The 288,358-nt window shown below is 39.1% G+C and overlaps 1 protein-coding gene across 9 annotated transcripts; it reads left to right on the forward strand.

The window, feature by feature from the left end:
• The first annotated feature begins 67,958 nt into the window (after positions 1–67,958).
• Positions 67,959–202,802, forward strand: ELAVL2 (ELAV like RNA binding protein 2). 9 transcript variants are annotated; one of them, XM_036856868.1, is made up of 8 exons: positions 67,959–68,005; positions 128,690–128,780; positions 131,567–131,810; positions 163,058–163,161; positions 188,560–188,713; positions 191,986–192,211; positions 199,397–199,435; positions 200,039–202,802. In XM_036856868.1, the coding sequence occupies exons 2-8, from the start codon at positions 128,709–128,711 to the stop codon at positions 200,367–200,369; spliced, it is 1,170 nt and encodes a 389-aa protein (XP_036712763.1). In that variant the 5' UTR covers positions 67,959–68,005; positions 128,690–128,708; the 3' UTR covers positions 200,370–202,802. The 9 variants fall into 9 exon arrangements, with proteins under 9 accessions (XP_036712763.1, XP_036712762.1, XP_036712764.1 ...); XM_036856867.1 differs by having other exon boundaries at positions 67,968–68,491; XM_036856869.1 differs by having other exon boundaries at positions 67,968–68,491; positions 200,042–202,802.
• Positions 202,803–288,358: the final 85,556 nt, after the last annotated feature.

Here is a 288,358-nt window from a genome sequence, read left to right on the forward strand (position 1 = left end):
GCTCTACCCAACAGCCTACAAGCTTCAGTGTTGGAAGCCTCAGGCCAAACAACCAGTAAGACAGAAACAAAATCCCACTCATCAAAAAAAAAAAAAAAAGTGAGAAAGCAAAAAAATATGTCACAGATGAAGGAGCAAGGTAAAATCCTACAAGACCAAAAAAATGAAGAGGAAATAGGCAATCTACCTGAAAGAGAATTCAAAGTAATGATAGTAAAGATGATCCAGAATCTTGGAAATAGAATGGAGGCACAGATTGAGAAAATACAAGAAATATTTAACAAAGATCTAGAAGAACTAAAGAACAAACAGAGATAAACAACACAATAACTGAAATGAAAAATACACTAGAAGGAATCAATAACAGAATAACTGAGGCAGAAGAACGAATAAGTGAACTGCAAGAAAAAATGGTAGAAATAACTGCCAAGGAGCAGAATAAAGAAAAAAGAATGAAAACAATTGAAGAAAATCTTAGAGACCTCTGGGACAACACTAAATGCACCAACATTCGAATTATAGGGGTCCCAGAAGATGAAGAGAAAAAGAAAGGGTCTGAGAAAATATTTGAAGAGATTATAGTGAAAAACTTCCATAACATGGGAAAGGAAATAGTCACCCAAGTCCAGGAAGCACAGAGAGTCCCATTACAGGTTAAACCCTAGGAGAAACACACCAAGACACATATTAATCAAACTAACAAAAATTAAATTCAAAGAAAAAATATTAAAAGCAACAAGGTAAAAACAAATTAAATAACATACAAAGGAATCCCCATAAGGTTATCAGCTGATTTTTCAGCAGAAACTCTGCAGGCCAGAAGGGAGTGGCAGGATATACTTAAAGTGATGAAAGAGAAAAATCTACAACCAAGATTACTCTACTCAGCAAGGATCGCATTCAGATCTGACAGAGAAATCAAAAGCTTTTCAGACAAGCAAAAGCTAAGAGAATTCAGCATCACCAATCCAGCTCTCCAACAAATGCTAAAGGAACTTTTCTAGGTGGGAAACACAAGAGAAGAAAAAGACCCACAGAAACAATCCCAAAACAATTAAGAAAATGGTAATAGGAACATACATATATATAATAACCTTGAATGTATATGGATTAAATGCCCTAACCAAAAGACACAGACTGGGTGAATGGATACAAAATAAGACCCATATATATGCTGTCTACAAGAGACCCACTTCAGACCTAGGGACACATACAGACTGAAAGTGAAGAGATGGAAAAAGATATTCCATGCAAATGGAAATCAGAAGAAAGCTGGAGTAGCAGTACTCGTATAAGATAAAATAGACTTTAAAATAAAGACTGTTGGGCTTCCCTGGTGGCACAGTGGTTGAGAATCTGCCTGCCAATGCAGGGGACATGGGTTCGAGCTCTGTTCTGGGAAGATCACACATGCCACGGAGCGACAAGGCCCATGAGCCACAATTGCTGAGCCCGTGCGTCTGGAGCCTGTGCTCCGCAACAAGAGAGGCCGCGATAGAGAGAGGCCCGCGCACCGCGATGAAGAGTGGCCCCCACTTGCCGCAACTAGAGAAAGCCCTCGCACAGAAACGAAGACCCAACACAGCCATAAATAAGTAAACAAATAAAGAAAGAAATAAAATTTTTAAAAAATAAAGACTGTTACAAGAGATAAGGAAGGACACTACATAAGGATCAAGGGATCAATCCAAGAAGAAGATATAACAATCATAAATGTTTATGCACCCAACATAGGAGCACCTCAATACATAAGGCAGATGCTAACAACCATGAAAGGGGAAATCGACAGTAACACAATAATAGTAGGGGACTATAACATCCCACTTACACCAGTGGACAAATCATCCAAACTGAAAATAAATAAGGAAACACAAGCTTTAAATGACACAACAGACCAGATAGATTTAATTGATATTTATAGAACATTCTACCCAAAAGTGGCAGAATACACTTTCTTCTCAAGTGCACATGGAACATTCTCCAGGATAGATCACATCTTGGGTCACAAATCAAGCCTCAGAAAATTTAAGAAAATTGAAATCGTATTAAGCATCTTTTCTGGCCACAACGCTATGAGATCGGAAATCAATTACAGGAAAAAAACTGAAAAAAACACAAATACATGGCGGCTAAACAGTGCACTACTAATAACCAAGAGATCACTGAAGAAATCAAAGAAGAAATTAAAAAATACATAGAAACATGACAATGAAAACATGATGACCCAAAACCTATGGGAGGCAGCACAAGCAGTTCTAATAGGGACGTTTATAGCAATTCAATCTCACTTCAAGAAACAAGAAAACTCTCAAATAAACAATCTAACTGGACACCTAAAGCAACAAGAGAAAGAAGAACAAAGAAAACCCAAAGTCAGTAGAAGGAAAGAAGTCATAAAGATCAGAGCAGAAATAAATGAAATAGAAATGAAGAAAACAATAGCGAAGATCAATAAAACTAAAAGCTGGTTCTTTGAGAAGATAAACAAAATTGATAAACCCTTAGCCAGACTCACCAAGAGAAAAGGGGAGAAGACGCAAATCAATAAAATTAGAAATGAAAAAGGAGAAATCACAGTGACACTGCAGAAATAAAAAGGATTATAAGAGACTACTACAAACAACTATATGCCAATAAAATGGAAAATCACCAAGAAATGGACAAATTCTTCAAAAGGTACAATTTTCCAAGACTGAACCAGGGAGAATTAGAAAATATAAATGGACCTATCACAAGTAATGAAATTGAAATTGTAATTAAAAATCTTCCAACAAACAAAAGTCCAGGACCAGATGGCTTCACAGGTGAATTCTATCAAACATTTAGAGAAGAGCGAACACCAATCCTTCTCAAACTCTTCCAAACAATTGCAGAGGAAGGAACACTCCCGAATTCATTCTACGAAGCCACCATCACCCTGATACCAAAACCAGAAAAAGATACCACAAAAAAAGAAAATTATAGACCAATATCACTGATGAACATAGATGCAAAAATCCTGAACAAAATACAAGCAAACAGAATCCAACAACATATTAAAGGGATCATACACCATGATCAAGTGGGATTTATCCCAGGGGTGCAAGGATTCTTCAATATATGAAAATCAATCAATGTGATACACCATATTAAAAGAGTAAGGAAGAAAAACCATATGATCATCTCAATAGATGCAGAAAATGCTTTGAACAAAATTCAACACCCATTTTTGATAAAAACTCTCCAGAAAATGGGCAGAGAGGGAACCTACTTTAACATAATAAAGGCCATATATGACAAACCCACAGCAAACATCATACTCAATGGTGAAAAACTGAAAGCATTTCCACTAAGATCGGGAACAAGACAAGGATGTCTACTCTCACCACTCTTACTCAACATAGTTTGGAAATCCTAGCCACAGCAATCAGAGAAGAAAAAGAAATAAAAGGAATACAAATCGGAAAAGAAAAAGTAAAACTGTCACTGTTTGCAGATGACATGATACTATACATAGAAAATCCTAAAGATGCCACCAGAAAACTACTAGAACTAATCAATGAATTTGGTAAGGTTGCAGGATACAAAATTAATGCACAGAAATCTCTTGCATTCCTATACAGTAACAACAAAAAATCAGAAAGAGAAATTAAGGAAACAATCCCATTTACCATCCCAACAAAAAGAATAAAATACCTAGGAATAAACCTACCTAAGGAGGTGAAAGACTTTTACTCAGAAAACTATAAAACACTGATGAAAGAAATCAAAGATGACATAAACAGATGGAGAAATATACCACGTTCTTGGATCGGAAGAATCAATATTGTGAAAATGACTATACTACCCAAAGCAATCTACAGATTCAATGCAATCCTTATCAAACTACCAATGGCATTCTTCACAGAATTAGAACAAAAAATTTTACAATTCGTATGGAAACACAAAAGACCCCTAATAGCCAAAGCAATGTTAAGAAAGAATAATGGAGCTGGAGGAATCAGGCTCCCTGACTTCAAACTATACTACAAAGCTACAGTAATCAAGACAGTATGGTACTGGCACAAAAACAGAAATACAGATCAATGGTACAGGATAGAAAGCCCAGAGGTAGAACTACGCACATATGGTCACCTAATTTACAACAAAAGAGGAAAGAACATACAATGGAGAAAAGACAGCCTGTTTAATAAGTGGTGCTGGGAAAACTGGACAGCTATGTGTAAAAGAATGAAATTAGAACAATACCTAACACCATACACAAAAATAAACTTCAAATAGATTAAAGATCTAAATGTAAGACCAGACACCATAAAACTCTTAGAGGAAAACATAGGAAAAACACTCTTTGGCATAAACCACAGCAAGATCTTTTTTGACCCACCTCCTAGAGAAATGAAAATAAAAATAAAAATAAACAAATGGGACCTAATTAACCTTAAAAGCTTTTGCACAGCAAAGGAAACCATAAACAAGATGAAAAGACAACTCTCGGAATGGGAGAAAATGTTTGCAAATGAAACATCAGACAAAGGGTTAATCTGCAAAGTATACAAACAGCTCATGGAGCTCAATACCAAAAAAAAAAAAAATCCAATTAAAAAATGGGCAGAAGACCTAAATAGACATTTCAGCAAAGAAGACATACAGATGGCCATGAGGCACATGAAAAGATGCTCAACATCACTAATTATTAGAGAAATGCAAATCAAAACTACAATGAGGTATCACCTCACACTGGTCAGAATGGCCATTATCAAAAAATCTAGAAACAATAAGTGCTGGAAAGGATGTGGTGAAAAGGGAACCCTCCTGCACTGCTGGTGGGAATGTAAATTGATACAACCACTATGGAGAACAGTACGGAGGTTCCTTAAAAAACTAAAAATAGAACTACCGTATGACCCAGCAATCCCACTGCTGGGCATATACCCTGAGAAAACCATAATTCAAAAAGAGACGTGTACCACAATGTTCATTACAGCACTATTTACAATAGCCAGGGCATGGAAGCAACCTAAGTGTCCATCAACAGATGAATGGATAAAGAAGATGTGACACATATATACAATGGAATATTACTCAGCCATAAAAAGAAACAAAATTGAGTTATTTGTAGTGAGGTGGATGGACCTAGAGTCTGTCATACAGAGTGAAGTAAGTCAGAAAGAGAAAAACAAATACTGTATAACGCATATATATGGAATAAAAAAAAAGGTACTGATGAACCTAGTGGCAGGGCAGGAATAAAGACATAGAGAATGGACTTGAGGATGCGGGAGTGGGAGGGTGAAGCTGGGGCGAAGTGAGAGTAGCATCAACATATATACACTACCAAATGTAAAACAGATAGCTAGTGGGAAGCAGCCACATAGCACAGGGAGGTCAGCTTGGTGCTTGGTGACCACCTAGAGGGGTGGGATAGGGAAGTTCGGAGGGAGGCTCAAGAGGGAGGGGATATGGGGATGTATGTATGCATGTGGCTGATTCACTTTGTTGTACAACAGAAACTAACACAGTATTGTGAAGCAATTATTCTCCAGGAAAGATCTTTTTAAAAAAAACAAAAAAACACCATGTACACATTTCTTAATTAACCTGCTGATACTTTCAATAATATTTTCAACTTTATGGTTTTTAAATGATAGCTATGTATGGAGTTCCCGTAAAATAATTTTTACTATAACTTTTTGTTTTAAATTTTACCATATTTTATTATAAAATTAACATATAACTATTACCTAAATTTTGTAAAGTAGAGAAAAATAAAAGGAAAAACATACACCCGCTATCCCAACATCTAGCGACAGTCCTTATTACCCTTTTGGTAATCTTCCTTCTGGTCTTTATTCCATAGATTCTTTTAAAGTTGGTTCCAATTACAATGTGTAAAACTGTGAATCCTGAATTTAACATTTCACATCATAAAATGTTTCTTATATTAATATAAACTATGCATGAATGTCAATTTAAAGGATGTTATGACAATTACATGAAGTAAGGCGTGGAAAGGACTTAGTATAGCTCATGATACACAGTAACTGCATGTCAGCACATGTTAGCTACCATCTTCACATTATATTTATTATTATATAATACCCAACCATAAGGCTCTACCATAATATACATAACCATCTAATTATTAAAAGATACTTAGTTTCCTTACATTATTTTTAGCTTTAAAGATAATGCTGGATTTGGCATATTTTGTACATAAAGCTGTTTCCATATTTTTTCTTATTTCCTTAGAGGAAAATTCCAGAAGAGAATTACTGAATAAAATGGATGTTCATTGTCAAAGGCTTTTAATATACATCGCCAAATATTTTGCAGAGGGTTATTCAACTTCTACTCCCACAAGCAGTGTATAAGATTGGCCCTTTCGTGGCACCCTCACTAATATTTAATAATCTCTATTTTTTTTCCTTGGTGTACAATCATCTACTTCAATCATGTTCTTAGCTATATCTGTCTCTAATACCACATCAACTTTTTTATTTTGAAGAGTGAACTTATTGACATAATTTAAGAGTACCAGAAAAGACAGAAAAGTAATACAAAGAATTCTCCAATATCCTTTACCAGATTCCCTAAATGTTAGCATTTTATTACATTTGCTTTACCTTTTTCTTTTTCTCCTTCTCTCTCTCTGTAAATATAGATATTATTTTCTTCCAAAATGTATAACAGTAAGTTGCATAAATGACACTTCTTTACCTCTAAATACTTATTTTACATGAGCACAGTACAATTATCAATATCAGTAAATTAACATTGACACAGTAATATCTAATCAACAGATTAGACTTTAAAGTATTTGTGCTATCTCAGGATTGGTTTCTATTTTCAGCTTTTTTTTTTTTTCTGAACTATAGGTCACATTCTCCTGTTTTTTTGCATGACTAGAAAAGAAATGCATTATGTATTGGACATTGCGGCTGACACACTGTAGAGACTGAATCTTGTTATCTTCCTTTGAAGAGTTTTGAGATTTTGTTCTAGCAGAAAAGTTGACTTGGTAGTACTCAAACTCTAAACTGTCTCCCCTTAGCTTTCCAACTTGATATCTTCTAGACTCCTGAGAGTCTTCCTCACGCATGCCCAGTTCAGGGGTTAGCCAAAGATTTTACAGATTGAGGCACTCCCCACACTGTGGAGCCCTCTTTTATGTGATTTACCCCTTCAATTTTAAGCTACTCTGAGGGCCCTAAATGCCATACTTTATACCACAAGCCAATAATTCTGTGTTTCTTTACTTAAGCTGTCCTGCATTGCTAGGACTAGGAAAGGTCCTCAGGGAAAAGTCTATAATAAATGTGGGTGTTACTCAGTGCAGTCTTCTTTCAAGGATCAAGTCACTTTTAGTATTTTTTCCTGCTTTTGGTTAAATTCCATGCCTTCCTTTTTTTTTTCTTTTTTTTTAAACTTAATCCTCGGTTTACAATTGTCACATACATTGTGGTTATTCCAATACAAGATCCTTGGCTACTACTGGAACCAGAATTTAATGGTTTTTTAGTCTACATGAGAATCTAACAGATTTAAAGCAGCATTTCACAAAGTATATTCTCTAGAACTCAAGTAGTTCCTTAAAACAATCAAGAGGAGGTGGTTATGTGGTCAAACAACCCTGCCTGGTCTTTCATCCACTATGCCTGTCAGACATTTACAATTGCATAAGTATATTGAAGGATATTCTAAGTCCTTAAGTAAATAAAACTATTAAACTTTAATATTCAGTGTTTCATTGATTTAATAAATATTTATTAACTAACATTTTAGTGTTTTTTTCCAGACATATCTCATTATGGAACTCTCTTTTATTTTCTTTTAACACTTTCATATTCCATAACCTAGTGTTCTTTGTAACACACTTTTAAAATATCACATTAAAAGTATGGCCCTTAGGCTTCCCCGGTGGCGCAGTGGTTGAGAATCCATCTGCCAGTGCAGGGGACATGGGTTCGATCACTGGTCCGGGAAGATCCCACATGCCGCAGAGCAACTAAGCTCGTGTGCCACAACTACTGAACCTGTGCTCTAGAGCCCGTGAGCCACAACTACTGAGCCCGCGTGCCGCAACTACTGAAGCCCACGCGCCTAGAGCCCGTGCTCCACAACAAGAGAAGCCACTGCAATGAGAAGCCCGCACACCACAACGAAGAGTAGCCCCCACTCGCTGCAACTAGAGAAAGCCCGCGCGCAGCAACTAAGACCCAACACAGCCAAAAATAAATAAATAAATATATAAAATTTAAAAAAAAAAAGTATGGCCCTTACCTAGATTTTTAATTTTATCTCCTAGAATTTAATTTTAAAACTTTGCTGTTACAGAAAACTGATGTATTACCACATAAACACATCATATTTGTTTTCTACCTCTATGATTTTATTTAGGGCAATTATATTTATCAATATAGTTCCTCCTTGACTGATTAATTTATACTTCCTAATTATTTTACCATGCAAGTCGATACATTTCACTTTTTCCCTTAAAACCAGAATCCCACTAAAGATCTTGGACAGTTCATAATATTTCTCCCATAGGCGTAGCACATATTAGAGAGCATGCAGAATAAAAGTGAAAGCAGAATTACAACACATAAGGCAAAATGTCTTTTGTTGTTTTGTTATCCAGTAGTATGAAACAAAGTACCCCAAAACTTAGTGCCTAAAACAGTGAACAATTTCATGCTAAAACATTTGAAAATTTAGATGAAAATGAAGACTTTCTAGAAAGTATAAGTTATAAAACTAATTCATGCAGAAATAAAATTATCTGAGTAGTCCTATTCTATTGAAGAAATTGAATCCAAATCAAAAATCTTGCCACATGGAACACTCCAGGCCCAAATGATATCACTAATGAAGATTTCCAAACATTCAAGGAATAAACCATTCTAGTCATATTCAAGTTTTCCAAAGATTAGGAATAGAGGTTATAATCCCTAAATCATTTTATGAGGCTATCATAATCTCATGTATGATATATTTATCAGAGAGCTCAGCCTGTAATTGCCTTCTCCTGTGCTGTCCTTCTCAGCATGTCAATGATTCTAGTTTTTCATTATGTAAATATGTAAAATATAGCATATACATTCAATATTAACTCACATTTCTGAGGAAGATTAAGAGGTACAAACTTCAGTTACAAAATAAATGAGTCACAAGTATGAAATGTATAGTGTGGGGAATATAGTCAATAACTATGTGATATCTTAGTAGGTGACAGATTGTAACTAGACTTATTGTGGTGATCATTTGGAAATGTATAGAAATATCAGATCACTATGTCATGTAACAAGAACTAACATAGTGTTGTAGGTCAATTATAATTCAAAAACAAACTCATAGAAAAAGATCAGATTTGTGGTTACCAGAGGCAGCGGAGGCGGTAGGGGAAGAGAGAATTGGAGGAAGGCATTCAAAATGTACACACTCCCAGTTATAAGATAATTCTAAGGATATATAAGGATATACAACGTGATAAATATAATTAACACTGCTGTATGTTAATTTTTTTCTATTTCTTTAATTTTGTATCTACATGAGAATGGATGTGCATTAAACTTACTGTGATAATCACTTCATGATGTATATGAGTCAAATCATTATGCTGTACACCTTAAACTTATACAGTGCTGTATGTCAATTATATCTCATTGAAACTGGAAGAAAAAATACATTACTTACATTAAAAACTAATTAAATATTAACATGTGTTAATGTATGATGATCAGTTCCTCTCAGTAAATTTAAGGGACATAGATGATTGGATTATAGGCAGTCTTTTTCCTTTAGATTTTCTGGATATACAGTCAGCCTTCCACATCTTCAAGTTCCACAAACTCAGGTTCAGCCAAATGCAAGTGGAAAATATTCGGGAAAAAAAATTCAGAAAGTTCCAAAAAAGCAAAACTTGAAATTTGCTGCATGCCATCAACTATTTGCATAGAATTTACATTGTATTTACAGCTATTTACATAGCATTTACATTATATTAGGTATTATAAGTAATCTAGAGATGATTTAAAGTATATGGGAGGATGTGCATAGGTTACATGCAAATACTTCACTTTATATAAGGGACTTGAGCATCCTCAGATTTTGTTATCCTGGGGCGGATGGGGTGGTCCTGGAACCAATCCCCATAGATACCAAGGGACAATTGTAACAAGGAAAGGAAAAAAGGTTTTTAATGTGTGTTCTGTTTTCTTCTCTTTCTCCTTATAGCTACTGAAGATAATTTTGTCATTGCCCATTTAGATTCCTTCCCTTCCTGCTTAGAACTCCTTCTTTGCTGGACCTGTTCTTTTGTGATGCAAAGTATAAGAATGAGAGAGTGAGAGAGGGAAGAAGGAGGGAATCCTTAGCCACAAAGTTCACATCTATTTACATAACAAAGAAGAGGAGAGAGGGGACAGGGAGATTAGAAGACATGGGTATCTGGGAGAGTTTTGGGAGGTTCCTAAGTATGATCCTTCAGAGAAATCTTTACAAGATGAGTAAGGTGTATTTTAGAGAGTATAGTTTGGTAATATAAATTTGATCCCCTTTTTTCTTCTATAGATGCAGGTAAAGATTGAAATTACTTCTTAGTGACCATTGTAGTAGTAAGTATTGTTACAGTATTAGTCTTTGTTTATTTATGACACACTTCAAAGAATAAGCAATGTGGAGCACTCCAGTGAGCATGTTCCATTTTTCACAATATTAAAAAAAAAATTACCCAGATATCAGCTGGGGGATCCCCATGTTTGTGACCTGAGCAAACTTGGCTGATCTGATTTACAAAATACAAAACTCTACCCAAAATTACAACAAATCACTGAAGGGCTTATGTTCTCAGAGCTTCTTTAGCCACCTTGGTTCTTGCTGCCATGTGTACTATCTCTATGATGCAGAGCCTGAACCTGGAATGAAACTTAACCCTCACTCCAGTGTACACACACACACTAATGGCATGAAGTATTCATGAGTTTAATGGTTAATTACTGACTTGGGAGGGGAGGAAGAGAAACAGGCTTATATCTCAGCAATTCAAACAATTTCCCATGGAATATTAAGTCTGAACTACCTTTAAATACCCTTTTGCCATCCTACTATTGCAATATAGTCCCAGGTTTTCCCCCAGCTTCCTGCAACTCCTGCCCTCTTCTCTCTTTCTCTTTCTCAATTCTTCATGCAGAGGAACTTTCCCTCTTCTGATGATGAAAATAATAGTTAACATTTATTGAATATTTCATATATTTCGAACACTGTGCTAAGTGTTGTTTTGTTTTTTTTTTTACTGTTGTATTCTACTTTTACTTGTAACTTGGCAATTATTTAGAACATTTTTTCATTATTAATCATCTTCCTAAAACAATTTTTAATGGCTACTTAGTATTCTGTCTTATGGGTAGGCCATTATTTAACCAAGTCCTCAACTGTTGGGTAGGTTTGTTGTTTGCATTAAAAAAAAATACACACAACCCCGTGATGAACATCATTTGGTCCTCTGCTTCAGGGTCTCCCAAAACTTCAGTCAAGGTGTCAGCTGGGGCTGTGGTCTCATCTGAGGCTTGACTGAGGAAGGATCCACTTTCAAACTCACGTGGTTGTTGGCAGCATTTAATTCTTTCTGAGCAGTTGCATGAGGGCCTCAATTTCTTGCTTGTTATCAGTCAGAGGCCACACTCAGTTCCATTCTCCCTAGCTGTGTTGTCTTGGGCAAGTTACTTAACTACTCTGTGCTTTAGATCCATCATTTCACTCTGTATGACAGTCTCTAGATCCATCCACATCTCAACAAATGACTCAATTTCGTTCCTTTTTATGGCTGAGTAATATTCCATTGTATATATGTACCACAACTTCTTTATCCATTCGTCTGTTGATGGGCATTTAGGTTGCTTCCATGACCTGGCTATTGTAAATAGTGCCGCAATGAACATTCGGGTGCATGTGTCTTTTTGAATTACGGTTTTCTCTGGGTATATGCCCAGTAGTGGGATTGCTGGGTCATATGGTAATTCTATTTTTAGTTTTTTAAGGAACCTCCATATTGTTCTCCATAGTGGCTGTATCAATTTACATTCCCACCAACAGTGCAAGAGGTTTCCCTTTTCTCCACACCCTCTCCAGCATTTGTTGTTTGTAGATTTTCTGATGATGCCCATTCTAACAGGAGTGAGGTGATACCTCATTGTAGTTTTGATTTGCATTTCTCTAATAATTAGTGATGTTGAGCAACTTTTCATGTGCTTCGTGGCCGTCTGTATGTCTTCTTTGGAGAAATGTCTATTTAGGTCTTCTGCCCATTTTTGGATTGGGGTGTTTGTTTCTTTAATATTGAGCTGAATGAGCTGTTTATATATTTTGGAGATTAATCCTTTGTCCGTTGATTCATTTGCAAATATTTTCTCCCATTCTGAGGGTTGTCTTTTCGTCTTGTTTATGGTTTCCTTTGCTGTGCAAAAGCTTTGAAGTTTCATTAGGTCCCACTTGTTTATTTTTGTTTTTGTTTCCATTACTCTAGGAGGTGGATCAAAAAAGATCTTGCTGTGATTTATGTCAAAGAGTGTTCTTCCTATGTTTTCCTCTAAGAGTTTTATAGTGTCCAGTCTTATATTTAGGTCTCTAATCCATTTTGAGTTTATTTTTGTGTATGGTGTTAGGGAGTATTCTAATTTCATTCTTTTACATGTAGCTGTCCAGTTTTCCCAGCACCACTTATTGAAGAGACTGTCTTTTCTCCATTGTATATCTTTGTCTCCTTTGTCATAGATTAGTTGACCATAGGTGCGTGGGTTAATCTCTGGGCTTTCTATCTTGTTCCATTGATCTATGTTTCTGTTTTTGTGCCAGTACCATATTGTCTTGATTACTATAGCTTTGTAGTATAGTCTGAAGTCAGGGAGTCTGATTCCTCCAGCTCCATTTTTTTGCCTCAAGACTGCTTTGGCTATTCGGGGTCTTTTGTGTCTCCATACAAATTTTAAGATGATTTGTTCTAGCTCCGTAAAAAATGCCATTGGTAATTTGATAGGGATTGCATTGAATCTGTAGATTGCTTTGGGTAGTATACTCATTTTCACAATGTTGATTCTTCCAATCCAAGAACATGGTATATCTCTCCATCTGTTGGTATCATCTTTAATTTCTTTCATCAGTGTCTTATAGTTTTCTGCATACAGGTCTTTCGTCTCCCTAGGTAGGTTTATTCCTAGGTATTTTATTCTTTTTGTTGCAATGGTAAATGGGAGTGTTTCCATAATTTCTCTTTCAGATTTTTCATCATTAGTGTATAGGAATGCAAGAGATTTCTGTGCATTAATTTTGTATCCTGCAACTTTACCATATTCATTAATTAGCTCTAGCAGTTTTCTGGTGGCAGTTTTAGGATTCTCTATGTATAGTATCATGTCATCCGCAAACAGTGACAGTTTTACTTCTTCTTTTCCAATTTGTATTCCTTTTATTTCTTTTTCTTCTCTGATTGCCGTGGCTAGGACTTCCAGAACTATGTTGAATAATAGTGGTGAGAGTGGACATCCTTGTCTCGTTCCTGATCTTAGAGGAAATGCTTTCAGTTTTTCACCATTGAGAATGATGTTTGCTGTGGGTTTGTCATATATGGCCTTTATTATGTTGAGGTAGGTTCCCTCTATGCCCACTTTCTGGAGAGTTTTTATCAGAAATGGGTGTTGAATTTTGTCAAAAGCTTTTTCTGCATCTATTGAGAGGATCATATGGTTTTTATTCTTCAATTTGTTAATATGGTGTATCACATTGATTGATTTGCGTATATTGAAGAATCCTTGCATCCCTGGGATAAATCCCACTTGATCGTGGTGTATGATTCTTTTAATGTGTTGTTGGATTCTGTTTGCTAGTATTTTGTTGAGGATTTTTGCATCTATATTCATCAGTGATATTGGTCTGTAATTTTCTTTTTTTGTAGTATCTTTGTCTGGTTTTGGTATCAGGGTGATGGTGGCCTCATAGAATGAGTTTAGGAGTGTTCCTTCCTCTGCAATTTTTTGGAAGAGTTTGAGAAGGATGGTTGTTAGCTCTTCTCTAAATGTTTGATAGAATTCACCTGTGAAGCCATCTGGTCCTGGACTTTTGTTTGTTGGAAGATTTTTAATCACAGTTTCAATTTCATTACTTGTGATTGGTCTGTTCATATTTTCTGTTTCTTCCTGGTTCAGTCTTGGAAGGTTATACCTTTCTAAGAATTTGTCCATTTCTTCCAGGTTGTCCATTTTATTGGCATAAAGTTGCTTGTAGTAGTCTCTTAGGATGCTTTGTATTTCTGTGGTGTCTGTTGTAACTTCTCCTTTTTCATTTCTGATTTTATTGATTTGAGTCCTCTCCCTCTTTTTCTTGATGAGTCTGGCTAATGGCTTATCAATTTTGTTTATCTTCTCAAAGAACCAACTTTTAGTTTTATTGATCTTTGCTATTGTTTTCTTTGTTTCTATTTCATTTATTTCTGCTCTGATCTTTATGATTTCTTTCCTTCTGCTAACTTTGGGTTTTGTTTGTTCTTCTTTCTCTAGTTTCTTTAGGTGTAAGGTTAGATTGTTTACTTGAGATTTTTCTTGTTTCTTTAGGTAGGCTTGTATAGCTATAAACTTCCCTCTTAGAACTGCTTTTGCTGCATCCCATAGGTTTTGGGTCGTCGTGTTTTCATTGTCATTTGTCTCTAGGTATTTTTTAATTTCCTCTTTGATTTCTTCAGTGATCTCTTGGTTATTTAGTAACGTATTGTTTAGCCTCCATGTGTTTGTCTTTTTTACGTTTTTTTCCCTGTAATTCATTTCTAATCTCATAGCATTGTGGTCAGAAAAGATGCTTGATATGATTTCAATTTTCTTAAATTTACTGAGGCTTGATTTGTGACCCAAGATGTGATCTATCCTGGAGAATGTTCCGTGCGCACTTGAGAAGAAAGTGTAATCTGCTGTTTTTGGATGGAATGTCCTATATATATCAATTAAATCTATCTGGTCTATTGTGTCATTTAAAGCTTCTGTTTCTTTATTTATTTTCATTTTGGATGATCTGTCCATTGGTGTAAGTGAGGTGTTAAAGTCCCCCACTATTATTGTGTTACTGTCGATTTCCTCTTTTATAGCTGTTAGCAGTTGCCTTATGTATTGAGGTGCTCCTATGTTGGGTGCATATATATTTATAATTGTTATATCTTCTTCTTGGATTGATCCCTGGATCATTATGTAGTGTCCTTCCTTGTCTCTTGTAACATTCTTTATTTTAAAGTCTCTTTTATCTGATATGAGTATAGCTACTCCAGCTTTCTTTTGATTTCCATTTGCATGGAATATCTTTTTCCATCCCCTCACTTTCAGTCTGTATGTGTCCCTAGGTCTAAAGTGGGTCTCTTGTAGACAGCATATATATGGGTCTTGTTTTTGTATCCATTCAGCCAGTCTATGTCTTTTGGTTGGGGCATTTAATCCATTCACGTTTAAGGTAATTATCGATATGTATGTTCCTATGACCATTTTCTTAATTGTTATGGGTTTGTTTTTGTAGGTCCTTTTCTTCTCTTGTGTTTCCCACTTAGAGAAGTTCCTTTAGCATTTGTTGTAGAGCTGGTTTGGTGGTGCTGAATTCTCTTAGCTTTTGCTTGTCTGTAAAGCTTTTGATTTCTCCATCAAATCTAAATGAGATCCTTGCCGGGTAGAGTAATCTTGGTTGTAGGTTCTTCCCTTTCATCACTTTAAGTATATCATGCCACTCCCTTCTGGTTTGCAGAGTTTCTGCTGAGAAATCAGCTGTTAACCTTATGGGAGTTCCTTTGTATGTTATTTGTCGTTTTTCCCTTGCTGCTTTCAATAATTTTTCTTTGTCTTTAATTTTTGCCATTTTGATTACTATGTGTCTCGGCGTGTTTCTCCTTGGGTTTATTCTGTATGGGACTCTCTGCGCTTCCTGGACTTGGGTGGCTATTTCCTTTCCCATGTTAGGGAAGTTTTCGACTATAATCTCTTCAAATATTTTCTCTGGTCCTTTCTCTCTCTCTTCTCCTTCTGGGACCCCTATAATGCGAATGTTTTTGCGTTTAATGTTGTCCCAGAGGTCTCTTAGGCTGTCTTCATTTCTTTTCATTCTTTTTTCTTTAGTCTGTTCCGCAGCAGTGAATTCCACCATTCTGTCTTCCAGGTCACTTATCCGTTCTTCTGCCTCAGTTATTCTGCTATTGATTCCTTCTAGTGTAGTTTTCATTTCAGTTATTGTATTGGTCATCTCTGTTTGTTTGTTCTTTAATTCTTCTAGGTCTTTGTTAATCATTTCTTGCATCTTCTCAATCTTTGCCTCCATTCTTATTCCGAGGTCCTGGATCATCTTCACTATCATTATTCTGAATTCTTTTTCTGGAAGGTTGCCTATCTCCACTTCATTTAGTTGTTTTTCTGGGGTTTTTTCTTGTTCCTTCATCTGGTACATAGCCCTCTGCCTTTTCATCTTCTCTATCTTTCTGTAACTCTGTGCTAAGTGTTTTATACGTATTACCACACTTATTCTTCACAACAATCCTAGGAAGTAACTATTTTTTTTTTTATAGAACTATTTTATGTTGATACTGATATTCCTTTTTTTTTTTTTAAAGGATTTGTTTATTTATTTATTTTTTGGTTGTGTTGGGTCTTCGTTTCTGTGCGAGGGCTTTCTATAGTTGCGGCAAGCGGGGGCCACTCTTCATCGCGGTGCGCAGGCCTCTCACTATCACGGCCTCTCTTGTTGCGGAGCACAGGCTCCAGACGCGCAGGCTCAGTAGTTGTGGCTCACAGGCCTAGTTGCTCCGCAGCATGTGGGATCCTCCCAGACCAGGGCTCGAACCCGTGTCCCCTGCATTGGCAGGCAGATTCTCAACCACTGCGCCACCAGGGAAGCCCCTAGGAAGTAACTATTAATATTGTTATCCTTTTTACAGATGAGGAAACCAAAAGGCCTAGTAGTTTTTCCAAGTTTACACAGCTAATTAGTAGTAGAGAGGGAATTTGAACAAATGCAGTTTGATTCTAGAGCCTATCCTTTGAACCACTAGACTATGCTGCCTCCAACTATAGTATGTGAACTTGGCAACTGCCACAACTTGCAACAAAATACAATTTATTCCACATGAGCTTTTTACCCGAAACCCTTCTCACCAAGAGAGGAATTCTGAGGCCAATTGCTAGGATGATAAAATATTTTCTCATCTCATTAAACTTATATTTTTAAAGCTTGAGATGAAAATCTGGCATGAAACAAACAACAAAAATTATTATTTGATCACACTAAGGATATTTATATTGACAAAACAATACTTAGACTCAAAGCATGATGATCTCCTTGGGGAATAGAAGACAAGAGGGAAGGATGGGGAAAGGACTGGGAGCAGAGAGGATCTGAAATGAAATTGTATCCTAAACTGAGTTAGGTCCTGGGGAAACTGTCCTGGTTGCAGAAGTAAAGCCATGTAAACAATGTTGTATCCTACATATATAGCTTTAGTATTCTCCGTCCATTAATTGGAGATCAGAGTCAGGAAATATAGGAATCAAACAATAATTAGGCATTAGTGAGCTAGATGGTAGAAATGCAGGAATTTATTGTTCAGTATAAGTTCAGCTGAGGGGAGGAAACCGGTAATATAAGATCTAAGGCAGAAGTTAGCTTTATTGACTGGACAAACACAGAGTAGGGGAAGTTACAAAGGAGTTCCTAAGAACATTAGCCCCTGAACATGAGGGTTATGTGGGCATCTGGAGGTTTTTGTACCTGTCAGGGTTCTTCAAAGAATCAGAACTAATAGGAGATTAGATAGATATAGATACACAGATGATAGATAGATAGATATAGATAGATAGTTGACTTTGATAGATAGAGATGTTATTTATAGATCTTACATTATCCTTATACAGATAGGGATATTATATAGAGAGATAGATAGACACACATATACATGTGTATATATATATGGAATTGCCTTATGCAATTGGGGGAGCTGGCAAGTCTGAATTTTGAAATCTGTAAGGCAGATCAGCAGGCTGGAAACTCAGGCAGAATTTCTACATCACAGTCTTCAAACCAAATACCTTCGTCCAGGGAAACATTAGTTTTTGCTCTTAAAGCAACTGATTCACGTTATCTAGGGCAATCTCCTTAACTTAAAGTCAGCTGATTGTAGATGTTAATTACAGCTACAGAATATCTTCACAGCAACAGCTGGCTGTTGTTTAACCAAACAACTGGGCCCTGTAGCTTAGCCAAGTTGATATAAAATTAACCGTCTCAGTATTCTTCGGAGACATTAGATTCTACATCTAGCTACTAGGGGAAAAAAATGTGGAGCAACACGGGGGATTTGCCTCAGTCAAGAAAGACTCAGGACTGAGAGGAGGGAACCAGACTGGTGCTGGTTCTTTGAGCTGGACCTTTCTTTGAGAAGCTAGTGAAATGGGAGGCAGTACGGAATAACTTAGAGGATCATGGTTCTAAATGTTAGGTTAAATGGGAATCACCTGGGAAATTTGTTAATCCCTGCGTTTTTATTCTGTAAATGTGTGCTGGAATCTGTATTTTAACAGTCATCTCAGGTGATGCTGATGCAGTTCACACAAAAATGACACTTGAGGAAAAACTGAAGTTAATAATGACATTCATCCCATGACTAAAAGAGAAAGTGAATTCCTAAACATAATACAGTCTCAGCGAGGACAAGCTTCACCCACCAAAATGATAGAATGACCAGCTAGACCCGAATCTTATCATCCTGCTGAAGGAAGATAAGCTCTATAAAACAAAAGGAAATGATAGCCTAGATATGCCAAGTGAATTTAATTTCAGAAGAGCCATTTTTGAATGTACAAATGGAATCAGAACAAGTCACAATTGAAAGCCAATTCAGGATATGGCCTGTACCCTACTTCCTATCCCTACGCCTTTCATTTGTTTGTGGTAATAAAATTAGAGCATAACACAGAGAAATAGAACAAAGTAACTGCAAAGCTAAGTGAACAGTTTGTTCTCTGTACCCAGTTTTCAAAACTGCTGTTTATGAAAAAAAACAACTTCATTCTTCTTGCCAAATGAGATACTCACCAGTTTGAATGACTTACATAGGGTATATTAGACTGCAAGCATACCAAAGACAAAGCTTCTAATAGAAGATAAGCTTGAAGTAAAATTGTAACTGAATTACTGTTGGTAACAGAGAATGGAAAGTAGAATCAAACTTTCATCTTATGGCAAAGCATTATTATTATCATCATGTGTTTGAAACCATTGTTGTAGCCATGCAAGTAGAAAAATAAAAACTTCTCCCCCTTTGAACTCGATCTAATTCATAATTGCCATCCACGGACCTCTAACCAGTTTCCTATCTTTTAGAATCATGGATTTCTAGAACTTTTAATTTGTAAGTGGGCTTGATACAGGCGTATCTTGTATATATTGCAGGTTTGGTCCCAGACCACTACAACAAAGCAAATATCAAAATAAAGCAAGTCACATGATTTTTTTGGTATCCCAGTGCATGAAAGTTATGTTTGCACTATACTGTAGTCTATTATGTGTGCTATAGCAGTACGTCTAAAGAGATAATGTGCATACCTTAATTAAAAAATACTTTATTGCTGGAAAAATACTAACCATCATCGGAGCCTTTCAGCAAGTCCCAATCTTTTTGGTGGTGGAGGGTCTTGCCTCGATGTTGATGGCTGCTGACTGATCAGGTGGTGGTGGCTGAAGGCTGGGTGGCCGTGGCCATTTCTTAACATAAGACAACAGTGAAATTTGCTACACCAATTGACTTTTCCTTTCACAAACAATTTTTCTGTAGCGTGCAATGCAATTTGATAGCATTTTACCCACAATAGAATTTCTTTTAAAATTGGAGTCAATTCTCTCAAATCCTGCTGTTGCTTTATCAACTAATTTTATGTAATATTCTATATCCTTTATTGTCATTTCAACAGTCTCCACAGTGTCTTCACCAGGGGTAGATTCCATCTCAAGAAACCACTTTCTTTGCTCATCCGTAAGAAGCAACTCCTCCTAGTTTCAAATTTTTATCAGGAGATTGCAGGAAATCAGTCACATCTTCAGACTTCACTTCTAATTCAAGTTCTCTTGCTATTTTCACCACATCTGCAGTTATTTCCTCCACCTGAAGTCTCAAACCCTTCAAAGTCATCTATGAAGTTTAGAATCAACTTCTTCCAAACTCCTGTTAATGTTGTTATTTTGACCTCTTCTCATGAATCATTAATGTTCTTAATGGTATCTGGAATGGTGAATCATTTGCAGAAGGTTTTCAGTTGACTTTGCCCAGATCCATCAGAGGAATCACTATCTATGGCAGCTATAGCCTTATGAAGTGTATTTCTGAAATAATGACTTGAAAGTCTGAATTACTCCTTATTTCATGGGCTACAGAATGGATGCGTTGTTAGCAGGCATAAAAACAGCATTAATCTTTTTGTACGTCTCTATCAGAGCTCTTGGGTGACCAGGTGCATTGTCAATGAGCAGTAATATTTTGAAAGGAGTCTTTTTTCCCGAGCATTAGATCTCAACAGTGGGCTGAAAATATTAAGTAAACCATGTTGTAACAAGATGTGCTGTCAACCAGGCTTTGTTGTTCCATTTGTAGAGCACAGGCAGAGTAGATTTAGCATAATTCTTAAAGGCCCTAGGATTTTCAGAATGGTAAATGTGCACTGGCTTCAATTTAAAGTCACCAGCTGCATTAGCCCCTAACAAGAGAGTCAGCTTGTCCTTTGAAGCTTTGAACCTAGGCGTTGACTTTTCCTCTCTAGCTATGTAAGTCCTAGATGGCATCTTCTTCCAATAGAAGGCTCTTCTGCCTACATTGAAAATCTATTGTATAGTGTAGCCTCCATTGGTAATTATCTTAGCCAGATCATCTGGATAATGTATTGTAGCTTCTACATCAGCACTTCCTGCTTCACCTTGAACTTTTATGTTATGGAGATGGCTTCTTTCCTTAAACCTCATCAATCAACATATGCTCATTTCAGACTTTTGTTCTGCAGCTTCCTCACCTCTCTCAGCCTTCAGAGAACTGAAGAGAGTTAGGGCCTTGCTCTGGATTAGGCTTTGGCATAAGGGAATGTTGTGGCTGGTTTGATCTTCTATCCAGAATGTTGTGGCTGGTTTGATCTTCTATCCAGACCTTTTTCTATATCAGTAATAAGACTGTTTTGCTTCCTTATTCATATGTTCACTGGAGTAGCACATTTAATTTCCTTCAAGAACTTTTCGTTTATATTCACAACTTGGGTGACTGGGCCAAGAGGCCTAGCTGTCATCATTGTTCTTTTTGTTGCTTTTGTTGTTTTGAGTGACCAAAAGTCAAAGAAAAAAAGATTCAAAACAAAAGCAGAAAGATTAGTTTTTAATGTGTTTATGCCAATCATTTGATTTTAGAACTTGTAACTATTGAAATATCATTATTGATAATAAAAATTCTTATATTTAGTGAGTTTCTAGGAAAACCTTTCATGATAAATATTATAATTATTTTTAAATAAATATTAAAAGAGGTGGGAATTATCACTATATGACTGGCCCTTGGAGAAGTCACTGCTTGATCAGGATCACACAGGTAGTGCATTGAAAAATCAGAACTTGGGGCAAGGTCTCCTGAAATAAGGTTCAGTCTTTACAGTGATAAAATAAGGAAAATCAGAGTTAAAAAAGAAATCTATTTTCTATAAAACAGGAAGGGTCCAATCTGAGAACATGAACCAAAAGTATATAAGCAAAGGCATTTTGAATCACTGTCCCTTATCATATATCTCAAATAAAAAAGATTACCTCTTTCAATTGACATTATGTTCATAAAGTAATGAAATCAAATGAAGGATCTGTTTGTTAAGATATCCCCACGAATGTTTTCATTATTAAGTATTAACTATTTTAACTATAGTAATTATATATTAATTTATTAATATATCAATAGGATTAATTTTAATTAATGTTACTGTATAATAATGTTTTTATAATATATAAATGTATTTGTGTAATTATACAATATCATAAGTATTTATATATTTTATATAATTATAATATATATAATTATATTTGTTACTCATCAATTATTCTAAACATTTGTTGGGAATCATATTGATATAACATTCACTACACTTAGAAAAAGTCTCTTGGACTTCCCTGGTGGTGCAGTGGTTAAGACTCCACGCTCCCAATGCAGGCGGCCCAGGTTCTACCCCTGGTTGGGGAACTAAGATCCCACATACTGCAACTAAGCCAACATACTGCAACTACTGAGCCCACGAGCTGTACAGCCCGCGTGCCGCAACTAGAGAAGCCTGTGCACCACAATGAAGACCCAGCACAGCCGAAAATAAATAAATAAAGATAGCTTTAAAAAAAAGTCGTGTAAGTCAATATTCATTAAAGTACTCTCCACAGTCCATTTTATTTATGAGGTGAATTATTACTTTATGATACCTAACGTAAACAATTCCATTACTAATGATTTATCAAAAGGAATTATTTTCTCCCTTTAAATTCCAGTCAGTCAGTCCGTCAGTGTGTAAGTTAGACTACTGCCAAATGGTAACACAAGTATTTTGAATTATTTATTTTCAGTTTAAGTTTCAGCAAAAAGATAATGTAAGACATCCCCCTAAAGGAATAGTTCACTTTTTGTGAATCATATCTTTAAGCATCTAATTATATTTATATAAATAAGATACATTTGTTTTCTATATTGCTTCAATTCTCCTACATCGTCAAAAATCATTTTTATTAAATATTTTGATGGACACACTTCAAACTTGAAAGAATTAAGCTAAAAATAGCTAACCCATATTTCTTAAAGTCGTAGAAAAAGAAACACCATTCTAAATTTATATTTCTGTGATCAATGTATTTTCAACAAATTAAAAAATAAAAATTCACAGTTCATTTGTATAGTTCTTTAACTCATGAATGCTGTGTTTTGTTTTCCGTCATAATATTTTGCATTAGATGGTGGAGGAGAAAGCGGGTTCATGAAGAAAAGAAAAAAAGAATGGAACAAGGATAGGGTGATTAAGAACAGAAAGGCTAAGGAAAAACAGAGGCCTTGAAAAGTCAAGAATAAAAGTAAAGAGGAAATTATCATGTTTAGCAATAGAAAAGGAGCCAGAAAACTCTCTCTGGGGAAGGGGAAAAGGAGCAAATGGAACATTACAATTATCCCTGTTTTGGGGGCAGGGAGAGGGGATTGGGAACTCTGGAAGTAGTATAATCCCAGAGTGAAATACCATAATACGACAATAAAAATGGACGAACTACATCTATAAGTAACAACATGGATGGATTTTATAATATTGAACAAAAGAATACATATTGTATGATTTCATTTGTATAAAATATAAAGCAGGGTTTCCCTCGTGGCGCAGTGGTTGAGAATCTGCCTGCTAATGCAGGGGACACGGGTTCGAGCCCTGGTCTGGGAAGATCCCACATGCCGTAGAACAGCTAGGCCCGTGAGCCACAATTACTGAGCCTGCGCATCTGGAGCCTGTGTTCCACAACAAGAGAGGCCACGATAGTGGGAGGCCCGCGCACCACGATGAAGAGTGGCCCCCGCTTGCCACAACTAGAGAAAGCCCTCGCACAGAAACGAAGACCCAACACAGCCATAAATAAATAAATAAAATTTAAAAAAAAAAAAAAGAAAGAAAAAAAGTCTTTTAAAAAAATGGCTTTGCACAATATAAAAATAAATGGTAAATGGTAAAGTTCATGCTAATAATTTTAAAATGTATATATATATATATATATATATAAAGCAAATACAACTAAATGATAATGTTAGAAGTCAGGATAGTAGGCAGAGGCAATAGTGACTGGGAAGGGACACAATCGACACTTCTGATGCTTTGGTGCTGTTCTATTTTTGACCTGGAAAGTGCTTTTATGGGTTTCACTTTGTGTTAAGTCACTGAGCTATACATTTGCGTTTTGTGCACTTCTCTGTGTAGGTGTTAAATTCAAAGTAGAGCTATACAAAGAGGTATTGAGGGAAAAAAAGCAATGAGATGATGACAGGATGCAAAGCTAAACGCTCAACTTCAGTCGTACAATTATTAAGGCTCAAATACTAATACTATTTCATCTGCATGGGCATAACTGCCGAGAAAACAAATTTTTTAATTAAAAAATAATTAAATGAGTAAGCTAACAAAGTTTTTAAATGTCAATTTTTAAAAATCCTTTCATTGAATTAAACAAAACAGGTTTTAAGTAAATTTTAAATGCCAACTACACAGCATTGGACTTAATGGGGAAACAATAAAAACATTCTCATTAAATCAGGGACAAGTAAAATACATTCTTTACCATCATTATTGTTGAACACTAATTCATTCATTCAACAAACATTTATTCAGAGTCAATTGGTGCTCGGCACTATTCTAGGCAGCTGGGACAAATCTTTGTCCAGAGCAGCTAAATATCTTGCCTTCATAAAGCTTACAGTATTAGGGGAAAACCAATAAATAAGCAAACAAATAAATATTTGCCCATGGATAACTTCACAGAATAGAAAAACAAATAGTCCTTATGAAATTATTTTACTTTCCCTTATAGTAAAAGAAATGCAAATTAAAATAATAAGATATAATTTTAAAAATTTATCAGAATGACAAATCAGGAAAGTTGAGTACACACTGTATTGTATTGTCCTGTGTGTCAGAAAATAGGTACTTTCATAAAATGCTGGTTGGGGTGTAAATTGATACACGTTATCAAAATTTTTAAAGTATAAATCATTTTACTTAGCAATTCCACTTCTAGGCATTTTTTCTACAGATGTGCTTGCATAGATGAAAAATGACACATGTAAAAAGAAGTACAGAATTGTTGGTAATAGTGAAATATTGGAAAAAACTTAAATGTCCATCAATAAGGAACAAACCAGATAAATATTACAGGATGTTAAAACTGAAGTTTCCACCAAGGTATATACAAAGTTCAAAAAACAAGTTGTTACATGTTGAATTTACAAAACACATTAAAAAACAATGACTTCATCAAACCTAAAAATTTTTGTTCATCAGCGAACACAGTCAACATGGTGAAAAGGCACCTTACAGAAATGGTAGAAAATATCTGCAAACTATATATTGGAAAAGGTGTTAATATTCAGAATATATGAAGAACTCCTAAAACTCAACAACAAAAAATCAAATAACGCAATTAAAAAATGGGCAAAGGGGACTTCCCTCGTGGTCCAGTGGGTAAGACTCTGCGCTCCCAATGCAGGGGGCCCAGGTTCAATCCCTGGTGGGAAAACTAGATCCCGCATGCCACAAATAAAAGCCGGCGCAGCCAAATAAATAAATAATTTTTTTTTTTTTAATGGGCAAAGGACTTGAATGGACATTTCTCCAAAGATGATCTATAGATTGCCAACAACCGTATGAAAAGATGCTCAGCGTAATAATCATCAGAGAAATGCAAATCAAAACCACAATGAGATATCACCTCACACCCATTAGGAAAAACAGAAAATAACAAATATTGGGGGGGATTTGGAGAAGTTGGAACCCTTGTACCCTGTTGGTAGGATTGTAAAATGATTGCAACCACTATGGAAAACAACATGGGAGTTCCTCAAAAAGTAAAAATAGAACTACTATATGACTCAGCAATCCCACTTCTGGGTATATAGTCAAAAGAATTGAAAGCAGGGTATTGAAGAGATATTTGCACACCTGTGCTCATAGCAGCACTATTCACAACAGCCAAGTAATAGAAGCAACCCAAATGGAACCCATTCCATTCTATACAATGGAATACTATGCATCCTTAAAAAGGAAGGAATTTCTTTCACATACTACCACAGAGATGAACCCTGAGGATATTATGCTATGTGAAATAAGTCCAAAAATGATGAATTCTGTATGATTTCACTTATATGATATACGAGGTATCTAAAGTTGTCAAATTGATATATATAGAAAGTAGAATGGTAGTTACCAGGGAATACAGACAGGAAGCAAAGGGGAGTTGTTGTTTAGTAGGTATAGACTTTCAGTCCTGCAGGATGAACAAGTTCTGGAGATCTGTTTCATAACAATGTAAATAAACACCACTGAACTGTACACTTGAAAATGGTTGAGATGCTAAATTTTATGTGTTTTTTACCACAATAAAAAAATTAAAAATAACCACTAACATTTAAACTGGCATTACTAACAAGCACTTTATATGAGTTAATGCTTTTAAACCTTACAGGAACTTCATGAGGAACATAATGCTAGTATCTCAATTTTACAGATGAGGAAATTGAAGTTCAGGGAATTTAAGTAATTTCACTTGTAACTGGCAAGACCAAGATGTGAACCAAGCCAGCTGATTTCTAGAGTATATTTCTCAAAGACCTAACCATACTACTTCTTCACTACCTACTCAGAGCCAATTTCAAGACTGGTGGATGCCTCAGCCAGATCAAGGTATAAAAATAACTTAGAGAGCCCAGAATTAAACCCACACTATGATCAATTAATCTACAACAAATGAGGCAAGAATATACAATGGAGGAAAGATAGCCTCTTTAACAAGTGGTGCTGGGAAAGCTGGACGGCTACATGTAAAACAATAAAATTAGAATATTCCCTCATACCATATACAAAAATAAACTCAAAAAATGGTTTAAAGACCTAAATATAAGACATGACACCATAAAACTCCTAGAAGAGAACATAGGCAGAACACTCTTTGACATAAGTTGTAGCAATACTTTCTTAGACCAGTCTCCCAAGGCAAAAGAAATAAAAGCAAAATTAAGCAAATGGAGCCTAATCAAACTTATAAGCTTTTGCACAGGAAAGGAAACCATCAATAAAACAAAAAGATGACATACAGAATGGAAGAAAATATTTGCAAATGATGCAACTGATAAGAGGTTGATATCCAAGACATACAAACAGCTCGTACAACTCAATGTCAAAAAAACAAACAACACAATCAAAAATTGGGCAGAAGACCTGAATAGACATTTTTCCAAAGAAATACAGATGGCTAACTGGTACATGAAAAGATGTCCAACAGCACTAATTATTAGTGGAATGCAAATCGAAACCATGATGAGGTATCACCTTATACCTGTCAGAATGGCTATCATCAAAATGCCTACCAAAAGGGATTTTTGACCCATTTAAAAAAATTTACCAAGCGTTTCTCAAGATTAGCCGTTTGATTTACTCAATAATAACAGTCATTATTTTTAAAAAATTAATGGAATAAATGAGAAAAAAATGCCAATATGAAAAAAAAAAGTCTACCAATAATGAATGCTGCAGAGGATGTGGAGAAAAGGGAACCCTCCTACACTGTTGGTGGGAATATAAATTGGTGCAGCCACTATGGAAAACAGTACGGAGATTCCTTAGAAAACTAAAAATAGGACTACCATATGACCCAGCAATTCCACTCTTGGGTATATGTCTAGAAAAAATGAAAACCCTTATTTGAAAAGATACATGCACCCCAGTGTTCATAGCAGCACTATTTACAATAGCCAAGATGTGGAAGCAACCAAAGGGCCCATCAAAAGATGACTGGCTTAAGAAGATGTGATATATACATATGTGTGTATATATACATATATATATGTATATATATATAATGGACTATTACTCAGCCATAAAAAATAATGAAAGAATGCCTTTTGCAGCAATGTGGATGAACCTAGAGAATAATTGCTTAGTGAAATAAATCAGAGAAAGATAAATACTATATGATATCACTTATACGTGGAACCAAAAAAATAATATAAATGAACCTATATACAAAATAGAAACAGACTTACAGATCTAGAAAACAAACTTATGGTTACCAAAGGGGAGAGGAATTGGGGAGGAACAAGTTAGGAGTAAGGGATTAACAGATAAAAATTACTGTACGTAAAACAGATAAGTACAAGGATTTACTGCATAGCACAAGGAATTATACCCAATATCTTGTAATAACCTATAATGGAATATAATCTGGCAAAAAATGAATCACTGTCCTGTACACCTGAAACTAACACAATATTGCAAATCAACTGTACTTAAAAAAAAAACTCAGAGTATGGAAAGAGAGGATTTTGTGAAGAGATTTTTTTGGAGAGAAGTTTTGCACTGATATGAAGGGGAAAGAATGAGGGATTTTCCCTCTTTCAGCTCAAGGAAGGAGCAGGGCCAAATGCAAAACTTAAGGGAGCTATCTTTTGGCTATTATGAATAATGCTGCAATGAACATTTTTGTGTGGACATATGTTTTCATTTCTCTTGGGTATATCAATAGAGACAGTGGTTGCCTAGGGCTGTGGAGAAAGTGGGAGTGACTGCTAATGTGTTTTTTGGGGGGTGATTAAAGTGTTCTAAAATTGTGATGGTTAAAAACTCTGAGAATATACTAAAATCCATTCAGTTGTACACTTTAAATACATAAATTCTATGATGTGAATTATATCTCAATAAAGCTATTATTTTAAAAATTTAAGAGGATGCCAAAAACACAGTAACCAAGATAAATAATAGTTAATGCAAGATTTTTTTAAAATCAAAATTAATGCAAAACCAATCCACATTGAACAAAATTTCTGGGAATTCCCTGGCAGTCCAGTGTTTAAGACTCCGTGCTTTCTCTGACGAGGGCACAGGTTCGATCCCTGGTTGGTCAGGAAACTAAGAACCTGCAAGCTGTGCGGCGCAGCCAAAAAATAAAATAAAATAAAATAAAAAATGGACTGAAAACTACATATTCTGGTGGCATCTAAAAAAACAAACAAAAAAATCAAACTTTTAAATAAAGATAAGCTGTTTGTTTGTTTTAGGATCTTGCATTGTTGTGCAAGGGAAGAGTCATTTCTAAACAGCCCTCATTCCAGGCCAGCACAACCATTGTGTTCTTCCCTCTGGGCATGTTTATGTGGGTTGGCAAAAGTGTGCAAACACAATGGACAAAAGTGAGGCTTTATATATGGTCACAAGGGGAAGCTTTTAACTTTCTTTCACTTGGTTCAAAACATAGGAGGACATTTAGTTAACTATTATAGGGGTACACATCTTCCTTTTGCCTCAGACACCATTGTAGTTCAGCAAAGTACTAGAAAGGAGCTTTCATTGAGGCTGGTGGGAGAGCTTGAGATGTGTTCCCTGTAGAGGACCCCATGGGAGCTGAGAAGTTCAGAGGGTATAAAAAGGGGGCTAACCAGCCACTTGATGATAAAGCCAAGAGAGTTCTGCTGTGTTAAGAGTAGACAACAGTCCCAAAACTGTCAGGGGAAAAGATATGATTCTCTATGGACCAGCTATGGACATTAAATAAAGAACCACACTGGGGCCATTTTTAGTTTGGCCTAAGAGGGCATCTAGAAACTGGCAGAGGGTGAGGGGACCCATCATTGAATAACTATGTAGGGTGAACTGCCTGCCAGGGAAAGGTAAGTTGAGGCAGGATAGGAAGGGGCCTGATGAAAGAAAAGGTACATGGCCCATGTCAAGAGGGTCATGTTTGGTGGGACCCTGCAGGGAACCTCTGAAAAACCCACTAGAAAGTCCACTTTAAAAATATGTCTGGTCTAGAGGGCATGAGGAAATGCAGCTTGAAAGGGATCAGTCCAAATGTCTTGCCTTTCCCTGGAGGGCTCAGAAACTAGCAAATTTCAAGTGGTTAGGGGAAGGGGGTTGAAGGGGCTCCATAAGGAAGAAGAGTTTCACATCAAAACAACCCTGTTTCCCTTAAGCTTGGTGTGTTAAATCAATTTCTAATCGATTACCTCTGAATTTCTGAATTCTGATTTCTGAATTCAGTCTCTGTGACAAAGTGGGTATAGGACTATATAATTTCCTAAAAGGGAGCAAAAAAGTCATGGGGATCTGCCCAAGCTTCCACCTTAGGGGCAGGGGAAGATTATGCCCATTAATTATATCTTGTGAGTCTGAGTGACATAATTATGCATTGATATAAAATAAAACATTGTGCACAATTAAAAAGAATACGTCAAAAGGGAGGGGATATGGGGATATATGTATATGTATAGCTGATTCACTTTGTTATAAAGCAGAAACTAACACACCATGGTAAAGCAATTATACTCCAATAAAGATGTTAAATAAATAAATAAATAAATAAATAAAACCAAGCTGTACATTCCATAAATTCTTTTGTATTTTAAATAAATCATTCACCAAAAAAAAAAAAAAGAAAAAAGAATGCAGCAGTTGTATATGTTTGTATATGGAACTACCTTCAAGATATAATAAGTTTTTAAAAAGTATAAAATTGTACATGCTGTATGCTATTGTTTTCATTTAAAAAACTAAAAATAATATTTATGCATACGTATATATATATATATATATATATATACACACAGATATATATGTATTCTGTATACACAGAAATCATTCATTTCTGGAGATTTACACTAGAATTGGTAACTGTAATTGCCTCTAGGGAAAGCATCCATATAGATGGAAGACAAGAGTAGGTAGAATACTTACTTCTCACTATATACACATTTGTGTATTTTGCATTTTGTACTGTGTGTTGCCTATTTAAAAAATTAAGGTTAATTAAAAAGAAAAAAAAATGATTTCAGACTCACATGTAAGGATAGTCAAATGAAATTAAATTACAGAACTGACTACAAAAAATAGTAAAGACCAGACCAAAAATGTCATATATACAAGAAAAGGGGCATAGCCTAAGGGCATTTTTTAAAAAAGATAGCCAACAAAATAAGTAGAGGATTTTGGAAGACAGCATGATGTATCTCTCAACATCAACCTCCAATCTGCCCTATCCCCACCTGAACTATACTGTTGAGGTCTCTGAGGGGGTCTTTCCAGCCTACCTGTTTTCTGAGGGGGGAAAATGAAAAATAACACAAGGTGTAGGCAGACAGGAGACATAAATATTACATTTATAGCTGAAAGAAGTTAATTTGATGACATAGCTTAGAGTAGGAGCAAAATGAGCCACCAACTAAAACCCAGAAATAATCATATTTATCTACCAAGTCAGAAGCATCATTACCCATCAGAGAAGTATCTCTATCACCTTTGGCACAAAGAGAGTTAAGAAAGGCCAGAATACAGGCTAATGGATCTCATTCAATAGGAAAAGTACCATCAGAAGTGGGCAACTTTCTCTTTTCTTTATCCTGACTGGAGAGTAGTGGAAATGATTGCTAAGGAAAAGGAGATAATACAAAGAAAGTGAATGACGTGGGCTCTCTCTTTGAAAGAGGTGAGGTCTACACTCAGAATTAAGAGACCACCCTAACTGCAAGTAAATTCCCCAATAAGAGTGAAATACACCACCACTGCCCAAGCAGGAGCAATGAACCCTGGTAGAAGACCTTTAATAAAATGTGTGAAGTGATAGCAGAACCCAGATGTTCACATAATCTTGAGTTCTCCTTCTTCCTCACTTTGCCTTCTTGGTCTAGGAAAAAAAAAAAAAATCTAGAACACTAAATCCCTAGCCATCAACTATTTATAAGAGGAGAAAGCAAGCTGGTCTTAGTTAAGGCGGCAAGTTGTCAAAGCATTCCTTTAATTACAGGAAAACAAATGCAGGTCTGGACAGATCCCCATGCACATGCACAATGAAAATAAATAGCAGGCAATAATACAAACACATTAGGAAGGCAGGAAAAGTATATTAAAGACTGACATTGAACCAAGCCTAGAAAAAACATAATGCAAGAAAATGAATTAAGTTCTCTGCAACAGCTTTGCCATTTAGAATAATTTAAGAAAAACAAAAACACAAATTCAAAAATGAATTATAAAACAGCAGAATGAAGAAAAGAGGGATTGCAAACCTAAGGAAGTAGAGAACTGAAACAATATTATTAAAGAACTAATAATAAATATTAAAAGCAAGAAAGACCTGAGATAATCATAGAAATGCAAATGAAAAATAAAGAAATTAAGGAATTGGAAAGAAGGTAATAGACATGGAGGAGTGAAAAATTCCATGCAACAGAGCAGTGTCTCTTAGGTAGAAAACTCAGAGGAGCACAGCAATGTACCCACAAAGATGTAATTTTGTTAAAAATTAAGAAGAAACTTTCTTTGAATTGTAGCAAAAGTTTAATCTGGGGCTTCCCTGGTGGCGCAGTGGTTGAGAATCTGCCTGCCAATGCAGGGGACACAGGTTCAAGCCCTGGTCTGGGAAGATCCCACATGCCGCGGAGCAACTAAGCCCGTGAGCCACAACTACTGAGCCTGCGCGTCTGGAGCCTGTGCTCCGCAACAAGAGAGGCCACGACAGTGAGAGGCCCGCGCACCGCGATGAAGAGTGGCCCCCCGCTTGCCGCAACTAGAGAAAGCCCTCGCACAGAAACGAAGACCCAACACACCCAAAAATAAATAAATTAATTAAAAAAAAACTTTAATCTGTAGATTGAAAAGAAGCATATGTTTTGATTAGGAAAACTCAACTCTGAGATAAATCCATGGTTAAATTACCAGTCCTCAAGGATAAAGAATTCTTCAGGCACCCAAAAAAGCAGAGCAAATCTCCAACAAAGGGAAATATCCATGCTAGTCTCATGTTATTCCACAGTAACATTCAGTAACAGAAGCCATTGGAAAATATCTAAGAAATTTTGGGGACTTCCCTGGTGGCGCAGTGGTTAAGAATCCACCTGCCAATGCAGGGGACATGGGTTTGAGCCCTGGTCAGGGAAGATCCCACATGCCGCCTGTGCACCACAACTACTGAGCCTGGGCTGTAGAGCCCATAAGCCGCGGCTGCTGAGCCCCTCATGCCACAGCTGCTGAAACCCACGTGCCTACAGCCCGTGCTCCGCAACAAGGGAGGCCACTGCAATGAGAGGCCCATGCACCGCAACGAGCAAGGAACCAATGCAGCCAAAAATAAATAAATAAATTTATTTAAAAAAAAAAAAGAAATTTTGGAGTAAAGAAATATAACAGTAATATAAACATCCAAAATACACGAAGTATACATGTATACAAGGTATACAACAGCAATATGTAGAACAGGTAGATGTTTTCAAACATGAAAGAAGTCTGCAGAATACAACACCCATGCACACTTCTTCACTAAAACCAACACAAAACATAAACCAAAAAACAGAGGAACACACACTACTTGCTAATGAAATCCAACTACTTAAGAGATGATGGAAAAATAAAGAGGAAACACATGAAAAGTCTTGGGTGAACATTGAATCAACTTAAAATATATCTAATTATAGAACAGAATGTAAATGTAAAAACCTTGTCAATATATAAATAATAATATAAATACAAAGATTGAGAGGTGGGAAGAGGGGCAAAGAGAGAAGCTAATGTCTTCATCTTTCAGAGCAGGGAAACAATGGATGCCATCTACAACTGAAATGTGTAGGTTTTAAAGCTATGATTTCAACATTTTAATGTTTTCAGTTATCTCTTCTTAACTTTAGAGGGATCTCTTAAGAGATAATATACTCTGTACCGGATACAACATTTATTTGAAGTTTAGCAATCCATTCCAATTCATTTCAGCTTCACTTGGCTTCTTTCTAATTCATTACTTATTTATAAAAATAGCAAGCATTGTGTGCTAATAATGGTAAAAAGGGATTTAGGGTGATTTTTTTAAAAAGCTCTTTTTACTTTTCTGCATGACTTGAACTCATTAAAATAAGCAAGTGTTACATTTACAAAATCAATAAAGTAATTCTTCTTTTAAAAATGAACAGGAAAGATAAAAACGGGGAGACATTTAATTTTTTTTAATAAACTGATGTTGAGCTCAATAGAAACAATGTTGTAATTTAATTATTTCTCAGACTTAAGATTTTCTGTGCACTTGGATAGATCTCATCTCCAAATTCCAGATAAGCGCTTCCATTTGAAAATCCTTTTGATTCTGTAAACAGACTTTAGCATGCAGAATAAGTCCTAACACTTAAATTACTGACTTGGCTTCTAAATCAACAGCATAGATGGGATCCAGGGTTGGAGCCACAGAAAATGATGAAGTTTGAGAGTGGAATTATTACATTATAATAAGAATTCAAAAAAACTGCTTCTACTTTTACAAAGCTATCTTCTGTTGCTTCTCGTTATTCCTGCACCCATTTGAATTGGTCCCCATTTCTTTGGGGGAAGCTCGTTTTTACAGATGTTCTCCTCATATACATAGGTGTGATGCTTTCAGGTTAAAAACAATACTCACAGAACATGAACTCTAGAACAACACAGGCTTTTAAAAACATACATTCCTATAGGCTACTAACTGCATAACAATTTCCTTCTCAATCTCCTTAGAATTTTCAGTGCACTACATGAATTCCCTAAAGTCAAAGAGCCTGTGACAGTTTTACTTGTATATTGTCTTTGTAAATCCCAGTGAATAGATATCGTTACAGATACTTGTTTACCATGAGAAATTTGTTTCTTCACTACACAGATGTGATAGGCAGAATAATGGCCCTCCCCTAAGATGTCTATGTCCTAACCCCCAAAATTTGTAAATGTATGGCAAAGGGGAATTAAGGTTGCAAATGGAATTAAGTTGTTAATCAGATGACCCTGAGATGGGGAGAGTATGCGGATTATCCAGGTGGGCCCAATGTAATCATAACAGTCCTTATAATTGAAAGAGAGAAACAGGAGAGTCAGTACCAGAGGGATACAACGTGAGAAAGACTCCACCACCATCACTGGCTTTGAAGACGGCAAGGGGCCAGCAGCCAAGGAATGTAGGCAGCCTCAAGAAGCTAGACAAGTACAATGAAACAGATTCTTCCCCAGAGCCTCCAGAAGGAATGCAGCCCTCCTAACAACTTCCCGATAAGACCTGGGCTTTTGACCTACAAAGTTTTGTGTTGTTCTATTGTGTTGTTTTAAGCCAGTGCTTGTGGTAATTTGTTGCAGCAACAATAGACAACTAATTCAGTAAATAAAAGGTGAAGACATAGCACAAACTTTCTCCCTGGACCATGCTTCTGAATTTCCATGGATACAGGGCAGAATTTCCATGGATCCTTAGGCAAAACATAAAGTAGCTGTCTAGAGCAACTTGCTCCCTGTCGGCATCTTACTGCTCCTGTTGGGTAACTTTGCCTCATAAACCATAGAATTTAAAAAACAAAAAGGGCACTCTGCTATATACCTATACTACACTGCCTTTCCAGGACCAGGCAAGTAACTCATGTTTCACTTTCCTCTCCCTACCATTCATTTCTAAGACCTGGGTGGTGGGTGAAACAGCTGCAATGAGAGAGACTGCAGTGCACAAAAAGACTGGGTGTCTGAACATAGAAACAAGGCAAGAGATTCATTATTCAAAAGATAGGCATTCCAAGGAAAGATCTCCATCTTTTGTCTTCTTGGGGAAAATGTAAGGGGGATGAGGAAGCAGAGCAGACAGGACACAAGGACAGTTGGGAAGTAAATCCTGTAGCAAAAAATGATTAGATACCTAGGCAGGTAGGTGTTTGTTTAATATCGGGGAAGTCGAAAGGCAGGTATTGAGCACTAGGACAGGTGACAAGATCTGTGCATGGGCATACCAGTCAGTTAATTGCACGATATAAGGATTTAATAATAACCATTAGCAAAGAAAACGGAGAACAAAGCAGGAGAAAATTATGGTCAAAGTAGAAAAACCTACAGACTGAATCAATACTACGCTAAAAACTTCAAACATAGGGATCCTTATATTACCCTGCCCTGAGACAGGTGTTATCTAAATGTGGCGTTGGAGTTACAGGCTACCATCAGGTAACGGTTTAAAGCTGTATGAGCAGGACCCAAGCTCGTCATTTTATACTTACTGTGTTCAAATCATAATACTTCTGAGTCCTATTCTCACTGAAGCTTTTATTCATTAGATTTTACTGTGTGAGTACATTTAGCCAGATAAAATAATTGAGGCAACACAACACAGTGCAGTAGCACTTCTCAACCTTTGTCGTTGTTAACCCCTACACACCTGGGGGCTGGAGATGATAACATAAATCCAGCAATGACAGTAGTGTACTGTAGCAAAGGTTCTCATTTGGGGAGAGTGGGGAGAGGGTTTGTCAGGTGGTCTGAAAAGTCCCCTTAGGGTGATTCTATTACAAACTGCCTTCTGCCCACACTACACCACCAGAGGGAATCGTCCCTATCTTTTGAAAATCACTGGTGTAGTTTAAAGTTGACCTCACTTGAGTCCTGGCTCCAGGATTAATTTGACCCAGCCTTTCTCGGATAATTCCTAGCCCACCTGCAGCAGAATCACCTATTATGCTCACTTAAAAATGAAGCTTTCTCTAGAGGCCCACGTTGAAACGACTCGTTGCTCAGTGTTCAATTTTGCAATCACAGGTGAGTATTCGGCACTCTAAAGATTGAAAACTTTATGTTGTGAATCACTTTAGCCAAGTTATTGCACTTCATTGGTTTCTTTATCTGCAAAATAAGAGACTTGGGCTGGGAGGTATTTATAGTCCTTCCGGTTCCTACACTGTAGCAGAGTGGGAAATACAGGTGATTAAAAGACATGGGCTCCAATATCAACTCCACCACTTACTGTGTGACACTGAGTAAATTATTCAACCTATATTACTCTCACCTGTAAAATGGAATATTATTAATAGTAATATCCACTTCTTTGCAGGGTTGCTGTAAGAATTAGCAATGGTGTGTATAACTTGCTTGGTAATTCTTAAAATGATCTTTATAAAGCAAGTGTTAACACCTCACAAATAATGTGATATCTTAACCTTATTAAAGTGTTATCAATGTGAAGCTTCTTAAAGAGGGACTGGAATAGAATGTATTCTACACTTTGGGTAGGGTGTATCAATTAACATACTGCTGCATAATGAACCACCCCAAAACTCAGTGTCTTAAAGCAGTAAGCACTTATTATTGTTCATGGGTCTCTGGGTCAGCTGGGCAGTTTCACTCTTGGCTGGCCTTACTCATGCATCGGCTGTGGGTTCTGTAGGCAGCTCTCCTGATTTTGGCTGGGTTCTCTCATGTGTCTGGGAGTTGACTTGCTATAGCCTGGTCCCGATGCCCTCAGCTGGGATACCTGGGCTCTCCTCCATGTGCTTTCATATTTGAATAGGCTATTCTGGGATTGTACACATGGCAGTGCCAGGGTAACAGAGGAGAGGAAAAATGAAAGAATTCTTGAGGCCAGGGTACACAACTGGTACACTGTCAGTACTGCCACATTCTGTTGGTCAAAGCACTTCACAAAACTAGCCCAGATTCCAAGGGTGTTGATAGAGATGACTTCTCTTTATGGGAGAAACTGCAAAGTCACATTATAAAGAATATATTCCTTTGCTCAAGCCTGCAGCAGTGGTTCTCAAATTTTCATATGCATCAGGATCTCCTGGAAGGCTTCTTAAAACTTAGATTACTAACTAGGTCTACTTCGGTTTCTGATTCAGTAAGTCTGGGATGAGGCCCAATAATTTTGCATTTCTAACAGTTTTTCAGATGATGATGATGATGATGATGTCTGCAGATAATTTGAGAGCCATTGGTCTGCAGTTGAGTCCTTTCTATCAAAAAAAAATTTTAATTTAACATACATGTAATTTTATTTCTGAATAAACTATTTCCTGCATAGCATAACATATATTATTCATGATATATTTCTCTTCTAGTAAAATAAGAAAAATCTAAAATCTAAGTAATTTTTAGAGGATTTTGATTTTCCCTTTTTTCTGAAAAATTTAATTTCCTTTTGGAGATGGTACCCTAAAAACATAATAAACTCTAGTCAATCAAAAACTATTGAAAGATTTTCTTTCATCTCTCCCCTTGTCTCTCTCTACCTTTCTACGTTCTATCCTCCTCCATACAACTATAATTAGGTCAGTGAGGGGAAGGTCTTGTTGAGTCAAATGAGAAAATTTTATTTTATATTTTGTTAAAATTAACTAGAAGCAAACAATCGAATAACTCAAAAGCATATTCATATTTCACTTTCTTATCTAATAGGTCTTTTTATCTTAGGTCTCCAAGTAATGAAATGCTTCTGGAGATCTTTTGTAAACTCCAAGTTAATTGTGACTTCCTGGTGCTTAGCAAATGCATCCAGTTTTCTATACTTACAAGGGGTAAAGAAGTAATTACTGGATTCTTACCTATTTTTTGAGAACATTTCCCTGGGAAGACAGACATTAGTTACACTACACTGAAGAAATGAGACTTAGGTAGGTTAAGTGTTTTATCTAGATTTGTACACTGAAACCAGGACTGCATCAAACAAAATAATAAAATATCCAGATTAGTCCATGTTAACTATCCATGATTAACTCATAAGTAACTCATAATAAATTTATTGTGCATTTCTTTAGTCTTTTTTTCAAAGTGCCAAAGAAAACAGCTTTATTCCATTAGTTAGCATACCCATTCCTTCCATTTTTTCTTTCCTAATAGATGTGGTTCTAGGTTGGAGGACCTGAAAGGGAGATCAGGGAAAAGTGAACTTAGTAAAATGTATGTTTTTCAGAATGCCTTCAAAACTGTTGAAAATTAGAATTGTAGAATTTCATGCAGTTCTTGGTAGCAACTCCTATAAATGGCCTAATATTATTTACCTTTTAAGTATTCCAAAGACTTCACTATTTGCCTGGCATGGTATTATCCTAAGTGATGCTTACTGATCACCCACTATATCCCAATCATTACACACAAAGCCCATATATATTATTTAATATTCATAACAACTCTCTAAGATAGGTACTATTTTTATCTTCATTTTACAGATAAAAAATAGGCTTAAATGATTAAATAATCACTCAAATTACACAGCTAGTGAGTAGTAAGGTTGGAGCTAAAATGAAATTCTGTTTTATTCAAAATCTTACTGGTGATATTATTTTGTCTTGCTATTTGTACTTTTTTAAAAAGAACTATAGTAAAATTATAGTACAAAAATGAACTATATGAACTTTGAATCAAATGAACACTGAACCTGTTTCAGAATAAGAAATTTATGACAGAATGGAAGGGGAAAGATGAAAAGGAAACACCTGGTTTATTCAAAGAAATTGCAACTGAGCATAGCTATGAAACTGATGAGTTTAGCTAACACGTGTGACCAAGTGTGTGGACCTCCAAAACCGTCACCTTGGGAAGACATATGTTTATTTAAACCATGCCATCATTGCTGCAACACATTTTAAATTTGATTATTTTGTGTACATACCTAATTGTTTGTTTTTAACAATAACAAAAATGTGTATTATCCAGTTTGTGATTGCTTACTTAATTTACTAGATTTGACTCTGAACAACTTTTTGGATATTCTCCAAAATCGAATTCAGTCTTCAGAGTACATATTCGTTGATATTGCTGGCATTCCCCAAAATTGTGATTCAGATTCTGAACATAATTCCTAAAAAGGGGCATTTAAAATTGTTTTGGCTATGACAGTAAACTGGAGTCATCAATTAAGTAGGTGTTTATAGTCTTCCAACATGAGTATTCTGAATATTGTAATATGAATACATTCCAAGGTGACTATACCTATATGTTTGTTTGAAAACAAAAGCAAAGAGATATTTTATTATGAAAGGAAGGGGGAAAGATATTTGGATTAAATAAACTTTAAGTTCAATCTATTATAGGACAATTATGGGATTTCCTCAAAATGAATTGTCAATTGCAGGATTTCCTCAAATAAATCGTCCTTAAAAACCTACTCCTGGCTCTATAATGTGAGCGAGCAGATTATCCCACCAGTACTAGTGACCTGGTTATGTGTGAAGTCTCCGAGAAGACTTTACCTGGAATTCTTCAAAATGGTTGATATCCAGAGTCATTTGAATAATTAAGCAGATTTTATTTACAGGCAGGAAACCACAACAACAGTAGCAGATATGTCAGTTAGGAAAGCTTCAAGTTACAGAGTATTCAGCTAAATACAGATTAAATAAAGAACAGTTTGTTTTTTCATATAAAACAAAAAGTCCAAAGTTAGGCAGTCCATGACTAATTGAGCAGCTCAAATATGCCATCAGGAATCTAGGTTCTTCCCATCTTTCTTCTCCATCATCTTTCAAGGATTGCCCTTTGATTTATTGCTTCATAAATGCAGATGGTTGCTCCACCTCCCCATCACACAATATCCAAGTAGGAAGAAGGGGGTAGGGCAAAGGGGGGAAAACGTGGTGGTAGCTGTGTCTATTCTTCTTTCATCAAAAAAGCAAATTTTTCCAGAAGACCCCTCAGCAAATATGTATTAACATTTAATTTTCCAGAAATGTGTCAAACAGCCATGACTAGCTGCAAGGAAAATTGGAAAATCAAATATTCAACTTTCTAGTCTCTAAATTAGTTTAAGACAAGGAGGAAGGAGGTTGAGAATTTGTGTTGAGTGAGCCCAAGTACAATGTTTGTCTCAATAGTGCTTACACTTTACTAGGCAGTGTGTTTTCACCCTCTGTATCGTTAAATCATCACAACAGTAGTTTATCCTTGATCTTCTACTTTTACTAAAAAGAGAAGTGTAGTCTAGAGTGGTTAAGAGAATTGTCCAAGTCATCCAGTTTACAAGAATTGGAACCAATTTCTATATGACTCCAGAAACCCTGCTACCTAACATGGTTAAAGAAATCATAACAGCATGAAAATAATGCTTTCCCACAGACTGAGTATTGAACTTGCTCTTAAAAAGGCAGCATTCAGGAGAATCTTTAGATTCCTTACTGGAGCCTTACACAATCACCTTGTCCTTACTTGTAACAAAACTCATTGAGAAGTTCCCAAAAAGGGGAGAGTCAAGGTCACTTGGGATTAACCACTGTATTCCATCAGTCACTGAAGCCTTAGCATGACTCTCAATATTTACCCACTGGTGGGAGATTTACAGATGGTAAATTACTTATGTAATACCTAGCCTATATATTTTCTAGACTTGTTTTGCTTTTATTGATTATTAACTAGTTCTTGATGTATGGCAAAGAAACTATTTTGTCCTCTATTTTTCCCTGCCACGTACAACAGGGAAAATAAATTAGGCCCCTAATCATAATAAAATAGATTTAATAAAAATAGAAAATAAAACATATTATCTTCTTCGGGTATTAAACATCCTCTTTTCAGAGTGTACTAATGCTATCATGTAGGTTATTATGGAACGGACTAGAAAATTTTGGTAGGATAAACACTTTTGCAGAATGGTAGCTTTTTTTGTTTGTTTTGTTTTAACATATCTACAGTTTTTCTTTGGGCTTGATATATCCTTCTCTCCTAGAAAAATTTCAATTTACATTTAGGTATATGGTTCTTGCCAATTTAGTACAACTGTTTTCCACACTAGGCTCAAGTTCTCATTAATGCTGAGTGAGTTGATACATCTTAATAATCTCCAACTCTGTTAACTTCTCCCAGGTGCAGTCTTATGTTTTGCAACGTTAATACATTTAATGCATACATTTACTGGAGCTATTTTTATCACATCTTAAAATTTTCATTTGTTAAAAGACCCAATTTCCAAATTTATTCTTCATTTCTTTAGTCTGTTTAGAGTGTCAAGGAAAACACCTTTATTCCATTAGTTAGCATTCTCATTCCTTCCATTTTTCCTCTCCTAAAAGTTGTTCTAGTTTGGAGGAGCAGACAGGGAGATCAGAGAAAAGTGAACTTAGTAAAGTACTCTTTTCCAGAATGTCTTCAGAACTGTTGAAAAGCTCATGAGAGTGTGGGGGGAATTTACCCAGCCACCTAATGAGCTATTCTTTTAAAAATGTCCTGGTTGCCTTCAACCAGGAGAATATGCTAAAATTCCTTAGTGTCTTGCCCATCTAGGTCTTGAAGAAATGGTTAGTTTTAAGAAAAACATAAACTTTTATTCTTTATTATTACACTTATAATTAATAATATACTACAAAAGCCATTCAAGCTCTGTCTCCACTCAAAACTGTCTTTATGAACTAACACTTGTACATTATGCAAACTATTAGTAAAACAATGTAAGAGGAAATGTCTTTTAAAAATGTTTTCTATGTTCTTAAAAGAGCTGTTTACATGGAAACAATTATTTTGTTAAGAATATATAATTCTTATTCTTACTCATTAAAGTCTATCTTTAAGGAGTTCTAAGCATGTTTTAACTGGGTGTTACTGTTAGTCAATAAATTAATTAGTCAGTTAATTTAGATTCTCACTAATTCCAACTGGTCTTCTCCCAACCTCCCCCCTTTATTTTATTATAAGAAATAAGTGAACATAAGTCTGGTACTACCTTCAAATCATAGAATTGTAAAGAGTTGTAAAAAGTAATTGGTTATAAAGGAGGAAGGTTTTTGTGCCCTTGAAGGTTTATAAGAACTGAAGGAACCACATAAAGTCAACACCACACCCTTTTTTCTCCTATGTTGAAAGTCTCTGATAAGATCTCTCCTTCCTGTCATTAAAAGTGGTTTCTTATCAGAAGCAATTAAAAGCTGCCGGTTCTTTTGCTTTCCCTATGGATCAGAAGCTCTTTGAAGAGTGGCATAAAAATCGTCTTCAGTGCTCTCCCACGGCCTAGAACAGCCTGCACAACCTATATACACAAATTTTAAGCGATAAATAAATAAATAGCAGACATAAAAAGGGAGAGATGCTTCATTAGACATAAAGGTCCTGTTCTCTCTCTCTGCTTCTTGCTTTGTCTTAACTGCTATAAGGCATCAGTGAAGAAAATACATAAGTCGATTACAGTGTCAGAGAAGTGGAGCCATAAACTCTAATAAAAATAAATAAGTATCATCCACGCGGTTCTGGAGAAATCGCTCAGGATGTTCGGAACAGGTGCTTTGTAGACACATCGAGTGGATAGCATCACAGTAAGTTGGAAATGGAAAGCTGAGTGTAAAATAACAGTCTATTTGTCCACGTAGAGAAATAGACTGTAAGGCTTTCCTATACTTGAAAAATCAGTGCCTGTGACTGGGAAAAAAGTATCCGCGGATGTTTTCAACGGGGCAATAGGGCGGCAGCGAAGCAACGATTCAAGACTCTCCACAAAGGGGGAGAAAGGAGAGGCGTTTTCACGTGCTTTCTGCCTTTTGGGGGCTGCAGGGGCGAGACGGAGAAAGGAGTGAGACTGGGAGGGGTGGCAAGGCTGTCAGGACGGGAGAGGAAGAGGCGGGGTCGGGTCCCGCAAGCCGAGACTTAGTGGCGCACCTGCGGCGCCGGCGTTGCCGGACCAGGGAGCCGCGCAGAACTAGCGAGCTGGACGGGGCGTCGGGCCGAGCGGTACCCAACGGCCGGGGACTGAACCCCTGGCCCGCCCCGCCCGTCTGGGACCCGGCACTCACTCCAGCACCCCGGCAGCCCCTGCCCGGCCGGTCTGGCTTTGCGTCGGGGTGCAGGCTTCCTCCCCCACCGGCCGCACGCGGTCCGGGTGCCGGGACGCCTCCTGCAATCTGCTCCCGGGCGGGGTCCTCTCGGGTGGGTTTTATCCCCTCTCCTCCCCCTGAGCCCGGCCCCCAGGTTGGTTCTGGGAAGAACGCGGTGCGCGGGGAAGCCCGTCCCGTGCCTCTCGGAGCCGCGCGGAGGTGCTGGCGCGAAGGTGCTGGCGCGAGTTGGCTGACAGCTGTAAACTATCGGCCAGTGAAGGTCCCGGACACCTGCCCCCGACCCCGCCCCACCCCGCTCTTCTCCCCACTCCCCCTTCCGCCTGTACTTTTCGATTTTAGGATCTTCTCTTTCCTTAAGGATAAATTTGCTATCCATATCTGTTCAGATGAAAATGACACCATGGTTTTCATACTTTTTTGAACGCTAACAGCAGAAAACCCCATAGGGAGGTGGGGAAAGAGGGAAGTGTGTGTGTGTGTGTGTGTGTGTGTGAGAGAGAGAGAGACTGTCCGACCTAGGGGGAGGCAGGGGGCTTCCCTCTCCTGGAGGACAGACAGAATGATACATACTGTCATTAACAGTTTTGACCCACCCAGACCCCACCCTTCGGTTGCATCCATCACACGGTCATTACAAAGGGGCAGCGCTGTCACACTGCCTGCCCTGCTCTGGGGCTCTCGGGCTGGCTTAATGAGGTGCACCCAGCCGGGGCTATTGTGCAGCGCGAATGAGGCAAGAACAAGACGGCAACGATCCTAGCAGCTGCTCGCAGCAGCCCCGCAGCAGCAGCCAAGCCCAGACCTCAAGTGGATGGATGCCTCTGGAAGTGTTTTCCTGAACGAACCCAGCAGGCAGTGGAAGACTGTGGCAGGGCTAGCGAACTTAGATGGGGCATTCCTCTCCTAAGGTTGAGCTGGCTGGAGGCAAGTGCAGTCGCTCGGTTGATCGCGGGGGTGCTGGGGGCGGGGGAGGGGGTGATAGTCGTGCTGGTTTTAAGCCCTTCCTCAGTCTAAGGGCGGCTTGGATCGATTTCCCTTCCAACCACTCAACTCTCCCCTTTACCTTTTGTCTCGTTAGCTTGGCTTTTTCCGCCCCCATCCCCTCCTCTCCCCGGTGTGGTCTGAACCGTGCGTCTAGCTCTGGGGGTTGTGCATTTTAATGTAATTCTGATTGGTGAATGTTCTCTCCTTTTTGTTGTGATTACTAGAGATACTTTAGTCCTGCCTTCCCAGTTCTGCGCCCTGCACAAGCAGTTTTGAAAAATTAAGTGCAAAAAGCATGACAAAGCAATATGAGGTTGCCGTGGTAAGTGAACTTTTAAACAAAAAATTACCATTTCTTCTCGGGTGCTCGGTCTGTGGGTGGTTTGAAGGGGACTCATCACACACAAAGGGCTGGGTACTGGGAGCTGGGAGCAGGGGGTGGTGAAACAGAAAATAGTAGTTTTAATTTTTTCTCTTTACTATGGGCAGTAGACGTGTTCCGTGTTTATCTGTTTGATACTCTTGTGAAGGCAATGGGATTGATGTATTTCAAGTGGGTGAGAGTTGGCAGTCAGCAGGGTCGAGGTGCAGAGGATGGAGGAGAAGGGAACTAGGTTATTGTCTGGTTTCAAAAGAGTCTGCAGTTCTGACTTCCTGAACTCAGCACAGTAGCCGGGTCATTCCTGACCGAAATCCTAAGGAGGAAAGGAACAATGGGGTCACGCTAAGTTACTACAACTATCTCTGTGCCCTCACCTGCACCGTTAGACCTCCCCCTTTCTTCCTTGCACTTCCTCAGGTAGCAACCTTAGAAGGCATCATTCTTAGACAAATTTTAAACGCTAAAATGATGATCACATAATGCATTTGGAAAGTTGTGATCTTAAAAGGTTTGAGGCTGGAGAAAGGGATTGCTTGCTACCCTCCTTCACCACTTCTCCCTGCTCTCCTCCCCACCCCATCCTCTTTTTAAACTAAAATGAACAGGTTCATATACGGTTCCTTCCTCAGTCTCCTCTCCTAATCCCTTTTATTTGTTTTAAATGGGAGGTATATTCCAGGGAAGGATTTCTGAGTTTTGCCCCTTCGTCTCATTCACTTTCTGAGAATAACTATCCAACTTAATATTTGTGGTAAATTTTAATAATTTCAAGTTTGGTAAAAGGCTCAACCTTTCCTCTGGAAAATTCCAAATTGTTTGGCCAGCTCTCAGTAGTCTTAACTTTTTCTGTTTGTGAATGTAGTTGCCTTTTGACTTGTCAAGGGCTGTTGCCATGGAGATGACTGGGATGCCCTATATTGGAATGGACCTGCACATTCTCTGATGAGGCAAGGCCATCTAAGTTTTCTCATTTGAAGGATGGAATGGAAGCAAAAATGCCCCCTTGAAAGGAATTGTTCTCATGTTTTGTTGAAACCATTCTTAATTTTATATGTGTGTAGATGTATAATTGTATGTGCTTACATTTCTCAAGATCTATTCTGAAATAAAGATTTTTTAAGTTATAAATATCTTCTGATCATAAGAAACACAGATAGTAACTTTTAAACTGATTATATTGCAATAAAGATTAATGTATTTTATTGGGCATATACTTTAATAACTTATTTTAACAACTGACTTATTTTTTGTCTATTCTACATGAAGCTACTGTAATTTACCAGTAACTATCACAGGAAAGTGTCACCTTATAGTTAGCTTTCAAAATCATCACTATTTGCAATCACCATCCTTAAAACAGTTTTCAGTTTGAGAGCTTAAACACCAAATGACTAACTAAACTACGAATCTGTTGGTACAGGAAGAATCAATTCAGTAAAGTTTTGGCTCTCAAAAGAGTTTAGATTAGAATATATTATTTTATATATTTTTAGGATATATATTTAAATCCCATTGAAATTAGGAAGTTTGTTTTTCTTATGTACTGATATTCTTAGAGTACAGATAGTCAACTAACAATGTTTTTAACTATATAATTTATTTTGGACCATACTACTCAACTCTCATACCTATTTAATTTAAATGTATGGCCTGTACATATGTAAAATTAGATTGCTTTGATACCTGAGTTGAGAAAAACATCTTTAATCAGATTTATTTTTATCATACTCATAATCTCAAACAAACCCTCAACTTTACTGTAGTTTTTCATTTGCACATTAAAAATACTATTTCACTTGAAGATAATCATAACAATTATTATTTAAAATAAGTTGGATAATTGAGAGTTGTCTTCTAAATGATAATTAATGTTAGTGCATCTGTTTAGTTTCCTATATAAGTACCTAGACTAGAGCTGTATTTTCCTGGCACTTTCACTTACTAATACCCTAATTCTGTGGCAATTGTAGGTTTGCTAAATATTCTCAATATGGAAATTTCTTTATATCAGAATATGATACTATAATCATTTCTTTCTTCAGTGTTCTAATTATATGTTAGTGGCACATTGGAAATACAGTGGCCATGTTTTGATATTTTCCCTAAACCTCTGTCCATTAGAATAAATTTTACAAATAACAGAAAGCTTATAATGTTCATAAGAACAAAATTCTAAGTGTTTTCAACTAAGCAGTATTTCTATACCCTCATAGAAATATTCATTGTTTCCCATAAAGGAGAAAAAAATGGGTGAGATATGGGGGCAGGGGGAGGGTAGCCAGGGTCATCTAATGTTACATTGTAGGTTTTGCCTCTTATACCATTCTTGGACATAAAATGTGCCTGCAAGCAAAAAAAGTAAAAAAGAAACAGCTGAAGTGATACTATGATTTTAAAAATTCAAAAATAACTTTCATTTATTATGTCTAATTAGTATTAAACTTTAATGTGTATCTTATATCAAATATACAATGTAAAACAGCTAAGAAGTTAACTTTAATAATTAACATTGTTGTTTCTCTACCATGATCCAATCATATATGTAAGTGCTTTACATATATTATCTCAGTTAATCTTCAGAATTCTCTAGGTGGTAGGTTTTAGTATGCCTAGAAACTGAGTAGTTTAAATCAGACAGCTCATAAACCATAAAGTGAGGATTTGAATCTATCTGACTCTAAACTTGGGTCTAAAATCAAGCAAAATGAGAATCAAATAGTAGAAAATATGAGCTAATTTACTCAATTTAAAGAGACCTTCCACAAAAAACCCATATAATCTCCCCAAATTCCAAACATAGGAATGATTACCTGTTAATCTGGGCACTTTCCTCAATAAAACATTTTGAAGAAAAAAAAATCCTACTGAAACATTCCTAATTATATCCCCAAATTGGGCTTGGATACATTATGCTGGTTTGGCTGGTTGTTTCTTTTGGGGGGCACTAATGGAGGATTTATTGCCTCCTCTGTCCCACCCCAAAAATAAACAAAACGAGAGGAAGATTAAATCAATTTAATAACAAAAGTATTTTCAAATATGTACCAATATATTTGAAACATACACAACATACACAGATATGTACCAACAACTTAATAAAAGGAAAGCCTAACTGAAAACCCAGTTTTCCTTAAATATAAGGGACATAAATCAAATAAGCAGAGTGATTTTTTTTTCATTTTACCAACTTAAATTCAGATTTAATTTTTCATTTTAAAGACTTTAAAAATTCAGTTACAATAACATTTGCTAGAGCAATGAAATGTTGTATGCTTTTATAGGTAGTAAATCATTTCATAATTTTTTTTGCCATATATTTATTTTCTAAGTTAGAGTTTAATCAGTTAAGTTTTACACTAATTATTCAGTGAGTAGGGGCCGGCATTTTTAAAACTACCTTCATTTAGTGAACTAAAGAGACTTAAAGATAGAAAGTGATATAGAAAATATGGGGCCTCATTTTATGATTCCTTTTTAAATATGAAAGATGATAGACTGTGAAATACTGGGGAAAAAACCTTTCCCTTTAAAAAGCTCTAATTTTGCTCTTTTTTATTTATAAAATGTTTGAACCTAAGAGATTGGGACATAAATATTAAATTAAAAAATATTTAAGGACATCATGTACATTCAACAGAAAACTGTTCAATTTTTTACTTTCACCTGAGAGGAAATGAAAGCACTCTATCTGCATTTTTTGCAGTAGATGGGCTCCTGAGTTGTTTTGTGTGGACCTTTTTTTTAAAAAATTGAGTTACTTTTTTTAAATGCAGAGAACACACATATTTAAAAAGGCATTTGTATTAATGCTCCTGATAAGTGAAGGACTTTTTAAAAACTGATTTATCCATTTTGTAAGCTTGATTTTTAAAAAGTGAAATTGTCCAGCTCTCTCATGTTTAAACCCTATTACTATGAGAATTCCAATAGCTTTTTTAAGAGTCTGATAATTTTGGACTTTTAAGAACCATGTTATAAAGGGCTGAATTGTGAGGCTTAAACGTTTCAAACTCCCAAATAGTCTAGCAGTCAGTCACATATAACTGAATTCTACTTCACTTTGACCTTGGAGACCATAACTTGAACTTTTACCTCCCCAACCTAATTCTAGTTATTTTCTCATTTTAATTAAAATTCAGGCTGGGTTTTTATCATAGTTAATAAAATATTTGTATAATCTTCTATTTTATCCTTGATTTGGAAATTTACATTACATTATTATGTACTAAAATCATAGAGTTGTATGTACAATTTTCTTTCCCTTCAAATTCATCAAAGTACACAAGTCTGTATATATGAATAATAAATGTACAAAAAGTTATAGTTATATTAGTATGAAGCAAAAAAATTTATTAAAGCAGTTTTTCAGTTTCAATTTGTGGGATAATGCCACAAAACTGAATTTTACCTAATGATAATATTAACATTCATTATTAACTAAAAATGTAAGAGTATTTTAGGATAGGTCTGTGGAGTCTCTTCTTGTACTTCACCACCCATCGCTGTCCCATAACCTCATACAAAATAATAATTTCACTTGAAAAATTAGGAGGAAAATGTGGAGTATGTTTAAATTAGGAAAAGAATGAAAGGACCTTAAGATAGTTCCTGCATACGTCCTGGAATCCTTCATGCTATGCATTTCAATTATTCCTTGAAATTCTTTCAAACATGAAATCTTTACATTTGTGTTCAGTGTAAAGTTACATGTTATGGACTTTCAAAACATCTCAGAGCATGAAAAGTTTATAGGAAAGGGCAGAATACTACTAGCTATGTACCACCAAACCTGACAGACATTGACAAAGGCTGAGAAAGCAGTATTAATGGTTCTAACTTAAAAAAAAAAAAAAGAAAGAAAGAAAGACATATAAAGCTAGTGAAACCTGAGGTCGTCATTATCATTCAGAAATAAGAATTCAGTTTTTTTAGTGTTTCCAGTAAAAATAACCGTTGGATACATTATAAATATTTAATAAAATCTAAAAAATTACCCTTATCCTTTGTTAAAGATAAGGAGAATAAAGATTGCTACGGAAATCTAGACTTTGGAATTTCTAATTTCTCAGTGCTTAATATATCACCATTAAATTTGATGTTATGGCAGAGATGGTATTTAATATATGGTTGAGCCTTATCAATCACCGTAACATTTTGATGTGTCTTGGAATACAAAAATGATAAACTTCACTCAACAAACATTATTGCATGCTTATTAGGTTTAAGGTACAGTGCTAGAGCCCAGGAATACCCTGCTGAAAAAGATGGCTTTGCTGTCAAGCAATGCAGTCTGTATAGGAGACGGGCATGTCAACAAATGGTTATAATGCAGTGACATAATTGCTATCAGAGGTGTGTACAAAGTGCTTTTAGAAAGATAGAAGAAGCCATCACCAGTATGCCTGCAGTTGGCTTTTGTGTGGGTATTCAGAAAGTGCTTCCCAGTGGAGGTGAAGTTTTGCGTACTGACTTGTTTTTCCATTAAAAAGAAAAGTGTAATAGTGGAACTTCAAATAATATAAAGAAAGATGAAAGTATTCATTTTCCTAGTCTTTACATTTTGATATGTACTTATTATGAGGGAGAACAAGTTGTCTGTGTAGGATGCTGAATTTTTCAAGATTCATTAGTGTAATTTCTTAGACACACTGCCTTTGACAAATGTGCACAGCCGGGAAAGCCTTTAATATATTGATTATGTTAGTGTTTTGTTGCTAGTAGCATAATGGATAAAGCAAAGGCTCCATTTTTATTCTTCTGTGCTCTACCAAAAAAAAAAAAAGTATCTTGTAAACCGTGAAAGGCACACAAAAGCAAAAGTAATTAAATAACATAAATGGTGAGGGAGATTGCCTGTGATCTGGGCTAGAATTAGAAAGGGAGGTGTAAGAAAGAGGTTATTTGAGAGGAAATGATATGAAAATGTTTTAAAATAGGAAAAAGAGTTCTGCTTCATAACAATAGGGTATCAACTTAAGCGATTTCACTTTCCTTTGTATTGCTTTCACATTTACAGTGGAGGAGGAAAGTACTATTAATCTCAAATTTTCCTTATTTATGAGTACGTTTCATCATTAATCAGACTAAAGCCACCCTATTTCCTTTTTTAAACTCCCAAGTGCATGAAAAATCTTCTCTTGAGAGTGATTAGTCCTTCCTGTGAATATCGTTTTGCATTTTGCTCTCTGATATCTTGACAATACAGTTTAGCCCATTCCTGCTGGGATTCTCTCCTGGCAACAATTTTTCATTTCCTTGTGTTCATTTTTAGGAAAATCCTCTCAACATTGTTATATGTATTATTTTATAGGAAGGAAGCATGTAAAATACTCTTGAACTCATTTTACTTGTGAGTTTGAATAGCATTCAGATTAGAATGATTTTCCCAGAATTTTATAGGCTTGCCCAATCCAGCTGTATATTTTATATGCTAATGTAAATTCTATTTTTGTTCCCCTTGGGGGTTTAAGTGATTATAATTGTTGCTCTTCAAAAGCCAAACAGATGATGATTGCTGCTTCAGGAGTATACCAAAAGAAACTGGCTTTCATTAAACCTGCTCATCCACTTCACAATTATCTCCATTTTATCTAGCTAAGAAGCAGGAAAAAATGGCAAGTACAGTTCATTGAAGCCAGTTCAGTTATTTAAACATCGCTTTATTGAACTAGCAGGAGGTGTTAAAGCAGGGGGAATGTTTTCATTCTAACAGCGATATGTAGCCAGTGGCCCAGCTCAAGAGTTAGTTGAGCATCAAATGCCAGAGGCCACAGGGAATGAGAGGGGAGATATTTTAAGCCATTCTGAGAGGTGTCCTCTAGTGGATACAGTAAATAGTACTGCAGTGGCAGCTATTCTGAAATAGTCTTTTTGCTTGTTCTTCTTTCTGTAAGTTCAAAATGGAGTTAGTTATTTAGTATCCGTTAAGAAACACTCAGAAATGCACGCTAAATGAAAGGGAAATTTCCTATAAAATGTAAAAAAAAAAAGGGGGAGTGGATATTTATAAAGTCTAAAAGGATGCTCAATCCTGAGACTGACTGACATCAAAAGTCCTTCATGGAATCTTTATGGTCACATGAGCCTTGTGATCTAACCATGGGTCGGAAAGAAGATTTTTATGGAGGTTGGTTTTCCTCAACTGAGAGAATATTTCCCACAGGTGACACAAGGGCTCTGAGTTACCTGTGCCCCAGTCCTAGGGAGAGGGTGGAGGGGTAGCCTTGGAAATGGGTTGCATTGGAAAATATTTCTGACCACATACATCGCTGCTGTCCTCCTAATGGCACAGTGAGGGTCCATGAACTCTCACCCAGAGGAATAGAAAAGTGCCAGAGTCAACAGCTGTTCAAGCTTCCAGCTGTGAGAAAGCAATTCTCTGCCGGTTAAATGAAAAATTCTGAAAGGGCTCTCTCCTCTAAAATTTCAGAGAGCCACGTTTTAGAAACCAATTGTCTAAGGCTAGACTTAGATAAAACATTACATTCATAAACCAAAAAAAAAAAAAAAAAAGGAAAGTTTCACTTTTTCTACAGATTTTCATGTTCCAAGATAGTTCAGCAAGTTTTTGTTTTGTTTTGGTTTTTTATAAAGTTATTTATTTTTGGCTGCATTGGGTCTTTGTTGCTGCACGCCGGCTTTCTCTAGTTGCGGCGAGTAGGGGCTACTCTTCATTGTGGTGTGCAGGCTTCTCATTGCGGTGGCTTCTCTTGTTGCGGAGCACGGGCTCTAGGTGCGCGGGCTTCAGTAGTTGTGGCACACAGGCTCAGTAGTTGTGGCGCACGGGCTTAGTTGCTCCGCGGCGTGTGGGATCTTCCCGGACCAGGCAGTGAACCCGTGTCCCCTGCATTGGCAGGCGGATTCTTAACCACTGCGCCACCAGGGAAGTCCCAGTTCAGCAAGTTTGAGGCAATTTCAATTTTTGAAGTTTTAACATAGGGTTATTATCTTACAACTTGATTTTGAAACTTTTGGGGAATCATATTGAAAAAGGAAAAAAAAAAAAAGAAAGTTTACTTAAGAAAAAGGAAATATGTTCCTGAAAGGCTTTGGATAATTTGCTAGTAAGTTGTGTACATTAAAAAATAATTCTTTTCCTCTCCATTCTTATGCCATAACAATAAACGTTTTCTCCAGTTTTCATATATGTCATCTTATTTTGGCTTCACAATAACCTCATAAAGTAAGAAAAGCAAATACTATAATTTCATTTTACGTATAGAAACGTAGAGATTTACAAATAGTTTTAAAACTAGAATTTGTGTAAACCAACTTCTTGATCAACATCTTAATCAACATTAAGATTTGATCTACCAAGAGCTTGGCAATACATGATGTTGAATTATATCTAGACTATTCTGAGTCATTTCTGAACCCTGAGGTGGGGTGGGAGGTGAATGTTCCCAGATAATATTTTCCCAACTAGATCTTATGTGAATTTGCATGTTTAGATCCAAGGAGAGAGTATATCAGTGGCCCGCTCTCTAAAGACTCTCTAAATTCAAAATTCTGTTTGGTGGTATGGCAGTATTGGAATATTCTTGGATTCCTGCACAGAGCTGTGCCGGGGTATAAATAACTCTGGTTGCCTACCTTCAAGGAAGGCCTTAAGTCTGAGACCATACCAGCTGCACCTAGAGCTACCCTAGGCAAAAATGGTGACAAAATGGTGAATAATGGGTTATCTCACCTCCCCATCACCTTCTCTTGATACCTCTAGGACCTGCTATCCCTTATGCCCCTAGGCTCGTGCTGCCCCCTTTACAGACATTGGTAAAACCCAAGGTCTACTAGGACAGTCTCTCTTTCCCTTCCAAGGTGACAGACAGATTATTGTTAATCTAATAAACTAATCTCCACTAATGGGAAGATATTAAGGAGAGTCCAGGTTTCAGTTAATATTTAAAGGTTGCTCCCAGGTAAAATGCCCTCATTTTTGTTAAACAATCATGATGAATAACTCATGGGGTGGTCATGTCAGGCCAAAATACATCTTTTTCTGGTAGCTGCTTTTCTTAACTGTGTGGCACTCCTGATCTCTATCACCGAGGAGAGGAAACTGCTTACTTATCTCGAAATAGGACAGTTAGAAATGAACTCAACAGGAAAATATAACGCTGAAAAAATTTGATTTGGTAGTATTGGCTTATCTGCCTATGTTATTAAACAGAAGCAAAAGCTACGAGATGTAGTAAACACTGAAATATATCCATGCCAGTGGAATGACTGTAATCTCCCAGGGTTATCTCACGTGTCTATTCCTTTATTATAATAACAGGAACTTTTGGAAAATCATGCTTACTCTGTGACCTCACAGACATCTGAATGTAAATAAAATATTTAAAGAGTCTCCCAGGTAAATCTCTTTCAGCATTATCCAGAATACATATTTGGCAATTACTCCAGTTCATCTGCCCAGTGGAGAAAGCCAAACCAAAATAGTTCAAGCCAGAGTTTACTTTAACTCCATATTAACTGAGCAACTGAAAAATCTGTATCGGTTTTTGCTTTAAATCAGTGGCTCCTCAGAATCATCCATAGAGGTTTTTATAAACACGTATGCTTAGACCTTACCTCGGAATTACTGAGTAGAATTATTCCTGGGATCGAGCCCAGGTATCTGTACTTTCAAAGAAAGCCTCCACAGGTGGGCTGAGGTATAGATGCACAGCTATGTGTGAGAACCACTGGGCTTTCATCTCATCTCACCAGTTCTGTCATTCACGGAAGATCCACTCTGTGCCAAGCACTCTCCTAAACACTTGACAAATATTTTTTCACTTAATGCTCACAACATCCCTAAAAGGTAGCTATTATTTTTATACTCATTTTACCAATGAGAAAGCTGAGGCTTGGAGAGATCAGGCAACATGCCTAGAGTCATATACCAAGGACAGGGGAGAGGCAGAACCAGAATCCAGGTCTGCTTGAATACTTTGAACAGCTATAACCCTGAAAAGGCCTTTTTAATATACAGATTGAAAGTGTATGGCTGCATTTTATAGCTGTAATTTCCAACCTAGAAGCTTCCATTTTGCTGCTTTGATTACCCTAAGATTATCCGGAGCGCACAGGGGTTGTTTCATTTTATGGCCTTAAAAGAGAGCCACTATATTCATGTGAAAGGAGACATGGTCTAATAGGTAAAAGATACTTTAAAATTATAGGTAAAATGTTTTGCTTTCTTTGTATAAAGGTCACAGATGGCTTTCTACCTTAGTTCTTAATTCATAAACTCAGGAGCTGCTGTAAACTACCTTTTAATTTTGTGGCTAAAAAATATTCAGAAATGAGACAATGTTAGAAGAACATGATTTTCCTTCCAGGTCGGTTTCTTATTAAAAAAATTTAAATTGTATAAAATCATTGCTGAGAAATGCAGTTTCCAGTGTGGAATATGCAATTTTAGGACATGTTCTTTCTGATTTGGGGCTTACGCCATTATTTAGAATAGTGATGACTCATGTCTAGGACTGAAATCTGTTTTTCATGGGTTTATACATTTTTCCCCTTGAATTGCACCAAAAATGGTTTTTTAATTGGCTTTAACTCATGCCCAATAAATTGGACGAAAATTGATTGCCGCAGTCATGTTTGGTTTAAAATTATTCAAGACTGCACCGAGTCAAATGAGTCCATGAGTGAGAGCAGCGGCATTTTATGTCCTCTGTTTATAACGAATAACTTTTTTCCAAAATGGCCACAATTCATATATAAAAGTTAATATACATTTACATTTTATAAAGCTTAAAAGATAGTAACAGGGTCACATTAAAACACATCATGTTAAAAAATAAAATTCTCTTATTTTGATATTGTTTCTTAGTAGCTTCTTTTTCACTTCTGTCAATACAAGTTTATTCATAGCATTCCTTTAAAAATAAATAATACCTGCATTTAGCTCTTGTTAGATTCTTGGTCATAATATTAGAATATTTTTAAATGGCAAAATTAAATAAATGAGGATGTTTGGACTGTACCATCCTATAGAGTTGAGACAGTGAAGAGTGATTTTAAAGACAAAAATTAAACAATATGAAAATTGAATTAACTCAGGTGACTGTTTAGGGCATTGAAATAGCAATTCACTAAATGGTACCTGTCAGGAAGCCAGTTTTTGCTCAGTCTCATCATAATTCTTTACTGTATTATGGTTTTCATTATTTATTTGCCATAGAGATATAGGGGCTTTGCTAGTTGGGAATTAAAGTTCATTTTATGAGAATCTCCAGCAATTGCAAGAAAGGGTAGAGTAGGGAAAAAGAAATGATTAATTAAATGAAAAGAAGAACATCCCTTGGTCATAATATAGATAGGCAGTGAGTGAAGGAAATAATTGTTGTTCCTGTGTGTAATTAATATTAGGCAATTCAGGACTTCCCTCGTGGCGCAGTGGTTAAGAATCTGCCTGCCAATGCAGGGGACACGGGTTCGAGCCCTGGTCCAGGAAGATCCCACATGCTGCGGAACTGGGCCCTTGCTCCACAACTACTGAGCCTGTGCTCTAGAGCCCGTGCGCCACAACTACTGAGCCTGTGTACCACAACTACTGAGCCCACGTGCCTAGAGCCCGTGCTCCACAACAGAGAAGCCACCGCAATGAGAGGCCCACGCACCACAACAAAGAGTAGCCCTCGCTCGCCACAACTAGAGAAATGCCGTGCGCAGCAACGAAGACCCAACGCAGCCAAAAATAAATAAATTAAATAAATAAATTTATTAAAAAATATATATACATTAGGCAATTCTAATGGGACAAGATAGTTACATCTGATACTGTATTATTCTAAGAAACTGGTAGAGCAATTTCTGAGATTTTTTTCATTTTCCTCTATTATATTTATTTTTCATATGTATTAAATCTCAAGATTTGTCTTTATAAATGAATATTATTTTGTTTAAACTATAAAGCTCCAGGGCTGTTAATCTGTGCTTCTCTAAATCTAAATTGTCTTTTAAGAGGTCACTGGTCCTCACCACTCAGTATCTACGTCCTGCTCCCACCTGTTGGCTACAAGGCCGAAGCTTGAGCTCTGGAGCTGTAAAGATTTTTTCCTCCTCAAAACACTAATTCTGATTTGTAAAAAAGAATGCATGCTCAGAATTTTTACAAATTCAATAATACAGAAAATGTTAAGAAAAAACTGAAAGTCCAACTCTTATTACTTCAAAATAGGCACTGTTTAATGTTCTAGTGTCCCATCCTTTATATGATGTTTAATACTTTCGACAATTCCCTAAAAAAGCTAAATAATTAAAATTTCTTCAAACCCCCTGAAATTGCTGGTGGTTAGGACATCTTATGTAATATTTCTCAAAATTTTATTGTATTTGACCTGAACCATTTTAAAGGAGCAAATCATCCAATTATCACTTTATCTCTTTTTCATTTGTCAGCAATAGGTAGCATGGCAAGATAGTATAATTATTTTCGTTATAAAAAGTAGAGTTTTGTTTGTTTATGTTAACTGTAATATCTATTTTCCTGACATTTTTGTTCTCTTGCAAGTATTAATTTCTGCTATATTTTTTTGGAATTACTGAATTTTACATCTGGAAAGTACCTTACAGGTCATCTAATAAATAGTGGTTTAGGACTTGGGCCATAAAAATGGATACTTAAGGTCAAATCCCAGCTCTGTCAACTTCTGGTTGTGTGATCTTGGGCAAATTACTTAACTTCCTCAGTTTCCTCATCTTTAAAATGATAGGATTATTGTGAGGATTAAATGATTTAATGCACATAAAGCATTAGAATGCTGCCCAGCACATATTATATACTCAGTGCTTGTTACCCATTATTATTATTAATCCAGTCTTCTCCTGGGAATCATGAGGTTTAGTCAGAGGCACTTGCTGAAGGGAATCAGCTAGTTAGTGGGAGAAATAATACTAGGACTCAAGTCTCCTCTCTTCAAGCCTAGGAATCTTAGCGTGATGCATCCTCTCTTAGCATTGTTTATACAGATCTCTCTTAGGCACAAAGGTGTTTTAGTGGCATCCACAGCTAAGCAGGGTGCAGCATGATAGGCTCTGGTTCCTGGTTTCTTTCCCTCATAGCTTTCTTGGGCATTTTGGCTCAAAAGTATTATTTGTTCAGAACCCTATCACTGTCCTAATACCTGCTGTAAATATTTTGGCCATCAAAACATTTTCATTATTATCAGTGTGAAAAACCTTGTAAAGAGGGTCACATTTTCGTGTATCCTTTTGATATGACTAATATGGAGACACGCCTCTATTTCAGTATTCATTTTACATCTAGGAAATGTTAGTATTCTACAAAACAGTGCTCTATGAGCTAAAAAATGAGCCCTGACATAAAAGAAAGACTCTTCTCTTTATTGTCTGCACAAGAAATCTAGAAATATCAGCAAGAGAAAAAAAGAAATTTCACAGTAAATTATGTCAAAATAATTCAAGGAAACGTTTATTTGTTACTCAGACAGCTTAAGCAGTCTGTAACACTATTCATTTATGTTACATCTTCCAACTCATGTTTACAAAAACTGACATTTCAAACAACGTATTCTCTAATTTCTTATACTGAAATGACAGTGACCAAAGACACCAAACATATTTCTATTACAACAGTATTCTCAGCCTTAAAATGCATATACATATGCTCAATCAGAGAAATAGATTTTCCATTTAGTCACGTCAACATGAAGGGTTAAAAGGGGTTGGTGCGAAATGGCAATAAACAGTAGCTCTGGCTCTTCTGTGTGTATGCTTCTGTTTCTTCCTGGTGCTAATTACACTTCCTCATAAAAGTCTGGCATTCACATGATTGGGCTTGACTTTGAGTGGGTCAGTCCTATCAAATTATAGGATATATTTAGGCTATAGATAGATGCCTACTGAAGTTTAAAGAACAGTAAGTTTGTTTTTCCATTGTAACCTATGAACTTAGACATCCAAATATTTAAAGTTTATTCTTTTATCAGGCTGCAAAGTTTTGTTTCCTTCTGTTCTACTTATTCACTGAAAGTCCACATCTGTAGCTGAATCTATACCAATCCATGGCAAAGTAAGCCCAGGAAGGAACTGAAAAACTATAAACCATACACAAGCTTTACTATTCTTCTGACATTCTTTGTTTTACAATGTCAAGTGGACATGATGTTTCCATTTTGTTTCACTCAGAACAAACTATTATAAAAAGCATAGTCTCTTGTGCCCTTTACACAGTCTACCTCTATGTTCCTTTGGATATTTATTTTGTTAGGTTTTTCAAGCACAGAAACCTAAGAAATAGAAAACTAGAGCAGAAATTACTGTTAGCCTATGTAAATGGAATAAATATAATAGCCTATAAAAATATATGTGGAGAGAGGGAATGAGCCTGGGGAGAGGCGAGTGATGAGGAGATTGAAACTGATTTCTTTCAAGGCCATAAATGACTAGTAACTTTAAAAATCTTGCCATAGAGTTGACATAGAATGGTAAATAAGAATGGATAATGTACGCATATATAGTATATATATATATTTGAATAATAAAAGTTTCTCGGCATAAAATCAAAATATTTTAATTTGATTAGACTGTGATAGTATATATTTGACTCAACTTGATTTCAGTGAGTAATTAACTGAATTATAACCTATACTTAATGCCAAACACTAACATTGTGAGCCTAAATAAAGGAACAATGGTTGTAATTAATGCCAAAGAGAGTAACATTGCAGAAAGACTGACATTCAGGAAACCTATTCTGTATTCCTATTAATCTTAGAACTGTTACCTAAATTCCCAATGCCTCTGCTATGCTCCTGAAAATGAGAAATAATTTATGTCTTTCCTTACCTCCTGAGTTACAATGATAAATATGGAAAAGTGCATTGAGCTTTTTGCGATAAAAGGTACTATAAAAATCTAAGGTGTTTTTATTATTATATCAATCAAATAGGATCTCAGACTAAGTTCCTTTTTGAAGACCCACAACTTTTTATGGGTGAATCATGAAATTGTATTGGGAAATATCTTGAAGCTACATAACAGGGCAGACAGATTTTATGCCTTTTGGGGCCTTTTAAACTTGGTTACAATTAGAAATGTGAGAAGATATTTATCATAAGATATATCAGTTAGGAAATTAATGAGAGCAAATGAAAATGTTTAAGAGACATTTTATATAAACAAAGGAATTCTAATTCTGGCTTCATCAAATAAATGTGCTAAGTCACCATTTTGTTCCATAATCCTAGTTACCGTTCATTGACTACTTCCTCTATGCCAGGAAGTTTGAGTATTTTACACTCATGACTTCGTTTAACCGCACAGGGATCCTAAATTAAGCATTATTATCACCATTTTGTAGATCAGGAGATCAAGGCTTAGAAGATAAAATAACTTGTCCAGGACCCCACAGTAAGTGGAGTCAGGTTCAAATCCAGATGTGCTGAAGTGAAAACCCAAGCTCTTAAAATTTTCAAAATTGTAGTTCCTAATAAAGCAACATATCAATTTCCATTAAAAGGATTAATTTTTGGACAAACCATACTATTAAAAAACTTATAAAGAGATATTGTATAAATATAGGCACTCAAAAGATTATTGAATCAAACTGATATGGGTCTTTTGTCAAAGATCAGGAATAAATAGTTAGAAATAGGAAATGATTATGTATTACTCATTTGACTCTCACCTGAAGATAAATGTTATATCTGGAAAGACACAATTAGTCATCTGATTGGTTTTTTTTTTTTTTTGGTAATAAAATCATAATCAGTTTAAAATAAAAACATTTATAACTTTTAAGTATTTCCAAAGCATCCAGTATTTTGCCTTTATACATCATAGAGAGACTGTTTACCTTAAAAATCTATGATCCCATTTCCCACAGAGAAGAATTAATAATGGGGAATCACTTGAAAATAAATTCTGCACTTAAAAATTTTAAATTATTTTTCATCTTTCATAATGAATTGCTATGCCTTTAGAAATTGTATCATTTATTTGTGACAAAAATTAGACAGGAGTGGTTTTTGTAATAATTTCATGCTAAAACATTTTTCTGTTCAATAATGAAATTTTTTCTTTTTAAAATTATCTTTTAATTTTGAAGTGTTATAATGATTTATATTTGTAAAATATCTTTTTCTCACATTTCAAACTTAGAATAAATCTTTTAAGCCTTATGCAAATTCTCATCTTTAAAAAGTCCTACTTGTAATGACAAAGAATAGGTTAAGCAGTCCCTTGTATGCATATTTTCAATTTACTTAAGAAAAGTAAAAATAAAAACCATAGCTTGAGACATTAAAGTTGGCAATTCAAATTTGTTTGAGTAAATACTCAACAATACTGTGCTTTGTAACAAGCAGAAAAATGTCTCATTATCAGAAGATAATATAACATTGCCTAAAAGGTTGGGATTCATTAAAAGAATAGTTCTTAAAATGCCTATATAGCAGCCATTATTTAAACCAATACAATAACATTATGGAAAATGGTGTTATGGAGGGGAAAAGCTACCTAACATAAACTTGGATTTCTCTCTCATTGAAGAACCCATACAGCACTCATTCATTTGTGTGCTTGAGTATTTTTAATACCTCTCAGTGTTACAAGGCATGAAGGATTTTTGCAAAAAATGTTCAACAGAAACATGTTTGAGATTCCATGACATATTTATTTGATTACTTCCCTATGAGTAATCAAATGTCAGTTTCAAAGTTTAAAAGAATTGTTTTTTAATGTATCTAAATAGTTTAATAACTATTGAAACGTACACTAGCATCTTAAATTTTTTCTCATCATTTTTTCCCAACAAATTTATTTTTAATTCTTCCTCACCCCACTGTGATTTAAGCAACCTTTATATTGCCAGTTAAATGCACTCTGACATTGATCAAAATTTTGGGGTTAAACAAAGTAAAAACTGATCGATTTTCTAAAACTGTGTTAACCATGTGTTATCAGCTGAAGGTACCCTTTTAGAAATGTTGCTAAAACTTAAAATATAAATGCTGCCTGGAAAATGCACTGCATCCTCTCATACTTATACACTCTCATAAATGCACACCAGTGAATTTACAATCTATTCAACCACATAGAGAACAAGATACAGTGCAGAGTCATCAGTGAATCAAGACAACAAGGTCACTGGCTATATTCTGGTCATTTTACATCTTAAACTTTTTGTGAAACATTTATTCAAATAATGCATAGAACTTCATGCCCCATATCCATAAAAGCAGACAGAAGAGTGTAGATATAAAGTGTGCTGAAAGAATCAAGTGATGTCAAAATACACATGTGGAATTTCTTGAGTTTCCTGAAATACCCCATAGTAATTATCTGGGTAGAGGCAGAGGGGATGAAATATAACTCTTATTCTTGTAAGTAGCTAAAGCAAATTCGTTTCTGTGATTGACAACTTCTTTGGCTATTCTAAAAACCATCCTGGAATCTCTCCTGTGGCCCCATCACTTCACCAAAAAGGTCAGGTTTACCTCAGTTTATGGTAACTCCTCTGCATCTGATTGATCTACTTTTCTTACAACAAAAGGAAAACTTTAGAGCCCATTTGGAATCTGTTTGTAATACTGTAGTCAGAGAGCTTCCTCTGCCCTATGCTCTGATACAGACACAATTCTATTTTTCATCAGATTGGTTTAAACTGTCCCTTAATCTCTATTACACCAAACTTCACACAACTTTATTCTTTTCAAATTGTTTCTACATCGTAGTTATGACTAGGAATCATGACCAAGACGCTGTGGCCCTTTGCAACTTTTCCTCACAGCTTCTTCTCCCCAAATAATTTTTAAAACCGGTGGACTTTTTCTCTCACCGCTCCCCTCCCCCCATTAAAACTATATCCCATTCCAGGCGCCCCCTCTTTGCCTGCCGAAAGCATTTTAATGACAGTTTACTTTAGCGGTCTGTCAGCCGACTGCTGCCTCTGCCACCTGAATTTCAATTTCTTAATTTACAGCCCAGATAAAACAGAATGGAGCAGGATCCGGGCTGCTCTCTACATTGGGTTGGCCTTATCAAGCGTGAAGTTTGGCGCATTGCAAACGTATTCAAGTGATTATCTGTTGAGGACCTCTCGAGCCATCTCCATCTCTGCAGCGGGCTGATAAGACAGCTGTTTCTCTAGCCGCTGTCTCCCCGGGCCTCAGTCTTCTTCTGTTACAAACTCTGCCTTTGTCCCCGGGCCCTGGTACGGTCACTTGCTCTATGGGGCAAGGGTTTGATCTGAACACACGTGGGGGAAAAGTGTGAGTGTGTGAGAGAGCAGAGAGGAAATAGGAGGGGGAGAGCAAGGAGAGCGAGATAGGGGGGAGGAGGGAAAGAGGGTTAGAGATCCGAGGAAGCTGGGGGCAGGGCTGCGTGCCGAGCGCAGTTGATAGCTCTGATTGACTGGTTGCTCAGCCCGGCTTTATTATTTCAAATTAGATGTGCATCGCACACAAGTGGAAACATAAATTTTCAATATAAGGAAGAGCCTCCGAGCATCGGAAGCAGAAAAACCGTTTCTTCCCAGGTCCCGGTAAAGGGGCAGGCGAAAAGACTGATTGCCACCAGCTGAGACAGATGGTTTCCTTTAACTTTGGAATCTGCTATTTTTAATTACTTGTATTAATTTTGCATGAGATGTATCGGCTCCAGGAGGAAGCTTAGAGAAGGCTGTTAGCATCCCTGGAAGAAACGGACACAAAGCTCCGACTTGCCCTGTCTCACCTCCAAGTTTTTCTTACCTCACCCTCCCTCGTCGCCTAGATCACCCTTTGCACGCTCAGGAAAGACGTTGAGTTTACCTTGCTAAAAGTTGGTCCTGAGTAAAAGAGAGGAGGGGAAGAAAGCTGAGGGCATTTGCAGGAGCGTTTACATAAATGATCGTTGATCCGAAGCTGCAAATAAATTTTCCGAGACACTCTGGGGCACGTGCAACAGATTTCAGTCTGAATATCCGCAGGCAAATCATCTAAAGGAGAATGCACATCATACACATTTTGCTGAGTGGGGGGGGGGGGGAAGGCGGTCGTGGTAGGGGGCGGGGGGGAAGAACAATATAGGCTGGTCTTAATTTACCGCGACACTACATTACGTTTAATTTTTAAAAAAACCTATACAATTCACGTGTCTTTAAGTGTAAACAGTAACCTCGGAATTTAGGGTAAATTCTCGCTGAGTCTGCTCCTTTTACAGCCTTTTCCCTTGAACAGGAGTTTAAAGACATGATGTAAAGAGAAAGTAAAGGATGTTTGTGACCCTGCTCACTGCCGTCTCTGGCACTGTTCCTAATGGAAAGTGTTTGCAATATAAAGGGTTCTTTGCGAAATAGTCTCGGAGGTCACTCACCTTCGGATAAAAGGCTTTGCCCCTTTGCCAGGAGGTGGAGGGAGCCGGGGGAAGAACGGGGGGAGGGGAGAGAGGGTTGAGCGTGTAGGCGTTTTTGTTGCGATTCCCTCTGGGAATTTCGAGGATTAAAAAATCTGGAGTAGGTTTAGCCGACTTTCCGATGACTACCTGGATTTGCATTTATTTTGTATGACCTCTTTGATGACTGACAGGCTCACTAGGGGAAGAAGTGTCTGGAAAGAGGAGGACAGTGGAGGGTGCGCAGCGAGTTCGGGGCGCTAACCTTCCTGGCGGTTTGTCACTATGGCCGAGTCCTAGCAAAAGCCAGCCTAATTCAAAATAAACGTGTTTCTATGGAGTAGGACAGCCCTATAGTCTGTAGAAATGAAATGTTCCCAAGAACTGTAGTTTCTGTGTCTCACTGGGAGGGGCAGAAAACTCCCTCAAGCTTTGCAAACCTTTATTCAGGCTCGGCTTGTCTCTGTCCATGGTGCTAACTCCTGCCTCATTCTTTAGCCCGGTTGCATGTTCTAAACTCACGTTGGTATCAATGTTCTCGACATTTTTTTTTTTTTTTCTGTTTCCTAAACTGTGGAAGTAAAGTTGACGTACTTCTTTAAGAAGAACAAATAAAATAGTAATCATCAAGCTATATAATACCTCTATTTCTCACTCAGGCAGTAAACTGTCACACTTCTAACATTATGAACTACAGACACCCCCCTCCATCATCCCAAACAGCCCAACAAATTAACACAGAATAATATTTTTATACCTCTGAGAGGGTATAATGTTTGGAACTATCATCCTAAGCCAAACATTGTAAACTCATTTAAATAGCTTAACTGCTTTCTTTACTTTAAAAAAGTTACAATTGTACTTTACAGCCACCTTTATCATACATAAAACCCTCAAAGTATCCTCTCTTCCTCCCCAGAACTAGTGTAGGGGGGTTATTTATCATAAAAGACATTGCCCGCAATAGCTTACGAGTATTCCTATGAATGACTGTTCCTTTATAAAGATATTTTAGTAAAATAATCAATTGAATTCATTACTTTTTCTGCTTTGAGAACTATTCTTTTTGCAGCTTTCTCCACGTCAAACTTTTTCTCCAAGCTCTCAGTGACTCCCTATATCTCTCCCTTCTCTGTAGTGGTTTAATATCAAGTACTTTGAAGATATATCAGAGCTAACAAGACAATCATAATTCAAATGTTTTTCTAATGCAAGATCAGATGCTGTGGATAATTCTTTACCTAGCTATGAACAAAGAGGGATTGATTACAATTGCTTAATGTGGAGTCTGATGTTTACACATAGTCTTTATTAATTGCAAGATAGAGTATGTTAATATTTCAGGCTGTAACAGCATGAATTTCAAAGTGAAATATATATCCAGGTATCATTTGTGTTAAAGTGATTGTATTCAGTTTTTATTTTTAAAAGTTGGAAAAGTACATGTTACTTATACTGTATTTATCCATTTAAAAGTTTTTAAATTTAAAAACATCTGTTTGATTGAGGAAGTAAACTAGTATTTTAAGATATTTTCAATTTCTTAAATAATTTAACTCCACTTTATCTACATAGAAAAAACAACTTGTTGAAAATGAAAACATTCTGAAAAATATTTGCTCCTCTGAAAAAACTGAAAAAAGCATACATACTGAAGCCATAGAATTAGCATTTTGCATTTGAATGGACAAGTTTGCTATTTTTCAGGTAATTTCTTTAACTACATAACACACATGCTGGATTTTCATCACTCCACACCACACCCAGCTTTCCATACCCACCCTCCCCCAATCCTTGCAAAAATATACTACTGTAATCCACAAAATCTTTCTTGTGGATACAAACATCAAAAAATAAAACAAAGTATTAGTTTCCACATAATTAGATGAAACTTATGTAATTGTAAGTTAATGGTAAAGATTTTCTTCAAATTGCTGAGAATATTACATGAACAAATGCAACTAATTCAATATTAAAGTCATATTAACAAGGATAAAAGACAATTCACTTTATTGGTAATTCTGACTAAACAATGTTACACTTTTACCCAAACTGTATTTATTACCTTACTCTTTGGACTGATCTAGGGGTGAAGGGAGGGGTTGAAGGAGAATGACAGCGAACCCAATCTTCCAACTGTTTATTCATACAGTGATTACTTTATTGTAGATGAGGTGGAGGTTTTCTGTTTTTTCCCTTTATTTGTTGTTCCCTCAGCCCCTTGACTCCCTTTCTTCAAACAGCTTTTCTTTCTTCTGCCCCTGAGTTCCACCCAGTTCTAGAGAATAGTTTTATGTTGAAATTAGCAACCCAGGCCTGTTGTTATATAAAACGTAGGGGTGGGGATTAAGGCATGATAATTATAAATGGCAATTATATAGATTCAGGCCTCCTTTCCCAAGTCCCAGTTATTGTTATCCAAAGTATAGAACTTGGACATATTGTACGGGCTATATGGGAGATAAACAGGTCTTCTGTTCTTTGCCATTAAGCATTTATCAACACTCAGGGACACTTTCAAGGAACTATGATTTACTTCAACCCTGACTTTCTAGTCATTTTGCTTTGTGACTATCTGTCCATTTTCCCTCCATTCTCATTCCAACCCCCTGCAATCTCTAACTCTTACCTGTGCCTCCTCTTTCCGGCATTCTCAAAGATAGAGGCTAGTAATAAATAAACAAGTAAAGGAATTTCTTTTGGAAAGGAATGAGCTTCCAGAAAGATGTTACACTGTGTAAGAATTGTAAGTACTGTGTAGGAAGCTGGTGTTACCTTTCAAGATTAAAAGAAGAAATCCAAGCTGGAAAAGAACCTAGGTCAAGTGAATATTGTCTCTACTTATACATCAAGTCGATCCTGAGGACTACAGTTTCACTTGGAGGAAGAAATAAATACCATGAATAAAGCTATATTTCAGCCTCCTGAATGTTATTAAAATATGGGGTTTAATAAAGTAGTCTTCATCTATAAAACAGAAGGGTTGACAGCACTTGGTCTTCTGATTAAACTTTCTAAATCCTCAGAGTAAGAGCCCAGATAAAGGCTTGACTATCTTTACTGTCAGCAATACATGTGTGGTCCAAGAACTGTACTGCCACCAAATGCAGAGGAGTGGCTTGTTCTAATTTTATATACAGCTGCTCTTTTTGAGTGTCATCATACACCCCAAAGTGAAGGACCTTAGCTCAACTCAGTACCTCTTTCCCTGGACAGGATGTTAATCCTGCACTTTTCTACTCTGACATGAAGTGAAAGGTAATTCAAACCGTGCAGCTTTATTTGAAAGCATTTCTGACTTCATTCTTATCCTAAAAGACGCTTTAAAAAACCCAAACAAACAAGAGAGCAGCAATATGCATATATTAAAACAGAGAAAGACATTAAATTACCTAATATCTAATATAGAATACTGGAACACAAATCGAAAAAGGCATGCGTGCAAGTAATGGATGTACATTCATCTCTTTCACTCAGTTCAAAGAGAGGGAGCTCTCAGTGACTCATACATAGGGGACAGAGTTTAATGTTATAAAGAAAAGTGCCATAGATGCGGCAGTGATGGCAAAGGAAATGAGTCTTTCCGAAGCAGAAAGATTTAAGAGGAAAGGAGATCGTGCCATATCGCAAACTCTGATAGTACAGTTCCAACCCTCCCACGTTGCTCTCTCCCCATCTCTTTTTGCTTCTTGCATTTCCCTTCGCCACCAGTGTTAAGCGTGTACCTCCCCGCACAACTTACCTTGAAACGGGACTCCATTGAGCTCTCGAGAGTGACACAAGCACCTAACCAATCATATCGCGCGGCCTCTCCTGGGCGGCCTCAATAGAAGCGTCTGGACCAATCAGGATCCTGGGGAGATGAGCAAGTTGCGTTGTGGCGCGACTCAGCGTATACTTCCGCGCGTGCTGCCCGGGATAGGAGCCTGGCAGAGCAGCTGCACACACGGCAGTGCGGAGGCAGAGAAGGGGTTGGTGATACGGTGCTATAAATCTGTGGTCCAGTCCACCTCCCTTTTAAGACGTCCTCCCCCTTTATTTCTGTTCTCAGTTAGAGATGCAGCAGCTTACTCCTGTAGCGACCTACTAAAAAGCAACAAGGAGAAAGACATCGTCTTTTTGAAAAAACGTTCTTTCGTCTTTTTCTTTGTTCCTTCGTTTGTTTTTCTTGCCCCTTTTTGTTTAGTTGAACGGCAATAGGAGGGTAGTCTCTGTCTTTTTAAACTATCTTTTTTAAGTTTCCCCTCCCCTTTCATATATTTTTTTTCGCCATTTCTCTTAGCGTTGGACTTTGGGGTCGAAAGCATTTCTTTTTATTTGCTTCTTTTAAGCCGAGCACAGTTTTAGGTTTCGTGCTGTCTTAAGAGAACTATCCAGCAGCTTCTTGCTCATCCTTATTGGGAGAACTGCACCGTTACTTTAAAAACACATATACACAAAAACCTTAAGGGAGAAAGGTAAGTTTCGGTTTGGTTTCTTTAATCATTAGTTGCAGCGATGCGCTGGCAAACCCAGAAAACCTGTAAGTGAGCGGAATACAGAATACGAAGTTAATTGCACATGTTTGTATTATTTCAAAGATACTGCTCTGCTTTTTAATTCTAGAGAGCTAGACTAAAAGACCGTGGACGCATGCTTGACGTACTGAATATTCACAAATGTCAATGGCAGAAACTTAAGTGGTAAATGTGGCCAGGGAAGAACAGGGGTACAATGGGAGTCTAGATATTGAGTGAGCTTCGGGATTGAGGTTGGAAGTTCATTTCGTGGGAAGAGAGGGATAACTTGGGTTTGGGGTGGGGGGCGGGGGGATGCATGCCTCTACTTTCGCGAAGCAACCGAAGGACCGGAGAGGCTTTAGGACCATTAAGGGGAATCAGAAGCCTGGACTTGGAGATTAGACCAGCGAAAACCCCAGACTTAATTGCATTAACCAGATAACATGTGCTGGGGAGATGGGATTGCCAGATGGAATTTAGATGCTGCACCAGGCAGCTAGTTGTAGTTGACTGAAAAAAGTACATGCCGCCTGAGGGCTGGGGCTGGGCTGGGGCTGGGGTGGGTAGAAGCTGTCAAAACTCATCGTTGCGAGGTGTGCGGGCTCTAATTCACGGCCGCCAATTATCATGGTTGTGTTTCAAAAGAAGATAGCCAATTTAGGGCCGAATTCTTAAGCCTGTACCGGATATGAGATTCCCTTTGTTCAGAAAAGCGTAAATAAGATCCTTGGAGCTGTGTCTGTGGAGGGGCGGCTGCCTGGGAGCCTCGCTGTGCTGCGCGCTGGGAAGTGGATTCCAAGCCCTGTCCTTGGTCCTACGCGGCTGACTTCGCCTTCTGGGCGAGGGGGGAACCCTTTCGCAGCCGACAAGGCTTCGCAGCCACCTCAGTAGCCAACTCGGCTACACATCCCTCACCCCCTTCCTTGCGGCCCTCCCCCCCCCACCCCTTTTCTCGAATAGCTATTGTTAAACTGACGCCTGGAGAAAGATGGTTGGGGATGAGATGCTGGGCAGATACTTGTTTCATTTTAACTTCTGTGATTTCTCAGGGTTTAGGAGAAACCAGCTGGCTTTCTACTGCGAAAAAGAGAACACAGGGTAGAGGTGGGAAGGGGGTAGGATGTTCGCGGGGCGGGGAGGGTGGAGGAAATGGTGGTGGCAGTGCCCTTGCCTAAGAGAAGTTTAAATTATTGGCACGAGGGGGTGTGGGCGAGTGTGTGCATGAGAGCGCTCGTGTGGTGCTTGAGAAGGAGAGGATTGGGAAAAGGTACAAAGCCGGCTGGGGTTAATTTCTCTCTGCTCTCCATCCCACCCACCCTCCCAGTTCGAAAAGCCAACGCGCGGCCGGTCTCCTCCGGACTCGACTTTGCCATCTCCGGGGTCCTGGGGGCTGGGGATAGCAAGGTGGGAGTGCCCACCCCGGGATCTCAGCGGCGAACAGGACTTCGCGTGGCCATTGTTGCTTAATTTATGCCCAGCACGTTGCCACGTACCCACCTATTTCACGTCTGTAAAGAATTAATATGAGAGCTGTATAACTGTGGGAAATTGGAGGTTGGATACATTCTCCGTTTTCCATTTGGAAGTACGGGTTAGCGAAACTGATGTCGAGACTGGGTCTTTTCTCTCGTAATTACCAGCTGCAGATCTGGCTTTACTGTGGCCAGAGTGAGAGAAATTGTCAACCATTTAGAATTTACTCTTAACACCGCTGGGCCAGGATTGATGTCTCTGTACTTTCTCCCCGAAATGAACAGGTTCTTTCCCCTCCCCCGCTCATGTACAAACATTCCTGTTGGTTAAGATTCTAAACCTTCAGCCCTTCCCTACACCCTATTTATTATACCCATCCTCTGGATGTTGAGAGTGGAAGGGAAATGGAGGTGATTTATTTCTTAGGCCTACAGTGCAACCTATAAAATGTAGGCTTAACATGGGGGGGCGGGGCGGGGTACAGAGCAGACAATAGTAACCTAAGAAATTATTTTCCTAATTGGAAATCAGTTCCTAAAAGTCAGGGGAAAAGGTGTGAGTGTTTGGGGGATGGAAGGGTATAAAATCTGTTTAGGGCCCATAAGATTTCCTTGGTAAAATGGCTTCTTAAATGGGACATCTGAAAGATTTGTTAGAATCTAAAGTCAAAAAAAAAAAAGAGGAAGAGAAAATGTTGAGTGTTTAAAAATCACCTTTTGGGGGATTAAGAAAATAACTATTTCTCTTAGTTATTGCTGAGTCTGTCTTACACCAGGTACTCCTGGGTTCCCCTTCCCTCTTTTAACCAAGTGCTTGACAACCCCACTTTATAAAGCTTAACCTGTTCTGGAGTTCTCCACGAAAACGCAGTGTTTGCCAACTAGAAGTGGTTTGGAAGACTTGGGGAACTCTGTTGAGAGAGAGGTCTCCCATAACTTCAAGAAGTCAGTTTCAGGAAGTAGGGCATCATAGGGCATTCTAAGAGTTTTAGGCTTGGATTGGCAAATTTGGTAGGCCCATTTTTGCCTAACGTTTGGAAACAGGCATTCTTAGCAATGCCCCCTGCCTGGGATGGGAATATTATAATTAACTGTTTAGAGGGAGGTCAAAGAGGCGCAGGCGCTTTGAGCCGTTTTCCCAGGAACCCGTACAAAGTCAATTAAGGTCATTTAATTGCAAATCGTAATTGGGGTGACAATAGAAATGCTGATATAGAATCAATTAGCTATTTCTGGCGTCCCCGCTCCGGGTCCCCCAAATTGAGGGATGGACTGTCTCCATTTCGATCATGGCTGAGCCCCCTACTTTACTGTCTGATTTGACTTCGCCCAAGAGGGCAATTTTGTCTCCTCTATCCCCCGCCCTGGGTTAGAGGAGTCCTTCCCCGCTTCTCCCCCAGCCCCGCCCGTCGCGTGGGGGGCGGGGAGCGCTGGCCGCCCTTAGCGGACCTTGCTGCATCAAACCCGCATCATGCCCTTGAAGCTGTAACCTCGGTCACGTTCTTGCGGCGACTCAGCCGCCCACTGCTCAGTTCTTTCTCTTACCTCGTGCGATTACAGGTAGGTTTGACAGGTGATATTTTTAAATGTAGTTTTTTAGGGGGAAGGGTTAAAACGGAAGCCTTTGCATTGAAAGAAAACAAACACACAAAAAAACCCCCAACATGACAGGTGCTCTCGTAATTAAGCGGATGAGCAGGTGTAAAAACGTGCTCCCGCCGCGTGGTTTGGGGTCGGTTTTGACTCCCAGTCTTGGGTTTGGGTCTGAGAACTGGCACAGGTTTTTCCTGGGGAAAGCGATTGAACTGGGCGTGGGGGCGGGCCAAGGAAAGGCAGCGATGGGACGCCCCCTCGGTGAAGAGTTGGCCGTTTCGGGGCTTCGGTGGGGGGCGTTGGAAGGATGCGGCGAGCGACAGGCGCTTATATAGTCGAGTGCAGGATTTCCTACTTTGTGTTTGAAGCAGAGTATAGCACCCCACACAGGTACTCGGGGCTTATTTGAACATCAGATTCCATTTAGACAGGCAGAGAAGGGCAGCGGGGGCAAACCTTTAGTTTTTCGCGGAGGGACCGGACCCTTCAGCTGTGAAGTAGGGAAAAAGCCCTTGAGCTTTGCTTGCAATATGTTAATATATGTATGTATATATATTTGATACACATATGTCAAAGTACCCCCGCGCGAATCGCTCTGGCTGCCCGTTAGCGTCCGGAGCCTCGGGGTTTGCAAACTTGCACCTGGTATCTGACGCCTCTGGGCGCGCGACGCTCCGCGCTGCCAGGGGAACCTGGTCCAGGAGCCTGCCTGGAATCGGAAGCTGGGAGGGAAGGAGCCGAGCGTCCGCAGTCGGGCGTCTGCTCCCGGGTACCGACCCTCGGGGCTGCCGGGCAGGGCACGCGCCGGCGGCAGTAGCCGCGGCGCCGCGAACTCGCCGCCGGCCCCGCCTCCTGGCGCTCTTCCAAGCAAGCCCCTCCTCCCCGCCCCGCTACAAACGGCGGGACCGCGGCGCCCGGGCGTCACTGAGGCAGCTGCGGGCCGGGTGAGGAGGCCGGTCGCCGGCGCGGCGCGGGTGGGGCGGGGGTTCCGCCGGGTTCCAGGCCGCCTTCCCGCCACCGTCAGACCTGGGGACGCCACCGCTGCCGCTACTACCGCCTCTCCGCGGAGCCCGCCCGGAGCGAATCCTCCGCGGCTGTGTGACGGTCGGCAGCGCGAGCCGTAGTAGCTGCAGCTCTGAGTCGCAGCAGGCAAGTGCGGGGGGTGGGGTGGGGCGGGGGCGGGCACGCCTTGCCGGGCCGCGAGTCTGTTTCGGACGCCGAGGCTGAGGGCGGTGCGCGCCGCCGCGGCGCTGTGTTGCGGTGTCCGGCCTCGGCTCGGCGGGAGCCCTCGTCCGGGCTCAGGGCGGGAACGTTGGTGGGGGCGGCGGAGGTTGTGCACGGGAAGTTCCTAGAGCTCGACCCCTGGCGGTGGGAGTCGAGGGAATTGGGCGCCTCGGGAGGTGGCACCGCCCCTCTTGTGGGCACAAGCTGGTTGGGGGCGGCGGGAGCCGAGCGGGGCCAGTTGCGCCAGGCAGCGTGCACAGGCGTGGACGTGCCGGGGTACGGCCGCGGGTGGCGCGAGAAGAACTGCGCCGAGACGCAGGTGAGTGTATTGGAGGGAAAGTGGGGGAGGGGGCTTTTCTAGAAAAAGGGCAGGATTCCTGTGGTGGACTGGCGCCTCCGCCTTGTGGGAGGCTGCGTGCACTGGGTTCTCCAGCCGGGTGGTGTCTGGTGGCGTGCCCACTTGGTACGGCGCCTCCTCGCGCGTGGTCCTTGGCGCTCCCGGGGCGTCTCGAGACTTGCTGCGGCCACGCAGTGTGCGGAGGTGGTTTGGGACCGTGGGCGCCCGGGACAGAGCAGGGAGGATCCTCGGGCCGCTCTTCCCCTTGCGCCGTGTTAGGTGAGATCGGGCGCAGCCGCGCGAGGTCGCAGCTCGAGGTCGCATCCCGGGTTTGCGCGCGAGCCGTGCGCTGGGCGGGAACCGCGGGGTGGGTCGGGCCGCCGGGCGAGGCAGGCTCTGGGTTTTCGCTTGCTCGCGGCAGTTGCGACGGCTGCCTCCAGCTCGGCCAGGAGGGCTGGCCAGCTGCGCCCTGGTGCACGGACGTGTGTGCGTGCCTTGGTGAGAGTGGTGGAGTCTCGGGTGGACCAGCCTCGGTTCACCCGCAGGTGCTCCTCCAGTGGTCGTGACAGTGACCAGCACACAGTTTTTCCACGGCGTTTCCTTAAAAGCCGACTTGTTATCCTAGAGGGCCGGAGCGCAGAACCTTGCCTCTAGATGTGAGCCACAGGCACGGAGCCGTAGCTGTCCAGATGGTCATTTAAAATAGTGTGTATTTTCAAAGATCATCTTTACGATAAGATGTTCATCTCCTATCGTCTCTCTCTGTTTTCTGAAAATGTGAGGAAAGGAGGGTTTGTTACCGGCTATCTACTTTCTCCTTTATTCCTTCCCCAAAGGATGGTGCCTAATGCCAAACGAAACATGTCCGGCAAGGACAAAGAGCTTTTTAAAACTTAATATTTTTGTGGACCTATCCATAATAATTGTCTTCATAAAAATGTAGCTCAGCCCCAAACTTATGGCAATTAAGCCCATTTAAAAACTCTGATACCAGTTGGGGTGTAATTTCCCCATCCTTTTAAGTAAAATCGGTTTGTTTGAAATACTGTTCAGTTGCCCTTGAAGACAACATTGTCAAGAATCGTTTCCCCCAGAGTCGTTTGAATTTTTCATTTGTGCTAAGGCCGCTCTTTCTTGTGGAAGCTGACCTGGAGTCTCCATTTTGGTGAGCGGGTGGAAAAGCTTTCCTGGATCTACTTTCTCATCTGGACCTTTGGTTCTAGAAATGGGTGACTCTTTTGATGGAAGAACTGCAAAGTTACTGCCTTTGATTTTGAGCTGTTCTTCAGAATACGTTTGTAGGAATGTTGGTTTAACACTGTTCAGGTGTGTGGTGGGTACATACTTAGAGAAAGTTCTCTTGGAAATGGGGGAGAGAGTAGAGGGGGGAGGAGGAAAACATTTTTGGAAGATCATGGCTGGGGTGGGGAAAATTAGATTTTGAAGAAACACGTTACATCCAATTTTCTATGCTTCCTCTACTTTCTTTTCTTTCTTGAGAGAATGTTTTTGTGTTTGTGTGCTCAAAACTGGCCCCTTAATGCCCTTTCGGGTAACTCTGTGCTGCCACCTTTCGGGGGAGTAAGGTTTTTTGTTTTCTCTTCAAAGACCCAGCGTTAGGCGTTTAAGACCCGCCCCCCCCTCCCCCGCGCCTTCTCCCTGTCTTTAGGTGTTTCCTTCACTGTGTCTTGTTTGCTCTTAGAAATCATGTCAGGTCAGCTGTTTAAGCTGCACACACTCTTTCCCCGTGGTTCAAGAGAATTTTAGTTTTAGGATATGCTCCTAGCATAGAACAGGTACCCAAAACTGGTCAGTGTCCGCCAGGCCTGTTATTTCCTACTGAACCTTATTTTCCTTTTCTAGGCTCAGAATGTATTGGTTGTTAGAGTTCCTTTTTTGGTTTTGGTTTTTTGGTTGGTTGGTTCTGGTTAATGCTTCTTCACCAGAGAAACGAGGTCCTTCTCTGTCTGGTTCAGCGCTTTTAGTTAAGACTCAGCTCCCAGCTGGTTACTGAAGAACAATGCTCTAAGTGGCATTTCTACTTACTCATTTCTTAATCCAGCTTTTGGTTCTTTGTATACGGACAGGTGTTCCTGGCTGAATCCTTGTTGCCACTTTCAGCCATTCTAGCCTTCTGTGCTTTTCCTGTTGATGTTATTATAATTAAAAAAAAAAATACTGCTTTGCCCTCTCAAACGTTTCTTTCTCTTCTCTTCTAGAAGGAAGTCCCAAGTTCTCTTTAAGGACACAACAGAGCCATCCAGAATACCCCAGCTTCTAGGCTGGGATCAACCTTTTCCTCTTAATTTGATTGGAAGAAAAAAATTTTTTTTTGATCTATGATGCTTTTCAGGCGTCAGCGTGGCGCAAGAGCACCACAGTGGCAAATTACTCTTCATGTTCTTTGTCCCCAAAGAGCTGGGTACTCCTAAATAGCATCTTATCAAGACTGACTTTACCTTCACCTTTTTGATGGCTTGGTCTGCATGGTAGGGTCAGTTCTTTTGCTCTCATTTGAAATCTTTTAAAATCTACCACATTATTACATTCTTGTCGCCACCTTTTTCACGGATAATGTTTATTTGGAAGTAAGGGAAGTTGGAGATCCAGGGTATTTAGCCTGGTCGGGTTAATTTTTTTGATGGCATTAGGAGGGGCTCTACAGGTGAGATGGTATGGGGCCTGGATGGTGTGCCACCCTGTGGAAAACCTGCCCATAGCAGTCCTCCCCAGCTGTTTCTGATTCTTTGGAAAATCAGCTGAACGGGCCAATAATCATAGTAAGCTACCACATTAAAGTGTTGATGATGATGTGTTTTTTCTTTCTTTTTTTTAAGCATGGGTATTTGGTTGGAGGCAAGGCCACTGAATGGGCACATGACCATAATGCCTCCCCATTGAAATTCTTGATTTTTGAACAAGGGGACCGGTACTTTGACTTTGTACTGCGACCCACAGATTATGTAGCTTATCCTGGTTAGAGGCTTTCTCGATTGTTAATATTTAGTTGGCAGTATTGCTGCTTTATGCTAATACTATATTATAGAACTGTTGGAAATCCAAAGCTCTGTGCACTAGTGATGCCACACCCAACTCTTGAATTAACTCTGTGAAGGACATTAGATGCATAGAATGTTTACTTGCTTTGGGCAATTTCATCTTACAGATGTGGCAGTCTTCACTGGTTCTTGTTACTCACAGAACCCACGTGTTGTGTACTCTAATGCCAAATCCACTGTTTTGTTTCTAATTTGGGAAGAACATTTATCATCTATTTATTTGATTCTAGATACTGGTTGGTTTGCAATGCTTGTCGATTTTTCTTTGATTTCAAGTGCTAAGTGGAAACAGAAGGCGCTTAAGCTTGAAAGGCCATAATTTGTTTTAAGGCTTTTGTGTGTTAAAATATACACTTTTTTTTACGGTTTAATAAGTAGGTTTGGTAACTTGAAATCTGAATTAAAAATAGGAATTAGTGTCTAGTAAAAGCCTACAGAGGTTTTATGGTGTATTTAGGAAAATTTTCACTAACAGGAAGTGAACAGATTTGGCTTTTAGCATTCATGATGTATATCATGACTTTAATTTTAGTAAGGTCAAAGGAGAACTTTTTTTTTATAACGGGGAGACGACTTTCTATATCAATAGCCTGGTAGTCCATCGTATAAAACAAAACAAAAGGCTACTCCTCTGTACCACTGGGCTAGGTGCATTTTCATAGCCATCATCCCCGCTATTAGCAATGCTAAGTTTCCCGAGATTAGTCTACATAAAAATGTCTGTTTTTGGTAAAGGTATTATTTTCTCAGAGCTGTGGGTTTGGTGTTGAATGCATCAATTTCATTAATATTCTTAGCTGTATGTTTCCCTTTCCCATGTTGCTTGGTAGTTTTGTGTGATGACAGATAAGGGTTTTCCTTGTAAGCAGGGTTTATGAAGAGAAGGATAGGTGCTTTGGCAAGGAGTGGAATAAGGAGTAAGATAACCGAGAAGGTCATAGGAATAGGTGGCCTGGGGTTAAAGTCAAACCAATTTGGAGGTTGCCTTATTACTTGCAAGTAATTGTGTTTTATGTTTCTTTGTTTTTTTTAAAAAAACTTGCACTTTCCTAGTACTTGTCTATATTACTGATTTCTATTATGTCAGTTTCTGACTGAAAATGAATAGCAAAGAAGGTTTGACAGGCAAGACCCTCTTTCCCACTTTTAGAAATTGTTTATTTGAAAAAACTGGATGATTTTTCTCAATAGACTTATTTATCATGAGACAGTTATAGTGAAATGTTAGATTTTTTTAAAACATGAAGGTTTTGTTTTAGCATCAGATAAATTTTGAACTACTAGGTTGAGGTTTCTGTATATTTTTCCCTTGTCTAATCTAATAGTGATAGATTTATACTGGCCTTTCTCCTTGGCTTAAAAAAGGAGTCTGTCTCATAAAAAGGAAATTTATATTCTATATGATTAGCTTTTCTTTCCCTCCAGAATTTTTGTTGTTGTGGGCTATTCATTACTGGGAGATTATTTCGGCAGCTTTAAAGACTATATTAATGGACTCTCACAAAAATCCCTATTTTCACAAATATCAGATCCATTAACTGTTCTTTCGGGATGGATTTTCATTTTATTTTGTTTTGCATTTAGTTAGCAGTGGTCAGACTCACTTCAAGCTCACTATTCCTTTTCACTAATTTTATCTCCTGATGAGAATATGGGCAATAGTTATTTCAGAGTTCTCAACTTTCCTGCGTTTCCTTATTATGGAGTCACTGTAAAATTGAAATTTCTTGTTAAGATTGAGGAGTTTTGAGTCTCTTTGAGCATCTGAAGAAAGCTGTGGGCCCTCTTTCCCAGGAGAAAGACACATATCCAGAAATTTCCATACAGTTTCTACCATCTTGCCCTCTGGAGTAAAGACTATTAAAATAAGGTTCTATTTAGGAAATAGGACTTCGAAAATTGGAGTTGTCTTACATTGGTGAGAGCAGGGAGAAAGTCATTCAGATTGGTTCTTGGGTGCTGTCGTGTTAGCGGTGTGGGCCTTTAGCTTTCATCCAAGGCAGTCTCTAAGCTTCCTTGTCTCCTCATAGGTTGTTTTAAAATCCATTCTGATTTTGTAAACAAATATTATGCATGTAAGGTCTTCTTGTGAACACAGTGCCGCCAGTTTAGCTACTGAGTTGTCTTGCCTGAATGGATTTTGTCACTTTGGTTGAAATTCTTAGTTTAGCAGAGCCAGGTGGAAAATAATTAGGCTGGTATTCTGAAGTTTCCGTCATCTGGTTTTGGCTCAATTACCTGTGTCCTTGGTTTCTTAACCTTTCTTTGAGTGTGAAACCTCACACCTCATTGATGGGGTGAAGATGTGCATATTGGAAGTATGAGATTTCTGGCAGTGGAATGACAGTGTTTCCTGAATTGGAAAAGTGGTAATAGGTGGTCCCCATAGATGAGTTTTATATATTTGGCCTTCAATGTGTTACTATGAACCATTGTTTTTCTAACATACCATCTTTATAGCATACCATCATACAATGTGTATTTCTGCCACGGAGAAAGAGAAAATTCCCAGACTGTAGGGAGGTTTTGGGAGAATTGTGACTTTGAACATTTCAATATGGAAATAGATATAAATATATCAATGGAATTTGGAAGGGAAGTTTAAAATGCATTTTTTTCTTGAAAATATAAATAAAGCTAAGAGATTGCATGTGAAATTATGAGAAGTTAGCCAGCTAACATTCCAGGAGTATAAATATCTTAATTTAAATTTTCCATCTTTTTTCAATGAGAAATCAAATTTTAAAATTGAAGCACTTACATTAAAGTAATCAGCCCATATCTTCTTGATTTGGATTTTGTTTAATCTCTTATCAAGGATCTATTCCTATACATCAAAAAAAAATGAAATTTACACTGAAATAACATTTTTCCCCTGTTGGTTTCAATACCTTTTTACCACCCCAAGTGAAAAGTCATTGATGGATGCCCTGTCAAGTAAGTTATTGGAAATTGCTCACTTGTTCAGTTTTTAAAGGATGTTTAACACTTTTTTATTCTTTAGGCATCATTTGTGCATATCAGAAGTATAAGAGGTATGTCTCAAAGCAAATAAGTCACAGTGTGTTTGAAAATAAATTCACCGAATTGGGTAAGGTGGGGAAAATATTCCTGGAACTGTTTGTACTTGATCTTGAATTTCCTCTGAGCTGCTTTTCAAAAGTGAGCTTTTTCTATTTCACTGTTGCTGCTGCTCTAGTGGAGGTACTTTTGGTGACACGAGGATCACCCACCTTTATTGCAGAACTATCTAAAACATTTTAAATATACAAAGTTTATTATAGAGTGAGCAAGTTTTTATGACCTCTTCCCAGGTAAGGCCTATTTCTGTATGAGTTTGCTCCACACCACTTTCTCTCCCCTAGGTGCTACTTAACTGGTTTCTGGCTTATTTTGTTTAAACCCTTGGGGTCCTTTTTGGCCTATGGCTGTGAATGACTCATGGACTTTCCCCAAATACCAGGTCATCAGTGCTTTAGGTTTTCATCCCTTCCTTGCCATTGTCCCTGCGAAGAACTTGAACCACCCACAGCCTTCCTCTTCTCTCTGTGACACCTCTTGCTAACCCTCTGTCCCTTAGTCACCTCTCTATGCTTCGGAGCCCTGTGCCAGTTCTACTTCTAGCCTGGCAATTCTGGGTCAGGCATAACCTAGGCACTTGTCCCTTTCTTTTCTTATTCAGCTTCCACTTTTGCATTGGCTCTTAAGCATTTTGTTACATTTTATTCACTGAAGATTGTTTTCTGTCACCAAGACAGTTGCTACTATTAGAGGACGAAAGGGAGAAATGGGTATCAACTGACAAGTGGATTCTGCCACGGGTCCCAAATGGTGGCCCATGGGCTGCATATTCTGGGGCTGTTTTGTTTGGCCTGAACTGTGTTTTAAAAAAAGTAGTGAGTTGTTGATTTAAGCATTGGGAAATATCATGTAAAGATCTAGAGCCATGTTTTGTGTCTCTGGAAAATGTGTGAAGGGGGAGCAAAACTGAGCCCATATTCACTGCACTCTTTACATGGAGCATGGTTTATTTCACTTCAGAATACATTGTTGCTTGGCCTTTGTGCTTATTTGAGTTTGTGATTCTAATGCTGCAGTTCCTAAAGCCATGGGAATTAAAAAAGTTTATTAAAGTATCTAGACAAAGGCAGTAGTTCTGAAGACTTCAGTTCTTTTGATTTTCTTTGTGTTTGCAAATAACGTTTGAATTAAGTTAGATTGTTCCTTATAAATTTACATCTTTTTTTTTAACATCTTTATTGGAGTATAATTGCTTTACAGTGGTGTGTTAGTTTCTGCTTTATAACAAAATGAATCAGTTACACATATACATATGTTCCCATATCTCTTCCCTCTTGCATCTCCCTCCCTCCCACCCTTAAATTTACATCTTGAAGTCTTCTTTATTTTACATAGAGAAGTCTTGTCTTGGACCTCCTCTTCCTTAATGCCTGGTTGCAAGACAGCTTCTCGTTCCTTTACAAGATGTGCTTCCATCAGGGTGTCTTACCTTTTTTCCCCTCTCCCTGGGATTTCAGACTTGCCCCACTTGGGAGCAGAGATTTCTTCCTGCCTGTTGCCTGCTTATATTTGTTCAGATGCTTTGAGGTCAGCAGAAGTTGCTTGGTGCTGTGAAAACTAATAGGATGTTATGAGCTGTTTCAAAGAGGCCCATGGCCGACCTGCTAACCTCATTGCTGATGGTGTCAGCTTAGAAAAGACATTCTCCTCTCAGAGTGCTGTAAAAAAGAGCTGATATGAGAGGTTACCAGGTGTGAGTTTTATATGTGTGTTGTTCTTCTCTCCTTTTCCCCCTTATTTTTTTTTCTAGTTTTCAGCCTTTTCTAACCCCCCTCTCCAGAAACAGCAGGGCAACTCAGCAAAGCTTTCTCCCACGTGTGCAGTAGAGCAAGCTGATACGCCAGCAGAGTAGAAAGAGGCTCCACATGTCATGTTTGGACCAGTGCTGTAATTTTATTTTACAATAAGGAAGGTGGATATTATTAATCTACTCCTGAGCATAATAGCACAATTTGAATAGCAGAGAGCAACTTTGGTGTGTGTTAATGTCTAGTGAGATGAATACAGATGAATGGTAAGTAGGTAGAAAATGTCAGTGTAGAGCTCTCCTTTTGGTGACTTTAAGCACTTATATTTCTAGTTAACTTTTTGTTCAGCCCAGCACACAGATATGAAGATCTGTTTTATCAACCCAGCATTAATGTAGCTTCTGAGGATGGAACAATGCCTATAAAGCCCTGCTCTCCTGGCAGCCACTTGAGCTGGGCCAGTCATAACAAGGAATTAGAATGTGTCCCTGTATTGAACATCTTAGCAAAACCTTTCAGAATAATAGGAGCTTAATGCTGGCAGTTTTAAAAATTGGTGCAGTTTCTAGCCACGCCACATTTTTTTGATATTTGGGAGTGAGTAAAAGTGTGTGGTTAATTTGAAAAAAACTAATTTTGAACTAACTGTGTGTATAGTTTAAAAAATACTGTAGGTCTATTCTGAACTAATTTTGAAGAGGCACTTAAAAAAAACTCTTGGTACCAAGCATCTTCCATGATGATATGATTCTTTTAGATGAATATATTGCTTATTTTGACATGCCCTGGAGTGTCTTGTTGAGGGGTTTCCAGGGTGTCTTCGTTGTTGGGTGGGGTGGGGCATTGAGAATTTGTTTTTTAAAAAAAGAATCGTGTTTTATCTTTCTAAAGGTTGAGAATTATTGTCATGGAGCTTCTCCTATGAAAGGCTTTGGTTTTGGTGGGCTGGTAGTTACCTTGGAGACTAGACCTTTTCCAAATTCATCTAAAGTTTTTTCTTCTAGTTTTTTTTTGAAGGATCTTAAGAAATATCTTCACGTTTTTTGTATTGGGACCATGTTCAGAAGCCAGGAAGTTTGTGTAGTACTTATGGTTTCATCACACATTATTACTGAGTGCTAGGTACTGCAAGAGCTTTAGAGAAATTTATAAAGCATCCTTGTCCTTGTACCTTGGTCTGCCTGCTTAAGGAGATGCGGCAGAAAACGATATCCCAAGCCTCCCCCTCTAACTTTAATAGTAGTTTGAGGACTTGAGAAAGGGACACATCTCTATAGTCTGGGCATTAAGGATATGGCCAGGATTCTGCATATTGTTTTGGGGACAGGAGTGTGTGGTTTTCTTGGTCTCAGTTGTTTTGTGTGTACATTTGCTTAGTTATTGTGTCTTCCCTCCTCCCTCCCTCCCATGTCATTGTCACTGCTTTGGGGTCTCTCTTTTGTTGTATGAATAATTACTTCCTAGTTTGCCAGGAGTCCAGTCACAGGTAAAGAATGTTTATGCAATGCAGAACCTGCCAAGTTTAAGTTGTGGCTGGAGAGAGACACCACTGCAACTGTCTTAATTCTGCTCTTGTCCAAAGAAGATCGGATCCCAGGCATGTGTGTATAACCACTTGAAGCCTCCAGTGTCTCCCCCATAGTTTTATTCTCTTGATAGCATGATGTGCCAGGAGCTGCTTCTGTGTATAACATTTACTTTTCAAAACATTTAGGAAAAAGTCATAAGGATGATAAGGTTTCTTGGACTCCTTCTCTGTTAGTATAGTTCCAGTAGTAGTAAGCCAGTGACAGGTTAGAATCTGGGATGCTTTTAAAAACACTGATCTGTACCTTCTCCTTGATTCTTGCTCATGCCTAAGACCAAGTCTGCCAGGAACACGGGTTCTTAAGGCTGCTGATGGTAGCTTTCTCATGCCAGTTCTTGATGTTCTTAGGTCTGTCTGTTGCTTTTCTCCATTAATGGCATTTACATTATTTTTCTTACTTCTGAAAGGTGATTGGACAGCCTGTATGCTGCTTCATGTCCTTGTTTTGCTGGAGAGGCTCATTCCCTCAGGTGGAACTGGCTCTTTGGAAATATGTATTCTTGATTCTTGGACTTTTTAAAAAGGATTTGGCTAATCTACCTGTATTGTTTGTGGACAGTAGGGGGCAAAGTTTGATTTCTTGGTGAACAACATAGTTTGTGATCCAGAGAAGAAAAGTGAAGGGGTTGGTTTTTCCCCTTTTGTACAACTTCTAAAAGTAACTTCTAAATTATTGCCTCGTAAGAATGCAATTAGAGTAAGAAAATTTTGTATTTGATGGGACAGTAAGGAGCTGCCTGTTTTTAGTTGCTGAAAGTCCTGGCTGTTAGGACAGAAGAACAGGTGGAATCAGTAATTGAAGGTGGTGTACTGCCCACAGTGATGGAACCAGGAGACAAGAGCATTGTGTTTTCTGTTCTTCCAGGACCTTACCACAGTTTCCTGGGATAATGAGTTTACAGATGAGGGAAATGAGGCTCAGAGGTCAGGTGGTTTGTTAAAATCATCCTGCTGAGTGGGTGTGAAGGACTTAGGTCTGTGACTCCTAGTTCACTACCTATTACCCTGGTCTCCAGAATGATGTTCTTTCTACCTCTGGTAGTTCTGTTGGTTGTAGTTTAAGGTGGCTGAGGACAGAGAGACAGATCCGAGAGGCAGCTTGACGACTGTGTGTCATCTCCAGGCCTTATTGTTTGGCTCCTCAGTGGTGGGGCTGTTGTAACCTGTAGCACTCCCAGCAGAATGCCCACACCTATTTCCCCAGGGCCAGCATTCTGACCTTGCATTTTTTTTAGGTCTGTGACCAGATGACTTCTGGAAGAATTCCATCACAGGCTGGTGTCTTGTTGCCAGCTGGCAGTCTTCGCTTGCAGGATTACTTTTTGGAACTATATAAAGTATAGATCTATAAGTGAGGAAATGAAGACACTGTCTTCAGACTTATTTTAGGATTCTGTTAAAATCAAGAAAAAAAGATTGTGATACTGTGTGCTCTATTCCTGGCGAAGGTGACATTCTGATAACCCTAGCTCGTTGTAGTAGAGAATCTGTAAGGGCTATTCCTTAAAGTTGTTAGGTTTCTGGGACTAATATGTTCCAAATCTGGTGGGCTTTTAGAAATGCACCTATCTTTGTTCTGAGAAAAAGTTGCAGGTCAGGTGCTCCATAGGATGTATGATGTCCAAACTTGAATCAACAAAATATCTACCCAGTAAAGATTGTTATTGATTTATCTTGTTTCTCCAACTTAACTGTCAGAAAAATCTGTTGGAGGGAGGGTGGATGGTGAAGAATACAGATTCAAGATACTCTTTCTGTTCTTCCCTAGAAAGGGGACATCTGTCTTGTTTATTATTTTATCTCTTGCATCTAGTCTGCTACTTGTTTGTAGTAGAAATTCAGGAAGTTATTTGTTTAATTCAATTGAATTCAAAGTCTGGAATTGAGATAATACAGTACTTGAAACTTACTATCAATTGAGAAAGTTTTATTTGCATCTGTAGGTAAACCATGAATGATAGGTGATCTTATTAAAATTTTAATCACTATGAGGAAATCTTAGCAAAAAATATTGGTTTAATGCCATATTTCAAGTCTTAGATGTGCAATTTTTACATAGTTTCTGAATCTCATAAATATGTCCACTTAATGTAGTGATATTTATTTTTCTCACAGCTGGGAAGATAGTGGTGCATCTTTCAATCCATCATATTGTAGAATAGAGACGCTTCTTGTTAACGTGTCCCTTGGTTTCTTTGTGTATATTTTACTCTTTCAAGCCTATAAATATTATCCTTGTGCTCTGTGAAGCTGTTGTAAACCTAAAAAAAAAATAAAAGAAAATCATCTCTACATATTTCAAGCAAGTGTCTCTGGTGTAAAATTGGCCCAACAGGCTATGCACATAGCGAAGGAGTATAGCATAGCAGTCAGGTGGAATCCTGCCAAGGGTGCTCCATGCTGTTTAGCCAGATTTAGGACATCACAAGATGAAGCAGAAGTTAAGATAGGTATTGAGCATTCAAAGCTGAATAGCTTTTTATATCATTTCATCATATAGGACACCGCAATGCTAACCTTTGACTTTAATAAATAGCCCGCATTTCCTTTTGATTTCTGTAAGTTTTTTTTTTTTTTTTTAAGTTGGCCTCCACTATCAAAGATTTTGAGTGAAAGGTTTCTATAGTTCCCCAGTTCTCTAAGAAATTCAGAAACATAAAGAGATCAGGGGACTTGTTGTCAGGTCTTGGGTATTTTATATTGAGCTTCCCTAAGGAGTTTTATGGAACTTTATCTGTAAGGAATTTTTCATTGTGGCTGGAACCTCTTTCTCTTCCCCATTCCCTATGATTATTTCCTGTTTGTTATTGTCTAAAGAAATGAAGCAGATTTGCTGGCAGTTTATTAAATGACTGTTTGAAAATGTTCACTATTCTTTTTTGCTAGAAAGTGGCTTCTTAAAACTTTAAACTTTCCTTTAGACCTACAGCTTTATAGGATTTAAATTTTTATGCTTGTGTTGTGCCTGGCCTCCTGACCTTAATGATACTTTGTTGTCTTCTTGATTTCTTATCCATTCACTTTTTTTGGATTGTTTATCAACCTCTTTTACTCTGCAGTAGTTTAAAAACAATTATGTTTCCAGCTTATACATGAAAACATCTCAGTTTCCTTAGTTTCATTTACTTAGTAAACATTTTGTTCATACTGTGTACCACACACTGTCTTAGATACTGAGACATAGTGGTAAGTGTGATCTAGTCTTTGCGGACATGAAACTCAGAGTATTGGGGGAGACACATGTTAAAGCTCTAGAAGTTATTATTTATAATGGTGATTTGTGTTACGAAGGGCAAGAGTCTTTGGGGCTCCTAACTTAGTGTGGGGTGGTCAGGGAAGTTCATTTGTTAACTTCATCTTCCCTCCCATCTATCCTCTCCCTGCCTTACTCCAACGAAGGCAGACGTTTTGTTTTTTAATTTTATAGGCATTAGAATATTAGAATAGAAAGGGGTCCAGAAGTTGAACTCTCTTTTTCCCTGATAAATTCATGGTGAACTTTGCATCCTGGACCCAATCCCTGCCGTCTAGCTTATATCCCACCAAAGGTCTGGCTTTTTTTTTTTTTTTTAAAACAGCCAAGAAACAAACTGTAATGTTCTCAAGTATACCAGTAATTCAGCAGCTTTCACACTAAAAACTATACAACCACTGCCAAGTCCAGCAGTGTTATCTGCGTAGTCTACATCCTTCACTCGTGGCTTTGAAAATGCGCTGCTGTACCCAATTTTGAAGTATATGTTATCAACATTTTTTTGATAGTACTTTTCTAGTGTATAAATTGTGGTTTTAAAAACTATAAAGAGAAATGTCTGTTAGGCTTTTTGATTTGGTCTAAAGGACTTTACCTACTCGCCCAAAATTATAGTTTGTCGTTGATTGAATTGTTTGGTTAATTTATGAATAACCTTTTATAGAATCCCTCTGCCAGATCGAGGCAACCCACCCCATTTCTTCACAATACTGTGTTCCTCCCAGTATTCATTTAAATTTGAGCTAAAATCAAATACCATATTATTTTGGAATTGTCTTTGAAACATTCGTTGGGATGGGAGAGGCTTAGGCAGTTTTCTTTGTAGAAACCTTGGAAGACATTTATTGAAAAATACTTCTTTCTTAAAATGACCTGAATGGCTTTTGGGCAGTCCCTTAATTCTAAAGGGCTATGTGTGTTTGTAAGAGACCGGCAGTAGAGTCTGGGAAATTGCTCTAAGTAATCAGAAAAAGACAAGAAGAAAAAGAGGTTAAAGAAAATGAGGAAGCGAATTCTCCATGTGGCTTGTTTCGTCAACCCACAGACATCATCAGAACTATAAACAGTACTGTGAATTTATGACATGGTATTTTAAAATGATATCCTACCTACTTATTAGATCATTACATTTACTAGAGTATATTCTTAACTCATTGTTTTCCTCAGAGAGGAAGACTCTGTTTGCATTTTTTGGACACTTATTAAATGTTGTTTTCAACTACATTGGAAGCTCCTTGATGTCAGTGATCCTGTTTTACAGCTTTGTTCCTCGAATATAGTAGATCCCTATATTTTAAAAATAAAGTTTAAAATTACACATGCCAAAAGTAAATACTGCATGTAAGTTTTTTTTTTTTTTTTTCTTTAAGGCATACTCAGCCTTCGTACTCAGGTTACTGAGAAGTTGCCATGTATAACATACATATTTGACCAATTGTAGTTAATCAGAATTCTTAACATTTAAACTGAGCACTTTGAGGTTTTTTATGGACATTAATTATTACTATACAACACTATTTAAGTGCTGGATAGTAGATAATACAAAAAGTCATCTTAAAATATTAAGTTAACAGTGCTGTTTGTCTTCATCCATCCCTGTGAATAATTAAGACTTTACCATATCTATTTGCAGTCTCCTAGTTGGTGAATTTAACAATGTACTTGGACCACACAGGAAAAGATCTGGTGTGATGCTTCTGTAACCACTTTGACAAGACTGAGATTATGCCTTTTACATGTATTTATGACCTGCTTTATACAACTTTAAAAGCATGCTATATTAAAAAAAAAAAAATCCCTGCTTCAAGACTGGATTGAAGTGGCTGTGTTTGCCAGGATTAAGGAGGCAGGCTCCGGGGATGACTGCCAGGCTGGTCTAACAGCAGTGTGAAACCTCCTTTGGCTGTTGGGAGAATGGCTGCTTTCTGCTCAACACTGAGTCTTTTTGGAAGCAGATAGAGAAGTTGAGGTCCAAGGTGGATGCTCTGATCAAGGATGGCTAATCTTAAGAAGGGTTATTGGGCTGGGTATTCCTGAGGTATACGCGTGGCCCCTGTACACACACACACACACACACACACGCACACGCACAATCCAGGGTACAGCAGCAGCTCCATCTGGTATGTTGCAGGCCTGCCGTGACATAGAACTGTTTGTTCTAAAGCAACTCATTTTAAAGCTGCAATATGTTAAATGGGCAGCCCTTCATTTGAAGGCCGGGGTATGTTGGCAGTTTATCAGCAGCAGGGTTGTGATCCTGTCACTTCTTGTTAATGAAGGCTTTTATTTAGCTTAGCAAATCATATCTCCTGTTAACATCCACTCTTTCAAATGGTGAGCTTGAAAGGGATGTTTGTGACTTTTTATTAATTAGTAGCCATCAGGGTGCTTTGGTCCTCCCTTGTGATAGCCATTTAGCTGCATTTCTTCTACTGAGATGCAGCTTGTCTTAACTAGGAAAACCACCAGATGATTAAAATGATCCTTTTTTTGTTTGTTTGTTATTTCTGAAATGGTTTTTTATCTTTCCTCTAAGGTGGCCATTTCCTCCAGTCTCAATTTCACTTCCATTTTTAAATTCCTAGCAGGGGTTTTATCAGAGCATTTACTTTCCCAGTGCAGCAGTTTGACTTTCCCAGCACTTGTTTGCTTATTTCTGGGCAGCCCAAGAGAATACGTGTTTTGTCTTCAGATTTAAAATGCATTTCTTATATATAGCAAATTCAAGGACGTCAGAGAATGTCAGAGCTGGAGGGGCCCTTATCCACAGTGTTGACCAAAACCCTCATTTTATAAACATGGAATTTGTGGTAAAGGTGTTGCCTAATGTCTTATAAAAAGTGACAGCGGTTGGTGACTCTAAACCCATAGCTGGTTCCTGACATGCCTTTCCTTCTCCCAGTTCCCTCTCGACACTGCTGCATTATTTCCATTTCATTTTTAAAAATGCAGGCGATGTCTTGGTGGGATTGTAAGTTGATAGGTTTTTTTAGAGGGCTTTTTGGCAGCAACTAGCATAATTAAAAATATAAATTGACTATGAACCAACAGTTTCTATCTTTAAATGTATATTTTTGCTCTCTTGTATAAGGTATTTATTGCAAGCGTTGTTTGAAATAGTAAAACCTTGGATATTTATCAGTAGAGAATCATTTATATTAATTTGGGCCATCTCTGTTATAGTCAGCTCCTCTGTATCTGCAGGGAGTGGGTTTCCACGTCCACAGACTCAAACAACTGTGGACTGTATACTTTGTTTACAGTCGGCAGATACAGAACCAGAACCGGATACGGAGGGCTGACTTTGGGACTTGGGAATCCTCAGGATTTTGGTATCTGTGGGGATCCTAGAACCATTACCCTGAGGATACCAAGGGACCACTGTATAGCCATCTATAAAGAAAGAATTCTCTTATGTGCTGATATTTAACTGTAAAAAGCAAGTTGCAAAGATCATTACAGAAAGATCTACCTCTGTGTATCTACTAAAGTATTTGCTTTCCTCACCTGTGCTTGTACATGTTTGTATTGGCTTTGAAAATGTTCGAATTGTTAATGAAACTGTTAACTTCTGGTGTGTGCGTTGGAAGAATTAGATTTCTTTCATTTTATAGTGTTCAACAGTTATGATCTTTTTGCATCATGTGTGTATTTTAATTTGCAAAAATATTAACATGCAGTTACTAATTACTTCAAAAGATAATCCCTCTTGTAGTTTTCAAAGCATTTTAGCAGATTTTCAGTATTCTCTGCATCTCAACTGTTTATTAGTGTTCGGTGCCTCGATAGAGCCTAGCACTGTGCCAGGTCTTTGGTAGTTCAGGAGCGGTAGGATATGGACGCTGTCCTTAGGCTAAGTCTAGTTGACAGCCTGTAGTCAGGAAGTGTGACGAGTTGATTGTGGGAGATGGGGTTTGGTGAGGGCTGCTGCATAGTTGGGAAAGGTTTGTGAAACTAGGTAGATGTGAGTAGCACTTTGGGGAGGTTTTATAGAGGTAGAGGGAGACTTTTTTTCTCGGAGAAAAAGAGGGGGATTAAACGTGATGTACTCCCAGCATATTGAGGAAACAGCTTTGACTATTAGAGGGTGGTTAGGTTTCTAGAGGGCCTTGAAACTCAGGAAGGAACGTTTCCCTTTATGTATGGTGTAGGGTGTTGTAAAGCCTTTGGAATATGAGCATAGTAGGAAGAAAACTTGAGAGAAACCAGATTGGGGACAATTTTGTAGGATGACCTGGAGAGAGGAAAACTGAAATAAAGGATGTAGGTTGGTATGGCAAAAGCAGCCCTAGAAAGGAAGGAGCAGAACTCCAAGAGTGAAATGAAATGTGATTTGGTGCCTGACTATGGTGGAATCTAGCAAATGGAAAACTACTACTTGGCATATTGTATACTGTTAGTATTCTCTAAACCAAAGTAAGTATGCAACATGAAGCATAACTTATTATGCTTTATAAAGTGTCTTCTCTGAGAACCAGAATATAGAGTTTTATTCATGGTTCCCCTATCATGGTTTTATAGAAATTCTATATCAAAGAAAGTTGAACTGATTAAAGTGAGTACTGGGCATAAGAAGTACTTTACACAGTCCCAGGGCTGGAGAAACATCTCTTTGACGGTAAGGAGAGCAATAGGACACCATTCTAAGGTTTATCTGTATGTGCTTAAAAAATTCACCATGGGATTTCCCTGGTGGTCCAGTGGTAAAGAATCCACCTTCCAATGCAGGGGACTTGGGTTTGATCCCTGGTCTGGGAACTAAAATCCCACATGCCTCGGGGCAACTAAGCTCACGTGCCAAAACTACTGAGCTTGCGAGCCTCAACTAGAGAGGCTGCATGCCGCAAACTACAGAGCCCATGTGCTCTGGACCCCACTCGCCACAGCTAGAGAGAGAAAACCCGCATGCCACAACTAGAGAGAAGCCTGCGCGCTTCGACGAAGACCCCGAGTGCCACAATCAGGACCCGTCGCAGCCAACAACAACAACAACAGAAAATCACCATGGAAGAAAACTTATTTAGCACTGGGTTAGACTAGCGATTCTCAAACTTTTTGTTCTTAGGACCCCTTTTTACACTTAAATTATTGAGGACTTAAAAGACCTTATGTTTATGTAAGTTATATTTATCAATATTTTTTGCATTAGAAATTAAGATGAGAAAGTTAAAAACAGATATTTAGCTCAAAAAACTCCAATAGCATTAACAAAAATAACATTTTAAAAATGAAGGATATATATATATATATATATTTTTTTTTTTCTAAAACAAAAATAATGGTAAGAGTGGCATGATTTTACATTTTTTCATCTCTTTAATGTCTAGCTTAATAGGAGTCAGCTGTATTCTTATATTGCACCAGGCTGAATGCAGAAGCAGCTGTCACACATCATATAACCTTTGGAAAGCTCTACTGTACATTTATGAGAGAATGAGAGGAAAAGGTATTGTTTTGACCTTCTGGATCTGTGAAAAGGTCTCAGGGGTTCCTGGACTACACTTTGAGAACTGCTGGGTTGGACTCATGTCTTCCTGGGATAAATAGGGCAAAGCTCACTTGAGCCTTAGAATTTAGAAATCTGTGTTACAGGTATTAATGGACAGTCATGTTTCCAGTGGAAGTGCAAATTTAAGAATAAAGGCATGGAATTAGAATAATTGAAGGTGAGATTGTGCTGGGAGTTGAAACCTCGAATAGTGTGACCAGGTTCTGTCACTAGCAGGTTTTACCTTGGTCCAAATCTTGGTACTTATCTTCCTTACCTAAAAATCAAAGCTGTGACTAGCTTTCAGAAGTTCCATGTAGCACAAACATTCTATGATTTATTCATGTATTTTTTTTTATAGTGTTCTCAACACTTTCTTTCTATAAATACACACATGCCCACACATCTACGTACACACATTTGGAGCACTGTGGAAGGTCACATGAGCTAAAAATGCACTTTGGAGTACTTCACCTAAGCATTTTCTTTTTCCTACATTGGCTTCATTGTCCTAGTTTGTTTTTAAATAGAAATTGACTAAATTGTACTGTGGGTGTATATAGAATCTTAACCTCTTTTGTCAGCTGTTGAACACACCTGCACTTTTTTTTTTTAACCTTCCACTGCATTTATTCACCCCTCCCCCCACCTCCCAATTTAGTCAAGACTAGGTGGGTAAGAAGGAGGAAGGTGAGATATCATCGAAACCACTGTTGTCAGGCAGAGGGCTCCGCTTGTACATTCCAGGTTGCTGAGGTCCTTGAGAGAAGAAAATGGCACAGTAGTCCCTTCCTTTGAAATGCAAAATGGGGTTGGTGGTGGTGAGGTGGTGCCCATTTAATTTTTTTGTGATACCACATTTGTTTAATATTCTGATAGAATTAATTTCTTTCAAGTCTAAATGAGCAAATTTGAAACATTTCCTGGCTTTTAATTTGGATAACAAATTCCTGAACATTATGTTGTTATATATTAAGGCCTTCATATGTCCAGACGGGATCAAGAAATACCCACTTAGATGTGGAATCTAAAAATTACAACAAACTAGTGAATATAACAAAAAAGAAACCAACTCAAAGAGAGAACTAATTAGTGGTTACCAGTGGGGAGAGGGAAGGGGGGAGGAGCAATAATACGGGTATTAAGAGGTACAAACTATTATGTATAAAATAAGCTACAAGGATATATTGTACAGCACAGGGATTATAGCCAATATTTTATAATAACTATAAATGGAGTATAACCTTTAAAAATTGTGAATCACTTTATTTAACACCTGTAACTTACATTGTGTATCAACTATACTTCAGTTTAAAAAAAAAGTTTAGTTAAAAAAAGAAATATCCATACCAGCGTTGTCTAGCATTCTTTTTTTAAACTAATTTTTATTGGAGTGTAGTTGCTTTACAGTGTTGTCAGTTTCTTGCTGTACAGCAAAGTGAAACAGTCATACGTATACATATATACACTCTTTTTTAGATTTCCTTCCCATTTAGGTCACCACAGAGCATTGAGTAGAGTTCTCTATGCTATACACTAGGTTCTCGTTAGTTATCTATTTTACACATAGTAGTGTGTATATGTCAGTCTCAATCTCCCAATTCATCCCATCTCACCCCCACCCCCTTGGTAACCGTAAGTTTGTTCTCTACATATGTGACTGTTTCTGCTTTGCAGATAGGTCCATGTGTACTGTTTTTCTGGATTCCACATATCTGATATTATATGATACTAGTTTTTCTCTTTCTGACTGAACTTCACTCTGTATGACAGTCTCTGGGTCCATCCACATCTCTGCAGATGGCACTATTTCGTTCCTTTTTACGGCTGAGTAATATTCCATTGCATATATGTACCACATCTTATTGGTCTATTCCTCTGTCAGTGGACATTTAGGTTGCTTCTGTGTCCTGGCTGTTGTAAATAGTGCTGCAGTGAACATCGGGGTGCATGTATCCTTTTGAATTATGGTTACTATAAATACTATGTATTTATAGATATATTTATAGATACTATAAAACTCTTAGAGGAAAATATAGGCAGAACACTCTCTGACATAAATCACAGCAAGATCTTTTTCAGTCCACTGCCTAGAGTAATGAAAATAAAAACCAAAATAAACAAATGAGACCTAATTAAGCTTAACAGCTTTTGCACAGTAAAGGAAACCATAAACAAAATGAAAAGACAACCCTCAGAATGGGAGAAAATATTTGCAAACGAAGCAACTGACAAGGAATTAATCTCCAAAATATACAAACAGCTCATGCAGCTCAATATCAGAAAAACCCAATCAAAAAATGGGCAGAAGACCTAAATAGACCTTTCTCCAAAGAAGACGTACAGATAGCCAACAAACACATAAGATGATCAACGTCACTAATTATTAGAGAAGTGCAAATCAAAACTATAATGAGGGCCTCAGACCTCAGACCGGTCAGAATGGCTATCATCAAAAATTCTACAAACAATAAATGCTGGAGAGGGTGTGGAGAAAAGGGAACCCTCCTACACTGTTGGTGGGAATGTAAATTGGTACAGCCACTGTGGAGAACAGTATGGAGGTTCCTTAAAAAACTAAAAATTGAGCTACCATATGACCCAGCATTCCTACTCCTAGGCATATATCCAGAGAAAACCATAATTCGAAAGGATGCATGCACCTGGATGTTCATTGTAGCATTCTTAATGATGTTGATTTCTATTTAATACCAAAGTTCCTTTTCCAGGATAACTCTGGTGGGTGGTGGTGAAGATTATTGATGTTTTGGAATTTCAGGTTGCAAGAAACTTACTTCTCTGAAAACTTTGAAGTCCTTGAGGGCAAAGAGACACTTTTATATTCTGATAGTTCCGTGTACATAGAACTTAATATTTATTGAATGAATGACAGTGAAACTTTTATTTCCTTTCAAACACAAAATTCAAGATAAGAAACATTAATCACTTTTTATTTTGGAAATCCCTGTAGCTGTAAAAATGAAATCTTCAACCTGAGAAAATTTCTGCCTAGTTTAAAGAAATAAGGCTGCAGTTAAAAAAAAAAAATACACACACACATATATATATTAAATTTGAGACTGTTTCCAGTAGTGCTGCTTTTGTATATCTTTGGGGCTTTTATATTTCATACTTGCAGGTGTCTCAGGGTAAGGGTGTCTCTAAAGGTCAAGGGCTGTTTGGAGAAAAAAGCCTGGAGGGCAACTGCATCTGTGTTATACAGCTCCAAATGGAAATGAAAAGTGAAATTAGAAGGAATAAAGGGGTGCTATGCAATTCATGATATTTCGGCTTGAAACTGGGTCCAACTGTAAGGTTTACTGGTATGTAATGTGTTCTTAATCTGAAAAGCCCAAATGAGGTGCTCTTGCTTCAGAAGAGCAGGAAGAGGATGTTAATGCCAGTTTTCCTGTGGTTTCTGCTTAATAAATGAGAATGAGATCCTCTAAGGAGATTTAAGAAGCATATTCATTGCCCTTGAAGGCACCCATATCAAAGGAAGATAGATCTAAGTTAGTATTTGGGTAAGAATTTCAAACATGGTGTGCTTCTGCAAACTAAATTTAAAAATTGGTTTTAAACTTTTACTGTAACTTTATTTTAAATAAGTTGAATTTTTCTAATTTTGCAGATTCATTTGCTGAGGATTCTAGACTGATTCTGCACTCACAGACACCAAGTCATCTGAAGTAGCTTTTCTTTCTCACACTACTTAGATCACAAGGAGTTACTGTTGGTAAAGATGAGGACCTTGGTCCTTTGAAAAGTGTTTTAAAATTTCACTTTTAGTTTCTTAAGAAAGTGAATGGGGCTGCAGTCCATTTCAAGTCACCCTTAAATGAGAGGAAACGAAGTTGGGGGAAAAGTTGCACTGCAGGTTTCAGAGTCACTTTTGGCATTGAAGCATGCTCCTGCCAGCTTGGCACAGTTGCTCTTTGGCTGCACCGTTTGGGGTGTGAGGTGACCGACCCGTGTAGGAGCTGACAGCCTGGTTACTTCTGCCAGTGTTAGAAAAGCTAAGAGTAAGAAACAGGAATGCTCTCATCTTACAGCTTGATGGTTACACCTGAGGTTAAGAATTCAGGGACCTTATTTAAGTCACCCAACCTCTCCCAGCCTTCAAGTTTCTGACCTACAAAATGGGAATGGTGATGATACCTATGACGAAAGCTTAAGTGCGATGCTGTAGTAAAGCTCCCCCATACAGTAGCTGTTTTCTTTATTCATTCCTGAATTGGAATTCTTTGGAAAACTAGAGATAATGAGATTGTCTTAGGAGAAATTTAAGGCTTTGTTTCTACAGTAGAATCCTTTGAATCCTGCATAAAGATCAGATCTGTCCTTTGCACTAGAGTCCTTGGACAGCTAAGTTTAAAGGCACAGGCTTGGTTTAGATTTGCTGGGAGACCTCTCATAGCTTTTGAGAAAAGAAAAAGAAAGGAAAACTAAAGAGATTAGATTTCTCTTTTCAGTGATAAATAGAGCCCTCTCAGTGTTTTCTAATTCGTAATAGATTTCTTGCCTAACTGTGTGTCTCTTGTTTGGTGTATTAGGGCTGTAAAGAAGCTTAGTCTAGCCAGAAGGGACTTGGGTGTGGTAAGGCAATTACAGGCTCTCAATAGATGATGCACTAATTAGTGATCTGCATCCCTTTCAAACTAGGGTGTTGGCTGCTGGGAGTAGCAGGAGTTACTATTAAGCATCAGTGACTAAGAATTAATCTTATTTAGCTGGAAATGGAGATAGATATAGTATAATTAGATGTGAGAGACACAGCTATCAGGCTTGAAAATGTAGGCCCTCACTTCAATTTTCTGTACTCCCATGATGGGATAGAGGTAGAGTACAAAATACTGTTTTTTTTTTTTTTACTGGAGGAGACCTAGGTTCTAGCCTGGGTTTGACCCTGAATGTCTTAGGAGGGCACCATTTCTCAGGGTCTCTGTTTCTTATGTCTAAAATGTGGGATGGGAAACAAGCATAGGGTTGCTTTTCTCCTTTCAAGGTCTGATTTGCTGATGTCAGAACCAGGGGAAGGGTTGGGTGCTGTTACCAATGACTTTGTTTTCTTGTTTAGAAAGTAGTAGGTGAGAGTTAAATACTACCTTCTATTTTGGGCTTTTTGTGGGCCGTTGTTTTTCACCGAGATGGAGGTGAAAAAATTAAAGAAAAATGCTGCTATGAGATTGCATTAGGTTGTGTTAGGCTTTCTCCTCTCAGATTATGTCTGTCATAATTGGGTAATAATTAGCACTTTAGAAGGCCATTATGATAAGGGTTTTAATAGTTCTTCTGCCCTTCACTTTACATGACTACCACCTGGGAGAAAATTTTGTGCGCCTATCAAGGAAGAAAATGATCAAGTTCTGGATTTAAGAACCTAATTGTTAAGTCTTGATTAAATGATGCCTATTAGGTTGTAATTATATCTACCCATAAAAAAAGATGATAGCTGGGCTTCCTAAAGCAGTCTTTTAAGATAATGAATTTTAATTACATATGTGTGCCTGGGAACCATTTTAAGCCATTGAGAGGGGAAAAATGGGCAAGACATATTGAAAAAGGGAAGTGTTCACCTAGGTACATAGCTTTTGGCTTGTGGTTTTGGAAGGATAGGAACAGAAAAATTGACTCCTCGCTCCATCCCCACACACAGACTCCTCTGCAAAGGCTCCTGGATCAACATTCCTTCATTTCATAGGAAATGTTACGTAACTTTGATCAGATGTCAGAAGGATGTGGCATAGTAGAAGTGGTTGTATCAGCGTCACTTGGAAGCTATTTCTCTGTGCCAGGCACTGTTGTAAGCAGTCTGCATTCTTTCACTCAAGTTATCAGAACTCTAAGGTGTACGTAGTAAAAATTCACCAGTTTTGCAGATGAGAAACGGCAGCACAGAGAGGTTTAAGTTGCTGGCCCAAAGACACAAAGTAAGTGGCAGAGCTAGAATTAGAACCTGGGCAGTCTGGCTCCCGAGTGCATGATTTTAACCATGCTAGAGTTCTCTGGGCCCAGGTATTAGACGTAAATTGTGGATCAGATGGAGTACTGTTCTGCTTTTGTAACCTTTTTAGCATTGATTTTTTTTTTTTTTTTTTTGGTTTTGCATAGTTTTTTTTTTTTTTTTTTTTTTATTCACACACACACACACTGTATTTTATTTTTACAAGACATAAATAGACTGACACCAAGCATTGTACATGGATGACCACAAGAAAAGCAACAATGATTGCAATTACCAAATATGAAACACACTCATACTATGTCATAATATTGACATTCAGTCCAGTAATCCTCCACTGTAACAGCTCCTTTACTTTGCAGTGAAAATTGATTTGTATATTCTTTGCCTCTGAGTCCTTGTGGGATTTTTTTTTTTTTTAAAATTCAGACAGAAAGTCACAAAAATTATACTCATCCTCATTGATTTTTATGAACCATCTCCTGGGATAAAAGTAGCCCTGTAGAATTTAGACACATTTGAGTCAGAACTTTGTAGAAGACAGGTAAAGGGCAGCTCTGGCTGTCACTCCTGCCTGAAACCTTTCTTGGCTCCTTGTGGCCTTCAGAACAGATTTCAATCACTTTCAAACATTCATGTTCTCCATTCTTTCTCAAATGCAACGTTCACTTTGTGAACTAGCCAAATACTCTTTTTTCCCTTGAACATGGTCAATTAATTCTTAGCCCATACTTTTTATTCACTCATGTATCTTATTACAGCAACCCTAAATCCTACACATGTTGCCTTTTTTCATCTCCTCTCAGCCCATCTTTTGTTAGTTCTGTCATCATCTCCCCCACTGCTCCCTCCCCCCCAGCACATTAACTCTGACTTGAATTCCCAGTGCCTGGCATTCAGGTCTCATTTAAATGTGTATTACATGAAATTTACCTAATAACAGAAAGATGACTTACGGATTCCTTCATTTGGTTTGTGTTTGTATTTACACTGCTCCTATGATGTATGAGGAACTTCCTCAGGGATCACACATTTACTTTGGGCTGCTTATATTTTAAGATTCAATTAATGATTTTCAGAAAATACTTCTCTTTTCAAAGTGCTTTTGTCGGTTTGCATTGTGGGAAAACTGCTTTTTTCTTTTTTTTTAGTAATAGGATGACGGTTCATTTTTGGGTTTAAACAAAAAGTTGGATTCTGGAGTTTGGTTCATTTTTGTCTCAGATCTTAGACCATTTAAATCTTATTGTTAGCAGCTCAGGACTCAGCTGGGCAGATAGTATCAATTGTATCAATCAGGACATTGTAGCCATAAAGGTCAGGTTAATTCAACCTGTATCCACTTAGCTAAATTGGCTACTGTGTCATGCTTGTGGGTTGGACTCTACATCATTCAGCTTTGCTTTCCATTATCCTATCCCTCATCCTTTATGGGTTCCTGTCTATCAAATGCATCCTTATTATTGGCCATAGGGAGAATGTGGTTAAAGTGACAGGATAAGCAAACTTAAATTCAGTCCCTCTATTGTATTCCATGATCATGAAATTGAATCAGTAGGGAAATCTATACAAAGGACACAAGCAAGTGCAGTTGTTCTCAGAATACTTTTTGCATACTTGGGATATTACTCTTTGTTTTGAAGATTCTTAATTATAGAACTATGACTAAATGCCTTTTTGTTCAGGGAATCAAATCTGTATGTAGAATTGACAATGGTAGTGTCAAGGCTCCCTGTAAGGACAGTAAACCCTGAATACCTTACTTACAGAAAATCATTGCCCCAGTGAGGTAAATCACAGATCTTTGGACTGTAATGACTATGTAGCAGAATTATAATCTGGCAACTTTGGCTTTACTGTTAAGAGTGTGAAGCTGTTTTTGCCTTTTGGCAGTATTTGCTTTCATCAAGATGATCTCAGCTTTCATTAAGTTTTCATCTAATTGAAAAGATTGATTTTTGAGTAGGTGAGAGTCCTTTTATGTAATGTCTCAGAGGACAGAGTACGGGTCAAATCACTCTTCAAATGGATGGTAATTGTGAAGAAGAGGCTTTTAAAGTGGAGATAGCAAGTTATCCACAGCTTATTGGAACTAAGAGCTTTTATATGTAATAAGCTTCCACATTTGTAAATAATCGGAACCTTAATAACCCAGTGAAAGCCGCGAGACCAAGGCTTGAACCACAGTTATGCTTTCCTGTTCATCACCCTTCGAACACTTGAGTTTTGTATTAGGCACTCCTGTAGTAGGACCTGAAAAGTTCGTCATTCTTCCTTGGATTGCTGAAGTATTTTACTCTTTGTAGTTTTGTTTCTTGTAAAATTAAGACTCAATAGAAAAATCCAAGGACCAAAATGAGTATACTTCCTATGTACGATATTCCACAACCTGGTGGGAAAAAATATTGAGATCAAGTAAGTCATTGAAGCATTTTCTCTGATCTGTATGGGGGTGGGGTACCACAGAGCAGGTTGTGAAGAGGAGTCAGCATTAAAAACTATTGCTTAGCTCTTGGAACTACTTCCCTGGATACGCTAAATAGCAATAAATCCGCTTTCAGGGAGGAGACACATTGCCATTAAATGCCCTTTTTTTGTGTCAGCTTTGTAACAAACAAAGGAATGTTCTTTCTTAAATACATGGAATCCTGGTATTTTAAATTCCTTCCTAATACTGGCAATTGAAAATTTCTCCTCTGTGTAAGATGTTCTACATTTTATAAGAGTCCCATTCCTTTGGGGTAATTTTATATGCTGTTAATGATTATGAACTTATTATTGTTTCATACTTAAAATTCTGTCTTTTCAGTGTCTTAAATAGTCACTGGTAGGATCTTGGACTCTTTGGGAATCTTTATATAAAATGTAAACAAATAAATTACCCACTTAATCATGAGCCTATTACTCTTATGGTCTATGAAGGTAGGGGCTTAATTTAATTTTCAATGTTGTTGGCTTTGAAAATATTGTTTAAAAATGTGTTTTTAAATGTCTAAAGAGCAATAATGTTATTTTACTCCTGCAGTTTATTTTGATAGCTGTTGATATGTAGTGTGTGTGTGTTTTATGTATGTGTGTGTGCACGTACATGTGTTTTCTGTGTGTGTAGAACAAAATAAGAGGGAAAATTTGATTAAGGAGGAATGTTAATCATTTTAGCTTTCATTAAATATTATTTTTCTAGGAGCTATATATACCAACCAATATGCTCCTGGCACTCTGTTTATCACTGTAACAATAGAGGGTAGAAATATTAATACTTACTTTGCCATATTTTATCTGTATTTCATTGGTCAGGAAATCTCCCCAGATTTTAGAAAGCAATGCCAACTGGTTGGTGTACTGGCACTGAAAAGATTAGGTAGCCTTTAACCACATGAATTTTAAAATGATTTCCCTAAACACTAGGGGTTGATTGTACAAGCTTTGTGGAATTTTAATAATTAGTCTGGTTTGACAAATGTAATTATTTGATCTGAAAAGGGTTGGTGTTTTGGAATTCTCAAATTGTAAGAATTTTTAAAACAGAAAGGTATTTTATTAAGTCCTGAATTTGAGAAAGGGTGCTGTCTATCAAATATGGGTTAATATATATCTTTGCACCTCTTAAAAATTGCTGTTCTCAGAAGCTTTTGAGAACTCTGGCAGGACAGCTTGCCTTTTCCCCTTTGAGGCCTGCTGTACATGTGTTTAACAGTCAGTCTGTCTTAGAAAGTGGGTGGTTCTTTCCCCCTTTTGATAGGAAGCTGATGGCCCAGCCCTCTTGGGCACTTGGTGTTCCAGGAAATGAGAAAACGTGAAACAGTCACTGAAGTCCCCGAATGTTATACTGTCAATTTGCTTCTGATTCTGGACCCAGATTGTAGATCTGCTTGGTATCATTTCTCTGTCCTTTCACTCCTAAGTTAGAATGGGAAAGATAAGCTCATCAAGCAGTTTGAGTGCTCTTAGGGTGCTGATCAGTGACATTGGAGTATCTCTGGGTGCTGCTGACTATAGGGTACTTTGATTTGGGTTGGAGCAATAGAGCTAAGCCTCCTCTGATATAAGTTTCTACTCTGGTTAGGTTTCTATTCAATACATAAAAACTACTACTTAGAAGTGAAGTTATTGGTGGGGTGTTAAAAGTGTCTGTATGATATAGTACATGCTAAGTTAACAGGAAAAATCTCTTGGAGGATAACTTTTAAAGGAACAAGGGATTTGAAGGTGCGTGAAGTTTTTATAGTGGTGAGCTTGTATGTGTGTGAAGTGGAACTAGGGGAGGGAAGATGCCAAGTGGAGAAAATAACAGTTATGAAAGTATGGAAGAGAAGGCCCAGTGAGTGGGACAGAGGCTATTTTAGTGCATACAAAATTAAGAGCCAGGCATTCACTTTGTGGAGATCTTGGCATGTTACTGTTTTTTTGTCACTCACATGATAAAAATCAATAAGGATATAATGTAGGTTATGAAGGTCAGTTATGTCCTCAGGAAAAGAGGGTTGATGAGGCTTGGGAAGTTCTTTGGAGAATTGATAGGGGAAGGGATCATTGAAAATCGGGAGAATCCAAGAGAGACTCTGTTTAGAACTTTCATTGCTGGGATTTAGGTGGTGGCTTTGGAAATAAAGTAGTGTGTTTGAGAGGGGAACTGGTTGAACTTGGAGATCAAGTTCATGGGTGCCTCATGGTGTCTCTAGACCTTATGTTGATGCTTACTAGGATGGTAAGATTTAGGGGGAGATAAGAGTCTTTGGAAACTTTCTGAATTTAACTATGTATGATCTCCCCATTTCCTATTTATATGGAGCTGAAATTTTTATGTGTTGTGAAAGTTAAACATCATTGACTAACTAGAGCATGTAGTCTGTTTTCAAATGCCTGTTTTCACGGGCCAGTTGAAAACTCATGGATTTTCTCCTCTCTACTCCCAAACCAGAAATAGTTGGGATGTATTATGAAATGCATGGACATGATGTGGAATTTGTGGTGTCATGTTGCCTACTTCTCTTTTACTGGATGGTACCATCTTTCAGATCTTGTGTAAGACCTTGGCATGGTGCCTTGGTGGGGCTAAAAGCCTATTTGAATAAAAATAAGTTGGCAGGCAGCATTTTGGAGTAGAAGATTTTGCCACAGCCTCTTGTATAATGTTCTTCAGTAACTTCTCTTCCAGCCACCATTTAGAAAGAGGAAGCAGAGCAGAGAGGACATTCTAAGTTGTAACAATGAGAAAAAAAAGCAAAGAAATAGGAAAATTTGAGAGATAGTCAAAGGATGGCTATGGGTCATTTTGACCTTGTGCAGGGTTTTTGCATGAGAAGTTGGAAGAAAACATTAGGGCAGGTAAGTTGTTATAAAGTTGAAAACGCCCTTGAATGCAGGCCTGTATGGAAGCAATTGATGGTATTTGAGCAGGTGATAGAGTGAGATGTTTTTGGGAAGTTGAAGCTAGCTAGGTGGGGATGAAATGTAGGTGATGGGGGAAGACAAACAGGAAGCAACGTATATGGTGATAAAGGTTTGCCCTTGTGTTTTGGAAATTGGAAGACGGAAGGGTGGATGTCAGTAGTGAGAGGAAAATTAATGGTTGTGAATTCAAAAGTAAGGAGGTATTATTTTGATGCCAACGTTCAGATGCCAGGAGCCTGTGAAGGTTGGGTGGCAGCATTAGGAACAAAAAGATAATCGAGAGGAAGAATTAGTTTGGGGGTTATATCAGTCTACTTGGGCTGCCATAACAGAATACTGCAGACTGGTTGCTAAAACTAAAGAAATGTATTTTCTTATAGTTCTGGAGGCAGGAAGTCCAAGATGAAGGTGATGGCAGGGTTGGTTTCTGATAAGGCCTTGCTTCTTAGCTTGTAGAGGGCCGCCTTCTGAATGTCCCCTCACATGGTGTTAACCTGTGCACACTCCTGGTGAATCTTCCTCCTCTTATGTGGGCACTAGTCCTGTTGGTTTACAACCCACCCTTATGACTGCGTTAACCTTAATTACCTACTTAAAGGCTCTGTCTCTCCATATACAGTCAGTCACATTGGGGGTTAGGACTTAAATGTATGAATTTTAGGAGAGACATTCAGTCCATGACAGGGGTAAAGGTATTTAATTCCTCCAAGAACGAAGAGAAATTAATCTCTTTTACCTGCATTTCTGATCAATACTTTTCCTTTTTTCAGTGCAGAAGAGAAATGCTTTCTGATTCTTACAACTGGTCAAAAACTTCTTTTCTTGCTGCTACCCTAGGGATTGGGCATTTCCAGTGTGGAGAGTTTCTCCCCGCTTTCACCCTGTACAACAGTTTCTGACCAACTCTACCTTTTAAAGTTGGTTTTTGACAATTGATACACAATTGATTTCTTGTCTCTTCAATTTTATAGTCTGACCTCTTATAAACTGCTTTTAAAGGCACGGTGCTTATGCTTTAAAAGCCACTTAAACAGAACATGTATTTAAAAGACACGATGCTTTTGCCACAGGTGTCAAGACAGTTCTTGGCAGTGATTTCCCTGAATGTCTGCTGAAGTGTCCGTGCAGCTCCGAGATCCTCTGGGCCCCCTTTACTTGGAGAACATTAAGAGGTCAAGTGTTCATGGAACTCGTGATATTTGTGTTGGAAATGTTAAAAGATGTGAGGTTTGGGGTGCCTTCTGTTTCTTTTGCTTTGTGTACTTATGCAGAGCACACATCTGCAAGTCACAGCTTCTTAGTGAGGCCCTGGTTTTCAAACTTAAAGAGAAAATGAGCAGTGGAACCCTAATACAGAAACTAAAATCAAAGCTCTGGGATAAATGACTAACACCTAGTTAAGTTATTAGCTAGGCAGTTTGTGGTTATCGGCCCCACCCTTGCTTAACTATTGCTTTCCTATCTATCTCTTTAGGTAACTATGAGAGATCCAAACCTTTAACTTTCTTCTCTTGTGGGAATGCAGCAAGATTTCTAGCTTTCTTTGGGTTGAGGTTTATAGGTGTTAGTGAGACTGAGTTGTGAGAAGGGGATGGAGCCTGAGATGGATATTATCCCATTTCCTTCAGTCAGGTTTTTACGTGGCCTCATTTCATTTGAAAGTAAACTCCCAGGGCAGCCGATATGCCTGTAATTAATCCTAAGTAGAAAATCCATTCCAAAGCCGAAACTATATTTTTGCTTTACCTGTGCAGGCACAGAATGGGAAAGGACATGTGTGGGTCTCTGAGAATGTGGATTCAAATGGTTTGGTGAAAATATCCGCTGCCCTTTCATCCAAGCAGGCATTTCAGTATATTTTTGTGTCCTCTTCTACCCTTTTCACCAAAAAAAATGTTGTCAATTTCAGGATTCCCTCTCTGATCTCTCCCTGTTAGATATACTTTGTTTCCAGCACAAAACAGGAGAACAGCAGTAGGACACTTCACTTCTTTTAGAGTGGTTCTCTAGCAAAAGGATGATTTAGGAGAAAACTTCTCACTTGCTGAAAGGCTTTTTTTCCTTCTTCCAGCAACTACCATTTCATTTGTGTCTTAAAGAGTTACCCAAAGCATTATAGTGTTTCCCTGTGAGAACTGGTTTCAGGAATTGGAAATTAATGTAATTACTTCACTGTAGGAACATGAGTTCCTCTGAGTTGCCCTACCTTTCTACAGTCAAGAGAGGGTTAAAAGAACACAGCTCTTTTAAAAACACCTTCAAATATCTTTTTTCTAATTTGTAAGCTATACTTAAAGACTTGGACAGTAGAAGAAATTAACTCGTTTTATATCTATACTCTTATTTTTTCCCCATGTTGGCTCCCCTCCCCTTTTTTAAAGAATATTTATTTTCTTAGAGAAGGAACCCAAGTTCCTTTCTAGTTACCAAATCAGGTTTCCATCATGATGACCAGACACGGTAGCTTATATCAATATATTGTAATATAACAAATTATTAAGGAAGCAATTTTTTGCCATTCAGATGTGGGTTTAAAGGTCACTTAGCTAAAGGATTATCCACTAAGTGTGTGGGAAATCATCTGAAGACAAAATAAGGTATATGAAAGTAAAAGTTAAATGGGAAATCTTGCAGACTACCAAGCTTTATTTTGTGTGGGTTATTTTGATGAATAATTGATAGTTTAACCAATCCTATTACTAGATTTGTTTCCTAAATAATATTTGTCTCCAAGAATTCAGTTGAGGACATACAGAGTATATCTTAATATATACTTTTGTATATAAATTATATAAAGTTAGTATATTGCTTAATATATAAATTCACTAACCATCTGTAAAATGACAGTCACTTGTGGGCGGTAGGGTACATTCCACCTTACCGTTTAGGAAAAATTACCATTTTTAAATGGCTGCATCTTAGCTCCTTGGGTACCGGCCTGGACTGATGTAGGGAGTAATTGAAAATAGAAACTAAATAGGCAGGTCACACTTCTATTTTACATTACTAAGTCTTTAAAGCTATCAAGGCCATCTAAAGATGTACTGCTAAGAAGGAAAAAAATGGGGGTACTATTTTCTTATACTTCTGGAATACAGATGCTCCAAGTCTATTTTCTTTTATTTGGATTATCTTCTCATTTATTCCTTCCAGTAAGTGGGCAAGATGGCGTGATTATTTTCTCCATGTTCTAAATGAGGAAATCGAGGCTTAGAATGGTGAATGTTAGAAAGGATCACTGCAGAGCTTGTCGTTATAACTACTGAGCTACATCTGATTGCTCAGCAGGCCCTGCTCATTATCTGTCCCTTCCTATATTTTGTATCTCTGCCCATTTGCTTTAGATTAGTCAATTATTATTTCTTATCTTGCTGTCATTCATAGCACTTTTGTCATATTAGCTATAAAAATCATTTTGTGCCCCTTTCTTACTATAGTCTTCTAAGTACAAATTTCCCGGCCTGTACCTTGCTTGTGTTGTCAGCAAAAAAGATTCCAGTTGACTTTCTCTGCCTTTTAGTCACTGCTCTGGTGAGACTCCCTGGATGACCTCTGGCCTGGCTCTGCCTCCACAACATCAGTGATGCTCACAGTCCTGTTTCCCCCTAGAAGCTGGATGCCTTTCCCTTCTCTGATTATTTGGCTCTTGTCTGTTCTGCAGGTCCCAGCTGATACTCCACTTGTTTTATGAAGGTCTTTGCAGTGGCTCTCAACCTTGGCTGCACATTAGAATCAAATGAGGTGCTTTTAAAAATCCCAGTGCCATGGGCCCTTTTGAGAGAGATTCTTATTTAATTGGTCTGGAGTGAAGCCAGGCATTGGTGGTTTCAACTGCTTTACTGAAGTGGTGCAAAGAGCACGTGCTTTACAGTCCGATAGACCTGGATTTGCAAGTTTTGTAGTTCAGGGCAAGTTAATCTTTTCTAAGCCCATTTCCTCATCTGAAAACTCAGGATAAAATGACCCATTTCCTTAGGTTGTTAGGATTGCATGGAGATGGTGCCCCTGAAAAGGGTTTAGCGCACTGCCTGACACACCCTAAATGAAACCAATACTACCTAGTGTCTTTCTCACCCCATCTAACAATGGCTGTCTTCCTTTTTTTTTTTTTTTTTAAGGTTTCTTTTAATTGATTGATTGATTGTTTGATTGCTATGTTGGGTCTTCGTTTCTGTGCTAGGGCTTTCTCTAGTTGTGGCAAGCGGGGGCCACTCTTCATCGTGGTGCGCGGGCCTCTCACTATCGTGGCCTCTCTTGTTGCGGAGCACAGGCTCCAGACGCGCAGGCTCAGTAGTTGTGGCTCATGGGCCCAGTTGCTCCGCGGCATGTGGGATCTTCCCAGACCAGGGCGCGAACCCGTGTCCCCTGCATTGGCAGGCGGATTCTCAACCACTGCGCCACCAGGGAAGCCCAATGCTGTCTTCCTTTTCAAAATGCCCATATTTTTTGTCACATTTGCCATTTATATATTGCCTTTTCCCCCATGTTTGTATTTTTCTTTCCCATTAAAATTTGTTTACAGGTCCAAGGTTGTCCTCAGTGATGTTTTATTCCATTGTGTGCTTAAGTAAAACCATACCTTTTACCTCTTAAAATATATTAGACATGAAAAGCTTCCAAAGAAAAATAGATATGTAACACCAAAATTCTTTGAATAGAAAAGTACTGGGTCATGTAGGTGTCATTTTAAAATTTCAGTGGCTTAGGTTTTTAAAAGACTTTCTTTTCTTTTCTTTTTTTCTCTTGCCACTAAAGACTGTTACTGAGTCCACTGCAAGTTTCCTGCTAATATGCTTTTGAACACTTATGTCTTAGTTTTTTGTCTTAGTAGGCTCCTAGCCCTATCCTTACCTGAAGTTTAATTTTTTTCCCCCCCTAAGCTTCTTTATAGCTTCAGGGTGACTTTCTGAGTGATATATTCTATTTCCAGTGATAAAGGGCAGATCAACACCAGTTGAAAGGGATAACTGTTTCTATTTTTTAAAGATGGGTTTTTGTTGAACTGCCTTTTTTTTTTTTTTTTTGAGAGTAAAACACTGTTCTTCAAAACTCCCATTGATTTTCTGATATGTAAGTAATCACCTTTGGGTTGTCACCATTTTAGTAGCTCAGGGTCCATGTATATTTCTAAATCATTCATGTCTTATAAATCGCGGTATGAAATAAGCATCCATCCAGTTTCCTTGCTTAGCATAGTCTGAGCTATGTATTAGTTTGTCGTGATATAAATTTTATCTTTATTGCTTACATTATTTTGATAAAATTAGATATCAAGGTTTTAATTTTCTTAAAGTTCACCTTGACTTTCCTTATATATAATGGAAGAGCGTTTTTAAACTACTCCTGTTCTGTGTTACTTTTTTATTAGTGCACATGATGTGGGCTTTCATGGCAATTCTTCTGGAAGATGACTTTTCTTCAGTAACAGAGACAAATGCTCTGGTACAAAAATGTTTCTGATGTCCTTGAAAGATTTAGAAATCTCTCAAGTTCAGGTAGCTTGGGACAGTTAGTGTCCAAAATAGAGCGTGGCATCAGTGAAGACCAGCCAGGCTGTTCTTCCACTAGATCAACCCACATTCTGGGAGAATTCCTCTTCAGGGTGAACTTATCTGGTGACCTTCAGGGCACAAAGGTCTAGAATTCTTACTTAGGTCACTATTTTTTCCATTGGGAATGTAAATTAAAGTGAAAAGGTTGAGAGAAGCCTCCTTCAAGTGGGACCCAGTGTCTTGCCAGCTCTATGCAGAATTCTGTAAACGGATTAACTGTTTTTCCCATTTCTTCTCTCTCCACTTTTAACCTGTTATTGTGCTCAGGCTGAACCTGGTCATACGCTTTAGAAATGCCTGTTTGCGGGTTGACCTGGACCTTGAGCAGCAGTTAATTGGCGAAATAGGTCCAGGTTTCTGTTTTAGGGCTGATTGTGTTTGTGGTGGGAGTTTTGGGTTAACCAGACATGAGGCAGTGAGGGCTGAGTTGTAATGGCTCCAATTTGAAAGGCATTTCCCCCCATGTTATTTTTGTTTCCACATGATCCTTAAAGTATAATGTAAGAATTGAAAAATACGTGATTAAAATTTAATGTTTCTTTTTGACTATATTTGACTTATAAGGACAGCTGTAATAACTTAAAAGATTATAAGTCCCTTTTTGTCCTGAAGGACACAGAATTAAATTGATCAGAATTCTGTTTGTACTATACTTTTGTCTGTGCATGGGCCCTCTTATTTCACTGCTGAATAATATTCAGTTGGTGAACGTATGACCATTTATGTATCTTCCTATCTTCCTTCCTGTTTATCTTCCTTTGATAAGCACTGGAGTTGTTTTCTTTTTTTGCTTTAGTGAACAGTGCTGCTATGAACTTTCCTCTTAGTGTCTCCTCACATTCTCCCTACTCTCTGTAACTCAGTGTTTTGTTATTTCTCAGGCAAGTACAATAAAAAATAAGTGTATGGAGGGGAGGGGACTGATAGATTTGCCAACTCTTTTTGCCAAGGAAAGGCATTGAAAAAAATCTGACAGAATTGCTATTATCATCATTTCCTGGATGCTTAGATACCCCAAAGTAGGATGCACATAACTTCAGAAGAGAAAATGAATACATTTCACTTCACCAAAAACTGGCTACATTTTTCATTTTGTTCTGATCAGGGAAAATTATTCCACAGTGTCTAGTGAAGTGCTTGGTGCTTAGATCAGAATCTGCTTATTTTCCCTACAGATATTAAGCATTCCTTGTACATTACTAATTTACTGAGCTCTGATTGTACAAATGAGTTTTCTGATCAAAAAACTAATGGGCAGTGCTGAGTAATGAGAGTTAAAAATAATAGGCTAGTGCCCCACCTCTGCCTCTACCTAGTTCAGGGCCCCCTGAGCCAATCTCTGGGCTTCATTTCCTTCATTTAAAAAAAAAGGAATGGTTAAGCTGGATGGGTTTCAACATCTTCTCGGGTCCTTAAGGTTCCATACTGGTAAAACTCTACTTACTGGGTTTCCACATTCTGCATGTGCCTGCTTCCCTAAGATGAGATTCCTCAGGGCGTAGGTTGTATCTTATTCACCATTACCTCCTGGTCCTCCATACCCCCAACACCTACCATGTGGCATGGCACCATCCCCCCCCTCCAAAGAGACAAGCATTAATACAGCTAAACATGTTCCTTATCTTTAGGTCTCAGTTTAAATGTCACTTCTCTAGAGACGCCTTTCCTGATCACCGTCCCCATTTTATTCACATGGATGCTTTTTTTTTTTTTTTCCCCATGGCATGGGTTACAGTTTTAAACATTAGTTTTATCCTTTTGTTCGTTTAATCTCTCTACCACTAAGTTCCCCAAGTGCCTGTTTTGTGGTCTCTCATAGTAGGCATTTATTAAATGGCTGAATCCATGCGTGTCTCATCCCCTATGTGAACATACGACAACAGATAGCTTAGTGCATATGTCCTTTCTCTGTTTTCTGAACCTTTCTGGTTTTTTTTCCTCTGTCATCGAGAAATAATCCCTCCTCCCCACAGGTAGCAGATCGTGTCCTGTGTTGTGGTTCTGCATGTGTTCCCTCCCTTCTTTGCTAGACGCTAAGAGGGAACTCCTTATCTGAGCCATCTGAGCCATCTTGAGTATCCAGCACAGAGCCCTGCATGTTACAGGATTTGCATATTAGAATGAATGTGAATGTCTTTGTCCTTAACACATGTTTATTTGAGGCGCATCTATTTTTTTCTGTGTCCTTTTAGTTGTGACTCAAGCCTCATTCGAAAGCTCCATCTCAAAGGATTCCTGATGCCTTTTCTTATGTAATGACCCTCCTTGTTTGCAGGCTGGTAGATGGCCACTTTGTAGTTGTCCAAATCACACGGGTTTGTCATGCTGTCCGCAGTGATGTGTGTTTCTTCAGTTGAACTTTGGTTTTGCTTGCAGTCACTCCATTTAAGTGGCTTCTGGATTGTAAGCTGAGATCTTGCCGTTTTCCATCCTTAGCCCTTTGAGCATTTCCTTTCATGTTCACTTTAGCTATTTTCTTTTGAGCAGTAAAGGTTAACAGATGAGGTAAGGATTGTTCTGCCCAGTGGTTCCTCTGGGAATGGGATGACTGCATCCTCCAGAGAGTAGATGTTTGGCTACCTTTCATAAGTATTGGAATACATTTAGAGGTATTTCTTGCCTTTTGAGGCATGAGTTTGTTGGATGCATAGAAAATGAGATGGGCTCCTACTTTCAAGCCAGATATTTACCAGTTAGTGTCTTGGGGTATTATTTGGGGACCCAGCTGAACTCTCACATGGGAAAGGGGATGAGGGCTCATTGAGCAGCAGAGATGAGAAGCTAGGAGGGAAAAAAGGGTTGGTAAGGTAAGTACAAGACTGTCAAAGAAATTTGGCCTCCCTGCTTTTCTTCCCATTCCCCCCACCTCACCCCCATTTTTCAGTGCTCTGGGGTTTCCATCTTCAGTTATGCTTTACCCTTGTGCTCAAGTCTGTTTGGTAGGCTTGTAAGTAGTTTCTTTATCAGTATGTTCAGGTAGGATTGCCTCATCAGCAGATTATACCAGAAATTATTTGGCTGTGTAAAGTGGTTTTCTTGGTGTGGTACATACTAATCATCCTTAGGCTTAATTGTAGTTCATAGTTGTAGCTCTCTAAAATGGCCTAATCTCTTATATATTTTAAAGAATGCTAAACATTTAACATTAATTACAGGTAACTGTCAGTATGTTGACCATGCTAAGACCCTATGTTAAGCACTATGCTAGGCTCCGAGCAGATGCCTACCATGTACTTTAATTATTAATTATGGCAGGATATCTGTAGTGCATGGTTCTTAAATCGGCATCTGAACATCACTGTCAACTGTTTAGCAAGAAAGTGTTTTGACTTGGTATGTGTTTAAACATTTTTATGTTAAACTTTACTCAGTCTATTACATCTGCTGTTGGTGGTTTAAATATTTGGAACTTGGAACTTAGTATACGAGAGTTTTTGGTCTGCTTGCAGGTCAGTTTAAGGCAGATACTGGCCTTATTATTATTATTATTTTTTGGGCCAAGTAAAGAAAGCACAGCCTGGCCCATATGCAGGACTTTTGTTTATTTGAATTTCCCGAGTTAACAGTGATTGTGACAGCTTGACCTTAGCACAAAGTAGAAATGTGCTGTTAGAAGAGGAGGGCAGAAAACAGCTCTATAGAAGGTTAGTGTCTTAAGAGCAATACTGTACATAGTATTTTACAATTTTTATAAGCTATTCTTTTTTTTCATTTTAATCAAAGAATTTATTTAAAGAACAACCTGTATATAAGTATATATTAAAAGTATGATGAAAACAATGGAATAATATATATCAAGCTGTTATTAGAGATAACAGGTGGGGCAGGAGGGGTGGTTTTAGAGTAAGATTTGGGAGGGAGATTTAAATTTGAATGTATAAGCTGTTGTTTTATCCATTAACTTATTTCTTATAAAAGCCCTGTTTGCTAGGTGAAGTGGGAAAAATCTGTACTTTATAGATGAGGAAAGTTACTAAGGTTAAAAATTTGTCAAAGATCACAAACTACGATATTTGCCCCCTGCCCCCAATCAATTCCTAACCCTAACTTTGTTCAATGGTGAAAGCTTAAACTCCAGATTTCCCTCAAATGCTACGTAGAACTGAGACTTGTCTTTTCTTGACCTTGGTTTAGCTGGTCATCTCTTAACTCTTCTGAAGAACTAAACTGAAGCCTTCATTTTAATACAGATGGATGCAATTTGTATCCATTTTAGGATATTCTGATATTTTGTTCTGATATTTTAGGTATGGGAAATAGTAGCCATACTTAGGAATTGCTGTGTGTTATAATGATGATTTTGATTTGAGTACAGACTGATCCAGTGCACTCATTTCTGTAACCTTGGCCCTTAATGAAGAATATAGTAAGAATCTTGACATGGGCCAACATAGTTAATGTGAGCTAAGAGGTGTACCTCTTATCTGAAATTCACATATTCTAGAGTTTAGCTTTTATAAGGTTATAGTAAACTGACCAAAAATATAATGAGAAAGTGATTATACAAAGACCCATAAGGAGTCAGTGCTTAAAAACTTTTGTCAGGTTGGAGGTATTTAGTATGTGGAAATTAGGCTGAAAGCATTTATTAGGCTGAAAGCATACCTTAAGAGTTTATAACAGCCAGGCGTCAAGGGGAGAACATAAATAATTGACAGTGTTTAAACGTGAGAATTTCAGATTCTGTTGGGTAAGTTCTCTATTGTTTGACTACTTTCTTGTTTTGGAATGTCATACTGGATTAGTAAACAAATAAAAAAAATTTAATGCCAAGTGGTGGTCTGTTCCCAGTTCATGTTTTATAATACAGCCCTGGAAGAAGAGAGAATCGACCTAGGTTACATCCGAGGTTTAGCACAGTGGGCAGTATACCCTGCACATTTAGGAACTCATGCCTCTTGACCTTATTATAAAGATTGGACTCGAAGTTCATGAGGAGTTTTGTTTTTAAGGAAAGTTCCCATGGATTTTGGGGGGGGAAAATCAATAGCATTAAAGTAATACTCTGCAGCCTAAAGATTGGCAGTTGATAAAGCATAATTTAATGTGCCCTATAAAACCCTCAATCTTTTAGTTCCCCTGGCTTTCTATTTTTTAGCTGTGGCTTTTAGTTAACGAGAAGAGGTGAAAAGTATAGTTTTCTCTTAGTCTCTGAAATTACGGAAACTTTCAATGCTGAGACAGTTCAGGAGATCCTCGGGGGAGACCATTATTTGGCATTGGGTGGTGGTATCTTTTGCTTTGTTCAAACCTCTATTTCTAAAGAATTCTTTATTTCTGGAGAATTGGAAAGAATGGTAAGTTAATTATCTTAGGATTTTAAACAAATTGTAATTTCTGTGACGCTGCCAAATGGACCTAGGACAGTTTTGCAGTTCTTTGAAGACTTACAGTGGAAACAAAATAGCAGCTTTGGGGCCATGGAAGAATACAGTCAGCCTACCCTCTAGTGGTTCATTCCTTTAACCACCTCCCAACGGGGGCATTCACCCCACTGGGAAAGCAGCCAGTCTTTAGGCAGGGCTTTCGCAGGCTCAGGGATCACCTTTGTCCCACTGCCTGCCCACTCTGCAGGTTTGAAGCAGGTTTTCATGGGAATCTATTTGGGTACACTGAAGGCAGCAGGGAAAGTGTGAAGTAAGACCTCTTTACGCTTCTGTTCTGTCCCTACTTACCCTCTATTCTATCTCCAAATATAATTCGTGGTACGTCATGAGACGGTGTTTAGAGATGATGACCTTGAAATTTGTTTATATTAATTCAAGGGCTTTTGGTATAATGCAAGGTAATTTTTATCTTTTTGTATATGGATCACTTGCCACCTGCCCCAAATCCTGGGAATAAAGCACTTAATGTGTCCCTTCCCTTCTTTATGGTCTCAAAATATTTAATTAGGTCTGAATTAACTTTCTCCTCAGTCTCTGGAAGGGACAGGATATACTTAATTCTGTACGGACAAGATAGCTTTTAGTTAGTCCTAATCCAGAGTAGTATAACATGCCAAAATAGATCTCCTTTTAAGAGTGCTTTGAATGTATGTGGAAGACTTATTAGGATGTATAGTAACACGGAATTGATACTTTTTGTTTTTGGCCACCCTGTGTGTTATTAGGATGTATAGTAACACGGAATTGATACTTGTTGTTTGTTTGATTTTGGCCACACCGTGTGGCATGCGGGATCTTAGTTGCCCGACCGGGGGTTGAACCTGCACCCCTTGCATTGGAAGTACGGAGTCCTAACCACTGGACTGCCAGGGAAGTCCCGATGCCTTTTTTTGCTTTTTTTATTATGCTTAGTCCTAGGAATATTTCATAGATAATTAGCTCTAAAATTAAAGAACTTGAGTTTAGATGAACTTGATATGTCAAATGTAGTTAAGATTAATTCACTCCACTCCAGGCCATCCTTAGTGAATCTCTGTACTGTACCTACAGTGACATTTTCACGCATTTTACACTAGGTATTCTTGTCTTTTCTATTCCCCCACCCACTTGCCAATATTCTAGTCTTCTGAAACTTTCCATCACCATAGTAGAAAAGCTGTGCACCCTTCAGCATGTTTGACCTTTAGGCTGTGATGTTTTACTTGAGATCCAGCCCTTGCAGGGACTAGGACAGTCAGGCCGAAGAGAAAAGCTGGTACTGGGAGAACAGCAGAGAACATGCTCCATTTGAAGGGCAGCCTGCTGGCTCGTAGCTCTGTGGGAATATGGCCTCTGTTGCCAATCTCTTTGTTTATTTTTTTAAAGAGAAGCTGGGAATTTTTTTTAAATTAATGTGAAATTGCTAAATTGGTAAAGTTTTATATGTTGAACACTACTAGTTAAAAAAAAAAAAAAGGACATTGAATAGACCAAATAACACATATTTGCAGAATAAATCCCCCCTCTGGCATCCAGTTGTGACTCTGGCCTGAAGATCTTGAGCGTTCATTGCCTGACTGCTTGTTTCCATCTATCTCTTGGCTTTTCTCCAAGAGGCATATGCGTGATCATATGTGGTTACTAATGACTATATTTTTGGCACCTTTCCTTAGTTCTTCTTTTAGATGTGATCCTGTAACCTCTTAATGACTTTGTGCATGAATTAAGCGGAAGTCCATTGTTGTCTTTATTCTTGGTTTTATTTACTCTGATCATCTGACTCAGCCATTTACTTGAATGCGTTATACCTTAATTAGAAAGACTTTTGACTCCCTACCCCAGATTTTCTTCCTGCTGGTCAGAGCCACTGTTGGGTATTATTCACCATGCCATTGGTATATGATGAACTGTATACCATGAAGAATGTCAGAAGTGGCCACCTGGCTGTTGTCATTTCTGTTGGCCATGTTGAGTAGGTCTTAGTTAATGTGTAGCCAACCTTGACAGATAAATAAGAGGATTCATTTGTTTGCATTTTGGTCAGTTCTTAATGTAGGAAACCAATCGTTTTTAGTCTCAGCAAGTCAAGGTAATGGGTCATTTTCAATTAGAACAAGAAGTTACTTTGGTGAAATACTGCTTTGTCTTGGCCAGTGATGCATAGTGATTGTTCTTTCTTGATCTGATGGCAGTGAAATTCACTCTAATGAGTGTTCCAGTGCAGTGAAAGTTTTGTCCAGTCTTAATTTACTACTCCTGCTTCTACCTCAATGATTCCCTTCCTCTGTTCTTGCTCCTCTTGAAATACAGAATGAAGAATAGTATCCTGATTCCTCAACTTACTTCCAAGGCCTGCAGTCCCCTGACCTTTGTTGTGGATCTTGGGTTTTAGCCTGAGACAAAATGGCTTTAAAAAGCATGCTTGAGTGGGGCTAAGGGTATAGAAAATCACATTTTTAAACCATTCTACTTCCCTTATATTGATGATTCTCAAGCAGAGATTGGCAATCAAAATCAAGTCAAGAAACTCTTTAAAATATGTCTTAGAGTGTACTCGAGTAGATTTCCACTCTCTTTACAGAAAGAGTGAAAAATTTGGGTTTGGGGCTATAGTCTCAAGGATGGCTTGAGGATCTGTCTTTTTTGTTGTTTTTTTTAATCTCTCTGAGATTAAAGTAGTAGATGATGGTAAAAATTTCTTTCCTTTTAGGTTGATCTGAAAGAGATTGCAGTCATAACTGCTCTGGACTAGTATGTTACTTGTTACATAGTAGGTACTTTCTGAAAGTCTTGTCAGTGGTAAAACACAGTGCATTTACTGCCAAGCAATTTATGTGTTAAATCTACTGTACTGAGAGGATTCTTTTAAAGGAACTTGCTCTTTATATGGGATAAAAGTATAGCAGGAAGTGGGTACCAAGAAACTCCTAGCCGTCCTAAATCAGGAAAACTTTTCAGCTTGTGATTGTTTGTAATTTCAAATTTTCATAATGCAGAAATCCAGTTTAATGTTTAAATGGGAAAGCTGTGTACAATCTCCTGTTACCCTCTAGCATTTTAAACATTGGGAAGCAAGATGCTTCATTTCTGCTCAAATATATGTTCAGGCTCAGATGTTTAAGTTAGCAGTGGTAGTTTCCATGGCAGCAGTGACTTTGCCCTTTTATCTTTTTCTTCGACAGCTCAATATTTAGCATAGGTTGTCCAGAGGGATTATTATTCCTGGCTTTGTGTTCTTAAAGACTTCTTTGGGAGCCTTTGACTTCTCTGGGTGCAGGTGTGTTCCAGAGAAGTTCCCTGAGAGGTGGAATGTGAGTCTGTTTTGTATACCCTTGTTTTCTTAGCATCTTGCACAGTATGCCTGTCATATCCAGTGAATCAGGGATGTTGCTTTTCTCTCCTGGGTGGTTTCTTCTGTACTCCCAGCTTCCTGAGACCTTGGCTGGGCTGGAAGAGAGTTGTTAACTCCCCAAGTGGTCTTGGTTTTTCACATTGGTGGTGAAGTTTGCTTTTTTAAACTGTGATGTGATGACAGTGGACCACTCCTATATTCTCCTCTCTTCCTTCCTGAGGCTTGTGTTGTTTTAAACAAAGGCTTGTAGCTAGGATTTTTTTTTTTTTTTTTTTTTAAAGCTGATTCAACTTAACGCTTGAGCTCAAAATATAAGAATTAGTAGGTGTATCTGGAAAGGTGTGTCTGGAAAGGGATGTGCGCATATGTTAGTGGTGGGGAATGACAGCATACTATACGTCTGCCTTCCTTCCCTTTCATTAACAACCTGCGGTGACTTTGGCTCCTCCAGGTATACAGAGTTGCAATAGAAGGTTTCCTGCGTGGCAGGGAATATAAAACCACATGAAAAATCCCATAAATAAATGGGATTTTTTTTTTCTTTTTTCTTTCTTTTTTTTTTTTACTCGTCACCTTGAATTGCACTTCACGGCATTGATGCTCTTTCTTTTATGGATCTCTGTGCACATTTATTGCTGAAGAGACAAAGGTGAGTGTGGGCTAATAGGAGCACAGAGGAGGAGTGTCTGGCTCAACTCAGCGGTTCACAGAAGGCTTCCTGGAGGCGTTGTGCCTCCTTTTCATGTGCTGAGGATGTTTCCATTACCAGGAGAAGAAAGGTAGTGAGGCTCTTGTGGGTGGAGAAAAGACCGTGAGTAACAGTGGGAAGCAGCCTGGGTGTGGGAGGAACCGCTGGGAGATTGTTAGAGCCTCATGTGTGCAGTGTGGAGGGGTGGGCATGCAGCGGTGGGCATACCCGTGGAGGGGGAGGTGGGAACCAGGTCAAGTCCGATGATGCCTCACTGCAGGCTGAGATGTTACTCTGTATGCAGTGCGGGCTCAGTGAAGGCCTGAAAAAGAGAAATGGTCCTGGGATGCTGACTGTTTTTAGGTAGATCACTGTAGCAGTGGAATGGAGGATGGGTTGGAGAAGGGACAAGCCTGGAAGCAGAGATCAGGTAGGAGGCTTCAGATGGAGTCTCAGCACTGGTTACGAATCCCAGTTTCTCTATTTAATAGCTGTATAGACTCTTCAAGTTTTGAAATCCTCATTTGTAAATGGAAGCTAATGTATACAGCTCATAGTGCACAGGGTAATTAAATGGGATTTTGTCTGTAAAATATGTAGCTTCAGGCCTTGCCCAGAATAAGGAATCAAGGAATGCTACTTTTCCTTCCTCTCTTTTCCCTACTCTCTTTCAGTCGCAGGATTCATTAAATTCTACTACAAGAGGCAGTCAGATCATCTTTCCTGTAGCAGAAGATACCCAGATCCTTTGGAGAGTTCAGGAGGATGCCTTATTTATTTTTATTTTAATTAAACATGATCTTAAAACCAACATTAGTGCAGTCTTAGAAAATGTTTACATTCAGGTCACTTTGAAAATCATGATAGGAGAAAGATGGTAGGAGGCCATACAGTTGTATGTGGATGTATACGGATCATTGCCCTGATTTGTAAATTGTAGAAACTGTGACACCATGCAGTACATCTTAGCGTGCAGATTATCGATCTAGGGTACAATCATGGATGAGACGTCTGCGTTCTCTTTCTGCCTTGTATTGTAAATAATAAATCTGAATATAAATAGAAGATGCTTGTGTCATCCTTGGAGTTCTTAGCAAAAGGAACAGTGAGGTAGCAGTTTCTAATCTTAAATACTAAAATTCCAAGAGGCTGAGCAGCTGATGATGAGAAGATGGAGTTGGGGAGGATGGAAGGCATGTGTACTCTTCTGTGCGTTGGGTGGGGGGTTTTACTCTTTAAAGTAAAGTAAATTAAAATAGACAAGGCTGTAATTCCGATGGGGAACATTTAGGCTATTGGCATCCCTTGTACTTAAATATAGTATTTGGAGGTCAGGGGTCGAAAATTGCAGCATTTTAAGTAAAAATTCTAATCCTCCTTAGTCACCATTTGTGACCATGTGCTAAATGTAGTTTAACATAGCATGTGCTTCAGGGGCCCTACACAGGAGTTGACAGTCATGATTGGGCAGTCTGCATACTTCACTTTCTGTCCAGTGTTCCTTTTTCAAGTGAAGAAGCTCCCAACACAGCTCTGCACCCTGTTGCCCATTGAGACATGGGAACAAAACAAAACAAAACAACTATGCCTTAACCTAAAAGACAGATGAGCAAGTTCTCTATGCCAACACTTTAAGGTGCATTTTCCTTTGCCCAGCAATAATGATAATAGCACTTCAGAATTTGTAAAGTGCTTTGACATATCTGTCTCAATTATATGCATATAATTGAAGCTTTTATAGAGAACAGGCCCCATTACCCCCTCTCCCTCTTACCAGAGTGGAAATAATTCAAAGGCTAGATGTGTGGGGTTTTTTCCTTGTTAAAATATAGCCTGTGGTTACACATGCCCCCTTTCCCAACTTCAACCTATGGGAGATGGAGATTGCTTCTCTTCAACTTTTGGAACTGTGCATGTATGTACACAAATAGGTTCTGTATACATATATATGCTCACACCCTTGCTTCATTGTTCATTTATACAATGGGGGAACTTGCCTCAATGCACTTTTAGAGATCCTTAACTGTTTATTTAAAATATGCTTTACCTTAGTGATAAGAAGATAATTTGCGAAGTGGGAAGTCTGACAGAAGTTGAAGTGACAGTCATTGGCAGGGAACCCAAGCACCTTAACTCCTTTTTTCCTGTTAGAGAGGTATCCAAGATCTGGGATTGGGTGTGTGTGCCCGCTATGGATATAAGCAGGCAAGGTCTGAGGCTAAGAAAGACCTTACCCTCATCTGTAGTGTATCGCATTAATTTTCTTTCTTTCTTTTTCTTTTTTTTTTTAAACATTAACTCATTTTTTTCTTAGTTTTTTTTGTAATGAAAAGTATCACTTGAATTAGGTTCATTTATTTTGTGAAGGTAACACAAGTATGCACCACGGCTATGTGAAAAGAACTTTAAGAGTCTTGTTTTCTGTGTCTTAAAATGCACACTTCGCAACACTTTAGAATGCTGATCCCTGGAAAGGGGTGAATCCATGTGCTGAGAATCTTTTTCTTTTTTTTTTTAATTAATTTTTATTGGAGTATAGTTGCTTTACAATGTTGTGTTAGTTTCTGCTGTACAGGAAAGTGAATCAGTTATACGTATACATATATACACTTTTTAGATTTCCTTCCCACTTAGGTCACTAAATCATTAGGTCATTTAGATCATTGAGTAGAATTCCTTGTGCTATGCAGTAGGTTCTCATTAGTTATCTATTTTGTACCTAGTAGTGTGTATATAAACATTAACTCTTATACACATTTCTAGGCAGCAGATTAACCAGAAATTTCCTTGTGATTCTCTTCTTTAGGCCCCCTCCCCCAATTGGAATCACTAGAAGTTAAAATAACACTTTGATTGCCAATCCTTGCCCCCTCTTGAAATGTAGTAAATAACCATAAGCTTAATTACCATAAGAAGTCACAGATGTATGTAGCTTGTTTTTTCTAGCTGCGATGTAGCTTTTAAAGAAAGCCATCTTTTGGGGAGGAGGGGAAGAGATGGACCAAAGGAAAGTATCTTTCTTAGTGTGAATCATGTTTTTTAAGATGCTCCAATTTTCTGTACTAAATACTTCGTAGTCCTGTTTCTAAATCGAACGTAGTTATCTCTTGGGAGTCTCAGGACTTTAAACATCAACTGAAAAGAAAAATACATTTCACAGGTGAATACCAGTGAAATGTTCCATATTTCAGAGAGGAAAGGAGCTGGCCCTCTGTGTTGATCAAGGTTTACACTCTTACAGTCCTACAGTGGATGGGGGAGAGCCCCTTGTTCTGTGCTCCACAATGCATTAATGAACTACAAGATTTTATATGTCCTAGGGTAGCGGCTCTTAATTACAGTTTCTTTGAAGTTCTGTAGAAATATTTGTAGCCTCTCAGCACTATTAAGGAAATATGCCTTCTTCTGTTGACGTTTTATTTTGTTCACTTTATTTTGGTATAAGCTACTTGGGGTTAAACACTAACTATAGTTTTCAGTTTTCTGTGTGATGACAGTTAAGAGTAAAATAACCTTAGTGGCCAGATGGAGTATTGTGGCCCTTTATAACACTTCTGAGTTAAAAAAAAAAAAATACTCGTGACCATAAACCTTCCTTGTCTTTTATATTCTCTTTAAGACTAGACATACTTGCTGTTTTGGAGCTCAAATATGACAGTATTCTACTGTCTGTATCCTACAGAGGAGCTATGTTTTTAACCTACCTAATGAAAACACTCAACTACTGGGATTAATTTGAGGATTTCCAATCAGCCTTTCACAATTTGTACTACCCTGAGGGGGTTCCTGTTAGCTGTGACTTTTGTAGAAGAATGTGAAGTTAATCCAATTTCTATGTTGATTGCTATGTTAACTGTCTTAATTTAGCAATTCAAATTTATCTGCCTATACCAAACAAGAACTCTGCTACAAAACTGTGGGAGTAGTTGATTTTATTCTTATTATGCTCTTATCCTATTTTAGGTTCTACAGCCAAATAATGGCATGGAAATTAATAATGCCCACTGAGGTTGGAATGATTCATCACTAGATGGTAGTGTATTCTAGCCTATAACCAAGATTGAGTTAACCCCTGGCTTAACCTTGACTACGGTGGAGGTGTATAAATGACCCTGTTGAAGAATATAGATTTTTAAAGTTTAATTACATTTCACAAAAATGTAATTTATTCTCATTATCTTCATCTACTTTGTCTTTCACCTATTGGGGTGAACTTAGAGATTTCTTTTTATTTTGAATTCTGACAGCTTTAAGGGGCTGTCATAGGTTACAAGACAATTTCTGACATGCTATACTCTTAGTAAGTAGTTTCGTCTTTTAAGTTCTGATTTTCAAAAAATTTTGCATTTTCTATTAAATGAATCACTTGCTTAATTCTTTAAAGAATCCATAGATAAAGTGAATAACTCTTGATTTAATATTATAAACTCAGATTTTCATATGTTGGGTTTCCTTAAGGAGATTCCCCCCCACCCCCAAAATAAGACAAAACTTTCTATAGAAGTTTAATCCCTTACTTAATCGTCATGTATTCCTAGTGCCCAGAAAGTAATAAATGAATTGGTTTGTTTGAATGTGAGCAGTTAGAATCTAAACCAGTTTCTTGATAATGAATTTAAATAGTTTACTGATGTAATTATAGTAAGTACTATAGTAAGTAATATGTTTCCTCCTGCCTAAGTCCACTTCTCACCCTGATTGGGGTCACTGTCATTCTACATCTTGGTTACTGCAATTATTTCTTGATTGGTCTTCTTGTTTCCACAGTTGCTTGCTTCTTCCACTCAACCATATCCAGTTTATTTTCACAATAGGCACGTGCTACTGTTTTTGCTCAAAACCTTTCTGTGGTTTCCTTTCTTTTTATGGTGACCTCTGATGGGGTTTAGGACACACTACCCCAAAGTATGGTACCTTGGCATATTGCATATCTTAAGCTGAAGAAGTTTGAGAAAACTGCAGAAGCAGAAAGGTTATTCTGACTGTCTCCCTCTCTCTTCTTCCCTGAAACAGGTAGTAAAATTCCCATGTGGAAGGTACCCTCCCTGTACCAGGAGGAAGGAAAACATTCTTACCACCCATACAGGGATTTGGGGCCTGGAAATCTGTATACAAGCAAACCTTGTTAAACTAACCCTTATCTTTTTAGTTTAATCCTTATCACTTACGACCCCCAGCCCAAACCCCTTTGTCTTGTCAATTCTTCACAACTTTATTGTTTATTTATCTAAAAGGTATATAAACTTCCTGCTGAGATCACTTCTTTGGATCTTCATTCTCCTGTGAAGACTCCCATATACATGTACCAATTCGATAAAATTTGTGTGCTTTTCTCCTGTTAGTTTGTCAGTTTAATTTGCAGACCCAGCCAGAACCCTAAGAGTGTTGAAGAAAACTTTTTCCTCCCCTGCACCTCCAAGATCCTATGTGGTCTGGCCTTATACCTCTTAGACTCATCTCCCTCTGGCCTCCTCCTTGCTTCACCCTAGCTGGTCTCTGCCTGGAATGCTTCTCTTCTAGATATCCCTATGGGGATGTATTTATTTACTTTTAAATCCGTAACAAATAACCATGAACTTGGTGCTTAAAACAACACAGATTTATTATCTTACAGTTCTGAAGGGCAGAGTCCCCTGATGTGGGTCTCCTGGGCTGTCATCAAGGTATTGGCAGGGCTGCGTTCCATCTGGAGATGCTAGGGGAGAATCTGTTTCCTTGCCTTTTTCAGCTTCTGGAGGCTCCCCGCATTCTTTGGTTGATGGCTCCCTTCCATCTTCAAAGCTGGTGACTGTGGGTTGAGTCTTTTTCAGGTTGTACCACTCTGACACTGACTCTGCAGCCTCCCTCTTCCATTCATGTGGACTCTTCTGATTACATTGAGCCCACCTGGATAATCCAGGATAATCTTCCCATCTCAAGGTCATCTGATGAGCAACCTTAATTCCATCTGTATCTTAATTCCCTTGTCATGTAACGTAACATGTTCACAGATTTCAGAGTTTAGGATGTGGGCATCTAAGGTGAGCCGTTATTCTGCCTACCGCAGGGGCTGGCTTAACTGTCCTTTAAATCTTGGCCAAAAGCTCACCTTCTCAGTGAGATCTGCTGTTTAATACTGGAAAGTATCCATCCTCCATCTCCACATTTTCAGCACTCTTACTCTGCTCTACATTTTCTTTTATTCCAAAGCACACTTATTTCTAGCTAATACACTGTTTTATACATGTGTACACCTCCTATTGCAGATGTACACTCCAGGATATTTCTTCATTGCTGTATCTCAAGTACCTAGGACAGTCCTTAGTTCATGGGAGCTCTGAGCAGATGTTTGGTGGATGAATGGATGAGTGAACAGAGTGTGAAGATTAAGCCAGTCTTCTTCACTGGATCTTTGTTTTCCTGTTGCCCAGCATAGAAGCCAGATACGGACCTAGAATGAAGGAAAGGACTTGGGACCGACCCCCTAAACTCACTTGCTTTACTCTCTAACTGAAAAGCTTTTAATTCTGCCAGCTCTAGAACTACAAAACCTCAGAAAGACTGGCGTCAGAAAGACTCTGCAGTTTGTCTGTAGGAGCCATAAAGGGCTAAGAGACAGAGAAATGTTAGCATTCACTGCCAGAGAACATTCTCCCTGTGACTTCTGCAGCTGTTTGGTGCAGTGTCTCTGGCAGCTCTTGGACCCTTGTTAGCCCCAAGACCAAAAATCTGAGCTTGACAAGGCTGAGGAATCCTTGGAGCTGGTGAGGCAGCTAAAATGGTATGGGGGTAGGGTGGGGAGTTGACAGGGATTCCAGGATTGAGGAGCTCTCTTGAAGTTTAAAGCCACAAACGTTTATTACTTTAGGAATGACAAAGCAAAGTGAAGAGGCTTACAGAAAACAAACTAATGGCTTATTCTTAGAGCTGACATGTCAGCCCCATGAGTGCTTGGTTGACTCTTCTGTTGTTTTAATTCAGTAAAGCCAAAACTATCCTGAAAATGCCACTTTAGTGATTTGAATGGGAAAGATAAAACATTCTGCAGGAATGGTGTCTGCTAGACGACCCCACCTGCTGCTTACCCAGCTCTCATTTGTGAGCTCTCATTACTCACTTCACTGAGTATTTCTAGAGCTTTAGCTACTTGCCTTGAGTTCCTCAAAGGAAGATGCCTTTTGGCCAAGGCTGCTGTCTTTATCTTAATGGGTTCTGCTCTTAAACTTTAAGATAAATTGCTTCCTTTCATCTTGTGACTTGGCCTTTAGAGAGGTTTGATGTCATCTGAGGGAAGGCTTTGCACTATACTGATTCTGCCCTGGTTCTGTGTTACTCGAGGCATTGAGAACCCTCTAGCTGTAAATAAGTATCCAGACCAAGGTCACTTTACCCAAGCCAGACCTTTTCAGTGTGAGAGATGCTTGCCCTTGCCCCTAGCTATGATTCTTTTTAGAGATGTTACCTTTTGTGTTTGCTTATTACATTTTCTAGTTTCTATCAAATTAAAACCATTTGAGATCCATAGCTTAATTATGATGTGTTTTTAAATACCTTTGAGTTAAAATTTAATTTTTTCACATTTACCTGTACTTCTGCTGTTTTCTTGAAGTTAGACCCAGATTCCAGATGCCACAGCTCCATAACCCTGCTGGCCAGAGGGTTACCATGTTTTTGGATTTGTCTTGGCTTCCGGCTTTTTTGTAGTGGGCAGATGGTCATAATGGGCTCTTGAAATAACAATCCACAACTGATCACTCAAAAGATAGTTTCCTTTTTCGTGCCATTTAACAAGAATTTGGATTTCAATGGGTGAGGGTGGCTGATGGAGTGTGCCAAAAAATGAAAATATGCTTTCATAATTATCGACGGTTTGAAGTACTTGAAGTGAGATAGAAGAACAAGCTACCAAGTTTGCATGTTATTTAGAAAGGTGATTGCCCTTTCATGCTCCAGTTTTTTTAAAAAAGGAACTACTCTTGTCCTTACATCTGTTTTTGAATGCTTAGTCTGTACAAACCCCTGAAATGGAAGTGGGATAGGTAGGACGTAGGGCCTTCCGGGCAGCTGGAACTACACGAGCAAAGCCAGAAGAATGTATGGTTTTCAGTGCACTGTGACGGATTGAAGGACAAGGAGCAGTTCAGATTTTCAGATGCTTGAATAAGTGGGCTGGTAAAAGCAGTTGTAGAGGATCTCAGATGTTTATACTCTGAGTAATATAAGTCGTTGGTACTTTATTTGATAGGCAGCAGAGAACTATTGAGAGTTTAGGAAAACCTATCTGGGAAGAGTGTTAAGTGTGAATTAGGATGATGGAGGGACCTTTTGGGAGGCTGTAATTTGGTGGTCCAGGTAAGAGATGAGGGCCCAGATCAGGATGGTGTACATCGCAGTGGACAGGCTGTTGCAGATAGGTAGGCCTCACCAGGGTGTGTGCGGCAACCCTTTCAGCAGTCCTGCTGTGACTTTAAACCAGAGATCTGATCCCTGAATCAGGTGGATTCTAGGTCTTGGAAACCTTTTTTCCCCTTGCAAACAGTGTACTTAATGAGAATTCTCAGACTATATTTAGTATGTTTTTGATTAGCCATCTGTCTTGTTTGGTGGCTGTCTGAAGGAGGTTTGAAAATAGGAAAGAAGCTGATTACTTTAGTTTTCAGAATTTTTTATTAGGAAGTTTGGAAAATAGAGACTTTTCTTTTTCTCTTCATGTGATCAGGAAACTGTTAGTCCCAGCTCTAAGCAGTCAAGCAGTAGCATTGGTTTCCTGAAGTCCATTATTGTAAGAAACTTAAGATATGAAAGTACATAGAGGGCCATTTAAGTAAAAAAGGGAAAAAAAATCCCATTTAAAAAGTCTTTATAGAAATTTGGAAGTAGACTATGAGTGAAAACATAAAGGCCACTTCCTCCCCTGTCCTCCACTCCCTTCAAAATCCATGCTCCCACCAAACTGACACCTCATCGTTATCTCTCAGAACCCAGGGAAAGTTTAGAATATTCTAGACTGATCTATGCTCAAGTGTCTTTTCATAAATTATTTCATGGAGAATAACAAGAGAAAAAGTAGTCTCAGTTGACACAATTGATGTCTAAATTAAGAGGCGAACATATATTGAGACATTATTTTTTTTAAGCTTTAAAATTAATGGTTCTCTGTTGCTGGAATATGGCCTTTTATTTTCCTTCCAAAGAGTTTCAGAGCCAGTAGAATCTATAAATAGTGCACAGCCTGGTTGTCTGTGGTAGATTGAGTAGAGCAGAATTGCCTGTCCTTAAGTGAAGGGGAAGTAGCTTTACATTTTTAGTAACTGAATTGTTGGCCAGCATAAAGGTAAGGGCCATGTGAGCAACTTATTTATAACTTCCCATAAAGGTATGTGTCTGCCTCAAGCAGAGAAACTGTCTGGGGTGCTTGAAATGTAAAAGTGCAGTAGAATCATTTTCCATACACAGCCTTCCTAGCTAGTTGGTGCAATAAAGTGATTGTTCGCATCCCTGGGGCTTTCAGAAAGAGGGGTGTCAATAGATTAGCTCATTAGCCTCCGCTTCCTGCGGAATGGAAGGGATTCATTAAATTCGAATCTATGGTTTTACGTAGTGAAGAATGTTTAGGTATTAACTCCTGAGGGTATGGAGGACATAAATTTAAGCTTGGTTTAACCTGTTAGGTGTGGTCCTCCTAACTGTTCTACCTATGTAGTCTAACCACAATCAGGTTCTTGTCAGAATACTTCATGGCTATGAAAGCACTTTATTTTTTCACAGGTTCAGTTCAACTATGTTTTTTTTTTTTTTTTTAATAAAGGACATAGAATCAGACTGAATTCCCTGGTAACAGTGGGAGAAGGGAAGAAGAGTAAAACATTTTCATGGCATCCCGTAAAGAGTATGTTAAACCCGTTAGATAGATGCCAGAAAATGGAATCTGTTGTCACATGTTACAAATTTCATCGCACTTGCATCAAGAGTAAATCACGTACAGCCAGGTTTAACTCTAAGGATGAAATTTTTATAATCATAAATATGCACGTAAAAGACATTTTCAGCCCTCCTTTGTTACTCATTTATTTTCATAGACCGAGTTTTTCTGAATATTATGTTGACCATTTAAAGCATCTGCATATATGGCTAAAATGTAAACTTTGGCTTTTGTGCCAGTATTGTGGCTCTGTTTAGTATTTGGGCAAGTTGTAATAAGTGGTAAATGGCCCATTAACTATATTGGAGGCCTCATAGCAACACTCATTTCAAATTGTGCTGGGTTTACAATTTACATATTAAAAAATGTTTGCTTGATTTCGTTCAGGGACAAAGCTGACATCCTATATAAACATTGCTCCAAACGATCCTATTTATTGGTCCAATTATTTCAATTGAAAGATGCTGGTTTACTGCCTCTTAGTATATGTGAACAATTCTCAGCAAAACTGTTAGAGATCCTTTGACTATAGTGGCAGAAAAATCTCACAGGGTTTTGATTCACTTTTAATTTTAAGTCCCAGGATTAAGGATCATTTATTTATAGTGTAATGTAACAGTGTAGGCAAATATAGCTTCTCTTAATGCCCTTCTGATATTTTGGGGAAAGAGTGCTTTTATGCAAAGCATTCACTAATGACTGCCTTTTCTCACTCTAAATAGAATTTCATTCACATTTCCTCCCTTCTCCCACATCCTTAAGAGAGAGGACAGCATGCAGTGTTTTGCTTCATTTTATTATTTAAAAAAAATTTTTTTAAGATGTGGTTTAAGGTAGTTCTTTAGGATAGATGCCAAGGTAACTAGTTAATACTGTTTTAAAATCAGGCTCTTAATTAAAAATGCTTAATTTGTGCAAGAAAACTACATGTTAAAATGAATTTGGAAAGATTAGATTGGAATTGCCTCAAATTCAATTAAGCCACACTGCATGGACGTGCTGGGAATATCAATACAATCACTGTAAATTTTGTACAAACTGATTTGTTGCATTATCTTGCTCATCTAACATACGGTACTTTTTGTGTCCATATTGCAGACGGCAACTCCAAACTAACATGGCAGTCAGACTGTGTGATGTGGCTTCTCTGCTTAGAAGTGGTTCGTGGGCAGCAGAGCCTTGGACCGGGGTCTGTGGGATTTTTCTTAAATTCTGTAGGCTACTTTTTTTTTAGCATGTTGCAGGAGTGCTGAGGCCATACCAAACACTTGAACTTTACATTTGGCGTACTAATTATTCTTACATTTAACCTATTGTGGTATGGCCATCATTAGGATGTAAAGCACATTGCAATTTTAGTGGTACATGTAGCATCAGAACCTGCTTTTGTAAGTAACTTTTTATTATCTTAATTAGGATTTAGTACAGCCTCAAAAGAGTGACAAGCTTTTTAAAAAAAAAAAAAAAAGTTTTGGTATGGTCTGAATACTAAGTTACCGTAATTCTTTACATTCTGTTTACTATGTATTTTTTTGGTTACTAAATTTTGAAGTTATTTATAATTCCTGATGCTTAAAAAAAAAGTCGAAATTGTAAATCTGGCTGAAAATTATTTGCCCAGTAACTGTTGAAAGAGTTTGCATTCTGTGAACAGTTGTGTTGAGCCTATCAATGGAATATGCATTATTTGTAAAATATAGCACATTAGTATCATTTTATTCTGAGCAGATGGTCCTATAGCTGAGAGATGCTGTAATTTTCAGCGCACACAGCCTACTGCAGCTGTTCACTTGAATGTTGGCTTAGGAGCTCATTCTTGCCACCTGAACATGGAAATAAATGTGCAATTAAGTGAGGAGTGTTTGTTGTCCTTGCTAAATCCTGCTAATTTCTGTCAATGAACGCTTATATATTTCAAATGCCATCCCAGTGAGCTTTAGTCCGAATCTCTTTGTTGGGTCTCATATAGTCTCCACATATACCCTAAGGTTTGAATAGTGATTTGTTTTAATTGGCCTTGGCCACTCTCATCTAGTAGCTCATTGTTTTCCTAACTGCTGGGCAGAGGTTAATCCCACAAGCATTTTGCTGTGGAAAGAGTGACCCATGGCTAATATTCTATAAACTGAAACAGTTATGGTTTATTAGGAAATCTGAAACCTCCTTTCTCAGTTTCAGATAAATTTGTTAATTATAATAAAATGCATATCTTGAATTGTTTCGGGTTTTTTTTTTATACAGATTTCCAAAGGTTCCTTTATTTTCTTTTACCGCCCCCCCCCCAAAGTATTCTCTGAAAATACTTGCTCAAGAGAGGTAGCTTGCAGTTTGCAGAGTAAACAACCCATTTCTTTGAAAAGGAAATGAAGTTCTGGAAGGGTTATAGGTGGTTTGATATTTCATAGATAGCCTGGATTTTTGTCTCCTGTTTTTTATCCTGGTAGCACTGATTCTCGTCCAGTCTGACCAGTCTCAATCTGTCCTATGCTGGCTTCTTTTATAAATATCTCTTGGCAGTAGAGATTTCTTCCTATTGCTTATCCACGGTTGTGCCCTTTTATTTTTCTTAGGCAATATGCTTTTTAAAAGACTTTTTTTCTCTTTTCTTGTAACAGTCTTTGCCTCTACTTCGCTTTTTTAAATTTTACATCAAATTCTTTGCCTTTTATATGTTAAAACTTCCCTAAAACTAGCATCCCGTCTATTCAAAATTGTCAATTTTGAGAAGTACTTCTTTGTGGAGCTGAGAGATGGATGAAATATGAAGGATAATCCTTTCAGTGATGCTTTGATTTTTTGGATTCCCCTACAAGCTTGGCTGTCCAAAGTAGATAGCTATTGGAGGATGGTTTTAGAGAATTTGGGGCTGTGGTTTGTAACTCTTTTGCTCAAAGAGCATAGGATTGGTTTTTAGGAAACTAGATCCAAATTTGCTTACTAAGTGATTTTTAGAGTAGCCTGAACAGTTTGAGGCCATTTCCCCCAACTCTGCTATTTATTCTGTATCTGGAGTTTATAGATACCTTATCACTTGCATTTTCAACAGGCTTACACGCTCAAATGAAAATTCCTTGGGCTCGTCTGTTTGCAAAAGTTGATACATTTACATTGTTGTTTTGGTGGACTGGATAGGGATTTTTTAATTTTTATTTTTCCTTTAAAGTCAGAGTCAAGGCAAAATACCATTTTGAATTGTTTGGGGGTTTTATTTTGATACTGTAGGTCAGCTACCTTGTTGGTGATCTTTAGCTGCCAAGGTTGACAAGAATGGCTTGCTAGATTCTACAAGGTACACTAAGTACTCAGTTTATTCCCCAAGTTATCCTACAAACCCTTTTGATGCCCTAACATATAACATTTGCTATTTTCTTATTTCTTACCAATGATAGAGGTATAAGATATTGTCAATTAAAAACATTTTCAATATGTAACCAAAACAGTACATGTTGACAAATTTATATTTTTTTAAAGTACTCTTGCTCCTTGATTTTAAGTTAATGGATGTGTCAGTTTTAGAATATTTGAACTTCTAGGCTAACTGAATATCTCTGCAAAGTTAGGTAGATCATTTTTTTGGGCTTGTTTTTGGCAGCATGTTAAGCACTTTTATTTTCTGGTATTTTTAGTCAGGGTTTAATTCTATGCTCTTTGGTACTAAATTTCCTCAAGTCTGTGGACACACAGCAGGTGAGTAAGGGTATGTGAGTAGACCCAGAATGCGGTTCTAGAGAATGTCAAAGATTTAAATTGTGCTTATGTGCATGTATGGAATATGTATGTGACAAGTACAATTGTGATCTTAAATCGAATAGCTTAATATGAAGTAAGAATTAGCATAGGTGTTGCACTTTTTGAAGCTTTGTTGTAATTTCAGCAGAACGACTTGTGTTTAGTGACAAGTGTTTAAATTCTTCGATGGAATCTCTAATAGTTTGTGAAATATGAATTCTGACATTTCTTATCTTCTGTTTTTAGCAGGTAATTGCTGCCATGGAAACACAACTGTCTAATGGGCCAACTTGCAATAACACAGCCAACGGTCCAACCACCATAAACAACAACTGCTCGTCACCAGTGGACTCCGGGAACACAGAGGACAGCAAGACCAACTTAATAGTCAACTATCTTCCTCAGAACATGACACAGGAGGAACTAAAGAGTCTTTTTGGGAGCATCGGTGAGATAGAGTCCTGTAAGCTTGTAAGGGACAAAATAACAGGTATGCAGTTTTATGTAAGGTTCCTCACGTGTAAAGGATTGTGTTTTTAAGGTATGGGAAAAAAAGTTTACTGCTTGTAAATCATTCAGTGCTAGACTTTTACACATCTAGATTTTCTCTCTGTTCCTGGCTACATCAACAGTATGAAACTTAGTTTTAGAGAGTTTCAAGTTTTCCTTTTAAAGCATAAAATAATATAATAACCAGACTCTTTTATAATCTGAACTATACAATAACATCTTTGAAAAATGCTTTAAAGGTGTGTGTGTGTCTGGAGCAGCAAGTGTCATGTTAACCTTTAGTTTTGAGATCTGTGAGCTTACATGATTTAGCATTTCAACAATGAAATACAGGGAGAATTGTTTTTTAGGAGAGGAAAAAACCTCTTAAAATGTCCTTTTTCTTAAGTCTCTGTAGTCCTCCTTATGTATGACCAAGTAAATGGTAATATTGACATTGTCAATACGTAAATATTTGTACTGATACAATTTGAGTTTGGTAAGATCTTAGCTTCTGGAAAAAGTGGTGTATGAGCGCTCCTCTTATAAAGATAAGAATGAAAAGATGAGTATTTGGCCTTTAATGATGGTATATTTTGAATATTGGGTAGTGGAAAATCTCCTTAGTATTTTGTAAGATTTGACTAAATTTTTAGAATAAGGCAAAACCTAATTAAGGAGAATGTTCTTGTCAGAGAAGGGTTAATGCTTCCTGCGGGAGTTGTTTCTAAACACTGAAAAAGAATGAAGTGTAGACAGACTCTGGCTTTTTCATGTTACTGTTAAATTTGAGTGATGGTGTGTATTAAATGGCTTATAACCAAAATATTAAGCTAAATATTTGAAATGAGGAAAGGATACTTAAAGGCAGTTTGAGGAGTTGGACCAGGAGTCTGAACTCTGACTGGTCATATGACGTTGGTCAAGTCAACCCTTGGCTTCAGCTTTAGGTTTCCCTTGGTAAAATGAGGTAGAAGGCAGAGGAAGGGGTCCCTAGCTAATTTCTGAGGCCAATTCTGACTTTTTCTGAGATGGTACTTTAGCTGTTCTTTTATCAAGACAGCAGGGCTTATTGTCTCCAGGGTGACTTAGAGCTGTCACCTGGGCTTGGCCTCATAGTCGTTATTTACTTGAGATACAGATTGAGGTTCACAGAGAGAATTTATTCATTAAAATCAAGTAAACCAAGTAAAAACTAAGTAAAACCTGGTTGTCATCAATCCATACATAATTATATTGTAACTAATTATGTTACTTAGATGTTCACCGTGATTATCAGGAAGGTTTCGTTTTTGTTTTTGAATATTGATAATTGAATGGATGAGATTTTTCCATTTCTTTTTCCAAAATCAGTGTGAGCAGCATATGTAAAATGTATACGTGAAATTTATTAAAGAAACAGTTTTTGAAAAGTTGGGAAAGGTAGAGAACAAAGGCTTTTTATTACATGTGTCTGTCCTGGTACTGAATTTTATTTTATGTTTTTAGCAAAACAGCATCCTTTTATATGTGAATTTTGCAGTCTCTTCGACATAAATGTGATAAATGGTTTGAAGGTTTTGACATAAATGATGAGATTTCTGGTTTGATTGCTTAGTAGTTATTCTTATTATTTTAAAAAATGTTGCTTGAACTAGGCATAAAGGTCACATTTTTTGTTATGGTAGATGAAAACAGTAAACCAATCATACATCCTTTGAATTAGGCATTTTCCACAGGAAACATTGCACAGATTTTCATCTCTTACCTCTGGTCAGTCTTGAATTATCTTACTCTTCTGTAAACCTTTTACTAGAGCTATTACGTGGCAAAATTGGATAAATTTGACTTCTGTATCCTCAGACCCTTTGCTTCTCTGGCTTTATGTGGAGGATGGTAGTAATAGAACCACAGCGCATGGGTAATCTGAAAGAGTGCCTGGTTAGATACTTAGATACTGGCAAAGTGTGTTAATATTTGTTGTCCGTTTCTTTCACTCCCTCACCCCATTGCCTTTTCAGGGAGAGCTGGATAATGGAGGTTTCCACCATAGTGAAATTTCTGTTTAAGATCTCTCATAAGCTGAGTCCCCAAGAAAACGAACAGTGAGCACCAAGGTCAAAAGGTGTTTTTTCTAAGCTTAGTTCCATGAGATTTAGTCATAAATACTCCTCAAAATAACTGTTCCTCTGACAGACAAGTTTGAGAAAAATCTGTACCCCGTAGTTTTTAAGAACCATATTGCAGATCATTAACATACTAAAAACTATATTAAAATCCTGCAGTAAAGAAACCAGTTTGAAAAAAAAAAAAAAAAAAAAAAAAAAAGAAACCAGTTTGATTTACAGTTCCCCAGTCTTATTTAATCACAGAACTCATGGCGGGGGGGGGGGGGTGTGTGAAAATACCTCTTTGACACTAGATTTCCATTGAACATGTTGCTTTGGAAGTCATTTGTTAACTGGTTATCAGAAAATCTGTAATTCTTCCATAAAACCTGTTCACGTCAATAAAATATGAGCATGTTTCATAAAGTGAACATCCATGATAATGAACTATAAATTAAAAAGTTGAGTAGGCACATCGGAATACTAAGGACCTCTTCTAGCAACCCTGTTTTGATTTGGCCCACTAACGTCTTATTCTTGGTATGGGTTAAATCAGTATTTAGACGGGTCAGAATTGTTTAGCTTCAAACATAAAATTACCTTAGATTTTTTTTGTTATTCTGAGTTTCTTAGTAAATACTTGTATTGAACAAAATAGTCTAGTACATAGATTTCTAAAACTGGGTTTTGAATTGTTTTACTTGGCAAAGTGGGCATATCTTCTGAAGAAGCTACTATTAACATATCTCTAAAAAGGTTTTGAAAGAATCTGTGGGGATTTGGACCCTGCCCTGTGGCGTTTAGCATTAGTGATCTTGAGCGGTTTTTCAGTATATGTTTTTAGGGTCAGGGCAGAGTTTCTCAGTCCCTCTCTAATTATCCAACTTATTCTACCTCCTGGGGAGCTACCAGGCCAGCTCCTGGTATCTGATTTTGTAGGAGCGGGAGCATTAATTGATTGGGTTGTAAGAAAACTGGGATCACTTTGTGGGAAGAAAATTTAAATCCCTCCTTTTCACTTTTCTTAAGTCTTTCCTTACTTAAATAATGCTAAAATTAAGAAACTGTATTTCAGGCACAAAATACCTAGTTAGGAAAGTATGTGCCTCTTTCCTAAGTCCTAAAAGAGAGTATATCATTTTTAGATTGTGTCAGTGTTAGCGAATTAATGTCACTATTTTGATAGAATACGGATTAGGGAAATACATTAAGAAATGTGTTCAGTTGCAAATACAATTATCTTCTCTCTAGTCGAAATTCTATTTATTATGTTGTTTGTCAGGCTCTCGCTTTGGGCTTATGCCAGCTTTATGCTTCACCCTGTTTCCTATCTATAGGCATTAATTGTGAGAAGCTACTGCTGTTTGTACAGCTTAGCTGATGTCGGTCTGTCCCTTTGGTTCTCAAATGCACTTCAGAGTCCTTGACACCTGCTGATGCTGCAGGAGTGAAATGGATTTTATGATGCAGGGAATGAATAATAGAGCGTTGAGAGTCAGAAAAACCCTTGAGGTGACCGAAGCCAACTCCCTCACTGACAGGTGAGGAGACGCCCAGCTTTGTTGACATGTCGAGTCCAAGACTACACATCTATTAAATGGCAGAGCAGGGGCCCTAATTCTGGTTTTCTCATTCTTCCCTAGCATGTTTCCTCCTTGCCTTTGTTGGAGGGCCAGAACTCACTCTTTAAAAACTAAGCACAGGACCAGCTGATGAATTTCTAGTGAGACATATAACTTGTACAGGGGTCACTAAGGGGCATCTTCTGTGAGTGGTGAGTCTTCCACAGGAGGAGAGTGGAAGATTTTTGAGGGTCAAGGAGTGAGGGATACATAAAACTAATGAGAGCATCCATGCTTCTCTAGAAACTTTAAATCTATGGTTGTCAATTCAGATAGTCTAACCCTGTGGTTCCCAAGTCTGGCTGCACATCCTTACCTGAGGAAGTTTTAAAAAATAAAGATTTCGGAGGCCCTGGGAATCTGTTGTCAGGAAAGCTCCCTAGGTGATTTGATGGGCAAGTGAGCAGTTTGGGGAATCATCGTCTTTATGGTCAGTAGAGTACCTGCATTGGAATCGCTTGGGATGACTGTCAGAAATGCAAGTTCCTGGGCCCTGCCCACATCTACCTATGGAATCAGTCTCTGTAGGTAGGGCCTGGAATGTGCCAATTACCTGGGAGTTATTGACTTCTTTTCCTGAACATTTTGCAGGGAGATAGAACCAGGGATTTCCAGGTTTATCTGAATTCTGGCTGGAGGTGGGTGGGACAGGTGGGTGTAACTGCAGTGCCTAATTGTACGGCAAACTAAGTTTCAGATGCTGTTCCCTCCCCTGCTTTTGATCTCCTGGGGGTCAGGACTAGAAACGTTGAATGTAAAAAGTCACTGGGCTGTGTCTTTACTGAATGCCTGACCTGTCCCTAAAAGAGTGTGTGCGTTTGTAGGTATGTATGTATGCACGTATGTGTCTGTAAGTGTGTAATTAGTTTTCACAACTCCAGGATAGCTTGTTCTGTAGCTGTTACTTTTCCTTCAAAAAGAGGAGATAAGAGAATTATAGTTGAAGACCTCAGGTAATGAGTGTTGCTCTTTTTAATTTTGATATGATAGCTTCATTCTTAGCCTAGGAATTGCTTGAGGTGGGTCCTATGCTGACCCCATAAGCTGCCAGTTAGAAGCTTTCAGACAAAACGGAAAAACAAAGGCCAAAAGAAACATATAAAAATACAAATTACAGGGGCCCAGAGGAGGGGAGGGGCTTTGCAGATGTAGATTATCTTGGGACAGGCAGTGCCTCGGATGGTAACACAGACCTCTTTTTTTTTTTTCCCCCCCCTTCCTGAGGGCCCATGGGGTAAAAATCTCATATAAAATGTGAGGGTTCTTAACTTATGTCCCTATTGCTTCCTGAGAACTTCAAAGTTAGTTTTAATGCTGGTTTATTTTATGAGGATAATGTGATTTTCAAACTTTATTTTGATGGCGTGATATTTTCCCCTCCTCTTTTTAACAAATATACTCTTGGCTCCTCAGGATTGAAACAGATAAGTGGTATGTTATAAGTCTAATGCATACCTTCAGTTTAATAGCATTTTTTACTGTGATGAAGTCAGTCAGTCACCGTGAGCCCAAAGCTGTGATGAACACTAATGTGAAAATGTGGTTGTGTGCATCAGTTACAGTCTTAAGGTCAGCTGTTACTTGTAGGTATCCATAGTATCAAGAGATGAAGAATTCTGATTCTTGCAGACAGGTACTTGAAAAGAGCTGGGTGGTTGGGTGGGTGGGTAGGTGGGTGGTGGTAGCTTAATAAATACCTCATTTTGCTGATTCTGGGTGCTATTTAATTAGAAATTTGGCAGGTATTCACAAAACAAGATATGCACAAAACAAGATAACTTGGCAGCACAGGGTAAATGCCCTGATGCCTAGTGTATTAACTGTGGACTATACATTTGAATATGGCTGTCTTTAGATTTTAGTGGCTAAATTTGTATAAAATGAAATTTATATGAGATGAAATTTACTTTTTTGTGGTATTGAAGAAACTTTTGTCTATTTATCAATGTATCTTTAAACCACATTATTTTTCCATGTACTCTTGTTTCTTCCAAACGTCATGACTAATCAGTCATTTAAAAAATTTGATGTTACTACTTGATGTTACTGACTTTTTATAAAGTTTCAGGGAAAAACTTTAAAATTTATTCTTTCAGGTTTATTTTTCTCCACCCAGACCTAACTTGGGTGTTTTATAGAACAATTTTCAAAGTGTCAGTCTTGATTAATTTAGATGAAGGATTTCAGGATGATGAAATTAGAAATTTATAAGATTTAAGAAACCAAGTACGGTTTTTTTGTTTTTTCTTTTTTTAAAAAAATCATTGTCAAGGAGGAAAAACTTTCCTCTACCCTCTTAGTTTAATTTGCAAGCCCCCAATTACTGAACCTAACAAAAGATAGGTTATACAATGTTATATGTCCATTGTATCTCAGTGAAACTGGGGGAAAAAGGGATTAACGGAAGAGGCAGCACAGTTTTTAGTAATATTTCACATGCATTGGAGTTCACAGAAAAAAAGTGAAGCAAAGAAGTTGTTAGACTCTGGGGCTTATATACCATTTTAACAAAGCAAAGGGGGTTTGGGTTCTGAGGGTGGGTAAATTGTAGGGGAGTGACCAAGAAAATACATAGGGGGAACTAATGGAAGATGAGAGCTATTTTAGCAAGGTTTATCTATGCAGATTCATCTTGGTGCTGACTCTCCATCCCCAGTGGTAAGAGTTGCTCTCCTCTTCCTGGTATAGGAGAGGGGAACACCTTCACAAGGGAAATTTATAACCTGCTTTTAGGCAGAAAAGGGTAGGGCAGAGAAGAGTACTCTTCCTGCCTCTGTTGATTCTTAATTGTCTTTAACTCAAAATATTCCTTATGCCTATAGCTGGCATATTTGAGGGGTGGCAAGGCATATTCTGACTCTCTTCACTATGAAATAAGTTTAACTCTCAGTTAGCAGACTTAGAAAAGTTTCTTCTGATAGCCTGTGGTAATGAAACCTTAAATGACTAGTTTCTGGGAAGAAAAACATCTATTGTGAGGATGTGGAAAAGTTTGAAAGAGAACCATTCCTGATTAATTTGTAAATCATCTGGATTTTTGTCTCTCTGATTTCTTGATGGTGATCTTTGTATTAATTTGTTTTATTCCATTAGAAGGAAATGAAGAAAAGTATTGTAACTCTCAAAAGCAAGTTACACAGTTCTCCAGCAGCTTTTGAGGAATATTTACTGTGAAAATGAGGTTGAACCTGTTGGTTAAATGAAGTTTAGGAGTTTTGATTCTGTGCTTTCTTGGCAGCCATAGATAAATAAATTAATGAATAAAAATTAAAAAAAAAAAAAAAGAAAGTTGTCACTGGGACTTCTAAGGATGACCATACCTGTTTTGCCAATAGATTAGGAACATAGTGTTTTAGTGCCCTTGACTTTATTCCGTTATTAGTTTGATACAAAACATAAACTTTGTTAATGTATGCAAATTCATAGAAAACAGAATACAGTTGAAGTTCTTTTGTAAGGATTCACCCCTTGAAATTTAGCAAGATATGAATGCGTGTGTGCTCTTTGCTATTCCAGACCTTTCCACAGTGTTTCTTCTAGTTTTTGTTTACTTTCACATCAGAAAAAGTATACATACATACATACATCTATACATCAGGTGGTATAGAATAGAAACCACTTTCAATTTATTACTTAGTGGCTGTCATCATAATGATGGAAAAATGTAGATGAGAAAAAAGATGAACTAAATGGAAGAACATACAGAACAAATTCTGATCCAGGAATCCTTCTTCTTTTTTAAATCTATAGAATGCAAAAATTCTGTTTCTCAGGTATGCAATTGATGTATCAATCTGCTTTTTTTTGGGTGGATTTTACTCTATTTTACTGCCTTATCTGTTACACTACCTTAGCACCAGCCTTTGCTTTCTTAACTTTCTAAATTATGAGTAGAGCAAAGTGTTTTTCTTTTGCACCTATTGGAACATTTCCTTTTAAATATTACTTGAACAGAATAGTTGATCGTTGAAACTAAAGCTGTGCTTCACAATTTGCCACCTTCTTTTGAGCTTGTTCTAAGTTACTTGACTTTCAAATCCACTGCTGCTACTGAATTTTGAGAGCTGGGGAAACCATCAGAATGTCCTTTCCAGCTAAAAATGCTAACTTTAAAAAATATTTTCTGTCATTTTACTTGTGAGTGTCTTTTGATCTGTCAGGCCTATGCAGTGGCTCGTTTAGCATGTTTTACTTCTTTTTTTTAAATTTAATTAATTAATTTACTTATGTTTTGGCCGTGCCATGCAGCTTGCGGGATCTTAGTTCCCTGACTCAGGGATTGAACCCGGGCCGTGGCAGTGAAAGCATCAAGTCCTAATCACTGGACTGCCAGGGAATTCCCTAGCATGTTTTACTTCTTAATGTGTCTGGTTTTGCTTCTTAAAGTATCAGAACGTCAATTTTTGACACCATTGGATATCCTTTTTGTTGGTTATGGTATCTGTCATACATTTTTTGAGAGACTTCAAGCTGTAAAGCAACATTGGCAGCTCTTCCAAGTATTGTGAAGAAATGGAGCCTCATTTAAAACTATCTTTTTTGTGATCTAACTACTCAGAAGTCTCTTACATCATACATCACCGTGGGTAATTGAGGGGTGATGGCAGAGGCCATGGTCTAAGACCTGCTGTCCTCCCTGTTGGAGGACCCCTGCCCATCCCAGAGGGTCTTAGACACAGCCTCCCTTGCCTGGCCCAGCCCTACCTTGAGCCAGAGCACAGGGTAAGTGTGTTCAACCAGAAGAACCAGGAGGGCTTTCCTGTCTTTCAGATCAGCCTGTCATCCACTTCTAGCGTGCTGTGCCCGTGCTGAAGAAGTTCATTTCTTTGGAATCCAAAGAGCAAAAGTTGCACAGGGTTCCCTGAAGCCTAGAGCCTCTGGGTGGGGCTGAGTGGGAGGAGGGGAGACAACCATCTCTACCTCTTGCAGCCCAGGAGACTGACCATTTAAGAAGAAGAAGAAGAAGAAGAAGAAGAAGAAGAAAGCAATATTCAGTTTAAACTGTGTTGATAAGCATTTCTTCCCATCTTTCCATGTGAAATGGACTTTGAATGCAGGGGTAATAGTACTTACCAAACCCCTATGTACACTAGGGTTGTTATTAGTTTAGATTGGCATGAAGTTCTTGGGATTAACACTGAAACAAAATGCCTGCTATCTTCAACTCTCCTGCTAGGGAGGTGGGCTCATGAGCACTACTTTTAGAGGTTTTAGCCTAGAAAGAACGCGTTACATTTAAGTTTAAATTCCAGCCTAGCCACTTACTTTATATGAGCTGTTTGACTCCCAACTTGAGTTTCTTCCATAAAGTGCCTAGCACGTTGGGGTACTCTCTCTCTCCCCAGTCCCTTCTTACCAGTTAATATTCATTTGGTTAGAAGACAGTTGCAGATGTTTTTTTCTTTGGGTAAACTGATTTTTGAAAAAAATCTCCAAATAAATCTGTTGTCTTAGAATTCTTAGATTTTCTCATGATGTGGGAAGTTTGCAAAGCTTATTTCCTGTTCTTTGCTTTCTAGGTGATTTGACGAACAAAATTGATTTTCTAGGGGTGGGACAAAGTGGGAGTAGGAAATACAAGGCAGGACTTGGGAGCCCAGAAAGATGATTAATGATATTACACCAGCCTCTCTGAACTAGAGCACTGGAGTATGGAGTTATTGCTCTGTGTGGTATTGGGTGAATGTTATTCAGAATGAATTAGCTTGACTTAAAATATGGAGGTACTCTAAGCCAAGCTTCCCCAGTGGAGTGTTATTGATCTGGAAGGTCCGCAAGTTGTTAAATTGAGCCATGAGGTATCAGATAGTTGAAAACTAACTGAGGCTTGTTTTCACTGTTACTGACAGCTTCTTCCTTAAGATTAATACCCCTTTAATATAAATTGTAAATACCAGTACTAAATATTCTAATTTCATAAAGTAAGGTTTTCAAGTAGAGAAATAGAGATCTGTGTGTGTGGATGTTAAGAAGCCCAGTATTCCTGTAGTGTTAGCAGATCAGAGGACTTAGAAAAAAAATTGCTGTCCCTTTGTTTTCTTTCTGTTGAAATATTCATTGAAAGCATTTAAAGCATTGCTTTATTCAGTCATCACAGATTTTACAGATTCTAGTTTGTGTAAGGGGGGGTGGCGATTTCCATGAGGGCATGGTTAACTTAGCAGATGCAATTTTACATCTTGTTTTCCTTTTTTTGTTAAATCCTTATGCATATTGTGAATTAGAGTTTATTTTTAGCTCTTAATGAGTTCTTTTCTCATCATTGTACTTTTTGTTGGAACTCTGTTTTCTACATAATGCTTTGATTTTGAAGGGGGAGTGTATATGGCTCACAAGTCTTGTATCCATCCCCAATCCCCACTCCAACTCAACTAGAATTTGCATTTTTTTCATTTGAGGCAATAGATCTGGTTATGTTACCTTGTAGAGTAGATGTGGTGATGCCCTTGACTCTTCACAACCTGTTTGACCTTCGGGATTTATCCTGAGAAAGTCAGATTCTCCTTTTAAAGTAAGGTTTAAATGAGACATATCTGCATGTAAACAGGTAAGCCAGAATCATTTCATTGTATTCAAGGTCACTGGAGCCTGAGGGAGCAACTTTATTTCTTCGTGTTTTGATGCTTTAAATCCAATCTTAAGGAGTCACTGGGTCATTAACACAGTGGCCTCCAAGATACTATGTTCTGAATCCTTCTTCCTAACCCTGATACTTGTCTCTGAGAGCTTTTTTCATACCACTGAAATGAATTATAATTTGCTTTTAGTCCACTTTAAAATGTGTCTAAATAGGCTGGTTATGGAGTGTCAAATCAATTGATATCTATTCTATAAAATAAAGGTGCTTTCCTAAATGATCTGAAATCATATCTAGCCCTAGAATTCTGTGACCTTTCTCTTTTGTGAACATAACTGCTAAGTTAGCTCTTCTTAAGCATAGTGCTTAGGGATTCTGACATGTATTCTGACAACATATTACCTTTTCAAGCAGAATGATTTGGGATCTAACATTTAACCTCAAGATATTTAACCAGGGTTGTTTTTAGACCCTTATATTCTTGGTATTTCTGGACCTTTATTTCAGGGATAAATTCCCTTCATTCATGTTGTAATCAGGTTAAAATACAGAATTGTCAATACTGATTTGTTACTGTGTTTTTTTATCAATACATTTCCTTTTGTAAGTGCTGGAAATTGGAAGCCTTTCCAAAAAGGCATGATAAGGTTGTTCACTGCATTATATTCCCCAATTGCATATTTGGGAACATTAAAATAGACCTAATGAGCTATTAAAAATCAGAATGTGGAATCTTCTGAGCTTAGGTTCCTTGATTTTTTTTGAGATTTTAGTTCTCTGAGTGTTTATGGAAAACAACATATGTGGACATAGCCATCATGTAAGGAGGTCATCTAGTATTCTTTCCTGGTTTCTAGAGCTGGACAGCAGACTTTTAAAGAGTCCCTCCCCCCTTTTTTGGGGGTGGTGGTGGTGGTGAGATACTGCAAATGAACTTAATTTAGTGTATACAGTTCTTAGGTGATTTTGGGTTGGTGAAAGTAAACATCAAAGAGGGAGGAGTGAGGCTTAGCTGTTTCTCAAGACCAAATTCTGCACGTACAGACATCTAGCAAGCTGGCCCTAAGTGACTGATACAGTTACTTTGCAAGCTTAATGAAGTCCCAGTTCTCTGTTCTTTTTTAGGTGCTTCAAACACACCTTTTACGAAATGTTCACTTGAGGCTGACAGCATTCCAGAGATGGGGATCTCTGCCCTCTGTTTGAGTCATGCAAAAGGAAATCCTTCTGAACAAAGGCTGAACCCAGGACCATTTCATATTTAGGGGTCCTATCCATAAGGGTACAAGTTAAAGCCACCTTGGATTCTTGTGTCCTGTTTATACAGGGGTGGGTAGTGTCTCTAAACTACTTTAGCACATCTGCATATCTTGAATACCTTTGATTTTACCAATGAGACCCCATTTCTAACTCTCATTACACTAATTAACAATAAGTAGCTCAAGGAACAAAAACCCATTTTCACATTCAGTATACTAATTAGCAGAGAAATGGTTGTTGATTTAGATATGGATAGTAGATAGTCTTGTAACTAGTCACTTTTGGAGGTTGGTCCTTACTTGTGTTTTGCTAGTTAATTATTCCTGGACTGTGTGTGCATTCAGGATAGTGTGTTAGATGACCACTCCTAGGATTAAAGCTTAAAACTACTGGCACATAAATAACATCACACTGATTCATGACAAAAAAAAATTAATTGTGGTAAAATATATATATAACATAAAGTTTACCATTTTAATCATTTTAAGTGTATAGCTCCATGGCATTAAGTATATTCACAGTGTTGTGCAGCCATCACCACTTTTTCTAGAACCAGTTCATCATTCCAAACAGAAACTCTGTACCCATTAAACAGTAACTCCCCACCCTGTTTCCCCCAAGCCATTGGCAACCACCATTGTACTTTTTATCTCTATGAATTTGCCTATTCTGGGTACCTCATATAAGTAAAAAGTGAAATTGTACAGTATTTGTTATACCAAAGTACTTTATTTATTTTTTATAAATTATCTTATTTACTTATTTTTGGCTGTGTTGGGTCTTCATTGCTGCGTGCGGGCTCTCTCCAGTTGTGGTGAGCAGGAGCTACTCTTCGTTGCGGTGCATGGCCTTCTCATTGCGGTGGCTTCTCTTGTTGCGGAGCACGGGCTCTAGGGTGCACGGGCTTCAGTAGTTGCAGCACGCGGGCTCAGTAGTTGTGGCTTGTGGGCTCTAGAGCACAGGCTCAGTAGTTGTGGCACACAAGCTTAGTTTCTCCGTGGCATGTGGGATCTTCCAGGACCGGTGCTCGAACCTGTGTCCCCTGCATTGGCAGGCGGATTCTTAACCACTGTGCCACCAGGGAAGCCCTACCAAAGTACTTTAAAAGTAATATACATATACACATACACATATGCATATATATATAATTTACTTCTAAAATACTTTTAAAAATAATATGTATAATATTTATAACATATATATTGTATATATAGTAATTGTTTCAGGAGATAGTAAGTTTCTTTGGACCATGGGCTTTTCTGCGTATTTTATTTCCTTTCATTTCAACTTGCCTTTAGGAATCAACCCCTCCCTTTGAAATAATTTCTTTGTCTTCAAACTTAGTTCTTGCCAGTTTCCCCATAAAAGGAATATCCAGGTAGAACAGTGAATTTGTGCAGTATTTAATCAGATTGCTCACTACTTGCAGGGACTTCATCTCGCCCCTTTGCAGTGGTCCAGCCTGGTTCAGGCTTGTTTTCTTCTTGTGGAAGTTGCCTGCAATCTCCATGGCATAACGGCAGGCCACCTGGAAGAAGAGGCAGTGGCACACACGGTAGATTCAGAAAAGAACTAAAGCAGCTTTGCTCTCCAGCAGTTTTCTCTGCCTTCACACTTTCTTTCTACTTCCTCTTCTCCCAGAGAGTCACAACGTCCAGGGATGACCGCCTGTGGGGTGTCCTGGGACACAGGCCGATGGCTCCAGACTTCTTTCTCTTTATCTCACTTCATCCTCTCCTCCACTGAGAACCTGAAGGAAATCTTGGCAGAAAGCTGTTGCTCAGTAGAAGGAGCCAAAGAGGGAAAAATAGAAATTCTCTTCTATAGTTTTAGCTTTTCCTTCCATTTTTCTTCCTTCCCCAGCACTCCTTCTACCCACCCCACCCCACCCAATCCCACCTCCCCTAAAAAAAAAAAAACCGAAAAACCCCAGCCAGGGACATTCCTTTTTAGACCACAGGAACAATTACTGTAGTAAAGAAAGCCTTAAGCATCTTCCTGCAGCAACTTTGGGAGACAGATGCTGATGTCGGTTGAATTTAGAGGCAGGTGGTGGCCTGTTTCTGCCTTTACATTATTTCAGATTCTATGCTACTGAGTAGAGCAGTCTTCCTTTAAAATTTTTGGTCTCATATCTTGGCCTCCTGCCTTCTCTGTTGGCATCTGCCAGATGCCTGCTGGCTACAGGAACATCATTCCACGCTTAGTGACTGTATTTATTTTCAAATGCTGGCTATTGAGCAGCAATTCCATGAGTTGAGACTTAGCAGAAAGGCTCCCCCGGTGGAGGCTTTAATAAAATAATAAAAAAAAGTTAATACTTTTTATGGTTTAAGGTCTTAATTCAGGCTTCATGCAGACTTCTCTGCGCTGCATTCTTTGTGGGGAGCTACCAAAGACCTCTTATTGGGTTAGGGAAGATGTTCTTCTGGAGCTGTAAGTTCTTGACCGGTATTAGTGGTGAAAGTGACTCAGGTTAGCAGCCTTTGTCTAACTAAGAATCTTGGCATGCTGAAGAATATCAGCCAGTGTTGGGTACTTGATTTAGGGTAGTGACTATCTGTTAAAGAGATCCTGAGTCACAACATACTCTGATAATGTAATTTCTTACGTTATTGGCACCTTATTTTTAAGGTGTGGTAGAGGTAGAGGGAACTGGTCATAGTTTGCAGAGGGGGATGCAGAATGTTCTAAATTGGTGACTTTCTTTTGTTTTTGAGCTAGGAGTTAGAAGCAATGCTTCCTATATGCAGGGGATGGTCTGGTCCACTAGTGATTTGTTGATTATTCCATTTGATGGTCAATCTTTGAAGCAGTCTTTTATTTGATGAGAAATAAGAGAGGTATTTCTTTTCAGTTTGTATGGAGAAATTTGTAAGACCCTTCATGGATGCAAGAGAAGATTGTCTCTCTGATTTCGTAAGACCATTCCATATTGAGGTATTCTCTTTCCTGGTGTACAGTTGGTGGGAGTATAGTTCCAGAAGCCAAGAGACAGGTTCTCTCTGTCCTTGCCTTAGTATAGACAAGGGGCCAGTATGGGACCCAAGTAAAATCAATTAGGTATTTTCTCCCAAGACCTCAAGGAAGTGATGGAAGGATGAGATGGTGATTGGTGACCCATCTCATCAGACTGTGTGTTTTAGATCTGAGATGATGGTGGTTCTTTTCACCACTTAGCCCACTGGAGCCTGGTTCCCAACCCCTATTGATTCTGAAAATTTCTGTGCCTCTTCCAATAAATTCCCTTTTGCTAGTTAGCTAGAGTCAGTTTATGTAACTTATAGTATAGAACTCTAGTGAAACAATTCTTGCTTAATTCACATTTCTGTCTCTGTGTGCAGGAGTTTACTTTTCTACACACCCAAAAGTAAGCTTACTGATTTTTTTTTTTTTTTGGTTGACATCACATTGACCCATAAGAAAGTAACTTTTGAAATTGCTTAGAAGTCCCTGTTTTGAACTCACCGTCTTTCCACACAGGGCTGTCAAAGAAGGTGCAGGTTCCAGGCCTCACTTTCTAGATAACATCTTGTTTAGACCAGAAAGTTTTCCATTCGGAAGTTATTTGAATCGAAATGGGAGATTGGGCCCTTTTTTGGCTCAGGTCATAAGATATTTCCAGTTAGTTGGACACCTTTCACACCTATATCATTCTAACATGAACTTTTAGTTCTTTAACATACCACGTGTGTTTAGCTAGATTCTCTAAAGCATCTATGATGTGGAAGAAGTTAAGCTGCAGTCTGGAGTCATCAGATACTCAGACATATTACTGCTTCGTAGGGATAAAGGTGTTGTGATTTTTATTTTTATTTTAGTTTGTTTGGAACAGCTTTTACCTCTGATGGAGTCTGAGGGTTGTTGTTTAAGGACTATCTTTCACTTCTAACAAAACAATTACCCCTTTTTGTACGGTACTCTTTATTGCCAGTAACCCTCCAGGGTTCGCCTCCTGACCATTTTCCCAGTGTCTGTAGGGTCACAGTTTTCCCTCCTTTGAACCTGCTAAATTTGTCATAGCTGTAATAGATGAACTGCCCAAGCTGACTGCTTACTTGCCCTGAGACTTTTAGCTTTGAGGAAAACAAAAGCTATTGGTAAAGATGTTTCTCTCTGTTTTGTGAGGTATATACGTATGTGTATTTTATAAAGTCACTTGGCTCTATCTTTCAAAGAGTTGACTCATATTTGATTCACATTGTCATTGGTGGAGGAAACGGAAGTTCTGATATAATTATGCAAAAGTCGTAGGTGCAATGAAGATAATTGATATTCTGTCCTAAATAACATCCTGTGACTTCTCCCCCATTTCATTATGTTTTGTGGTCACTACTTTCCTCCTTGAGTGAGATCACCAGTAGTAATGGCATTCTCTGTGGTCACTCAGCTGGTTAATCTTCAGAGGTCAGTAATGTTTGGTGGCTCCCGCTGTTTATAGCAGCTGATGAGAGGCATATACCTTGTAGAAAAACAAGCTTGCTTGTGAATAACCTTCATTTATTCCCTCTGCTTACTTAGTCATCATTTAATTAAAACCCCTTGGTTTCTAGCCACGTGGGGACATAGGTATGCTTAGAGGCATTAAATTTCTGTGTTCCATGGAGTCAGTGGTATACATCATCAGTATCAGTTTTTTTTGAACAGTCTTCAGTTCTCTTCAAAAAGATCAAATTCTAGTTTTATCTTTATTTTTAGTATTTTTATTTCTAATCATTGATGCAGAATCTTAACTTTGTTTGAAATAATATCCGATCAATTTTATGTTCTTACCATGCAACCTGTTAAGATATTTATGTAAGCTTTAGAGGATTAGAATGGGATTTCTGTTCAAGTAGCTTTAAGTAAAAACACAGCATGGGGGTGGGAAGAAGGATGACCTGGCCAAGGTATTACCAGGTTTTAGGAAATGATACAGAAAATCTTTGAATAACACCTTAATTAGGCTGTAGATTCTGCATTCAGAAAACAAAATCCTGTGGGGATTGTAAAAATCTCACTTAGCTCCTGGTCACTTGATTTGAATTTCCTTAGAAATTTTGCTTCACTTTTTTTTTTAATCCTAGATGAAAGTGATAGAAAATTAAACTGAAGGAACACCTTAGCTTTGTAAGGAATGATGGAATCAAAGGCTTAGGCGGCAGTCAAGATTGGGAAGTAATTATATCTTATGGTAAGATTTAAAATTTGACCAAGGACAATTATTTGACGAAATTTGGTAACTAATATAGTTATCACTATGGTTAACCTTTAGATTTTTTTTTCTGGATATTCAACCAGAAGTCTTGAATTGCTAGGAAAGAGAAGAAATTATGGGTTAATTCCCATGTTTTAAGAGTGGAAGGACTATAATTAAGATGGCCAAGTAGCATAGAATACTTAATTGAATTTTTAAATTATATGTTTGTAATCTTTCATATTCTGGAGGCTTATGAAAAATAATGTGCCCCTCTTCCTTGCTTCAAAAGAATGCTGTTTAGAACCAGTCGATCTTTATCTGAATCTTAACTGAATCTCAGAGATGTCTGAGGTTTTTACACATACACAAGTCACAACTGTAAGATGATAAAGCTTTTTAAACCATAATACAAGTTTTACTTCCTTTAGTTTTAGATGTATGTTTTTTAGGGAGGAGCAGAGGATCAAGAACTCAGATAAAGTATAGAAGGCTTTTGGGTTAACGAAATGCAATTCAGAGTACATATATGTGTGGCTTCTTGCTAGGAAATATTTTCTTCCTTGAGGAAAGTAAGATTGGTAATTTAGGTATATATGGAATACCTTAATAATGTTAGTGTTTATTAAGAGAACTAGAATAAGCCTTATTATTATATTTGGGAATAGGACTTAACTAGTAAGTGATCTGGCAGCATACATAAGGTTTTCAAGTTTTTCCCTAAATACAGAAGATTAGTTTGTAATATATAACTATTTAATGTCCTGTTGCTTTAAAAGATAGCAAGTAAGAAATTGTCAGCAACAAAATAGGAAAACTCCTCGACACTAAAGGTTATTGCATACTAGAATGAGCTAAAGACTAGTGTTCAGTGACATCTTTATTTGAGTGATGTACTTGTAGTCGACTACCTAGTGTTTTGTACAGCATTCTCCTGAGTAGGATGCTCTTTAATGTGACTGATTACAGGTCTGAAATTATCTGTGAAACTTACTTGACAAGAGCAAGGTAGATTTTGTCACTGATGAGGTATCACTTAATGGATCTAGGTCTTAGACTTAGCAGGAGGCCATAAACTCCTTGACCCCTTTTCTTTAGGGGACACTTGGTGGCAAAAAGATGGATTAGTATGAATGAGAGCTCTTTTGTTACCTGTCTTTGCCCTAATCTTGAAATGTGTTTGTAGAATTATGCAATATGGCCCCTAAAACCTAGCAGCTCTGTTTGTAGAAGTTACCTTCCTACATCCAGAGGGTCCTTAATACTAATCTGGTGCCATAAAAACACAGCACCTTCCCCGAGAGTGAACCTCAGATATGAGAATAAGCAAGTAGTCCAGTAACTTTAGTAATAGCAGATGAAAGAAAACATTTTAAAATTTCCTAAGTTGAATTAAAGTTGAGATGCTCTTCTTGAATAAAATTTTTTACCTGCACCCTGCTTGTAGATTCGTGGGTACATGAGACAATAAAATGGTAATAAGTTAAGAAGATTATTTTCGTGTTTAGGTTTTTCCTGTCTCACAGGGATAATGTATCCAGGAGTTAGCAGCAGTGGTCAGGTATACTAAGTTGTGGACTATATGATTTGAATGTTTCATTTTTAATATACTTTTAGTCAGTGGTAAAAGACACACCTCTCTAGTTCCATGTGATGGTGCGTTTGCTGTGATGCTGGTGTGGGCAGTGCTGCATCACCTTTGTGTGCTGAATGATCGTCTAGGCCAAATCTATTAAGCATTTGCTTTTTTGTCCTTGTGTTTTTGTGAATTTTTAATGTTAGAGGATTACAGGACCTAATTTTTTCAACTTTTAAACTAGGTGATTGTGGAAGAGATGCTTCTGTGTGATATGAATGTGGCAATTGCAAGAGCTAGCCCCTTTTGTATTTCTGTTTAGAAGCCATCTGTTAATTGGTGGAGAAATTGCACTGGGGTCTCAGAGTGGTTTGCTGTGACATAGCTGTCCCTTAGCAGGAAACAAAGCGGATATTTATTTTTGTCAGGACACCTCTTTGACTTAATTGTAGCCATGGCTCCCACCTGACTTGCAGCCTTTACCACTTTTACCGTGTCCTGCTCAGCTTCCTCTATAGATTTTGTTCCATTGGGATTCTTTCCTCTTTACTGCTTCAGAGAGGGCTTTTTTGAGGTCCTTGAAGCTGTATCTGCAGTATTTAAATAGGTTTCCTTTATAGTCAGCATTTATACCCTAACCTGCCAAAACACAATTGGTCTGTTTGGGGATTTCTCCTAAGTATAAAAATCAGTGCTTTTGTGTGACTATTTTAAATTGAGGGGGAGGAAAAAAAACCCTGCTCCTCACATCGTCTTGGAAATGTAACTGCCTTTCTTTATTAAATATAGACTAAACAAAATGTCCTGTACAGAGAGAAGGAAAATCGTATGTTATTTATACCTACATCTTTGTGTAGATTGGGGACAATGGATTCCTCTGGAATTTTACTTCCTTTGTTGTTGCTAAAAATACCACTAATTTCATTCTGGTCTGTCTTTTTAAAATAAAATGAACTAAAGTGGAGAGTTGTCCCCAGATGGAAGGAAGCCTTGTTACTTGCATGGAGGATACTTTATCAGTGATGCAGATAAGAAGGTGAAATGATATGTGCTTTTACTTTATTTGAAACTTTCTTTTCTTGATGATACAGTGCTATCCAGTGTCTCCTCCTTAAAGGACCTGGCCTTCCTCCCTCCCCCTCTTCATTTTTTGACTTGGTATTACCATATTATATGTAAAGGAATTAGATATGTGTGTGAATACAGAAGTGGTGTATAACTTCGTGATTGCTACACAAAATGTCAAAGTGAGGTTTGTTAACACTTTGCGCCCACTTAGGGTAGTTATTAACACTTTCACTCATAATAGCAGCTTAACTGGGAGTTGGGGAGCATTCAGGTACATACGTTTTTATAGCTTTGTAAAAGAGATCTCAGAAATCATAAGCCTTCCGTGGGGCAGTCATCTTGAGTGCTGCTTTTTGTTGGCTGGGGGTTATCTATACCCTGTTAGATTCATAGTGAATGAATATTTGAGAGGTCGTTAGGTGGGTGGTTCTGCATTCATGTCAGGGTATTAACCTAAGGTTCTAAAGGTTCCTTGTGTCTTGTTACTCTTACGAAGGTGAGACGTTATCACGCCAAGGAAATACAGATCCTCCTGGGGCTTGAGGGGTTGCTTTCGATTCCGATCCTGGCCCTTAATCTGGAAGACCCTCTGAAGGAAAAGAGTACTTGTTCCGAAAGTTCAGTTTTGGGGGAAAAGGCCACTTGGACTGAGTTAATCAGGCTCATTTTCAGATACGAGTGTACTTGGCAGGGGCTCAGAGAACTGTAGCGTGAACAAAAGTTTTTGTGGAATAGGAGAATTAGGAATAGAAGGTTTGGGCTGGGATTTGTCCAGATGAGAAGTTTGAGATTTAGGATTGGGGCGATTTGTAGGGACTTGTGAAAGATATGATGGGTTTTTATCCTCTCATTTTTGTCTTTTTAGAGATCTCTGGGGACTTTATTGAAAGGGATTTGGGGTCAGATCCCCTTTCTGGGTTGTCAGGGCTTCTTCCCCAGGAGTCTCCTTGATGCTAGAGCTGCATCTCCTTAGTGATTGTTCAAGCCGCCAAAGTTAACCTCCATAGGTTTCTCTCGTGTGTTTCATCGTCACTTCCTGCTTGGTGCATCCTACACTATGACCACTACAAGCTTTTACATGGGGTGCCCCTGTTCTCAAGATGGAGGGTCTGCTTCTTACCTCTGCACAGACCACTTGTTGTTCAGTGCGCCTTTGGGCTAACCAACTCCTCTGTACTTCTCTACCAATTAGCTCTTCTCCATATGCCTGTTTCCACAGTTTCTCTGACAAGAATCTCCTAAATTTCACCTCCTCTGTTTGAACCAACTAAAGCCTTCTCTTCAAGTTCATCCTGGTTAAGCATGAAACGCCAGTGATTGAATATAGGTGTTCTGTGTTCATTAAGTGCCTGCATCTCTCTTGGTTATTGTCTTGCTTTAAATTTTTGAGCTAAGATCTTACAGGGCAGAGACCATGTGGTACTGATCCCACCTGCTTTTCTGCAGCTAGAAAACCATGCTATGCGTGTGAAAGCATTTCAATGCAATCTGCTGATGAGGGAAGTGTCTTGTGTGGGAGACGAATTTGGCAGTAGCAAACACGTTTGGCTTTAGCCATAAGAATTGCTTTCTGAGTTTCTGGAAAAGGAGTATGTAAAGCAAGTCCTGTTTTAAATGAATATTTTTATAATGCGGAGATCTCTAATCTATGTGTTTTGTAGTGATGGATTTGTTTTGAGGGTTGAAGTGGTTTGTGTACCTGTGGGGCGATAAACGTTTTTGTGGTTTTTTCTTTTAATACATAGTGTCTTGATGGACTGAGAAAGAATGGTGAAGTTCCAGTCAATCAGTTACATGACAAAGAACAAGAAAAACAATGCAGGTGTATTTGGAGAGTATGAATATCCTGGTTGAAAGGTTGTGTACTTCAGATGCACAGGACTCTGCCTCAAAATAATTCCCAAGCTTGGCCAAAGGCAGTGAAATGTATGCTGAAAAGACCAAGTTTGTATAAGTCAATTATGGTTTCGAAGACTACACTACCACTTACCAGCTACCTCTGTGCCTTTTGAGCAAGTTAGTTAATATCTCAGGACCTCCATGTTTTTACTGTAAAATGGGTTACAGAGAGCTTTGTTGTGAGAATTAAATATGTTGGCTGTATGTAATATAAGTCTCATAAGTTGCTTGATAGCAGTCAGTAATTAGGTAGTGGTACTGTTTGCTTCCAGAAAGCTAGATAAAAGCATTTATGGGGCAGTGGGAACAGACCTCTCTTCCAGACTTACCGAGCTTTTCCTATTGGAAGGTTTTGGCTGGTGAAACTTTAACTTTGGGGCGAGCGAGAGACTTTTTTAAAAAAAAACCATTATGTGTTCAGGAAGAAAACTTACCCTCTGTAACAATTTTTTTAAGTCATGTGGACCTGGTGGGATTTGCATGGTCTGACTAATGTTTCCCCTTCTTCTGGACAAAACACCACACCATAGTGGTTTGCAAAACTCTCTTATACAGCTCAGAAAGGGCACTGGGCTAATTATAGTGTTTAGGGCCTTTACGTTTTTTTTCTTGCAATATCTAAATTAAAAAAATCTCTTACAAAGAGAGAAGCACATTAAGAAGCTGTACTGCTTTTTGATGGACTGCTTACCGATTTCCGTGTGTGTGTAGATTGACGCCAGCTGGTAGTGCAAGCAACAGCAGATGCCCTTTTTACTACTGCAGTTGTTAACTGGTTTCCCTCTTTACCACAGTAATATTTTGAGGAATATAGTTCCCTGGCCCTGATCTCAAATGATATTTATTTGAACAACTCTACTGCTTTTTAAGTAAGCACAAAATAAAGCAGATAACACAAGCCCCTTTTTGTTTCTTTGGGTTTTTTTGGCCGCACCCTGCGGCTTGCAGGATCTTATTAGTTCCCCAGCCAGGGATTGAACCTGCGCTCTCGGCAGTGAAAGTGCAGAGAGTCTTAACCACTGGACTGTCGGGGAATTCCGCACAAGCCCCATTTTGTGTGTGTGTGGCAGGGGAAATCTGTATAGAGTTAATTATAAGTAACAAAGAAGTGAGACTATTGTAGCAGACTCAGATCTTTAACTGAGAGTTGATTTTGCCCTAGCTCAGGGTATGTTAATATCCTAACTTTTTTTGAACGGTAAGGTCTGACTTTCTGGCCAACTAACAGTTTTCTGGCTTTTGCTCTCACCACGGGGATAGCTCCAGTGTTTGAAGGTAGGCCTGCTGAGTTTTCTTTTAGAGCAACTACCTAAATCAGTGAGTAATGAGAACTGGTTTTTTGTTTTTTGTTTGTTTGTTTTTAACAACGGTGTTGAGATGCTATAATATCTTATTCACTTTTTCTCAAGCTAGAGAACCTGGTCCAAGTTAAAGTCTTCTCCTAAGATGGGTGTACTAGAAGAAATAGTTTATTTTCCCACTTTAAATAAAGGTCATTTTTCCTAATCTTCCTGGTCTCCGGTGCAAGACATCTTAGTACCCATATGCACTATTTGAGAATTTAGAGGATTTAATATGCTGTTCTCAGAAGCCTAAGACTGAATTGTGTGGGAGTTCTTAATGTTGTCTGAAATGGTGATGTATTAAGAACCCACAGTTTTGCCAACTTAAGCAAGGTCATGCTGCATCGCCAGCAGATTCGTAATTACTGGGACTGGAACTATAGGAAAATGGAGCTCTACCAGTTGTATAATCGGAGGACAGACATGGCCATTAAAATTAACTCAGTAGGAATATGCTCCGGTGCTGAGGTCATTAACTGCTCCCTCTCGCATTAGGCTACTTAGGTAATATTTACCAAGTGATGACTATTTACAACTTTGATTTCAGCAGAAAAGTTATGATTTAAACTCTTCTATGTTATCTCAATATATCTGTGAAGTCCTGAAAACCATTTTAAAATATTGGGCTCTTTAGTCGCAGGCCAGCTTTATTAGCAGTTGGGTAGAAGATGAGTCTTCTAGTGAGCCATCTGTTTTCTGTATTATGTGAGTGTCTAGGTTGAATTCTCCATCCTGGTGATAATCCCTGGTAATATCCTTTGGGAAGCTGGTAAAAATGCTCCGAGCTTTCAAGGGAATCTGGCTTGGTCTGTAGTAATAGGATCTCACCAGTTCTCTGCCTCACAATTTGATCTTTCCCATCAGAGGGCGGTGAGGAGGACCTGTTTAATTTGACCTGAGTTAGTTGAATATTTAAATGGAAGGACCTCCTGCATCTGGCATCTGAGGAGACTCAGGCTAAGTCTGGAATTAAAATTTGGAGAGACTGGAGAAGATTACATCCCTCTGTTCTTCTAAGATTCTCTCAAAGCTTTCCCCTGATGTGTGGTACCCACATGGTTTTGTTACACATCAGATCTGAGATGTTGAGAAAGCTCCTTTGTAAAGTCTGGTGCATGTTGTTGTGGTGCCAGAGCTGCAGTGCACAGCCTGTCTGAACAGACACACAAAACCAGTGCCCAAGAACAGAAAGTCCGTCTGAAGAAACACAACACATTTGCAACTTCATTTTGTGTTTGGGGGAGGAGGGAAGAATGGTGTTAGAATGAGGGAAAGGGATGGGTCTGTCTTTAAAAACAAAAATTGTCCCCCCTTGGAGTGAAAACTTGTTTTCCTAAATCAAATTATTTGCTTTTTTTGTTAAGGGATGCAGTTTTATATAGGGACCATGTTTAGAGACAGTGTATCTTCCCAGTTTGCTTTTTTGTTGTTGTTAAGTGTTACATTATTAAACCTCAGCTTGCAAATAGTCTTGCTTGTCAGAGAGGACCATAGTGACCTGTTTCTGCTTACTGGGGGATTTAGAAAAGAGTCATGCTGCTTTTGTCCTTTTTATTTCATAAAGCATTACTACTGCTCTAAATAAAATAATAGATACACATCAATCAGCATAGTCACCTTTTATTGTTGATTCAACTACTAGGTTTTTACAGAATTCACTCTGCATTTTATTTGACTTGTACATGAATAGTCTCGGCAGACTTAATTATATTAGTGAAAAAGCACTTTCAACAAAATTATATGCTGACATCCCATAATTTATACTTACAGATTTGTGAAACAGATTTATGTAAATCTATCAAATTACTCTAGGTGACATTATTTTTTTAAATTGAGATTTTATTTAAATGGTATTTGTAGAAAATTTTCATATGAAAAATTTTACATGAACTGTTTGAAAAAATGTATCTTACATCACTCCCTTATAAAGACAGAATACTGTAACATTTGAGCATCTTGTCTCCTTTTGTTCTGTAACCATCTGGTGCGATGTAGGGACATGGGGAGCATGTTTATAAGGGCATCTCTCTTCTAAACCGTAAGTTCCTGGAAGGCAGATGGCTATTTCTTCGTTTGTTTATTCTTTTTTTATTAGCTTGTTCGTTCATTCATTGTTTCAATGAGCATGTTAATAATCTATGCTAGGGTCTTTTATATCAGGAACTATGCTCAGCTTGCCCTTGCTCAACAGTCTAAGGGAGGGGACATCCAAATTGACTCAATACCCATATGTATTTAGATAAAGGTGTATAATATAAAGGCTGTGGAAGGACTAGGGAGGGGCACTGAACAGCGAGCATTGGGAGTGGGACAAATTGTGGCAGGAAATGGTCTCAGAGAAAGTCCTAAAGGATTTGTCAGGGCTGGCCAGTTGGAGATGTGTATTCCAGGCACAGGGAACTGATTATACGTTTCAGGGTATATGTACGTATAGGAGTAGTAGAAGTAAGCAAGAAGCTGATGATGACCTTGGAAACCAGAGTGTGATTGGGATTTTCTTCTAGAAGGATAACCCAGACAACATTACAGTTGAGAATGACTGGTTTTAGAGTTAACAGGAGTCTAGGGAAGGGATGATGGGTTAGGATATTGTAGCAATAATCCAAATTAGAATAATACGTGAGGACCTGTGCTAATGCCGAGGAGCTGGGGATGGGGGTGGGGGCAGATTTAGCTGGTAGAACAGACGGGATGTGATACCCCTATGGTAGAGCTTGCACTGAAATGAATCTGCTTGCACAGCTTCCCTGGTAAACTATGAGCTACTTCCTTGAAGTGTTGGATCAAATGTTACCTTCAGGGTGGGGCCTGCTCTCACCACTATACTTAGGTCAGCAGCCCTGACCCTGCACTCCAAACTCTCCTCTCTCTGCTTTTTTTCTCCTTAGCCCTTAGTCTCTCGTAATATATACTGTAGAGCTTGTTCTTTTGTTTCCTTCTACCAGAATGTGAGTTTTATGAAGAGGAACTTTCTGTCTCTTTGCTTATCCTCAGGGATTAGCAAAAAGTAGATTTTCTACAATCATTGAACAAATGAATGCTGAATGTTGGTGAGAAATATGTAGGATGACTTTTTTTTTTTTTAATTTATTTTATTTATCTATTTTTGGCTGTGTCGGGTCTTCGTTGCTGCGCGCGGGCTTTCTCTAGTTGCGGCGAGCGGGGGCTACTCTTCACTGTGGTGTGCGGGCTTCTCATTGCAGTGGCTTCTCTCGTTGCAGAGCACAGGCTCTAGGTGTGTGGGCTTCAGTAGTTGTGGCACACAGGCTCAGTAGTTGTGGCTCGAGGGCTCTAGAACGCAGGCTCCATAGTTCTGGTGCACGGGCTTAGTTGCTCTGTGGCATGTGGGATCTTCCTGGACCAGGGCTCGAACCCGTGTCCCCTGCATTGGCAGGCAGATTCTAAACCACTGTGCCACGAGGGAAGCCCGGGGATGACTTTTAATTTTTTATTTATTTATTTATATTTATTTTTGGCTGTGTTGGGTCTTCGTTTCTGTGCGAGGGCTTTCTCTAGTTGTGGCAAGCGGGGGCCACTTTTCATCGCAGTGCGCGGGCCTCTCACTGTCGGGGCCTCTCTTGTTGCGGAGCACAGGCTCCAGACGCGCAGGCTCAGTAGTTGTGGCTCACGGGCTTAGTCGCTCCGCGGCATGTGGGATCCTCCCAGACCAGGGCTCGAACCCGTGTCCCCTGCATTGGCAGGCAGATTCTCAACCGCTGTGCCGCCAGGGAAGCCCTGGGATGACTTTTAAATACAGAATTTTATTTTTCACAATTCCATGTTGAGAAGGGTCTCACTTAATATTGGTTGGATAAAATTAAATTTATGTACCAGGTTTGTAATCAAGAATTGTGGTGATCTATTGCTTTTACCTTTAAACCTGAGGGGGTAATTTGATATTCAGAACATTGGTAGTCATGTGAAATAGAAAAGACTAAATAAAGTGACCTTTGAATTAAATGGGTCCAGAAGATTGTGTATTTTTAATTAAAGTATGCAATTAAATTTGTAATTAAAGTATGCTATTAAAAGCAATGTAGGTGGCAAGGGAACGGCTGCTGCTTTGAATTATGCACCATTTGGGATAAATTGGAGTTTACTGTGTTTCCCACTAGCACTTTGTCACTAAACAGATTCTCTTCCTGTTTTCCTCTTCCTGCTCTGACCCCCACGCAGCTCTCAATGTGCCTCAGTCCCACTCAGAGGCCTTGGAGTGTTTCAGCTCTGTGCTTTAGATCGCTTGACCATGGCTCTAAGCAGCCTGTTTATAACTGTTCTCCTTATGCCAAGGAGCAGTTCATAAGTAATTGTTCTGTCTCTTGTGAAGAAGTGATCCTTCTCTGTGGCATATATTTAGATTAAAAAGAAGGGTGCAAAACAGAAGACATTCACACAGACACTGTCTACAGGATACCATGCGCGGAAGTGCGGTATTGACCTGGAGCTTTCAGTACCTGCTTTTGAAGGTCTTAGTCCTATGACTGTAGAGATAGCTTCCTCCATAGTGAAGTTTTAGAATCCCAGCTGTGACTATTAGGACCAAGACTTAGATAAATGCTTCCAAAATCCCTAAGAGCATGGGACCACGGGTAGCTTGTGAGGATAGCTGGGGACGAGTGGCATTGACCTTATTCTTGATGTTCAGCTACCAGAGGAATTTTTTGGCTTCTAAAGACAGGATTTATTTGTCTTGAAGGCTTTTTTGGGTGAGCCTTAGCTTTGTCATTTTGTTCAGAAGTTTCTTTTGATCATGTTGGTTTCCATAATTGTTATACTTGGAATTTAAATGTAGAGCTTTATAGGTTTTTTAAAGAAGTGATTTTGGTTTTGAGATTGTCAATATGCACATTCTAAATTCAGAATGACGTGAAAAATAGATTTGGAGGATATGGTTAAATGATGCTTGGTTTCCAAGCCTTCCTTGGTAGTTTATGACTGTTACTAGCTGATGCATACAAAAGTGGGAAAAAGTGGGTCCAGGCTAAATATTTTTTCTTGATGTTTGACTTGCTACTGCTTCTATTTTTAAAAAATCTGTACTCATAATAACCTGAAACAGGCATTGTATAAATAAGGTGCCTTTACATTGTCATAGGAATGAATAACAGCGTAGGAATTCGTATATACTGAAATTGATATTTGCACAAGAAGTACTGGAATTTGAGACAGTAGGCAACTGTCTCAAAACAAGTTTTTGTGGTAGAGCTCTGTTAGAAAATGTGTGGTTACATTATATTTCAGGCATACTGAAGGTGACCCAGGTTCAGATATAAACTAGTTGTGAATTGAGGGGAGAAGAACATAGCATTTGAGAGTCCTGGATTCAAGTCCTGACCACTACTTTCTGCCTGTTTTTTTCATTTGAGGAAGCTGATTGACCTTGCCCAGCTTCAGATACCATTTCTTCCTTACAGGGGAAGAATATGAGTATCTCACAAGATCAGTGTGAGGCTAAAATTAAACACTAGAACACCACACAGCTTAAAGATGAGAATGGGGAGAGTCTTGCCTATCTTTGTATCATTTGTGATGCCTCCATGTATTTTAAGCATCCAACACATATTTGCTGACTTGATTAACTCACTTTAAAATGAAAATCTGTGAAGTTACTAACTCCCTTGTAGTTCCAATGCCAACATGTTAATGCATCTACTACAGTGGATTTGGGAATGCAGCCGTTTAGCAGCAAATATCTCCTTTCATATTATTTTACTTAGGGTAGTAATAACATTTTGCTTACCTTAAATACTAATTGGAAGGTGTTGCTCTTCCTAATACTACCACTAAACAAATTAGAAACCGCGGCAGAGAGCTCATCTGGGGATAAATATTGAGTTTACTCAATTTCCAATAGTTGAAATTTGGTTGACTCCTCATTAAAACTAGCCATGGCTGCTTGAGGGGGTCAGGTCAAAGACCCATTCATTCAATGGCTAGACCATCTGATGGTTGACATTGATGATAATACCTTTGGTTAAATTAATAACACCACTGTGCTTCTCATTCGTGCATTTAGCAAACTTCTTGAGTGCCTACAGTGTGCTAGGAGTAAGAGTTCAGAGGACAGGGCAAGAGACAGCTAAGCAGGTTAGGATTTTTTACTTTACCCAGTGACCCAACTCTAGCAGGCACTGCTCTGCTAGAGAGTGACCTCAGTAGGCAGTAAACTGTTTCTCTGAAGTGATGGATAACTTGAAGATTTTAGAAGAAAGACATCTACTGGTTTTTTAAAAATGCATCTGTAAAAAGGCAGTCTTCCTTGCAGAGTCACTTCACATGCCCAGACCATCAGCATCTGGCCCCTCTAAGAGCTCCCAGAAGCCTTATTTGCAGCCTCAGAGTATCTCTCACTATTAAAACTGTGATTCTCAGCCTTGGCTGCATGTGTTAGAGTCACCAGGCTTTAAAAAACCTGGTATCAATGCTTCATAATAGACCAATTAAAAACGAAAAATTTGGGGAAAGGGACTCAGGCATCAGTTTTTGTTTTTGTTCTTGTTTTTTAAGCTCTGTAGATTATTCCAGTGTGTACCAAGATTAAGAAGGGACTTTGATTAGAAGCTGCCAAAATACAGGTGTGAGGGTGGTGGAGAGGGTAGGTAGGAGAAATGGACTCAATGCTAGTACAATTGATAATTTGATTAATTTTGTTATAGAATAGCAGTGTGACAAAACCACCCAATGTTCACTTTGCCTTTCCTTCCCCTGTTATATTGGTAGCATCTTTCTGGTTTAATTTTAAATGAATACATGTAAACTCCTTAACATGTAGTAGATATATGTTATTTTTCCTCACTTTATTTTTTGACTGGAGTGGTCTACCTCCGTCAATAGTGAATGTTCTTATCACTGCCTTAGCAACCTCACTGGGTAGGAATTATCCTCATTCTAGAAATAAGGAAGTTAAGGACTCAGAGGGGTTAAGTAGTTTCTTCAAAGTCACACAGCTGGTAAACAGCAGAGCCAGGATTAGAACTTCTGTGTGTTTATCTCCAAAGCCTGTATTCTTTTCATCATAAACAGCTTCTTTGAGCAGATTTTTTAACGTTCGGCCTATTTGAATCCTGCTCAGTGACAACAGAACTGCAACACATTTCATAAGAGGGCACTGTGCATGCAATAGACACATGATAAATGTCAAATTAGGAAAAAACCAAATGCTTAAAAATGCAGTGGTTTCACGTGCAACTTTTAAAAAACAGAGCCTTGAGTAAAACACAATCTATATGAGTAGTGTGAGAAAAAAAAAAATGAACTGAATTAGTTTTAGCTCTCTCCTAACCCCCTTTTTTAAAAACAGAAAAAAAACATAATTTGATAAAAGGGTATAAGCTAGCAATGATTATCCCCTCAAAATGATTGTGGTCCCCAAAATACAATCCCAAGTTTTCATGGTTATTAGGTATTGTTTAGCCTTCTCTCTCTCTCTCTCTTTTTGTATACTTATAAAGACCCACATTGGCCACTCTGGTTAGCCTATTCTAAATATCTGTATTCATAACCACTTGGACCTAAGGTGCTCCTTAAAAGAAAAAAAAAAATCCCTTTTTTTTTTTTTTGCTATGAAATTGATCCAAAAATGGTAATTAATAAGAAGTATTTGGACCTTTACTGGGATCTTCCAGGAAACCTCAATTGGTTTGGTTTGACTTTTAGTAGACTAAATCTTTTTAATGTCCATTTTTGTCACCACCCGTATAGTGTTTCTCACCTTTTCAAACTGAGAAACTTTCCCTTAGTTGAAAAATGGAGACCTTTAGGATTGGCTTTACTTGTCTGTGCATTCCATTGATTCCCATTTGAGAGTCTGGACACATCAGTGAGCCAGGGGCGAGAGGGCTCAGATGATGGATAAAAGCAACAACAGACTCATTTGGAAGCAACTCTTACTCCAAAATTATTCTGTTTTTTATCTTTGTTTATGCTTTTCTTTCTTTTCCACATGTTCTCATGGGCTTGGATGTCCTCGAGTGTAAATCTTTGTGGTCATATTTCCCTGTATTCCTTAGCTAGGTCTTCAGACCCCTTTTAGAAAATTGGATTCAGTTTATTTGAATAAGCTCCTCTAAAATTAATGTACTTATGCATATACACACATATATTACATGTACACACACACATACTCACGATTCTCCACCGTTTTAGAATCTGAAATAATTGTACTTGGTAAAGGCTGTAAATTTGTCAGGGTAATGTGTACAGAACACTGACAGATTCTTGGTTGATGCTTTTCGCTTTCCAATTTTACGGGTAAGGAAACTGAAGCTGAAAAAGTCGTGCCCATGAAGCCCACACAGCAGCTCAGCAGGGACTTGCACCCACAGTTTCCGAAGCTGAATGTTGCCTTGCTGCTGGGCGCTCTGGCTCAGGCAGGACATGTATGATGGAACACTTTGGGTATGTGTGTTTTTTAAACAGCACAGCTTGCTGAGTTCTAACTGATGTTTAAACTTGCAATTGTAATAGACAGGAGATGAAAAAAGGCCACATGTATATTTCTAGAATTAATGTCGACTTTTTTTTTTCTATTGAGAGAATGTGCTGGCGTTAATGACAAGACCATATGCCAGAATGAAAGTGGATGTCTGTCATCAGTGGTGTAGAGCTAACGTATGCCTTTTTCCCTTTCCCTTTCATTAGGGCAGAGCTTGGGATATGGCTTTGTGAACTACATTGACCCTAAGGATGCAGAGAAAGCTATCAACACCCTGAATGGATTGAGACTTCAAACCAAAACAATAAAAGTAAGTTTATGGTTTTTTTTTTTAAATCTACTTGCAGAACAGAGGTTAAAAGAATTAAGGTCTACTTGTAGTTCTTTCCTTTATTCATTTTGTGCCCATATGGACACTTCTCTGGGGGGCATAGCAGAATTTTTTTGTTTGTTGCATGATGAGGGAAACTTTATTCATGAGTACTACATGTAATTATTTATGTGTTAACAAAGGGACAGAGCAGCAACTTTCTCAGATAAGTACTTTATGAAACTTACTGAATTAAATTTCCTTCTTTGATAGAGAATTACTGGCCTATAACTTGAAGAAACCTTATACCATTTCTTCTAGCACAGGGGTTGGCATTCTTGTTCTGTGAAGGGCCAGGTAGTAAATATGTTAGGCTTCGCCGGCCGTGCAGTCTCTGTCACAACTTCTCAATTTTGCCCTCATAGCTTGAAAGAAGATATAGCCTCCACATGAATGAATAGATGTGGCTGTGATCCTATAAAACTATATTTATCAGCACTGAAACTTGAATTTCATGTAATTTTCATGTGTCACAAAATAGTCTTTTAATTTTGTCCCAATCATTAAAAAATGTAAAAATCATTCTTAGCTCTTGGGTCATAGAAAAACATGTCCTTGAGCTGTAGCTTGACTCTGTTCTGGCAGATTCAGTTTACTTTGAGGAGACTGACTAGAAGAGTGTACATGCCACACAGATTATTTTTTCTGTTACAGTTTTCTTTTCAAGACAAATGGTAAATCATTTTATGGATGTTTTTCCTGCTTTTTTGAAATTCTGATGTAAATTCTCTCTGGTTAAGAAGTTAATCCAGTTTGCTGTGTAGATTTCTTTTCCTTTAGAAGATGAAAGGGACGTTGCCTCTGGCAGACGCTTAGTACATGTGCCATCAATTTTCCCTCTCCTGCCCAGTGCAGACATTGCCCATCATGGCAGTCTTTCTCACTGAGTCTGGATGAGGCTCCCAAGTATTTTTTCAAAATAGTGTTCCAGACAACCTCTGTCAATTGACTCAAGTTGGAACCTATTCTCCACCCTTGATTTAAGAACTCAGCTCAGACCATCGCCTGGAGTGGTAAGGGGAAGTTAGTCACAGCTGACTGTGGTATCTGTCTTGCTTAGAGACGTGTTTAGAAGATTTCTGCTCATTTTCTCAGGTATCTGGAAATGCATTGTCATCTTTGTGCTTAAAAGTTGCTTCTCTCAGAGGTAGTTCACTAGCCCTGGGTAGTTTTGACATCTTGTTTTTTTTTTTTTTTTTTTTTTCTTTAGACATCTTTATTGAAGTATAATTGCCTTACAATAGTGTGTTAGCTTCTGCTTTATAACAAAGTGAATCAGTTATACATATACAATAGGTTCCCATATCTCTTCCCTCTTGCATCTCCCTCCCTCCCACCCTCCCCATCCCACCCCTCTAGGTGGTCGCAAAGCACCGAGCTGATCTCCCTGTGCTATGCGGCTGCTTCCCACTAGCTATCTGTTTTACATTTGGTAGTGTATATATGACATCTTGTTCTTTATATTTTTTGGCCCAGAGGAAGAATGCCTCTCGCCACTGTCTCATCTAAAGGAAACTGTATGCAGTGGCCCCCAAATACACTTGGATGTAAGATGTCCGAGATTCTGCATGTTTCTTGGTCAAGACAGTGTCCTACGTATGAAACGTCTGATTATTAGATTTCTAATACATTCTAAGATTGCAAACACTTGTCTATTTTGACCTTGGTTTTTTCAATCTGGACGATTTTTTCTAATTGTCCACACTTCTTTGCATGCTCTCTGTTTGTGTCACAGAGATTAACCTTTTAATAGTACTGCTAAGTGTAATGATCAAGTGTTCTTTTTTTTTTTTTTTTTTAAATAATTATTTATTTATTTATTATTATTTTGGCTGTGTTGGGTCTTCGTTTCTGTGCGAGGGCTTCCTCCAGTTGCGGCGAGCAGGGGCCACTCTTCATCGCGGTGCGCGGGCCTCTCACTATCGCGGCCTCTCTTGTTGCGGAGCACAGGCTCCAGATGCGCAGCAGGCTCAGCTGTTGTGGCTCACGGGCCCAGTTGCTCCGCGGCATGCGGGATCTTCCCAGACCAGGGATCGAACCCGTGTCCCCTGCATTAGCAGGCAGACTCTCAACCACTGCGCCACCAGGGAAGCCCTCAAGTGTTCTTAAAAAGAAGACATCCAATGTCCAGTTACCTTCAGATTGTTTTGTGAATGCTGTATCCTACTGCAGATTTCTGTGAGGCTCCCAACTTAAATTGACTTCAGGATTGCTGCTAATTTATCGTAGTTTTGAGGTCCTGAGTTGTGGTTTAAGAAGAAAATGGAATAGATGGTTGGATTGACATACCCTTTTCTCCATTCCAGAAGTAACCACCCTCGTTTCATTCTACTGAGTCAGTTCTTTTGCTCTAAATCAGTTCTTTTGCAGTAAGGTCCACGAGAAGGTAGAAATGCAGGGGAAACAGGCCTCCACAGAAGAAATACCCATGGCCTGCAGAGAGCCCATTGGTGACAGCTGCTTCCTCACTGTCCATCACCCGGCCTTCTCTTCAGGGCCCAGCTGCTCAGGCAGAATACGTGGAAGAAAGGACAGTAATGCCTCGTGGCTTTTACACCACATGTGGCATCTGGTACTTTTCTTCGGATTTTCTGAGACGGGGGTGGAGGTGGTGGGTAAGCAGCAGGCTACTTCTTTGCCCACCCCCATTCAGTTCCTGCAAAGAGATCAGATAACAGCTGGTGTCCTCAATGTGGCCCACATTTCTCTGAGGCAAAGCAGACCATTTTCCAAAACTACATAGCACCATTTTTGTCTATTTGTTCTTTCTATGTGTGTTTTTTTTCCCCCTTATTTTCAGTTAGATGTGTCTTGTGTTCTTATACAACATCTGAGCCAAGTTTTTCCTAGTGTTCACTGCTCTAAGTACCCTTTGGAAGTTGTATTTAAGCCTTTCCGGTCCCTATTCTGTAAATTAGTCTCTTTTTCCTTTCTCTCCAGTCCATCCTGGTGGTGGCCGTCAAAAACACCACTTTCCTCATATTGCTTCTCACTCAAAATTCTCTCATATTCCCCTACTGTTTTACCATATCATTTTGCTTAACTTTGGAGTAACCAAGTGTTATTACTGTTCGCTGTGGTAGTCAGACTGGCTTTTTGCTTGCAGGCAGATCTTATTCCCAGCCTCTGCATATACGCTTGTACAGTTCCCACTTCCTGGCATACTCTTTCTCACTGTTTATTTTTTATTTATTTTTAAAAATAAATTTATTTATTTATTTATTTATTTTCGGCTGCGTTGGGTCTTCATTGCTGTGTGCGGGCTTTCGCTAGTTGTGGCGAGTGGGGGCTACTCTTTGTTGCTGGCGGGCTTCTCATTGCGGTGGCTTCTCGTTGCGGAGCACGGGCTCTAGGCACGTGGGCTTCAGTAGTTGTGGCGTGTGGGCTCAGTGGTTGTGGCTCGCGAGCTTAGTTGCTCCGCGGCATGTGGGATCTTCCCGGGCCAGGGCTCAAACCCGTGTCCCCTGCATTGGCAGGCGGATTCTTAACCACTGCGCCACCAGGGAAGCCCCTCTCACTCAGTTTAACAGCAACCGTCTCATCTTTTGGAGCCTGTCTGAAGTTCTTTCTTCAGCTGCTGCCTTCCTGGGTTGTTCTAACTCATGTTGGGTTCCCCGCTTCTTTGAAATATGTTCTCTTTACCCATGAGGAATCACAGAAGTTTTGGGGTCGAAGGGACCCATGTATGATTTAGACTTAAGCACTAACCTCTGCCTCCAGTAAAAGAGTTGAGACCTAGGTAGTGGCCATAGAGTTTAGCTTAGACCAGGCAGTTGAAGACAGAGCTGTGACTCAAATCCTTGTCTTTCGATATCTACACTAAAACTCTTGCCGTGACGCCATGCTTTCAGTTAGAAAGCTGCAGTAGATTAATTCATGTATATGTTATGTACAAGTATACAAGTGTTTGTGCACCCTTGAGTTCAGGTTTCTCTTATGTCTTCCAGGCCACCTAGCATTTATGCATTTTATAGGTTGGAATATTAAAACAGTGAATCAAGTGCTGTGAAAGGTGGTTTATTTAGCAGTTTCTCCTGGGGCTTCCTAGTAGCATTAGCCCAGTAGCGTTTTGTGCAATAGATGGATGGTATGTTGAATAAATGACAAATATTCAGTATTTCTGCAGTGAGTAAAGCAAAGTCCCTCACGCACTGTGAAATTCTAAAGCAGTTATTCCCAAACTTGGTTGCATCAAAATCACAAGGAGAGTGAGTTAGAAGTACAGGTTCTGGGACCTACTTCAGACCTACTCAATCAGTGTCCAGAGGTGAGATGCAGGAATCTGTTTTTAATATGCTTTCTAGGTAATTGTGACATTGAGTGTAAGACCTAGCACTTAGGAACTACCAAAATGTATGTTTTTTTGAATAGATGGGTTCTCTAAACACTTGGTATTTTTGCATGCAAAGCTTCATTTGTCTTCGTCTTTTACCTTGATAATCTTCTTGTGGATAATTCACTTAACTGGAATATTAACCATGTTTTTTTTTGAGCGTGCGGAATGCTAGTTTAGTATTCGTAGTAAAAAGCAGTTCATGCAGTTTTCACTTTTTAAAAGGTGTGGCTTAGAAATTAGGAAAACTTAATATGTTCACCTTATGTTAGAGAGAGGTTTATTTATTATGAATAGCAGCATTCATAGGTTAAAGGTTCAAGATGACGATTCTCTAAAGGATCACTTTTTTTTCCTGGTTGCGTTAATGTCCCAGCAGCTTACATTGCTGGTGACATCACACCATCCTTGAACTGCACAGGAGGCAGTCATGATGTGTTAAGCCTGCCCACGTTGTCCCTAATAATCAGCTGGTAAATAAAGTGGATATTACAAGATGTTTTTAACTTTTGATATTAGGGAGAGTAGTAAAAAGGGAGTATATGCACAATTCTTTCCACTCCTAAAGGAAAATGTATTTTTTTGCCTAGGTTAATGGCATCAGACTTAAAAATTAGCAGAGTAAAATCATTCATTTTTGAAAATACTTAGACTTTCCCCCCACATCAAGTACTGTGAATAAGAGAATATCACATACACAGTAAAATGGATATCTTGACTCCCAGCATCTCTTCCAACTCCTCCCCCTTCTACAACGGGCCTAGGAAGCTTTATTCCACAAAGTGGGCTTGCTTCATCTGAAAGTAGTAGGAGCTATTATCTCACGGAGTAGAGAACTTTTCAGCATTATTGATAGGTACTACCCCTAGAAATCCATGTCTTCTCTCTCGCAACAGAAGAAACCCTGTCTAGAAATGCTACCAGCATAGAAAAACTGCCTAAATTTGGTTTTGATTAAATCGATTTTTCTTAATCATTCAGATGTAAGTCAGATTAAATCTTACCTTGGCTTAAAAATTATTGACATACATTAATTTGGAATTTCTCATATTAAATTAATTAAACTGCCATTTCAGTCTGTATGGAAAAACTGTTATAAAAAATTGGAATATTAATTACAAATAGTAATGTCTATTCCTTAAAGTGTTCAGTTTATTAGAGAGCAATTAAGTAAAGCTTAATAAACCTTTATTCTAAGCTACTGTATTGCTTTTAATTTTTTGTTAAATTTATACCATTTCCTAACTAGCTTATCCTTTTCTCAATTAGTAAATGTCATGTTTGCAGACTCTTTTGCTGTTTAGCATGAACTATATCCTTAATCTAGGAGGAATATAGAACTACATTTCTGAAATCTTACCCTCCCTGGCATTGCTTAAGTGATTTAACTGGCTCTGTAATCTTGGACTCATCTTTTAACCATTTAAGTTTCTATTTATATCTGTAAAATCTTTAAAATTAATGAATTAACTTATCACTATGTTTATTACCTGACTCTTTTAACTTTCCATAATCTGCCAGATTGCATATTAAGAAAAGGTGTAACTGTTTTTAATGAGCTCATGGTTATCGTATAGAATGGTTTGGTTGAGAATGCATTTAGAATGAAATGCAGCACCCTGTCCTGAGGAGGTAACAATTTTAACCGTTTCCCTTTGCCACTGTTGAATGTTTAGCCGCCACGGTAAAATTCATACTGGAAACACTTTTCTGGCTCAACCTTCTTTTTGGTTCAGGATTATCTGGGATGGGGTTGGTTTTTATTCATCATTGTAAGTTGTTCATTTATAAATGTTCTGAACATGAGGAAGTATCTTGTAGATACTGCTTAAATCCGCTCCCCACTGTAGAGAAAGAAAGCATGGAAGCAGGAATGGGAGAGTGAAGCTTGGCTACAGGCTTGCCTCTTGGTGGGTGCTCTGTTTAAAATATCTGCAGCACCATTCTGGGGTGTGGGTTTTATAATAGTAGGAAAGCTGAGAGTTCATACTTTTGTTGGAAGTTTGAAAGCGGGTGTTAGGGAAATCACATAGATGAGCTAGAGGAGAAAGCTGGGTGGGGGAGTGATGCAGAAATGAGCCTGAGAGCATTTAGGGATCCGAAGAGGTATGGTACATGTGGTTTTATACTGTATGTGAGGGAGAACCACCAAAGAGTTTTGAGCAGAGTAGTGATGGAATTGGACTTGAGTGTTTATTAGGAGGGGAAGATCTGCTTTGCATTTAACTCCACATCTCTCTGAGCATCTCAGGCCACCCTAGTGTTCTTGTGGCTTATGTAGTTGATATTTCCCTTGAAGGTACAAAGCGTAGATGCTTGTAGAAGAAGTGTGGGCTTCACACATTTATAAGGCATCTTCTATAAAGTACTCATCAGTTCAACACTTGAGTACAGATCATCATTTACCTTTTACCTTGACCAGATTTGGAAATTTTGAAAGTAATAGTCTGAAGGACAGGCCTCACATTAACTGGCAACTTTTGAGACGTTATCCTAAATTGTTATTTAGCTGGTCAGATCTCTGTGGAGAGACAAAAAAGTTGAAAATGTGGAGGCAAAAATGGAAGCTGAGTAAATGATTTCTTTGCCTTTTAAAAAGTACAGACTGAGTGCATGTTTTTCTAACTTCATTTTTAACCCATGGTCTGGAACTTTCTAGAGCCATGTGCCAAATTTTAAGTGTATTGCCATATCTGATTATCAGAAACTCTTCAGTGCATTTAAATAAAATTCTTGTATCTATATTGAGTCCAGTTTACATAGTCCTTATATGAAATGAGGAATAACAGATTTTTTTGAGTAATGTGTTATTTGTATAATGCACATCATGTGTTTTGTGGAATGATTTATTTTCAGCTTTGATTTTTTTTTTTTTTTTTTTAAACATAAAAAGCCCCAGAGGTTTTTACTTATCTCAGGGACCTAGCAGGGTCCAGAATTTGTTTGTCCTGACTTCAGGCCTGTTGTGTTACTTCTGCTCCTTACAAGCTTTGTCCATATTGGGAATTAGACATTTGAAAGTTCCCAGAGGGCAATAACTGGGCATTCTCTGAACAGCTTTTCTGTAGATACTTTTCCACAGTTGTTGGAGCAGAGGCTGAGACGGTACAGAGGGAAGGGTGAGGAGGAGGGTTCCTGGGGGCAGTGTCCTAGCTTACTTCCTATCCATTCCTTCCTATACTGTATGTGAGGGAGAACCATGGAGGGTGAGCCATGGAGGGTGGTGGTGGGAGAGTCTTAGCAGCTGAACTAACCCATCTTCCTCAGGAGGGATTTTATAGATCATTTTATTACCCAAGCATGGCCCTACGTTTCCTGCCTGTTTCATAAATGTACATCAACAAAGGCATTTCTGCAAGGCACTGTTAGCACTTGTCTGCTTAACTTTTCTACTGCTCTTTAAGGGGAGGGTAGGACTTGTTGTCGTTCACGTATAACTCAGGAGAAGTAGTCCTGGGTCAGTTTGGTGGCTTCAGTCTGTTCTTCCAGAGCTAGCTGGAGAGGTTAAGTTAGGTGTGCTACCTTCTGAAAAAGTCTCTTAATTCCTTGCTCTATCTGCTTTGTGTAGTATTTTCATAGGACTTTTATCATTTTGCTTGTCTGGATTCATGCCAAAACAATAGTCTCTTGTAGCCCAATACTCCCTTTGGCCAGTGAAAGGAAGCTCAGGTTAAGGAACTTGTTCAAAAACGATATAGCTAATAATAGTACTACTAGGACTGGAAATAGGCCACATTGGCTGATGCCGGCATCTTTTATGGTTTTCTTTCCATTTCACATTATTGATGTTCAAGCGTCCATACACTATAAACAAACCGAATATTCTCTTGAGGACCTTGATTTGGGGCTTTTAGCATCCTGAGATTTTCTGAACCAGGCCTCTGTTAGGTGCGAGGGAGTGGAGCTGTGCCTGGTGGTAGAAAAACTCTTTCAGGCTGAGCATGTGAGACAGCCAGACCTCCGGTTTGAGAAGAAAACTGGCATCTGGAGGTCCTATTTAGCAGATAGGTGAGTTAACATCGATTTAAGTATTTCAATGGTAATTGGACAATAAAAGAAGCATTATAGTAACTTTCTGAATCTCTGTTTTATAGGAGACCACTCATTTTTCAAGAATGTTTTTCTGGTAGGTTCCTTTGAGTCCTAGACGCTAGTTTAAAAATCACAGAAAAGTGCATTTGTCTCTCTTTAAATTTGTGTGGGCTCTTTACAAAAGCATGTGTGGTCCATTTTCTTTCACTCCCACCTCTGCCAGGTTTTCCTATAATTGCCTTTAGCATCAAGTTCTCAGCCGTAAGTACTACATCAGAATTCCTGGTGGAGCTTTTGCTTCGGGAAGTTTCTTGGCATGCTGTTGATGAGCAAGCAAGAGAGGCGGCTATATTTTGAAAACAATCCAGGAAATCAGTTACTTACCCCCGTCCCTCCCACCCCACCCCACCTTTGAAGAACTCCTTCGAATGCTGCATTAGGACGTGGAGTCACAAGTCCTGGGTTCATGTTCTGCTCTTGCTCTGTTGGCCTAATTCGCTCATTTATAAAATGGTAGAGATGGTCCCAAGTTACATAGTTCCGGTGAAATGTTTGGCTTGACATCTAGAGGTAGAAAATACTTGTGTTGACCTGTTGTTTTCAGAGACAGACTATCAAGAATATTCCATTGTTTTTCAGTCTGCATTTTCTATATTAAAGTGGTATTTTAGAAGTCTAGTTGGGGAGGAATTAAAAAGCTACTTTTACTCTGAAGAAAGTAGTCACAATGTTTAATTCTTTGGTTCAGTTTTGTTGGATATTTTAAAAATGGCTCTAGTTACCTTGTGTTATAGAGTAGTAGATTTTGAAAAAAATAAATCATGCTAATAGGCTTTCTTTTGGGTCATTAGTACCAGGTTACCTCCTCCCAGGGGAACGAGAAGTTTAATCCTTCCTGCATAGGTTCTGGGCTTGCTAATGAGTCTTGAAATGACCCACATGTGAGCCGAAGGAAGGGCAAGCAGAGTGCCTGCCTGGCCCTGGAAACTTATAATTCAGAAAATGCTTTAGTTTCCACAAATTTTGTTAAATGACTCTTTAGAAATTTGACCACTTCTGCTTGCTTTACCCAAACGACCCTGTTCACCTTCCTGGAAAGATTCCAGAGTCATTGAGAGAGGCTCTGACCTCATAGAATCAAGCACAGCAGCCTTTTCCAGAGACTGGCTATACTGATGGGCTCCCCAACCCAGCTGAGCCACTTGCAGCAGGTCCAGTTCTTAGAAATACCTTTGGATGGGTTTTATGGGCTTTGTTTTACTTTTGCATTTTTGTATTTGTTGGTGATTTCTGGTCACATATACTTTCAAGCTACCTGGGAGTTTGTCTTATTCAGAAACCAACACTGGTGGATGGTGAAGAGGAGGGCTTGACATCTGTAATTTTTATGAGCTCTCCAGGAAACCCAAACACGCCCCAGAGTTTGAGAATTTTACCTTTTTAAAATCCCTCAACATAAGAGACTGCTAAAACTTTAATGTTCATCAGAATCACTGGAGTGGTCTGGTTGATAAAATGCAGATTTCTGGACCCTAGTCAAGACTTACTGAATATGATTATCTACAGAGTGAGGCCAAGGAAATTGTAGTTTAACCACAGCTGATTCTTAGCAGGTGGTGGCCTGACCTGAGAAACATTGTTTAGTGGACCTTAATAGTTTACACTTGGATAGGTCTCTGGTGCTTGTTTCAAAACAAATCTATTGATACATGTAAGTAAGATTTTCATTTGTGGGTCCTCTCATAAGCTATCTGGAATGCTTGTGATTAACAGGTGTAATTTTAATGAACATCATTGCCATACTTACCCTTTCTCTCACACACATTCATTCTCTCTGTCTCTCATACACACAGATGCGCGTGCTCATTTTCAGAGCATTTGAAGGTCATTAAATACTTCTAGCATTACAAGTACATAAACATCATTTAATATTTGATTCTGAGAGTGGGGAATTTGCCGCATGGTTCTTCTGGGGCTCATTCATTTACAATGGGTATTTCATAGTATAGAGTTTAGGACTTGAATTTTATGATCCAAGATGGTTGTGAATCCTTAGATTATGGAGGTTGCTTTTACAATACAATAAAAGTTTGTCTCATTTTTATAAACTCCTAGCAACACTCCTGACCCACCCTCCCTAGTATCTGGATATTTGAACTTTCTAGTCAGGGTCTGAATAAATGGGAATTTGCTCTTATCATAAAGGACTCTTCCACATAGCATGTTGAAAATATTTAAAGAAAAAAAATTTACTGTGTGCTACCTTAATTTATAAACCTTTTGACCTATAAACTGTATTTTGTCCCAAAGCTGTGGGAAAGCAGTGTGTGCATACTGTTGCCCAAAGGCTTAGTATGTCTCTGTTCTGCTCAGATTTGCAAAAATGGGTTAATAAGTACTTGTCACCAACTTGCAGGATTTTCCTTAGTGTTCTTCTTCATTAACCAGTGTTCTTGGGGGAATTGTGAAATATGCATTGTCTGCAAACTACTCTGAAGCACAAAGTCAAATGAACTGTGAAGGTGAGGGCTAAAAACACCTCTCTCACCTTTGTACTTTGTTCTTTGAGTATTAAAGAACATTGATCTGCCAAGTGGCAAAGGGGATACTATTTGGCGGTTTAATTACAGCCAGTGAATGTTATTGATGCTATCAATCAGTGAGACCCAGGGAAAGGGCATGGTGCCAGACCATTCTGTGCTCCCAGCAGTGTAATTAAATACCGTAGAACTGGAGTCTCAAGGTAAAGTGAGGTCACCTGAAGCAGGGGAACACTTTGTCTTGCAACAAAGGTAAAGGTGGTTATCTCCTCCTTGCTGCCCCCCTTTACATTTCTGGAGGAGTTCTATGAATGGCAATGATACAGTCTCTTCTTTGTGTACAGTTAAGGTTGTTGGTGTTTTCCTTAAAAACCCTCTCTCTTCACAACTGTCATACAAAAGACTTTAGGAGTACAGTAATTACTTTCTGTTAAAGCTGTTTGGGGGAATATATAGCTCAGGTGTCTAATAGATATTTGGAGAATCAGAGATTGTCTTTGAATGAGACTATTAGCCCCGCAAATCAGCTCATTTAAAAAAGCTTTCCCCATGATTATTCTCTAATGTCTAATCATGTTGAGAGAAAAATATCTTGGTAGGTTTGAAGTTATAAAACATTCAGTAATATTTCAGGGGTTATTCCTTTTAAATTATCTATTGAACACATTTTTCATAGTTGTATAACTTAGGTCAGGTCTACAAAATATATGTAGGTAAAACTTTCTTTGGCTGTGGGGAAGGCTTTTAATAACATTCTATTATCCTTTTATTGTATGTTTTATACACACACACACACACACACACACACATATGTATCTGTTACACAAATCTCCATCTAGGCCTATTTGAGAGGTAAGAAATGCCATAGCTAATCCAAAATGTTTTCTGTTACTGCCTCTTTTTTTTTTTTAATCGATGTATAGCTTATAATGATAAAGGCTTATTTACCAAAGACAGTATACCCTTGAAAGAGATTTTGGTTTCCTAATTTTTTTTTTTTTTTTTTGAGAGTATAAGCGCATACACACACACACACCAGATCCCTGACAAATGGGTCAAAACAAGCCCTAAAACAATAAATCTTGGCTATTGTAGTATACTTGTAATACAGGTATGGGTTGCAGACTGTTTATATTTCTAACAGGTGTTTGAAGGGGGATTGTTGAAATAAACTATCTTCTCCTTTGTTCAAAAGAGGATTGTTAGAAATTTTCCTTCAGAAGTTTGAGGAATAATTTTTTAACATACATTAAAGGTTTAGTAAAAGAGTCTCATCCTATTACAGCCTTATTACATTATATGGAACTATAACAAGACCAGTGGTCAGTCCCCAAGTTTGTAGGGAAGGTCATGTGCTTTAAAAGTTATTATGTTCATTATACATGTGCTTTCCCCCCCCTTCCCCCCACCCCAAAGGCAAAGATATCAATCATAATATTAAAAAATAATTAATTGCAAATTGTTGTAAGACTGTACAATCATGGTTATACAATCTTGGATAGGGAATACCTGTGAGTAATTAATTAATTCTGGAGGCATTTTGAGTGGTTAGTATGTACCAGTCAGCTTTGCTGAATGTTGGAACAGTGCTAAAATGTTACAAGATGTAGTCTTGTCCTTGATGTCATTGTGTAGCAGGGGAGACAGCACTTGCTTTATGTGACCATTATTTGGATGTATGGTAAGTGAATGCAGAGTGCAATGGAAAAGGATATGTCACTAGCTGTTGAGAGGCCTCTGTAATGGTTTCAGAGATGGTAGGGTTTTACAAAATAGGATTTATCAGGGAGAGAAAGAAGAAAGATATTGCACATGAAGGAATGTCTCATCCAAAGACACAGAGGCCTTTATGTGACATGTACTTTTTTGGAGGACACTTGCATCTGAAAACTGTAAGTGTGCTTGTTCTATCAAGTAATAACCTTCTACAAAAATGATTGGTAGAAAAACTTGATCCATCCTAGCCCCATATTTTACATTTATCCTTTTTAAGTGGAGACCTAATTTATAAGAGGAACTATAGGAATGAATTTGGGGCAGATTAATTCATTTGTTCATAGACACATATCTGCCTTGTTTTGGAAAGATCTACTGTGACCTTTGAGACTCATTTAAGATATTTACAGATGGTACCAAGAAGAAATTTCTCTGTGGAGTATTTAGTGTACACACAGAGATAGGATCATCATAATTTCATTACAGTATGTATAAGTAGGTCAAAGAAGACTTGGATATCTGAGGTAACATTGTAGTGAAGCAGTTTTTTTCTTCTAGTTGTAGAACAAAAGGAAACTTATTGTAGATGGTATTCAAATTAACTTTTTTTTAATTGCCACACTGATTTTTGACTATTTTCCTCACCTAGCTTATGATGGAAAAGCTATCTCAGTATTGTATATGTATATGACAAACACATATACATTTCTGTAACCTGTTACTCCCCTGCTTATAAAAGCTTCACCTTGACATTTAGGGCTCTACCATTACTATTCCAGTGTTGTCATTGTCCTATAGAAATTTTTATCCTGTCACATCTGGGTTCTTTACTCTTGAAGATGCAAGTCTGATTCTTACCTCCTGCCTTGCTTGGGTCATCCCTGTCTGTACTGCCTTATACCACCATCATTACTTACCAAGTTTTATTTGGCCAACAAAGCACTTATTTTTCGCTGCACGTTACCTTTCTCTCGTATTCGGTGGTCTGCTCTCTGAGGGCAGGCATCTTCATCTTCAGAGCACCTCACAGAAAACTTATGCTTTTGTCTGTAATTTCTGAATGAGGAAGTTTCTATTTATTGTTCACAGGAAAGAGTGGGAGACCCGCTCTATATACTCAAAGATGGGAAAATTCACAATTTAAGTGAAATTAAAAGTGAAACTGTGGCTTCCTGTTAGGTGTTAGGATTCAATGACGATACGGTCAAATGATGGGTGTATAAGGGACTTACCAGCTTTTTTTTTCTTTTCTACAATAAATGAAGATTTAGCTGTTATTTTTTTATGTGAGATTTTCTACGTAATGCACATGAGCCTGTGTCGTCTATCATCTGTGTCTCTTCCGTATATTCTTTCTCTCTAAAACCTTAGATGGAGTATGTGAAAGTCCTAGAATGTGTAACCTACCAAAATTGGCCTGTTGAGAACCTCTTTTTCCACACGTTACCAACCAGTTAAAAAAAAACTAATTAGCTTTTATTCTTAAACAGCTCCAGTTTACTTATATCACATGTAGTGTGTAGTCCCTTCTTTAGGTTTAACTTTCTAACTCAGCTATTTAATCTGTTGACAGTGCCTTAGACACGCTAGATGCTCAAATACTACATAAATTATATTTTAAGTTTATTTTAGGGGGTAAAGTGGTGACAGGTATCCTGATAGTATGGTTTTTGTTGGAGATTGCGTCTGATCAAGTTTCAGAATCTTGAAAGAACCCTTAAGAGCTTTTACTGCAGAATAGCTTTCTAAGAATTGGGTGAGTACGGCTATTTTTCTATAAGCCAATTTAACTTGTATTGTTTCCAATGAAGCACAAAAAGCCAGATTGTTTGGACAAGCATCACACCTTCTAGTCATCTTGTCTGAGAGGTACTTCAGAAATAGCCCCTGCAGGAGGCCGTGGAATAGATTCACTCAGCAGGTACTGGTGTGCTTACTTGGTGGATGGGGCTCTCCATACGTACACACATATAGTCAGCCCTCGGGTTCACATCTGCGGATATGGAGGGCTGACTCTGTTTGTTGTACTACACTGTTTTATATGAGGACCTTGAGCATCTGTGGATTTTGGTACCTGCAGGGGCTCTGTGGATACTGAGGGATGACTGTACGTATAAGAATAAGTTTCAACCCTCTAGGAGCTTAAAGCCTAATACTGTAAAAGCGTTGTAAGTGAATTGCAGTTCTCCCAGTTACTTGGGGGCAGCAGGGGGGAGGCTCTGAGGCGGTCTGCTGCTCTGGGGTAGTGTTGGAGAAGCCCAAGCACGTCTGGGTATTGAGTCCTAAGTGCTGAAATTTCCCTTCTCTAAATCTCTCTAACGTCCTCATAGTATATTTAGTGAAAGTGTCTAAAATGAAAAATTTACAATTCTCCCTGCTAGTGTAGGATTCTTAGTGTTTTTTCATAGTGTGAATTCACATTGAGTCATTAGGCCCTGGTTTCTTGGTGACTCTTGTAACCGTCCCGTATTCAGAAACATTCATGTAGCCCTAATCTAACTTGATGTTAGGCTCTATTTCATGAAGTCCATTTATTGTGTCTACTACTGTCTACCAAAAAAGTATCCTGTTTCTCATTCTGCATTTCACATTAAGCCCTAAGAGACCTCTGAGAGGGAGTGAAGAAGTAGGAGGATTTGATACGTGGCAGTTTCTTTGGAGAAATTAAGTTGGCTTTTCTTATCAGCCCATTTAAAGATGCTGGATGGGAATTCCCTGGCAGTCCAGTGGTTAGGACTCCACACTTTCACTGCTGAGGGCATGGGTTCGATCCCTCCGGTCGGGGAACTAAGATCCCACAAGCGGTATGGTGCAGCCAAAAAAAAAAAAAAAAAAAAGATGCTGGATGTTGACCCTCTGTGTGACAGTAGGATGGTCTTTCCATCATGCTTTGTTTCAGCCAGGCTTCAGGCTTTCCAACCTACTCATCTGCTATTCTCTTACAAAATACTTGTTTTGTAATATTGTAATTACAAATTTTATTGTAATGAGAGTTTTGATAATAACTGCAATAGATTTGGAAGAAGCTTTACTTAATCTTTGAACTGTTTTTCTGTTAAAGTACATGCATCTTCCTTGTGCCAAATCTCAGAGATAACTGGTAATATTTGAGTTTTTTTCTTCCATAAATTGGGGCCTCTGATAATAATAACCAATTAATACCCTGGTTATGAGGATCAATTGAATTAATAAATGTAACATACCCAGGACAGTACCTGGCACATGGTAAGCACTTAATAAATACTAGGAGCTATCATCATCTGTATTGTTACATGATTTTATATATGTGAAATCATTATATTATGATGAAAATATTATTATTGTTCTCCAGCTCTATGCTCTTAGTTTTATTATTCTGTTTAATCATTGTAAAGTCACTGTGAGGTAAGGACTATCATTAACATCAAATTACAAATAAAGAAATACACGCTTCAAAGGACCTAAGGAAATTATTCCCAAGTTATATAACTGGTAAGTGACAAAGCCAAGACCTGAACTTAACTCTGTGAGACTCCATGCCCTATGATCTTACTCCTTTGTAACTTTGGAGAGTTCTAGTACAAGCACCAGTTTCAGGCCACTAGTTCAAAATATGATCTCTCGTGGCCCGAATTTCACCAGTAATAGTGCATTCTCTTCTGCCGTAAGTTTTTTGACCTAGTACTAAACTAACTCGTGTTTGCCTCAATTCTAGCCTGTTCATTATTCATGTTACTTGACGTTTCTAAAGATTATGTGGCCAAAGAAACAGGCTCATTTCTCATTTTTGATATTAAAAGTAAGGGAATCTGCTTTCTTAACCACTATTGAAAACAACCTAATATAGACAAAGAAGGAATGGATTCTTTGGTGGTTACAGCTGAAACTCCCATCTATTTTTTTTTTCCATGCCACTTTACTGTAATCACTTTCTAAAATTTTAATGAGCTAAGTGAAGGTATGGGATTGAAAATGGAATACGGAACATTTTAATTGACAGATTCCTGCTTAGACCTTGGAATGACTTATCCACCACCACTGCAGTAGTGGATATGATTTAACCACACACCCGCATTCAGATGTCATATCCACTACCCTTGCTCTACTTGTGTTTTATTTTTTGGGAAATTCTTTGCGTGCAAAGATCTTGAGGAATTTGGAAGGTATCTGCGGCCTCTCCAAGTTGCATTTCAAGAATATCTTTACCATGGACTTCCTGTTTGCTTTTACCAGCATGAGAGTCCTTGCTGAACCAACTGTGTACTACAGCCAAAGCAGAAGCAACAATAAAAGGACAGATACCTGCCAACTATGATAGGTTAATAAAAAATAAAGATGCCTGTCATGACAACCTATTTGGACCCTCATTTAATTGATGCACATGGATGAAACTGTTTTGGGTAACATTTAATAAACTCTGCTTAAGGTAATTTTTCAGAGGGTGTTTAAGATGTGTGAAAAGGGAAATCTAATCTGTCAAGTCCTCCGTTTGTGATTAGTTGTGTCATACAGATTTCACAACCAGCATACTTTTGTTTTCCTGTGGCTCTTTAGTAGTTTTAGTATTGTTTTTAACAGTGTCATATATGATCACTTATTCGTATGACATTACTTATTCTTAGCTTCATCTTTAAGTTGGATATAAGTATCACCTGCCTTGAATTTTATTTAATGATGTTGCACTAAAACTTGGAAATGATGTGAAACTGGGAAAGTCTCTCTGGTGTAAAACATCCAGTTGCTGTTTTCCCTTCATCTTAAATGGTACGTGATTCTTTTAAAAAAGAAGGTAAAGCGTGTTAGCCTCAGGATTCTTTTTTTTTTTTTGGCCACAAAGTGCACTGCCTGCGATCTTAGTTGCCTGACCAGGGATCGAATCCACGCCCCCTGCTGTGGAAGTGCAGATTCTTAACCACTGGACTGCCAGGGAAGTCCCAGTCTCAGGATTCTTAGTTTGATTTATTTTTTTCTCTTCAACTCCCCTCACCCCTATTAGATTTTTCTCAAATATCTCATAAATAATTCTCAGGCACTACTCAGTAGAAGAAATATAGTAACTGTCCTAAGGGAAAGACTCATTTGATGTATTTCAGATTTCCTTATGTATAAGAAAACATTTAGCAAAATTAAGGTTCTTTCCTTATTGCATATCTTGTCTGGTAACTCGTTACAAATGGCTGATCATTTCTCTAGAAATTTGCATGATTTCAGACTGTGTGTTGCAGCCAGTGGTGTAATGGAAAACCCCTTGACGAAGAGTCAAGACTCTGGTATTCTACACCCAACTCTTTTGCTCTGTGTCTTTGGACAAGTATGAAGTTTCCCTTTTTTTCTAAATACAAAGAGTTTGGACTAAATGATATCTGTATTTTTGCTCCAAAATTACGATACTCCCACCCCTGCAACATATAACTGTGTTTAAGATTTTATTGCCTCTTGAGATTTGAATCCCCAGTTTACAAAATGAGACTTCATTTTTTTTTTTTTTTTAATGTTTAGTGGAATCTACAGTCAAGTATATTCAGAAAGTACCATCATCTAGGATTTTTGGTATATTAGCAGATTGTGGCTTCTCCTAACTTTCTAGACAAGATTTCAAAAATAAAGTCTCTAAGTGTGTGGTGATAAATCATCCTCATTACAATATACGTGTGGTAGGTACTAGGGTGAACAAAGAGCATAAAGACAAGGTTTCATATTTCAAGCAGTTAAGCCAGTCACGAGACACAGTAACAGATGAGTACATCTTGGTTTCCTCAGTATTTAAGAGAACAAGACATATAATGCACAGGTGTGGGCACAGGTAAGGGGTACCCAGCTCAGACTAGAGTGGAGAGGATGGATGAGAGTTGACTTTAGAAACGAGGTGATGCCCATGCAGAGTCTGAAGTGACGAAAATTTAGATGACTGGAGAGAGCAGCTTACACTAACACAGGGAAGTGAGAGCAGGAAGCTTTGGGAAACTACTGAAGGTTGTATGTGTTTATATAGAGAACGTAGTCAGTACCCTGAGTATAATGGACTAGGAAACTTGAAATTAATCTTAAAGCATTAGGGAGTCCCTGAGAGATTTTTAGCAGAGAATAACCTGATCAAATGTATTTTGTGGTATCTCTGAACTTCTCGTTTGAGTCAAAACAATCTTTATATAGACTGAAAGCATTCAACCAACCCACTCTCAGTAAAATTTGAGGTTCCATGTGTGTTTTCCATGGATGCAGTATTCTATATTCTTGGAATACCTCTTAAAGGCAACTGCCCTCATCTACAATATCTTTACTAAGTCTTCCTGTTAGGTATGATTATTCCTTTTATCTCCAGCACCTTTGCTAGAGGGAATCTTTCATTTCTTACGGACTTATTTCTGTATGCTTTGTTCTCTCAAGTTTACTCATTTGCAACCCTCTGTGAAACATGCTTGTCCTATGCAAATCCTAATCTTGGACGGATATGTATATGTCTTGGTGTGTGTTTGAGACCTGTTCCTGGTAGGGTTTTGCGTTTAGAAGTAGATCAAAGGACATTGCTTCCTTTTGGTGGGTTTTGAGGTCTGTGGCCTGAATTGTGGTTAGAGGTCACATCTTTCTGTGTGTTTCTGAGCTCTCTTGGAGGGTCCAATATAGCTCCCTGCCTGTAAAGCCTTGATGCTTTCACAAGACCTTTGCTACTGCCTGCCAGAGCTGGAGCTAATTTTTATTTAGCGGTAGTATCATTTTCCTCAGTCCCATCAAGACTCCGTTTTTTGATATGAGCAGCAATTAACTCTCAGTTTAAATAGGCATAACTATGACCTTGTCCACTTCTTTCAGCTGAAGAGATTGAATGGAGCTTTTCAAAAAAAAAGTCTGAAGTGGCAAGTATCTAATTTTCAGGTTTAATGTTTGTAGTCCTGGGTCAGTAATTGACAAGTGATAGAAGTTGTTCAATGGTGATCTTGCCAGTGGGAGATTTTTCAGATGTCCTTAGTTTAATAAAGAAGAGATTGCTTTGTTCATTTGTAGTCCTTATCACTTTAATCTGTTGGTATTAATGTCCACTGTCACTGATCGTTGATGAAGCAGAGAGAATTGAGAGCAGTTGTATTTTTGGACAAAAGCATTTAGATGGACTGCTGATAAAGTGATGTGCAGGGATTTTAAACTTTACTATGTACATGTAATAAAGTACCAATTCTTTCCATAAGACACTTTCATTTCTTTTAGTTCTGTGTATTTTGATTAACTTGTGTTTTGATAGCCCATTCTTAGTATATGTGTTACTTGTCCTTGAATGTTTAATGTATAATTAGTTTTAGTTGCTGATGAAGAAATGAGGTTTTAATTACAAGGAACATACTGTGTCTCAAACTATTCCATTTTCAAGACCTAATTACTGTGATAACTCTGTTTTTATCTCTGTTTTGTCCAGTCTGATCTCATTTGTGAAAAACAGTTTGAGAAGCCATTGGCTAGAGCATTTATTTGTCTGGTACTTCTGATTGTCTCCCATCCTTTTCCCTTCAAGTAATCTCAGCACTGCTTGTCTTTGTTTATTATATCACTTGTAGGGTTGTGAGGAATTCCAGAATAAACCTGAGTTTTAAATTGCTATCTTTGGAGTAGATTGGTGTTCAGTGTTGTACTTTCTGTATCATCTTTAAATATTTAAATTGCAGACTCTCTGGCTGCCTCTTAAATTAGATCCTTCACTTAGTAGTTTTGACATTTCATAACCTTGCTCCTCAGGCATTAAATATTTACCTGTTTAAATGGCAGTGAAAATGTAAAATCCAAACCTATCTATTAATCCAGTGAACGTAGATTGGAGAACAGCTCGCACTTGGTGAAAAAAGAAGCTATTTTGACCCCACTGGAACATATGCTGGAGGTTCATTGTATCGAAGTATTTCTTTCTTTTTATTTTTTTTTTAACACCTTTATTGGGGTATAATTGCTTTACAGTGATCTGTTAGTCTCTGCTGTATAACAAAGTGAATCAGCTATATGTAGACATATCCCCATATCCCCTCCCTCTTGCGTCTCCCTCCCACCCTCCCTATCCCACCCCTCTAGTTGGTCACAAAGCATCGAGCTGATCTCCCTGTGTTATGCAGCTGCTTCCCACTAGCTATCTGTTTTACATTTGGTAATGTATATATGTCAGTGCTACTCTCTCACTTCGTCCCAGCTTACCCTTCCCCCTCCCCGTGTCCTCAAGTCTATTCTCTACGTCTGCGTCTTTATTCCTGTCCAGCTCCTAGGTTCATGAGAACCATTTATTTTTTTTAGATTCCATATATATGTGTTAGCAAACGGTATTTGTTTTTTCTCTTTCTGACTTACTTCACTCTGTATGACAAACCCTGGGTCCATCCACCTCACTACAAATAACTCAATTTTATTGAAGTATTTCTAATAAAGAAATTGCCATAAAACAAAACCATCTCTTGGGTCTTCTCCACACACAGGGTTTTATTTTAGTCTTGAAGAACCACAAAGATAGACTTAACTCTTTGAGGTTTCAGGTAGACCAAGAATGGTTCTCTAGGTACGTATTAAAGCCAGGCACCAGTTTGAGCTCCAGACCCACAGAAAAATCAGGGTCAAGAATTGCTGATAATTGCCAGATAGAAAATTTGGTCTGGAAACTGATTTGAATCTCCAAAGTAAAATACAAGTCCATATCCCATTGCAAGTCTTCTTCCTACTTTGGTCTAAGTATGTTTTCTGTTTATAATCCTTTGAGGTAGAAGAAGAGGAAGAAATACTTTCCGTTTCCTGGAAGGGAGGATGTTGCTGACAGTGATATCCTTGATAGAGAGGGGAGGGGGGGGGCTGCTTTAATCCCAAGAAACAATAAACGTATAGAGGGGAGACATAGCACATTGATCTGGGAGGAGAGAAGTTGCCCTTCCTTCATCTTTAGTTCCTGGAAGTGGGCAGGGGGGAGTGGTGGTACGATGCTCATTTAATGGAATTCTAAAACTTAGTAATAAAACTAATTTCAGAATTCTTATTATGATGTGTAGTTTTTCCAGTTAATTGCAATTAGTGGCCACTCATCGTTTCTTGGGAAAAGTAGGTTTAAAAAAATATTAATGGGAAAATGAAGTAAAATGACTTAACCGTAATTTTTGGTGCCATCCTATTCTACTGTCTGTCCTCCTCAGTTTCACTGTGTGTGTGTGTTTAAGAAACAATCAAGATTAATTTAATTTTTCAAACTCTCAGGGCAAGTGCACCGATGAGCTAGTTACTGTAATGTGGTATTGTGGCATGAAAACCAGACAAGGAGACAAGGACGTGGGTTCAGAAGATCAGAATTTTAAGCCAGAGTTCAACACTTGTGTATAAACTTAGGAATTTTACTTACCTTGTCTATATCTGTTTCCCCAGCTATAAAATACTAATGTGTGCCCTCACAGGGTTGTTGTGAGGCACAAACAAAATACTGTATCTGAAAATGCTTTGCAAATGGTGAAGTCCCATAAGCCCCTAAGTGTAAGTTAAATGGAAATATTGTTACCACCATGAGCTTCTATACAATCAATCACCCGTTCTGCCTGTGGTGATAGGAGCCAGTTCTTTGACAAAGTTACTGAAAAACAATAGTTTGAGAAGGTTTGTTATTGGTTCTTGGAGCCCTTTTAATGTAGCTGTGTTCTAAAAATGTACCTGGGATTTGTTTTAATCAGGTGTCTTACCTTACATGCAGACACATAAATGATTGTTATGAAGGAAGAAGTTTATACTTAACAGATCTCTAGAAATAGGAGGCACAACGTTCCATGCAGGGCCACATGGGCAAGCACCAGGGATGGCTAGGAGGCAGAGGGCAGAGGGCAGAGCATGGCTCAGAGCTTTTGTTGGGTCCTAGTGGAAAGCTAAGGACAAGGCAGGACAGGTACACTGAGTAAGTTTGGCATTGGGTAGTTTGAATAGTTTTGGAGGGCTCTGGTCTATAGGGGTGGTCCCTGATTGTATGGTACCTGGCCCTAAGCTGATTTAGAGCAGGAGGAATATTGGCTTGATGTGAGGATTTGATAAAGGAGGTGGGGGTGTGGTCTCTGGATCGACTGCTTTGTGTATCAAAGGTACCTCACGGGGGAGTCATTTACTGTCTCTAGAATTAGCTATTCCTGGGAGGGGCAGTCTCTCCAGGATCAAGGCCACAAATGCCAGAGCATTGAGAATACAGAAAATAAGAAAATATAGTCAATACAGGTTGGGAATTAAAGAAGCAATGTGAACTGAAGACCAGACACTGAAAGAAAAAAAAAATGCAGATAACATAACTGACCCAAGTATGTTTTCAAAGCTTTTACATAAGCACTAAATATAAACCCGTTTTCCTAAATATATTTTAGGATAACTTTTAAAACACTCCGCCCACACTCCTCTGAAATGCACAAAGCAGTGAATGTCACTGCGTGAGTAAATTATTCTGGAACACAGTAAGGGACTCAGGTTACTCTCAACTGTAATGGTCTAGGTCTTTACCTGCATTCTCAGATGCATGTAGAGGTAGATATAGTGTAGTCACCTAGGTTTTTAGGCTCTGTGCTAATAGCAATTTAGGTGGATTAAAGATTATTTTATTATTCCTATTAACCATACAAAGAAGGTAAAATTTGTTCAAATTCAAGAGCCCTTAATGAATTAAACCTGGTTTTGAGCCCAGGCACATTGGTTAGAGAGGTGTCACCTTTGCTTGAGCTTGTGTTGAGGCTGTCTGCTTCATCAGTCATTGGAAGTAAACCTCCTAACTGAGCATGTGTAGATGCCTATTCTGTTGCCCATGGGAAGTGGCTCTTTATAAGGGGAACACTTCAGTCACACAATCTGGAGCAGACTAACAGCTGACTTGGTGAGAGCTCCCTGCCACTGAAATAAAGCATTGGAGTCCTAGATTCTAAGGGTGTCTGAGTGGTGGGATTTTTAGCTTACCCAGGTAATGAAGGATTGTATTTTAGAAAAGAAATTGGGTGTTCATGTATTCACATCACTGAATGCACATATAGTTCATTTGCTTTGTTTTTATCAGTTTTTAGCAGTCCCAAGATTAGACTCCATTTGAATTATTTTGAGCACTTGGAAATTTCTTTCATTTCTTAATTTTCACTTATATTTAAGTTCTCCAATCTTCATTGTTCTTAAGTATTTAGGCATAAAGAAAGAAGGAGTAGTATGTGAATAGTTATCTATCTTTTCTCCACCACTATTCCAAATTACCTGTGTCTGTAGTGTAAGACAGTGCTAATGTGACCTCCAAATACAGCTTTTGGAACAGCAGGTGTAGTTTCACTTGTTAATGAGCAAACTTGTTGAATAAAGGGTAAGAGTATTAAATGTTAACACTATGGGGATTGGGGTGAAAGAGAGCAAGACCTTTATAAAACCTGTCTTTTTTTTCTGGAAAGAAAAAAATAGTGATAACACAGAGAACTGTGGACATAATTGAAATCATGGAGAAAATATTTGATGTTTCATACCAAATATCAAAAACTGTTTAAATTGAAAAGGTATTTTTAAATTTTGTTTTGCAGTAAGCAGTGAGCCAGATTAAAGGTGGATACTAATGGCTACAATGAACAGGCAGAAGTTATCTTGTCATGATACTCCACCAAATCAAGCCCAGGAGTAGACTCATTGGCCATTTTTATGAATGGTCTGGCAGATGGGGTATACTGTGAAGTTCCTGTCCTAGTAGTCAGTCCAGAAGAGCTTACAGTTAAACTAAAGGAAATGAGGTCAAAATAGCACATGAGACTCAGCGCTAACTTAAAATTGGCAGAGATAGGTTATAGGCATAGAGCTATCGGTTACAGTTTGGGCAAGATCTAGATGACTTGATGAACTCTACTTGAATGCTGTGTGCCTTGCAAACTGTTGTGGACCTACGGGATCAATGGGGTACTAGCCTGGCTTTACTCAGCAGATATTCTAGCACGTGTGATGTGCTAAGATACTGAGGATACAGTGATAAGAGAGACAGATACAGCTCCTTTCCTCCTGGAGTCCATGTAAAGAGTGTTGATGATAAATACACATGGACTTGTTGTGCCTTCCATCCTGGTAGAATTTTGGACACTACATCTCAAAGATGGGAAGCTTTTTGAAAGGGTACCTAAAATGGCAGGTAAAGTCAATAAACCAATAGACGGACTTAAGACCTTTTGAAAATCAAGATTAAAGAGATTTGTGGACAAGAAGGCAGTAGACAAAGGATAACGGGAGGTACAGTTCATTTATACTTCAGCTTCTTGCAATTTAAGGACGATAGCTATTTTCAAATAAATCAAAAGGACGTACTTATAATAAATTCTTCAGAAACTTTGTACCATCACCACCAACCCCCGAGATGGGAGAAGCGCAAAAACAGTTACCACAGATGTGTCAGGTGAATTTAGAATCTTTAAGCTTGGTCTTCTGATTGAGCCTAAATCCCTAGTTTAGGGGGATTTCCCCCCTCGAGGACAATTTATTACCATGAGTAGTACTCTGCTATGTGCACCATTGGTCTGTTTTGAACACTTACAAAGCTAGGGGTAAATACTGTCTTCTCTCCACGCGAAGGAATGGCGTTTCTCATTTGTCGAGAATTTCTCCAGAAATGAAACAGTTCACTCTGGACTTGTTTGAACTTCATTGTTTGTTGTGTACTTCTAATGCAAAAGCTGCTAACTAACTTGAGGCAGTTTTTGGGTTTTGGAAGGGAGGTCACTGAGTGTGCATATACGTTTCATTGCTCTTTTCCAGGTTTCCTATGCTCGCCCAAGTTCAGCTTCTATCAGAGATGCAAATTTGTATGTCAGTGGACTTCCGAAAACAATGACACAGAAGGAGTTGGAACAACTTTTTTCACAATACGGACGCATTATTACTTCTCGTATTCTGGTTGACCAGGTCACTGGTAAGTAGGCAGCTGCTCTGGACAATCTTTTCTGCTCTGTGACTGGCAGATGGTGAAATATTCTGCCTTCCCATACAGAAGTCTTGCCTCTGGAACACATCAAAGGTATATGTGGGCCAGAAAATGCAGTTTTCTGCTGGGACTGTTCATAGATATGCATGGATAAGAATAGATTGTGGAGTGTAGTGAGCAAGCTTGAGTCATTTCCTCCACAAAGGTGCAGGTTTGGAGTCTGTTTTGTGGCTTATAATAAATTTATAAGTATAATTATTACATGTAAGTTATTACAAATTAATCTTCATTTCCAAGCTGCTGCATGAAAAAAGCTCCCATCCTCCTTATAAAGTACTAATAAACAATCTTATTTTTGTGAAAAGCATAGCTTAATGCAGCTAATTCTCCAGGAGCGGATTACACTACATCTACACTGGTAATTGCTATTAAGGCTGTTTTTCAGGTCCATGCTGTGTTGTATAGGCATGTGTAAGAGTTTAAAATTTTGAATATTAAAAATTTATTTTATCCCTTATATTACTTTTAACCAAACCAAAATAAGAAGACTAATATGTTTATTAAAAATTTTGTATGTAAGGGAGCTAGCTCTTCTGCTAAAGCTTTTAGTTAAAGAAAAACTAGCAATATAGATTTGATTATGGATCTTAAAAATAAGGCACAGGCATATTTTTCTATTGTAGAAACAATATTCTTTTTAAAACATAATGAAATTAGGGAAACATGGTAAAGAGGGGGAAAAAATAACCTATAGTGCCATATACTCAAGCAGTCACATTAAGATTTTGTGGGTAGTCTTTTGTTGTGGGGGGGGTTGTTTGTTTGTTTTTTAAAATAGGTTTTTCTTTTTTCTGTGTGTTTCTTCTTTCTCCCCTCCTTCACTCTCCCTATTCTCTTTCTCTCTCCTTTCCCATCTCTCTCTCTCTCATAATTATTGTACCAGTGGAGATAGTTGTACATTACAATGTGTGATTTTTTTTTCTTTTTAAAGAAACAGTGGACCGCAGAGTAAAATCAGGCCAAGTTTTTAATTCTTCAAGTGACGATCAATTTAGTTGACCTGAATTTGATCAGAAGCAGCCTATGTTATGCCCCTCTGTGCTGTTAATTAACCTCTTACAGAGTCTGAATACCGTACTTCTGAGTTCTGAGTGAAGTGATATCTACCATCATTCACCTACTTGGGAGAATGGCCTGTAGGTTTTGCTGTATGGAGAAAATTTAGTCCAGTGAGGGTATATAAAAATGTGATCTTTTCTTCTTAGCTGCATTTCATAATTATCATACATTCTATCACAGTGTATTGTATCACACAGACTGCTAATGGGGTCAAATAGAAATCCAGGCCTAGCAATCTAGATATATTTGTTTAGAGCAACAAAAATGGCCTGATATTTTGTTCATAATATTCATGCTTTTTCATTCATTCATTCATTCTCAGTGAGGACTTGTGAATCAAAAGTAGATTTCTTTCACCTGTGATACAGAAAGCGCATCTCTTAACTGCAAGTCCATCCTGAGTATGTGGGCTCACAGGTGGATTTATCTCGCCTCCTCCTGGTTTAGTCAGTGGTTCTCATGTGTGATTCTGCACCTGGAGCATCAGCACCCTCCTGGAACCTCCTTAGAAATGCACAGTCTTGGGCTCCACCCAAAACCTAATGAATAAAACTCTCAGAGTGGGCATTTTACCAAGCCCTTTGGGTTATACTGATGCATGCTCAGGTTTGAGGACCATAGGTTTAGATGACTCATCCTATATAGAGGCCATTTCGTTGCTTATCTAATGCTTTCCTTATGGAATAGTCAAGTCCTAGGGGTTATTCATTCTTAATTGATAACTGAAAGGATAGATTTGCTGTCATTTCACCGTTTCATCTTTATACTTATGACTTACAGAGTGAAATTATCCACTTTACCTAAAATGAAAAATCCTGCAATTTTGTTATTCAGCCATCAGGTGGTAATAATGTGCAGCAGGTATAGCTTAAATAGGAAAGGTGAAGTGATAGGGGTTGCCTGAGGTAAGTGTATATGGAAAAAATGCCTCATCTACCTTAGAGTAAAATTCTAAGCCCTTCAACTTACACAGTATTAATTGTAGAGCAAGCAGACCTTTATCTTTTTTTAAAGTTCCTATGAATCATAATGGTCTAGTGCATTTTCTTAGCCTATCTTTCTTAATAACCTCTCACTCTTTTCTTCAGTGACATACTCTGAATCATCTAGGCTTTTCTCACTGCTAGTCCCAAGCTGGTACTGCTACTACCAATTTGCTTGCCAAGAAAGTCTTTCCCTACAACTACTAATCTCATGATGGCCAGCTATGGCCACCCCAAATAGCCTGTTAAGCTAATTAAATGGAATGAGTTGGGTTTCCTGCTACCATTTCTCAAAAGCTGGACAGGTATTTGGCCATCCCTCTGCCTTCCCCCATTCTTGTCTCTCAGGGTGGGGAGAGTGGGAGCCAGGGAATGACATTCCGTAGTCAGAAGTAAATGCTGCCAAAGAAAGAAAGCTTTGAGCCTTTACTTCTATCTTATTTATTTTTAAACTCTACCTCCTCTTTCACCTCTTTTTCTCCATATAATGTTATTTCTCTAATAAAGAACAACCAGTTCAAAATAGTGGGGGAACTTCAGGGAACCAGAAAAGCCTCTTCAGACATTTTTCTTAAAGGGTTGGTTTCCTATATAATATGATTAAGTAGAATTATATTGTTTAAAAATGTAGCTGAAATATATTTTTCTACCACTGTGCGTATATTTTTAGCATAGCTTTTTAGCATTTTTAGCAAATGTCTGTTTCTGTTCTCCTTGTTACAAGAAAAAGAGCTACTGTGCCCATCATTTCTAAACTGTTTGTCCAATAGCATAATTTGAAAAGTACAAGACAGGCATACTGTTGACTTTATTAAAGAGTGTGAGTGCATGAGAGGGAGAGAAGAAGGTGGGGAAAGGAAACATGGATATGCTTGTGTGCTTTCTTCTTGGCTTATTGGTAGCATGTGGTAATGGACTTTAAAATGCGTTAATTTAATTTAATGCATTTCATGTATTTAAAAAAATACAAAATTGTAATGCTATACTGAATTGCTACTAAGTCAAGGTAAAACTTTTCTCCTCATGTGATTTTGTGGCAGATGTTATATGTGGGTGAAAACATGTTCTTGAGAAGGAAAAATTAATTTATCCTTTCTTCTCTCCCTCCTGTCTCCTTCCACTCCCTCTTTCCCAAATCCTTACCCACATCTACCATAGGCATATCAAGGGGTGTAGGGTTTATTCGATTTGACAAGCGGATTGAGGCAGAAGAAGCTATCAAAGGCCTAAATGGCCAGAAACCTCCTGCTGCCGCAGAGCCAATCACTGTAAAGTTTGCTAATAATCCAAGCCAAAAAACAAATCAGGCCATCCTTTCCCAGCTGTACCAGTCTCCAAACAGAAGGTATCCAGGACCACTAGCTCAGCAGGCACAGCGTTTTAGGTAAGTCTGGTCTGGTTCTTACGCCCAGCTACTCAGCTCAGAACTCTCAGGTTCACTGTCCAGTACTTTTACTGACACGGTCTCCGGTTTGCTATTATTATTGTTGTTTTCTTTCTTTTTCTTATGGGCACAGAGAAAACCTACTTGGGGAATAGTGTCTTTTGCAAATATCCAGGGTGGGGACAAAAGGACAATAGCCTACAGCAGTGATTCTCAACCAGGAGTAGTTTTGCCCCTCTGGGGGCATTGGCAGTGTCTGGAGACGTTTGTGTGGGCACAGCTTGAGTGGGCGGTGCCACTAGCATCTAGTGGGAGAGGCCAGGCATGCTGCTGATCACCTTGCATGTACAGTTATAGCCCCCAACAGCAACAGATTATCTGGCCCCAAACAGCAGTAGTGCTGAGGTTGAGAAACCCTGACCTACAGAATGCTGGGGTCTTCTTAACTGTTTCCAGTGCTTCCAAATTCCCCTTTTTAGTTTTTTTCTTGATAAGATCTTATCCTTGTGTTTTAATTTTTAGGTCAAGCTCTTTCAGTTACTTTGTTTTGTAATATGTGCACCACTAAGGGTACCTAACTTATGTGATGACATTACGTTTTTATAAATAGGTTCTTCTTCCCTTTTTAAGTTTTTATTCCTTGCAGTTTAGAGGTTGGCAAACCCCTGTAAAGGCCCAGATAGTAAATATTCTAGGCTTTGTGGGTCATGGTCTCTGATGCGTGTCTTTTTTTTTTTTTTTAAACAACTCTTTAAAAATGTAAAAACCATTCTTAGCTCCTGGGCTGTAGAGAAACAGATGGCAGTCTGGATTTGGCCCGTGGGTGGTAGTTTGCTAACCTCTGTATAGTCCATAGAATGACCATGCATTTTTAGCCCAAAGAGGATATTCTATCTCATAGACGGGTATAAATATTCTAATTTTCCAAATTTTATTCTAATACTGGGGCAACAACCAGATTAAGTCATTAAGTCACTTAAAAAAATCCCTAATCTGCATGTGAGAAGAATGGTGACTTTTAGATGTTAAACAGAGCACAGAGACATAAACATTTTTTATTTTCCGTAACATTTTTAATATCCTTTTTGGCCATATGGTATACTGCAGCCATAATGCCGTGTAACCTCCATGCTAGTGTTTTTTTGTTTTGTTTTTTTTTATCACCAGTGAATATCAATCTTATTTCCTTGCTGGAGCAGAATAATTAATTACCAAAAATATAGTCACAAATTTTGCTTAATAAAGAGTTATATGTTTTCTAGCTTAAGTCACATGCATTTTTTCATTCAGGTGTTTTAGAGTGCTGAAGAGAGTAAAGATAAAAATTAGTAAAATATCTCCTTTAAAAAAAAAATTACGTCACCTGAGGTATGAGAAAGAAATTTTCCATGAACACCATGTTCATTTCCTACTTAGGGTGGCTTTTGCCTTGGGAGAAGAGGGTGTACTGTCAGAAGGCTCCATTTGGAACTGTATGACTTGGTACCCAGTTGACTAAGCCTTGTGTTCACTTCACTCTCTGCTTTAACTTTGTGAGGTTTAAAAAAGCATTGGTAGAAAGGAAACACTGCCACTTTTGACTGTGGTGGTTGGTAATTGGGCTGGAGGAAGACATGTATGGGGCTGCTTGCTGCTTGCCCTTGCAGAGAAAGAAATTTCACAAAGCCACTTCTTAGCTCTGCCTATAGGTTTCCTGTGTGGCATCTTAAGTGAGTAATATTTTTTTGCAAATTTAGCACAGACGTGCATGAAGGAATTTTAGAGGTGTTTCCTAGGCGGCCTATCCAGTTAACTTCAGAGCTCTTTGGGGCCTAGAAAAGAATTTTGAGCTTAGGTAGAGGAAAGTTCTTTGAAACTTACTGGTTGATTTTAATACTGTGAAAATACAAGATGTTTGATGTTAGTAGAAAGCTGTATTAGTTTAAATTGTTAATTTTGGTGTTTCCCAATTTAACCTCTGGTTTGGTTTTTGTTTTATGGTAGTTACTGAGTAAAACTGTGCTCTTAAAATCAAGATTGAATTCTGAGAAAGCCTGAGCAAGAGGACTGAAATGATAGGATCTCCAGGAGAAGGCCTGGTTATTGAAATGGCAAGGCATGTAGGTGACTCAAATATTAGGTTGTTGATAGCTCTTTTATCTGCTCTCAACTTCATCTAGCCCCCTCCCTGTGTGCTTTTTTTTTTTTTAATTGGGTAAAGCTTTACAGGATGTTCTGATGATCAGATTTAATATTTTAAAAAATATCTTCTGCCCATTCTGTGCTTTTATCTTTTAGTTCCGTATGTAATTAACTTAGCGATTCTTACTTTCCTTATTTCCTATAAAAAGAAATTTTGGAAAAAGGGAATAAGAGTTGTCTGTTTTAAGGGAAACTTGGTTTCAGAAAACGGGGAAGATGTTTATTGTACTTTCAGATTCTTAACTCTTGTCTCCGTCACCCCACTTCTCATAATCCATCTTCAGATAATAAATTATGAACTAGGCTTTGAGCTAAGTGAAGGTGTTTGGTTTAGATTCAGTGTTACAAGAAATTGAGAGCCTTTATTCCTAGATTTTAAGTTTAGGGTGTTGTGTGTTTGGTTGCTTTTCTTTAATATGTTTGAACCTGGTCTGTCATTACCTTGATTTTTTTCCCCTTATTCTATTGAATTAAGGTTGAATCTTCTTTCATCTCAGAAAGACTCTTGAAGGACTGGCTTGCTTTGTTGGTATTTTGCTCTTCTGTAGTTCAGGCCTAGGTCATTACCTAGATCTTTTGTCTAATGTCTTTTGTCTTTTGATCTTGTGTTCTAATGCTCTCAGCCTTGAGTTTGTCACCTTCCTGCGGACACTTAGAAAATTTTGCACTGTGTGTTTTTATGTTGTCATAGTGCCTCGGGAGTTGAGAGAGATTGGCGAATACAAGTTATAAATATTAATAGCCAAGGATGTTTTTAATATTTATGAAATGTACCTTATCTTTTAAGGTAAAAAAAAAATTAAAATCCATGTAATAAGAGTTAAGTTTAAAAGTGGGATTGTGAGGTTTATGGCTCAGTCAACCCATATGAATAATTAGAAAGAGAATTATTTTAACATGAGCACTGCTAATCTAATATGCTTATTTAATTGACTACAGTTTTCAAAATAAGACCGGCCTTGTTTATTTGGATGGATAGTGTAATTCAAGCCCCTTAAGTATGTTCCTGGGACATGGTATCTGAATTAAACTTTCAGCCAAATTTTTTTCATCTCTCTTCTTGTGGAGCAGCCTTAATTTTATTAAATGTGGTCTAGTCTAATGGCTTGTGTGCCTGCTTCTGTAATAAGCCTTTATGCATTTTTAAAGGAGCTTTTAAATCAGCACTTGAGTTTCATTTAAGGCATGTGCTGGTTGCACTATCACAATTTACTTTGGGAAGAAACTGGTATCAATCCTCCCGAATAATTTTTTTCTCTTTTTAGAGGAATTAGATAAGGAGATGAGTTGGTGATCTTGTTGTGGGTTAACTTCAAAGCAGATCTTGGTCGGTGATCTTTAGCGAGGTTTTGAGAACCATTATTTGTAGAGTTCAGAGTTTTATTTTCTTACCCATTAGTAATCTCTCTGTATATTTTTATTTCTCACTTTGACTGACATTTCCCCTTCTACCTGCGCGGAGGCCCTCCCGTAGTCTGTCAGCTAAATTTCTTGGAAACTGGGCAGGTACCTTCTTTTCACTCTCTACTTATAAACATCTAGCTTTGAAATGGGAATATTCTATTCAAAATATTGCCCACTTATAATCAGAAACTAGGCATGTAGTCATAAACTATATGCACATAGGGGCTTGTGCTATTATATTCATTAATTCATAAACCCTAATCATACACAGAAAATAAAAATAAGGATGAAATAAACAATGTATCAGTGTTTTGCTAATCATGCTAACTGGCTCATTTTTCACTTACATAATATCTTAGTAAATAATATACCTTTAAAGCAAGAGTCATAAAATTATGATCTTGATAATTTGGAATTTCTTGTCTGACTTCATGTGAGACATGTTAGATTATTTTGTTTAACCTCATAGTGTAGCTTGTACTAGGAGTAGGAGAGATAATCAACTCTCCCTTTTCTTACTTACTTGGGCTTTCCTTACTGGTGTCATCCTCCCTCTGATGATGGTGATGATGGTGATGATGATTTGTTGTTTGCAGGAATCTTTTTAAAACTACCTCTTCTTTGAGGGTTTTAATTAAAGCTAGGTTTTCCAATCTAATCCTTCAAATCCACTTAACGTGTTATTTGTGAAGTGGATTATGCCCATGCTAAAGAACAGGTGACTGTGTCCCTTTCCCTTTGAGGACTGCTCAGTCTTCCCTCAGGAAAGTATGTGATGCATGGGGACTGAGTGAGGGCTTTGGATGCAGTGCATTTATTCAACATGAGTAAAGAATACTTCATTTATAAATTAGAAAAAATTTTTATTAGACACTTTAATATTTATTTGCCATACAGCTGTATATAATCACACACACCCCTCCTAGGTCATTCTGGAGGCTATTAACTTGGTCTCCGTTAAAAATTGGCTTCTGTCATTAAATGATCACATGCAAAAGATGGCTGTCCCTGAACTCTGGACAGACCCAGAAAAAATGTATAATTCTGCAGAGTAATAGTGGTCCTTGTGTCAGAGCTAACTGCCTAATTGACAGTTTTCCAACTTCTACAAGGCTTGGGGTACATGGTGCCCTAGTGGAGCACACCCTGCCTTCTCCCAGCTCCTGTGGGTGTGTGGCACTGAGAGCAGGGTAAACTGCTAGGTCCAACTGTGGGCAGGCAGGGGTTTTCAGTGTTGCCTAAGTCCTGTTTCTTAGGTGCCATGTTCCTCCTTGTTGATGGGAGAGGAGGGAGGGGCAAGGAGAGCAAAGAGGGAGAGGGAGAGGCAGATAACTTGGCTTGAATTCCATAGGACTGAATTTTTTCTAAAGTGAATATTGAGTGAAGATATCAGTGGGCAGGATCGTGGTATCACACAGGAAATCACAGGTAGGGCAAATATGAGGTTCATTGAGAGGGTCCTCAGAGATCCTAGTATAAAAGTCCTAGGCCTCCTGCCTGGAGAATCCTGGGGTGGAGAGTGAGAAATGAGATATCTCCCCTTTTAACACATGTAATCCACTTCTGGGGCAGTTTTGGTTTCTACCCTACTTTGAAAATACTGAAAACTTGCTTAGGAGATTCTGTCTCTGGACTTTTGGTTAGTGTCCTAAGCTGGTGGTGATAGAGTCTACACAATTAATGGGCAGAGATGATGTGACTCTGTTTTGGTGTCTCTGCATCTGAGCCTCTGAGTACTTTGGAAGCAGACCTCAATATGCTATTCTGTTCTACTGGTGTCATATGCCAAATGCATTCTGTATTGATCATTCAACAGTTCTATGAAATTATCTGTATCAGATTACTTTATTGTTGATGATACTAACTTGTTTGCATCCTTATTTCTGGTATTTGTGGCCTCTACTTTGGAGTATAAGGGTATGGCATCTTTGGCTATACTCATTACCTCTGCACAAAACAAAATCCCCCTCCCACCTGTGTACTTTTTCCATACACGTGCTCTCCCCCTAGCATGTGCAAACAGGCTCCCCAGCCTGCCCTCCTGATGGTTCTTACTCTGGATTAAGTAGTTAAGGGTAATGTTAGTAACCTCAATGCTTTTATTCAGTCAACAGATACTAATTGTAAACCTGTAGTGACCCAATCCGTCTGTGCTCCATGATTAGTGGTACGATGAGTAATGAACTTGTCCCTGCTCCTGAGAGAGTAAAGGGACAAGGCACACACCACACACAGATGAGGCTCCTTTGTCACTGTGATTTGTTCTTTTTTTTTTTTTATATAGTACTTTGCATTACAATCAGCTCAGTTCTTTCTTTTCAATTTTACAAAACACACAAATGTGCAGAGGTAATTGGGAATAGGAACCTGTGAAGATTCTTGGTCCAGTTCTGAAAGACCAGAAGGAGGTGTCTTGGGGCTTTTATAAAACAAGGAGGAGTTGCTTTCTCATGTGTGCTCTAGCCTCACTTGAGGCCACAGGTTAGACAATAAGGTTGAAACATTTTTCAAACTTAACTGTTCATGGCTGTTAAAGAAAAAAATGTTCCCCTGACCCAGGATCTTACTTGGAGAGTGTTGAATATTGTGGCAGTTGAGGTATTCATTTATGCCTACCTCCTCTAAACACACGTCATTGATTGGTACGCATTGCACAAATGTGGAACATCGGAATGGTCTCTTTGAAACTGATAAAGCAAGAAGAATCGAGTGCTTAAAACATCAATTTAATTTTTTTTTTTTATCAATTTAATTTTTGAAACAGGAGAAGGGTAGAGAGTTTTAAAGAGTACCCACCCACCGCCATCTACTTCGTAAAAAAAAATTGTCAAGAGAAGCTCGCTCAAGTTTGTTTCTATCTGCCTGCTTCTTACACCTTGAGTAGTGGGACTATACTTCTTGTAGGACAATCAAAATAAGCATCAGACTGGGGTCTGAAGTCCTTGCTTTGTTACTCAGTGAGTCTGTCGTCTTACGTTCTGTGGACCTCAGCTGAACACATTGAGCAATGGGAGGTTTAGCTGAGGTTGTCCTATAAGGTTCTTTTTACCTATAATAACACCACTTTGATTTTCAGAAATGAAAGTCCTTTGTATTTGGGGGGTTGAAGGGAAATTTATGGAATTCTGTGTAAACTGCAGAATTTGAATATCGATGCCACCATTTACTAACTCTTTGGCCTTGAGCAAGTCCCTTAATCTGAGTGCCTTATGATACTCAGGAACTAATAGCTCTGAAAATTAAAAATAATATAAGGACGTGTAGGTGCCTGTGGAGTGCTTAGAACTTGCCTGCAAAAGGTGAGAACCCAAATGTCAAGTGTTCCAGAGCCTCCACATTTCCTCTTGAAAGGCTTTCCTCAGATGACCACCACTGATTTCCCTGACCCTTGTAGAGATAAACTGTATCCATTGGAAGAGCTACTGTTTTATGGCAGTGGGTACCATCCTCTCAGAAATGTAAGAAAACCCACTGTTTTGAGACTTCACATACAATTAATATATAAACATCCCCTTGGAAGATGGCAGTAACGAGCCCAACTTTCTTGGACATCAAGGGGAAAAATTAAAAACTGAAGTTTGCTAAATGTGTGTTTTGCAGGTTGGACAATCTGCTCAATATGGCTTATGGAGTAAAGAGGTAATCATAGAGGTTCATGATAATCATAATCCCTTCCCATAATTGATTAGTTTCTTTGATTTGGGGAGTGACACCCTTCATAAGTTTGTGTTGGGTTTTCTTTTGCATGTACAGCCTAATGAAAAGCTGTTTTTGAAGCACGGTTGACTCAAGGAATATTATTATACCACTGGATGCCACCTGGCCTTTCAAAACCCCATTATTTGTTTTCTCTTGCATTGCGACGTTATAGCATGTTTCTGTCTGTGTTGGTCCTTCTTGCCCCCAATCCTGCTTAAGTTCGTGAAGCCAGTTCCAAATTTATTTCTTTGCTATTGTGAGTAATATTTTTCAATACAGCATATGTGGCCATTTCATAACTTATTAATACCATGATATTATAGCATGCCACTGCAAGCCACACACCGACTTTGGTTGAAACCTCAAATAGTTTTATGTATCTTGTGGGGAGGGGAGTTACCGAAACTCTTGGGATGGGAAAGGGAAAGAATTAAGTCCATTGCTGTAACCAACCTCTGTTTCTATTTGTGCGTGTGCGTACGTGTGCGTGCGTGTGTGTGTGTGTGCGTGCGTGCGTGTGTGTGTTTCTCCTATTTTGTTTAGTAGGTTTTCTCCAATGACCATTGATGGAATGACCAGTTTGGCTGGAATTAATATCCCTGGGCACCCAGGAACAGGGTGGTGTATTTTTGTGTACAACCTGGCTCCTGACGCAGATGAGAGTATCCTGTGGCAAATGTTTGGGCCTTTTGGAGCTGTCACCAACGTGAAGGTCATCCGTGACTTTAACACCAATAAATGCAAAGGTTTTGGATTTGTGACTATGACAAACTATGATGAGGCTGCCATGGCGATAGCTAGCCTCAATGGATACCGTCTGGGAGACAGAGTACTGCAGGTCTCCTTTAAGACAAACAAAACGCACAAAGCCTAATGAGCTCTTGTCCTCAGTCCATTTATATATGAAAACTATACAACAAAGGCAAGTTAAGAGAAACTTTATACATTAGTAAATGTCTTTGTAAGTCAGTGTTGAGATGGGGATAAAACGACTACTTAGCATCCTAAGAAATATGTGAGATTTTTTATTGCTAGTATTTGAATTAAAACTTCTTAAATATCTTTTATGTTTGAATATGGACAAGAGGTACAGGGTTTTTACCTGTCACATTGCATTCTATTGCCTTCTTTGAAGAAGGTGGACCTTTTAAAGTGTTTCAGCTAAGGGAAGACATTTCTTTTCTTTTTACATAACTGCCTTGAACCTGTGAGTAAATATTGAGGCTTTGTGTTGTAATTCTTTAGTTGGTTGTGTCTTTTTCCCCCCCCTTTTTTTTCTTTTTCTGATTAGCTTTGTGTTTGGTTTACATTTAAAGCATTGCTGTTATGTCTGAGAAAAGTATTTTGAAGTTTACATTTTTATTTATGAAGTTAAAAACAGTATTTATTTTGTAATTATGATTTGGGTTGGGGAAGGGGGGCTACATTATAAACGCTTATTGTAAGAATACTGGAGAACTTTTCGTAAAGCAGTACCTTGCCAAAGAGATAAGAGCCTCTTTGATGTGGGTTTAAAAAAAGCATCTATTTTTATAAAAAAGAAAATTTGGAGAAACTTTTTACTGGTCCTGGAACAAATATTTTGACTTGAATACTTTGAGAAATCTCTTCATATGACACCTAGTGAGCTTTTAAAATTTACCAGGAAATTTGCAGCGGTTGGAAAATTTAGAAAGATTTATGATGTAGAAAATACTTTTGAGATCTTTGTATGAAAGGAGTAGAATCAATGGGGGAAACACTGCTGGTTTCGTTTTTGTAATCACCAGTGGAGCGTCTGATCATCCTGGTTATTATGTGATAGGTGGCTCACATTGATTTGTGATTTTGAAACAAATAAAAAAAATTTACAAAAGAATATATAAGAGCAGGCAAGAAATTTAAATTACCAAGAGATGGGGGAAAAAAAAAATCTGTTCTTCCTAAAGAAATCCCTTCAGATAGAGCTCATGGTGTTTAGTGATGTACTTGCAGTATTGTTTGAAGAATTGTTTTGTCTTAAGGAAAAAAGATGTTGCACATGATTTGTACTGCAGCAGATCGGCAAAAGTGATCTGAGTTGGATATATTTGAAGGTATTTTGAAAGTTATGTTCAAGGCTAACACCTGAGCTTTGTGTAATGTAAATAAGACCTTGTGTTATGAACCTTTCAGCTAATTTGATTTTTTTTTCCTTACATGCCAAGTGATGTTCAGGTTTTGAATGTTTTTGTATCAGTTTTTTCCTTTGTAAATGGCATTAACATTGTTACTTGAGGTCTTGCTTAATCACTTTTGTTGTCCTGAGGACTTGAATTTACAGTGCATCAGATTTGTTGCTAATTTTGTCTGTAGATAGTCTAGCTTCAGCTGTTTATGGTGATGCTACATTTTCGTTTATAAATATGTTTGTGGTAAAAAAAAAATGAGTATAACCATAGGTTTTGAACAAATTTCCTTACATTTTTCATACAAAAATCATAAATATCTGTATGCTATTGAAATTTAACTTTGTATGATGCTTAAACCACTATTTGGGGAAATAATAAAATAAGTCTTTACCATGTATGAAAGAAATTTTAAAAAATACAAAATATTTTCTGATTAGCATCTAGCTTATAATAAATTTTCAAAAAAGCTGAAGGCAAAAATGCCTTCATCAGGATGCACTGAGAACTATATAGTTACGTCCTGCTTTTTGTATAAACTGAGATGCTCACATGCTTCCCCTTAGAACAGGCAATGTGCTATGCATAACATAGTTGTACATTATCTTTGCGGTTGCGTTGAGTTTTATTTTTATTATTTAAAATTGTAGTTATAAAAATTTTCAGTATAGTACAGTACATATACTGTGAGGCGCGTGCTAAAGTGAATAAGCGAGTTTTCATGCTGACCCACTCAATGCTATTCAGAAATCAATTGGCTTAGCACTTTCTCATATCCTTAGGTGCATTTAGATTGTCAGAGTTAACCTGCATTTAAAAAAAAAAAAAAACTAAAAAACAGAATACATGTATATACTTAAAAAAAAAAATAAGGTTTCCCTCACGGGAAAACAGCAGCTACATGCTTCTTTCCTATACTACTGTAGCAAACCAAGGCATTGATGAGAGGGCATGCAAATTGTGCTTCACTTTACAGTGTTTATCAGAGCACTTAATAAAATGTAAGGCTGGTATTTATTTGAAGTTGTACAGTATGACTTAATTCACATCTGTTGGAATAGAAAATATATTCTGTTGAGTATTTAAGAGGCTGTACATGTTTTCTTTTGTGTTTGGATTCTTTGTACTTTTTCATGTTCAGTACATCAATAAACAAAGTTGAAGGGAAAGAACAGTGTGGTGAGTAGGTCTTTATACATTTTTGGGGGCTCCTGTGCTCAGTCTAATAAACTTGCTCTCTTGAGTTAAGAGGTTCCCTCAGAGCTTTAGTTGAAAGCAGTGTTATCTAAAGTATTCCAAAAGGCACGTTAATTGAAGTAGAATGTGCAAAAAAAGTTTTTTGAATGACACCTTCTGATAAGTTAGCTTTCAAACATTAACTTGATGGGTAAGTTTTATAGGGATACGTGCTTTCATTGGCTTTCATCGGCTAGTTGTACAGTTTGGGTAATTGGATGCTGACATCATTCTATACCTCTGATTGAATAACCATTAACTTTTTTTTTTTTTTAAACAAATGGAAATTGTCCTCACACATTTACTTGAGCTAAAGAAAAACCAAATAGAAGGAAGGTAACTTACTCTGCTGCCACTGGCAAGATTTAATTCACCCATTAGAATCAACTGTTGTTGAATGTAACTTTTGTTGCCAATGCCAGATTGTCAAGAGACTCTTCTCTAAAATCAGAAACTCAGTTTCCATTAGGTTAGGGTTAATGTATGTAGTACACGTGTACAAATCATGAACTCTGCCAGCGCTGTGTTTCACATATATATTCAACCCTGGTAAGCATCCTTAACAGATCTGTGGAGGAAGGAAAATATTTCTTGCTCATCTTTTATACAAAGGTTCTACTTCTGTAGAACTTAAGAAAACTTGATACAATAATGAAGTGCTTTTTTTCTTTTTCTTTTTTTTTTTTTAAACAAAGTATACTAAATGGCTTCTTTTAATTTGATTGTATCTGTCAGCTTTTTTGGTAAAAAGCCATTCTAAAAGTAATTGTCCTGAATTCACAGTTTAGTAGTCAAGAGCTCAGCTGAGTGACAAGACAATTCCTTTTCTTCCAACATGCAATTAATCTCAAATCTCCATACTCCCTTTTTTATTATAGGAATTTAATACTCTAATTTTGTGATTTTGGATCATCCTCCCCTCACCTCTCTCCTCTTGTATGCTTATCAGTATTTTGACTGGTTTGCATGTCAGCAGTTCTTTTATATTTGAGCAGATAAGGGAAAAATTCTCAGTAAAGGTTTGTGACACTGTTGGTGTGCTTGGGGAAAAAAGTTTTTTTCCTCAGAATTCCTTCTCACCTTATGCTTGCAAATCATCCAGGTTATCACAATTCAGTGTTAGATTAGCCAGTATAAATTTTTAATCTTAACATCATTTTACATTATTATAATCTGATTTGAGGAAAGGTGTTAGCAATTTAACCTTAATGTTTTTAAAAAATAAACAGATTACAAGTGTCCTAGTCTTATTTTATGCGATGATCAAAAAAATGTAGTGGAAACTTGTAATTTCCCACTCAAAGGGGTACCTAGAAATAAGAAAATGCATATACTTTAGTAAGAAGTATGTTGACATTTTAATATACTTCTAGAACAGTATGTGTATACCTTGTAGGTAGAAAATACAAAAAAAAAAAAGAGGCAGTGGTTTTGATCCTTTATGCCTGTATTACCATATTGGATCCTCAAACAGTGGAAGAAAACAAAAATATTGCTAGAATCATAACAGAATTGATTATTGTTTGAAGAGCATTTATAGCCTCAGTTATTTCAGCAAGTGGTTCATTTTTTTCTCTACTGTTGTTTGTATTCTTTCTCTGAAAATTTTCAAAAGTGGGCTCAATTCCCTTCAAGTTGGAAGGACTAAAAGATCTACACATTAATACAGGTAGCCTGTTGACATGGGGTTACTGAAATGAACCTTTCCAGTGTTCTGGTTCATAGAAATAAACAGAAGTATTTTTTGGTTATTCAGCACAGGTTTATTGGTTATCTATGCCGTGTCCTGGGTCTGTAAAAATGAGCAAGATGTGGCTCTTACCTTCTTGGAAACTGTTACTTAGAAGTGAGAACAGACAAGCCACCCTGCCATGCCACCTGGAAGCAGGTGTCCAGCTAACTTGCTGTAGTTGTTACAAACCCCTTTACAACTCATAAAAGTGAACCTGCTCTGTTCTTCTTTTAGATTCTGCTTTTCCTTTCTTGGATTGATTATTAGCTCATTTGTGTAATTTTCTTTTTTTTTTTTGACCGCGCTCTCGGGCATGTGGGATCTTAGTTCCCCTGACCAGGGATTGAACCCGCGCCCCCTCCAGTGGAAGCGTGGAGTCTTAACCTCTGGACTGCCAGGGAAGTCCCTCATTTGTGTAATTTTCAATCCAACATCAGTATCATTTAGTTTAGTGAATCTTGAGTTGCTCTCCTGTTCATTAAGTTGTCCATATCCTTTCTGAAGCAAAATAAACGTTATTATACTCAGTAAAGACATTGCCTGTGTGAATAGTTAGGTTGATGGAGGAATTGGCTGGATGGTCTTGCTCTCTCTAAACATATAATATATGGAGTGACAGTTTGCAAGGCACTCATGGTAAAATATCCTGAATATTAAAAGTATGCTGACTAGCTTTATTCTTTGAATGAAAACATGTCACAATCTTAGGGTCTCAAACTCATTATTAATACTACTTTTAGCTTAAAAAACTAAAGATGTAGATTAAGATGTGGTAGATACTAACCCCCAGAAATACTCATGGATGTTACATTTTCAAATACCTTATAGCAGTCAAGCATGAACCCCTGTTTGGAAGACATATGCCTCTCTGTCCTTAACATAGCCTGTCTCATTCTCCAGAAGATTTGTCCACATCCACAAGTAACTATACAATACAAAGAAAGACAAGAATGCTGTGAACAGAGTACATTAAAAAGAAAAGGAAGATGGGAGTGACTCATACATGTCTGCGTGTGTGTGTAGTGGCTGAGGATAATTGGTGGCGTGGTGTGTGTGTATGTGTGTTGGCTGAGGATAGTGGCGTGGTGTGTGTGTATGTGTGTTGGCTGAGGATAGTTAGTGGTGTGGTGTGTGTGTATGTGTGTTGGCTGAGGATAGTGGCGTGGTGTGTGTGTGTGTTGGCTGAGGATAGTTAATGGTGTGGTGTGTGTGTGTGTGTGTTGGCTGAGGATAGTTAGTGGCGTGGTGTGTGTGTGTGTGTGTTGGCTGAGGATAGTTAGTGGGGTGGGAATGGGCAGCCACACAAAAGTGGTAGCAGTTGAGCTGCATCACTAAGGGTAGGTGGGATTTAAAAGAGATTGGGGGAGGGAATCCACGAGAACACTGATCAAAGACATGTAGGTAAGCTTCTGTCTACTTGTAACAGTTTCTGGGCTATTAAGTCATATTCAATACAGACCTATGAGCTCACTAAACATTTTTGTGTTCATGACTAGTGAAATCTCAGATTAGTCAGAAAATTGAGTCCATGATGAAATACAAAGTATCTAAACATTGAAATTTTGTTCTTGTTACCTTGCCCATTTCTATTGTAACACTAAAAATATTTGCTATGATAGATTATATGTGATTTTTGGAGTTGCAGAGAACTTGCTGGTAAGGACATTGACTTCTTTTAAAAGAAGTCATTTATATTTGGAGCATGTTGTTCAGTGTATGCAAAAAGACCAAACGAAACTAGATCTCCCTAGTAAGAGAATAGTGGATCAATCTCTTTCTCACAATGTATACTTTTCAAACTCAATAATTTAAGATGGTAAAGTGATCCTTCTTTAGTTATGCTATTTCTAGTGCCATGGTACCTGGTTCACTCTTAAATGTTGCATTTACATTTCATACTTTTCTTACCTATCGCTCAGGTATCACCTGCATGGAAGGTGAGGGGAAAATTATAAACTCGAAATATTTCTCAGATATTTCCAAGATGAGGTTTTAGTTTGACAGCTTTTTACCTTTCTGTTGTTGTTTGGGAAGCTTAGTTCATAGCCATACCTTGCATTTCAGTGAAGAACCACAGGAAAGGCAGCCCATTTAAATAGCCCTTCAGGGGAAGGCGTTTGTTTGTTTGTCCTGAAGGGCCCTTTGACCTACAGATAGTCTATAGCCCAGTGCTGTCTCTAACTCTGATTTTTATTGTGCACTCCTTCCGAGAATTCTCCTCGTCCAGTTTCAGAAGCAGCCAACCCTACTGTGGACCTCCTTGCAGATGTGAAGAAACCGGCAGCCATCTTCAGGGTGACCCACCCTGTGGAATGAAGCACAGCTGGCGAGGTAGCTTTGTTCTCTGGATTGGGCTGGATTGTGACCAAGGTGTGGCAGCTGCGGTGAGAATGGGGGGAGGGAGGCTACAACGCACAAATGCAGGTGGTCAGACATCCAGAAGATGCACAGCTTTTAGTTCTCAGACCCGGAAGTACCATGTTGAGCGCCGTGTTGAAAGTAAACCCTTATATGTTTACAGGCATGTTCTAGGTCTTTTCCTTTATCAAAACGTAGCTTTTGTGAAGTTGCAAGTAGTAATAATTACAAGAAACAATGCAGCTTCTCACACCAAAAAATCCCTGAGTACTTATCCAAAAGGATAAGTAGCTATTGCTGTATATGTGGAAGCAGAAATTGCAGTTGTTACCGTATTACTTAAATATGTTTAGCAGAATTTCATCTCTTGAGAATGGTTGCTGCTGTGTGTTCTGCATTTGAACTCAAGTATATGTTGAGAGGATTCTGCTTTTCAGGAGTTACTCTTTAAGAAGTACCTGTTTTATACCCGTACATTGCGTAAGGAAAGCCTCTTTGCTTCTTCAAGTAAATTGCTCCTCATGTTTTCTGTCTTAGGATTAAATGGCCTGAGTACCAAATGATAAGGCAGACATTCTGTGTTTCCTAAGTGAAGGGTGGTGAGAACTTCTTAGAAGTTTATCTGAAACTTATCCTAATACAGATGATTTGTTTTTTGGTGTGATGGTAGTATTAAGTTGTGCTTCTCAAACTTTTTCATGTTCTTGGCTCCAGTCCTGAGGAGATCAATATCTCTACACACCCATAATCCTTCTGTGATAAGGCAGCATGCCATGGCACACAGGTTGGGAAGCTCTCTTTTAAATACATTATTTTTTAAAAACTTCCCTTCTGTTAACTCTTTCATTAAATGTATATTAAGCATCTACTCTATACCAGTTGCTTTGCTGTTTCAGGGCTGAAGATTTAATTTGTGTCTATTTTCGCTCTGGCTTTGAGCTGGAAGACACCTCAGGCATCTTTTAGCACCTTAATTCTGCAGATGTGAGTCAGGCCCAGAGAAGTTAAGGTTCTCCAAGTTTCTTTTGCTAACACGAGACCTGGCACTTGAACCCAGTTCTCCTAACTCTTGGAACTCTGCCCTTTGCTATCATTCAAGTACCAAAACACACACTGAATTAACTTTCATAAACTGTGTCCTTTTGTGGGATGAGATTTCTTGATTCCTGCAGGATATGTAGGGTATCTAGAAATTGAATATAGGTAAGTGCATGTAGTATTTTATTGTGGTACACTCAGTATAATTTACATCCTTGTGGATAATTTTAAGCAGTAAAAATATGGTCACTGTAGAAAATTTATACAGTACAAAAAGTAACAAGTCAAAAATTACTCAATCCTTTCCTGAAAAAGATACCTTTTTTCCTCTGACACTTTTTTGCTTGAAGCTGTGATTATATATCTCACCTTCTTCATAAAGATTTTAAACATTCAAATTTGTTTTTTTCTTGATAAAGCTGTTTTCCTTCCTTTTGATTTTGTTCATGAGTGTATGGAGAAATTTTTTAACAGACGTAAAATAATGCATTTTGATTTTGGTTTAAGATAAGGCACATGAAAACTGTTACCTAGTTTTGTTTGTATTGATTGCTGCTCACATGTCAGGGAGGTATAGAAATCAGGAATTCTACATGGTTTCCCATTACAACTCCATTCCTCCAGGTTTTAATAAAGACTGAAGACCAATTGAAGTATAGAAACTGTGGCAACATCTCCAAGTTTCAGTGTGGGGATGTGCCTAAATGCCTACTTGCCACTGTCTAAGGTGGGCAGTTTGGTTGCAAACTTCAGCTAAGCATCAGGGGCCTGTATGGGAAGGGAGAAGTGTGACGCTACTTCTCCATCTGGACAGGGGACACGCAGATACCCTACCATACTGATAAGTCAGCTGCTTCTATCCTTTCTTTCCTTAGAAAAAGGAAATACTCCCTTCCTGAATAGGGGCTCTGAGGAGAGGAGGACGATGAACCCAAGTGTGGGTGAGTAAATTTTCCTCTTTCCATGGGTCTCTGATTGCCGTGATCTTCTTTCCAGCGAGGGTCTGCGTAAATACTGGCTCCTTATTGCATGTGCTGGGAGAAAAAGCTGATGGTAGGAGAGCACTTGTAGAAGGATGGAGGAGACTGAAAGACGCTCGTTAGAGTGCACCTGGATGCTGCTGTGACATCACAGGCGGACCATAAACGGCTCTCCAGAAAATACGGCAGTCTTTTTTCACCCCTTTCTTAACAATGAGACGTAGATTGGGCTTGTTCTCTATTCAAGCATCCTTATGAGTAAATGTCTATTTTTACAGTAGAGCTGCACTTTAAAAATAGCTCCAATCAGTGCGACTCTTTTCCCCCATATGTTAAAAAGTTATGAGTTAAAATAAATTTTAACTCAGATTGCTTAAATTCTTCCAGACACAAGGCACTTTCCTTTTTTTCTTTTTTGGGGGTGAGGAAGGGGACAGAGGAGGATTAAATACAAAATACGGACTTTTCTTTCTGGGCCTCCTCAACCCTGTGTTTGTTCTTTGAGACTTTTTTTTTTTTTAACCGGTAGCAAGGCCTTTAAACCAAGATTTGAGATTTCTGACTGTTAAAAAATTCATTAATATTTGGCGGGTTACAGTCTTCTTCCTGGAGTGATTGTTTATTTTTGTTGCTGAGAGCAATTAGCTAGAACAGTCACAGTTGCAGCTGTTAGATACTCTAAGCTCCAGTGGAGATCACAAAAGGCTTTCTGCACATTTAGAGTCTGTATTTGGATGGTTTTTAACGGGTGATTCTTCTGGAGTCACTGTGTTAGCAAATTCAGTTGGGTGATCCCGAGCCAAGTCGAATGTACAATGGGATCCTGAGCCTGCTGTGTGTTGATCAGTCACCTAAACCACTAGCTTTGTAGAAGCCGGGGTGGCAGTGGCCGCTGTGTGTGGAAGGAACCTGTCCCGTTCCTTTTCTCTGTATCTTTACCATGCAGACCTGGGTATGGCTTGTCCCCAAACACTATGCCCAAAACGCTGCGTTTTCTCAGGAATTTGTCCTTCGGTGTTTACTCCTTGTTTGTTGCTCTTAACTTGTTAAGGCTTTTGTGGGATAATCTGCCTGTGCAAATGTGAGAAGGAGATTCATGGGTACAATATGGTGCCCGCTGACTTACATCTTTAGGAAAGACTGGCTGCTTAGAAAATCTTGGCTCCAGTTGAATGCCTGACACTTCCGAAACAGCAACTCAAATGAAAGGATTGTTTCACTATTTTTACAGTGTCTGTACTTTCGCCTTCGAATATAGTTTTGATAGAAAAGTATTTATGTGTGTACATATTTAATAGTCATACTGCTTTAGGGTTCACAGTATGCTTTTCTAATTTGAATATCACAGTAACCTGTGAGGCAGGGAATTCTGTGTTGTCCCTATTTTACGGAAGAGTAAATAGTCTCACAGTTGGTGGATAGCCAACCACCTGCTTGGTTTTCTGTACTGCGGCCATTTACTTTGTGTAAATAAAAAATACATGTTTTGTATATTTCACTGCTAGTGTATTGAGCGAAAGCAGGTGGATGGACTTAGCTTTATTTTAAAAGGCTGCTGGAGATTAGCTTTATTTTAAAGGCTGCTAGAGATTGCTCTAATGTACAAGGCTAGAGTGATGACTCAGTGAAGTGGTGTAGAATCAGGATATGTTACTTCGTCTTTATTTCAGGGAAATTATTTGGGAATCTTGGAGAGGTTTGGTAATCATATTACAAGTAGGAATCTAAAATGTGCAGTGAAAGTTTGTTTCCTGCCAGCTAACATAAATTAAATTACAAGTCATTACATTTTGATGAGATTTAGGTACTTATATGAAGGTATTTTTAGAACAGCCTTTCAAATGGCAGTTGATTGACCAGATGGCAGTTGCTTGATCAGCCAGCTTGGATCTATTACTAAGTCAGGTGGGTAGTTCTTCTTTAATCACGCCCCCTTCCAATAAAATTTTTCATATAATTGGAGAGGTATGAGCACTGGTAAATTAAAAACTAATTTAGTAATTTTAATGAAATTTTTCTGTAAATATTTTATCTCTCATATTTTAAATGATACTATAGTCTCCTGAAGTATCATGATTTGAATTGAACACACAAAAATTTCAAGCAAAATGCAAGACTTTCTTCTCTCTTCCCTTCTTGAAGATTAAAATAATTGTAATAATATGAATTATTGATGGCTTTCTTGTTTCCTCAAACTTTTAAAAATAATTAATGTTTTAAAATCTTTTGGAAACCTAGGCAGTATCTACTAGGACACCACAAACATTAGAATTGACATATGTCTATTAGACAAAGTTTTTTAATACTCAGAGTTGACTATAAATATATTTGAAAGCAATGTGGCAACATCATCTTGGATAAATTAGTTAAGGATTCACTGGTGATGCAGATAAGTGAGATGAGAAGGATGTGGAAACAAGAGGATAGATGGGTTGGCCAGAACATCTGAATGGAAGAGTGAGGGCATCTCTGTGTGATGCTCTCCTTTCCATCACAGTGAATGGAAGCCTGGGGTGAGGTGCTGATGGGTCAGCGAGAACCCTGTTAGGAAGACTTCTGGATAGAACTTTGGACAGTGATCCTGAAATTTTGAAGCCTGGAAGCTCTGTTAGCCTCAAAATAAAGCATCAGATCTTAGCTGAATTGTGACTAAAACAAATACTGAAACACTTACAAAATATTTTGTCTTCCACAGTCATTCTCAGACTTAGGTATGCATGATACTCACCTTTGAGGCTTACTAATATAGATGCTTGAAGCTCACCTCAGATTCTGATTCAGGGGCTCTAGAGCGAGTCCCAGATAGGCTCCAAAATAGAGGGGGCTTTTCAGCCAAGGTAAAGACATACTGGTCTAGTGTATATTGAAATGAGCTATCAAGAGTATAGGAGTTTGAAGTGTTCCTACTCTGCCTGTTGCCTGTTTCCTCTTCCTTCTCTGTTGTATTCTCTTCAGTTTCCAGGAAGCCTGTGGTTGTCTATTCCTACCCCAATTTTCACCTAGAAAACTGAGTGATAATTTGGGTCAAACAACATGCTAATAAGCACTCTATTTGCAGTATCTCAATCTTAATATCACGAGAGAGGTAGTCTAATAATCCCTACTTTACAGAGGAATAAAATGAGACTTAAAGAGGTTGAGAAACTTGTCCAAGGACTTTAGCTAATGGTTGAGAAACTTGTCCAAGGACTTTAGCTAATTGGCTCTTGAGCTGGAGCTGCAGCTCGCTGTCTGACTTCAGAGCTGTGGTCTTAATGACACAGTCTGCTCTAGTGGTTAAGAGTGGGCGACCGTGGTGGAAATACTTGATTTTACCCTAACGTGAGCTAGTTTGGTTTTACTGCTACAAATACATCTACTCTTGGAAAAGAGTTCCAGATGTTTGTTGTTGTTGTGTGTGTAGTTTATAATATAAAGATAGGTTTGTTTGTGTTTTAGCTCACTTTCTAGACTGGGAAATTCCTTAGGGTAGGATCTTTCTGTGATTCATCTTGGTGTTTCTTTCCCCTTATGTCCACCATGGTCCCTTGCACATACATCGTGAGTGCTCAGAGGGATTGTAGAATACATAAAATGGAAGAATGAAGTTTGAGGAGCTGCTGCCTACTCAGAATTAGGGCTGGTGTGAGACCTAGTGTATCCTTACATTTATTTTCTCCATTGAGAAATTAGTGCTGATGCTATTCCATGTTTCTTGAACATTTCAGGTTGCTTGCTTGTTTTGCGGATGAGTCAGGGTTGACAGTATACCAAATTGTAAAATGATGACTCCAGGAAAAGTATAGAAAAGGAATTACTGTGCTCCAGGAGAAAGTGCAAGTCTATACACCCAGGGATTTATGCTATACATTCTGGTTTCTATTCTCCTCGGGTAAAAAAGTCTTCTAAGTGTGAATACTAGGGATATGAACGGTTAATTTCTTTAGTCTTGGACAGTGTTAAAGCTGGTCCTATGTCTGAATAGGGTATGAGACAGAAATGTAAAGAAAAGTTGAAATGTCTTTGATTCTGTTGCTCAGGAGACCCAGATGAACCCGGTATTTGGTGTACATTTTTAAATAAAAGATTTCATAGCTCTTTCATTTTTTTTCATGAAGATATTATGGTGTTAATAACCAGAAAGTAACTATCCTTTTCAGATTTACTCTGAGTGATAGAATATTCTCTGCTTAGAGTTTATAGCTTGACTAATGCCATTTCTTGACCAAATTGAAGTACTTAGTGAAAGTCAGACAAGAATATCAGGATGTTAAGTACAGTGTATTAGTTCAGGCTGCTGTAACAGATTCCCATAGACTGGAGGCTTATAAACAACAGAAATTTATTTCCCATAGTTGTATGTCTGAGATCAGGGGGCCAGTATGGTAGGGTTCTGGTGAGGGTCCTCCTCCAGGTTGCAAACTGCCAACTTCTCATTGTGACCGCACAGGGTAGAAAGAGAGTGCATCAGCTCTCTGACCTCTTCGTATAAGACCCTCATCCCATTCATGAGTCTGCCCTCACAACCCAGTTACCTCCCAGAGGCTCCACATCCAAATAACATCACATTGGAGACTACATTTTTTTTTCGGAGTTTGCCTTTTTTTTTTTTTTTTTTCTGATTTATGAAGTATAGTTGTTTTTTTTTTCTAAACATCTTTATTGGAGTATAACTGCTTTACAATGCTGTGCTAGTTTCTGCTGTATAACAAAGTGAATCAGCTATATGTATACATATATCCCCATATCCCTTCCCTCTTGCACCTCCCTCCCACCCTCCCTATCCCACCCCTCTAGGTGGTCACAAAGCACCTAGCCGATCTCCCTGTGCTCTGCAGCTGCTTCCCACTAGCTGTTTTACATTTGGTAATGTATATAAGTCCATGCCACTCTCTCACTTCATCTCAGCTTACCCTTCCCCCTCCCCGTGTCCTCAAGGCCATTCTCTACACCTGCGTCTGTGTCTTTATTCCTGTCCTGCCCCTAGGTTCTTCAGAACCTTTTTTTTTTCCCCTTAGATTCCATATATATGTGTTAGAATATGGTATTTGTTTTTCTCTTTCTGATTTACTTCACTCTGTATGATAGACTCTAGGTCCATCCATCTCACTACAAATAACTCAATTTTGTTTCTTTTTATAGCTGAGTAATATGCCATTGTATATATGTGCCACATCTTCTTTATCCATTCATCTGTCGATGGACACTTAGGTTGCTTCCGTGTCCTGGCTATTGTAAATAGAACTGCAGTGAACATTGTGGTACATGACTCTGTTTGAATTATGGTTTTCTCAGGGTATATATGCCCAGTAGTGGGATTGCTGCGTCATATGGTAGTTCTATTTTTGGTATTTTAAGGAACCTCCATACTGTTCTTCATAGTGGCTGTATCAATTTACATTCCTACCAACAGTGCAAGAGGGTTCCCTTTTCTCCACACCCTCTCCAACATTTATTGTTTGTAGATTTTTTGATGATGGCCATTCTGACCGGTGTGAGGTAATACCTCATTGTACTTTTGATTTGCATTTCTCTTAATGATTAGTGATGTTGAGCATCCTTTCATGTGTTTGTTGGCAATCTGTATATCTTCTTTGGAGAAATGTCTGTTTAGGTCTTCTGCCCATTTTTGGATTGGGTTGTTTGTTTTTTGGATATTAAGCTGCATGAGCTGCTTGTATATTTTGGAGATTAATCCTTTGTCAGTTGCTTCATTTGCAAATATTTTCTCCCATTCTGAGGGTTGTCTTTTCATCTTGTTTATGGTTTCCTTTGCTGTGCAAACGCTTTTAAGTTTCATTAGGTCCCATTTGTTTATTTTTGTTTTTATTTCCATTTCTCTAGGAGGTGGGTCAAAAAGGATCTTGCTGTGATGTATGTCATACAGTGTTCTGCCTGTGTTTTCCTCTAAGAGTTTGATGGTGTCTGACCTTACATTTAGGTCTTTAATCCATTTTGAGTTTATTTTTGTATATGGTGTTAGGGAGTGTTCTAATTTTATTCTTTTACATGTAGCTGTCCAGTTTTCCCAGCACCACCTATTGAAGAGGCTGTCTTTTCTCCATTGTATATTCTTGCCTCCTTTATCAAAGATAAGGTGACCATATGTGCGTGGGTTTATCTTTGGGCTTTCTGTCCCATTCCATTGATCTATGTTTCTGTTTTTGTGCCAGTACCATACTCTCTTGATTACTGTAGCTTTGTAGTACAGTCTGAAGTCAGGGAGCTCAGCCGATTCCTCCAGGTCCATTTTTCTTTCTCAAGATTGCTTTGGCTATTCGGGGTCTTTTGTGTTTCCATACAAATTGTGAAATTTTTTGTTCTAGTTCTGTGAAAAATGCCATTGGTAGTTTGATAGGGATTGCGTTGAATCTGTGGATTGCTTTGGGTAGTATAGTCATTTTCACAATGTTGATTCTTCCAGTCCAAGAACATGGTATATCTCTCCATCTGTTGGTATCATCTTTAATTTCTTTCATCAGTGTCTTACAGTTTTCTGCATACAGGTCTTTTGTCTCTTTAGGTAGGTTTATTCCTAGGTATTTTATCCTTTTTGTTGCAGTGGTAAATGGGAGTGTTTCCTTAATTTCTCTTTCAGATTTTTCATCATTAGTGTATAGGAATGCAAGAGATTTCTGTGCATTAATTTTGTATCCTGCTACTTTACCAAATTCATTGATTAGCCCTAGTAGTTTTCTGGTAGTGTCTTTAGGATTCTCTGTGTATAGTATCATGTCATCTGCAAACAGTGACAGTTTTACTTCTTCTTTTCCAATTTGGATTCCTTTTATTTCTTTTTCTTCTCTGATTGCTGTGGCTAAAACTTCCAAAACTATGTTGAATAGTAGTGGTGAGAGTGGGCAACCTTGTCTTGTTCCTGATCTTAGTAGAAATGGTTTCAGTTTTTCACCATTGATAACGATGTTGGCTCTGTGTTGGTCATATATGACCTTTATTATGTTAAGGTAAGTTCCCTTTATGCCTGCTTTCTGGAGAGTTTTTAATCATAAATTGGTGTTGAATTTTGTCAAAAGCTTTTTCTGCATCTATTGAGATGATCGCATGGTTTTTCTCCTTCAATTTGTTAATATGGTTTATCACATTGATTGATTTGCGTTTATTGAAGAATCCTTGCATGCCTGGGATTAACCCCACTTGTTCATGGTGTATGATCTTTTTAATGTGCTGTTGGATTCTGTTTGCTAGTATTTTGTTGAGGGTTTTTGCATCTGTGTTCATCAGTGATATTGGCCCGTAGTTTTCTTTTTTTGTGACATCTTTGTCTGCTTTTGGTATCTGGGTGATTGATGGTGGCCTAATACAATGAGTTTGGGAGTGTTCCTCCCTCTGCTATATTTTGGAAGAGTTTGAGAAGGATAGGTGTTAGCTCTTGTCTAAATGATAGAATTTTGTGAAACCATCTGGTCCTGGGCTTTTGTCTGTTGGAATACTTTTGATCACGGTTTCAATTTCAGTGCTTGTGATTGGTCTGTTTATATTTTCTATTTCTTCCGGGTTCAGTCTCAGAAGGTTGTGCTTTTCTAAGAATGTGTCCATTTCTTCCAGGTTGTCCATTTTATTGGCATATTGTTGCTTGTAGTAATCTCTCATGATCCTTTGTATTTCCGTGGTGTCAGTTGTTACTTCTCCTTTTTCATTTCTAATTCTGTTGATCTGAGTCTTCTCCCTTTTTTTCTTGATGAGTCTGGCTAATGGTTTATCAATTTTGTTTATCTTCTCAGAGAACCAGCTTTTTTTTTCATTGATCTTTGCTATCATTTCCTTCATTTCCTTTTCGTTTATTTCTGCTCTGATCTTTATGATTTCTTTCCTTCTGCTAACTTTGGGTTTTTTTTGTTCTCTCTCTAAATTGCTTTAGATGTAAGGTTAGGTTGTTTATTCGAGATGTTTCTTATTTCTTGAGGTAGAATTGTATTGCCTTAAACTTCCCTCTTAAACTGCTTTTGCTGCACCCCATATGTTTTGGGCCATCGTGTTTTCATTGTCATTTCTTTCTAGGTATTTTATGATTTCCTCTTTGATTTGTTCAGTGATCTCTTGGTTATTTAGTGGCGTATTGTTTAGCCTCCATGTGTTTGTATTTTTTACAGTTTTCTTTCCTGTAGTTGATATCTAGTCTCATAGCATTGTGATCAGAAAAGATACTTGACACGATTTCATTTTTCTGAAATTTACCAAGGCTTGATTTGTGACCCAAGATATGATCTGTCCTGGAGAATGTTCCATGAGCACTTGAGAAGAAAGTGTGTTCTGTTGTGTTTGGATGGAATGTCCTATAAATATCAGTTAAGTCCATCTTGTTTAATGTATCATTTAAAGCTTGTGTTTCCTTATTTATTTTCATTTTGGCTGATCTGTCCATTGTTTAAAGTCCCCTACTATTATTGTGTTACTGTCAATTTCCCCTTTTATGGCTGTTAGCATTTGTCTTATGTATTGAGGTGCACTTATGTTGGGTGCATAAATAGTTACAATTGTTATATCTTCCTCTTGGATTGATCCCTTGATCATTATGTAGTGTCCTTCTTTGTCTGTTGTAATAGTCTTTATTTTAAAGTCTCTTTTGTCTGATATGAGAATTGGTACTCCAGCTTTCTTTTGATTTCCATTTGCATGGAATGTCTTTTTCCATGCCTTCACTTTCAGTTTGTATGTGTCCCTAGGTCTGAGGTGGGTCTCTTGTGGACAGCATATATACGGGTCTTGTTTTTGTATCCATTCAGCCAGTCTGTGTCTTTTGGTTGGAGCATTTAATCCATTTACATTTAAGGTAGTTACCAATATGTATGTTCCTGTTACCATTTTCTTAATTGGTTTAGGTTTGTTGTTGTAGGTCTTTTCCTTCTCTTGTGTTTCCTGCCTAGAGAAGTTCCTTTAGCATTTGTTGTAGAGCTGGTTTGGTGGTGCTGTATTCTCTTAGCTTTTCCTTGTCTGTAAAGGTTTAAATTTCTCCATCGAATCTGAATGAGATCCTTGCTGGGTAGAGTAATCTTGGTTGTAGGTTTTTCCCTTTCATCACTTTAAATGTGTCCTGCCACTCCCTTCTGGCCTGTAAAGTTTCTGCTGAAAGATCAGCTGCTAACCTTATGGGGATTCCCTTGTATGTTATTTGTTGCTTTTCCTTTGCTGCTTTTAATATTTTTTCTTTGTGTTTAATTTTTGGTAGTTTGATAAATATGTGTTATGGCGTGTTTCTCCTTGGTTTTATCCTGTATGGGACTCTCTGTGCTTCCTGGACTTGATTGACTATTTCCTTTCCCATATTAGGGAAGTTTTCAACTATAATCTCTTCAAATATTTTCTCAGTCCCTTATTTTTTCTCTTCTTCTGGGACCCCTATAATTTGAATGTTGGTGCATTTAATGTTGTCCCAGAGGTCTCTGAGACTGTCCTCAATTCTTTTCATTCTTTTTTCTTTATTCTGCTCTGTGGTAGTTATTTCTACTATTTTATCTTCCAGGTCACTTATCTGTTCTTCTGCCTCAGTTATTCTGCTATTGATCCCCTCGAGAGTATTCTTAATTTCATTTATTGTGTTTTTCATCTTTTCTCGGTTCCTCTTTAGTTCTTCTAGGTCCTTGTTAAATGTTTCTTGCATTTTGTCTATTCTATTTCCAAGACTTTGGATCATCTTTACTATCATTACTCTGAATTCTTTTTCAGGTAGACTGCCTATTTCCTCTTCATTTGTTAGGTCTGGTGTGTTTTTACCTTGCTCCTTAATCTGCTGTGTGTTTTTCTGTCTTCTCATTTTGCTTATCTTACTGTGTTTGGGGTCTCCTTTTTGCAGGCTGCAGGTTCGTAGTTCCTATTGTTTTTGGTATCTGTCCCCAGTGGCTATGGTTGGTTCATTGGGTTGTGTAGGCTTCCTGGTGGAGGGGACTAGTGCCTGTGTTCTGGTGGATGAGGCTGGATCTTGTCATTCTGGTGGGCAGGACCACTTCCGGTGGTGTTTTGGGGTGTCTGTGACCTTATTATGATTTTAGGCAGCCTGTCTACTAATGGGTGAGGTTGTGGTCCTGTCTTGCTAGTTGTTTGGCATAGGGTGTCCGGCACTGTAGCTTACTGGTCGTTGAGGGGAGCTGGGTCTTAGCGTTGAGATGGAGATCTGTGGGAGAGCTTTCGCCGTTTGATATTACGTGAGGCTGGGATTTCTCTGGTGGACCAATGTCCTAAACTCGGCTCTCCCACCTCAGAGGCTCAGGCCTGACACCTGGCTGGAGCACCAAGACCCTGTCAGCCACACGACTTAGAAGAAAAGGGAGAAAAAAATAAGGAAGTGAGGGAGGGAGGAAGGAAAGAAGGAAGGAAAAAAATAATAATAAAATAAAGTTACTAAAATAAAAAATATTATTAAAAATAAAAAAATAAAAAAGTAATTAAAAAAAAAGAGAAAAAGGAAAAAGAGAGCAACCAAATGAAAAAACAACTCCACAAATGATAACAAGCGCTAAAAAGTGTATTAAAAAAAAAAAATGGACAGGCAAAACCCTAGGACAAATGGTAAAAGCAAAGCTATACAGGCAAAATCATACAAAGAAGCATACACGTACACACTCACAAAAAGAGAAAAAGGTAAAAAATATATATATTGTTGCTCCCAAAATCTACCTCCTCAATTTGGGATGATTCGTTGTCTATTCAGGTGTTCCACAGATGCAGAGTACATCGAGTTGACTGTGGAGATTTAATCCACTGCTCCTGAGGCTGCTGGGAGAAATTTCCCTTTCTCTTCTTTGTGCACACAGCTCCCAGGGTTTAGCTTTGGATTTGGACCTGCCTCTGCGTGTAGGTCACCTGAGGGCGTCTGTTCCTGCTCAGACAGGACGGGGTTAAAGGAGCAGCTGATTCGGGGACTCTGGCTCACTCAGGCCTGGGGGAGGGAGGGGTACGGAATGCGGGGCGAGCCTGCGGTGGCAGAGGCCAGCATGACTTTGCACCAGCCTGAGGCACGCCATGTGTTCTCCCAGGTAAGTTGTCCCTGGATCACGGGACCCTGGCAGTGGCGGGCTGCACAGGCTCCCGGGAGGGGAGGTGTGGAGAGTGACCTGTGCTTGCACACAGGCTTTTTGGTGGCGGCAGCAGCAGCCTTAGCGTCTCATGCCCGTCTCTGGGGTCCGCACTGATAGCCGTGGCTCATGCCTGTCTCTAGAGCTCGTTTAGGCGGTGCTCTGAATCCCCTCTCCTCGCACACCCCAAAACAATGGTCTCTTGTCTCTTAGGCAGGTCCATACTTTTTCCCAGACTCCCTCCCAGCTAGCTGTGGTGCACTAGCCCCCTTCAGGCTGTGTTCACGCAGCCAACCCCAGTCCTCTCCCCGGGGTCTGACTTCCAAAGCCCGAGCCTAAGCTCCCAGCCCCCACCTGTCCCGGTGGGTGAGCAGACAGGCCTCTCAGGCTGGTGAGTGCTTGTTGGCACTGATCCTCTGTATGGGAATCTCTCCGCTTTGCCCTCCGCACCCCTGTTGCTGTGCTCTCCTCCATGGCTCTGAAGCTTCCCCCCTGCCCACCCCCCGTCTCCGCCAGTGAAGGGGCTTCCTAGTGTGTGGAAACTTTTCCTCCTTCACAGCTCCGTCCCAGAGGTGCAGGTCCCATTCCTATTCTTTTGTCTCTGTTTTTTCTTTTTTCTTTTGCCCTGCACAGGTATGTGGGGAGTTTCTTTCCTTTTGGGAAGTCCGAGGTCTTCTGCCAATGTTCAGTAGGTGTTCTGTAGGAGTTGTTCCACATGTAGATGTATTTCTGATGTATTTTTGGGGAGGAAGGTAATCTCCCCGTCTTACTCCTCCTCCATCTTGAAGGTCCTCCAAAGTATAGTTGTTTTACAGTGTGGTGTTAATTTCTTCCAAACAGCAAAGTGACTCAGTTTTATATATATATGTATATGTTCTTTTTCATATTCTTTTCCATTATGGTTTGTCATAGGATATTGAATATAGTTCCCTGTGCTATACAGTAGCATCTTGTTGTTTATCCATCCTATATATAATGGTTTGCATCTGTTAATCCCAAGAGATTAGATTTTAGTATATGAATTTTGGTGGGGACACAAACATTCAGTCCGTAACATATAGTGTGGAGTTCTAAGGTATATTTGGGCAGACATGTCTCTGACTCAGTGTGAGACTCTCATCATATAAAACTGTTCTTGTCATAATGGCTTTCTTCTATTGACCCAGTCATAAGACTGTTCATTTCACATGGGCTATTGTTACTTTTCCTGATGATGCTGCGAAGTACGTAATATTATTCCCATTTTACAGATAGGAAAACCTGAGGCTTGGAGAGACCTCTGATGGAATAAAAACATTTTAGCTTCTTTCATCATTGCTAAGTAAAATGGAAAAGACAGTTCTCCATTTCCAGGTAAGTTAATGATAAATGATGTATTTAGTAATTAAAGCATGGTCAGGGGGATACATTTTGGGACTGGAACTCAGATTACTCCCTTTATGTCTTGTGGTACATGCACCTCCGAGAGATCAGAAATCTTGCAAGCTTTAATGGAACCTCGTTCAAATTAAATCTTTATTTTTCTGACTTCAGAGACAAGAGAGCATGTGTTCTTTTCGGTGGTAAGATACTCAGTTATCTTACTGCTTTTTATCTCAGTAGCAGTTGTGGCTATTTCTGTTTTTACTGTTTCCTATTGGTCATGCATGTTATTACCCCTGTAAGGAGTATACAGGTCTGTGGATTAGTTATAAATGCCTTCATTTGGCAGGTGAGAAAGTCCGATAAAGGAGAAGCAGGTGACTTGACTAATGTACAGTCTCTGTGTAATTAGAACCGCAGCCCCTCGGGTACCAGGCTGTGATTTAGAAACTGAGCAGTATCATATGAAATGGTACCTGGAAACACATTTGGCAGTAGCACTCACTGTCTAGACGGAAGTGCATACAAGTGGAAGGTATGGGCTTTTCTAAAATAAAATGCACAACATTTCAGGGAGTTGTCCTCTTACCTACCATTATTACCTCCCCCATTCAACATCATGCAATTTATTAGCAATCCTGGTTCCCAGATTTGATGGCTAATAAATTATTACAGTACACAGAATAAGAGTATTGGATTCTGTTCTCTAAGACCTCGCTCTTCTAAGTATGGTCTGTGGATCAGCTGCATTAACAGCATCTGGGAACCGGTTAGAAATGCAGACTCAGTGTATCTGCAACCCCCAGCTTATTCCACTATAATCTGCATTTTAGCAGAATTCCTGGGTTCATCCATATGCATATTAAACTGTTAAAGTTTAAGATGAAGTGCTCTAAATCGGTTTCTCAAATTTGAGCATGCTTAAGATTGACCTGGGAGAGCTTGTTAAAACACAGATTCCTGAGCCCACAGATTAACTTGGTAGTTCTGGGGGCTATGCACTGGGAGTTGTCCTGTCTTTGGACACGTTGCAGCATTGGTTGGATGGCCCCTGGTGCTGGGATGTTCCAAGTATAATTCAGGTAGTTGAACTCAATAACCTTAAGATCCCGTGCAACCAATTCTGGGAACTTTTACCAAGGGCCGAAGATGGAGTCCACACCAGTTCCACATTTATTTATTGAAAAGTTACCTTGCAGAGGACTAAGGTCGATGGAAAACTGTTCTGTGGTCTCTAGGAGAAGGAAAAATCTATGTATATATATAAAGGTAAATAGAACAGGAGAATAATGTCTGAACAAGTTCCAGTAAACCATTTAATGGATTGACCAGAAGCATTGCCCTCTTTATCCATCAAAAGAGGAAAAATTGCACTTTTCAGCTTTTCTAAGATTCCACTTCCTTCTAAGAATTCTGATTGCTTCCCTTGCCAAGTATAGCAAACACGGATCAGAACTTAGTAGCCGACATGACCATCCTGCCTCCCCTTTTGTATTGATTTAGGGCAGTTCTTGTACAGGTGAGGGTTGGCTACCTACGACTTTGACTTAAGGCATTTTTTTATGTGTTTATCCATTGAGAGCATAGGTACCTTTGAGGATTGCAAACAATTCTGTTGATCCAAGCAGTCAGGAAGTACTGAACTCCCCCACCCTTGTACGACTGCTAAGTCTGCAGGGAAGTAGATTTTGGATTTTTTTTTTTAATTGAAGTATAATTGGTTTACACTGTTGTGTTAGTTTCTGGTGTACAGCAAAATGATTGTTATACATATATATTCTTTTTCAGATTCTTTTCCATTATTATTACAAGGTATTGAATATAAACTCTTGGTGTTCAAGTATACTCTTGTTTGTATCATGAAATTTTAAAACAGTAGAGGCACTGGAAAATTCATACACACCCCAAAAGTACGTTTTTCTTGAAGACTTTTTTTCTGCAACGTTTAAACCATTGTTTATCTTCAGTGGTTAGCATTAAGTATTTGATATGTCTTAAAGGAAAAAGGTTGCTTTACTACTGGTGGTGGGTGGGATATTCAGCAAACTCTGCTTCTTTTAAGTTTTCAGGTGAAGCTTTGGGTATGTGAGGTTTTATTCATTTGCCCTTAATTTTTAACTAACTCCTTTAATTATACTAAGTAACTTATTCATATATAAAGTAACAATTAAGAGGGGGAAATTACTATATGACAGACGTTGGGATTTTAAAAGCTGCTCACCCTGTAAATTTCTTTTGTTTCAGCTCTTTTTTTTTGCTTTTGAAACAGTATAAGAGTTGAAAAAGTTGGATGCATATTTTCTAGAAAATATGTCCTAGAAAAAAAGGCGTTTAGCGTTCATTTTGGGCATGGCATGTATATGTACTATATTATATCATATATATGAGATATATATCATATGTACTGAGATATTATGGTATCACAAAGCTGATAAATAAGTCCAGAAGTTTTATTTGGAAGAGCTCATGGGATTACAAGAAGAAAACCAGTGTTTCATGGAGTGGCCGCTGTTAGCCTAGCACTGTGTGAGGCCCCTCACAATTCTGTAAAGCAAGTTGTATGTTCTTACAGCTAAGGAAACAGAGGCTTAAATCAATTCCCAAGATTTATATGCAGAGCTGAGATTTAAATTCAGTTTTGCACATGGACTCTGGAGCCTGTTGTCAACATGTGCCTTACTTTGTTGAAAGCTGGGTAAGAGAGATTTGAGTCTGTGCATTCATGGAAAAGAAAAATCTAATGCCTACCTCAGGATTTCAAAGTTTTGAATATATATTTTAATTTGATCCTCAAATTCTTGTGAAGTAGACAGGACAGGTGCTAATGTGCTCATGTACAGGTAGGAGGGAGTGGAGGTAGGTAAGGATCTGAAACTCAGAGGTTGAAGGACTTGCTGAATTGAACAAAGCTAGGAAGTGGCAGAGGCTCTGATCAGATCCTCATGTTGACTCCAAACCTCAGGCACTTTCTCATGCTTGCCCTCCCTCTTTGCTAAAAGTGTATTTCAAAGAAGCTGGAGGAGTTGTTAAGCAAGAGTATCTCAGGATTGTAACATTTCCTAAAAAAGCCTTTTAAAAAAACACCTTTCCATCCATGCCTTCCCCACCACAGCATCCTTTATAAATTGATTTTAGCAGGAAGCTGTGTGCTGCCCACGGCCAGCTGGATGAAATGTGTTAATAGTTGGGGGGTCTAATCTAATCATATTTAATACCCATGTCTGCAGAGCTTAATTTTCTTAGGAAAAAAGTTTTAAAATGCGCTGGTGCCCTTTAAAAATATTCTATCCAGTGGATTGATCACACTACTATAAAAGTTTATTCATCTTTAGGCTTCTGTTGCAGCTTAATGTTCACATCATTACTTGTTGTTTGCATAAAAGGAGGTTTTACTTACCATGAGAACATTTTTAGCCTCTTTGCTTCTCAAGAGACATTTGGAGTTTGAAGGTAGTGTCCAGTGTGAACACTTGGGAACACTTGGTCGGGAATGTGGCAGGGGTGGGTTTCTAATTCCTGCAGGGTTACTTTGTGTTTGTTCTGACCAATCAGGCCCGCGTGTCTGGCTCTATCTAGTCATGCGTGGGGGTCTGTTCTTTCTGTCTGGTCAGCCCAGGCTTAAAACGTGACTGCCCCGAGAGCCTGCTTGCGAGGCTTGGCAGACTCTCCTGGTCATGCTGTGAATCCCTCAGGCTTGTGAGGGACGACAGATGGTTGAGCTAAACCCAGAGCCACCCCTCTACGTAATGATGAAAAATGACCAGCCTCCTGGTAAGTGGAAGTCAGAACCCATGCACCTTTTAATTCTGATAAACAGGACATTGAAACAAACACAAAGGGAAGAAGGGGAGGAAAACCTTTCATAAGTTACCATCTGTCTTCATTGGTACTTCTTGCACTGATTAGTAGAAAACTCTTCATGTACATACTGTTTTAACTGTATAGTCACTACACATAGACTACTGGGACTGAGAATTTATCCTTTGTGCCCCTTTGGGTATAAATAATCTCTGTAAATGCCAAAAAATGAGGCAGGATCCAAATGAGGGTGCAGAGTTGCTTTCTGTATACGATGGAAGCAGCATGGGGCTCGTGCTCACGGCCCCTTCCGTGGTTGTCTGCCTCTCCTGTAACTCGTGCTGAAGTTATGGTCCTCTGCAGCCCCTGCGGCCCAGGCTTCTGTAACTGGCCTCCAGTAATCAGACCTCTGGCACCTGACTCAAGGACGGCCAGGTTGTAGGCTAGCCAGTGAGTGACTTGGGTTAGTTACAGAGTGGAAACAAGTTAGTCGAAAGTAGAGAAGCAGGCAGGCCGAGTAGCTGAATCCCAATAATCATGGCACTCAAGAGGGAAGACTCTTGAACTTGTGCTGCCTGCAGTCCCTCTAGTTACTTAGGTCCCCAAAGCATGGCACTGGATTCTTGTAAGATTTCTGTCTTCCTCATTACCAGTATTATCCTTATGATGACACTTCCTCATTTAAGCTGGGCTACGTGAGGCCTGTCCATGGGCACCGTCGTGCGGTAGTTATGAGTGCAGTCAGACAGCTTGGCTTCAGTGCCAGCTCCACCCATTCCTAGCTGATGAGTTCTTGGATGCTTACCCCCTGTAAGCATCAGTTTTCTTCCCCAGTACAATGAGATAACAGTACCTGCCTCAGAATGTTGGAAGAATTAACATATAACAGATGACCCCCTTAACATAGTGTCTGGTACATGGTATGTGCTCAAAAGATGTTAGCTTCTGCCGTGACTATTATTGTTGTTTGTTATTATTATTATTATCATCACTCAGAGGGGGAGATCATAGGAATATACTTCCCTTTTCTGAGAGTATACAAAATCCCAGGATTATCATTGTCCAGTTCTTGACCACTGATGTCATTGATTGTGTTGGGGCCTTATAACAGTGATAGTAAATTATACAAGGCTTTCCCTTCCTTTCCCTAAGCCCCTTGGAACCCTGTTGGCTTGATCTTTGTCGACAGACCTGAGGCTTTTTTTCTCCTGTTCTGTTTGAGAAAGAAACATGTAGCATACAAAGGGGACCCCAAATCCCATGAGTTGCAAACTACTGAAGGATTATCATACCAGGATAAAATCATATGGTGTCTTTCTTAAGTATATGTGCACTTTAAATGTCTCTCTGCCAACCAGTTGTAAAAGAGAAATGGATTTTAATAACATCCCTATATATTTTCCCAAATAGCTGTTGTTCACTGAAATATACACACATGGCACAATCTTTTGACTGGATCTCTCCTTCTTCGATGACCAAGGCTCTCTGGGTTCTGTCTTGCTGACGCCTGGAGCAGGAGAAGAAGGTAAGCCGAGACAGTCTTTTATCTCTGGACTGTTCACCTTTGGCTCAGTGCCCTACTGCTTGTATACAGGAAAGAGAAGTAAAAAGTAATTATTAAAGAGAACTCCCCCACTGTCAGTGCCATGACCTCCCTCCCTGGCAGCCAACTTTTAAAACAAGCATCTTAATATTTCAGCAGATGGTGATGAAGTTTGTTAAAGCAGCCTACAGTATTCCCAGTTCATTCCCACATTTCTGGATTCTCTGTAATCAGCTCCCAACATGGGTGAAAGTGAGCTCAGATGTAACCCAAACCCGGGGAGCTTGGAAAAAGAGAAGCATCTGGTGAGAGGAGCAGGTTCATCTCCCTTTGCTTTCAGGGGGTTCCCTCAGAGGTGAGCTCTGTGAGGTTCACGGCAGCCAGAAGTCATTGCAGCTGTGTCCTGGAGTCTGTCCTGGCTGCCCATGTCCTTCCAGATACAATTCAAGTATTGTTTTTCATGTATAAAGCCCTTTGTCATTTTCATCCCCAGCCTGGTTTTCTTGAAAAACTGACCCTCGCTCCTGGGTTTATTATTTGTTCATTGTCTCTGTTCCTGCGTTTTGTACATATGTCTGGAGATCTTATGTAGAAGGTGATAATCTTAGAAATACACTGAGTTTAATTTTGTAAACAAATAAATAGTATGTTGTTAAGAAAATCTTGTAAGACTACGTGATTCACTGCATCAGGGTAAGTGATCGTGTTTTGCTAATGTTACAGCTACTTACACTTTCTTTGTCAAAGGAGCTTTCTTTCACAACCCACTCTGCCTAATTCATACTGGGTAGGTAACTATTTCTTGATGAATTTATGTAGCGTAGCATCATCTGCAGGGACCCCTGGTTATTTGAGGTGGTATCTTCTTTCCCCTTGATGTTGCACCTGGGTGAGGTAGTGTTGGATGGCTGCGTCAGTAACCCCACAGAGGGCTTTGGGATCAAAAGCACTTTATTTTTTTATTTTTTAAAATATTTATTTATTTATTTATGGCTGTGTTGGGTCTTAATTGCGGTACTCGGGATCTTTCGTTGCGACGAGTGGGCTTCTCTCTAGTTGCGGCACACGCGCTCCAGGGCGTGCGGGCTCAGTAGTTGTGGCACATGGGCTTAGTTGCCCGGTGGCATATGGGATCTTAGTTCCCTGACCAGGAATCGAACCCACGTCCCCTGCATTGGAAGGCGAATTCTTAACCACTGGACCACCAGGAAAGTCCCCAAAAGCACTTCAAAGGTGGGAGTTGCTTTAGTATTGCTCATGATAGGAATAGCGGAGGTAGAATTTAAAACCATCTTTTCTACTGAGAATTTGCCTTTGTCTCCAAGTGAATGGCTTAGAAGAAAGTCAAGAAGGATATCTTCCCCAGCCCATCTGTGTTTCTGTTCATAACAACCACTGTGTTCTTAGCAGGAACTTTACTCAGTAATGATTCTTAAGTATATATTAAGGACTTAAGTACATATTAAGAACTTACTATGACCCAGACACTGTTAATGATTTATATGCATTTTCATTCAATTCTTCTAGAGATAACTCCACAGGTAACTTGGTTATTATTTTGTTTTATAGAAGAGGACCCTGACATTATCCAAATAGTAAATGGTAGAACTGGGACTTGAACTCAAGTCCATCAGGCTTCAAAAGCTTGTCAACTGAGACTGGATGGAAAGAATTTGTTTGGACTTACTGTCCTTAATGCTCTTGTTTCTTCTTTGTCGGTTCTTAATTTTGTCTCTTCCTCACTTAGAGACAAAACAGAAACGTATACACTACACTGTGGAGTAGAATTAGGAGCAAAATGGAGGAAAACATCAGTTTTTCTGGGTTAATTAACTTTGCAACTGGGAGAAAAACTCTTTAGAACAAGGTCAGTATCAGAAGCGAGTTAGGGCATTTAATGAGAGGAGAAGCATTGCTGTGTCTAGGGGAGAGCAGCTGGTAGCAGGTCTGAAGGTAAATACTGCTCCTCCTACTTTCTGCACATGGCACAAATATCTGGGTGTTATCTTCCTCCTCTGGGGGATTATTTACTGTAAGAGGAGTGAACAAATCCTTTGAAATGGGGCCCCTAAAATGAGTGTTAGCTGTTCTTATCTTCAACCTTACAGTCGTCTCCTGACCTTACAATTTTTTGAGATATCTTGTCTCAGGGGCAGAGTTGGAATGCATTACTGACATTTTGTCAGAGAGCAAATACCTGAGATTCTAGCCTTGTACCTAGGGTTTCCCTCCTGAATGCTGAACAAATTCAAATAGCAAAGGTACTCCTAAGGAATCCTTTTTGGCCAGATGGACCAGGGATACATTTCCAAAATTAGTGCTGCACAGAGAATTCTCTCTCATGGACTAATTCTTCTTCCCTCTCTAAGGACCATCTGTCTCATGGGCAGAAGAAAAATAGGCATCTGTTCAGATCTGCAGGGTTGCCACCTGGACCTGTTCCTATAGTGCTTCCAAGTGGAGGGTTGGGCTGTCTTTGGGCCAACCCAAAGCCTTAAGTAGTGGTTCTTCAGTGAGGAATTATAGAATGAAGACAAAATAATTTTGATCCAGAACCTAGTTTTGTAGAGCAAGGATTGGTGGATGACCCATCACTCTAGACCAGAGGTCAGCAAACTTTTTCCATAGAGAGCCAGATAATATGGCTTTGCAGGCCATACAGTCTCTGTCACAGCTATTCAACCTTTCCTTTGTAGCACAAAAGCAGCCATAGATAATTCGTAAAAGGGTGATCATGGCCGTGTCCCAATAAAGCTTTATTTACAAAAAGAAACGGCCAGCAAGATTTGGCCTGCAGGCCATAGTTTATGACCCTGTTCTAGACTGCAAGAATTCGGTATATATGGGGGATTTTTCCATTGAAGGATTTGGATTCATGCAGTGTAGTTGTCAAGGCTGATGTTGTGAAATCTATGCTTCTGGATTTGCAGTTTTCTTGAGGCAGTTTTGCCCTCTTCCACGGTGTTCACTGTTTAGTCACAGTTCTGATTATTTGGAAGTAATTTCATCATCAACACAAGATGACACCAAGAAGATTCTGTGCTGATGTTGGACTCCCAGAAGAACACCAGATGCTTTTGAATGTCAGTCTGAACACATCCACTTAAATATGCTGCTTCTAAACTGAGGGTGACCAGCTCAGTCCTGACGTCGTTGGGTATACTGAATAAAGTCAGTCATCTCGAATAGACTGTTCCTTTACTTCTAGATTTTGCCTCCATATGGGTTGGAGTTCTTCATCAGGAAACTAATAACTTCCTTCTAAAGATGCTGTGGGTGGTACAGCTTATCACAATTACAGTGATGGATTTAGGCCCAGTAACTATGTTCCCTTCCCTGTTTTGGCTCTGAAAGGATACACTGAAGGGAAAAAGCTGCAGATGTGAGCCACCAAAATAAATGCACTTGTGACAAAACTGATGCTTCCTGTTTCTTGGTTGGGCTTAAATTCTTTACATCCAGACTGATAGCTAACTATCTAGGCAAATGAATTAGAAATTGTTTACAAGCTAGAATGTGAATACCAGTCAAATATTCCCACATTATTTTGTATCATTTCCTTTCTCTTCATTCTCCAAGGGGAGGGATGGTAATTGCGCCCATCTGAACATTCTGCTTTTCCTGCCCAATTTAAAGAGACAATGCCTTGTTAGACACGTGCAATGTTTGCTTTTTTATTTGTGATCAGGAATATGCAGTAGGGAGAGGTACTAACCTCTTTGCTAGGAGACTGAAAAACTATATTTAAGCATTGGTTTTAAGACTTAATTTTCTTTGATTGGATAAGTTGAACAACTGGGCAATGACTTGTCTCACTTAAATATCTTGTTCTTGGAGATACATGGAAACCTCAAATGCACATAGTAGGCCTTACGTGCACTTGAGCTTATTTTTACCAGGAAAATTCACTGTCAAACAACAGAGAAGAATGAATGAGAAATGAAGAAAGTAAGGAACTGTAGTGAGACAGAGGGATGAATACTGGTGTATTTTCTCCCATCTTAGTTCAGTGAACTGTAAGCTTCTAGGCACCATTAATTGATGTTAATGGAATTTATATAGTAGTGTCATGAAGAATGGTACATGTGAATATATAGTTTTTTTTCCTATAGTATTTTCCTCAGAATTGGAGGGAGAGTTGTGAAAGATGAGTAACGAGTGAATAATACATAAGTATCAGTAAATACAGTAGTAGCGACTTGCTGTGGAAAATAGTTCACTTTTTCATTTGTGAGATTGCAGGGATTTGATGAGATCTTCCACAGCTTCTTAAGATAATGAGTGAGAAAGACAAAAAGGCAATTGCAATGCAGAATGTTAGGGTGCTGTGGAGGAGAAGAATAGCTCCTAACTGAGACTTGAAGAGATAGATCTGTCTTTCTGGTAGAAGTAACATGCAAGCTGAGACACTGAAAGATGAGGGGAGTTAGCAGAGAGCAAGGAGAAAGCAGGGAGATGCATGCCATGTGCAGGGCCTGGCCTGCTCAGAGATGAGAAAGAATATATGTGAGTTCAGGAACTTTCCAGTAGTTCATTTTAACTAGAGTATAGGGACAAGGGAGAGAAGAGTGGGTGAGAGGCAAGGCTTGCAGATATGAAGAGGGGTCAGATCTTGATAGGTCTTATACACCATGTCAAAAAGATGAGTTAAAAAAAATTTTTTTTTAACCCCCGCAGGGCCAGTGGGATGCCTTGAGGAGTTTTAAGCAGAGGAGTGATTCGATTAAATTTGATCACTATGGAAAATATGGATGAAGTGTTGGGAGGAAGATAAGATTGGAAGCAAGGAGATTGGTTAGACCATTGCTGTAAAGCAAATGACAGATGATGGTATCCATTTCTAAAATCTGACTAGTCAGGGAATTAGTGGCTGTAGAATCTTTTGAAAAATTATATTCAAAATCAGAGGCTTGCAAGAAAAGGCAAGGGTAGATGTTGAGATGTAGCAGTGATACAGAAGAGTTCAACATAATTCTGAAGCATATCTCATTTGCACAGCTGGCCCAGTTTTACTTTCCCAGTCTTACCTTCCCAGTCTTACCTTATACTTCCTTTCCTGCCCTTACATCTTAGCCAACCTTGATAGTTTGCAATTTCATGAACATGTGAGCTTCATTTTTTTTTTTGTATTTTTCTCCCTACATTTTTCCTTTACCTTAAATGCCCTTGTCCCACTTACCAAACACCGATGAGCCTGAAAGAAAGAGTAGGACTTCAGTAAGAAAAGGGAACTTTTTCCTCTTCGCAGGCTTCACTTCAAAAGCCACCTTCCCTCATCCTCCTGCCTTGGCCTGAAATCTGTTGTAGGGTTTCATGGTAACTGGTTCTCACATCTGGCTCCACTAAGCTTTAACCTCATCGACAGCATGTGTCTTGACTTACTCAGGCCTGTGTTCGTTCTAATGTACCTAGTAGTTTCTCAGTGAAGGTCTACGCATGCTTACTGGGGTCAGTCTGGGATGGAATCTGTACCATATCACTTACTGGTTCTGTTACCTGGAGCAGTTTATTTCATCCTTTGAGCCTCAACTTCTTCCAATGTAAAACAGATTTGTTGTGAAGGGTAAGTTAGGTCATGCATATCCTGTACTTAGCGTGGCGTTCGGTGCATGACAGCTGGCATTATTGAGTGCTGCTGCTAATAGCTATGTGGGTATTGGTTTATGAGGGGCACTTCACATAATGATTTCTTGTAACTAAGAGAGGACACCTGTACTAATGGATGTCCCAAGGTGTAATGATGAGGGTATGTCCAAATGATGGATTCTAATCATTTTCCTGTACTTCTCGAAGAACTAGCAGATACCTGAAACTTAACTAACAGGAGTCTTGTGGAAAAGAAATCTGCAACCAGCATAAACCCATCATGTTTTACTTGGGATTAAAGCATATCCAAAATATCCCCACCCAACCCCTCCCCCCCCACCTTTTAGTCTACTAAATTATAGAACGAATCTTGTTCCCAGATCTGGAAAAATCTGATTCTGTATCACAGAGGGCCTTGATTCCTCCCTCCCATTTTGGAATGTCAAGAACACTCAGGGAACTTCTTAGAGGTGCCCTAGATAAGTAATATGCTTAAAAATGTAGTAAGTCTGATGATCAATGGGCTCATCTGAATTTGTTTCATTTGAAGAATGTCTAGCAGCTTATTTCTCATATTTATACACAGCATTGCCAATTCTTAAAGGTTTTTTAAGATTTTATTTTTCTTTATGTTTTCTTAGAAGAGTTGATTGCGTGAATTCTACAGACTTTCTTTCAGGTCTCACCTGTGTTTCGTTAGGACAGGTAGATCTTGCTGTACTTGAGTAACTAATAAATTGGCTGTTTTAGGATTCGGGTTACACAACCCTGTTTTCCTCAGTTCATCCAATAGACAGGGCAAATTCCTGGGTGTTGTGAGTCTACGGGTTGTCTCTTCCCCATCCCTCCCCATGGACTTTTTTGGGTGGCTCACGGTCCATAGATATTCTCCATATCCTGAAAGTTTGGCTTCTAACACAATTATCTTGACGCGAACGCTGTTTATGTTTTTAATCCACACAGGCAGTTTCCCATTATAATACAGCTTTCTTTCACAGTTGAGTACTACTGATCTCTTGTGTTCTTGAAAATGATTGGTGATTAAAATCACCCTTTTTGCAAGCAGCTACCCACGGCTGCCCTCCACAGAGAATAATAAACTACCGTACACAGAAATATTGAGATACCACTTAGAGTATTAGAATTTTAACCACTTCACGTGGCTGAGGCACAGAGGCCTTTTCAGCGCCAATGCTAGTTGCCTCAAAATTGGTAACGGGCCTAGCTTAACTTGGTGTTCCCCTGGGGCCTGGGCTGCCTCCTGCAGTGCAGTGTGAAACTTAACTGTAATGTGTTGTGACTGATCCCTAATGCAAGTGTTAACAGTGGCTACTTGCCATGAGTAGGAAAGTGAGAGTAAGTGTTGTTTATCCAGATAAGAAGTGATACCAAAATGAGACTGGAGGTGTGATTCTAATTTGCACCTCCATTTCATTTGCCCGGAGGAACTACATTTCTTTGTCATTATTTCTGAATATATATAGTGACAGGAGAAAGCTTACCAAATGCACTGCTAACAGATGTGGCAGTCACACTGTGCAGCCCCTCATTTTGTTCATTCATGCTTTCTTCAAACCGCCGTGTGCTTTGGAGAAAAGACCCATACCAGAATTGCCCGAAATCTTAGCCAAGTAGGAAATATGAGTAATAATGCCAGGGAGCATTTTGAAGCACATTCATCGTCCTATTATCTTTTCTATATTGTGATATACTGCATATTAGATTGCACTCTGCAAAATATCGTCATAGGAAAGTGGGAAGTAGTGAAGAGTGTGTGTGTGATAGAAAAGACAGTAGAATATTCCTAACACTTTTAAGTGACCAGTTCCAGAGATTCCAGAAGTTTGTCCCATGGAACACTAGCCCTACAAAATGTGGCACTTTATGAAAAAGAATTCAGTGGTAAAATGTTAAAGAAGATTTAGAATACACGTCTGAATATTAAAGGCTCAGAGAAATTCTGCAGAAAAGCATCCCGGTTAACTTTTATCTCACTCTGAATTTCTTGTACTTATTCCTGTACTTGTTTGATCAGAGAAGGCTTCTTAGTCCCCGCTTAATAAATTACACTTGAAAATGCCAACCTGTTCTGATTGTCAGGCTAGATAGACATTTCTTGTCACATGAATCGGCTTTTGTGGCCCTGCATTCTTGAGCAGACCAGTAGTATGTTCAGGAGTCTAAGCGAAGCACAGCAATTTTTCAGCAAGAATATTCATGACATTGCCGTTATTTATTTATTTATTTATTTATTTATTTATTTATTTATTTTATTTTATTTTATTTTTTTTTACCGCTGCAATTGACTTTAAACAGCTCTATCCAAAGAAGACCAAAGTGTAAGTTCAGGGAATAAAGTATAGTTGGAATCAAGCTGTGAGACCATTGTATTTCTCACTCATGCAGTTGAGGAGAGAGGGACACGTCTTCCTAGAAACCTAATCTTAGCAGCTGTGGGAGGCTTCACGAGTCAAATGCTGAGGAATGCTTTTACCCTGTAGTCTTACTTATTAGAAAGCCATGTTGGAAGTTTACAGGCAAATTGAGACATTCCTTCATTTCTAGCAGTTACCTGTGTATTGTGGAAATAAAGCTTTAGGAGATGTACGATCAATTAATGCCCTCCTTCCCTTTGTGACTTTCAGCAGTAGCTCACAAATACGTACTTTGAGTCAAATAAAGAAGTACTGTATAAAAAGAACTGCAGTACAAACTGAACTGCATTGCCTTGTAAAAATACAGGGCTGGAAAATGTATTTCTAGTGAATCAAAAGGAGCTCCGGCTTCACCGGCCAGCACTTAATCACTTCAGAGTGTGACCCACATAATTGGTTTTCTTACTGTCACATGACAGACATAGCACCCCAACATTATATCAGAGAGCTGGAAGATAAACAGCCTGCATAGTAATGTCTAGAGCTAGGAAAGAATAATGCCTGCAGTTTTGCTCTGGTTGCTGTTTTGAAGTTTGCACCTCAAGGTACTGCTTTGTGAAGAAAATCAGATTCAAAGGGGAAGTGCCCAGATGTAAGTCACCATTAAATCAAGGATCTTTTTCAAGAGATCTTGGGGAAGCATCGCCACTGATATTCCTGTTTGCCTATATGAACAGAAAGTTGGGCAGGTATAACAATAACTGCCTCGTTTTTCCAAAACTTAACCCCTTTGCAGCAAGAAATTCACACTGGAAAAGTGAAAGGATTAAGCCTTTTTCAGTAGAGCAAGTACAGGGGTCTTCTTACTTGGAAGAAAAATTGTACAGGAAGTGAACACGTTTCACAGTCCAATCCCATCCACGTTCTACATTAAAGAACTAGGTGAGCAACATGCTATCCCAGGCACACACAGGCCCGAAGATCTTTTAGGGTCTGAATTTCCCTGTGATAGAAGCAGTTCTAGCAAAGGAAGATTTCCCAGGGCCCAGTTCCCCGAGTTGCTGGCAGGTTTCAGATAACTGTATCTGGCCTCACTGGGGGACTCTCGGGTGTAGGGAGACAAACTCACATAACTAGTGTTGACAGGTTATTTTATCTTCAGTTAAGTTGTAGCATGCCCTGAGATCAGATTGTTCTACTTAAATTAAAGATGTTCTTTGTGTGGCAGTTTGTGAAGCAGGAGAGGGGCTCAGAGGATGAGTTGGACCACAGCAGTTAGAAGCCCATCAGCTTCATCACTAACCAACCACAAACAAATCAGTGCATACCCGTCCTACTTTCACTTTGCTTTCTGTGCACTGTGGAAGTTTGAGATCGCCTCACAGGCCAGTGTGAGGAGTAGGAAGCAAGCACTGACTGGGTGGAACCTGCCAAAGGTAGCTGTAAGTCATAGGGAAAAAACAGTTTTTGTTAGTGGAAGATGATGTTAAGCCAATGGGTGCTCAAATTCTACTTTTCAAGGCAAAGACTCTCCTACTCATGGGCTGTATGCACTGCTGAAGGTCCTAGGTACCTCAGTTCCCAGCACATGGCAGGTACTTAAAAGTTTGCTGAATAAATCAACTTACCTATTTGATTTCCTCATTCACTTGGTGCATTTTGCTGAATCAGATTGGCGGGGGGAGAAAATTAAAGGGTACGAGCTGGGACATCATTCTTCTGCCCTTGGACTGGACTTAGAACTTGCGATTCCCCAGCCTTCACAATCCCACTAGCCAATCTCCTATTGGTTCTGTTTCTTTGGAGACCCCTGCCTAACACAGAGGGCAGTCTGTTTTCCTCAGTCTGCTGGTTGAAATGTTAATCTCATCCAGAAACACCCTCACGGACATACCCAGAATAATATTTGGCCAACTGTCCCGGGTACCCTGTGGCCCAGTCAAGTTGACACATAAAATTTAAACATCACACAGGGTCAAAGACAAGGAGAGGAGTACAAAAAAGGTTGGAGAGAATGGCACGGGCTTATGCAGGTCCTGCTAAGAAGTTTGGAGTTTATTCTGAAAGTACTTGGGGGCTGTTGAAGGTGCTTATTACACAGGAAATGACTCGGCCCCATCTCCTTTCCAAGCCCATCACTCACGTTTCGTGCTTGGGTGGAGACTGCTCTGAAGGTATGAGTTGTGCAAGATGAGGCAGGATGATGGGAGGTGGAGAGACATGTGGACCCACTGGAGGAATATTTGGAAGGATTGAGTTTGGGGAAGGAAAGGGATAAATCGGGTGTGACCAAGCCTCTGGAGCAAGGCTCTGTGCTTTGCATTCTCTGGGGTAGGATGCTGAATATGACAGTTGTCTCATTCTCAGTCAGGTATCAGCAAACTACAGCCCACTTCTTTTTGTATGGCCTGCAAGTTAAGAATGCTCTTTACATTTTTATGTGGTTGAAATAAAGGTCAAACGAAGAGTACAGCTGACGCTTGAACAAGGCGGAGGTGAGGGGCGCTAACCCTACACGCAGTCAAAAATCCCCATATAACTATGTATTTTGTGACCTGTTAATAATTACATGAAATTCAAATTTCAGCGCCCATAAGTGGTCTTATGGGAACGTTTGCATAGTGTCTGTAGATGCCTTTGCCCTAGAACGGCAGAGTTGCGTAGCTACAACAGAGACCATGGCCTGCAAAACCTAAACTATTTATTATCTGGCCTCTTACAGAAAGTTTACTGATCCTGTGCTAGCGGTCTCTGGAAAAACATGTTGGTGTTCATTCGTCCATCTTATCTAACCCTGAGATGCATCTTGGCAGGGGCATTGTCAGAAGTGTGCATTTTTCTGTCTTTGCTGTCTGTGGACTGAAGAAAGCCAGCATTAAAGAGGCATTTTGTTCACCAGCCTTAATGCCTTGACCTATTCCAACAGCCAGTTAAGGAAGCTTCTGAAATTGAAGAGATTATAGAGGTGGTGAACAAAGATCTAGGATCAGGAACACAGCCTCCTCTGTCCTGGAAGGGACCAGCTGGCCAGTGTCCCAGGGAAAACAGACCAAAGGGCATTGGCTGCGTTGAGGATGGAGGGACCAGCTGCCAGAGGTAAAGGAGGAAAGGTGCCTGGCAGTAGCTCAGACCTAACCCTTTTCATTTTTTAATTTAAATTCTGCACAGATTGATTTTGGCATCATTCAGTTGTTCTGGCCCCTTGAGATGTGAAGTTGTGTGTTAGGCGTCCAGCTTCCGCCTCCATATAGGGCCAGAGGTCGTTTTCTTGATCAGCTCTTGCTGGGGCCGAGTTTTATACAAATAGAAGCTTCTCAACAGGGATCCTCCAGTGCCCCCTGTCAAGATAAAAGCAAAACCCACCCAGCCTGCTTTTCAGATACAAAGGCGGTGTTCCTGAGTTCCTTGGGGGTAGGTACTGCACCTGCGTGGTAAATATCCTTTCATTTGTATGAATTTGATACATTTAAAGTTTTCTTCATTTGGGGGAAAATATCTGAACATTTATGGTTGGGACACAGTTTCCTAAAACTGATGTTGTTCAAAATTTACATTGGCAGAGTGTATTTCTATAAATGTGAGTATGGCCTCATGATTTGCCATCACAGAAGCATAGAATGGCTCTTTGGTTGGAGGTGGGGTCTTGCCCTAATCCTTTTTACTAAGGCTCCAGGGGGTTGAGGGGAGTTTGCAAGGCTGCTCTCTGGTCAGTGAGGAAGCCCAGCCCGGGGCCACAGGCCGCTCCCTGAGGCCGTCGGCGGACTCCATCCACACTGCCCTTGTGCTCTCTGCACAGTCATCTGAGAGGCACTTTTCTGGGCTCCATGTCTGCGAGCTCTGCTGGTTCACTTTCAGTGACACGAGAGGGAGAGTACTGCTGTCAGAGAAATGGCACTATAGCTTTCGATGGCTGAGATCGTCTAAGTAGGACTCAGGCTTAACACTGAAGCCAGAGAAGGTGGGCTTCCCCGTACAGCTCTTGACGCTGGTCCATGCAGACGAAGGTGCTCAGGCTTGGTGAAATTTACAGCGCGGTGCCATGTAAATACTCTTCAGTAGAGAGTATTTAGTGTTCCTTTCTCATCTTTGTTTACTTCCTGTTTCTATCTTCTTGACCTGTTGTTCCATCTCACCTTTGCTTATACCTCCTGGAGAAATCTGAAACGAATACTGAACAGGAAGCATTCTTTAAAAAAGTAGAAAAATATTCTGCTGTTCCAGCATTATTTTTTCATACTATGCTAATCATTTTCAAATACGTTGTACAGATGGTAGGTTGTATTTTTGCGGAGAGTTTTTTTCAAGCCAAGTTCATAGACATGATCTTGAATTTGTAATGCTGTATTCCTAAGTGTCTTTTTTGGCTGTCAAAATAGTGCTGTCTTTAAAAAGTGCAATGTAGATACTCTGGGTAAGGCTGATTATATCTGCTTGCTTTCTTTATAAAAAAAGAAGTATTTTTCCCTTATTATAAAAGTAACATTTATTATAGAAAATTGGGAAAAGGAGAAAAGTAAACAGAGGGACAATAAATTGGTTTAAGTATGGCCCTCAAAAACAACCATCTCCTCTTTCTTATCCCCCCACCCTTTTTTTTTTTCTTTTTGGCCGTACAATGAGCAACATGATAACAAATTCATTCAGTTCCATCTTAACTGTCTGTATGTGTCAGATATGCAGGGAACAAAATATCTGGCTCGGAGAATAGATTAATTTTATCGCGTTTACATGATAGAAAGACCATGGGTTTTAGGGACATAGGAATATGGATTTGAATTCAAGAATTAGAGTTAATTGTATGTTGTTGGGAAGTCACTTGTCTGCATTTTAACTGTAAATTAGGCAAATGGTTATTCTGGGAGGTGTTGCATGAAGAGCCTCAGGTACTGCTGGCTGGGGGTCCACCTAGTCCGTGTGATGGCAGAGGGCAGCAGTGGTTCTCACCTCCTGAGCGCCTGCTGCTTGCAGACCTGGCTCAGGTCTTTATAATGAACTTTCATTATAAAGGGTCACATGGGAAATATTTTAGGCTTTGCGGACTAAGGGCAAAATCAAGCATATAATGCAGGTACTTACGTAACCGTTTAAAATGTCACAGTCCTATCAAAACAGGCAGTGGGCCTGTTAAGGTGTCTTCCCATACTGTTATCTTTGTGACCCCGTGAGGTTGTCACACTTCTAATAAATGGTGGAGGCCCGAGGCAGCCACCCCAGTCTGCACCGCCCTCTCTCCTGCCTGGAGGTCAGCCCTTCCAGTCAGTGTAACCACCAGGATCGCATTTCCCTCATTCTGTCCCCTCAGCTCTGTCCCTTTCTCTGCCACCCGCACCCCCTTCCTCCCCCTCAACCCTGCCCTCATCCTTAAACCTGCCAAGCTCTTGTCATCCTTGGGACCTTTTCACCACAGATCTCTCTTTATGGAATGCCCTGCCTCTGGGTGCTTGTCGGGCTCCTTATCCCTCAGGTTTCAGTTCGAATGTTACCTCATTTGGAGAATCCTACTTCAAATACTCATCCTGGTGCTCCAGGCATTCTGTCACATCATCCTTTACCTTCAGATTCTTTCCTTCCTTTCCCCTACTTCTTAGCAGTCATCACATTCTGTAACTGTGTTGTCTCTGTTTCCAGGTTTATCTGCTTCTGCCCAGTAGGACGTAAGCCTTTCCTCAAGGGCAAAGTCAGGACAAAGTTCTTTCCATTGATAAATTCTCAGGGCCAGAACAGTGTCGAACATAATAGGTGCTTAGTCAATATTTGAGAAATGCCATTATTTGTCAAATAAAGGTGGCTGTCCTTATTCCTTTGTAGCTACAAGAGCCACCTATTTGGTAAGCCCAGCATCTGAGAAAAAGACCCATTGCCTCTCCTGTGGAAGGAGGTGTGAGCCTCAGGAACCAACAGCGGCCAGGATTCCTGCGTGAGATAGAACCTCATCCTCAGCGGGAGGAGGGAAATAATGTAGGGAGAGACTTGCCTGGTGAAGACATCGCCTGACTCCAGTTGTTACTGGAGCGGTAGGAAGCGCTTCTCAAGTCTTGGTGTGCTTAAGAGACACTTGGGATCTTGTGCAGGTTCTGATTTAAGTAATTTGGGCTGGGATTACAGTTCTGAATTTCTGACCTGCTTTTAGGTGCCACTGAGAGCTACTGGTCAACAGACCACATGTATAGTAACAAAGGTCAGTGTTTCTCAACCTTAGCAGTATTGACATTTTGGTCCAAGTTATTCTTTGTTGTGGGGGCCTGTCATGAGCCTTGTGGAATGTCTAGCACCGTCCCTGGCCTCTCCCGACTAGATGCCATTAGCATTCTCCCAGTGTGACAACCGGAAGAGTCTTCAGACTTTGTCAGATGCCCTGGGGTTGGGGGTGGGACAGAATCATCTCCCATGAGAACCACTGGCCTAGATGCGCCTCTGCTCTTAGTTTGCCTTTCAGTGCTTCTTTAGATTCTCTGATGAGCCAGTGCAGTTCCTTTTTGCTTAAGCTAGTTTAGTTATTTTGGAACCTGTAATTGAATCCTACTACTTAGATACACATAAGTATGTACTTATTTGTGTGATTTTATTTATAGTGCCTGTGTATTCCACCAAGCTCTGTAAATGTACATTCTGTGTATCTTTATTTTAATACCTAGCATGGAGTCCAGTCTTTGAGAGGTAGTTGATAAATGCCAACTGAATGAGTGAAATTCTATAAGGGATGGTGTATTCGTGCCTTTTTTCTCCCTTTCGGGCTCTATAATATTTTTTAAAAAGTGTTTTATTGAAGTATAATATATATACCTCAAAAAGTACACGTAAGTGTACAGTTTGATAAGTTTTTACATATTGAACATTTGTGTGTTACAGATCCCCAGATCAAGAGCAGAACATGCCCAGTATCCCAGAAGCTTCATCTTGTACTCCCTTCTACTCACTCTATAATCTTTAAAATATTTCTTACTTTTCAATAATGAGAGGGAATCCATGTTCACTGTTGAAAATTTTAAAAGTACAGAGAAGCAAAAGGAGAGAAACACTGTACTCTTTTAATACATAAATTTTAACTTTCTGATGTATATCCTTCCAGTCTTTTCAATGCCCGTATATGCACATAGATGTATTATTTAAACTAAAATGGGATCCCGAGATTCATCTTGTACTGTGACTGGCTTTTCTCACTTAATACCACATTGTGTCCATGTGAGGAAATGCACATCTAATCACTGTTGTAATGGCAGTGTGGAATTCCACTGAATGGATATACCACAATTTATATAACTCATCCCCTCATTTCTTGGAAAATTGGGTATTTAAGAGGCTTCTACTTTTCACTCTTATAAGCACTCTTTTTTTTTAAAATTTTTATTGGAGTATAGTTGATTTACAATGTTGTGTTAGTTTCAGATGTACAGCAAAGTGAATCAGATAAACACTCTTTCAACACTCAGTGGATTTAAGATGACTTCTTTGTCATTACAATTGCAGAGTTAAATAAAATGAACCCTAATTAAACTTCTAATCCACATAAATTTGGTTGCTAGAACTGTTTTTTAAAGAACTAATTAAAAACTGTGCATGCATACATATATACATAGAAATTGAATTTAACACATGCTTTTGCTAAAATAGTCAAAATGAACAGGAAGAATATGGTAGAGAGTAGCTGTTCCTTTCCCAACCCTCCAATCCTTCTCCTCAAAGCAAGTGCCATTATCAGTTTCTTGAGGGTACAGGAATGTCGACATTAGTGGTCAGATAGGGCCTTTTAAAATTAAGTTAGTGGGACTGTTCTCTAAAACTTGAGATTTCCCAAAGACAACAAAAGGGCTTATCGGTTGACTAAATCTATACTCTAGATCAGGGGTTGGTAAACTTTTTCTTTGTAAAGGGCCAAATAGTAAATAGTTTGTAGACTTTACAAGCCATGTGATCTCTCTTGCAGCTCCTCAGCTCTTTGTAGTGCTGTTGCAGTGCTAAAACAGCCATAGGCAATACATAAGCAAAGAAGTATGACGATAAAACTTGACTTACAATAATAGCTCAAGGTGGGATGCACACATTAAAAGGTGTCCTACGTATCAAAATTTGAATATTCACAATAAAAATGCAGTTCAGAGGATGGAATGTGGTATGAACTTTTAACTCTTCCTCACCAAAGTTCTGACGGGGACCCATATCCCATGGCTCAGAATAGTCTCCCTTTGGGCCAGTCTGGTTACCCCTTTTGTGCCCTGCTGATTGTCCTGCCCTGTTCTTGTTCCTCCCCAAGAGTCTGTTCTGGAATCAGTTGCCTTCGTTGCAGGGGCTTCTCAATCTCGTAATGGAATCAAAACTTCCTTCAGGTACAAAATCTTTTCAGTTGGTTTGAGTCCACTTTCGTCCACAGAATACCTGCCACCAATCTCTGGTAGTCTAGGCACTGCTGTCTCTGTGCTGTGGTGTGGTGGCTCTACCTATTTTCTCCTCTCATTTCCTGCCCCTGCTTTCAGCCTCCCTGCAGTAGTGGGAGGAGTTGCATGCTGCTCTGTTGGGTGGTAAGATTTCTGCCTAACTGAGGTTCAACTAGAAACTGTTTTCTTTACGGGGTACAGATAGCCTGAAACCTCTAAATTATTACTATTAAGAGCCCTGTATCTGCCAAAGCCGAGGGGCTCACTTCTTCCTTCTTGAAAGGGCCATGTTTAATGTTACGTGACTACTCCTACAGGAGCATTTTTGGCGCTTATTTGATGAAGGATTCAGGAATCAAAGGTGATTTCCTTCTTTTTTTTTTTTTTCCTTCGGCCATGCCTCGAGGCATGCGGGATCTTAATTCCCAGACCGGGGATTGAACCTGTGCCCCCTGTGGTGGAAGTGCAGAGTCCTAACCACTGGACAGCCAGGGAAGTCCCCAAAGGTGATTGCCTTCATTAAAGCTGTGCAGAGTTTTCCCAGTTCAGAGTTCTGTGCCTCAGCTGAGGGCTCTGCCTGATAGTCCTCACTCTGGGGTCCAAGCTAACTGAACTTTCTGGGCTTCTTCTGGGTGCTCTATTCTCTCCAGTTTACATATGTGTAATGAGTTGCCCATGAACCTTTGGATGGCGAGTCTTGTTTCTCCTTTTTAATTAACAGTTGAAAAAGCATTACCTGACTTCAAGACTTACTGTAAAGCTGCAGTAATCAAGACAGTGTAGTACTGGTGAAAGAACAAATAGATCATTGGCTCAGAATAGAGAGCCTAGAAGAAGATCCACACAAATACAGTCAACTGATCTTTGACTGTAGGAGCAAAGGCCACACAATGGAGAAAGGAGGTCTTTTCCACAAATGGAAACAGCTGGACATCCACATGTAAAAAAATGAATCTAGACACAGACCTGGCACCTTTCACAAAAATTCACTGAAAATGGATCATAGACCTAAATGTAAACTGTAAAAGTCCTAGAAGATAACCTAGTAGAAAATCTAGGTGACCTTGGGCTTAGTGATGAGTTTTTACATACAACACCAAAAGCATGAGCCATGAAAGAAAAATAATTGACAAGTTGGACTCCATTAAAATTAAAAACTTTTCTCTACAAAAGACACTGAGAGAATGAAAAGCCACGGACTGGCAGAAAATCTTTGCAAAATCACATATATCACAATGGTTGTGTATCCAAAAGATACCAAAAAACTCTCAAAACTCAACAATAAGGAAACAACCCTATTGAAAAATGGGTAAAATATCTGAACAGAGACTTCAGCAAAGAAGATATACAGAAGGAAAATAAGCATGGAAAAGATGTTCCACATCATACGTCATTAGGGAATTACAAATTAAAATGAGGTATACCACTATACACCAGTTAGAATGGCTAAAATCCTAAACACCGACAACACCAAATGCTGGTGAGAATGTGGAGCCACAGAAACTGTCATTGGCTGCCACTGAGAATGCAAAATTGTGCAGCCACTTTGGAAGACAGTTTGGCAGCTTCTTAGAAAGCTCAGTGTAGTCATACCACGTAGTGCAGCAATCACACTCCTAGTTATTTAACCGGGTGAGCTGAAAATTTATATCCACAGAAAAACCTGTACATGAATGTTTATAGCAGCTTGATTCATAATTGCCCAAATTTGGAAGCAACCAAGATGTCCTTTAGCAGGTGAATGGGTAAGCAAACGCTGGTACCTCCATACAGTGGAAATTTGTTCAGTGATCAGAAGAGTTACCACGCCAGGAAAAGACTTGGAAGAACCTTGAATGTGTATTAGTAAGTGAAAGAAGCCAATCTGAAAAGGCTACATTATGATTTCAACTATATGACATTCTGGAAAAGGCAAAACTATGGAGTTTTGGAGTAAAAAGATCAGTGGTTGCCAGAGGTTCAGGGAAAGAGAGGTAAGGAGGGAAGAATCAGTGGGGACAGGGAGATTTTTAGGGCAATGAAACTGTTCTGTTTAATACTCTACTCGTCTATACCTGATATGGTGCATTTGTCAAACCCAGAGAACTGTACAACACAAAAAGAAAACCGAATGTAAACTATGGACCTTAGTTAATGATGTATCCATAGTGGTTCATCAGTTTTAGCAAATGTACCACATTAATGCAAGGTGTTAATAATGGGGGAGCTGATATGTGTGGGGTAGGAGAAGAGGTATATGGGAACTCTCTGCACTTTCTGTGTAATTTTTCTGTAAACCTAAAACTGCTTTAAAAAATAAAGTCTATTAATTTAAAAAAAATAGATGCTTGCCTTTTCCACACAGTTATTTCCATACAGTTTTAACAAAGTAAGATTCTAAAAGACATTCCTGTGGGGAAAAGTGCCACGTCTTTAGTCACTAGCCAGTGTGATGGCTCTCTTTACCTGTCAGAGACCTTTTCACTTTTGGAAGGTTCTCATGAGCGTGGTTGCTTGACAGCCAGAGCTCTGGGTATTTGAGCTGTTGTTGATACTTTATATTTATTGTCTCTTCTGATGGAAATTCTCTGTGATAAGTGTATAATGGGAGCATGTAAAAAGTGATAAAACTTTTAGATTTAGGAAAGAGTCATTTACCCAACTGAATATATGCATTTTGGGAAATATTATCCTGGGTAAGTTTTAGAAGGTTGATTAAAAGTCATACATGCAGAACCTTTGACTTGTGATGTAAGAATTCCAGTAGCTTGTAAACATTATCTCCCTATTGTTGGTTCCTTTCCTTCCTTAACTATCCCATCTCCTAAAGGAAAAAAAAAAAAACCTGTCCTAATATGTGGGTGTTTTTTCCCCAAATCATGGTTTTAACTCTCTGTACCCACCATAAAAACCTTCAGTGACTTTGCATTGCTTTGAGGATGGAGTTCACTTTCCTTAGCAAAGATATTACCATCATTTAGTCAGTGGGACTAGTGTTTGAGGGTATCACAAAGAGTGCCAAGCCTATGGTTATCACTCCCTTGCCAGTATGTGAAGCCTCATCTTTTACTACTTTCCTCCATTCCATTCTCCACAGGACCCACAATCTGGCCCCTTACCACTTTTTCACATGGTTTTTCCTGTGATTGGAAAAGCTCCTGCCATACCTGTGCTTCAGAAATCAACTTGGGAATCATGGCCCATATTCCCCTAGCACCACTCTCCAATTTCCACAGAAACTTCCAGAACTCTGCATGTATTTCATTCATAGGACTTAGGAACATGCATCCTTGGATCTTTGTCTACTTGTGTTGTTTCCTTGATTGGCAAGTTTTCTGGGTTAAGTCCTGTGTTTCCTCATTTTCTGGCATGTGTGGAGTAGCCAGTGTATTATTGTTTTTAACTGAATCAACATAGAAGTTAACAAATTAAGCAAAACAGCTGTATTAAGCTAATGCTAGCCACTTCAGGAAATAATGGCAATAGTTTATTCCTCCAGGTTCATTTGATTTTGTGACTGTGCAAGACTTCTTTAACACATGGCTCCGAAGGCTGGTGCAGAAGGATAAGGAGTGTGGAGAGTCGTCTCCTTGGGGGTCTGTGGGCCAGGCCTTGAAGCGATGCACATCACTGTACCTGAACTCAATCCTGTATTCAACCCTAACTGCCTAGAGGCTGGGAAATCTAGTCTAGCTAGACTTCCATGAGGAAGATGGATATGGTTTGTGAATAGCTAGCTAGTCTTTGCCATATGTTTATTTAGAATTGATCTACCTTCAGATCTAAATTCCCATTACTTTCCATGGAGATACTCAGCCACTTTTATGTAGAGTGTGGTGTGGCGTGAGTAGTAGGAAGGGGGAATTAAGTCCCTCTTGCAGAAAAGTGAGTTGTGTAGATAGTTATCCCTGCATTCTAGTAGTTATATATCATTCTTTCCTTATTTAGGATACATTGAGCTATCAATACTTTATTATTTTGCAAAGCCAGATTTTCTAGAAGACTGTGTGGAAAAAATATACCATGCCTAATCATATTCCTTGTACGCAGCACCACTACTTTCATCACTATGTGGCAGTAACTCTGTCTCGTTCAATTAAGTGTCATATAAATTACATTATTTTTTGGAGGATGAAGGAGTTCCTGTAAGTGTGGTATGTGTTTGAAGGAAATGGCGTTCTGGAATTCAACCTAGTAAGAGAATTAGAATTCAATCAGTGTGATAAATCATTGAACTTACTGTTGAAGGGCCTAAATTTAAATTAAACCTTTAAAAGCAATAACCTCTTTTCAATTTTGGTACTACTAGGAGATAATGGAGCTCTTAAGTGGAATGAATTTGATTTATAAGAACAGCAATTCTTTCTTCAGTTGCTGATGTTTTCCACAGTGTATGTTTTATTCTTTCAAAATTTAATCAATAACTAAGGTAAGTGAAATGTCTCTTTCTCACTTGTTTCCTATATAAAACATTCTCTGGTTTCTAGATTCATGGAGCTTTTTGTTTGACATCGGGAGTATAGGTATATATATAATTGTGCCAGGTGCATGTTTTAATAATATCCTGGCCAGAGAGATGATTTTAAACAGATGCTAAAAATGTCAGGGGATAATGTTTTGTTTTTTTTTTTAAATTAATTAATTTATTTATTTTTGGCTGTGTTGGGTCTTCGTTTCTGTGCGAGGGCTTTCTCCAGTTGCGGCGAGCGGGGGCCACTCTTCATCGTGGGGCGCAGGCCTCTCACTGTCGCGGCCTCTCCCGTTGCGGAGCACAGGCTCCAGACGCGCAGGCTCAGTAGTTGTGGCTCACAGGCTTAGTTGCTCCGCGGCATGTGGGATCTTCCCAGACCAGGCGGATTCTTAACCACTGTGCCACCAGGGAAGCCCGGGGATAATGTATTTAATGATAAACTCACATTACCCCAGGTAGCTTTCACATGATTGGGCTCCTATCTCCTAGGTTTAACTCACTTTAACAGTGTGCCACTCAAAGGTGCTATGTCCAGAGCTTGCAAGCCAGTGTCCTGGTCATTCCTGAACCAAGGCCAAGGGACAGTCACTCACGGTGGGGATTGCCTTCAGGCACCAGCTGGTCAGCCAGAGAGTGAATCTCCTGTGTCCTGGTGTAAATCGAGACCACTTGTGTACTTTAGACTGGGGCATTGCATTCATTTCCTGGGGCTGCTGTAACAAATGACCAGTAACTTGGTGGCTTAAAGCAGCTGAAATTTGTTCTCACGATTCTAGAGGCCAGAAGTCTTAAATCAGTTCCATTGGGCTGAAATCAAGGCATTGGCAGAGCTGTACTCCTCCTTGGAAGCTCTAAGGCAGAAGCATTCCTTGCCTCTTCCAGCTTCTGGTGGCTCCTGGCATTCCTTGGCTTGTGGCTGCATCACTCTGACGTCTGTCTCTGTGGCCACAGGACTTCTCCTCACCTTTGTTTGCCATATCTGTCTCCCTCTTATGAGGACACATTAGACTGCGTTTAGGGCCCACCCAGATAATCCAGGATAATCTTCCATCTCAAGATCCTTAAATTATTCACATTTGAAAAATCCTTTTTTGCCATATAAGCAACATTCACAGGCTCTAGAGATTAGGATGTGGATATCTTTTGGGGGACAAAGTACATTATTCAGCCTACCACACGCATGTAAGCTGTTCTGGAAGTGACTGTTCTGGAATTGACTTACCGACTATAATGCTGAACGTTTTTTGGAAAAAAAAATCTGAATTCTAGGTAGGCAAGAACGTATCTTTACGGTGGTGTGCTGTGTATCTCTTGCGCAAGTGAATGTTTTCCTTTCTAATGAAGGGCAGCTCCTATACCTTGCCAGAGAAAACAAAGGCAAATTTAGCACTTTTGGCTCATTTTTCATGTTTTAGTTTTAATTTCTGATCTAGGTTTTCTATAGTCTATTGGGTATGCAGATGAAAATGATGACATTGTAAATAGTTCTGTTATTAAAGCTCCCCTGAGAAGCAACTGCATTAGACTACCTTTTAAAATGATATCTAACATTTATTTTGCGATTAGAAAAGGATAGCTCATTTTAGGAAATTTATAAAACCCAGAACAGCATGAAGAAGAAAAAAAGCCTCTGTAATTTAACAACCTAGAAATGACGACTCTTGATATTTCGGCTTCTTTTATCATTGTTACATTGGTTCTTTCCCTAGAGTGTTTAGCAGTTGTTATACCATTTGTCCACGCTGGGTTGAAACACCATGATTATTGTTGGTAGGATTTTCTGAAATGCTGGAGAACTGAAGAAGCAGTGCTGTTGTTCAGCTTAGACTCTGCTTTCTTCCCACAGTTGAAGAGTTGGCCTTACTGACCCTGAGTTTGAGTTGGTACAGAGATAGCCGGATTTTGCAAGCATATCCTTAAATGGAAGGCCATCAGTTGTTAGGGTAAGTTCTTCCCGAATGCATCTTTAAGCCATTTTTCTAGCATGTTTTAGTAGAACCCCAATCCTGAGAGATGCTCTGAGGGGGAAACAAATGTTGTTCAGGAACAAGTAAGTTTGGGAAACCGTGCATGCACGTGTGTGTTTTAATAGTCATGATGCATATTAGCATTTTAAAAAGCCAAAGACCTTTTAGAATAAAGGAACCTGTTTAACCTAGAGTTTCCCTCCAGCCTGTTATAAAGAACTATGTGGAGCATTATTTGTGAAACACAGTATTAATGAATTTAGATAAGGGATATCCAAATGTTTTGGTGTGATATGATTTTGGTTGGTCAAAAAAATGTGTGTGTGTGTATGTATACGTGTGTGTATACGTGTGTGTATATGTGTGTGTATATGTGTGTGTGTACGTGTGTGTATACGTGTATCTATATCTCTATGTAAGTAGTGTTGTCATCCTTGCCAAAATCAGAGTTTTTAAAAAGTGGCTTATTTGATTATAGTGTTATAAAACCTTTTTTTTTTTTTTTTTTAAACTAAAGATATCTTAAATTATAATACATTAGATGGCTTTTCTCTACCCTTTGGGGACTTAGGAATTAAAATCTAGGAATAGTACCAAGCAAAGTGAAAGTTCAAGGGAAGAGTGAAAGAAATGTGTATGTTTTAAAAAAATATAGTGTGAGAGCTTCCCAACCTCTCCCACCAAGTGTCATTTTGGCCTGAAGCTGAATTAGTTCTCATCTGATTAAATCAGAACTAAATTCTGCTATTTCCTAACTGCTGTGAAGTGCAGATTTTTAAAATGTGTCAAAAAAGCAGGAATTTAATCCTGGTAGGATACAACTCTCTTAAAAGAGAATAATTAGCATTTCATTTATATCATCATTTTACAACTTTTCGACATACAAAATTATTCATCGTGTTTATGTAACATGTAATTATTAAGTGCCTGGTCAGAACACCAGCTTTAATTTTGAAATTCAGGTTACTAAATTTAGATCTTTGAAGGCTTGAGAAATCTTGGGGGGGGTCGGTGGATGGAAAACCACACTAACTTTGTTTTAGTGTCCATGTCTGTCAAATGAAAATGGTGATCTCAGAACCATAATTAAACTTCTGATTTTTATACTTATGGGATCAAGAAGGGGCTCAGGTAATGTAAGCAAGTGGCTAATCTGGAAATTGTGTATTTGAATTTAGGAAGCAACCACAGATGTATGCTTTTACGCATACCCTCTCTATGCAAACACACTCTCAAGTATTTGGAGAATGAAACCCTCATTTCCCTGGTCGATTCAAAATTAAAAGGCCTGTAAAGGAAAAGAAGAGGTAATTGTAATTGGATACCCTTTGCCACCAGGTGATGTTATGTTTTCTCACTTATCTTCACCACGGTCCTGTACAGCAGTGGCTCTGAGAGGACCCCAGGACTTCAGCATCACCTGGCATAATGGTTAATTTTAGTGTCAACTTGGCTAGACTGTGGTACCAGTCATTTGACCAAACACCAGTCTAGATGTTGCTGTGAAGGTATTTAAATCAGTAGGCTTTGAGTAAAGCAGGTTACCCTCCATAACCTGGGTGGCCTCATCCACTCAGTTGAAGACCTAAAGAGAAAAGATTGAGGCTCAACCATTGTCAACATGTGACTTCCAAGGTTGCCATGTAAGGGAGAGAACATGGAGGTTTTGAATGGGCAGGCTGGGAGGTGGTGTCATCAATTCCATCTCCATTCTGTTGTCTGGAACTCAGTCATGTGGCCGTGCTTAACTACAAGGGAGGCTGGGAATAGGGTCTGACCGTGTGTCTGGGAACAAGCAGAAATTATTTAATTGCTCTGATGTTAGTAGGTTTGTGCTTCTGCTAATGTTGGATTTATGTTCTTTCCTAATAACCAGAGCAAGGAGGTGTGAGGAGTAGGAATAGACTCAGTCACTACTGGCCTGGGGGACCAGAGAGAACCACAGAAAAAATAACTCAAATTGTACTGGCTATTGCCCACAGCTTCAGCAGGGATCTTCCACCACCTCTAGGTTTTCATCTAGTTATATCTAATAGTTCAGTCTGTTAGCAATACTTTTTTGTTTCGCATTTCATGTGCACCCCCCAGCCCTTATCCATAGTTTAAACTCACTCCCTGTTAGTCACCTGAGGGCACCCTAGTGCTGCTACTGTGCCACGAACACTGACTTGGGCTCCATAAATCCTCGTCCAGCCTCTCAGCTGGAGTGGTACTATATTCAGGGCAGAAACAAGGAGAATTCCTGTTGTCTTAGTTATCTATTGCTGTGAAACAAGCAATTCCAATTCATTTTTTTCCAGAAGTGTTTGGGTTGATTGGGCTCAACTGGGCAGTTATTCTGCTCCATGTGCTGTTCGCTGGGTCTGCTCAGGTAGTTGCTTTCAGCTGGGAACTTGGCTGGAGCTGGTAAATCCGAGATGGGCACCCACTCTCCAGGGCCGTGTCCACATGGCTCTCATCCTTCAGGAGTTTCTCCTGGACTTCCTGACAGCTCAGTGGCTAGGCTCGGTGAAGGGGGAAGCTGCCAGGTCTCTTATGGTCTTGGAAGTCTCAGAACTTCACTTCCGCTGCATTTTATTGGTCGAAGCAAGTCTCAGAAACAGCCCAGATTCTAAGAGAAAGGAAATAGGTCTCGTATGTTCGGGGACAGGAGGAATTGTCGGTGGTCATATTTGGAGGTTATCACCATGCCTTGTCACCCCGTCCACTTTGTTACCTGTGTCCTCAAGGGTGTGCTACCTGTATTTTGGTATATCAGAGTCACCCATGAAATTAATTCCTTCATTCCACCCACCAGGATAATTTTTCTTCAGAGGGTTCAGGCTACTAACATCATCACTGTAACCCTGGGCAGAGAGGCCCTGATTCTGGGAATGTGTGAGGTGTACACAGGAAATAATGAATGAGCTAGTTTGATTGGTGATGAGGATTTGTAGTGAGGAGGGTAATGAGTTTGAAGAATTAAGTGGTGGCCTGAGTTCAAGACTAAAGGCTCAGGGAGCCTTGAACTAGTGGTGGTAACTCACAAAGCAGTGTTTAAGGAAGATGAACCTCACAACAGTGTTATTATAAAGAGGACTGAAGGCTAGTGTCACTGACCGTGGCCACCATATGTGGGCATGAAATGAGCAAGGCTTGGACCAGAGGCAGAATAGTGGGGACTAAAAGAAACAGTCATGAAAGACAGAAATAATCAACGTGACTCAAGAGGCAGTGGGGAGGCAGAAAGGAAAAAATGGAAGGCTGGGTGCAGTCAACTCTGCCACAAATAACAGTTTTAAAATACTGTTAACAGGGAGGTTTGTACTAAACATGAAACTCCAGAATTAATCAGAGATAGGTAACTGAGAGGCTCTTATATTTAAATCTCAGTTTGGTCTTGTTTGAGTGGTAGTAAAAATTCATACATCAGTCAGCTTAGAGTTTATTATGCTCTGGCAACAAATAGCTCCAAAATCTCAGTGGCTTATGACAACTCAAGGCTTACTTCTTCTCACTCCTGTTATGACTATTGCAAGTCAACTCAAGTCTGCCTCACATCTTCTCTATTTTGTGATCAAGCAGAAGCAGCAGCCCTATCTAGAACAATCCTGTCTCAGGGTGGAAGGAAACTAAAGTACATGATAGCTCTCAGAGTTTCTGCTTGGAGTCACACATGTCCCTTCCATGTTTTATTTTATCTTTATTGTATTAGCCAAAGCAGATCACATAGTTAAGCCAGATGTCTATGGGGACAAGAATTATATTCCTCTCACAAGAAGAGTCACCAGGAAAGAGCTGCATTGGGGCAGCAAATATATATGAATAAATAATGGTCAGCTATGGTTACATTTATCCCTATTTTTAATTACACAAACAATGAAAATCATCATAGATAACACAGAAAAGCACATGGCAAACATTTCCAGTCACCCCAAGTTTCTCTCACTAGAAATAACTGCTGTTGTTAGAATCTTGATATAAATATCTTCAGATATTTTTCCCTGGGAAATTTTTATAATGGTGTCAGATGGTCTATACTATCCTGTCACTTAGGTACTGACTTCAAGGTACACAATGGCCATGCACCCATGCAAGTAAACACACATCTCTATCCTAACTCATAATGACTCTCTGGTATTCCTCTGTACAAATATACCATAATTTACTTAATTGTTGAACACAGATATTTTTCCAATTTCACTATATAATAAAGTACTATTTATAAGTCTCTTATATGTATATTTGCACATTTATCAGACTATTTCTCTTGGATAATTTCCTAGCAGTGAAATAATTAAAGAAATTTCTTTATAAAATCTTTTTTGATACGTCATTGACAAGTTTTATAGCTTAGTTTTTAAGGCCCACTCTTTTCCCTCTCCTAAAATGGAGTAGTGTTACCATAGCAATAGGAAAAAAATAATCAGTACTCATGGAAGGGGCTAATTTGTCTTTGTCTTCATTTTAGCTCAGAAAGTTAGATTTTGTGCCAAGGTACATAAAATACCTGTTCGGAATCTCTCCTGGGTTAGGGGGTCAGTGCTTCTGGCGATGACCTCAGCATCCCTGGTTATCCTGTTTGACAAATTGGCTCCCCTGTCATCTGCTGGAAAGGCTTTGTCAGTCACCGTCGGTCATGTAAGTTACTCTGTCTAGGGAGACTCAGTGACTGATGAGTGTCCTATCAGCCTGTAATTTGGAAAGCGGTCAGTCGTAAACAAGGCAGTTTATGTAAAGATCATTAATTTAAAGAAAACCAATTCGTTATGGTAGATTTATTTGGGTATCTGATTCATTTCTCAAAACCAATTTAAGGCACGGTGCAAGCTACCTGTCGTCTGGATTTTCTTGAAGACAGGAAGAAAATTAGTGCATGATGAAATGATTAATTTAGTGCCTTTCACTTTAGACCACCTTCTAGGGAGGGTCTGCTGTTTTGGAAACAAAGCTTGAAATCTGGATTCTCAAACTGGCGGTTGAATTAAAAGATGATCAGAGATGGTCCTAGTGTAACTTCAGAGGCATCCACGTGAGGCAGGTGAAGCGCTCATGGGGTGAAGGGCGGGACATGGTTCTTGGGAAAGTGGAGACGAGCAGCAGGAAAACATCCTTTCATTACACAGCTGCCGAGATCGGGCTGGGGAACCCTGAAGCTAGACTTAAACAACTCTGCGGTGGTGCTAACTGAAGTACCAGGTTGCTTATTCTGTGTGGCAGGAAATAAATTGACATTCACGTTGTAAAATGCAGAGTCTCATGTGGTAACTGGAGCGAGAGCCATTATATGGCATTCGTCTCTTGTTTGTTGTTTTTCTTAAAGAAGGCGGGTAGCAGTTAAGACTGCTTTGGAGAAAGACAGCATAGGGCTTGAGTTCTGGCTGTGCCGCTTTCTAGCTATATGACCTAGGCTTGTACCTGTTCCTTTCCCTGGGCCTAAGCATTCTTATTTATGAAATGAGCCAGAGTAGCAATATCTACCTTATCGGATATTTGTAAGAGTACAATGCATAAAACACATAGTAGGATCCCTGCCTAGCACATAGAAAGAGGTCAGTAAATGCTGGCTATTTTTCAATATGATATATAGTATAATTACAATTATTTTCTTAAAGCAATAGCATACTTGATGGGTTTGAGTCATATAAGCAAGGGCAGTACCACAGCCCCTCATAATCATGCATATGAAGATGACTTGAAATATAACCTTACATGGTTCTTTCTAGTCTTCTCGGTTTTTGTGCTGTAATAAAGTAAACTGCAGTATTTCAGTGACTTAGTACAATAAAGTTCGTTTCTTAATGTATCTGTTAAATGGGATGTTGCTGGACAGAGGGTAACTTTCCTTCACATAGTGATTGAGATCCCAAGCTTCTTCTGTTCTGTGGCTCCACCAACCCTTAAGACCTCAGATTTAATTGGTGCCAGTAGAGAAGGGAGAAGCATAAAGGGACATCGTGAGAGGGTTTTCCATGGTTCTGGCCTAGAAGTGGTGCATATCACTCCTGCTCACATTCCGTGCTCTAGAACTAATTCACGGCTTCACATTTACTGCAAGTAGTGGGACTGAGAAATAGAACCTCTGGGTGGCCAGCCACTTCCCAGCTCTATACCACAGAGAAGGGGCATGAGTTCTGGAGAATAGCTAGCCAACTCTGTAAGCTATGCTGTGGTTCCAAAGCATTGTCAAGTGAAGGTTTAGATGTTTTGTCTGTCCCTAATATTTTAAAGGAAGAAGTGATGAGATTTTGGTGACAGAGGAGATTAAAGGAGAAGGGAAGAAGGATTTGAGAGTTTGAAGTAGTGGATCTAACTAGGCTGGTGATCGTGACATTATAGGAAGTAGGGTTTGGGGCAGGTCAGCACCTTTGTGGGAGAAAGACCAATGAAGGGTGTTTGAGGCAACTGTGAGCTGTACCATGGAAATCTTCCTTAGGCGCTTGGAAAAACAGGCCTAGTGCTTCAGCGTGGCCATCTTTCCTAAATGAGGGCACATTTGCCTGTATCCGTCTTAGATACTGAGCTGTCAGAAGACAATGCTCAGGACTTACCTTTCCTTCATGTGCAACCCAAACAGAGGGAAAAATCTAGGCTTTTTTTGGATATCTTTTTCAGAATATGCATTTTCAAGAAGACCATGCCTAGCGTACCTTGGGACTGGATTTACCATCATATGATTTATACTTGTTCCACTGCCACCCAGGGAGAGTGAGCCACCCTTGAGTACAGGAGATCTCTTGAGGAATACGGACCCAGCGGAACTCCGGGCAAGCCATTGCGTGATCCATGTTCATTATACCATCATAGATCTGGTGTCTGCAAACTTTTTATGGTATTTTGATTTAAATTGGCCTCAGTGTAGGACTGGGTGACTGGCTGCTTGTACTTAAACAGTTTGTTAACCTCACACCACAGGGGAGGAGTTTTCTCACAATCCTCGGATTCTGTAAAGAAGTGTTTATTATCTGCAGTAGTCAAAATTAGATTCTTCCTCCATAGCTTCTTATGCAGATACTTCATTTAATAATTCAACCTGGGTGAACATTTCCTATGGTTTAAGTTTACCTTCCTCAGTGCTATCCATATTTAATCGAATATGCCTTTCATGCTAAGCATCTGTGAGTTTCCTGTCCTCAGGAATCTTCCACCTTGACGTAAGATGGTATACCCAGGCCATCTTCATCTTGGCAAAATCATGTGATACATCTAGTAATCACTCTTAGTCTGCTTGGACTGATATAACAAAATAGCACAGACTGGATGGCTTAAACAACAGAAATTCATTCCTCTCAGTTCTGGAGGCAAGAAGTCCAGGGTGGAGGTGCTGACTGATTTGGTTCCTAGTAAGGACCCAATCCCTGGCTTGTAGATGGCCACGTTCTCAGTGTCAGCTCACATGGCCTTTCCTTGGTACATGTGCATGGAGAAAGAGCTCTCTCTGTCTTCCTCTTGTAAGAGCACTCATCCCATCATGACGCCCCACCCTTGTGACCTCATCTAAACCTAGTCATCTCCCAAAGGCCTCACCTCCAGATACCATCACACTGGGGGTTAGGGCTTCACAAATGAATTTGGGAGACATACAAACATTCAGCCTACAATACCTACCTTTATCAATTCAGTAGGTTTTACCCTACACAGAAACTTGTTTAGTGGAGCTGAGGGTCTTTTCCAGATTTCAGATGGAAGAAAGAAAAAGGTACAGATGGATCATCCTGACGGCACTTTTTTCTTGTCGTGATAACAGTATAGCCTTTTATTTATTCATTCAGTTCTTAAACATTGATGACACAGTTATGTACCAGGCAGTGAGCTAGGTGCTAAGGATGCAGAGACTTTTCAGACATGGTCAATACCCTCAGATAGCTTGCAATTAAAAATAAAGTCAACCTTTACACAAATATGCCTGGCAAAGTACTGTGATAGGAGCTAGTGTAGGGCACGATGGGGACCCAACAAAAGAAGTGGTTCTTTCTGCCTGAAGATATAGGGATAGCGGAGGGAATCCTGTCAGAGGAGCTTGTGAGCAACGGTGGGTTGATATTCGGAAGTCGGACATAGAGGACACGGGCATTCAACTGAGGGATCGGTGTTGCCAATTTATGTAGCTCTGAAATGACCTGGTGTGTGTGGAAAAGCACACAGTTCAGCATGGGTTTTAGGTGAGGACTTAGCTAGAGACGAAGCAGGTGCCCTATGCAGGAGGACCCCACCCCATGTAAGGATTTTATACCTTATCTTTTGGGTATTGGGGAACCATTGAAGGATATCAAGCTTGGGAATGACATTGACTTCTGCATTTTAGAAAGATCACTGTGGCAGATTATAAAGAACAAATTTAGAAAGTCATGTTACGTTTTACTTCATCAGTAAATTGGACCTCGAAAGTTGGGACGTTTCTTTCCATGGGTGTTAACTATTATCAGACATCTTTTGAGGATCACTATGACACAGGTCTAGAAGTCCATTTATGAGAAAGTGTGGGAGAGACATGAATTCTGTTGCTCAGCAGCTCTGCCTTGAACTTTGACCTAAAGAAGATTGAGCTCATTCCATCCCGGGGCACTTACACCATCTAGAAAGGGTCATTGCCTTCAGGTTCTGCTGCTTTACCTCATACTGTCAAGTAACTTACCTTAGATGAGAAAATATGCTGGCCCAAGAGAGGTCACCAGCTTCTTTTTTTTTTTAAGATAAGTTTGAGCAAAATGTTTAATCTTTCTGAGTCAGTTTCCTCATCTGTAAAATTGGAGTTCGTACTATCTGGCCTGCAGAATATAATCAGTTCTGCTATAATTATTTTGAAAACGTTTATTTATTTTGAAACCATTAATTCTAATATGCTCAATAAGGGGAAAATTTGATCATAACATGGATTTTATATTTGCTTATTCAAGATTTTGTCTGCAAGAAACATTAGGTGAACACAGAAAACTGTGGCCAGCTGACGCAGGTCACATAGGAGTACACAGATCACAAATCCACACCTCAGAAATCTACCAGCTGCCTCAGTTCTCTGCAAGGGTTGTAAGCCACAGCCATCCAATCTGGTATTACAACTGTCCCTCTGGTTTCAGATAACCCTCCCTCCATCACAGTAACTCCTGAGCTGCCCATTTCCGCAAACAAACTTTGGGCCTTTTTCAAGGTGAAGTTCCATAAAATTCCATACATACTTATTGTAGTATTTATGTATTTCTTAATCATTCAGTATGTATAAAACTATGCTACTCTTTTTATTAGGTTTCTCTGTGTCACTGACACAATTTTGTGAGTGTTGTATCCCTAGCCTCAATTTTCCCTGTGAGCCCTGTGGTTTTTATTGTGCGATTTTGCGTAGCATAGTGATTTTTAAGAATGCCTGTGTTGAGTTCTAGCAGAACTGACTATTCTGTAAAGATTAAATGTTAGGATGCCTATGGTAACATTCTTGGTACAATATTTACACGTTGTGGGCATCCGTGCAGGCTGATTTTCCTCCATTCAGGAAGCCATTCTATCAAATAGGAAGTATCTTTTCAGTCAGCATTAATATGGGTCACACTTCATCATCAGGTGAGGGGACGGGATCATAGGTGGTGGGCTCCTGGGGGCTGCTCTGTCTATTCCATTTACCAGTGCACCCCGATGGGATGTGTGCTGCTTAGTACCCAAGCTTTGTCTCCGACTCCCAACTCGCACTCTATACTTGACTTGGGGTTTGGACTGGGAGTCAGTCCTTGAAGCCAGCTCCCACTTAGATCCCGCCCACAGGGGCACTGGAGGGAGACTGGGAGGCTGGAAGAGGGGAGGAGGGGTTGCTCCTTCCTGTATGTTTGTTGTTCTGCTTTTCATCCTGGCGGTGGTCCTTTGGTTCAGCCTCCAGTTTGTTTGTTGTTTTGACACAGCCAGCACCAGCTGGGCAGCCCCGACTCCTTGGAAGTCCGCACCCAGCTCACAGAGCCCCTTCTCTAAGCTTCTAGAGCTCTACCCTTTCTTCCCTAAGGGTGGTGGTTGCTTCCTTTGGTTTTTTAATTATTTTTATTTTTATTTATTTTTGGCTGTCTTCGTTGTATCTATTTGTTGGGTCTTCGTTGCTGTGCACAGGCTTCCTCTAGTTGCAGCGAGCAGGGGCTACTCTTCGTTGCGGTGCATGGGCTTCTCATTGCGGTGGCTTCTTTGTTGTGGAGCACGGGCTCTAGGTGCGTGGGCTTCAGTAGTTGTGGCACACGGGCTCAGTACTTGTGGCTCGCGGGCTCTAGAGCGCAGGCACAGTAGTTGTGGCGCACGGGCTTAGTTGCTCCGCGGCATGTGGGATCTTCCCGGACCAGGGCTCAAACCCGTGTGCCCTGCATTGGCAGCTGGATTCTTAACCACTGCGCCACCAGGGAAGCCGCTTCCTTTGGTTTTTATTTCTGCATTAACTCACTGTTCCCTGTTCACTTTTTCGATTCCACAATACCTATTTAACTAATTCCTTATATCAGAGTCTCGCTGGTAAGATACTTGGTATGGTTTCTGTTTTCCTCCCGGGATCCAGGATGGAAGATACGGTAATTACAGTGTCAGTAGAAGTGGTACAAGAGCAGAAGGTAGGATGACTGGTTGATAAACAGGATTTGAGAGGTTCAACTGAGAAGCAGTAGCTCAGAGATCCTCTGACTAGGATGCTGGGTTAGTGCCATTGGGGTGAAGAACTTGGGCCCTGGAGCCTCAGCTCTGCCATTTAACTAGTTGTTTCTTCAACAGTTTATTTAATCCCTTTAAATATGAATTTCTGTATCTGAAGAAAGAGGGATAATAATATCAGTGAGTTATGGTCAGGACTAAATGAGATAATACTTAAAACATGTTTAGGGCAATGGCTGGCACATGAATAAGCTCTGAATTAAGGATTTTCCATTTCCATGCTGCTGCTGCTTGCGTAGTCACCCTGGGGAGTGCCTTTTGACGTCTGTGGCTGTAGTTACTCATGTTCTTTTGTTTTGAATGGCATCAAAGGAGGCATTTCATAGCCCAAGTTTTCAGTATTGAAGTTATCTTTTTACCCACAGATAACTTGCTAACTGTGATAAAGAGTGACTCACCTTTTTGAAGCTCATTTTAAGCAGAAAGCTTTGTTCGATGAGCTGAATTTAGAATGGTTAGTTGCTTTGCAGGGGAATTGCCGCTCATCTGTTGAGGAAGCTGGTGACCCTGTCCCAGTGCTTTGTCATGCAGATTGGATGTTGGAATGTACTATGGGCTTGAAGGCGTGATGCAACAGTGCTGCAGATGCCATGATATCACTCTAATAAAACGATCTTAACTGTCTTAACACTCAAGAGAAAATCCCTGCGTAGAGTTAATATAGTATGGGTCCCGCATTTAAGTGCTGGGTATGAATTTGATCTATTCTAATTGAACGCATGAATGTTACATTTCCTCCTTGCTCAAAATTCAAATTAGATCTGAGACTAAGCCCTTTCTTGCCAAAGTGGAGAGATGCCCAACACAAGTTATTGGGATGGGAATCTTCCTAAGGTTTCCCATGAGTTCCTGAGACCTTACACAGTTCTGATGTTCTGTGAAAGTATCCTTGTTCTTATCTGTATCGGTTGACACTGACTCATTTTTTAAGTCAACATGATCCGTTTTAAAGGCAAGCTGGGCACAGCAATCATTTGTCAGGGCACTAAGCTGCAGGATTTGGTTTACACTTTCCAGGTACCACATAGTCTTATTTAGAAGATGCACTCGGGCACCCTATTTGTCGTCTCACTCGAAGGAAAGCTAACCCATCCCTCTTTCCTTGCCACCTGCTTCCCCTTTCAGCCCTCACATAAAGCCCCAGAACTCAGATCACAAAGACGTAGCTATGTTTTTATAACAGGGAAAATACTACTTAGGATTTTGCTTCTTAGGGTTGTGAGTAAAATTCAAACGATCACCTCAATGGATATTATGCCACAGTCCTGCTTGTCAGAAACCATGCTCAAAACTTTGCGTTCCGTACCCCTAAACCTTGATAGTTCTGCACGGTATTGACCCTGTTTAACAAATGCGGAAGCTGAGGCTCCAAGAAAGTAAATATGATATGCCCGAGGACATACAGCTGTTAAATGATAGAGCTTGGATTAGAGGGTTGAATTTTTAATATATGAGACTTTCATACATTTCTTTATGGATGATTTGATGATTGGCTCAAAATGAGAGAGAAAAGGCACTCGGCTAGCCATTTGAAAGAGAACGTTATACCTTAGAATGTATTTGTACTTTAGAGTATTCACAACTTAAGTGTTTTGCATTTTGCCTTGAAAGAGAAAAACAAGGTGAACATCAATATAGATGAAATTGTGATTGTGGCTGAGTGGCTACTCTGGCATGAAGGGTGGTCTTCTGCAGGAAGCCTGCCTGTTACACGAATGTCTCAAGGCATGCTTTTGATTTCTGAGCCCTAGGCCATGTTTGTATGGGGACAGGTATTTTGGTACATTGGCATTTTTATGTTGTTGGCCTGGAGAGCTGTTAAATAAGAGTATCTGTCGCTGGTTGTGAGGCTGTGAGCTGCATTGCCACGGCCTCCTCCGTTCTCTTGTTCCTTCATGGTGGTTTTGTGACCTCTTCTTTTTTTTCCTCTTGATAGATAAACTGCAGTTAATCCTTGTTTTAAGAGCACCTGGCAGATACAAATATGGGCTCATGGTTAAGAAAGGAATATACATTTTTTAAATGGAAGAATTTATCTTATCAAAAAAAAAATTTCCACCTTCATATATTTTAAGTGCTTGGGTTGTGTCACTGAACAAAATTAAGATTTCTACTTAATTTTGTGGATTGTGGTGGATCATATAGTCTTTTGAGGGGAAATAGGCCACAAATATTATGCATAATGTATACATATATTTACATGGACATAGAAGAAATTAAGACAATTGTGGATAAAAAAGAAAGTAAGGGACATCAGGAGTCAAGCTGAGGAGTGTTGAATCATTAAATACAGTGGTCAAAAGGATTAGATATACATGAACTTATAATGGCTATTGCTAAAAGTTTGCAAAGAACTCAGCAAGGGTTTGCAAAAATGTATTTAGTGCTAGGTCTAGTTATTTGACCTGTCATTTCTGTGTGGGGTAGTGCAAGCTGATAATGGCAGTGCAGATTCATTGTTTCCAGTCAAAGATAGAGCAGTCTTGGTTTCTTTCTGTCTGTGACAATCCCTGAAAATTAACTGTCATGGTTGCTCCACAGATATGTTAGGTCTAGAAATACACATTAATTCTTATAATATATTGTGCTTTATGGAGCTTCTGATTTAATACATTTAATTACTTTGAAAGATTTGGAATAAATTTACAAATATGCTAGATAAAATGCTGTATAGCAATCTACAAATTAATTGGTCTTCATAAAATAATGGTTGTTTATTTTTATTATTTCTCAAATAGATTTCCTAGGGGCAGTTTTTCAAGAGACTAACACACATTCTTTACAATGGTAAGTGAGAAAAATCTATTAAATTCATATTTGGCCAAATATAAGTAAGCCAGCTGTTCGATTAAGTGTGCAAATTTAATTTGAAATCAGTTTCGCTACTTTTCTCTCACCTGCATTGCTAAAGGGACCATTTTCAACAACCTTTGTAGAAATCTGGCAGTCAGTATTCAACTAGTGTTAGAATTTATTCATCACATATATTTGGAGCATTTTATCCATTTCACAGAAGTTATTATTTTTGCATTGGAAAATTTTATCATTCAACTTTTTGGCAGTCATCAACCCATATAAATCAAAGTCAAGTCCCATTAGAGCAATACCATTTCAAAGGATTCTATTTAACAGGATTCTATTTAATAGGATTCTATTCTGTTAATTTTTTCTTAGTTTTTTCTTTAACGGAAATAGGAAGTTTTTGTTTTGACCACAAAGAAATCCTCTGTAGGAAATAGTACAGTCCAACAAGTGCCTTTGAAAGTTGCTTTCTAATTCTTCATTAGTGTGTAAATTTTAAAAAAAATTTTATTTATTTATTTATTTATTTTTGGCTGTGTTGGGTCTTCGTTTCTGTGCGAGGGCTTTCTCTAGTTGCGGTGAGCGGGGGCCACTCTTAATCGCGGTGCACGGGCCTCTCACCATCGCGGCCTCTCTTGTTGCGGAGCACAGGCTCCAGATGCGCAGGCTCAGTAGTTGTGGCTCACGGGCCCAGTTGCTCCTCGGCATGTGGGATCTTCCCAGACCAGGGCTCAAACCCGTGTCCCCTGCATTGGCAGGCAGATTCTCAACCACTGCGCCACCAGGGAAGCCCCGTAAATTTTAACCATATGTGTGGAAACAAAGAAAAGAGCTAACTTTGCTCTTTACTTTGGTTCAAAAAGAATTCTTTAGCTTCCCTCAACTCCAGCATGTCTCCAATATAACACCCTCCTACAGAAGAGCCGGCTGGGAACACAGACGTGCATGCTCCCAGCCACTCTGTGCCGTGAATCTGAGGGAGACAAAAAAGGGAGAGGAGCTGATTTCAACTAAGGGATTGCTTGGAGGCGGCGGACGCTGTGCTGGGGACAGTGATGAAAATGATTTCAGCTGATGCGGTGCTAACTCCGTCCATAGCTCTCTTTACAGCACGTCACATCATTGTCACGTGTAAACCACATTTAACCGTCGTGGCAGGTGGCTAATATTATCCCCGTTGTACAGGTGAGGAAACTAAAGCCCAGGGAGTCTAAGTCTGCCTAAGAACGTGAGCTTCAACTAGTTTAGCTGGGTTTCAAACAGTGCTTTTTCCCTCCAGGGTGAAGGGGGATGTGAAGGCCGGGTTGCAACAGTGTTTCTTGCTCCTTCCCATAACCAGGAAATGCTCTCTGTGACCTTAGAGAAAACTTGCTGAAGCAGCCTATTATCCAATCATGACCCATTTATTCTTCTGTCCTTTCTCTCATGTGGCACTTGGTACTGTCTGACGTTACAGTATACATTTATTTGTTGAGAATGGTTTTTTCATTGGTGCCAGAAACTGTGTTTAACTTGCTGCTGTTCCCCAGCACGTAGAACAACTCCTGGCTTTGCAGTAGGCATTAAATAAATTTTTACCGGACGAACATATGAATCCACTTGACTACAGTACTTCACTCTTCTCAAGCCTGTGCCCTGCATTGCAGCAGATTCTCAGAATGAAAGGCTCAACCCCTGCCTGTCCAGAATAAAGCACTTTCTATCCCTCACCCATTGACTGCCCACTTCACAGAGCCAGGCCCAGTGGCTATGAAGCCCTTAAATATGATTTTTAGCCCTGAACAACTTTTGACCCCATGCAGTTCAGCTGGGGTATCCTTGTGTGGGGAAACTATTCTTACAGTCCCTGAAATGCTGAAGAAAGCCAGGTTAAAAAACCCTTATTTTGTCGATAAAACGAATCGGGAGACTCAGATCCTTCAGCCCTGGTATCTCTGAGAGTAAGTCATCTTGAGAAGCAGAGAAAACTCAACCAGCAAATTTATTTCAGTAAAGAAGACTGAGTGTAGATATTCAGTGCAATCCATTTGATAGTGCCACATACCCCAGAAATCCTTAAAAAATATCAAAACGAGGTCCCTTTTTATTTCTCTTCCTTGGAAATATTGAACCCAATATTAAGTTTGCTTTGAGAAAAGAAGAGGAAACATAAAAGGCATTTATATCCAAGGCTAGCTGGTAATCTTCTGCAGGCCCTTCTGGGTTAGAGTAGCATTTCAGGTGCCTAAGTTCTAGCGGGCCCTCTACTTTGTCGTACTTTCTGCTGCTGAGATGATCTCCAAACCCTTGCCTTAAAACTTTGATCACATGGTACGAACCATTGGTCTCTCAGCTGCATCTGGCACCAGGTCTATTTTGTTTGACCTGGATGTGTTTTATGTTTGTTGCCAACATTTCAAAGTTGGGGAAGTTCACATTAAAATTTATATTTCTACTTCTCTTGAAATATCAGAAGATTTGTCCATCCTGGACCTCCATGCTGTTACGACAAAACGTTGGGCTGAGGTTGAACAGTGGCTGCCCCTTCAGTGGAGCCCGAACTCTCCAGTTTGCCACAGTCCTCTCCACTCTCTAGTAGCGTCCATACTTGCTTCCCTCAATTACTTGTCTGGTTCCTGCAGAATTTAAGCACTAACTGATTCAAGGTGGGCTTAGAAAGACTACACTCTTGGTCATCACTTCATGCCTTTATGCTCTCCTCCTGAAAGTGCTGTGAATCTGTGCTTCCTGTAGAAATGCCTAAGTTTCACTAGGATGGCAAAGCCCTTGGGAAAGTCTCAAAGAACTGATTTGGAGACTGGCTTGTTTCTCTGTTTCCACTGCGATAGGAATATCCGATTCAAAGCCTGTGAGATTAGAGAAGATAGACTGTAGCTTTCTCCTCCTTCCTGAGCTTTTTCCCATCAGGAGGAGGCTCAGTGGAAACTCTCAGTAGACCTTGAACAAGCTGTGCTAATAACTGGAGTCAGCACCCACTACCCTGTGTGTGCAGCGGGCTAAGCACGTTGACAGTCTTTCTTCTGCCCTCCCACTCCTTTTGATTTTCAACACTCTTCTCCTTTTGCAGCCCATTTTAGTTGACTTTTATGTGACCCAGTGGATAGAAAGCTTAATGTCAGTGCCATTAAATCAGTACCTACAGAAATAATCTGGAAATGCTAAACTCTGGCAGGAAGTATGTTCTAATTAATATTAATAAAAGTACAGTGAGCTGAAAACAGAAGTGACTTCGGCAAGTACGAAAGACAAAGTACAGCTCCTCTGGCTTACTCGCAATATGCAAAGAGTCTCAAGAATTAATCTTCCTTGTTAAGTATTTCAATTATTTCTAAAAGAAAGTTTCCCTTGTTTTTTAATTTACTTCACTGGTTGAAGGGGATGTGAATGTTCCTTTGCAAGGATGGGGTTTTAGGATTCTGGGACTCTTATTAGTGTCTGTGTGGTTGTGTGCACGCACGCTGCCCAAGAGAGATGGGATTTTAATTGCTGTCTTTTCCTAGCCAAATTTCTTTGAGATGCCATAGAGTTTGCCCTGTATGTCAGCTGGGCCATCAGAGGAATCACTGGGGCCTGTGTTAGGAAAAATCATGCCAACTTCCCATGATCTTCAGAGAGATAATTTGATTGGCTGTGCTCAGATCAGATCTGAATCTCACAGGGTTATATTAGACTTGGAAAAGTTTTATGTACTAGAAATGTGTTCTGTTGTTATCTATGAAAAAACTGTTAACTTTAAAATGCTGTTTTCCTTTTACCCAAGTAATTCCTGCTTATCCTTTAAAACTCTTTATCCAAGAAGACTTTAGAGCTCCCACCCCCTCCCTATCTGAGCTAGGTATGCCTTTCCATTGCTCCCAGAGCATCATCTGTAATCTTCTAACATACAATCTTATGATCAGTGTTTTGTCTCTGCCGGATTCCAGGCAGTGTCTCCTTGAAAGAGTGTCTTTTTCTTTCATCTTTTTACACTCAGTGCCTATCACATACTAGGAGCTTAGTATATGATGACTGAATAAATGAATGAGTGAATGAATACTAATTGGATGAGTGGACAGATGAATAAATGCGTTTTTTGCTGAGTTAGCATTGTTTCTGGATTTTATATATGATTGGACTAAAATACATTTTCCAGTGTATCTTCACTTGTCATTTTGCTTTCATTTTATGGGTTTGCATATCCTGATTTTAGGTTCTAACATATGACATGTTTAACATAAACATGAAGCATTGTTTTTTCAAATTGTTAATCGGAATGTTCTATGAAAAATGTGCAACACTGAAAAAAGGACTTGGTCCTAGAGGAAGCAAGGGTAAAAAGGAAACGTTTACTGAAATATTGACAGGTTTGGCTTCAAGAGTCCAGAGGAGGCTGATAGAAGTTGTTTTTACCTCTAGGCCCCTTTTCCTGCAGGGAGAAGATGCAAGGAGATTTGCCACCTTCTTCCCTGATGAGGAATGTCTCTGCAGGAAGGGACAAAAGCATCTCAGGCTCTGAATCCTTGGGTTTAGCCCATCTCATGGACATCTCTTTAATTGCATTACAAAAAGAAAAATCAAACTCTAATGCTTTTAGAGGAGGTACGAACCCTCCTTCCCGAGCCAGTCTTATGGTAGCTGTCCAAATGCTGAAGACATTTACTCCATCTACTCTTGCTTTCTCTCTGTCCTAGGTTTTACTCTCACTATTTCTGCCATAGAGGTTTAAGGACTTGCCCAAGGTTGCAGAGTTCAAGCCTCCTGCCTTTCATTTCGCTACAACCCCATTGTTTCGTAGGCACCTTGGTGATTCCCTTCTCAACCAATGACAATAAAGATTTTTTTTTAAAAACGTGATTTAAAATGAGAGCTTTTGAGTGAAAAAGTCTCAGAAAGCAAAGACCTTTTCTGTACGGCAAACCTTTATTGAACTGAAACTTTAAAGAAAGCATGTTGCTTTTGTTGACGGCCTCATGCATCAGAGCTTTGTTTTCTGTGTTACTCTAAAAGCCAGGCAGCTTAAACCTAAGACTTAAATGTGTTCAATGCAGGAGTCCTAGCTCTGGGGGCTCTATAGATAAAATAGTTTCAAAAACACACCACACCTCTAAAAATACTCCAGAAAGTAAAACCAGGTTAGAAGTTTGCCTTGAGCTTTTAGCACAGAGGGGACACAGAAAGCCTAAGGTAGCTGTAAATCTTTCTTTAAACTTGTGCTATCAATGTGGAATTTTAACTCAACAGAATTGACATTATTAGATAAAATGTAGATGCTAAAAGTATAATAATGTGGTGCAGAATTATTTCTATTTAGTAAATATTACGGTATAGTGTGTATAGATGAAACAGCTGCTGAAGCTCATGGAGAACTACAAGATATATGTCAAATTATGGGTTTGAAAGGACTATTAAGACGTCATTCATTCATTCATTCATTCACAAAACATGTAGTTCTTCCTCATGCTATTCAGTAATCCTTAATTATCCCAGACAGATGAGGAATATTGGAGGTTGTGACTTCCAGAGAAGTTGTTTCTGTTTTGTCTTCAGTAACTCATTCAAAAAACCCAACCAAACAAAAACACAACCAACCAAAAACTTCCTATATCTTAAAATTTGAGGAAAGACGACAGCCAAACTTACTATCTTCCATTGCATACAAGCCCTTCACCTACTTGGAAGACACATCATAAAAATTTTCCTCACTGCTGCTTCTGAATGCTGAGTAAAATAAAAATTTTTGTTTACCTTCTAGGTTAATTTTTTCACTACACCCTACCTCTGACATACATGTTTAATGAAAATTAGAACAGACTATGAACTTTTATAAGAAAATTACTCCATCCAGTCTCCAATGAACTCTATTCTGTTGTGACTCAGTGAGCTCTCTGGATTAGTCATTTTGAAAATCAGTCCTCTGAACCAAATTTCTGACCTCTCCTCTGTAATATGTCACTTTGATAGATTATGTTTTCAGAACCATGTTGGGAAAGGACTTTAAAGATCCATCTAGTCCAAGGGTTTTTGTGTTTTTTTTTTAACTTGGTATCCATTTATGAATGTCAAGGGAAACATGAAATCTTGGACATTATTAATTAAAGGGCTTGGGTGTTTTTCTGTGCAGAGGGTCTAAAACTTTTATCAGATTCTCTAAAGGGTTGGGGACTCCTAAAAAATTAAGAATAATTAAATCATACATCTCTCTTTTTCCCACCATTTTAACTTGAGCACTTTTACAGCTTGCCTGAGGTCCATTGTTAACAGTCTTTGGATTTCCTGTCTCGTAGGTGTAGCTCATAGTTGGCCAAAGTGAATTCCTACCAGTAACGGATGAGTAGGGGGCCTGGCGTTGTCTTTCCACATAGCACTGTCAGTACAACTGTCTTCGACATCGTGACTAAATAGAAGTGGGTCTGGAATGTCCAAAATCCATTTGGATATCATTTTAATGTCCATAAGAGTATTGGGGCAGAGTTAGGAAATACAGGAAAAGAATGTGTATTCTGCTGTTAAGACATAGGTCTTCAGACTTAAAAGAGGAGATATCGATATCCGAAGAAATATGTAATTCAGTCAAAGTGGTATAACCCTCTGAGTGGCAGTTATAGACTCTATTCTGATTTAAAATTTAGAAATGATGTGACTAAAATCTTAGGGACCAGGTATGTGACCACCAACTTTAGTTTGAAGTCCCTCATGTAGAGTATAAATAGGACTCAGGATGTCCTATGAGTTTTACCAACAAGAATCCAATGAGTGCCCTGGTCAAAATCAATAGTTGTGTTTATTAGCTGGAAAAGTTGTAATCTTTTTTTAGCCAGAAAGGTTTTAAATTAAATATAGAAATATTTAAGAGAATCAAAACTTAACACAAGGAGCTTTTGTGTTAAAAAAGGAATCTGTGTGTGTTTGGTATTTAAAGTTTTTATAATATTTAAGAGAATTTGATCTGGTAGAGTAACAGATCAGTTTCATAATTCCAATTTAAAAGGTATAATTGAGTAATTGATTTAGACTTGTGGTTTTAGGTTGAAATATTACTAAATTAATCTACAGTGTTGGAATATTTAGAAGAACTTGATTCACTATGTTTATAAGTTTATTTGATTTCAGAGGTTTATTTAATTACTCAGGAAAGTTTTAAGTCAGACAATTGAAATACTTAAAGGAAATCAAATACATTAAATTTATAAATGAATTTTTAAATGTTTGAAGAGCTTTAATTAGCTGTTTATAAATGAAGCTAAATGTTCCTCTAGGTTCTCTTAAAAGCAATTGCTAAAATTTACTAGATTATAAATAGAATTAAATTTGTAAGCTGAAATGAGAAGCTTAAGGAAAAACTAGGCTTTTAAATTTGTAACTTGAATAAATCCAACGTTAATATTTAAAACCAAAGCACCATCAGACTAATCTTTTCTGAGCACAGAGGTCACCCTCAAGGACTCTAGAAACCTCACGTTTAATGCACACTTTTTGTTTTAAACAAGGATTGTTCTTCACTTCCATGGAGAAGCATGCATTCCTTTTTTCCCTAGAATTATGAAGTACTTTTGGTAGTTTTCCTTTTTCCATTTTTGATAGTCCCATTTTTGCTGGGAAAGGAAAAATCAGTGCAAATGTGATGTTTGGGGAACAATTAAGAGTGGTAGGGATTGTGACAATCTAAATAATGCATACTAGTTGGCTAATTATTGCTTGGTGATTATCCCAGTGGATGCTAACATCTTTTGTTTTGTGTTCCATGAGAAGTTGGAAATTTAATGTGAAATCCCTTATATGAAAAATGTTGGTACCAAGTTTTAAAAATAGCTGGAAGTTGCGGGTAGGGTGGGAGCAAAAATCTACATCTGAGACTAAATTAGCTTGCAGGTCACTTGTTTTAGGACTTTGATATATAAGAAAGTGCTCTGAACAGTGATGTAACCTGATGTCAGCTGTCCCCTTGTCATTCTGTGCCCCAGAGAGATTAGAACTCCGTGACTTTCTGAGCGTACCTAGAATCAACTCAGACCAAAGCATTGGTAAATAATGTAGTTTCTACTGAAGATTTTGAAGAATAGGAGGAGAGGGAGTTTAATGTATGGCCATACACTCATGTCGCATTAAAACACAAGAAAAACTGTATTACAGATCCCCCATTACATATTTCTTTCCTCCAGTCTTTTCTACACAGCTGCTGTGCTTGGGGTGGGGAGCAGAATGGTTTTTTTCTCCTCCTCAACCTTCACACAATACCCAGTAACTTAGGCTTCTGTTTCCTTCCCTGATTCTCTTAGGGGTCTTCAAATTCCACTCCCTTTTATTAAGCAGAGCAATCCAGTTTTGTCCCACACTTAAGCATCCTGGGCACTCAGCCGTACTGCTGCTGCTGCTGAAATGGATAGAAGTCCAGTGACCATTCTGGTTGTGGTTGAAACCAACAGATATCAGTATCTGAATGTTGAGCACTCATAGCTCGCCCTGTGGTCCACCTCCAGGTGCTGGCACTTGTCTCCTTTCTGACTCTTGTTCTTGTAGCAGCAGCTGTAACTGCTGCCCTTCCTACATCCCCTTGGCCTGTGCCATTTCCGTGCACACTGCACCTGACTTTCAGTGTTAGCGCCGGCTTCTCTTCTCCGCGCTTTCTCTGCCCTCCCACCGCAGCTGGGCAGGCTGGAGGTGCCTGGCAAGAAAGGCCCTCCCTCGGCCCCCAGCAGCAGGCATGATGGCAGTTGGTGTTTGAAAACACCAGCACCTCCTTCCTCAGGTGGGGGAAATATGAGGCTACTTCTCAGAATTCCTCAGTGGGGGGTGAGCTCCAGTTGCCCCTGCTGGTAACCAATTGATGATGACCCCTTGATTAACTTTCTTCCTTTTCCCTGTCTCATGTTTTTACTGATGTTTCCCCGAATCACTTGCCGGTTACATGCTGATCTCCACCTCTAGATCTACTTCTGGGGGAACCTAAACTATAAAATAACCTGAAACCAAATGCCACTTTAATGAAATAAGTTAGGCATGGAATTTAGTTAGCCCTGAGCAATCTCAAGGGAAGGCATATGCATTTCCTACAGAACTCTACAGAGTCTGGCACTTAGGCCCAGCACTTCTCTTACTCACTAGAAAGAAAAACGTGCTCTGATAGTAGCCTGGCCTTAATAATGGGCCCTGGGTATTAGAAAAGGACGTTCTTCTCTCTGGAAATTTTGATTCAACAATTTGAATTTTAATAAATGGTGCCGACCCCTATTTTCTAGACAAAATCAATTCCCAGGAATCCCATCCCAACTTGAGGTAGAAGATAATGATGGTCTGGGCGAGGAGAGGGTTTCCTATTTAAGCCCTTCCACAGTTGTCTTCACACAGCTTCAGAATGGGGCTGTACTAATGGTTTTCTGCTCAACTCTATTTGGGGGCCAAGTATACTCATGGGCCTAAAGGATGCTTACGAAGTAGTTCATTATTCCTCCGATAAAGGTTTTCTGTCTGCCTCTAAACCACCTTATTGGTGACTCAACCGCCCCCGGGAAGTTTGCTTCAGGGAAGACATTTAAAATTTCTAACCACTGACCAGGGAGTGGCTTACTCACGCAAAGGATGCAGTCTATTCATGTTGACTAGGCTCTAATGCACAGATTGTAAAGTATTCATAAGCTTCCCCTTTGCCTCAAAACAGAACCCATTTCTCCATTTGGATAAGGTATGAGAGCTTTAAATGCCTCCACAATGAATCTGCTCACTTCTGGGTTCCAATTGTTTCTCTCTCCTCCTTGGAGGGTGACTCTGGTATGCTCTGCTTTTCTTAGCCATCTGTCCTTTTGCATTTGCTCTCGCCTCATCTCCCTGTCTCACTTTTCCCTTCAGCCTTGTTTACAGTTCTTTTTCTGGAGGGGTGGTTGCGGAGTTGACTTCCCAGGAAAAAAAATTAAATATTCATGAGAAAGATAGTGTGGGCTTATGGGATCTGGAAGAAGGCAAACTGAATATATAGTAAATGAAAAAATTTAAGCATGTTAATTTTAATACTTGAATAGGCACTGGCATGTCTGTAGCCCCTCACGAGATGCAGTCTTCTGGATAGCCTGTGTTGTAGTTATTTTAGTCATGCATGATTTTTTTCCCCCCTCTGTCATTAAATTAGAAAAAGATTACCTCTTACAGCCAAAATAGCTCCCTTGGGTGCTAAGTAATATAATTTATATCATAAATAGAATCAAAACACCTTTATTAGATGGTAGTGACTGGGGAAAAACAGCATTTTATTAACATTTTAGTATTGACTCTATTTTATTACATTTAAGCAGAGTGGGATTTTGACAGCTACTGAGAGATGTACTCTCAACTTTTATCCGTGCTTCAGCTACCTTGCTTGAAAGATGCTGGTTTTTTCTTTTAATGTAGAAACCAAACTGTTGGTGACAGATTCTTTTCAAAACCACAAGGGCTACATGTTGAGTTTGTCTGAGATCTGGGCCCCTAGGGCTTTCTTCCTCTTGGTAGGTTCAAGTGAACAGGGCCACAGAGCGTAATGTGCAGAGCCCAGGGTAGAGGACCCATGAAGATACTTTTCTTCCTCCTTCCCTTCTTTCCTTTCTTTTCTATTTTCCACAAATGTCTATTTAACACCTGAGGATCCAGCAGTCAACAAAAGAAATCCCTTCCCTTGTGGGTCTGGAATATAAGAGGAGATAGACAATAAAAAATAAAGACACATGGGCTATGCCATAGGGCGAGTCCCTCATTCAGCACAGGTGTTCTGGGCACGTGCTGTGTTAGGTACCACCTACAGCCTTTACTGCGTGGTGGCTGGCCGTCATACTTAGACGTTCTGTCATGTTTTGCCCAGGAGGTGACAAAAATAGGATATCAACTCACTTCTAGTTGATAGAGGGCATAAAAAGAATACTGGAGACATTAAAGGTCTTTTTTTTTTCTTTTAAGTGCCACTTACGAGAAAGGTGATCTAGTCAAGTTATCGGACTTCCGCATCTCAGTTTGTTCTACTGTAAAATGATAATGGCACCTGACCCTACGGATTGTTGTAAGGGTTAAATGAGTTATTTTTGGTGTACCTCCAGTAGTGTTGCTGGCATGCAGTAAGTGACATACACATGTTAGCTTTTTGGTCTGCTCTCCTGCCTGAGGCTTGAGCTTTTCGTCTCTGTTGGGTTGGTTGGCTGGCTAGCTTCTGCTAAACAACTCCACTGATGGAAGTCGGAACCTTCTGAACTTTGCCTGCCACTTTGCCTGTTAGTGCCCTTTCTTGTGTAGAGCTGACATCTCTCTTTCTCTCATGTGGCTTCTACCCCGTGGTCTTTCCCCTTGGGGATCAGTTCAGAGGAATTCCAGTTCTTCTTCCACATGATGCCCTCCTGATATTTGAAAAGAGTATGCACCATTTGAGAGTACTTTTCACTGGGCTAAATATCCCACGTCCTGTAATTTTCTCTCAAAAGACCTGGTTTCCGAGTTAGTTCTAGTCTCATCCCAGGCTACTAGAAGGACACACACCAGTTCTTCCTTCATATCCTGTGGCTCGGGGTGCCCTAATTATCCTAGGTGCTCTCCTCTGATCTATTTTCTCCTCGTCTATTATCTGTTATAGGATGGGATGTCCAGGTGTGTATGAATAGCCTACTGACTACTAGCTCTGCAATATACAAGTAATGAGATGGAAGAGCCCCTGCGCTCATAGAACTCCATTCTAGTGATGGAGACAGATAATGCTGTTTCATATTGGATGGACAGGGAGGGCCTCTTTGAGGAGGAGATCTCAAGTGGAGAAGGAACCAACTGTGTGACTATCTAGGAAGGAGTGTTTCAGGCAAAGGGAAGAGCATGTGCAGTTACCCTGAGGTGGGAACGAGCTTGGCCATCAGATCAAGCAGCAGAAAGAAAGGCCATGTTGCTGGAGCAGAGTGGATGGGCAGAAGGAGGAGAATACACTAGATGACGGTCTAGGTCTCTGTTCATCATATGGGATCCTGGCCACAACTCTCCTCTTGCATCCGGAAAGTTTAAAGATTCTCAGGGTTGGAAGGGACATTTCCCAAACGCCCCAGTCTCTCTTCTCCACAGTACTCATACTCAGCATTCACTCAAGCTGTACTTAGGTTCTTACGGCGCCCTCTGTAGCGGCACTATAAACACTGGAAGTGCTTAAAAAAATATGCAGGTGCCCATATGTAACTATTGCAAAAAAAATTTTAATGAATTGCCTTCCTAGAATGCTAGTGGTTCCCTCACACTTCTGTTCCTTTACACATACTGTTTTCTGCACCTGAAACTCCTTCATCCAACTTGTGAGCTCCTGTGCATATTCTATAAAACCCAACTAGGAGGCACTGCCACCTCTGAGAGGCCTTTCCCACCCTTTGTATAACCCAGCCACACTCCAGTAGTTAGAGGGGCACTCTGTTCTTTCAGCACCTGTTCACATTTCTAGATTAGCCATGTATGACTCTCTTGAAACTGGTTACTTATTTCCTTATCTCCCTCTGCTAGTCTCAAGCCTCTTGCAAGAGAAAGCTTCATCTTGTGCAGTTAACCCTAGAGTGCCTGAAACTTAACTTGCTCAACCAAATGATTGATTATTGAACATTAACTGAAACATGCCCTCCAGGATTTGTCTAGCCTGCTGTTTCTCAGTGGGAGCATGATTTGCATGTTGGGTAGTAGAGTTATTTGTTGTGTGGAGACATCCCTTGCCTTGCATCCCACCCCTTTCACTAAGTGCCTCAGTGAATTTCCAGACACCCCTAGGGGGCAGTCGTGGCCCCAGTGGAGAACCATTGCTGGCCCATTAACTTATTTATTCATCCAAGCTCTGTGACCAGTGTACGTGTTTTAAGTAACACTGAGGCAGGAATTCATTGCTTCTCATTCTGCCCATCTTCAGTCATCTCTGTAGGACTCTTCTTCCTCATTATATCAAAATGTGCCTCTCCTTATTACAGAACCAGACTTGGATCTGCTTGCCCGTGCAGTCAAGCCAATCTCCTGACACCGGGTTGTGGTGAAGGAAAGTGCAGCGTTTATTGTAAGGTGCCGTACAAGGAGTCCGTGACAGGTAGTACTCAAAAAGCCCAAACTTCCTGATGGGTTTCAGCAAAGCATCTTTAAAGGCAAGGTAAGAGAGGGGCATTCCAGGGTATGTGATCTGCTAGTGCACAGTTCTCTGATTGGGTGATGGTGAGGTAACAGGACGGTGTCACAGGGGTTAACATTGTCAGTCGTTAGATGCCGGTAGGTCTGGGGGGTTCATGGTCATCAAGTAGTTAATTCCTTTCATTTGGTAGGGATTTTAGCACCTGTGAAACAACTCACGAAATGTGCATCAGATACTATTACCTAGGTACTTCAGAGAGGAGCTACAGCAGAAGATATGGGGAAAGGGTCTGTTCCGGGAAGCCCCACAGGGTCCAGCTTAGTTATATCCTAACATCTAAACGTTGATTCTGGTATGACTGTCTAGTGTAATACAGAACATATCCAATCTTCTCCTTTTGTGATAGCCTTTCAACTATTTGAAGACATTTTTACTGCCCTCTGTGCGTCTACAATTTTTCCTTTCTCTAAGTGAAAAAATACTGATTTTTTTTTTTTTTTTTGACCATTCCCTATGACATGAATTTGAGTGATCTCAGCTCTTTGTGTCAGTATGCATCCACTTTGACTGTCAGGCTATACTATTTTTACTCTACTTTCACGGTTGGCATTTTCTCCATTGTTTACAACTCAAGCAGTGATAGACCTGCAAGGTGTTTGTGTGGGCAGTATTTTTAAATGCATCAGGTCACATCGATGTAGCCATAGCCAGCTCTTCTTTGTGAAACGATTGCCTCTTTCTAGGCTTCTAGCACGTGGCAAAATGTTTAGCACCTACTGTGTATGCAGTGCTATGTTGAACAACACAGAGGACAAAGAGAAATGTGAAACACCACTATTGTCAAAGAGCTAATGAACTCATTAGAGCAGTTTACAAACGTGAAGAAGTTAAAAGCAGTGGTATGCCAGTGAATATTTAACAACGGCTCTATGGGTTGGGAGTGGAGGGAGAGCCCGGATTTGTGTTTGCTGATTTTTGTGGTGTAAACTCTCCTGTCATGACTGATTGCAAGCTGCCAACGTGATGTCACAGCATGTGACGTCGGAAAGAGAGGATGGTAACCCTCCATTTTATACTATTTCCTCCATACACATATAACAGACAAAAAAAACCTAAAGGGCATCAGTCATAGTAAAATATAATACAAATAGCTAGGAAGTGTTATATTTTGAGTGTTTGCTGCCTTTGCTTTTAATATAATTTATTTAATTATAATTTTATGTAATTTAAATTTTAATAATGGCTGTTTAATAACCACCTCTCAAAATTCCTGAAAATTTAACAGTTGGCTCTCACAAGCTGTTGTGAGCTGACTCCAGCTCACTACTGGAAATTCAATTTATGACACAATATGATGGGGCATTAGACACATGTACAGACTAAAGGGCTTGGCAATTCAGATAAGAAAATAGTCACTACATTTTGCGTTGAAGTAATCAGGAAGATTTTCCTGGAGGAGGTGGTAAGACTTGAAGAACACACAGGATTTGGATTAAGGAAGAGAAGGGAGAAACATTATGGCTTTGCAGTATAGATGAAGACGGATAGCATCTTAGTAACACAACAGCTAATATTTCTTGAGGGCCTACTCTGTGCCAGGCATCGTACTACACACAAAAGTGTATAGTTTAACATAACTGTCTTAATTAGCCTCCTTTTAAAATGAGGAAACTGAGACTTATGTCAAGAAACTTGGCTGAAGTCACACAGCTAGTAAGAGTTCTTTTGCTTCTCATGTTCGTCTTGGCTGAAGTCACACAGCTAGTAAGAGTTCTTTTGCTTCTCATGTTCGTCTTGTCTGAGATGAATTTCAGGTACATTTAGTAGAGGCGGCCACGCCTGTGAGCATCCTCTGGCTTGCCAGATCATCTGTTCATACATCAGCGTTCATGATTATAGACGTCAACTGGTGGTTGCAAATACTCTTAGCACTTAAACCTTCCCATCCACGTTTTCCTGATGGACAAAGCACCAAAGAATGCTTTCCCGTGGATATCACTGGGTCTTTTGGTGGGGGGTAGATGGCACGTGACCAAAAACCCAGATGAAATTAACTTAATAAAAAGTGACACTTATTGGCCACAAAGCTGAAAGTACAGAGATAGGTCTAAGGTCATGCACGTCTGGACTCAGGGATTCACACACTATTATTGCTCCATCTCTCCTCTGTGTTTGGCACCGTCGTAAGCAGGCTTTCCCTTGGTGAGGCCAGATGTCTGCCCTCAGTTCATGCTTACATTCTCACCACTCTAAGTCAGGCAGAAAAGGGAAAACAGCTCTTTCTTCACAGTCTGAAGAAACTAGGACTCTTAGGCCATATTCTCCTTGGCCCTGGTTAGGCTGTACCTTCATCGGTGAACCAGCCGTTCCGACCAGGAGGATATTCTCTTCCCTCTTCCGGCCAAGAGTGAGTCACATGCCCTCTTTCACCTCACAATACACGATGAGAGTCAGGGAAGGATATTCCTCAGAGGGAAATGAAGATGCTGTTAGCTGAAGCCCATAATACCTATGTAAGGAAGAGAGATAGGGGACAGAGGAATAGAGAGTCACAGAGGAGATGATGACACAGTGAACACAGAAATCAGAGAGAAACCGTACTATGAAGACTAATGTAGGACATGTATCATCCAAATCCTTTTGGATTATAACACATACAGAACACAACTATATAGACACATGTAGAACACATATAACACTTACAGAACAATAGCTCCTGTATGGGGAGAGAAACTGTGCCCATAAGAGGTCATTTCTTCAACATTTTTGGAGCACCTACTGTCTGCTAGGCACTGTGACAGTTGACATTCACATTCTCATTTTTTTTTTGTCTTTATACTTAATTGAAGAATAAGCTGCACGTATTTAAAGTGTACAATTTAGATTCGACATACGTATACACCCGTGAAAACTTCACCACATCGAGAAAACAAACATTTCCATTGTCCCTAAAAGTTTTCTAGTGCCCATTTGTAATGGTGCCCAGTGCTCTCCCTTCCCTCCCTCCTCAGGCAGCCTTTCTGATCCGCTTTCTGCCACTATAGACAGTGATTTGCATTTTCTAGAATTTTATGTAAATAGGAGAATATAGTATGTACTCTTTTTTTAATATAAGTTTTTTCACACAGTGTAATGATTTTGAGATTCACCCATGTTGCATCTATCAATAATGTATTCTTTTATGTGGCTGAGTAGCATTCCAATTGTATGGATGTACTCTATAATTTGTTTATCCATTCACTTGTTGATGGATGTTTGGGTCGTTTCTTGTTTTTTGCAGTTACAGATAAAGCTGCAATGAGCATTCATGCACATGTCTGTGTGTGAACATATGTTTTGACTTCTCTTTAGTAAATACCTAAGAGTGGAATCCCTGGGTCAAATAGCAGGTATTGTTTAACTTTGTCAGAAATTGACAAATTGTTTTCCAAAGTGGTTGTACATTTTACATTCCCACTAGCAGTGCATGGGAGTTCCAGTGCCTCCACTTCTTGGCCCATTGTATGGTCAGTTTTTTTTTAACTTTATTCATTCTAATGTGCAGGTTTTAATTTACATTTTCCTGATGACTAATGACACAATCCCATTCTGACATTATTTCTTACCTAGAGATGATGGTTTGTTTTTTTTTTTTTTTAGGTAAAATTTGTCTATAGATATAGACTAAACTCTTGTGAACTCCCTGGGCAAAAAAGATGTTATTTCTGTGTCGAATAATGACATTTCACTCATACAGCATCTCCCTTGACTTCTTATATCCATGAAATGTTTCTAAGGAAATTAGTTGCAAAGAATCCTCTCAAAGTTTTGACTCTTGAAACCATTGCTTGAAATCAGAGTAGTTTAAAATAATGAAATTTTAGCAGACTGTAGCTGGCCCTCCTTTTTCTTTATGTGACTCAAAATTTGCATATAGAAATTTATTAGGAAGTCTGTCTTTAGAAATAGTCAAGGCAAAATCTCTCTTGAGTCTCTTCTCTCTGGAAAATTCTGGACTCACAGCTGGAGATAAAGTGACATAGTAAGGGAGAGGAAATTTACATTACTGTGAAGTGGTGCAATTATCTTTCTTTCTGGAGTTGCTCACATCCACACATCCGCAATATCGAGCATTGTCATGAGGTTGGACTTTTTAGAAATAACCACTTGATTACTGTGCCTGCCTCCGTTCTGATGCTGTATTTTACTTTTTCTAATCTTAATCGGATGCCTCTGATTAAGTCAGTATTTTCTGGTGCACATGCACGCACACAAAACTTTAATTTGAAGGAGGAAATCGGATTATTTATCTTTGTTTTCGGGTTTCCAACTTTCTGGCATTCAAGTCAGAGGCCTGCCTTTGAATGGGGTTGCTGGGTTTCCGAGGCAATCATCAACCAGTATTCTGTCCAGCAGTCTGTCTGCTCGCCTCCAGAATTAGTGGTGGTTCTGTTGTGTTTGCCCTAGTCGTGGAAGGAAGGAGGAAGAGAAACAATGAGTGGCCTAAGGGTTTTCTTTAAAGAAAGACTTCAGGGCTATACTGGCAGCACATTTTAAAGAACTCCGTCTAAGTTACAGTAATCACTTGTAACACTTATTAAGCATTTGGTGTGTGGCAAATGCTGTGCTAAGTAATTTACTGGCATCCTGTGTTTTAGTGAGGGGAAGCAGTGTTGTTATCCTCTGATTTGTGGATGTGGTTCAAAGCATGTAATCTGCTGAAGGTCATTGTGTATGTCTTGGCGGAGTCTGGGTTTGAATCTGGGCCTGTGTGTTCTAGAACACATTTTAATCACGACGTTGTATTGACTTGACTGGGGCAAACACTTACTGGCTTATCAGAAAATATGGAAGAAGATCCATTTTTATAGCCTTGGAAATTTTTGCCATTCCTGTCTCTAAAAAGCTTGTTTTCTGCTGGATGAATGAGGAGAATTTAACTACAAATAATGTGCTAAGCACTTACACTATACCTGCATGCTCCACTGAGGGTCAATAGACTGGCTCCACTGAAATATTCATAGAAAGGAACGTCAGCTGAAAGCGAGATGAGACAGACATGAGCCTTGACAAATTGCTCCACTTCCTTTTCTTCTTTTTCAGGTTCTGGATGCCTATATGCCCTCCTGATGAAACACCCTTAGAATCTAGTTTTGGAAATGCCTTTAAATGTCATTGAGACCCTTGCGTTGGTTAATTTTATGTGTCAGCTTGACTTGGTGATAGGGAATAGTGCCCAGATCATTGTCAAACATTATTCTGGGTGCGTCTGTGAGGGTGCTCCTGGATGCCATTAATATTTAAATAGGTAGACTGCTGGCCTTTGGAGTGAAACTGTACTCACCCTGCAGATACTGGGACTTGTCAGCCTCCATAATAGTGTGAGCCAATTCTTGATAATAACTCTTTACATTATACACACTCACACTCTGTTGATTCTGTTTCTCTGGAGAACCCTGGTTAATAAAGACCCTTAATGCAGTTTCCTCTACATAACTCCATGCCAAGAGATCATTCAGTCTGTGTGTGATCAGAAAGCATTTCCCACTCTCCTGGCTCAGGGGGAAGTGGGGTTGGTCCCGTTCAGCTCTGCCAGAGTCTAATGGTTTGACCTTCCCTTTCCAGCCTCTACCCTTTCATCTCTGGAGCTGAAAGCATCTAGGACACTGTAAGGCTGTAGTGGGAGTGAGTTTTCTCATGGGTTGTGTCTTCGAGGCTGAGCAGAGACTCTGGGCGTGAGTAGTGGGCTCTACTACTGGGCATCTCTGTGCTTGCGGTGCTGGTGCTGGGGGTCCCCGAAGTGGGCAGCAGGCAGCACCCTGAGGCATAGGCAGTGTGTGCACCTTGTTCCAGGGGAACTTGTGCCATCTGTAAAGGTGGCCTTGGTTCTTACCTGTAGGGTCTCTCCAGGGGAGGGGCTGTCATCCTGGACTGCACAAACTCAGCATTCACGAATCTCTGTCTCCAACTTCTGCCCAGGACATGGTTTTATTTTCTAATGTGAGTTTTGCTGTTGTTGTTTAGGCTTTGGGAATGCAAATGCAAGAAAGGGCTCCATTTTTCTCCGCTCTCTGTTCCTTCCTTCCGTGAGGCAATGAGCACCGGCCACCTGGCTCAGAAGGGTACAGAGAAGGAAGGGTTAAGAAGGAAAGGAAAACTCTTGGTGGTGGTCTGAGGAAGTCAATTAACATTTCAAAAATACGATCTTTACATCTGCTTCAGGGCAAAAATGTCACCAACTCCTTTTCCTCCTTCCAGTCCAGGGAAGACCCCTTCAATTTTTGGAATGTGGTGTTAGCATGAACTCGGTTTCCTCCAGGTTTAATGTCTCCAGTTCTTTCCTTCGTTCATTCTTCAACTATTCATTCCCATGTAACATCCATTTAAGCCTCTCTCTTGTCCTGCCTGATCACTTTCTTTGAATGTGCTTCATGTCTTTTTTAAGATTTGTGACTGAGACTGGGCACCACCTGTGGTCTGACCAGGCCACGTGCATAATTTCAGATGGTTTCTGTTTCAGTGATAAAAACCACCACCCAACCCCTGCAGTGCCAGTGTGCTTGCGTGTGTGTTCGCGCGCACACACACACACACACCCCTCCTGCTGTAAGAGCAAAAGCAAACGCAGGATATCTTCCTGCAGCTTCACTTGATCCCCAGAGTCTCTAATGGGTTGGCGGGCAGGGGGCATGCAGCTACCAGGAACATTGTCCGCTTAAAGTCAGGTCCTGCAGGATCCAAGAAGCTTAATTTTGTGCTGGGCTAGACTTTATATCGTGTCTTTCATCCCCATTTAGAAAGAATTTACATATTCACTAAAAATCTCTGTATAATTCTTCTATTTAAGGGGATATTTGCAAACTTTAAGCTTGCTGGTTGCTGAGCCAAACTCAGGTCGTCGGAGGGTTCCATCCTCACCTGGGGAAAAAAGCAGTCAGTGTGCAGATTTCTGGGCTGTGTCTCTCTGCCCTCCACTCTCCAGCATCCCGGAAAGCCCATTCATTCACAACACCGTGGAGCACGTTATTGCACTGTAGCAGTGGCTTCACCTGGCTGGAGAGAGGTTTGCGTTATACAGTGTGCCCTGGTAGACCTGGCTTTGCCAAACAGCACAGAATTTAAAGCTGTTTTCTTGTATTTTTCCCACTCCGCATCCCTTAATGCCCAGGGTTTAAGAACATAAGAATTCTGATTAGGGCTTCCCTGGTGGCGCAGTGGTTGAGAATCTGCCTGCCAATGCAGGGCACATGGGTTCGAGCCCTGGTCTGGGAAGATCCCACATGCCGCGGAGCAACTAGACCCGTGAACCACAACTACTGCGCCTGCGGTCTGGAGCCTGTGCTCCGCAACAAGAGAGGCCGCGACAGTGAGAGGCCTGTGCACCGCGATGAAGAGTAGCCCCCGCTCGCCGCAACTAGAGAAAGCCTGCATGCAGCGAGAAAGACCCAACACAGCCAAAAATAAATAAATAAAATAATAAATTTATTAAAAAAAAAAAAAGAAAAGGGTAGTTTTGGCACGCGGGCTCAGTAGTTGTGGCTCACAGGCTCAGTAGTTGTGGCTTGCGGGCTGTAGAGTGCAGGTTCAGTAGTTGTGGCGCACGGGCTTAGTTGCTCCGCGGTATGTAGGATCTTCCCGGATCAGGGCTCGAACCCGTGTCCCCTGCATTGGCAGGTGAATTCTTAACCACTGTGCCACCAGGGAAGCCCCCCTTTTTTGATTATAAAGATCTCTCACTGCCTTCCTGTCTGAGTCTCTGCGTAATGCAGGTGGTGGTGTGTGACTCCTTACTATACCAAGCCTGTGTTGGTTCTCATTTGGGTGGTCTTTATTTATGTACATTTCATTATTTAATCCTCACTACAGCCCTGTGAATAGAATATTACTACTGTCTCCGTTGTTCTGATGAGGCATCAGAGGGGGTAAGAGGGGGTAAGTTATCTGCACAAGATCAAACCACTACTAAATGATGGATCAGGATTTGAATCTAGGTTTGTAGGCCTCCTAAGCACATATATTTAAACTGGTACCTCCTGCTGTTACTCTGTGAGCACTAAGGAGCCATGTGTTGGTATATGGTGTCGGATTCATAGGAGCTGAGATTTGGTAGAAGATCTTGTGGTTTTTTAAAATATATGTCTACTTTAGGTTCTTCAGGCCAGAGATGGGTAGCTGATCACCAGCCGGGTACTCCCCTCATGATGTAGACTTGTGAAGTGCCATTCAGCTGGGACTGCATTTCCCAAGGTTCTTGTGTCTAGCTGAGGGCATGTGGCTATTTCTGGCTAATGGAATGTGAGCCTAAGTGATGCGTGTTCCTTTGGAAGAGGTGGTTAAGTTTCTGATCGGCCATGTCCACCCTCTCTTATCCTTCCATGGAAATTGTGTAGGGTCATGTCACAGGTGCAAGCAACAAAAGTTGGAAAGGAAACTGAATTGCTGAGTTTGTACTTAAAGCAGATCCACCCAGGGGAGCTACCAGACCAGGGATATCCCCATGGGACTGGGCATAAATGTGAAATAAATGTTTTTTCTCTTAAGTCATTGAAGTTTGGGGGTTCTTTCAGCAGCCAGCCTATCCTAATATACTTCTCCTTAAAAAGTACTGTTAGGCAGAGAGTTAGGCCCTCAGATTACTTTCTAGAAACAATTAGATTTCATTTGGATCAGTAAAATGTCCATGCTGGTGCTTCCGTAAAAGCATTTGTAGACTTTTTAGCTTGTAGAGCTTGAAGTGAACAGTAGACTGTTGCACTAGGACTTGACATTGAATACAATTGATTGCAGCCACACCGGGAGCAAGACAGACAAGGTAAATAAATTATGAATTCTGGGGGAAAAGAGCTAGCAGTAGCTGCTGTTTCATTTCCCTCTTAACCCCCTGTGACTATAAACATGCTTATAGATCTATTTTATTAATCATTGTTTTGATGTATTTGGATTTTGCAAGTGGCTATTGTAGCTAAGGGATTTCTGTACACCCCTGTAGCTAATCAGATTAAGGACACGAATGCTGTGGTGACAAACTAGCGTATGTATGAAAAGACAAATGGAGAAGCTCTCCCTTACCAGCACTTGTAACTAGCTGTTTGTTTAAAATAACAGCTTTAGATCTCTTTCCAACTGTGCTGTCCTCACTTCTGGCTACAAATGATGGACTTTAGATTGAAAATTGCATGAGAGATACTTAACAAATGGATATCTTTCAAGGGACACCAGAATAAAGCACTTCAAAATTTACTTTATCCTACTTGAAGAAAGATAGCATTGGTACGATATATTGAAAGAGCCATAGCCACCAGAACCTTAAAAGACCTGTTCACTTTATAAAGAAGGAAAGGTAGAACATCTGTATCATTAATGGCACAGCAGGCTTTGCATGTACAGGGGACAAGATAGGCTTTGCATAAACTCAGCGTACCCACACAAGTTCGTGTGTGTGTGTCTGTGTGTGTATTTCTGGCTTATTTCTGTCCTGTACTTCATAGGGTACAGATAGTGGTAACTACTAGTCTCAAACTTTGGTTCTTTTCAAAAAACCACACAGATCGCAGGAAGCTTGATGAGATCACTTTTCATTCTGATATAGTCCTTCCTAGACAGTCATCTTGTGGTAGTGCCTTTTGCTATGGGAATATCTTTTTTATTTTCCTATTCTTTTTGCTGTGCCTTCTTTACCACTTGTCTGTTTTGTTCACTGTTACATCTCCAGCACCCAGCACCCTGCCTACCACAGAGAATACATTCAGTATTTGTGGAATATATACAAGCGTGAGCAAGGTGACTGGAGATGACAGGGGTTGGGGATGTCTTAACATTTAAACAGAAGATGGGACTTGGGATAAAATGTGAAGGTTGGATAGATGTGAGTACGTAAAGAGGAGCAAAAGTATTGCAGGTGGGGAATGGAACACACCCCAGGCTTAAATCTAGGCGTCAGGAATGATTTCAGGATGTTTTCAGAACAGTAAGGAGAAGCTGGGGAAATAGGGTGGCAACGTGGAAGATGTGTTTCATGGCCGAGTACTGCTTTCGGATGCCAAGCATGAATATAAGTATGGAAATTTCACTTAAAGTTGTAGGATATCCTTGTTTTAACTCAAAAGTCATTGTAAAATGTCTTTTGTGGGTTAGTTTTACTAGTTATGACCACACACTTTCATTCCTGTTAGCCTGTATGATTCATCTGCATTAAATTCTCATCAATACTACACATGTAAAACCAGACTATAAGAGCATTTATTGGTTTCGTGTTCCCAAAGAAAAGAACAGAAATTCATTTGTCACTCAGCCATTGTACTTTCCCATTCCTAGCCCCAGGACAGAAGATTCTTAGGAGTCAAGAAGTATTTCCTGGGACGGATGTGGTTATGTCAGACACAATTTTCGTGCTTCTGCATGGACCAGCGTTCAGTCACTTGGGTTCTGGGATGTCCAGTCCTGGGGAGAGCTGGAGGAGCAAGGCTGGGTCTAAGACATCATTCTGATGGATGTAAAGCCAGCTGCAATGGCCCCAATATGTGTGGGGACCCAGATGTTTTATGGTCCCATCTCCCTGCTGCCCACCAACTCCTGATGTTCAGAGAAAAAGAAGCTTTTCATCGGTCACTCTCCCATAAAGCACTTACTTGTCAAGTCAGGGGTCTTATCTCTCTGCCTTATTTCCTTCTTACCCAGAAGCAAAGGAGTAGGTAGTCTATCTGCCTCAGCTCAGCTATCTTGGTGCGCTTAGGGAGACTAATTTAATAAATCAGAACATTCTTCCACCTCAGACCTGTTTTCCAGCAATTAATAACAATAATTACTAATATGTATTTAGTCATGACTAAATGCTTAGAAGCACACTAAATACTTTACCTGAGTTATTTAATTTATTCTCCAAGAACCAGGTATTTTTATGATCCTTAGATCAAGAGACTGTGCCCTGAGAGTTAGGGAACGTGCCCAGTCTTACAGAGCCAGTGAGTGACAGGGTCATCTGTGGATTCACGGTATGTTTTGATCCAAACTACAGTCACTATCTAATGCTAGCCTTTGCCTCCATTTTTGAAGGGAATGATTCTCATATTTAGGCTAAAATCTTCTTCATGGTTTTCTGTTGGGCCTCCAAGTTCAGACAGTCACAGACCTAACTTTAAGAGAGATCTTTGGTAGGGATTATTCAGGTAGAACTAGGAACACTACAAGAATGTGGTGATCTCAATACCCACTTACCTGATGGCCTGGGCTCAAATCCCAGTGTACCGTTTACTAGCTCTGTGACTTACACCTGATTTCTCATCTGTACAAATTGGGATAACACTTACTTCTCAAGGGATGTGAGGCTTAATTAAGGTACTATGTGTAAAGTACATAGTACTGCAACTGGCACATGTAAGAGCTCTGTAGATTCTATTAATAATTTCCTCCAACGTGTACACAGTTTGAATTGACAAAGATGGAACCATTTTCCTAGTTCGAGGGTGTGCACTGCCTCACCTTGTTTTCTTTCTCTGAAAGCATATGTTGGAGCGCTTGGTGGTCTAGATAATAAAGGAATGAAGCAGAGTGGACAGGTGCTTCTAACCTGGAGAAGAGACTGCAGGACTGACTGAATAAATGTATTGTCATGTGTTTGTGGGAGGAAATTTTAAAATGAAGTATATTTGGAAACTGAAGTTAAAAGAGGGGTCATAAAGTGCTGAAAGGACTTCTTTGTGAACCCTGACCTTCTCTGGCAATGCTCTTCTACTTTTAGAGTCACAGAGCAATTGGTAGTTGCAGGACAGACAGGAGCATCTACCCTCCCAGTGCACATACACACACAGTTGTGCATACAGTTTTGGGGTTCACAGAAACATCCTCTAAAGCCCATTCATGTGTTTGCTCTCAGGCTATTGTAAAGGCCTGTGGGACACTGATGATTCTTTTCTCTCAGGAGCCTTCCTCAGTGGTGATGAGGGAATTGGAGGTTGAAGATTGAGGAGGAGTTTTGTAGTTAAAAAATAGGTGTTCCGGGCCCAAGATGGAACTGCTCTTGCCTGAGTGCTACTTCAGCAAACTGGAACTTAGATAACTTTCACGTCCCTGTAAGTGCTCTCCTTGACCAGAAACGCAGTATATCCAGCCAGCCAACCCCCAAACACCAAGCCAGCTCTGGGCTCTATACTTACTTCCTTGTTCCTTGTTCTTTATCCTGTGAAAGCTTCCTGCCTTCTGTCCCATTTTGCAATTCTCTGGACCCTTGGGGATGGAGACTGCCCACTTCATGAAGTGTCAAAGTTTGTTTCTATCACCTAAATTGTCATCTTTAGTCATTTTTAACAGAAGGGAGGACATAGCAGTAAAGGAGATTTCATGGATGAACTTAAGAAAGAGTGAAAGTGAATGGCGGGGTGTCCTAGGGAATAGAAAATAGGCTGAGACTAGATGAAGAA

Source organism: Balaenoptera musculus, chromosome 6 (genome assembly GCF_009873245.2).
Source record: "Balaenoptera musculus isolate JJ_BM4_2016_0621 chromosome 6, mBalMus1.pri.v3, whole genome shotgun sequence".
Taxonomy (NCBI): domain Eukaryota; kingdom Metazoa; phylum Chordata; class Mammalia; order Artiodactyla; family Balaenopteridae; genus Balaenoptera; species Balaenoptera musculus.

Bases quoted from the DNA above. Each gene is read 5' to 3' on its own strand.
- ELAVL2 (XM_036856865.1), top strand. From the start codon at position 128,728: ATGTGGCTTCTCTGCTTAGAAGTGGTTCGTGGGCAGCAGAGCCTTGGA. The intron at 188,714-191,985 runs GTAAGTAGGCAG...CATCTACCATAG, and splicing joins TCTGGTTGACCAGGTCACTG to GCATATCAAGGGGTGTAGGG. The intron at 192,212-199,396 runs GTAAGTCTGGTC...TGTGTTTTGCAG, and splicing joins CAGCAGGCACAGCGTTTTAG to GTTGGACAATCTGCTCAATA.